Source organism: Haliotis rufescens, unplaced genomic scaffold, assembly GCF_023055435.1.
Source record: "Haliotis rufescens isolate VD_foot unplaced genomic scaffold, xgHalRufe1.0.p SCAF_10, whole genome shotgun sequence".
In the NCBI taxonomy this organism is placed as follows: domain Eukaryota; kingdom Metazoa; phylum Mollusca; class Gastropoda; order Lepetellida; family Haliotidae; genus Haliotis; species Haliotis rufescens.
Window position 1 is genome coordinate 28,759,614 of NW_025963780.1, and position 288,358 is coordinate 29,047,971.

Consider the following 288,358-nt stretch of genomic DNA (forward strand, 5'->3'; position numbering starts at 1 on the left):
CATTGTCACTGTGTTCATGATACAATTTGCATCACTGTGTTCATGATACAAGTTATCATCAATGTATTCATGATACAAGTTGTCATCAGTGTTCATGATACAAGCTATCATCACTGTGTTCATGATACAAGTTGTCATCACTGTGTTCATGATACAAGTTATCATCACTGTATTCATGATACTAGTTATCATCACTGTGTTCATGATAAAAGCTATCATCACTGTGTTCATGATAAAAGTTAACACTGTTCATGATACAAGCTATCATCACTGTGTTCATGATACAAGATATGATCACTGTTCATGATACAAGTTATCATCACTGTGTTCATGATAATGATAACACAAGTTACTATATTCAGTACCAGCACTGGTTATCACTGCGTTCATGATCATAACACTAGTTATCATTACATTCATGATCATAATGATAACAAGTTATGATCACTTTGTTCAGTATCATAACACTGGTTATCACTGTGTTCATGATCATAACACTGGTTATCACTTCATTCATGATCATGATAACACATTTATAACACTGGTTGAAAATGTAAGGTTGTCCCACCTTATCAAAGTTAAGGTCAGATCTTTTGTCCTTTGATTGGTTGCGAGCAGCATGAAAAATGAACTATTTCATTAGTGAGTGATTGGGTGAGTGATTGAGTGAGTATACAGTAACACAATGAAGGACAACCATAAACAAGCTTAAGGTAAAACACTACGGGTCAACCTGTGACTTCACTGGTTGGTGTTTGACAATGAAATAGTCAACGCTGCTTTGAATAGTATTCCAGTTATATCAGCTTAATGTGGGAGGAAAGTTCGAGGTGATGCAGGTCACAGACATTTGTGACTTCAGTGAAACCCATGAGTATGGGTATGGTGCTGACAAACCCAGAAATTTAACTGGGGTGAACCAGGATTTGAACCCTGGATCACTGGTTTCTGACGTGCCCAAGGGATGCAACTCTGCACAGAGAATTGCTTTGCCTAAGACAGCTGGGAGTATAGGGAGTATAAACTCCTGTAACTGTCTTGTTTTGACACATATGAGTTAGAACATTTCAAGGTGTGGGCTGTGTAGAACTAGTCAGGTCATCACATTGTGGGGGCTATGTAGAACTAGTCAGTTCCTCACATTGTGGGGACTATGTAGAACTAGTCAGGTCATCACATTGCGGGGGCTATATAGAACAGTCAGGTCATCACATTGTGTGAGCTATGTAGAACTAGTCAGGTCATCACATTGCGGGGGCTATGTAGAACAGTCAGGTCATCACATTGTGTGAGCTATGTAGAACAGTCAGGTCATCACACTGTGGGGGCTATGTAGAACTAGTCAGGTCATCACACTGTGTGAGCTATGTAGAACAGTCAGGTCCTCACATTGTGAGGGCTATGTAGAACAGTCAGGTCATCACATTGTGTGAGCTATGTAGAACAGTCAGGTCATCACACTGTGTGAGCTATGTAGAACAGTCAGGTCATCACATTGTGGGGGCTATGTAAGACAGTCAGGTCATCACACTGTGGGGGCTATGTAGAACAGTCAGGTCATCACACTGTGTGAGCTATGTAGAACAGTCAGGTCATCACATTGTGGGGGCTATGTAGAACAGTCAGGTCATCACATTGTGGGGGCTATGTAGAACAGTCAGGTCTTCACACTGTGGGGGATTTGTAGAACTAGTCAGGTCATCACATTGTGGGGGTTATGTAGAACTAGTCAGGTCATCACACTGTGGGGGCTTTGTAGAACTAGTCAGGTCATCACATTGCGGGGGCTATGTAGAACAGTCAGGTCATCACATTGTGTGAGCTATGTAGAACCAGTCAGGTCATCACACTGTGTGGGCCATGTAGAACAGTCAGGTCCTCACATTGTGGGGGCTGTGTAGAACTAGTCAGGTCATCACATTGTGTGAGCTATGTAGAACCAGTCAGGTCATCACATTGTGTGAGCTATGTAGAACCAGTCAGGTCATCACATTGTGTGGGCTATATAGAACTAGTCAGGTCCTCACATTGTGGGGGCTATGTAGAACTAGTCAGGACATCACATTGCGGGGGCTATGTAGAACAGTCAGGACATGACACTGTGGGGGCTGTGTAGAACCAGTCAGGACATCACATTGCGGGGGCTATGTAGAACAGTCAGGTCCTCAAATTGTGGGGGCTGTGTAGAACTAGTCAGGTCATCACATTGTGTGAGCTATGTAGAACCAGTCAGGTCATCACACTGTGTGGGCTATATAGAACTAGTCAGGTCCTCACATTGTGGGGGCTATATAGAACTAGTCAGGTCATCACACTGTGTGAGCTATGTAGAACTAGTCAGGTCATCACATTGCGGGGGCTATATAGAACAGTCAGGTCATCACATTGTGTGAGCTATGTAGAACTAGTCAGGTCATCACATTGCGGGGGCTATATAGAACAGTCAGGTCATCACATTGTGTGAGCTATGTAGAACTAGTCAGGTCATCACATTGCGGGGGCTATATATAGTCAGGTCATCACATTGCTGGGGCTATCCAGAACTAGTCAGGTCATCACACTGTGGGGGCTATGTAGAACAGTCAGGTCCTCACATTGTGGGGGCTATGTAGAACCAGTCAGGTCCTCACATTGTGGGGGCTATGTAGAACTAGTCAGGTCATCACATTGTGGGGGCTATGTAGAACTAGTCAGGTCATCACATTGTGGGGGCTATGTAGAACAGTCAGGTCATCACATTGTGGGGGCTATGTAGAACCAGTCAGGTCATCACATTGTGGGGGCTATGTAGAACAGTCAGGTCATCACATTGTGGGGGCTATGTAGAACTAGTCAGGTCATCACATTGTGGGGGCTATGTAGAACAGTCAGGTCATCACATTGCGAGGGCTATGTAGAACCAGTCAGGTCCTCACATTGTGGGGGCTATGTAGAACTAGTCAGGTCATCACATTGTGGGGGCTATGTAGAACTAGTCAGGTCATCACATTGTGGGGGCTGTGTAGAACCAGTCAGGTCCTCACATTGTGGGGGCTTTGTAGAACTAGTCAGGTCCTCACATTGTGGGGGCTATGTGGAACTAGTCAGGTCATCACATTGCGGGGGTTATGTTGAACTAGTCAGGTCCTCACATTGTGAGGGCTTTGTAGAACCAGTCAGATAGGTCATCACATTGTGGGGGCTGTGTAGAACCGGTCAGATAGGTCATCACACTGTGGGGGCTATGTAGAACTAGTCAGGTCATCCCACTGTGGGGGCTATGTAGAACTATTCAGGTAAGTCACAGTATCACAGTCTATAGATCGGGTATAACAATTAAACTGCCCTGCAGGTCCGTCTTGGTTGAAGCAGAAATATTCCTGAATCCAGCAGTTTTTGTCTTCTCTGCAGGATTGCTAGAGAATAGGCTCATAGCCATTCCAGTCCACTTCAGCATCCGCCCACCTGAAATACACAACACAAGAGAGTGTAGAAGGCTGTCATGGCACATACACATACGCCTGGTATTGCCTTGGGGGGTAAGAGATTGAGGGTGCTACTTGAATTGTAATGGCTCACATGTGGTATCGAGGCTGATCCTTACTCATCATGGGATATCACTTATTGTATCCTTACTGATTGTTAATGGTATATATCACTCTTGTGTCCTTACTCATCATGGGATATCATTTATTGTATCCTTACTGATTGTTAATGGTATATATCACTCGTGTATCCTTACTCATCATGGGATATCACTTATTGTATCTTTACTGATTGTTAATGGTATATATCACTCTTGTGTCCTTACTCATCATGGGATATCACTTATTGTATCCTTACCGATTGTTAATGGTATATATCAATCTTGTGTCCTTACTCATCATGGGATATCACTTATTGTATCCTTACTGATTGTTAATGGTATATATCACTCGTGTATCCTTACTCATCATGGGATATCACTTATTGTATCTTTACTGATTGTTTATGGTATATATCACTCTTGTGTCCTTCCTCATCATGGGATATCACTTATTGTATCCTTACTGATTGTTTATGGTATTTAATACCTACAGGGTTAGAAATAATCGAATTCATAAATATCATATGTGCAATAGTGCAAATATCACTCCTTGCACACCAGTGTATTGTTTCCGTTATTTGGTTTGTTTTGTTTGTTCAATGCTGCACACAGCAATATTCCAGCTATATGACAGGGGTCTGTTAGTAATTGAGTCCGGAGCAAACAATCCAGTGATTGACATCATGAGCATAGATCCACGCAATTGGGATTGATGACATGCATCAACCAAGTCAGCGAGCATGACCACCTGATCCCATTAGTCGCCTCTTACGACAAGCATAGTCGCCTTTTACGGCTAGTACGGGTTGCTGAAGACCTATTCTACCCCAGATTTGTTCGGACAGCATTGTTGACGTCATTTGACTCTCATTGTGACGTGAGGACGGAATGACGTCACACCAGAAATGACTTCATAGTTGAAGATTGTTATGTCTTTCGACAAATTGTGGTTTTCTAGGACAGTCTTGGTGATTTATATTAAAGGGGAGCTCAAAAGGATTAAGAATAATGGGTAACAGAGAAATTATTACACTCACATGTGTGTCATACTGATTTTACGAAAAGCGTGTAAAAATTTAATGTACTTCCCTTGCTATGCTCGGGAGAAACAAGAATTCTGACACACATTTCGTAAAATCAGTATGACGCACATGCTCGTATAACAATCTCTATATATCACTCTTTTCATTCATAGTTACATATTCCTCATTGTATCATTGGGGTGTTCCGGTAGGCTAGTGGTTAAAGCGTTGGCTCGTCACACCGAAGATCCGGGTTCGATTCCCCACATGGGTACAATGTGTGAAGCCTATTTCTGGTGTCCCCCGCCGTGATATTGCTGGAATACTGCTAAAAAGCGGCTTAATAGAACATACTCACTCATTATTGTATCCTTACCAATGGTAATATATCATTATCATATCCTTACTGATCATAATATATCACTATCGCATCAGCCATACAATATCATTACACAGTAAACTTATCGAGTCATTATAGCATGATGACACCAAACTGTTTCAACCTGTGTTCATCTGGACTGTTTCCTCATCACTACTTCCTCCCTACTGCATCCTGCAGCAGCACGATGTAGAGGGGGAGTCAGAGTGGGTACTCACTTTGTGCGTATACAGTGGTCCAGAGGCGGAACTAGCTCCTCATCAGATGGCGGCTTGAAGAATCTACTTGACGTGTCTACACAAACAAAAAACAATGTTCACTTCCTAGAAACCTACGATCATGTCACAGGTTACAGGGGAGCTGAGTCAGTGGCATGGTGAGGTGAGGTAAGGTGAAATTGGGTTTTACGTCGCGTCCAAGATTATTGCACTTATATAGCGACGTGCATGTATGTGTATGTGTTTGTGTGGCTGCTTGTACAAGTCCGGACTGATGCCGATTTATAGTGCTAGCTCACTGAGATACCATGCCGCAGTTTAACATGAATACCCCACTCAGACACAGTATACTGACTCCAAGCTGACCAGTCCTTGTTTTAGCCCCTTAATGCCAAGCGCCAAGTACCATCTTTTAACGTCTTTTGGTATGACGCGGCCAGGGATAAAAAAAACCCGGACCTTCTGCCCTCCGGGCGGACGCTCTACCTCTAGACCACGGGAGCTGAGTCAGTGACATGGGCTACAACTGGATAGCGTAACAAAGTAGACACAATTTATGGATAACAACTCCTTCATTTTACTGTGATGGTATGGCCTGACAACAGTTTTAGGACCTATACCGATTCGTCACCATTATAGTAAAATATAGAAGTTGTTGTCCAGAAATTGTGTCTACTTTGTCATCTGTCAACAAATAAGTAATGCCTATCAAACAATGGATATCATAATTCGAGAATAGCCACGCTACGAGGACGAGGCCCTGTTCCATAAAAACAACCTCTGTGGTCTAGTGGTAGGGTGTCTGACCGGAGAGTGGAAGGTCTGGGATTTGATCCCCGGCCGCATCATACTAAACATTAGAAGATTGTACTTGTTACCCTGTTTGGTGCTCGGCATTAAGGGGCTAAAACAAGGAGTGGTCGGCTCGGAGTCAGTATACTGTGTCTGAGTGTGGTATTTATGTTAAACTGCAGCCTCAGTATCTCAGTGTGCTAGCACTATAAATCGACATCAGTCAAGACTTGTACAAGCAGCCACACACCCACCCATGTGCATGCATATAAAAGTGCAATAATCTTGAACGTGACCATAAACCCCATTTCACCTCACTGGTTTCCACAGAGCGATCTTAGCACTAAGGTAATCATAACTCACATACTTTAATGAGTGAGCGAGTATGGTTTTACGCCGCTTTTAGCAATATTCCAGCAATATCACAGCGGGGGACACCAGAATGGGCTTCATACATTGTACCCATGTCGAGAATTGAACCCAGGTCTTCGGCGTGACGAGAGAACGCTTTAACCACTAGGCTACCCGACCTCCCCACACATACTTTAACACAGGCGTAAAATGAAATGAATGTAACGCTGATAATCACTTTGTGGAACACAGCCCAGAGTGAATGAATGTTGTTAATCCCCAGCCTTTGTCTGAGAGACAGATAATCCATGAATACAGTTTTGAGCAGGTTATTCAATATACTACTAATAGACACTTTAAGAGAGTTATGTAAGTGAAAAGATTAAAAATGTCAACCCTACAGAGGAATTTAACTGAAGGCACCCTATATAACCGGCATTTGCCTAATGCGACACACTGTCTACTCTGTCAATATATTTCTGTGTAATTCAGCTGTGTTTCCAGATTACTGAGATGTTTGTCAGTCCCAGTTAACCATTTACATAGGAAATGCCTCTCTGTAACCTAGCACTGAACAATCACTCATCCGTAAGTCGTAAACAAATACTCAAATAACTAGGTGTATGTGAATAAAGTATAGAAAGACATTGTGGGTTCGAATCCCGGTTCACCCCGATTATGTTTCTAGGTTTGTCAGCACCATACCCGTGCACGTAGGTTTCATCGAAGCGGTAAACATCTGAGACCTGCATCACTTCGGGCTTTCCTCCTACATTAAGCTGACACGCTGTGATATAACTGGAATACTGTTAAAAGCGGCGTTAAACCTACCTCACTCACTCACTCTTTCTGCTACCACCTGATGCCATCTTCCCAAGGCAAGGGTGTTTACTAACTGTAAAAGTCCAGTTTTCATCCTTGCTGAACTACGCTGAATTCCGGTATTACATTTCGGGTGAACTAAATTCACAGTCAAATCAAAATCGCGCAACAAACTAGACATCCGGCTCGTAAACAACATTGATTTTAACGTGCAGATTTCGGTCAACTGCAGGATTTGCAAAGCATGTTTACTGCCAACTCAGCGCTGACAGATATTTTCTAAATCTTTTCAAGTTTTTAAACAAGGTGCACATACAATTTGGTGCACTTCGCGAAGTAATATACGACTTATTGCAACAACGATCTTAATAACGACTTGATTTGCCGATCAGATCGTCTTGAATGGGCGCCACCACTATATGAGAGATGGAATCTGATCAGTCAATAGGAGGGACATAGAAGGGACATAACCCGTAATAGACACTGGAGGCACTACGATCACAGCCACAAAATTCCAGCATGGTTTGGCAAGGGTTGTAACTGGACTTTTGTCGTCAGATAACGCGCCTGCCTTGGGAAGATGACTGATGCTGGTTATTGACAGCATCCACTAATTCTCAGATAAATAATATTCATATTGAAATAGCATGTATGACATATGTATCCTAATACATGACAACTCACCGACGGTTAATTTAATCTGCTCTTGTTGTCTGGCAAGGCCATCATAGTAGTAGAGGTCAAACCTGCGCTCGGCCTTCCAGTCACTGATCAACTCTCGCCTGATACTGAACAACACACTGAAGTGACTCTCACTGCACACCACCCAGATTGGGAACTTGGGAGTCTTGTAGTACGTCCCCACCTACAACACAGACAAAGATTCTGTGAACAACACACTGAAGTGACTCTCACTGCACACCACCCAGATCGGGAACTTGGGGGTCTTGTAGTACGTCCCCACCTACAACATGGACAAAGAAGCTGTGAACAACACACTGAAGTGACTCTCACTGCACACCACTCAGATCGGGAACTTGGGAGTCTTGTAGTACGTCCCCACCTACAACATGGACAAAGAAGCTATGAACAACACACTGAAGTGACTCTCACTGCACACCGCCCAGATCGGGAACTTGGGAGTGTTGTAGTACATCCCCACCTACATGGACAAAGAAGCTATGAACAACACACTGAAGTGACTCTCACTGCACACCGCCCAGATCGGGAACTTGGGAGTCTTGTAGTATGTCCCCACCTACAACACGGACAAAGAAGCTATGAACAACACACTGAAGTGACTCTCACTGCACACCGCCCAGATCGGGAACTTGGGAGTGTTGTAGTACATCCCCACCTACATGGACAAAGAAGCTATGAACAACACACTGAAGTGACTCTCACTGCACACCGCCCAGATCGGGAACTTGGGAGTCTTGTAGTACGTCCCCACCTACAACACAGACAAAGAAGCTGTGAACAACACACTGAAGTGACTCTCACTGCACACCACCCAGATCGGGAACTTGGGAGTCTTGTAGTACGTCCCCACCTACAACATGGACAAAGAAGCTGTGAACAACACACTGAAGTGACTCTCACTGCACACCACCCAGATCGGGAACTTGGGGGTCTTGTAGTACGTCCCCACCTACAACATGGACAAAGAATCTGTGAACAACACACTGAAGTGACTCTCACTGCACACCACCCAGATCGGGAACTTGGGGGTCTTGTAGTACGTCCCCACCTACAACATGGACAAAGAAGCTGTGAACAACACACTGAAGTGACTCTCACTGCACACCACCCAGATCGGGAACTTGGGGGTCTTGTAGTACGTCCCCACCTACAACACGGATAAAGAAGCTGTGAACAACACACTGAAGTGACTCTCACGGCACACCACCCAGATCGGGAACTTGGGGGTCTTGTAGTACGTCCCCACCTACAACACGGATAAAGAAGCTGTGAACAACACACTGAAGTGACTCTCACGGCACACCACCCAGATCGGGAACTTGGGGGTCTTGTAGTACGTCCCCACCTACAACATGGACAAAGAAGCTATGAACAACACACTGAAGTGACACTCACTGCACACCACCCAAATCTTAAAATTGGGTGTCTTGCAGTATGTCTCCACCTTGCACTAAAAATAGACATGGGGAAATCCTGATGGAAACAGGCAAGCTGACTTAGTTCGAAAAATATACTTAAATGAAAATCACAAATGTTTTGTTCAACAACAAAAGTTTATGAGATACTTTTTTGCCGGTCCACAGGGTCTTGCAGTCACATGAATTATCTGTCCATGCCTAATTTCACTGGCATAAAACTAGTAATTACCGCTAAACAGGAAGACTGGAATGACTGTACCTGGCATGACTTGTAGTGTTCAAACAAGGACAGGAATCCAATATCGGAGCGTGCATGTACGCCCTTGAGTATGGTGACCTGGTCATTCCCGGAGTCCAGCTCCATGACATCGTTAAACACATTGGCCACAGCTCGGCCGGTCAGCAGCAAGTTTACCATTTCCTGCAAAACAAATGTCAGCAAATTGCATAAAAGACAGTTCTATTCTAAATATTTGCACCACTCCTCCAAACTGCTGACACAACGTAGCTGTTACTGGTAGTATCATATGCTGGGATGTGAGCAGGTTTTCCCCCAAAAGAGGAGAACTCTAAACATTTGATTGCATTTTAAGCAATTTCGTGCAGTTTGGACAACATTCACACCAAGAAATGTAATGTCAAAAGATGGTGGATGCAGTAAAAAAGTTTAATCAGAATTTTAAAAAAAAATCAGGCGTAGCTTCCACGCACCCAGCTATCCCGCCTACTAGCAATACTGCCATACAATTCACCCCCCATGCCCCAGACACAAGGACAACTGTCACAAGCGTGCAATGTCTGACCCTATATTTTTATGCGGAAGATGATTTTTTCCCCTGAGGACTACTGTTTTAAAAAACGAGATTTTCCGTGTTTCCGCGGAGATTTCACATCCCTGCATATGAATGCACTCCTTGCCGATATGTGCACCCTCCCTGCTAGAATGTCAAGCCTCCCACCTAGAATGTCCACCCTTCCACCGAGCATGTCAACCCTAGCAGCTAGAATGTCCACCCTCACACCTAGATTATCCACCCTCCTACCTAGAATGTCCACCCTCCTACTTAGAATGTCCACCCTCCTACCTAGAATGTCCACCCTTCCAGCAAGAATGTCCACTCTCCTATCTAGAATGTACACCATCCCCCACTCAGAATGTCCACCCTCCAACCTAGAATGTCCACCCTTCCAGCAAGAATGTCCACCCTCCCTACTAGAATGTCAAGCCTCCCACCTAGAATGTCCACCCTCCCAGCTAGAATGTCAAGCCTCCCAGCTAGAATATCCACCCTCACACCTAGATTATCCACCCTCCTACCTAGAATGTACACCCTCCTACCTAAAAAGTCCATCCTCCTACTTAGAATGTCCACCCTCCCAGCAAGAATGTCCACCCTCCCAGCAAGAATGTCCACCCTCCCAGCAAGAATGTCCACTCTCCTAACTAGAATGTCCACCCTCCCCCACTCAGAATGTCCACCCTCAGAGCTAGAATGTCCACCCTCCCACCTAGAATGTCCTCCCTCCTACCTAGAATGTCCACCCTCCCACCTAGAATGTCAACCCTCCCACCTAGAATGTCCATCCTCTCTGCTAACATGTCATGATCAGTCCGGTACCTGAGTGCAATAGCCATGGGCTGCCATCAGTTTCCCATCGGTCTCATCCAGGTCACCACGAACTCTGCAAGTAGAGCACACCACATAAAATAGACAAACACATTTATCATGGACATAAACAAAAACAATACAACCATCTGTACGGCACTTTCACCAACAGACTGACTGACGTTCACGTTTGGTTCCATTTTTGATCTACAGGTAATCTAGCGCTTCACTGAAAACGCAGTGTGTACTATTAAAGTAGATATGTTTCGCCATTCAGTTTACACAAGGTTCCTAACACATACGTAAGGCAGCAATGTTGTGTCACTTAGCCACAGCAATAGAAGAAGTGCCAATACAAGTCCTCCCCACATGGTCCCTAACACATACGTAAGGCAGCAATGTTGTGTCACTTAGCCACAGCAATAGAAGAAGTGCCAACACAAGTTCCTCCCCACAAGGTCCCTAACACATACGTAAGGCAGCAATGTTGTGTCACTTAGCCACAGCAATAGAAGAAGTGCCAACACAAGTTCCTCCCCACACTGGTGGTATCAGATGACCAGACTGACCTGCACAGGCTCCGCCTACTAAGTCCAGCTGGACATACCACTGAGCTTACAAGAATATATTTCGCTAGACATGTTAATTACAAGAATATGGTACTAATGATGTTGCCGTGTGCTCCGGTACTCCACTGACCTGTCCAGCCCCCTCGACAGCAGGGCTGAGTATAGCACCAGGATCACCCCATTGTTGCCATCGAGCTCAAACTGAAAAACACAACACCAGACACATAGTACCATGTCCACATTAACAGTCACATATAACCAGACACATATTACCAGACACACATCACCAGACACACATCACCAGACACACATTACCAGACACATATAAGCAGACACATATAACAGACACATATTACCAGACACATATAACCATACACACATTATCATGTGCATATAAACAAACACATATTACCATGCGCATATTAACAGCCATATCACAATAACAAATAAACAGACACATATTACCATATCTTATCACATATAACCAGTCATATTGCAGGCATTGATGAAGCAAGGTTTTGTTTGTTAAGTCGGGCTCCAGAGGACCTGTAGTATTTAGTTTTGCTATACAATACTATACAATTAAATGTCAAGTGATAAATTCTTAGTATATCAGCTGGTATAATATGTTTCAAGAGACCGTGACTTTTCACACCACTAATGAAAATAAGGGAGAGAATTGACGGCTGGGATAAAACTTTCTTAGTAAAGTACAGATTCTTGTTCTTTTTTTGGATGGGACTCGACCCACAAAAAGTAAGAGAATCTGTACTTTACTAAGAAAGGGTTATCCCAAATATAACATTTGTTACATTTGACCACTTTCTAAATGGCATTGTGTATACATAGCTTTCGGCCATGGGAGCCGTGCCAATTTAATGTGTCAGAGGGGTACTCAATGTACGCGATCTAAACTACCAGTTGTCAGCCTTTCTTTTTTGTGGAAGCCTCGGTGGCTGAGTAGGTTAGATCGCTGACTTTGTGTGCTGGCAATTAGGTGCCTCACTCTGGCAAGTGTGGGTTCGAATCCCGGGAGGGACTCAACCCGAAAAAAGTACGAGAATCTGTACTTTTCTAAGAAAGTGTTATCCCAAATATAACATTTGTTACGTTAAACTTCTTTATTATGAGGAACACAACGTTTGGGAGTATATGTTTACTCCTTCTTTAGCTGGATCCATAATATATATATATACTCCGAAATGTGTTCCTCTTAATAAAGTGAGTGAGTGAGTATTGTTTTACGCTGCTTTAAGCAATATTCCAGCAATATAATGGCGGGGGACACCAGAAATAGGCTTCACACATTGTACCCATGTCAGGAATCGAACCCAGGTCTTCGGTGTGACGAGCGAATGCTTTAACCACTAGGCTACCCAACCTACCCCTCATAATAAAGAAGTTGACATCCATAAGTTCTCTCCCTTATGTGTATCACTTCTAAATGCCATTCAAAGAGACTAATAACAATAAATAATGAATTTCATGTTGAATGATTAATGTGTCTGCATCACTTGGGACAGTCATTTATTTCTGTTTCAGATCACACATTTGGGAATACTGGATGCAAGTTTCAACATAGTGTAAACTCTGTGAAATATAAGGGCTATGGTTGGAAAAATAAAATAATTAGTCCTCTTCTTGTAAAATAGGACGTGGTAAGAAAAAACGAACTACACACGGTCAGAATATTCCGTTTTGTCTGAAACCCAAAACAAGTAGGACAGTGATGATTAGGGGTGAAATGATACAGCAAGGTAACGATACGATACATATCACGATATGATATGTATCGCAACACACATATTTACGTCAAATGGAAACTTCTTGACATTAAATACTTTGGAGCAGGTTCAAAAGGAAAAGCTAGCTATAGACACATGTTCGTAATGGCTATTTTTAGTAGTGAACTTGAAACGCTAATTACAACACATTTTCTGATATCTGACTGACAAAAACGCCAGGGGTCATTAAACGAGTAGTAAGAAATTTATTTCAGCATGTGTATGTCTTGTATCGATACAGAGAAAAACGTATCATGTATCGTATCGTCACCTGAAAACTCACATTGAACCGGTGCACCGATGTATTGTTTCAGCCCCTAGAGATGACGGAAGTTGACTTGTTAACTTGCTATCCTCTAACACAAAGGAAATTATCAACAACGTATCTCAAATGAAATACTTGCTCGCAAGACACCACTGGACTGAATAGGAATGAATACTTTGTTTGTGGCCATACTACACACAGGTTAAGCACCTTCACAGGAGGAAGGGACGTTTCTCACCTGAGATATGGATTGTTTCATAAAACTCAGCAATTCTTCATATTTCATGAAAGTGTAGAGTGTCAGCTGAAACAGACAGAAACAGGAATACACTAAAATATATACCGTATTCGACATAATAAGCACCCAGGGCTCTTTCAAAGTTAGAAATAGGGGGCTCTTATTAGAATATTATTTTGGTGAAAAAAACAACAGAGTTGAACGATCGTAAATTTCGTGGTTTATGCTGACAGCCTGAAATGTTTATATACAACAGATATATTTTTTCCAGAATTTAATTTCCCATAAAATAAGAATGCATATACAATACGTATTTTACATGAATAAATAAGTCCTGTGTACATTGATCAATCGGAAGGGGTGCTAATTGGGATTGTTCACTGGCCAATATATTAGAAAATATCGCTGTGGGCGCTTATTACGTCGAAATACAGTAATCATAATGATAATAGCCATGACTTCCAATTAATTAAAACATACGATGCATCTTCAAAAGATGTCTATAAGGCTAAAAAAGATAATAGTCCTGGTTCTTAGGTACCGCCCGCATCATCATTAAGTCTGTCGCATGTTTTGTTTTTATTTCCATTTAAAAAACCCAAAAAAACTAATCCTTAAAAACAATATAACATGCGCACTGCTTTACTGTGCATCTCGTGTTATGGTGGCAATAGGAGTTTGTATGCTTATTATTTAGCAATGTTTACGGAGGCCCTTTCCCAGGTTGTTGGTACTGTTTGAACCCCTCAAACAAACACACCGCCTGCCCGCATTATTTTTTCAAAAGTCATTTCCTGAGAACCAATTCTCTTAACTTTTTAAGCCTTAGCATTAATTCTTCTATTAACTGTAATGGTAGTTATCATTGTTATATATACTGAACCACAAAAGTTAGGGATCATGAATGTTTTTGAGGATATTTTATGAAATTGTGTCCTCAGTCATCACTACAACAACAACCCCCCAAAATATACATAATCCATAACGTTATTTGTTCAGTGTAGTAGAGCTCCAGATTAGCTGTGTATCTGCGTGAAATACGCATCAGAAATGCAGAAATATGCAGTAAAATATAATCCAAGTGTATCAAATACGCAACAAACATTACAGATACGCTACAAAAATAAAACTTGTGCATATCATCAAAATATTGTGAAGTAACCCTGTGTATTCGATTAGCAAATCAGCAACTTATTTTGAAATTATAAACGGGCATTCCGTCAACCTTGCCAAACTCCACGATGACAGTCACATCATGATCATTTGCCATCACACTTTCTTGTGGAAGTATCGTGGTATTTTTGAGTCCTATAAAGCTCTCGAACCCACACGACACCAGTTTGCAGCGACTAGATGAATAGTGTTTTTAAATATTTAACTTAAATACCCACATGTGTAAAAACTAGTGGGTAACAGAAATTTGAATACGCAGATAGAATTACTGATACCCAGTGATTTTAAAATGCATGGGTAAAATACCCACAACACCAAAAGCTTATCTGGAGCTCTGGTGTAGTACATTTAAGTAACACAAAAATTGTTGTTACTGAAATGATTGGTGTTTTTTTTTCCATTTCATTACACTTATCCTATTTATATGAACATTCCACTTACTGTTTCTGTGAGGTTGTCATGCTTGAATTTAGCACTGGCAAGAACATGTGGCCTCCCCGAGGGCCTGAAATATAACATCAAATAATTAAACTCAAAATCCAAACCTAAACCTAACAGTGACACCCATTTCATTGTTCTATACAGGGCTGTTCTTGGGGTGTGGGGTTGGGGTGTGGGGGGATAGGTTGAAAAATAACACCTCAGGTCTTACCTTCAGACCAGTCTCCTCAACCCCCCAGGTCTACTCCCACCACATCTTCCTGAGGCAAGAGAGTTAACTGACTATAAAAGTCCAGTTTCCACCCTTGCCCAACTAGGCTGGTATTATGGAGTTACATTTTGGCTGGACTAACGAGTCTATGCATAGTCAAATCAAAATCACGCACCAAAATCGAAATCCGGTTCGTAAACCGTCGTGCAGATTTCGGTCAATTGGAGGATTTGCAAAGCATGTGCACCGCCAACTTGTTGTCAGCAGATATTTTCCCAATCTTCTCATGTTTTTAATCAAGGTGCTCACGTGATTTGATGCATTTCGCAATGTAAGACCTATTTTATCACAATATATATCTTCATTATCGATCAGATCGTCCTGACCGGGCGCCACCAGTTTGTGTCAAGCAAACGCAATTGATACGAGAGGTAGGAATCTGATTGGTCCACAGGAGAGGCTTAGAAGGAACATAACTGGTAATAGCCACTGGTGGCGCTACGATCGAGCCCAGTAATTCCAACCTAATTCGGCAAGGGTGGAAACTGGACTTTTAAAGTCAGTTAACTCTCTTGCCTCGGGGAGATGCTCCCACCAGGGTGGGGAGGTAGACTAGTGGTTCAAGTGTTTGCTCATCAAGCTGAAGACCTGGGTACAATGTGTGAAGCCCATTTCTGGTGTTTCCTACCATGATATTGCTGGACTATTGCGAAAAGCAGCGTAAAACCATACTCACTCACACCAAGACCTCATTCTCGGGGGTGGTCCTATCCTGCCAGGTTTTCCAGCCTGTATGGACTAGTCTGTTCAAACTGTCTCATCATGTTCACACAACCAGAGTGCATCATTTCACACTTCACTTCACCACTATAGTCACTGGACTATCATACTATCACGGGTGGCACGGGTGGCCCAGTCGTCTAAGTCGCTGCGATTTGCTGTGCAGAGTTGCGTCCCTTGGACACACCAGAAACCTATGATTGTGGGTTCGAATCCCGGTTCGCCCCGATTATGTTTCTAGGTTTGTCGGCACCATACCCGTGCTCGTAGGTTTCACCGAAGTGGTAAACGTCAGAGACCTGCATCACTTCGGGCTTTCCTCCCACATTAAGATGACATGCCGTGATGTAACCAGAATACTGTTAAAAGCGGCGTTAAACCCAACTCACTCACTTAACACATTTGCATCAAGTGGAGGATGAACACACAAACACACAATGCCATGTAAAAAGTGGTCAAATGTAACAAATGTTATATTTAGGATAACACTTTCTCAGTAAAGTACAGATTCTAGTACAGGATGTCAAAATGGCCAACACGATCAACGCGACGGGTGGGATTTCTGAAGTTGTCAATGAACCTGTGGCGTTTAGGCGTTAGTCATCATTAGATCAAGTGGCCGATCATTCAGAGAGATTATAAAGATGTGAATGTAGAATGTTGATGACAGTCACTGTCAGTCTGGGCAAGGATAGAGTCAACAGTTTGGGTGTGCATTTCTTCATTATGTTCCTGGGATTGGTCGCAGCGAGGATACTTGTGAACCGACATGCAGTCAATTTGGAAGTAGTCCATCAGTGTTTTCGTCATTTCAAGAATAGTCTCATGACAAATGTATAAATGTGAAAAGTATGCCCATAAATGGCAGTTTTGCAGTCTTGTGTCGAGCCTCTTGACCAGTGGAAAAGACGTATACATGTAAACTTCACATTAAAAAAATTATGATGTATTGTATCGAGCTAGGTATTGTTATTATTATTAGTAGTAGTAGAAGGGGTGGTGGTGGTGGTGGAAGTAGTAGTAGTAGTAGTAGTAGTAGCAGCAGCAGCAGCAGCAGCAGCAGTAGTAGTGGTGGAGGTGGTGGTGGCGGGAGTAGTAGTGGTGGTAGTAGTAGTAGTAGGGTGGCGGGAGTAGTAGTGGTAGTAGTAGTAGTAGTAGTAGTAGTAGTAGTAGTAGTAGTAGTAGTAGCAGCACATGCAGCCATATAGCCCTGTACTCACATGGACACTACAGACTTCTTAAAATCCCCCGCCCGCCACAGTATATGACTGAGAGCTCGAGCCAGGAAGGTCGACCTTTCACTTCTCGAGGGGTCAAGACTGAAACAATGAAACAAGGTCATCATGATCAGAACATCAAGCTGGTCTAGTAGTTGACAAAGCATCCATAGTCAGCATTATTTCACAGACAACACATAACAAAATATTCTATTATTTACAAACTACAAATGACTACAAACACACAAACACAACGTCAACAATGCACCTCATTAATCTGCTCTTAAGATTGTTTGTTTATTTGTTTGTTCATCATGCATCAACCAAACAAGCGAGCCTGACCATCCGATCCTGTTAGTTGCCTCTTACGACAAGCACAGTCGCTTCTTACGGCAAGCATGGGTTGCTACGGGTCCCGCACTTACGACAAGCATGGGGTACTGGGAGCCTGCCCAGGAATTCCCCACAGTGGGAGTGAGTGAATGGTGTTTTATGCAACACACAGTGGTTGATAGCATGAACATCTGGTACATCAGGATATGAAAACACACAAACAACCAATTACACATTGTGATCATCAAATCCTCCAATCAACTGGACAAACATGAACTCGGCATTCAGCAGAGAGTATTGTACTTTACCATTTGTTGTGTGTCAACTTGTGTTCCCCAAACAACATCTCCTGCAGCATACAAGCCTGGATGGACGCCATCACGCCACACGGACCGCCCTGAAGCAGTGGATGGATGGCAACAGTGGTCATTCAGAAACAATCCTGACAGAACATGCCAAATCATATTACCATGATTACTGGGTAACATACCATGTACCATGATTATGAGGTAATACTGTAAATCTTGAAATTAATGCGAGTGTGAATTAAATGCAAAAAATGCGAGAGAGTTGTATTGATATTGAGTCGCATTATTGGCTAGGGGTCAGCAGTCGTAATAATTTGGAGACGCTTTAATTTCAAGACTTACAGGATACCATGTATACCATGATTACTGGTAAATATACCATGTATACCATGATAACAGGTAAATATACCATGTATACCTTGATTACTGGTAAATATACCATGTCTACCATGACTACTGGTAAATATACCATGTATACAATAACAGGTAAATATACCATGTATACCATGATAACAGGTAAATATACTATGTATACCATGATAACAGGTAAATATACCATGTATACCATGATAACAGGTAAATATACCATGTATACCGTGATTACTGGTAAATATACCATGTATACCATGATAACTGGTAAATATACCATGTATACCATGATAACAGGTAAATATACCATGTATACCATGATAACAGGTAAATATACCATGTATACCGTGATTACTGGTAAATATACCATGTATACCATGATTACTGGTAAATATACCATGTATACCATGATAACAGGTAAATATACCACGTATACCATGACAACAGGTAAATATACCACGTATACCATGACAACAGGTAAATATACCATGTATACCATGACTACTGGTAAATATACCATGTATACCATGACAACAGGTAAATATACCATGTATACCGTGATTACTGGTAAATATACCACGTATACCATGATTACTGGAAAATATACCATGTATAGCATGATAACTGGTAAATATACCATGTATACCATGACAACAGGTAAATATACCATGTATACCATGACTACTGGTAAATATACCATGTATACCATGACAACAGGTAAATATACTATGTATACCATGATAACAGGTAAATATACCATCTATACCGTGATTACTGGTAAATATACCATGTATACCATGAAAACAGGTAAATATACCATGTATACCATGATAACAGGTAAATATACCATGTATACCATGATTACTGGTAAAAAAGGACACAGAGTTACCTGGCCGAGGCCGCAGTTAACAAGTAAAGTGTCTGGAAAATAAGAGGGTCGCCTCCCCCTGTCCTCCATCGAGTAGACTACTCTGTAGTCCACTGGTGGAGCCTCCGCCCAGAGAGCGGAAGGTCTGTGGTTTGATCCCCATCTGTGTCATCCAAAAGACGCCAAAAGAGTACAGCTGAAGCACCGACCAGGTTGTGACCAGGCGTGCAACAATGTGCTTTTCTGCACAGTGACACAATTTTCTAAACAAATACACTTTCACACTTTCAGGTGGAAATTAGAAAATACCTTCTTCTGTACAATTCCATACTGGAGTTCGGGCAGATCACAGAAGCCCAGACTCTGGTAGAACCATTCATCATTGAAGCCAAGCGTTGCTGTTCCGTGAATCAACACCTTCAGGGCCTGTCATGGGACAATGTCGGTTTATGAGGTCATCAACATGACATTTACAGCTACCATATTCAACGTAATAAGCGCCACGCTCTAATAGGCGCCCACAGCGATATTTGCTAATATATTGGCTAGTGAACAATCCCAATTAGTACCCCTTCCAATTGATCAATGTACACAAGACTTATTTATTTGTGTATCATACACACTTGTGTGTTATATGCACCCTTAATTACGGGCAATCTAATTCTGGAAAAATATATCTGTGTCATGTATAATACACACAGACTTTTCTTTTGTATCATTTCAGGCTGTCCGCATAAACAATGAAATGAGTGTTTAATAGTTCAAAGGTATTCAGTTTCATTATCTGATCAGAACTTCCGATTCCTGTATCGACACGGTACATAATTTGAATCTGGACTGCACAAGATTTGTAATTCGAACTATCAAACATTCCTCTACATATAAACTACAGGAATGAAATGAGTGTTTAATAGTTCAAAGGTATCTAATTTCATTATTTCGATCAGAACTTCCGATTCCTGTATCGACACGGTACATAATTTGAATCTGGACTGCACAAGTCTGTTGATCAGAGGAACACACAATAATGCTGATAGTGATATTCTGATAATCGATTATTGCTGATGACTGATCAGTTATCTGATTGATTATATGTGACTACTGAGATGTCTTCAAACATACAGATAAGGGCTGGGACAGGTAACTCGGGTACCCGGGTCGGGTGGGTACTGAGTAGGACCCGGGTACCCACAGGACTACCCGGACCCGTGGTTGGTCTCGTGATATATTGTTTAATGACAAAAATATCTAGAACTCTATGGTTACACTACAAGTTACTAATTGTAACATTTTTTTCTGACTGTGCACCCATTCCTTCTGATTTTTTATATGGTGGAATAAAGATATAACCTGATTCAACTTCAGTGTATGAATGACCAGATTGTTTAATACATGTACCGTATATCGCTGTGTATAAGGCGACCCCACGTATAAGACGACCCCCCTGTACACGCCTTAAAAATCAACCCAAAATCCTATACTCCGTGTATAAGGCGACCTGGAATGAAACACATCACAAGTCTGACTGATATACCGGTAGAAGATTTAACGTGCTCTTGCCGACTGTAGCATATTTCGCACACGGACATCACAAATTAGTTAGTTAGTTACTTTGGAGATTTAATGTGCGCTTTCCGACTGATGCGTATTTCGCACACATCACAAGTGAGCACACAAACCTTATATATGCAATAAAAATATGTTTATCTTGCATTGTTTTTTTTCTACAATGATAGGTCGCGTGTGTAACTCCGGCACACGTTGCCATTTTGTGTTTACACGGTACGACACCAAATTGGTGCCCGTAAAATAAAATTCATTTATGAAGTAATAACATATACCGGTAAGAGACAATGTTGAGTAATTTAATCGCCAATTAACTATGTTGTAACTAATGTTTGCTTCACATTCAGCGTGTTTATTCCACAATCACTTGTACACACCGTCTCCAACACTTGTTAATACAACTGTAAAAACAGCGGGAATTGATTTCAGCTTCACCGGTTATCACATGTTAGGTCACATGTGCAATATGCAAATGATTACCGGTACTTCCGGCTCTCTACTCACGGATGTTGATTGTTTTACCGTGTCAGCTGGTTTGACAATCTGCATCGAGGAGAGGGTCATTTCAACTTTATTTGCAGAAATTATTAAACTTTATTCAAGGAAAAGAGATACAAATCATGTTTATGTATGGAAATAGTTATTGGAACAGTTATTTAGGACGAAATGCGAAGTTTTATTGTCAAATGCTGGGCTGGCTATCGGACGCCGGTTGACATCGCCAGTGGAAAAAAATGTGAGATCTTCAACTCCGTGTATAAGACGACCCCCCTTCTTAGCCCCCTCATTTTAGGTACGAAAAACTCGCCTTATACACAGCAATATACGGTATCTAAATACGTTTTGCCAGGCCTATGCTAAAAAATGTTCCCAAATCGGACATTTTGAGACATCTGCTGAGACCTACAGTGGGTACCCGGGTAGGGTCGCGTAATAGGGGCGTGGGTACCCGGGTTGTAAATTTGGACTCGTCCCAGCCCTAATACAGATAGTTCCTGATGACAAAACACAGAATCTTACCACAGCTGTCTTTGTGTCAATGGGTTGGGAATCCAGTTTGCTAGAGTTCATCTTCATCCGGTTATTATTTGGCTTTAAGATCGAGGATGTAGGACCAAGGTGAAGGTTACTAACTTCATTCTCAAGGTCGTCCATATCACCAAATTCCACATCTCCCACCAAGGTTTTAACTGGTTCGCTGAAGGAAATAAATATTAAAAGACACTCAAATGTATGTGTTTACCAGTCTCTTGATTACGTCCATGTCAACACTTGCCGTGTGCTTGATTCTCATGAAATTCCAGCATTCATTACAGACAATCTGATACGGATCATTATTATAGTCAACAATGATGCTCATCAAGCTGATTTTGATAAATTCATAAAAAGTAAGGGTTAAACAGTTCAAAATAAAGAATAAAACTCAAAGTTAATAAAAGTCAGTTTAGACAAATTTGAGTGTTTGCATACTGGCAAACACACACCCTTCTTGTGTTGATGGTGATGTTGGTCATGGTGGTGCTGATAATGGTGATGGTGTCGGTGTTGATTGTGATGTTGGTGGGGCTGATGGTGATGATGATGATGATAGTGGTGGTGATGATGATGGTGGTGTTGTGTTGATGGTGATGTTGGTCATGGTGGTGCTGATGATGGTGATGGTGATGGTGATGATGTTGGTGGTGCTGATGGTGATGGTGGTGATGGTGATGATGGAGGTGGTGGGGATGGTGGTGGTGATGGTGGTGGTGATGGTGGTGATGGTGGTGATGGTGATGGTGATGATGATGATAGTGGTGGTGATGATGATGGTGTTGTGTTTGATGGTGATGTTGGTCATGGTGGTGCTGATGATGGTGATGGTGATGATGTTGGTGGTGATGGTGGAGGTGGTGGTGATGGTGGTGATGGTGGTGATGGTGGTGATGGTGGTGATGGTGGTGGTGGTGGTAATGGTGGTGGTGATGGTGGTGATGGTGATGGTGATGGTGGTGATGGTGGTGATGGTGATGGTGATTGTGGTGATGGTGATGATGGTGATGATGGTGATGGTGATTGTGATGGTGGTGATGGTGATTGTGGTGGTGATGGTGATGGTGGTGATGGTGATGGTGATTGTGGTGATGGTGATGATGGTGATGATGGTGATGGTGATTGTGATGGTGGTGATGGTGATGGTGATGATGGTGATGATGGTGATGGTGATTGTGGTGATGGTGATGGTGATGATGGTGGTGATGGTGGTGGTGATTGTGGTGATGGTGATGATGGTAATGGTAATGGTGGCGGTGGTGATGATGGAGATGGTGATGGTGGTGATGATGATGGTAATGGTGGTGATGGTGGTGATGATGGTGGTGGTGATGATGGTGATGGTGATGGTGATGGTGGTGATGGTGGTGATGGTAATGGTAATGGTGGCGGTGGTGATGATGGAGATGGTGATGGTGATGGTGGTGGTGATGGTGATGGTGATGGTGATGGTGATGGTGATGGTAATGGTGGTGATGGTGGAGGTGGTGGTGATGATGGTGGTGATGATGGTGATGGTGATGGTGATGGTGGTGATGGTGGTGATGGTGATGGTGATTGTGGTGATGGTAATGGTAATGGTGGTGGTGGTGATGATGGAGATGGTGATGGTGATGGTGGTGGTGATGCTGATGGTGATGGTGGTGATGATGGTGATGGTAATGGTGATGATGGTGGTGATGGTGATGATGGTGGTGATGATGGTGATGATGGTGGTGATGATGGTGATGGTGGTGATGATGGTGATGATGGTGGTGATGATGGTGATGGTGATGGTGATGATGATGGTGATGGTGGTGATGGTGATGATGGTGGTGGTGATGATGGTGATGGTGAGAGTGATGGTGATGGTGGTGATGGTGAGAGTGATGGTGATGATGGTGGTGGTGATGATGGTGATGGTGAGAGTGATGGTGATGGTGGTGATGGTGATGGTGATGGTGATGATGGTGATGATGGTGATGGTGATGATGGTGATGGTGAGAGTGATGGTGATGGTGGTGATGGTGATGGTGATGATGGTGATGGTGATGGTGATGGTGATGGTGGTGATGATGGTGGTGGTAATGGTGGTGATGGTGGTGATGGTGATGATGGTGATGGTGGTGATGATGGTGATGGTAATGGTGGTGATGGTGGTGATGGTGGTGATGGTGATGGTGATGGTGATGATGGTAATGGTGGTGGTAATGGTGGTGATGGTGGTGATGATGGTGGTGGTAATGGTGGTGATGGTGATGATGGTGATGGTGATGGTGGTGATGATGGTGGTGGTGATGGTGGTGATGGTGATGATGGTGATGGTGGTGATGATGGTGATGGTAATGGTGGTGATGGTGGTGATGGTGGTGATGGTGATGGTGATGGTGATGGTAATGGTGGTGATGATGGTGATGATGGTGATGGTAATGGTGGTGGTGATGATGGTGATGGTGGTGATGATGGTGATGATGGTGATGGTAATGGTGATGGGGATGGTGGTGATGGTAGTGGTGATGATGGTGGTGATGATGGTGATGGTGGTGATGATGGTGATGGTAATGGTGGTGGTGATGGTGGTGATGTGATAGTGATGATGGTGATGATGGTGGTGATGATGGTGATGATGGTGGTGATGATGGTGATGGTGGTGATGATGGTGGTGATGGTGGTGATGATGGTGGTGATGGTGGTGATGGTGGTGATGATGGTGATGGTGATGGTGGTGGTGGTGATGTGATAGTGATGATGGTGATGATGGTGGTGATGGTGGTGATGATGGTGATGATGGTGGTGATGATGGTGATGGTGGTGATGATGGTGGTGATGGTGGTGATGGTGGGGATGGTGGTGGTGATGGTGATGGTAATGGTGGTGGTGATGGTGATGGTGGGGATGGTGATGATGGTGGTGATGATGGTGATGATGGTGATGGTAATGGTGGTGGTGATGATGGTGATGGTGGTGATGATGGTGATGGTGGTGGTGATGGTGATGGTGATGGTAATGGTGGTGGTGATGGTGGTGATGGTGGTGATGGTGGTGGTGATGGTGATGGTGATGGTAATGGTGGTGATGGTGATGGTGGTGGTGATGGTGGTGATGGTGGTGGTGGTGGTGATGGTGATGGTGGTGATGGTAATGGTGGTGGTGATGGTGGTGATGGTGGGGATGGTGGTGGTGATGGTGATTGTAATGGTGGTGGTGATGATGGAGATGGTGGGGATGGTGATGATGGTGGTGATGGTGGTGATGGTGGTGATGATGGTGATGGTAATGGTGGTGGTGATGGTGGTGATGGTGGGGATGGTGGTGGTGATGGTGATGGTGATTGTAATGGTGGTGGTGATGATGGAGATGGTGGGGATGGTGATGATGGTGGTGATGGTGGTGATGGTAATGGTGGTGGTGATGGTAATGGTGGTGGTGGGGATGGTGATGGTGGTGGTGGTGATGGTGGTGATGGTGGTGATGGTAATGATGGTGGTGATGGTGGTGATGGTGGTGATGGTGGTGATGGTGGTGATGATGGTGGTGATGGTGGTGATGGTGGGGATGGTGGTGGTGATGGTGATGGTGATGGTAATGGTGGTGGTGATGGTGATGGTGGGGATGGTGATGATGGTGGTGATGATGGTGATGATGTTGATGGTAATGGTGGTGGTGATGATGGTGATGGTGGTGATGATGGTGATGGTGGTGGTGATGGTGATGGTAATGGTGGTGGTGATGGTGGGGATGGTGGTGGTGATGGTGATGGTGATGGTAATGGTGGTGATGGTGATGGTGGTGGTGATGGTGGTGATGGTGGTGATGTGATAGTGATGATGGTGATGATGGTGGTGATGATGGTGATGATGGTGGTGATGATGGTGATGGTGGTGATGATGGTGGTGATGGTGGTGATGGTGGTGATGGTGGGGATGGTGGTGGTGATGGTGATGGTAATGGTGGTGGTGATGGTGATGGTGGGGATGGTGATGATGGTGGTGATGATGGTGATGATGGTGATGGTAATGGTGGTGGTGATGATGGTGATGGTGGTGATGATGGTGATGGTGGTGGTGATGGTGATGGTAATGGTGGTGGTGATGATGGTGATGGTGGTGATGATGGTGATGGTAATGGTGGTGGTGATGATGGTGATGGTGGTGATGATGGTGATGGTGGTGGTGATGGTGATGGTAATGGTGGTGGTGATGGTGGTGATGGTGGGGATGGTGGTGGTGGTGGTGATGGTGATGGTGGTGATGGTAATGGTGGTGGTGATGGAGATGGTGGGGATGGTGATGATGGTGGTGATGATGGTGATGGTGATGGTAATGGTGATGGTAATGGTGGTGATGGTGGTGGTGATGGTGGTGATGGTGGTGATGGTGGTGGTGATGATGGTGATGGTGGTGATGATGGTGATGGTGATGATGGTGGTGATGGTGGTGGTGATGGTGATGGTAATGGTGGTGGTGATGATGGTGATGGTGATGATGGTGGTGATGATGGTGATGATGGTGATGGTGGTGGGGATGGTGGTGATGGTGGGGATGGTGATGGTGGTGGTGATGGTGGTGATGGTGGTGGTGGTAATGGTGGTGGTGATGGAGATGGTGGGGATGGTGATGATGGTGGTGATGATGGAGATGGTGGGGATGGTGATGATGGTGGTGATGGTGGTGATGGTAATGGTGGTGGTGATGGTGGTGATGGTGGTGATGATGGTGATGGTGATGGTAATGGTGGTGGTGATGGTGGTGATGGTAATGGTGGTGGTGATGATGGTGATGGTGATGGTAATGGTGGTGGTGATGGTGGTGATGGTAATGGTGGTGGTGATGGTGATGATGGTGGTGGTGATGGTGGTGATGGTGGTGGTGGTAATGGTGGTGGTGATGGAGATGGTGGTAATGGTGGTGGTGATGGTGATGATGGTGGTGGTGATGGTGGTGATGGTGGTGGTGGTAATGGTGGTGGTGATGGTGATGATGGTGGTGGTGATGGTGGTGATGGTGGTGGTGGTAATGGTGATGGTGATGGTGGTGATGATGGTGGTAATGGTGATGGTGATGGTGATGGTGGTGATGATGGTGATGATGGTGATGATGGTGGTGATGGTGGTGATGGTAATGGTGGTGGTGATGGTGGTGATGGTGGTGATGATGGTGGTGATGGTGGTAATGGTGGTGGTGATGGTGGTGGTGGTAATGGTGGTGGTGATGGTGATGATGGTGGTGGTGATGGTGGTGATGGTGGTGGTGGTAATGGTGATGGTGATGGTGGTGATGATGGTGGGGATGGTGATGATGGTGGTGATGGTGGTGATGGTAATGGTGGTGGTGATGGTGGTGATGGTGGTGATGATGGTGATGATGGTGATGGTGGTGATGGTAATGGTGGTGGTGATGGAGATGGTGGGGATGGTGATGATGGTGGTGATGATGGTGATGGTGATGGTAATGGTGATGGTAATGGTGGTGATGGTGGTGGTGATGGTGGTGATGGTGGTGGTGGTAATGGTGGTGGTGATGGAGATGGTGGGGATGGTGATGATGGTGGTGATGATGGTGGTGATGGAGATGGTGGGGATGGTGATGATGGTGGTGATGGTGGTGATGGTAATGGTGGTGGTGGTGGTGGTGGTGATGGTGGTGATGGTGGTGATGATGGTGATGGTGATGGTAATGGTGGTGGTGATGGTGGTGATGGTAATGGTGGTGGTGATGGTGATGATGGTAATGGTGGTGGTGGTGATGGTGATGGTAATGGTGGTGGTGATGGTGGTGATGGTAATGGTGGTGGTGGTGGTGGTGGTAATGGTGATGGTGATGGTGATGATGGTGATGGTGATGGTAATGGTGGTGGTGATGGTGGTGATGGTAATGGTGGTGGTGATGGTGGTGATGGTGGTGATGATGGTGATGATGGTGGTGATGGTGGTGATGGTGGTGATGGTGATGATGGTGGTGATGGTGATGGTGGTGGTGATGGTGGTGATGGTGATGATGGTGATGGTAATGGTGGTGGTGATGGTGGTGATGGTAATGGTGGTGGTGATGGTGGTGATGATGGTGATGGTGGTGATGGTGATGATGGTGGTGATGGTGATGGTGGTGGTGATGGTGGTGATGGTGGTGGTGGTGGTGATGGTGATGGTGGTGATGATGGTGATGGTAATGGTGGTGGTGATGGAGATGGTGGGGATGGTGATGATGGTGGTGATGGTGGGGATGGTGGTGGTGGTGGTGATGGTGATGGTGGTGATGATGGTGATGGTAATGGTGGTGGTGATGGAGATGGTGGGGATGGTGATGATGGTGATGATGGTGGAGATGGTGGGGATGGTGGTGATGGTGGTGATGGTAATGGTGGTGGTGATGGTGGTGATGATGGTGGTGATGGTGGTGATGGTGGTGATGGTGGTGATGGTGATGATGATGGTGATGGTGGTGATGGTGGTGGTGGTGGTGATGGTGATGGTGGTGATGATGGTGATGATGGTGGTGATGGTGGTGATGGTGGTGATGGTGGTGATGGTGGTGATGGTGATGGTGGTGGTGATGGTGGTGATGGTGGTGGTGGTGGTGATGGTGATGGTGGTGATGATGGTGATGATGGTGGTGATGGTGGTGATGGTGATGGTGGTGGTGATGGTGGTGATGGTGGTGGTGGTGGTGGTGATGGTGATGGTGGTGATGGTAATGGTGGTGGTGATGGAGATGGTGGGGATGGTGATGATGGTGGTGATGATGGAGATGGTGGGGATGGTGATGATGGTGGTGATGGTGGTGATGGTAATGGTGGTGGTGATGGTGGTGATGGTGGTGATGATGGTGGTGATGGTGGTGATGGTGGTGATGGTAATGGTGGTGGTGATGGTGGTGATGGTGGGGATGGTGATGATGGTGGTGATGGTGGTGATGGTAATGGTGGTGGTGATGGTGGTGATGGTGGTGATGATGGTGGTGATGGTGGTGATGGTGGTGATGGTGATGGTGATGGTAATGGTGGTGATGGTGGTGATGGTAATGGTGATGATGGTGGTGATGGTAATGGTGATGATGGTGGTGATGGTAGTGGTGATGGTGATGGTGATGGTAATGGTGGTGATGGTGGTGATGGTAGTGGTGATGATGGTGGTGATGGTAATGGTGATGATGGTGGTGATGGTAGTGGTGATGGTGATGGTGATGGTAATGGTGGTGATGGTGGTGATGGTAGTGGTGATGATGGTGATGATGGTGGTGATGGTGGTGATGATGGTGGTGATGGTGGTGATGATGGTGGTGATGGTAATGGTGATGGTGATGGTGATGGTGGTGATGGTGGTGATGGTGGTGATGATGGTGGTGATGGTAATGGTGATGGTGATGGTAATGGTGGTGATGGTGGTGATGGTGGTGATGGTAATGGTGGTGATGGTGGTGATGGTGGTGATGGTGGGGATGGTGGTGGTGATGGTGATGGTGATGGTGATGGTAATGGTAATGGTGGTGGTGATGGTGGTGATGGTGGTGATGGTGGGGATGGTGGTGGTGGTGGTGGTGGTGATGGTGGGGTGGGTGGTGATGGTGGGGATGGTGATGATGGTGGGGATGGTGATGGTGATGGTAATGGTAATGGTGGTGGTGATGGAGATGGTGGGGATGGTGATGATGGTGGTGATGGTGGTGATGGTGGTGATGGTGGTGATGGTGGTGATGGTGGTGATGGTAATGGTAGTGACAGTGGTGTCTCAGTATGTTTCCAATTTATATTCACATAACAGATACTCAGAATCTCTAAACTAAAGATACTAGTATAAAACAAACTTCTCTCAACTAAAGTACCTGGACCTGGACGTTGTCCGACTTTTGGGGCGATCCCGTGACATGCTGGACATGTCAACACTGTAGCTCTTCTTCTGCACTACCTCGGACTGCGAATTACGACGACTAATCTGGTCCAGCCTCTCTGAGCTCTTCTCCAACACATCCTCAATAGAAACACGGTTCCGAGAGCCTTTCACTTCAGTGTCCTTGTCAACTCGACTGATTGGTTGTGGTTCATGGTGTGTACGTGACTTAGGTGTGTAGGAGTTGGTGCTAGGCTCTGGTAACACAGGGTCCGACCTGTCCTCTAGACTAGAGTTGGATGCAGTAGAGGGCAAGGTGGCAACTGGACGAGACTGGGAGCTGGCGGAAAATCGTGGCTTTGGGTTTCTTCTTCGATTGGCATCCTGCAGGTGATAGAAGCAAAGTTTACGGTTATTTAACATCACTTATATCCCAGTGAGTGAGTGAGTGAGTGAGTGAGTGAGTGAGTGAGTGAGTGAGTGAGTGTGAGTGAGTGTGTGAGTGAGTGAGTGAGTGAGTGAGTGAGTGAGTGAGTGAGTGAGTGAGTGAGTGAGTGAGTGAGTGCGTGCGTGCGTGCGTGCGTGCGTGCGTGCGTGCGTGCGTGCGTGAGTGAGTGAGTGAGTGAGTGAGTGAGTGAGTGAGTGAGTGAGATTGACAGTTACTTCTAAATTCAACTCTTTTCGGTTTGACTTTAATAGGATTTTCTTCTTCCCGTGATAGACATAACATATAATGACCAGACCAGAAATAATTTTTAAAAATTACAAATTCATGCTTGTTAAAAAAATCTTTGACTCTGTTACCATGGTAACTTGTGACATCTCTCATTCAAATTAGATTTCTATGGTTAGTAACATGCTGAAATGTTTCCTTTTCTTGTTGTTCACCTACATCAAGATTACTCAAAATAGCCCCTGGCATAGGTCTTCGTTTTGATGAGAGGGGTCTGGTTTGTAGGCGTGGTGCTGGGTCCGGGTCGGACATCTCACTGGAGAAGATACCCGACTTCCCCTCCCCCAGTAGGGTCTCACTCTCGATGTCATCTTCTATCACGATGTCAGTGTGGTCATTGCCTGCAAGTTTCCAAACATTATAAGTTGTAGCAGGATCAGGAGGGGAACGTTCCGTAATATGTTAAATATCACGAGCCGGAGATGAGTGGTAGAAAACCTAACAGTGAGTGAGTGAGTGAGTTGGGTTTAACGCCGCTTTTAACAGTATTCCAGTTATATCGCGGCGTGTCAGTTGAATGTGTGAGGAAAGCTCAAGGTGATGCAGGTCTCAGACGTTAACCACTTTGGTGAAACCTACGAGCACGGGTATGGTGCTGACAAACCTAGAAAAATAATCGGGGTGAACCGGGATTCGAACCCACAATCATAGGTTTCTGGCATGCCCAAGGGACGCAACTATGCACAGTGAATCCCGGCGAGAAAACCTAACAAGGAACGCATAAAACCCCATATACCTTGGGTGGTCCTGCTACAATGAATTTATCTTACCAACATGTTTTAATGTGACATTGTAAAACAATTCAAACAAATTGATAGAAAACAATTTAGCTGCAGTCGTGCTATGTCACGTGACTTCCACAGACACGGAAAAAGAGTGTGGCCTTTTGGTTTGAAGCATGGTATAAGAAATTATTTTGTCTCTCAGAAATGCACGTGCAGCCTGAATTGCTTGTGGCAGGTGAAATTGAGAATCTCACCCTCGTGTCTTTTGATCTCAAATATATCAACACGAGTTGATAAAAGTGGGAAAACTCCGAGGCTTGCCAAGGATTTTTTCCACTTTAATCAACGAGTTTTGATATATTTCATATCAAAAGACACGAAGGTGAATTTTTATTTATCATCAAATCATCATTCTTCCAACTTTTTCAGTTTGTAGAAAGTAATAAGCAGTGTCTTAAGTGTAAAAAGTACTGCTAACAGCTTCAGTAGCAGAGCCATTAGTGATGTCATTTGATTGTGACGTCATTGTAACCAATGACGTCACAATGGTCTGCAAAGCATTGTGATGCAATTTCATTGCAGCGATATCGACAGTGTAGATATCGCTTGATCTCACCCAAGCGATATCTCCTGTGGGAACCAGTTTGGGATGATAAAGAGATTTATTCTCCTCGAAGGCGGGATATATCGTATTTTATCAAGATCACATGGACCAATCAGATCTCGTCATTCCTAGAAACATAATCAGGGCAAACTGAGATTCGAACCGATGGTCATAGGTTTCTGATGTGCCCAAGGGACACAACTCTGCACAGAGAATTACAGCACATTAGACGACTGGGCCACATGTGCCCCCAAATCATGTAAATTGTCTGTGTTGTTGAAAAACATAAGCAAGATAAGTAAAAATATTGATTATTTCTTTTTCCAATTTTTAAGATCAATGATAAAAGTAGGCTCAGCAGACTCAAAATAAACAAAATACAAAACATATTTAACCAGCATTCAACAACATCATACTTCACAATGCCCAGACTAAGCAGGAACATTTGTGTCCAACTGGTGTTATTCCGGGACAAGCCGAATAGTGACTCGTGCCCCTCTTATGGACATTTTTGTGACCGGGTTCCGTCTTACCACAAACAGCCATACCTAAAAACGTTGTGTATTTATGGTTCACATATATTTCCCCATATAAAATATATATTTCAGATACAATTTAAAGCACATCGGGACATGTGGAATTATATAGTATGATTGAACACATTTAACTGTGTCTTGGGTATGTTTTTAGATGCAAGACATATGTTAAATCAAAAATTATTTCTGGGGGATTATTTGACGAAGAACTTGAAATCATACACCCATTCTGATTGGTTTGTTCTGATTTTCGCACATAACATTCAGCGATAGGGGGACAAGTCTTCTTGCAGGTTACGGAAAGGGGCAAGTGGTGATGAATGTGAGCTGTAAATAATCATCAAAAATAAGCAGCTTCATCAATTTGCCAAAGAAATAATTAGATACATGTCTATATTAAACATGATGAAAAGAAACATTACATTTCCGCCTCCTAATTTGTGATGATGATGGTCTGGTCTTTGATGTCATCATGACCTCACTGCCACTGGATGAATTAGATGACCTTGACCCTGAGCGAGGAGATGTGAGAGACTTGGCTGGCTGTGACGAAGGCGAAGGACAGTCTGCTGCGGGTAGACCAAGACTTGGAGAATCCCTGGCAGTGACGGTTTTCTCCATGAAGAATCTTGACATGACTTCAATCATAGTGCGCAGGGGTGGATCCATGTCCTGTGGTAAGGGATTAAATACTGACATAATCAGATAATTTCATTCCTGATGAACAATAATGAAAACATAGACAAGAAACTATGATGGATGGCAACTTCCAATCTCATTAAAATCAGATCTTAGTTTTCACTACCGCTAAGCAAAGATCTGAGGACATCCCATTACGGATCACGTCAGAACGACCTTTCTCGAACTTTGACCGACCAATGAAATGACTGACAAGAAAGTGACATTAGCCAATCAGAAGCCAGCTTTCTTGAGCTTTAAGACACTAGTTTCAAACTGGCGATTACGCTTCGAAACATATTTTGACGTATTCTCGATTAAAGAATTTAAAATTGATCAAAACAATATTCTGGAATGGCTTATAGATAGCCTAGATTGTATGGGTAGAACTGTAACTGTCGTTCGGAATACCCCGTGTTAAATATTTCGAGGTTGCATGACCAGAAAACACAGTCCGACTGTCACTTTCATGATCTGGTAAGCGACGCTCTGATTCGTTGGATTAAAGGTCGTTCAGACGTGTGCCGTAATGGGGTGTCCTCAGATCTTTGTTTAGCGGTAGCGAGACTGAAGAGATCTGATTTTAATGAGATTGGACAACTTCTTTATTGTTTGTGACATTTCAGGGGTACTTCTTGCCTCTTGCTGAACACCAGTAAGTGTATTAAGAGTGTTTGAGATTGAAAACAAATTATGTAAATTGTTTGTTTGTTTGTTTGTTGCTTGTTTCATGTTGTTTAACGCCGCACTCAGCAATAATCCAGCTATATGACGGCGGCCTGTAAATAATCGAGTCATCCAGTGATTGACATCATGAGCATTGATCCACACAATTGGGATACGATGATGTGCATCAAACCAAGTCAGTGAGCCTGACCACCTCATCCCGTTAGTCGCCTCTTACGACAAGCATAGTCGCCTTTTACGGCAATCATGAGTTGCTGAAGACCTATTCTAACCCGGATCTTCACGGGTATAAAATTGTTGGTGAAAATTATTTTAAGTGTTAATATTAATAATTCCTTTTTCCACTTTTGATGAAGGAATGAAGGAAGTAGGACAAATTTTCCAGAAATGTTAGACAAGATGTGTGACATCTATAAGGGCCCTTAATTCATGTTAATTACTTGCACTAGTCTGCTAGGAAATGGCATTATCGTATAATGGCTTGTGATAAACCAATCTATAAAAAAAAATCACTCTCCTACCCCGAGTTTCATGCGACCAGCATAGTACCTCTGCCATGTGACGATTCGTAACATCTTACACAGTCCATTCAAGACATTGCATATGTTTTTCATCTGTTTCATTTTTGACAAGTCTACTTATCTAGATAAACATATGTCCTAGAATGGTTAACTTTTATTGAGAAAATATCCTAAATCATGAAAAACTATTTTCCATTTGTGTAGTTATCCTACGTTTACATTGGTTGTGCAGCTCCACATGCTGTCATCGAAGACCTATTGAGACCTAGCGATGGATCACTTTGATGTGTAAATATGTATTGTGATGCAACTCACTGTTGTTATGGTTGTAGTATCATATTTATATATTATGCAAACCAATATGTACCAGGTAAAGCGCCCCAAAGTCCGTTCTATTCTGATTTCTGAAAAAGCGTGTTTGTTTACTCACAAGAGAAAAGTCTGGACACATGATACGCAAATTAGCCTGTGGCAGTGGTGTTATGCTAGGCCCCACTGCGCCAGAGTGTGAAACTTGGTATCACAATCTGATAAATATGCAAATGAGGCAGCCTCGAGGGAACTACATACATCGATGCAATGCCTTCTTTCTCAATAAACTGTTGACTCACATTCCCAATATACTTAGATAGGGGTTCCCCAATGTGTTAACATGTTTCTACAGACACATAGCTGCTAGTCCTTTGGCACTATATGAGAAATTGGGTGGTTCACTCAAACATTGTATCCATCCAAAGTTTCTGAAGCTACTTCAATGTGTGAAATTATTTTAACAATGACATTGTATGATATAGAGATTATTTCCTTTCTGTGTTTAGGAATAAATATAACGGTGAGTGAGACTTAGAATTAACTATCACATCAACAATATTTCAGCCACATCATATATATCCTTGCGTACTGTGTTTTCGAGCCCCTAAGACATATTTCTCATAACGAGTCTAATAACAGTTGCAATTCACTGAAATTAAGCCTTAACTTTGAGCATATATATTTCTGTTTACAGTTAGATAGTCGAATGACCACATCTTGTCAATTTAATCATGATAATGCCTCAATGAGTCAATTAAGCGCCATCTTGTTACAGTCACCTTATTTTGAGCCCCCCCCATGACAGTCACATGACATTACAGACAGCAAGTTCACAAACAGCAGCCAATACATCATCGGTGCATCCGATTGTTGATGCCAAATGCAAAATTATCATCAGATCAAGTTTGATTAAAATGTGCATTCATCATGTTCATGAAAAAGTAAGTTTTGAGGTATGTTTTCATTACTTATTGAATATCTTACCTCTTGTATCTTAATTCATAAAATAATTTCAGGGACAAGTGGTGAGCACTTTGAGGTCTTCAGTGAGCTTTGAAGTGTTTACTTTGATTACGTCATTAACATGATGAAGCACATGGTGACGTATTGTTTAGGGGCTCGAAAAGAGGTGAGGCTTGTGTCGATTGTGTTGCAACATTGTGTACATGGTGTAAATATGGTAAGTCAGGCAGCATTCAAACAAACAAAATGTACCTTGTTTTTCTTCATGAGTTTTTCTATCTTGACTTCCTTCATGAGTGCCTGCCTGTTGCTGATGCTGCTACCTGTCCTTGGCATCTCCTCATCCATCACTTGTAGAGTTGTTTTGAGACCCTGCAGGACATGATCATGATGATGTCAGCTGCGTTACTTACCGTATTCGACGTAATAAGCGCCCTGCTCTAACACCCACGGCGATATTTGCTAATATATTGGCTAGTGAACAATCCCAATTAGCACCCCTTTCCATTGATCAAGGTACAAGGACTTATTTATTTGTGTATAATACGTATGTTATATGCATTCTTAATTATGGGAAATTAAATTCTGGAAAAAATATATCTGTCGTATATAAACATTTCAGGCTGTCAGCATAAACCACGAAATTTACCATCTTTCAACCGAAATAATATGATCTTTTCACCAAAATAATATTCTAATAAGAGCCCCCTATTTCAAACTTTGAGAGCGCCCTGGGTGCTTATTATGTCGAATACAGTATATGCTTTGTGCATGATGTGGCAGCAGTATCACAGTGCTAGCAGTCATCCATGTTTGCCGGAAAAGGCGACTATACTTGTCGTAAGAGGCGACTAACGGGATCGGGTGGTCAGGCTCACTCACATGGTTGATGCATGTCATTGTATCTAAATTTGCGTGGATCGATGCTGATGATCTCAATCACAGGATTGTTTGGTCCAGACTCGATTATTTAAAGATCGCCATCATATAGCTGGCATATAGCTGAGTGCGGCTTTAAACAACAAACAAACAAACAGCATGGACAGTGACTGTGTTACACGTCACAACATGGAGGTATGAAGACAGTCAATCAATCAAGACACTGAGCCTGACCACCTAAACCACTTGGTCACCCCTTGACCAACATAGATGTCTGTGGACCAATTCTAACCTGGAATCCCCACAGAGCCATGTAGCAGCAATACAATGATTGCAGTTAAATACTGTTACACACCATATATCAGTACCACAGTGCAAGCAGCATAGCATGCAGTAACTAGTTATGTTCTGATATCGGTTTATATTATGCAAACGTGAAGTTGACGTTGATAATTACACCATCACCTAATCGAACCAAGTTCTGGAAGTAACAGATTAACACTTTTTTATTTTCACATTCAGTCTACCTTTGCACATATTCTAGAATGCCTTTCCCTGATTGCAAACAAATGCATATATCTATAATAAGAGATAGTAGCTAAACTGCCAAACCCGTTATTGTAAACCTAACTCTTGTCATTCAACAACAAATGTTTTCTCTTCACAATTGCTTACCTTCCGACTGAGATATTCCCTTACAAGTGATGCTGAAATATCCTCAATGAAACTATTTGACAAAGCCATTCTTGTGGTTAGATATTTGCCAAGGGTTTGTTTACAAACTCAGAAAATTACTGTGGATGCCTCGCATGTCATCCGTTTTCGGCCATTTTGAAACAAATTGAGTTCCTTAGATACTACAAAAATGGGATCGCTTACCGAAAGCGGATTAATATATTTTAGTACGTAATGACTTTACAGAAGATATGTAATTATTAAGAAATTATTATATCTTACACGTTAGCCAACAAACATTGTAAACACAGACAAAAACGCACATATTAATATTGTAACTAACTGAGTCTAACTCAGGCCAATTGACGATACTTTTACATATTCCTATTTCAAAAGTTACCTCCCCTTACCTACGCTCAAGCGAAATGTGCAGTATATTGTCCTAATAAAAAGTCATTGACTAATAATCAGCGGGTAATATTAGCAAGTTCCATCGGTCATTGGGAACGCGGATTACAGTTAGGCGTGCCATGGAGCGATTTTTATATATCAGTATAAAATTATACTCAATATATATAATTTGAAAATATTGCCTTTCAAAAGGGGGTTTAATTAAATGCCCCTTAATCATAACAATTATACAACGAAAACTCGATAATCCGGATACATATCAAACAATAATGATGTCCATGAATCATTCATATTACACATATCTATACTGATCTACGACTCAATTACTAAGTTATTAAAACAGTACTGTCAATTCTAGACCCGAATAGTATTTACGTTAGGCTCATCGATCTTCACTAGACAACCTATTTCTAGTGTTAACATTAGGCTATTCTTACGAATATTAAATACTCATTTTCTAATATATAATGAAAATACTGGTACACGTTTCTTCAAGATGTCTGAAATCAAAATTACCTGCGCACGGAATACAATTGTCAAGCTCGAATTAACCTCCTTCTCAGCTTGGATCTATGGGTAATCCCATACTCAACGGTTAGGTGTACTATTGCGTACAGTGACAAATGCCTACAGTGACTAATGCCTACAAAAGTTGTTGTTTTAGCGTACACACTGTTTCACGCACCCCTGCACTCAAGTGGTCTACTCTACTTAGTGTTCACTAATGCCTACACTGTAAACACAGACTAATTAATGCTTTATAAATGGTACTGGGATTGTGAAAATAATTGACCTTTGTATAAATTTATTTTCTTAGATGGTAGTGTACTTTGATAACCAAAGCAGGAAATATGGATTTTCTGTGAAATGAGAATAGAATAATAATGTTTTAAAGTAATTGATGATACATTTTAAGAAGGAAATTTTCCAGTATAAAATATAGTTATCGAAGATTGGCATGTAACTCACCAATTGTCCTTCTCAGCTTGCATATAATTACCGAATGAACCTTTTGTCCATAATACTGTTGTGGGGTAAGCGAAAGACACGGATAGGAATTGTTAGTAATTATTAAATTCAATTCCAATATCAAAAAACATTTATCTACGAATTTACTCCCGGTTTGTCTTCGAATTCCAACGTATACATGAGACACATTGTTGGATAGGCAAGAAGTTGACGGATGACAAAGTAGACACAATTTATGGACAACAAATTCTTTAATAGTGTTAAGGGGACGTTGTGTCTACTTTGTTATACATGAGATAGTTTGACAATATAGAGACAAATAGCAGACACTAGATTCAAACAGTTAGAGATGGGATAATATTATAATATGTATTTTCAATTAAAAACTGTGATTGCACGAAGTAACTAAATGCACATAGAAGTAAAGTTGGAGTCTGGATGAACACGGCCTAGATTTGCAGTGGAATGTGGATTTACAAAAGAAGAGCACTTACTTTGAATGTGTGAGAAGCTTATACAAGTCCCGAGGGAGAGGCATGGTCAAATTCATGGACTACGTCACAACATGGATTGAGGGAGCATGGGGATAACTGACTTGGAAGCACTTTGTTAATGAAGGCCACAGAACCAACAACATATTTAAGGTTGGAACAAACGTAATTCCCTGACCACATGCCACCTATAACTTTTTGCACCCCTGTTAACAGTAAAATGGGTTGACCAACATGCAAATTTCGTTTTACCGACCCGTGAAGATCCGGAGTAGAATAGGTCTTCAGCAACCAATGCTTGCCGCAAAAGGCGACTAACGGGATCGGGTGGTCATCACGTCATCGTATCCCAATTGCGTGGATCGATGCTCATGATATCAATCACTGGATTGTGTGGTCCAGACGCGATGTTTTACAGAACGCCGTATTATAGCTGGAATATTGCCGAGTGTGTCTTAAACAAAAAAACCAAAAAAAACTTCGTCTAACCAGCAAAGTCACTCATTCCTGATTACGCCTAGGTTGTCCAACTGCTACTGTTTACCTGTTATTAACCATTAGACGAAACCGGTTGATACTTTCCATTTCCTTAAAGATGAGTATTTGTAGTACAAATTAACACTAGGATAATTTGAACAAATGTTTAATAAGTCGACATGCTTCACAAGCCCATAACAAGGTAAAATACTTCTGGTATGAAGTCAAGAGTTTCTGAATAACGTAGATTCAAAGTCTAAGTGAAGCCAGTTCTTCTTCTGCTACGTGAAAGCTGGTCTCCGAGTCCCACTGATCTTCTCCTTCCTCCCCACCCATCTTCTTCAGCGGATTGCGCGTCCACCCAGAACTTCTGTAACGTGGAATTGAGGACTCCCATGGAACGATGTCTCCGACACTGACGTCCGTCTTGAGATGAATGATCCCTGGCGGCTTGACGTCAGGTCGTGATCCGGTTCCTGGGCCGAGTGGAAGCTGGTGTGCCAGTCCGACCCGGAGATGGATCGGACATGCGTATCTTCTTCCCTCCCATCTTCCTCTTCCTCTTGACTCACGTCATCATCGTCTTGCATGTCCTGCCAGTACTGCTGTTCGTGAAGTTCCTCCAACTCCACCATCTTCTCCTCCAGGAACTGCATGAAGACGTTCTTCACCCCCTCCACCGTCAGGGTCCTCATCCTCAGCTTGTACACCCACAGCAACATCTGCTTCCCATGGGCGTGGTCGTAACGAGCCTGGATCTCCGCCAGGTGGCGGTTGAGGAGCTTCACCTGCAGGACAGCCCGGGTGATCAGTCTCTGAGTCCAGATGATGTCAGCGCTGAGCGGGTCCATGATGGAGGTGGAACCGGAATTCAGAAGATGAACACTGTTTACTTGACAACGAGAAGACTTACTTTGGTTGTAAGTTGACGCAAGTGATTCAACGAACACTTCTAGCACTGTTGGTATAGCACTGCTTCCAGCAGACGTATATGTAGCCATGAAGGCATCTCCCGGAACGTCTCCTTCTCCACAACACGTGTTCATTGTGGTTAGAACAATGGACTTGGAAGTCAGTAGGCGTTGATAACTAACATCACACCTCTATAAGGCCGGACTGACATCGAAGTTTATAGAGCTGATAAAGACACATGGCCATGACAACCTAGCGAGCTCTAAGTGTCAGAGAGTTGTCTTTGCGTGACTTAATCCTCTACCTGTCAGAGTTGTTTTTATTGTACAGGTAACTGAACTGAACCAAATATATTTATGAATTGTTTGATGGGCATTATAATATAATAAATAAACTACATCCAGGACTTCCTAAACAATCGTAAAATAACCGTGGGTATAGACCAAACTCTATCGGACCAATGTCCCCTAGAAAATGTTACTCCACAGGGCAGTATCCTCAGCCCCACCCTCTTCAATATAATGATAAACGATCTATTCGAGGGCCTATCCCCTAAAGTAAACACATCAAAATTCGCGGATGATGGAGCCATCTGGATCCGCACTAAAAGCATGAACATGGTCCAAATTTTACTCCAAAAATCTCTTAATAAAATACAACAATGGGCAGACAAATGGGGCTTCTCCCTTAACTCAGAAAAAACAACAGGAATAGTATTCAAACATAAAAACATGAAACCCGCCTCCCCAATCCTCCAGCTAAACAATCAAACAATCAAACAATCAAATTTCAAAAACAAACCAAATTCTTAGGACTTATTTTCGATGAACATCTCACCTGGGATGCTCACATCCAAAACCTAACAACTAAATGCAGTAAAGACCTAAACACCCTAAGATGCCTAACTGGCTCTAACTGGGGAGCATCCAAAGATACCCTCCTCTCTCTCTACATATCACTAATTAGATCAAAACTAGACTACGGCTGCGCCATATACAATACCATAAACAACTCTCTATCTAAAAAACTTGACTCAATACAATATCAGGCTCTCAAACTAATTACACGCACCCAACATGGCACCTCCTACACCTCACTTCAGGCCTTAACAGGAGAAATGCCACTAAGTCTACGCAGGGAACAGCTAAGCTTAAATTTCTGGGCCGCGTCCCAAATCAAACCCTCTCATCCAAAACTTAATAAACCAAAACATCAGCCCCCAAAACCAAGCTCTAGCTCGTAAACACCCCTTACTTACCCCAATATCCCAAAGAATAACAAACTACCTAAATGAACACCAAATTAAAAATCTTAAACAAAACTGCAAACAATCAAATATCTTCACCCCTAAACTTAAAATACCCAAAATAGACACAACACTAGCTAGCCAAATAAATAAACAAACCGACCCAAACATAGCTAAAACTACCACACTAGCATACATACACGAAAATTGGCCAAATTGGTGTCACATTTACACGGACGGATCTTCAGATCCGACCTCCAAACACACAGGTTTCGGAGTCCATACCACACAACCAACTAAAACCACACAATCCTTCCGACTCCCAAACAACCAATCAATATTCACGGCAGAACTAATGGGCATGGCCTCAGCCCTCCATAATCAAGAATCAAAATAAAAAAATAAAAATCCTAATACTTACCGACTCCCTAAGTGGACTGCAAGCCCTCCAAAACAAAAATACCAAAAACCGACCTAAATTAATAAATCAAATACTTAAAAGCTCCAACGACCTTACTAAGGCAGGCAAACAAATAACCTTCTTGTGGATACCCGCCCACGTAGGAATATACGGTAATGAAAACGCCGATAAAGCAGCTAAACTATCCCTCAAAATCCCAGAAATAAGCTTAAACTTACCCATCTCAAAATCAGAAATTAAAAGTGTAAACAAGCAAAAAATCACAAAAAATTGCATAACCTATATCTAAACTCAAATAGCCAAATCAAAAAAGTGCTCAGCAAACCACTAACCAAACCAAAAATTCTCCATCCATCCAAAAAATTCGACCGAGTAATCACTAAACTCCAAACAGGACACACCAACCTAAATAACCACCTAAATTTTATAAAAAAACACACTACAGGTAACTGCCCACACTGCAAACATCCAGAAACCCCAGAACACGCACTCATCCACTGCACACACTACCTAACACATCGAACCGCATTACAAACCACCCTCAATCTAAACAAGGCTCTAACTCTAGAAGCAATACTAAACCCACAAAATAAACTAGAAAACTTCAAGGCCTTAGGCGTATTCTTAATAAAAACGGAACTAATAAAACGCATCTAAAAACACAATAACCTACCAAATCAAAATCACATAAACAAACAAACATCCACCATACCCAGCTCCCTTAGTTCTCCTCCCCAATCCCATCGGCATCTATTCCAAATCTCAAAATTCCCAAATTCTATATAAGCAACCCCTAAAACCCCCCTCTTGGGTTGCACAGACCACTTTCGCCCCCTTTCGGAAACACATTAAATGGCCTGGCCGGGCCCGTGTGCGAAATACGCATCAGTCGGAAAGCGCACGTTAAATCTCCAAAGTAAGTAAGTAAGTAAGTAAGTATGGGCATTACCTAGAAGTTGACGGATGACAAAGTGACACAGTTTTTGGATAACAACATCTTTATTTACTCTAAAGGCTTTATCAAAAATTTATTTAACTCAAGGCTAAAAATCAATATAAGTTGTCAAGCGATCTAGAGGGGCATATGGTGTGATGTAACCTGTGTGTGAGCCTATGTACCCCGAGCCGTCACGAGATACATAGGCTCACACACTGGGTACATCTCACCATATGCACCGAGGGATCGGTTGAGAACGAATTTATCTCACCAACATTCATTCATACAGACCCGGAATATATGTCCGAAGTTTCACCGAGTTAAACGCTTTCATTCAGCAATTTTGACAGCTAGCAGACGGCACAAACGAAGAGTAACTTACCTTTACCCAATGCATTCGGATAAACATCGGAATCATTCAACGATACCAATGCGACAGAAGCAAGTTACCTGAGGTTTGTTCCGATTGATTTCTCAGCAAGGTACATGAGCGGGCTACATGGAAAATAAATGTCCGCTCCTTGACCAAACAGAAGCTAGTATTTTAATGTAAGGTGAGATAAAACATGTTATCGAGTAGAAGATGTGGTCAAAGTTTTGCTGTAATCACGCTGTTAAAGTTGTGGAGGAGACGAGCAGAAGATGTCACCTTCTGTTGATTATTTATGTGATGCATAAAATATACATCTAAAATCACTTTTGCGTTTCTTTTCTTTTGGCAGAATACATTTTTGATATAGGCACTCAGTACTCATTTCTCCCTGGCTAACCAAGCTGAGGTTTTTAACTCATTAGAGTGTTGAGTTAATTAACAAGTGTAAATTGATCACAGCCGGCTTAATGAGCTGTCTACGCGTCTTGTCGATTGTCTTGTCAGAGTGTTCATTTAGTTATCTCTTGTAATATCTGTTATTTAGATGCTCAGCTTATCAGCTTGTGTATTTGTTCATGGTTTATTAATCAGTGATCATTGTCAGTGTAAATTGGGGTCTTGATCTTCTAGATTGCCCCTCTTTAGTTAAATTTTAGCTGATAATAATAAAACTTAAATTTTACCACGTTTTCTTTAATAACTATATTCTTATTTAATGATACCCTGGTCTCTGGAGCACATCTCCATGGCAACCGCACGCTGAAGAACGCATACGGTTGAATTTGATTGTTCTTATAAAATTAATTATGTACAAAAAGTATCTAGAAAGCAATTACTCAAAAGTGTTATGCGTTCAAATAGATATTTTGAAAAATGTGTGAATTCGAACAATGCCCTCAGCATAATCCGTTCCACAGAATAACAGGGTTGGAACCTTTCGGCGTACCCCCTTTCAACGTTAAGGATAATTAAGATAAAAGAATTAATTTCTGTACCGTTCATTGGATTAATTTAACTTTCTAAATGAAGAATACTTGTCAAAAATGTAATTTGACAGACTGAGTCATATTTTCAAAACAACACCATTGTTGAATTTATTGCATTAAACAACATAGTGAATTATCAGCATTTTCCAGACGAATGTGTACAGATTATGACGTGGTGGTACATTACGCACATATGTATCTAGCGTGCACATATTAGTTGGTATATTTTTATTCTAAAACATTGAACGTCTTTTCTGGTGTAATTCGTTCAGAATGTAGTTCAGATCTGACGTTCAGCGATTCCAAACGGTGTGCTATAACTTAAATACTGTCCAAAGCGGCGTTAAACCAAGCTCTCTACACGTGTTATCAGAGCCTTAAAGATCCGGGGTAGAATAGGGCTTCAGCAACTCATACTTGCCGTAAAAGGCGACTATGCCTATAGTAAAAGGCGACTAACGGGATCGGGTGGTCAGGCTCGCTGACTTGGTTGATGCATGTCACCGTACCCCAATTGCGTAGATCGCTGCTCATGATATCAATCACTGGATTGTCTGGACTCGATAATATTCAGACCGCCGTCATAAAGCTGTAATATTGCTGAGTGCGGCGTTAAACAACAAATGGATAAACCTAAATGGAAACCCTTGTAAATTTGATTAAATTCGTCAAAAAACCCGCTAAGTGGGATATTCATGTTAATCTGCGGCATGGTGTAAGCCATTGGGCTAGCAGTGTAAAATCGGCATCAGTTACAGATTAAAATAAAAAATGCAGTAAAGAGTGTTTGGGTGATGCTGGTTAGGCTCATCATCACCTCAGGGCCCTTACACCCCCCCTCCCGAAATTATTATTATTATTATCATTACACTGACACTCCGCGGGCTTTCCGAGACAATTTTATTTGTTCGTTGTTTAACGCCGCACTAAGCAGTATTCCAGCTGTAATAATTGAGTCTGGACCAGACAAGAAGGCGATTGATCGCCGGGGTACGATGACACGCAATCAACCAGGTCACAAGAACACTCGATCCATTAAGTCTGCCAACTGACCCGAGTCTCATATCCTTTTAGGCTCACACGCCATGATGTAAATAAAATACAGTTCACAGCGACACTAAACCCAGTTCGTACGGCGTCCTCACTTCTGCAGCCCGGCGGAAGCGCATATCGGATCAATAACTAAACTGCCTGGCAAAAGCAAGCTAACACTTGAAAATTCGCACTTCACTCTATGAAATTTCCTTACTGTGAAATTGCAACCCCCTTGAATCGCCTCCGAGGTAGAGCGCCCCGGCGCCCGGAGAGCGGAAGGTCCGGGGTTCGATCCCCGGCCGCGTCATACCAGGGCCCACTTGCACAAAGCAATCTTAGCGCTACGACTATTGTAAGCCTATGTTTAAGCATGGGAGTTACGATCATCTTAGCGCTAAGATCGCTTTGTGCAACTGGGCCCAGAAGACGTTAAAAGATGGTGCTTGTTGTTACCCTGACTGGCGCTCGGCATTAAGGGGCTAAAACAAGGACTGGTCGGCTCGGAGTCAGTATACTGTGTCTGAGTGGGGTATTCATGTTAAACTGCGGCATGGCATCTCAGTGGGCTAGCACTATAAATCGGCATCAGTCCGGACTAGTACAAGCAGCCACATACACACGTGCATGCACGTCGCTATATAAGTGAAATAATCTATGACGCGACGTTAAACCCGAATTTCACCCAACCCTATTCCTTGAGACGTCATGTGCACGTCACCTGTTGTGCGATACTCGTGATATGGTGTATGTAATATCGCCTTTGATGTCCGTATGAAATACATCACCACTGAATAACCAAGTCTTGTTTGTTTCTTAGTTAGCCACCATCAAACATGGGTATATACTTTCTTTAACCGACAGTTTAGCTGAGCAATAACGGTATTAGTTCCGTCGACAATATTTGTGAATATGTCCCGTGCAGGTGCGTTGAAGTCGACGGCGAAAACATCAGTATCCTCACCTATGCAGATGACATCATACTCATTACAAAAAATGAGGAGAATATGAATCTGTTGTTGGACGTTCTCCATAAGTGGTGCGTTGAAAATAAAATGAACATAAATGCAGGAAAGTCCAAGTTAATCCACTTCAGGAATCCATCGGTATGTCAAACTACACAGCGTTTCGCGTGTGGGACGAATGTTATTGAAATTGTCGACAGTTATAATTATCTGGGCTTACTCCTCTCTGAACACTTGGACTATAGGAGAATGGGACAAGCTATAGCAAGTTCGGCTAACAGAGCGTTAGGGCTGCTGATATCAAAATTCAAGGTTCTCGGAGGGATGCAGTACAATACATACACTAAACTCTACGACTCCATGGTGTGGGCGACAATGCAGTATGGATCAGCTATCTGGGGAACTTACAATTTCAGCTGTATCAATGCAGTCCAGAACAAGGCTATGCGATTTTTCATGGGATTGAGAAAGTTTGCTCCGAATAATGCTGTATCTGGAGACATGGGGTGGATTGCCCCAATAGTAAGACAATGGGAAACTATCTCAAAGTTCTACAAACGTTGCAGCTCCCTTCTACAAGATAGATTAACAAGAAAAGTGTGGGCCAATAAACACGCACTAAACAACAAGAGGAACTGGAACTTCAGAGAACACGCGAAGTATAAACAATTAGGTCCATCTGTTTTTACCTCCACAAATAACATGTATAACTATCGTCAAATTGGAGGTAAAGTGAGAGATACTGTATTTCAACGCTTCAAGGAGGAATGGAAAATTTCAGTGAGTCAAGTGAACAGTCGAAGCGGTAACGGAGGCAACAAGCTACGACTATATAATCAGCTGAAGAACGAATATAATGTTGCTTATTTTAATCAGATTCCTATGTCAAAGCCTATCAGACGCTCTCTAGCTGTATTCAGATGTGATGTAGCCCCAATACGAGTGGAGACTGGGCGATATACAAACCTACTTTTCAACGAGAGAGTGGGCTTTTATTGTGATACGTGTGTGGAAGACGAAGTCCATGTTCTATTGCACTGCCCGACTTATGATGACGTTCGACAGGTTTTATTAGATAAATGTAATGAAGTGTGGTGTGGTTTTAAAGATGAATGTGATATTGTGAAAGTTTGTTTTATCCTGGCCAGTCCCAGTGTTGTAACGCTTAGTGCCAACACCTGCAAGGCAATTTTACAGCTGCGTAGTAATATTTTACATAAAGTCTAATATATTTTCTAATTTGCATATATGTTGCACAGAATTTTATCTTCGATAATGTTTTTAAACTATGGTTATACTACTTCTAGTAGTTTGTCTCTCATAACTCCAATGGGAGTGGCTCATTTTATTTTATTTTATGTTATTTTTATAGCCTTTTATATTTAAATTGAGGCGAGACATAAATAAACTATCTGTCTGTCTGTCTGTGTAATACAGTATAAGTTATGTAACCTTTCATTAAAATAAGAGCTTCTGATTGGTTAATTTTTACCATGTAGCCCCCTGAGAAATCAATCGTAAGATATGTTAGGTAACTTGCTTATCTCGCATACGTATCGTTGAACTTGACATGAACCGATGTTTATCGGAATGCATCGGGTAAAGGGAAGTAACTCGGTTCGTTTGCGTCGTCAATCTCACATTCGGCTGTTTCTGCAACACCAAAACGTAAAGCCGAAAACACAGCTATGATACCCGTAGCAAACACATCAGCATCGAACCATGTATTCATATTCTCCCAACTTCTAAATGTCTAGCAAAGACTTCATTTGTTGTTTGTTTCATTTTAGCCACCATCAAACATGGGTGTATACTTTTTTTGTAAATATGTCAGCTGTTGTCTTCATCCACCTTCCCATTTGCAGTCAAAGTTGTCACAGCCTCGGAAAAAAGAGCAACAAAACGTCGTTTTATAATTATTTTAATAAACATCAAGTCCAAGTAAAAAGTAGTTTGTTATAATACTTACATATAACACATACACTTCACTACACCAATAACCACAACAAACAGCATAAATAATAAGGAAATCAGTGCAGCTGTGTAGCCCAAGTTTAAGAAGTAAGCACAAATGTTTATGTTACTTGATAGACCAAGACTTAGCCCTTATAAAGACACCGCCGCATTGAACAATGTTCCAGTTATATCATGGCATGTCAGCTTTATGCGGGAGAAAACCCACAAAGTGATGCAGGTCTTAGGCGTTTACCACTTAGGTGAAACAAAGAGCACGGATATGGTGCTGACAAACCTAGAAACATAATCAGGCCGAACCGGGATTCAAACCAACGATCCTAGGTTTCTGACGTGTCCAAGGGACGTTACTTAGTGAATTGCGGCGCCTTAGATGACAAGGCCACACGTGCAAGCCAGAAACCTATGATTGCGGGTTCGAATCCCGGTTCTAGGTTTCTAGGTTTGTCATCACCATACTCGTGCTCGTGGGTTTCCCCGAAGTGGTAAACGTCTGATACCTGCATCACTTCGGGCTTTCCTTCCACATTAAGCTGACATGCCATATAACTGGAATATTGTTAAAAGCGGCGTTAAACCAAACTCACTCGCTCAATGTGCGTTTGAACCTAACAGATTAATAGGGTAATTCTTTGTCATATAACTGATTAATAACTTAAGAGCACATCACGAGGAACCAAACAGGTGCATGGGATATGCATCGCACCCCTTATTCCATATTGGATTTCGGACTATAAACCGAAAATCTACCGAAAAAGCACAAGTCTAGAAAGTCAGAGTGAACCTTAAAGGGACATAACCCGTGGCATCTTAAGCATTTCGTACAACGTGATACGACGAGAAAGCACGAGACGCCATGTGTGAGAAATACGTTATTTCTATACTGTACATTAAATACATCAAAATGAAATTAAACATTTTCCTTGCGACTGCCTGCATATGTACAGATCCACTGGTTCCAGCATAAATATGAAAATATAACATATGACACGTATAACTGTTCTGGGCCTTGGGGCGATGTGTTCGTGGGGTTCATCCCCCCACCCCCAGGCTGGAAGTGAGGAACACTGGTGTATGAGTACATGGCGACACACCCGCCACCTTTCACGAGGTTTCATTCCACTTAATGTTTAGGGAAACATTTACAAACATAATTGACACAATAGTGAGTGAGTGTGGTTTATACGCCGTTTTCAGCAATATGCCACCAATATCACGGCGGGGGACACCAGAAATTGGCTTCACTCATTGTACCTGGATGGTATTCGTCAATTCGTCCTTCAGTTTGGACGTTATGACGTCATCATCTCCGCCTTGGACAAGGATCAGACAGAACTTGATTTACCATAAGATTTAGTGACACAATTGGAGTAGAGTGAGTGAGTATTGTTTTACGCAACAGAAATGGGCTTCACACATTGTAACCATGTCGGGAATCGAACCCGGGCATTCGCAAACGCTTTAACCACTAGGCTACCCAACCGCCCCTATTGACACAATAAGGCGACATGTTATTTTTCCTGTTTCCATTTAATGATCGGTTATCAACAAAACAAGAAATAATATAAAAAGGTTTTGTTTTAGCCCCTGTCCGGTTAATTCAGAATCCGGATAAGGTAGCCGTTAAGAAATACAACACTACAATAAAACGTAACTGTGTATTTGTTCACAAAATAGCAAATCAAATGCACGGGATACTGACAAGATTTACTCAAAATTGGCATTACATATTTTTTCTAATAGAGATATTCGAAACGGAAATTTATTTTCATCTTTATTTGAATGTACTCAAGCTAATTTGTTTGTAGACAACCCGCTAACTATAACAAACAGCAACGTCGCACTCAGGAGCAGGTCTAAAAGTGAGGACTTCTTATTTAAAACCCGATGTACCTTACATGTATCTCAAATCGAACATCTATATTTGTTTCTGTTTTATTTGACTGATATTATTAAATAAATATTGTTTTACGACGATATCAGAAATATTCTAGTAATATCATTACGGGCTACAATTCGCTTCAAACAGTGTTGGGAATCGAACCAGGGTCTTCGACGTGGCGAGGGAACACCTTAACCGCTAAAGGGACTCTAAATATAGTATGACTTGTTGGTGGAATGACCCCTTTATAATTTTTCGCTTGAATAAAGAGCATTCTATACGAACGATATTACGTTGGAAAAGTAAGCAGAGTTGCACCCCCTGCTGACGACCGGATTTTATTTCTCTGTGAAGCTTTTTTCAATGTCTGCTGATCAAGGGCCGGTTCCACAAAGCGATGTTAGCGTTAAGACTATTGTAATTCCTATACTTTAAGGTTTGACTCAAAGGTTTTTAGATTTCTGTACCGCATACACCAGTGTTGGGCACTATCAGCCTGCGACAATTCCACCGGAGAGGCCAAGGCGGACAGATGGACGAATAAGGCATGACAACATACGCAACACGCCACGAAGGACATCCTCGGCTCACAGGGGCATAATTAGTACTAATTGTGACGAAGCGGTTTACATCTTTTCCGAATATATATATCCATAAGAACAGATAAGCACTTCGTCATTTATTGTAACTATTTGTGTTTTGTCTATATTGGATGGCTGAAAAATTACAGCAAATGTATCAGATGAGCTGCGCTGGTTTTAATTACATTACCCTTGTGTGCAGAGGATGACAATATTAAACTGTACAAATGTCTATCTGATGTAAAAAATCAAATATCGAAAAACTGTACCTTACAAGACTACACCCAAATAGAGAATTATGATAAAAACATTAAATTTCATGTAAAGACAATTCATATAAAATTATCGCAAATGAACACGGAAGGAAGCATTTAAAGTGAAACCCCTTTATTCCGGACCCCTTTTAAAACTGGAACCTCATTATACCGGAAATCTCGCTATACCGGTCGATTACTGCTGGGAACGCTTACATGTACATCAAGTGACATTACTCCGTAACCATGACTCTTTAATACATACATTTGTTAATAGGGACGATTTCAGTTGGAACGAGTGTCCGAATTAACGGGGTTTCACTGTACATAGATTGGCATTTCAATATATATCTGTCAGTCTTCATAGGCGAAATATACACGGGTGTCTGGGGCTCGTAGCGCACAACCATTTTAGCAAAAAAATGTCTTCAAGACGAATACAAACACGTCAATGTCATGAACTCTTCAAATATATCATGTAGTTACTGATTCCAAGACCGCCTCCGTGGTCAAGTGGATAGAGCTCGAAAAGCGAAAGGTCCGGGGTTCGATCCCCGGCCGAGACAAAACAAGAGAGGTAAGAAAATGGTACTTGTTGTTACCCTGCCTGACATTCGGCATTAAAGGGATAAAACAAGGAACGGTCGGCTCGGAGACAGTATACTGTGTCTGATTGGGGTATTCATGTTAAACTGCGGCATGGCATCTCAGTTGGCTAGCACTATAAATCGGCATCAGTCCGGACTAGTACAAGCAGCCACATACACACGCGTATGCACGTCGCTATATAAGTGAAATAATCTTGGACATGACGTTAAACCCAAATTTCACGTTAAAAGATGGTACTTGTTGTTACCCTGACTGGTCGGCTCGGAGTCAGTATACTGTGTCTGATTGGGGTATTCATGTTAAACTGAGGGATGGCAACTCAGTGGGATAGCAATATACCACTAGCATTATACCGACCGAGCACAAGCAGCCACCCACACACGTGAATGCACGTCGCTGTACTAGTGCTATAATCTTGAACGCGGATCTAAACCCCATTTAGGGGGCACGGGTGGCCCAGTCGTCTAAGGCACCGCGATTCGCTGTGCAGAGTTGCGTCCCTTAGGCACGCCAGAAACCTATGATTGTGGGTTCGAATCCCGGTTCGCCCCGATTATGTTTCTAGGTTTGTCAGCACCATACCCGTGCTCGTGGGTTTCACCGAAGTGGTAAACGTCTGAGACCTGCATCACTTCGGGCTTTCCTCCCACATTAAGCTGAGACGCCGTGATATGACTGGAATACTGTTAAAAAGCGGCGTTAAACCCAACTCACTCACTCACTCTAAACCCCATTTAACCTCACCCATTTTTTCCAGGAGCATCACGTGCTGACTAACACATTAAGTTGATTTATGAACTAAATAAAGATGTTTGATGACTCAGAAAGAACATATGTACAGCAAAACCCCGTTTAACCGAACACTATCGTTCCCATTCAAATCGTTCAGATGATCACAATTCCGGATAAACGAATCGTTGGTACGGGGAAGTCCCTTACACAGTACATGTTCTCAGCTGTTATCGCCTGGCACGTGCGAAGTCTGGGTAAACGAGGTTCCTTATATATGATTCAAGAGTTAATTAGGTGTTCAGCTGGGTACTGTTCTCAACGTGAGAATCTCCTCTCCCTCGACCATAAACTGCGCAAGGAAAAACTTGCGTTGATATTCTTTTTCCCAAAATTAATTTGGGAAAGATGGATTCCGATAGTGGTACGTTCTTATGTGTTTTAAAGGCCTCTATAAGGCTGTACGTTGTTTTTCTTAGTTCACGGATCTGCCGAACTTAAAAATGGAATTTCTGAAAAAAAGTATAACCAGAAACCAGTTTTTTTTTGTAACACCGACTGTCAAGATCGATTTGCCAATAAATAAATGACAAAAAATGCCACTGTCATATTTTACATTTATAATTTAGGACCTAAACCAGGTCATTATTTAATTATTTTACCACCTACCGACCCAAATCGAACTTTAAATCGATTACAAGAAACCTGTACGCTTATTTGTTTTACCTATCGACCAAATATTTCACTAACAAAACTTTCAAATCCGTAAACAAAGAAAATATACCAGGTCCGGCCGAACCAGATTCTTTTGTCATTTGCTTTCTGGCTTTTCTGCACTGATGTTATGCTTTCATAGTTAGACAATGTTTTGGAGACAACAATAACTTGTTCGTTTGTTTGTTGTTTAACGCGGCACTCAGCAAGATTCCAGCTATATGACGGCGGTCTGTAAATAATCGAGTCTGGATCAGACAATCCTGTGATTGACATGAGCATTGAATTCGCAATTGGGATATGATGACATGCATCAATATCTTATACCACTCTTACATGCACATGTAGCAAGGGTATTACTCCAGTCTGGATGTCTATGAACCCCTGCTCAAAATTTAAATATACAATAACTGTATTACTTTTGCAATAGGGACATTCTAAGAGGCATAAAAGAGGATTTATCATCCAAAACTGGCTCCCACAGGAGATATCGCTTGGGTGAGATCAAGCGATATCTACACTGCAATGAAATTGCATCACAATGCTTTGAAGTGCATTGTGACGTCACTGGTTACCATGACGTCACAATCAAATGACATCACTAATGGCTCTGCTACTGAAGCTGTTAGCAGTATCTTTTACACTTAAGACACTGCTTATTACTGTCTAATAACTGTAAAAGTGGAAGAATGATGTTGGATGATACGTAAAATCTCACCCTCATGTTTTTTTATATGAAATACATCAAAACTCGTTGATAGAAGTGGAACAAAATCCTCGGCAAGCCTCAGAGTTTTCCCACTTTTATCAACTCGTGTTGATATATTTGATATCAAAAGACACTCGGGTGAGATTCTCTATTTGTGTCTTATTGGTAGACATCAAGCGCTGATTCCAAGCGCTGCTTAATCTTAAAGCGAAGCTTACCTTCATGTACAATATTAGCGTCACTAGGTTTCTCTACAATGAAGATAGAACTAGTCGTTTTGCAGAGAGGGATTCCATTGTGACTTAATTAGGACTTCTGCCTTTGGGTGTCGCTCGATATCTTTCGCTAAGTAGGGGTTTCATTAAAAACTAATATATACATCACATTCTCTACAGTTAACAAAATAAAAAGATCTTGACAATATCTGGTTGGTTGGTATGTTGTTTAACGCCGCACTAAGCAATATTCCAGCTATATGACGGCGGTCTGTAAATAATCGAGTCTCAGACAATCCAGTGATAAATATCATCAGCATCGATCCACACAATTGTGATCGATGGCATGCATCAACGAAGTCAGCAAGCCTGACCACCCGATCCCGTTAGTCTGCCATCTGTAAATGAAAATGCTGATGGCAACTACATCGTTGACGGCCAGATGGCGTTTAGGAACAGCTTCACACAACTTGGCAAATCATCCCCGTTGCATGATGTCTCACTTTTTACTGATCTATTAACTTGTGTGACGTCATTTAGTTGTTATATGACGTCATTTAGTTGTTATATGACGTCATTTAGTTGTTATATGACGTCATTTACTTATATCGTGTGTCGTCATTTACATGTTTGGTGATTGATTTGCTTGTTGCGTGATGCCATGTATTTGTTGCCTGGTGGATTTTCTGAAAAAACATGAATAATTAGCTCGTCTCGTGACTGCGTCATAATGGCGTCAAATGTCATTTTCTCAAAAAACCGAAAAAACCCCGGTAAAGAATCTACATAGAAACATCACTTACAAATAAAAAAGGTTGACATCTATTTCCATCCATCTTAGACTGCAACTTCTACAAATCCGCTCAAAGAAGCGTATACCGTGATTGCTACAAGACGGATGCCCAGTCTCTCTAAACACGGACTGGAAACAGACTCGCGCAAACCCATGCCGCGGACACTGGCGCATCATGTAAATCTATATTGATTTCTTGAACGTATGCTATCTCCATCACTGATGGGTTCACTGAAGCATTTGGTTTTAAAACCCGTGTCCTTGGCACGCTGAGGAAGAAAAACAAATCAAGAACGCTGGATTAGCGCAAACAGTCAGCCATGATGCAATTATCCCCACTGAAATAAAAGAGATCCAAACCACAATGCGAAGCTCGCAAGATGCTTCTTGGAGCTTGAGCTAGATCTCAAAACAGTAGCAGGCTTTGGGGGCAATTACGTTTCAACATTCGTATATATGTTTCTCGTGAAACCGGTATCAAGGTATTCAATGGGTATTTGGTAAGGATATATTTGCCTTGGACTCTGCACGTTGAAGAATGTATGCTGTGTGACGCGACCGATCAGTTTGTTTATCTTGTGGCATCACATCGACCAAAATGTTCTTCTAATAGGCAACATAGCAGAGTCGGTGTTATGAATGATTCAGTTAGGAAGATCAACTGAGATATAAAACGTGTAAATATAGTTTTTAGATACGTTAATCGTCATTTTCAATATGTGAATATTGGAGAAGATTTACTTTAATTCATCCCCGTTCCGTTGTTTCTTAACGTCACGTTTTAACTTTTTTTGTTGAAAACCGACATTATCACCAAACACCCGGCCGGACTTTATCAAAAACACCCGATCTCGTCCGAAAGATTAAATTCCGCTGAGCAGGCAGAAATCAGGCGGGAGAAAATTAGAGGCAGATAGGTGGAGAGCTGAAGGCGTGATCTCGTCAGGAAACAGCAAGACGAGAGAACACGAGACACAGGAGGCCTATGGAATAAAGATGGCGGCTGCTGGTTGAAGATGTGAACTTGTTGGTTGTCATGAGCATGGTGATTTTCTCGTCCGAAGTGAAGGGAGTTTTATCATGTTGAAGCATTACTCCACCTGGAAAAATAAAGTTACTTAAAATGGCAATGCCCCAAACAGGTGACGTTTAGAGTGTCTACCCATGTTTGAAAGTACGAAAAGTTTGACACACACGCACGCACGCACGCACGCACACGCACGCACGCAAGCACGCACGCAAGCACGCACGCACGCATACACACCCCACTCTTACCCCTCCAACCGGAAGGTTAGTGGTCCGATTCCCTGTCCGCGTCATACTTATAGACGTTGCTTGCTGTCACAATGCCTCGGTCTCGGCATTAGAGGGACAATACAAGGACTGGTCGGTATAACGTGTCTGAGTAGGGTATCATGTTAAACTGCGGCAAAGTATTTCAGTGGGCTAGCACTGTAAAAAACGGCATTAGTCCGGACACACATACCTCTCTGCCACCCTCCCACCTGAATGCACGTTGGTTGATAAGTGAAATAGTTTTGAACGAGACGTTAAACCCGGTTTCACACTGACACCATCAATGGTAATTTAACATACTGGCAACTTAACACACATCCCGCGTGCTACCAACATACAGAACATAAGAATTGCCATGTTTTACTTGAGCCCAAGTTTTGTTTGTGGTTTAACGCCGCACGCAGCAATATTCATGCTATTTGACGGCGGTCTGTAAATAATCGAGTCTGGACCAGACAATCCAGTGATTGATATCATGTGCATCGATCCACGCAATTGGGATACGATGACATGTATCAACCAAGTCAGCGAGCCTGACCACCCGATCCCGTTAGTCGCCTCTTATCACAAGTATAGTCGCCTTTAACGGCAAGCATGGGTTGCTGAAGACCTATTCTACCCCGGATGGTCACGGGTCATTGAGCCCAAGTGCATTTCCCTCACTACAATCTTTTTTTTTAACTATACCTTTAAAGAAAAATAGAACACAGGAATACATATTAGAAACAGAAAGAATAATATAAATGAATTTAAAACAAACAAATACAAAAACATAAATGAATGAACAAATTGCTCTCAAGTGATCTCAGTTGTTTACAAACTGCTCCACAAGAAGAACAACGGTAAGAACTTACTACTTCCGACCGAGCCACGCGCATAAAGCTGAAACCAGTCGTTTGAAAAATCCAGGTTGTTCCTCTTGTTGACCTTCAAGAGCCGTGTGACCCGGCAGTAAATATAACCGTCCTTGTACTGCCAGTGTTTCAAGGTCAAGGCGCTGGGCTTTGGCTCCGGGGCAGCGTGTGCGACAATGTTCGTGAGCGAGGCCACCTGGATGGTATTCGTTAATTCGTCCTTCAGTTTGCACGCTATGACGTCATCATCTCCGCCCTGAACAAGGATGATACAGAAATTGATTTATCATAAGATTTAGTGACACAATTAGAGTAGAGTGAGTATTGTTTTACGCCGCCTTAAGCAATATTCCAGCAATACCCACGGTGGTGACAACAGAAATGGGCTTCATACATTCTACCCATATGGGGAATCGAACCCAGGTCTTCGGCGTCACGAGAGAACACTTCAACCACTAGGCTACCCAACCTCCCCTTGACAATGCGAGGTTTTAAAACTCAGCTTATAAGGATAAACTTAAGACGCAAAATCAATTTCAGTAAATCCATCTGAATGGTATTTGTTACCACCCTCCCTGTAATCATAAATAGAACACGCGAACGACATTCATTCTGAAGTTTAATAATGTATATAAGGAAATTGACTGGACGAGTTCATTATCCCATTGGTGAACATTTTCTGCCTCCTTACTTTTGAGTCGGCGGGATGAAATAGTTATTATGGAAGTGAACCCCTTGAACTTTAAAACCTGTGAATTTGACTAAATTGAAATTGGGAAAAAAAAATGTACCGCACGCTTTCAAATGATGAATAAAACGCCTGGCCTATTTGATTTTTCTCTGATTTGAGTGAATGAGTAGGATTTTACTCCGCTTTTGGCAACATTTCAGCATATCACGTCTGGAACACCAGAAAAGGGCTTCACACATTGTACCCATATGGGGAATCGAACCAGGGTCTTCGGCGTGACGAGCGAACGCTTTAACCACTTGGCTAACCTACCGCCTCCTCTGATTTGGGGGTGGGCTTTCTGCAAGTAGGCCCTGGATCTTTACGGGGAGAGTCAACCCGGATTCTAACACGGATCTCCATTTTAAACCGGATCTTCACGCCTGGATACGTCAGCTGGTCGTTGATGGACATTTCAAGATGTACCTCACGTGTGTATCTTAAGTCCCTGTTTCTTAAAATAAGATGGGCCGCGGATGGCCGAGTGGCAATTCGATGTGCAGAGTTGCACGCCAGAAACCAATGATTCTGGGTTCGAATCCCGATTCTCCCCGATTGTGTTTCTAGCTTTGTCAGCACAATACCGCCTCGTAGGTTTCACCACAGCTGTAAACGTCTCAGACCTGCATCACTTCAGGCTTTCGACTGACAGGAAGCTGACACGCCGTGGTATAACTGGAATACTGTTAAAAGCGGCTTTTAACCCAATCTCATTAAAATCAGATCTTAGTTCTTGCTACAGCTAAACAAAGATCTGAGGACATCCCATTACGGGTCACGTTAGACCGACCTTGCGCGAACTTTTACCGACCAATGGAATGACCAATCTGAAGGCAGCTTTCTCGTGCTTTACGGCACTAATTTCAAATTGGCGACTACGCTTCGAAATATATTTTGACAAATTTTCGATTACAAATTTGAAACTTAAACAAAAGAACATCCTGGAATGGTTAATAGATGGTCTAGATTGTATGGATTCAGTCGTTAAACCCGTAACTAATCGAAAATTTTCGAGGTTGCATGATTAGAAATCACATTCCGACTGTCACTTTCATAATCTTTCATAAGCGATGCTCTGATTTGGTCGGATGAAAGGTCGTTCTGACGTGACCCCTAATGGGATGTCTTCAGATCTTTGTTTAGCGGTAGCGAGAACTGAGGTCTGATATTAATGAGATTGCTTTAAACCCAACTCACTCACTCAAATTAAAGTTTCTGTGTAGTGAGAGTGAGTGAGTGAGTGAGTGAGTGAGTGAGTGAGTGAAAACTGTCGGGCCCTGACCATGCAGTACTCTTGAAAATTCTTTTCTTGAACAATATTTAAAAACAAAACCCACTCAAAACCAGGCCTCGCTTGAATCTTTGAATCGAACCAGGAACATCGAACTACACAATATTGCAGTACTGTAGTATTGTCCATTATATGTTACCTCCGGGTGTCAGGATACTATGACCACGGGTTGGAAACCCAGATCGCTCTTAGTTTGTCAGCCCCGTACTTGTTTTACCTGAGTAGTAACATTAAATACCTGCATCACCTCCCGTGTAACCTCCCACAGTAAGCTGACACGCCTTGATATATCTGAAATACTGTTCAAAGCGGCGATAAACCCAACTCACCCACACGTCACATTCAACCCTTCTTACCATTTTTGCGTCCGATGAGAACCCGACGGCCACCCAGCCCTTGCTCTTCCCGCTCAATTCCAGGTCCACCCGATCCGAGTTCATCACGTGATATGACAGGAAGTAATCGCAGGTCATGTGATCACAACCAGAAGAACCATATCTGAATTGCAACATTGGTTTTTAATAAGAATCCGATCTTAAAGGAAATTGCAATTCGTGAACAAAACGTGTGGCTTGTGATAGGTGATGGGTTCTGAAATACTCCCGAAATTATATTTTTCAAAACTAAGGATAAAAAATTTAGATCTTCGAATTCGACAGCAGGGGTGGTGATAAAAAGGCATGGCTAGTATACATGTTGCTTCAAATATATCTTGTTAAGCACCACATGCAATATAGTACAGACCAAGCGTACCAGTGTTTGAAAGCATGAGATCCTCAAGCATGAGATACGAGGAGCTATGGGATGCTTAAAGCTGTTCTGTCCCGCAATCAACAGATGGAGACATACATGGGGTACTAGGGATCTATTCTGCCCCGGAATCAACACAGAGAAAAAATTCTAATTATGGGCTAATTTACGCCGATTCTGCCCCGGTGCCCCGGTGCATGGGGTGCTGGAGACAATCATGGGGTGCTGGAGACAATCATAGGATGCTGGAGACAATCATGGGGTGCTGGAGACAATCATAGGATGCTGGAGACAATCATGGGGTGCTGGAGACAATCATGGGGTGCTGGAGACAATCGCGGGGTGCTGGAGACTATCATGGGGTGCTGGAGACAATCATGGGGTGCTGGAGACTATCATTGGGTGCTGGAGACTATCACGGGGTGCTGGAGACAATCATGGGATGCTGGAGACAATCACGGGGTGCTGTAGACAATCATAGGATGCTGGAGACAATCATGGGTCGCTGGAGACAATCACGGGGTGCTGGAGACAATTATGGGGTGCTGGAGACATAATCATTCCCGGAAAGACTTACACAAATCAATATGGCCGACCAATGGCGTCCGTCAACAAATTATAATACTCTCGGTGTTTACAGTTTACCGTTTACAGCAAGTATCTGCAGTCGCTGACAACGTACCTGACACACGTCCGGTTCTTCCCACACTGGCTGAGCGGGAAAGGAGAAACGGAAGTATCTGAAAACAATATGTTTTGGAATGGAAACATCGATTTTCGTATTCGTTCTAAAATGGAAACGAATTTTCATCTACATGTATATGCAACAACTGACACTGTTGTCCGGGGGGCACGGATGGCCCAGTCATCAAGGACGAAGCAGTTCGCCCCGATTATGTTTCTAGGTCTGTCAGCACCATACCGGTGCTCGTGGGTTTCACCGAAGTGGTAAACGTCTGAGACCTGCATCACTTCGGGCTTTCCTCCCACATTAAGCTGACACGCCATGATACAACTGGAATACTGTTAAAAACGGCGTTAAACCCAACTCACTCACTCACTCACTCACTTTCATGAAGTGATGCAGGTCCCAGACGTTTACCACTTCGGTGAAACCCACGAGCACAGGTATGGTGCTGACAAACCTAGAAACATAATCGGGGCGAACCGGGATTCGAACCCACACTCATAGGTTTCTGGCTTGCTCAAGGGACGCAACTCTGCACAGCGCCTTAGACGACTTTGCCACCCGTGCCACCTCACATATGAGAAGGGTCGACTGTTTATGACTACAGGATCAAATAGGATAGGGATTCGCAACTTATCAAACCAAAGGGCTGGCAGCTTAGGGGTATCAAAAAGAAGGATCGTGTATCAAATGTGAGAAGGATCAACAGCTTATCAAATAGGATAGGGATTGGCAACTTATCAAATAGAAGGGGTGATAGTTTAGGGTATCAAACGGTTGGATTGGCAGCTAAGGGGTATCAAATAGATGGATTGGCAGCTAAGGAGTATCAAATAGATGGATTGGCAGTTTAGGAGTATCAAATAGATGGATTGGCAGCTAAGGGGTATCAAATAGATGGATGAGCAGCTAAGGAGTATCAAATAGATGGATTGGCAGTTTAGGAGTATCAAATAGATGGATTGGCAGCTAAGGGGTATCAAATAGATGGATGAGCAGCTAAGGGGTATCAAATAGATGGATTGGCATTTTAGGAGTATCAAACAGAGGGAATGGCAAGGTATGGATGGATGGAGTTTAAGAGTATCAAATAGCAGAATGAACGACAAGTGAGGAATATCGAATGGGTCATCTATACAGTCTACACATTTATTCATTTATTTATTATTTGTTCTACGTGTAGTCTACACTCATGAAGGCAGTCGGGGTACTGTTGACCTATATGTAAATCACCATACAATAAACTACGTTTATAACGAACTGACGGATATAATGAACTTTTTGGGTCCCGACCATTTGTTGTATATATGCTGTATGTATGCTTATAACGAACTACGGTTATTACGAACTAAGATTAGTGGTCCCCTCGAGTTCGTTTTAACCGTAGTCTACCGTATTAAGTTCCACGTATAACATTTAACATGTACCATCATCTCCTACTTATATACATATTGAACATCATAATTTGCCTACGAATACTTTTATTTACACCATCGTGCGATTGGTGAGAACAAGAATGCTAAATTTAAATCGATATTTTCTCTCAATTAATTTTGGAAATTATCAAAATATCACATGTGTCCAAATTTAAGTTACCCCCAAAGAAATTCGAAAGAAAAAAGACAATTAAACATTACGCGAGCTGATATCCTTTAGACATAACCTGGTACACATATAAAATATATTATATATTATATGCTAATAATGGTTGTATGGAAACAGACGTACCGTCAGACGCTGGTTCGGGTTTTGGTTGCGCATCTCGTCGTGCCCGGTGATGCCTGTGCTTGGTCTGTGGGGCTATTAAGTAAAGACAGAATTAGATTGACCAAGTCATCCTGTATCCAGTACTGTTCGACCCGTGTGATTATCACTGCATTATACAGACAAAACTGTGAAACCTGTGTCACGGAAACATGTTAGGGGTCACTATCACTAGGCTTGAGGGGTACGTAGGAAGATTAAAGTAGTGTGCGTGTGTGTGAGACAAGGGTAAGAATGACAAAGGTAAGAGAGAGAGAGAGAGAGAGAGAGAGAGAGAGAGAGAGAGAGAGAGAGAGAGAGAGAGAGAGAGAGAGAGAGGGAGAGAGATTAATAGGCCATGAGTAAGACTTGGTTTGCTTGATCACTGGGGGCTTGTTAATTCTTACTGCCTCATGAATAAAGATGCACCCTATGTTATAGTCAGTGGCCATGTGACATATCTCATATCAATGCAGTCAATTGGATGCAAGAGGAAGAATCTTAAGAACAGGATGGAACTCTTGTGAGAGGTCTTTCCTTAAATGTTACCCATTGGTAACGCAAATTTACTGTAAATAAGTAATAGTTTCAAACATAACATAATGAGATCGTTACCGTTCAAGATAATGTAAGATCCAATGTTTTTTTACCAAAGCCAATATTTCATATATAAGTCGTGTGCTTTAATGTGAACTGCTCGAGTTGTAAGCAGAGAGATTGTATATATACTCTTCAAAAAAAGAAACTTGACACTGACTTTCAAAATGTAATATAATGCGATTGTTTCAAAATAGGACACAGAAACCATAATTGAAACACTGTTTGAAGATCAATGTACACAATGTTCAAAACATCAATCGTGTCACCTAGACAGACACACGTACACGATACAGTTAATGTCACAGGGGTACAGAAAATGTCAGTATCGGTTGTGCCCACCACGTGCATCAATCACCGCTTGACACCGACGACCCATAGATGCAATCAAGTTATCAATAACACGCTGTTGGATGTGCTGCCATTCATGCTGAAGTGCATCAAGAAGCGCCGGAAGTATTCTGGGCGGTGGATTCCTTTTGCGAACGCGTCGATCCAACTCGTCCCACAGATGCTCAATCGGCGACATATCTGGTGACCGGGCTGGCCAAGGTAATGTCTGGATGTTGTTGTGCTGTAAGAAGTCCTAACAAACACGTGCAATATGCGGTCGAGCGTTGTCCTGCTGGAACTGTCCGCCATGAACGTTGACGTGAGGAAGAACGTAAGGCTGTAGGATCAAGTCTCTGTAACGCACACCTGTCAATGCACCTGCCACATGCACGAGGGGCGTCCTACCACCGTGATGAATTCCGGCCCATACCATGACACTCCCGCCGCCAAATGGGACAACCTGCTGCACACAGTTTGGGGCGTAAGGTTCACCCCGACGTCTGTAGACACGTGCGCGCCCATCAGCCCATCTAACCCTCTGTTGGCACCAAAGCAGACGGTCCGCCAGATGACGTGGGGTCAATACACGACGTCGAACAGGTCTTCGTGCAAAAAGTCCAGCCTCCCTCAGTCTGTTGCGTACCGTTTGATCTTATATACTGCGTACCCCAGGGATCTGTGTGGTTGTAGACGTGGCTGTGGTAGTGCGGTCTCGGAGGTGTCGCACCCGGATGTACCGATCTTGTGCTTGGGTTGTCACCCTTGGTCTTCCTGACCTTGGTCTGTCGTCAACTCTGCATGCCTAAATGCAGGGTCCTGTGCTGCACGTTTTTTACAGGCGGTTTCGTTTGGATGAAGCTGTAAAATTGATCCCCAAACGCTACGTTTATGTGCTTTGCATTTGTTTTCGCGAATTATAGACACATCATCTTTCTGTTTGACTTATTTGGTTCTCATTTAATGTAATAATTTTAGATATTTGGCAAAAAGTGGTTTTACATCTATGTCAAGTTTCTTTTTTTGAAGAGTATATAATATTTGGGTAATTGTAGTGTTTGTTATAATGTTTAACATTCCATGAATCGCCTCCATGACTTTCCATTTTGTTAAAATGAACGCATGCTGCTGATGAGAGAAAGGGAGGTAACTCCACCAGGTACTTCCTGTAATTACACGGACATGGACATAAACCTGACACAGCATGTTCTGTCTGACAGCATGCCAGACATCAGATCAGCCGGAAGTACTTCCACTAATTGACTGGCCCCGATGCAGAGTGTGCAGCACAGCCATACTACCACGCCGGCATTCAATCGACATGATTCCACAACCCCAACACCGCAAAGGTTAAATACGTTCTTTTTCAGCATTCAAAAAGGGTGGAAAGAGATTACAGAAACGAGTGGAAACTCGTATCTCCGTGATTGTACCAAGTCAGCAGGTTCTATACATTGGCAGTCTCATTAATTATACAAAGCATTCATATCCTTGTCATCTATACCGGCAAGAGCAAATGACGTGTCTGTCTGGTACCTACTAGACCTTGTGCCAAGTCACTCATGCATGTATAATTAATTATACAAATCATTCATATCCTTGTCATCTATATCTGCAAGGGCAAATGACGTGTCTGTCTGGTACCTTCTAGACCTTGTGCCAAGTCACTCATGCATGTATAATTAATTATACAAATGATTCATATCCTTGTCATCTATATCTGCAAGGGCAAATACTATGTCTGTCTGGTACCTACTAGACCTTGTGTCAAGTCACTCATGCATGTTTAATTAATCATACAAATCATTAATATCCTTGTCACCTATATCTGCAAGGGCAAATGACGTGTCTGTCTGGTACCTACTAGACCTTGTGCCAAGTCACTCATGCATGTATAATTAATTATACAAATCATTCATATCCTTGTCACCTATATCTGCAAGGGCAAATGACGTGTCTGTCTGGAGTCTTACTCACGCATGTAACTAATTAAACAAATGATTCATACATTGCTCATATGCGACAATTTCGTCATCAAAACTGTGTCTCACTGAACCAGCGAGGACCAATAACGTTTGTGTGAAGACCACGAGTTGTCTGTTGTCTACGGCCTGTGTGCTGAACAGATGATCAGGTGACATTTCAATATAAACCACGTACTATCTGTGGGCGACATCGCTCGCCTGAGATGCCTGGCTAAGCGTGGACGGGAAACTATTAATGGAGCGCCCGGGGTCTACCACACCAGACCGTCAACACTGTTCACACACAGCCATATCGAAATAAATCAACATGTTTCAAATTAGCAATGACTCTTCGTAACTGCAGGCAATTTAAACGGAGATTATGCCCACTACATGCAATTCGTTCTGAGTGATGATTTTCCTCAGATCCTCCTGTCAAAGTCAAAGTCAAAGTCAAAAGGATGTAATTGTGCGTTAGGTTTTGGCCATGAAACATTTGCTTCGGATTTCCTTTTAATTAACGAGAAGCGATAATAAACGTATGGTATATAGGATATTTGGCAAAGTTTATATTCAGCACCAAGACGAAATCCTGTCAAATCGTTGGGAAATTTCCTGTTAGTTATATTTGTGAGTGAGTGAGTGGTCTGAAAGCACTATACCCTAGCAGCGGTGACCGTATCACCTCATCATGTTATCATTTAATATAGATATTTCCATACGCCACCACTGTTAGACAGTCTCTCCGTTAGACATGTCTGCTAAAGTGCACTATAAAATCGAACAAGCAGCCACACACACACGCGCACGCACGCACGCACGCACGCACGTGTGTTTAACCCATTTCACCTCACCTCATACATATATGTAAGTGTGGTTGGCATTGTAGATGTCTGGCCAGTCAACAAAAGTGTGTACATAGTTTTTTTCCCCGGGGTACCAAGAAAATACCAGTATCACGTCTGTAAAATATTTGTAAGTCTATATACACCTCGTCATAAATATCGCACCACCCACTTTTTTTTCACTAAGTAAAACTGGATCTTCAACCTCATAAAAATGGTGCTTAGAAAAGCACATTAAACTGTTTATATGGCCTCATGTGAGCGTTCAGTCAGAAAATTGACAACACAAGACCGAATTTGAGCACTTATTGAGGGTTTAATTGTAGCAAACTGAAGTTCAATAAAATCACCGTGAAATAAGGTGAAATAAGTATGGCTGCCGGAGTCGTTACAACAGACACAGTTCATATTTCATTAATGTCGAACACACTAGTAAGGTCCACAATGACTGGCTAACTGAGTATCTGGTGTAACCGCCTCGCACTTGGATAACATGTTCTACACGCCGTCTCATGCTGGTCACCAGACGTCTGAATCTCTGTTGGTGGATCTGCTGCCACTCATCATGCAATGCATGGGACAATTCCTGAAGGTTCTGAACTGGAAGATCCCTTGCTCTCACCCTACGTCCCAAAATGTCCCACAAATGCTCAATAGGATAAATGTCTGGACTTCTTGCAGGCCAGGGTAGTGTCTCAATGGCGTTGTGTTGGAAATTCTGAACAACAGCTCGAGCACGATGTGGTCTGGCATTATCGTCCATGAAGACTGGACGTGTGGCGAGAGCATGGTTATCGAAATGAGGCACAACAGCACCGTCCAGGATCAAGTTCTGGTACCTCTGTCCATTCATTGTTCCGGGAACTGTGATGAGGTCCAGTTTACAATCATAGGAACAACACCCCCACACCATGACGGATCCACCCCCAAATGGAACATCAGCTTGAATGTTCCTCTCATCATATGCTGTGCCTCTCTGCCTCCAAACTCGTGCCCTCCCGTCTGTATGATGCAGCAAAAATCTGCTTTCATCGGACCAGTGGATCCTTCTCTATGTCCTCAGGTTCCAGCGAGCACGTGCTTGGCACCAGGCTAAATGGGCATGGCGGTGCTGATTTGTGAGGAGTGGACGTCTGATTGGTCGTCTTACTCTCAATCCTGCAGAGTTTAGGCGTCGCCTGATGGTGCTGATGGACACTCTGTTGTATGGATGCCATCCATGTCGCAGCTGTGTACAAGTTTCTTTGGGCTTCGTCTGGCTTGGCGTACGAGAGCACGATCTTCCCTGTCATTGGTTTTTCTGGGACGTCCAGACCTCGGTGCATCCATCACTTCACCGGAAGCAGTATGATTACGTATTAGCCTGCTGATGACAGTGTGATTAATGTTCAGTTGTGCTCCAATGGCACGACATGACATACCAGTCTGGTGCATACCAATAATTTGCCATCTTTGGTTCAGAGGCACTGGACGCTTGGGCATTTCACTGGTTGGTCAAAAAAAGCTTAATTTATACCTAAAACCAACATACCATACGCCAAAAGAGGCTATGTGCATACTGCATTTTTAGCATACCGACCCCCGGTACAAGCATGCTCAACGCAAGCATGCACGTGCAGCTCGGAACAGGGTGTGTTTGTGATATTATGTTCACAGATGATGTAGTATATGAAATATTTACTTGTAGTTTAAAAAAACGAAAATTATATTTTCTACTTTTACTTTAAAATGTGTGGTGCGATATTTATGACGGTGTATATTCAAGTCGAAGCGCTGTCAGTATATCTAGGGGCGAATGTGTAAGGTTGTGCGTCGCTTTTAGCAACATTCAAGCAATGTCAGGGCTGTGGACACAAGAAATGAATTTCACACATTGTACCCATGTAGGATAAAGAACCCGGGCCTTCCATGTGCTTTAACCACTAGGCTAACCTCCCCTGCTTCCTATAGACTTACCAAGATGGTACTTGTGGGTCGTATACAGCGTACTAGCTCCGTCTCGCTCCGCTATCAAAACACTGCAAATAAATAAACAAAAACAAATATACGGAAGCCTTTTAGGGTCATTTGTTTTTCTTCTTGAAATTTAAAGTTAATATATTTTAATTTCAACTGTTTATCTTGAAATTTCAACATAGCATCTTAAAATTTCAAGATCATTATCTGGAAATTTCAACGCAGTATCTTTTAATAAAGCATAGCATCTTAAAATTTCAACTTAGTATGTATGAAAAAACGAAAAAAGAAATGGCCCTAAATGGCTTCCGTACAAATAACCTGTAATCATGTTATTAATTCAACAGGTGAGCTGTAAATAAGAGCGACAAAATCCACTCCATCATAAGAAATCTCTGCTAAAAGCAGAGTCCATTGTATGATTCCGACTATATCATGAGCGTGTGTTCACGAATCACTATCAAATAGTGATGATACCAGGTGCTCGAGGAAAGGTTATATCAACTAGAATATGACAATATTTCTTTCTTAATCCAGACAAACCATTGACGTCACGTTATGGAACACCATTCTCGCAACCCAATACCAGCTGCAATTTGCCCATGGCTCTAATTTAATCAAACCGATAGGTATTCAAATGACAGAAAAGAACAATGGACTCCCAAACCTGTACATGGTCGACATAACACCAGCTCATGGCTGTGGTAACAGGCTGTGTCATCTGAAATGTCATGCAGGTTAAAATGCTTCAAAACAATTTCTTATTCTTCTCGACCGATTAAGAATATGATATTCTTTAATGATGACATTTAAAGCCGTTTTTTCATTTTGGAAAACAGTTTAACGATTGATACCGTGTGACATTAATATCAGGATCATGTCACTTGTGACGTCATCTACTATTTTAGGAAATTTCAGATATACCTAGTATACCTTATGACCCTAACTGCCGGGAACAACTACGTTTGATGATAAAAAGAATTTTTCGGCACAAATTTATAACATTTCAAACATGGTTGTGGTTGCAAACTCTTCTTACCTCAGTCTACATTGAACCAATTTATTTCACACACAAATACCCAGCCAAAGATGGCTTTTCACAAACTGTTGCAGGAATGAATGATGGTAAAATAAACAAAATCAAATTTTACAACAGTTCTTTCAGTTTTCAATTACATAAAAAACAAACCCTGTATACGTACTTTATCTATGAATGCTTACGAATGCTTATAATTGAGAAAAAGGCTCTCCAAAAACTTTAATCATCCGTGATGATGTGGACGTCAAATCAGCTGTCTCAAGTAGGGACAGTTAAAATAATTTGAAACTTCTTATTAACCAATTAGAATTGTGTATTTTCTACATTGATGGTAGTGTAAGGTGTAGGCAGCTTTTGACACTGCGAAAACATAACAGAAGAAAAGATTTCACAAATTATACCCATTTCGCGAAGCGAATGTAATTTTGGTGTCACGAGCGAATGCATTTACCACTAGGCTACAAAGTACAAATACATAAAATGCATAAAACAAAAATACAATTAAATTAAACAGATCACGAGATTATCAACTTACAGGCAGTGAGTCTACTCACGGTGCAGATGTGTTTACAGATAAAGTGCTTGAGAAGATCAAAACATGACTAAACATTGTTATGAATATGTACATTTAAATATTTTAAACATTCTTTGTTCTCGTTTTATTTGCCTGGTACCGGAAGCACCAAACCCCGAGTCAATGAACCGTGCCTGAACCCTTACTGGTCCCGGGAACGCCAAGAAGAGTTTTCCTCCTAAATATCAAATTTGGCGCTCCCGGGACGACACCGGCTAGCTTCGCCCTTTATGCATGTAGAATGAATAGCACTCAAATATATGCGTAAATAAACCCTAGACCAAACCATTTCCATAATCATAAGAAATCACTTCTTAAAGGAGATTACGTTGCATTATAAACATGTATTTTGAATCATTATCAATTAGTGAGATATAAGGTGTTCGCGAAAAGGTGTGAACGATGAACGATAACTTTCACTTGCAAATACCCTACAATTATTTTACTGGAAGATTATACAGATGATCAGTTCTAAAGGCCTGATCCAATATCAGCCTGTAGACAAGTTTCAAATAAATGTTATCTATTTTATCGATCATAAGACTTTCAATGTTAAGTGCAGTGCTCGCCTGGGCTTGTAACGCAATTATCCGTATAAAGCCATGTCCCTCTCCTCTCAAGACATCTTTCCCAGATTTAGTGAGGATTATATTTAGAGAATCAAGCCGCGTGAGATTCGTCTCCATTTATTTTCCATCTAATCTCCTCTTATATAACCGTACATAATTGATCCACCTATATTTAACCTCAGGCGCCAAACATGTGGCAACGAAATTCTACCCGCATATTGATTGGTTATTTACGAGCCAATGAAGCAAGCTCAGACGAATAAAGGACCGGAGCGAAGGTCAAACTGTGGAGTGATTGGCTATTAATAGGGGATTTGTCGAGTGGTTGAATCTTTCCGTTCAAAGCAGTGGATTGTTTGTTGGGATGGAAAACAGGAAATACCCCTGGGAAATTTGATAGGTAGACAGACGAGACAGCAGTGAGCTCTGTTGAAACACATTAATTGTGAAAAGATTTCGGGTTGGAGATTCTGTTCGCGTTAGGCTGATTTGTCGTGCCATAAGGCGTGTATAAATGTTTGGGTGTACATTCTCAATGAGCTTTCAAATAATTCAACTATCCGAAACGTGAATACTTTGTTTTAGGAATAGGACCTTGGCTGTTCTCAGCAGTGACCGAATACTCCCCCTGGAAAAACAACAACTTCCCAGCCTCCCTCCAGAGAATCTACAATGGTCGGACACAGTTACTCTGCCTAAATAAAGTTAGTTTACTGCTGTTGTGGAGTACATAGGCTCTATGAATTTAAAGGCATGCCTTTTAGAAACCGCCCATTCTTTTCATGTTTGGGATAAAAAGATGAAAGCAATATCGCTTTCATGTTCAAATACATGTGAAAATGCATATCATTATCTCATGGAATGTACATTGTTTAGCATGTCATCGGGCTCCGAAGGCGTGGTTCATTGTTTTTATTATCAATCACTGGTTTGTCTGTTCGAAACTTTATTATTTTCAGGCCGGCGTCATGTAGCTGGCGTTTACTGTGGGCGATGTTAAAAAGCAAACAAACAAACAAACAAACAAACAAACAAAATTTAAAAATTCTAAACAAGCTGATGGTCCATTCCATAACACATCAAATTTCAAGCACAGATAAATCTTATCATCTCAGTGAATCCCCAATGGATTGCATTCAATAAGTGGCATTCAACACGGCATCAATGCAATAATGACGCAAAATCCTCGATTTACCTGCACACTGTATAAAACGCCAAACAGATGGTAACTCAGTATTGTTAGATCGGAGTCTTTGGTGCTATGGTAAAAAATGACACGAAATCAACCAAAACTTTCTTTTTGCACAATTCTCCAGGAATCCGAGAAAGTAGCCACTTGGGTTCCAAGTATACAAATAAATATATTGCCGAGCTAAAACGCGACCTATTTTACTCCCGAGGGAAACCTCTTAATGGAAAAGCTAACTGAAATCAAGAACTATCGCGTTTGACGAAAGAAGAGCAGATGCCGCAGGCCGTGTCCAAATGGCTACTTCTAAAGGTAAAAGACGCTCCAATGTGCTTAATTTATTTTTTAAATCTCGTTTCATGTCCCAGAGTGTCCCTGAATACAACATGATGATTATGAAAAAAACAACACAATTTTGCTTTTATGTTTGAGTCTCACCTGTCCTGCAGGCAATACGATTTTGTATCAAAACGTTAATGTTGAGAATACTCTTAATTGTCGGAACAACGACCTTCACTTTCAGGTTGTTGCTGTCTGTGCCCTCATTTCTGCCGAATATTAATCATTAGGCTTGGCGATGTGAAGATATATTGAATTTCTGTCTCTAAAACTCACTTTGACATACGCATATTGCGTAGTTGCTATTATAACAGAGAGGAATTTTGAGTAATGAGTGTTCATCAATGGATCAATGTAGATTCATATTTGAATCCTCATTTCCCTGGGGAGTGTACATTTTCTTCACGGCCAAGGGATGCAGTTCTTGACGCATTAGACCTCTGGGTCTGCAGCCAAATGAACGTTGTAAAGCATCATGGTCGTGTATACTCATGTAAAATATGACAAATGCCACCTGAAGCTGACGAACTCCAGCCTTTTATAAAGCCTGAGATCATGGCATTACATTTTTCGACAACTGGTCTACAAGAATAATTATAATTAGCCAAATCCACGCCATATTGCATGCTCAAAGCGCTACATTATCACCACGGTCAGTGGATCAGGATGCACTTGATTTTCATTCTTAGCTCCTTGAGGAGTACACAGCCTAAGTTGCCTGTGAGGTACTAGAAGGTCACATTACTATCTCATTCTACCGGGTACCCATTTACTGCTGGCTGACTGGAGGTATATTTCAAACAAACATGTTCTATATGTGCTTCAGTGTGGGGCAGGAAGGAAGCCCTAGAAACTCTCAGGAGTCGAGCTGACAAACACGGTCATCCATCCAACGTTGCTTAACTTCAAGTGATTTGTGACCAGTGCGCTGTGTTACAAGAAGATGTCTGTCGCTCTCGAGCAGGATGAATACGTTTTCTATTTCTGATGCAATTATCATTGTGTGACTTCGAGGCTTTGAAACATGAAAAGTAATGTGGCCACTGACAAAGCAATTTCCTGTGTTACATTGTGGTTTCAACAGTTACGACAGTTCGCGCAACAACGTTGTCAGGTTGTCAAGAACCGCGTCTGCTGCATCTTCATGCAACTTTGATATCACTAGACGACCACAACGACAGTGAAGGATTTGATCAAACACCTTGTCCCTCTTAACGGAACGTGTCATCTTGTGCACTTACATGTAAGGGCACGTGACACTGAAGCCAATAGTCTTTTTTTGTGAGTGGGATACTGTGTCATGGACAAGTGAGTGAATACATTGTGTACAGTACATACACTGCTTGTAAAAATAGAAGTATGCTACAGAGGAGTACCTATACTTAATATATAAAACGTCGACGCCAAAAAAAAAACACACAAAAAACACTCTCGAGCATCCAAAGAAACAGATTCCATTGGACGTGAAAGGCAAAATAGCGGTGACAATTATGTGAATGGTGTCTACTTTTCACAACCCTTGCTCTTTCTACGAAGATTTTAAAGAGCATCATACGACTCTTGCTCCAAAATTGTTTAAAGGTTACAACAATTAAGGGTGAGTGAGTGAGTGAGTGAGTGAGTGAGCTGGTTTTAACGCCGCTTTTAACGGTATTCCAGTTATATCACGGCGTGTCAGCTTAATGTGGGAGGAAAGCCCGAAGTGTTGCAGGTCTCAGACGTTTACCACTTCGGTGAAACCCACGAGCACGGGCATGGTGCTGACAAACCTAGAAACATAATCGGGGCGAACCGGGATTCGAACCCACAATCCTAGGTTTCTGGCGTGCCCAAGGGACGCAACTCTGCACAGCGAATCGCGGCGCCTTAGACGACTGGGCCACCTGTGCCCCCACAACAATCAAGGCCTTAGCAAGCTTTCAAAACACTTTGTGGTACACACGTGGAGGACATTTTCAAGTTTGACGCGTCTGATATGTTCCTGTGTTTTCTCGGCTGAACAACGGACTTGTCTGTGACAGGTGCCACCAATGGAGCAGTATACGCTCGCCTCTTCGCGAACACCTGGCATCATCACAATTTGATAGTGATTCGTAAACATATGCTTACGACAGAGTCGGAATCGTACAAGGAACTCAGCTTTATTATTATTGTTGTTATGATTGTGCTTTGTCGTTTTTCCCGCATCAGCGATTTAGACCAGACACTGAGTAGGATTTACCAAATAAAAACTCCATTATTGTACGTGTTAATGCATGTTTTTGAAGGAAGGTTGAACCACTTGTACCATTTTTTGAAGCCAAGAATTGATGAGGCATATCTGAGTCACACTCTTTTAAAAGGATCTGAAAATAAAATGCGTCTTTTTTTCTTATTCTGAGCACAATGTTGACGATGCATTAATTCTCCACAGCGACAGCGACAACGGAACTACTTCAACGAAAACGGGGAAAAAGCGTACGTCACCACCGACACTTCTCACATTTAATAGCTGCAATGTGTTTTTGAGATGTTTTTGCCGTCTTGGTTTAAATGGCAGCTTTAGTGGTTTTGAATAATTACAGAAGAATACAAAATACAATTTCGATTTTTTTTTACTTGACATGAGTGGAACGCACAAAGCTGTCATAAAGATTCCTATCCTGTTCACTTATTGCCACAATACATCGATATTTCCACCATATAAAAATGAAAAAAACTGTAACATATTCATATCGATTTTTTAAATAATATTTGCAATTATATCCTGTTGTGAAATTCAAGGGATATGTTCACCGGTTTGTAAATAATATAACCTCAATGCCAGAGTAGAATCAGTATCGATTATCCGACGAAACAGATTCATTGGGCGTAAACGGAAAAATAGCAGACCAACGTATATGAATAGGTTACTGAAAATCAGTGCACTTCCGGTAGTATTAAGTCATTTACTGTCATATACTAACGTAGCTGACCCGTGAAGATCCGGGGTAGATTAGGTTTTCAGCAAACCATGCTTACGTTAAAGGCGACTATGCTTGTCGTAAGAGGCGACTAACGAGATCGGGTGGTCAGGCTCGCTGACTTGGTTGATGCATGTCATCGTATCCCAAATGCATGGATCGATGCTCATGATGTCAATCACTGGATTGTCTGGTCCAGACTCGATTATTTACAGACCGCTGTCATATTGGTGAGTGCCGCGTTAAACAACAACAACAACAACTAGCGTAGCTTCTTTTACGCGATATTTGAAGGGTGTTTTTATTGAGGCAGTTTCTGTCATGTGGCAAACGTCATATGAAAATGAAAGGCACTGTCAACCAAATCGAATAAACAGGTATAACTGCTGTCAGTGCAAGCATGCTCTCTATCAAACAGATGCACGACTCCAACCTCGCCACTCCCCATTGTAACAGCAGTCAACTGAATTGGAGAAGAACACTGTCCACGTTTGCACTACGCCGAGTTTGTCATGAATTGCCATAGAAACAATCTAGTTTCATGTACCTGTCAATGCTCATATCTGAATCACTATCCAGATCACCTATATACTTTAGAAGTTTTTATACACAACGTTCCTCCATCACCATATGGCCAGTTTGCAGTGAAGTCACAATTTGTAACCGACGAATCAGGACGGGCCTCGTTCCAGCGAGTGTTCTAACCAATGAGCACTCTGATTACATATCACAAACGGCATTATTTCTCGCGCAACGTGTGCCACGCCCCTGTGGCAATCTGCTCTACGCATTGCTTCAATATCAGGCAATTGTAGAGTTCGCACATATTGTATGCGGTCATGTGACCTCCGTGAGTTTTAAACGGCTTGATTTCATTAGCTGACTAAAAAAAAGACACATGTCAATAAACGTCATGCAGTCGAGCGTATTCACGGCTGGTTGTGGATTGAGTGTATACAAATCCGTTGATGATTGATCAGTAAAGCTCTTTTTATAGTTTGCACACATTTGCAATATAAGAAGGAAGTTATAATTAAGAACTGGAGGAAAGACCACCCTTTGTGATCGGCAAGTCTATGTTGTTTATATTGTCGATATAAATTTGGAATCAAATATATTTACGATTATCTAAATATAACATTTGTGAAATCACTTGTAAATACTATGAGGAAACGTCAAGCAATATTCTCACACTCACTCACTCACAAACAAACAAACAAACAAACAAACATACATACATACATACATACATACACACGCAGTCGCCCTAAAGTCTATTCACAGCCAATGCTTTTGTAGAAAGTGAGTTCATACAAATACATCTACACAGTCAATTATTAAATGTTTATATTTCAGTAAGAATCTACGACATTAAAATGAATGAGTTCGTGAATGAATGTAACTTCTTGGAGACTTTCGCATTGAACAATCAATCAAATAACCTTCCTCGTATAAAGTAGCCGCCACACGAGCGGACAAGGCAAATAATTTGACTTATTTGTGCTGTAAAAGCTCAAACAGATTAAATGCACTGTTTTATATTTTAACATTGCTGACAGGTGTGAATTTCAGCCTGTTCCTCAATGGGAGGGACGTTGGGGAGGCTTGGGTCCGCTTGCACAAAGCATCTTAGCGCTTCGACGACTGTAATTCCCATACTTTAACCGTCCGTGCATGCTGCGCTCGTCAAGTCAGCTGTTTCAAGTTGAGGTTGTTGTAATAATTTGAAACTTTTATTAAACAATTAGAATCGTGTTTTTTCTATGTTGATGGTTGTGTAAGGTTTTGCAGCTTTAAGCAATAATTCACAACCACGAATAACACAAAAAATCATTTAACAATTTTTTACCCGTTTGGTGATTCGAACATGATTTCGGTGTGACTAGCGAACGCTTTAACCACAAGGCTAACTACGGCCCCCTATGCACGTGGATAGATTGGAACTGACTGAAAGAAAGTGCGGAAATAAAAAGGAACAAAACCATTTCCATAATCATAAGAAATCTCTAAAAAGACAGTTCGTTGTACGACTCCAACTATATCTTTATCATGCGTTTATCACTCACCATCAAGTAGCGAGACACCAGGTATTCGCAAAAGAGGTGTGAACGATGCATGATCACTTTCTAACATTATTTTACCAGAAAACTTGATGATCGGTTCTAAGGGGTTGCCAGAAAAAACAACAACATATCCAATATCAGCCTGTAGACAAGTTTCAAATAAATGTTATCTATTTTATCGATCATAAGACTTTCAGTGTTAAGTGCAGTGCTCGCCTGGGCTTGAAACGCAATTATGCGTATAAAAGCCATGTCCACTCTCCTCTCAAGACATCTTTCCCAGATTTAGTGAGGATTATATTTAGAGAATCAAGCCGCGTGAGATTCGTCTCCATTTATTTTCCATCTAATCTCCTCTTATATAACCGTACATAATTGATCCACCTATATTTAACCTCAGGCGCCAAACATGTGGCAACGAAATTCTACCCGCATATTGATTGGTTATTTACGAGCCAATGAAGCAAGCTCAGACGAATAAAGGACCGGAGCGAAGGTCAAACTGTGGAGTGATTGGCTATTAATAGGGGATTTGTCGAGTGGTTGAATCTTTCCGTTCAAAGCAGTGGATTGTTTGTTGGGATGGAAAACAGGAAATACCCCTGGGAAATTCGATAGGTAGACAGACGAGACAACAGTGAGCCCTTGAATCTCTGTTGAAACACATTAATTGTGAAAAGATTTCGGGTTGAAGATTCTGTTCGCGTTAGGCTGATTTGTCGTGCCATAAGGCGTGTTAAAATGTTTGGGTGAACATACTCAGGGAGCTTTGAAATGGTTCAATGTGAATACTTGGTTGTGAGTTGAATAGGACCTTGGCTGTTCTCAGCAGTGACCGAATACATACTCCCTCTCGAAGAAACTTCCCAGCCTCCCTCCAGAGAATCTACAATGGTCGGACACAGTTACTCTGCCTAAATAAAGTGAGTTTACTGCTTTCGTGGAGTACATAGGCTCTATGAATTCAAAGACATGCCTTTTAGAAACCGCCCATTTTTGGTCCCATGAAGTCATCTCATGTTTGGGATAATACGATGAAAGCAATAGCGCGAACTCTCTTTCCCTTTGGTGCTGTTGTGTGGAGGCGCAGTCTAACTACTTCACAATTCTTATTTTTAATTCAATATCTTCTTTGGGATTCAACATCCCTTATGACAAATGAAGGCGTTACACTGTAATTAAGATAATTTATTCAAACAGTTGGATTAAACTGAAGTTCTCCAAATGGAACATATCGTTGTAATCTTGCATGATTGTCAGTGGCAGCAAGTAACCAAGGCGCTCATAAAATATCAAGCGCTGCAGTGGCCAGATTGTAACAGGAAGTGTGATTTACCATCCTTGGTTGTTGACACTCACATGACTGCCTTGTAATCTGAGGAGTTTCATGATGCGACAGTTTCTAGAAGTCTCGCCGTACATAAATAAGAGATCACTGAAGATCCGGGGTAGAATAAGTCTTCAGCAACCCATGCTTGCCATAAAAGGCGACTATGCTTGTCGAAAAAGGCGACTAACAGGATCGTCATATAGCTGGAATATTGCTGAGTGCGGCGTTAAACAACTAACAAACAAACACATATAGAAGAAACGAGCGGACGGGCTACCTGTCTGAAAACACCGACTTCCTGACTGCCACTCCTGATTCACAATCAACAGAGACAAAATTCTCGATATTTGTTACAGGAAGCTGTTAATGATTGCTGCTGCCACATATTTGACCCATTGTGCTGTCTTTTGTGATTGTAAAACTAAAACTGTAAAAAAACTAAATAGAATTCCTTAACTTTTCATGGATCTTTTGTGGACATTTACTGATCCTGTTTACCATTTTGTTCTTTTCGAACCAATTTCTTGGCTAACCTTCCGGTTTCAATTTGGAATCCACCTCGTAACTTCATCTCCATGACTATCACCATTATAATCATCATCACTGTCATTTACTTCATCATCAGCTCACCATCTTCATCACCTATCATCTTTTTCATCAACATCGTTGTCATCCAGCACCATCAGATTCGTACTTGTCATATGTCACCATCTACATCACCACCAAGACAGCATGGGTGGCCCAGTCGTCTAAGGCGCAGAAATTCGCTGTGCAGAATCGCCTCTCTTGGGCACGCCAGAAACCTTATGGGTTTGAAGCCCGGTTCGCCTCGATTATGTTTCTAGGTTTGTCATCGCCAAACCTGTGCTCGTGGGTTTCACCCAAGTGGTAAATGTCTGGGACCTGCATCCCACATCAACCTCATCCATCATCTCCATCACTACTATGATCATCTTCGCCTTCATCATTTTCTCGACACATCACCACCGTGCCACTTCCTGGGTTCGAAGCCCAGATTTACCTCAATTACGATGCAAGGTTTGAAAGCACCGCTCCCGCCGTCGTGGGTTATACAGACCTAACTTATTTACAAACGCTGTTTAATTTAAAATCACCTTAGCTGTAAATATGTTAAAAGTCTTCTTATAGAAGTATTATTGATATGAGTTCATTCCATACAGCACACCCGTGTGGACTTCGGGTTAGAAATTTCCTCAGTTACCCGCTTGTCGTCCGACTTAATGGATCGGGTGGTCAGGGTAGGCGCCTTGATCGCATGTCATCGGGCTCCGAACAAACAAACAAACAAACAAACGAAATTTAAAAATTCTAAACAAGCTGATGGTCCATTCCATAACACAGGCAAATTTCAAGCACGGATAAATCTTATCATCTCAGTGATTCCCCCATGGATTGCATTCAATAAGCGGCATTCAACACGGCATCAATACAATTATGACGCAAAATCCTCGATTTAACTGCACACGCCAAACCGATGGTAACATAGTATTGTTAGATTGGAGTCTTTGGTGCTGTGGTAAAAAATGATATGAAATCACCTCACACTTTCTTTTTGCACAATTCTCCAGGAATCCGAGAAAGTAGCCACCTGGGTTCCAAGTATGCAAATAAATATATTGTCGAGCTAAAACGCGACCTACTTTATTCCCGAGGGAAACCTCTTAATGGAAAAACCTAACTGTAATCAAGAACTATCGCGTTTGACGAAAGACGACCAGATGCCACAGGCCGTGTCCAAATGGCTACTTCTAAAGGTCAAAGACGCTCCAGTGTGCTTAACTTATTTTTTAAATCTCGTTTCATGTCCCAGAGTGTCCCTGAATACAACATGATGATTATGAAAAAAACAACAACACAATTTTGCTTTTATGTTTGAGTCTCACCTGTCCTGCAGGCAATACGATTTTGTATCAAAACGTTCATGTTGAGAATACTCTTAATTGTCGGAACAACGACCTTCACTTTCAGGTTGTTGCTGTCTGTGCCTTCATTTCTGCCGAATGTTAATCATTAGGCTTGGCGATGTGAAAATATATATTGTATTTCTGTCGTCTAAAACTCACTTTGACATACACATATTGCGTAGTGGCTATTTATAACAGATAGGAATTTTGAGTAATGAGTGTTCATCAATGGATCAATGTAGATTCATATTTGAATCCTCATTTCCCTGGGGAGTGTACATTTTCTTCACGGCCAAGGGATGCAGTTCTTGACATTGACGCATTAGACCTCTGGGTCTGCAGCCAAATGAACGTTGTAAAGCATCATGGTCGTGTATACTCATGTAATATATGACAAATGCCACCTGAAGCTGACGAACTCCAGCCTTTGATAAAGCCTGAGATCATGGCATCACATTTTTCGACCTCTGGTCTACAAGAATAATTATAATTAGCCAAATCCACGCCATAGTGCATGCTCAAAGCGCTGCATTGTTACCACGGTCAGTGGATCAGGATGCACTTGATTTTCATTCTCAGCTCCTTGAGGAGTACACAGCCCAAGTTGCCTGTGAGGTACTAGAAGGTTAGACAGTCACATTACTCTCTCATCCTACCGGGTACCCATTTACTGCTGGCTGACTGGAGGTATATTTCAAAGAAACATGTTCCATATGTGCTTCAGTGTTTGGCAGGAAGGAAGCCCTAGAAACTCTCAGGAGTCAAGCTGACGAACACGGTCATCCATCCAACGTTGCCTAACTTCAAGTGATTTGTGACCAGTGCGCTGTGTTACAAGAAGATCTCTGTCGCTCTCGAGCAGGATGAATACGTTTTCTATTTCTGATGCAATTATCATTGTGTGACTTCGAGGCTTTGAAACTTGAAAAGTAATGTGGCCACTGACAAAGCAATTTCCTGTGTTACATTGTGGTTTCAACAGTTACGACAGTTCGCGCAACAACGTTGTCAGGTTGTCAAGAACCGCGTCTGCTGCATCTTCATGCAACTTTGATATCACTAGAAATACGACGACGACAACGACAGTGAAGGATTTGATCAAACACCCTGTCCCTCTTAACGGAACGTGTCATATTGTGCACTTATTTGAATGAACGCGACAAATCCCTTTCCATATTCATAATACTGAAAGCGACAAAACACTTTCCATGTTCATAAGAAACAAAGTCGATTGTACGATTTCGACTATATCATGAGCATGTGTTTATGAAACGCATTTGTTGACTGAAGTCCCCGAGTTTCGTCATAAGCTCAGTAGCATTTATCTATCCTTAATCAACTTCAAAAGAAATGTTTGGGCCGGGACTTTAAAACTGCGCCCCACTGTAGCAAAACTAATATATATTTCTTGACGTTTTTCTTTCCTTACAAGAAGCAAAATCACTGCATTTGCACACAGCAGACGTAATTCAAAATAAGCATACCGTTTTTATTAGTTTTTACAAAATCAGTAATGGTGCACTCGTGTCACGTGATTTTCTTGTTCATCGATCACGTGATTGTCTGGTTTGTTTACAGGCTGACGTCGCATGGCAGGAGTACTGCTGTGCTGCGTCAGGCAATAAATACTTACTTTCTTATGCAAATTGTATGAATGGTGGGTGCTTCCGGTAGGGCAGGACATAGTTACCCTTTTCGAGAACGCCTGGGGTCATCACTGATTTTCAGTGGTCCATCCTTATACATTTTCCACAGCTATTTGCCATTTACGCCAAGTGGAATCTGTTTCAGCATCTAGGCTGGTTATTCTCTTGCATTGACAATTTATATTTAAGAAATCTCTGCCTCGGTTGTACGACTTCGTGACACTGAAGCCAACAGTTTGGGTTGTAACTTTTGGGATATTGTCATAGACAAGTGAGTGAATATATTATGTACAGTTCATACACTGCTTGTAAAAAAAAGACGTATGCTATAGAGGAGTACCTATAGCTACTGTACTCTTTTCCCAGATGTTCAGGTTAATTTGTCAAAAATGAAAGCAAATGTCATCTGAAGTTTAATGAGAACAATACGTGAAATGCTTGATTTCCCCATTGACAACAGCTATGAGAAATTCGGGGTAAGACGTTTAGGCATCCTCGTGGGCACCAAGTGTGCTCCTCTTCTTTCTGGTCTGTTTTTATGCATATGAACCGGAAATTCTGCTCGGATGGGTGAAATCCAAACAATGGAATTGGCCGAAACGAAAAATTCTAGCTTCAGGTATATCGATGATCTGATATCGCTCGTAGTCCTTTCCATCGTTTAGCCACCTGAACTAGAAATAAACCAGACGAGTGAGACCACCTCATCTGTTGCATATTTAGATCTATGCATAAAGATTCCAAATTTAATCTGTCAATGACAGGTGACCGCTAGAGTACCTTGTTTTGACTTGTACCGTATATTCCCGTGTTTTGTCAGGTGAACAATTGACTTGCCTTTTTATGTGTTTGTGACGGGTGATCACCGTTTCGCGAACACTTGGTTTCATCACTGTTGGATAGCGATTCATAAACAAATGCTGACGATAGAGTCGGAATCGTACAATATTGATAAATTCTTTGGAACAAATAGTGAAGACAAGGCATCACAGGATTCCAAGACCTCGGACCAAGACTTTGATTCGGATGACTACTTTGACACCCGGACCAGTGAAGACATGCCGGCTCTCGCAGACAACATCAACTGGGAGGGGGAGATTCACGAACCTGATCTCAAAAAGAGAAAACTGTGATAGGATGAATATTGGCACAGTGTCCATCCTAGGTTTAGTGGAGTAGGTGTCATGTGCCAGATTTGTGTTTATCTTTAGTCACAATGTTGGAGATGAAGCCATCTTTAAACACTGTAGGATGAGTAGGAGTGTATGGATAACTGAGGTCAAAAGGCACGCCTAGCCATATTGTTAGAGATGAAGGCATCTTTGAACATTGTCAGATGAGTAGGAATGTATGGATAACTGAGGTAATAATACATCCCTCGCCATATTGTTGGAGATGAAGACATCTTTAAATGCTGTCAGATGAGTAGGAATGTATGGATAACTAAGGTAATAATACATCCCTAGCCATATTGGTGATGAAGGCATTTTCAAATGGTGTCAGAAGAGCAGGAATGTATGGATAACTGAGGTCAAAAAGGCTCTCCTAGCCATATTGTTTTGAGATGAAGACATCTTTAAACGGACTCAGCTTCCAGCAGATATTTTTATTATGATTATGGCAATGTGCTTTGTCACTTTGTCTGTGCATCATCAATCCAGTCAGTACATTGAAAAAGTTTCACAAGGTAAAATCTACACTACTGTTCGCGTTAAAGCATGTGTTTGGAAGCAAGTTGAATCACTCGTACTATTTTTTTTATTCCTATTATTCACTCGTACCATTATTTGAAGCCAAGAATTAATGAGGCATATCTGATTTAAAAGGATCTGAAAAAAAAGAAGCATCTTTTTTCTTATTCTGAACAAAATGTTGATGATTCTCCACTTTATTAATTCTTCACAGCGACAGCGACAACAAAACTACTTAAATGAAAACGAAAAAAACCCCGCACGTCACCACGACACTTTTTATATTTAATGGCTGCAATGTGTTTATGCTGTCTTGGTTTAAATGGCACCTGTCATAGTTGTGATTAATTACATAAGAATACAAAATACCAATTCAATTTTTTACCTTGACTTGTACGCAGAAAGCTGTCATAAAGATTCCTATCTTGTTCACTTATTGCCACGAGAAATCGATATTTCCTACCATGTAAAAATGAAAACGCTATAACAAATTCATATCGACTTTTTTTCAAACGATATTTGCACTTATATCCTTTTGAGAAATATGAGGGATGTGTTCACCGGTTTGTAAATATATAACTCCAAGGCCAGAGAATAATCAGTCTCGATTATCCGACCAAACAGATTTCATTGGCCGTAAAAGGAAATTTAGCGGTGAAAATTATATGAACTATATGATGTCAGCAGGTGTTCGCGAAAAAGGAAAGCAGTCCATTGGGTGTAAAAGGAAAAATAGCAGTGAAAATTATGTGAATTGAAAATCAGTGATGACATCAGGTGTTTGCCCAAGAGTGAGCATGGCCTGCACCACCGCTTGCACTCAAGCAGTTCTTGTTATGTGGCAAACGTCATATGTTTAAGGGGCGGTCGGTTAGCTTAGTGGTTTAAGCGTTCGCTCGTCACGCCGAAGACCCGGGTTCGATTCCCGTCATGGGTACAATGTGTGAAGCCCATTTCTGGTGTACCCCGCCGTGATATTGCTGGAATATTGCTAAAAGCGGCGCAAAACCATACTCACTCACTCACTCATCACTCGTATATTTAAGCGTTACCCATTATCTATCACTCGCGTAGCCACCTTTCCCAGATGTTATAAGGTATTTTTTATTGAGGCAGTTTCTGTCAAGTGGCAAACGTCACATGATAATGAAAGTCGCTGTCAACCAAATCCAATAAACAGGTATAACTGCTGTCAGTGCAAGCATGCTTTCTATCAAACAGATGCACGACTCCAACCTTGCCACTCCCCATTGTAACAGCAGTCAACTGAATTGGAACAGAACACTGTCAACGTTTGCACTACGCCGAGTTTGTCATGCGTTGCCATAGAAACAATCTAGTTTAATGCACGTGTCTATACTCAAATCTGAATCACTATCCAGATCACCTGTATCGTCAATACTTCACAGGTAATAGTAAACTTCGTTCCTCCATCACCCATATATACATTGGGCCGATTTGCAGTACAGTCGCTATTTGCACCCAACGAATCAGGACAGGCGTAACGGTTGTTCCAGCGAGATGGAAACAAGCCAGTGTTCTGACCAATGAGCGCTTTAATAACATCGCGCAAACGGCATTGTTGCTCGTGCAACGTGTACTCCACACATTGCTTCTGTATGAGGCAATGGTAGGGTTCGAACAAGGTTTATGCACTGAGAAGTGCTCATTTGACTGCCATAAGTTTTAAACGGCCTCATTTGATTAGCTGACTAAAAACAGGCACTCGTCACCACTACACCGCCAAGCAGTCGTATGCATTCACGGGTGTTTGAGATCGTAGTTTCTACAACACTTGAAGTATTGTTGTTGGATAAAAAAAGCTCTTTTTCTATAGGCTGCAGACAATTGGAAATTAGAAGCAAGGAAACATTACCCTTTTTTAAGTATCTTCAAGCCTATGTGGTTTCGATTATTGCTTTCGTGGGGCTGAATATTTACAGATTTTGTAACTCTGAAATTAAGTATATACTATGCAAAAATCGCTAGGGGTTAGTGAGAATCATCAAGACATATTTTCTGATCTATATGATATTGGCAAATGGAAATGATATGATCATGCCTGCTGGGGAGTTGGTTGGTTGGCTGGTTGGTTTGTTGTTTAACGCCGCACTCAGTAATATTCCAGCTTTATGACGGCAGCCGAATCTGGACCAGACAATCCAGTGATTAATATCATGACCATAGATCCACACAATTGGGATCGATGACATGCATCAACCAAGTCAGCGAGCCTGACCACCCGATCCCGTCAGTCTGCTGGGGAGTAGGCGGTCAGACCTGAAGGGTTCTTATGGTTAGTGTGATGTGAGGTCGAGGGTCAAATTAGAATTTTTGCAGCCAATGCTTCTTATATCCGGTAAAACCACCTCTGTTGACCAGCTATGCACGAATTATTCGAGGCATGCTTCTGATGAGTCGACCAGTATTGTTCCACTCATTAGTGAGTTCATTCACAGTGGTGGGTGGATTTTGACGTTGATGTACACGTCTGCCAATGACGTCCAAGCCTTGTTCAATGGGAGAAAGATCAGGACTGAGTGCTGTCCATGGCTTGACATGGATGTTTTGCTGTTTGAAGAATTGGGTCACAATCCTGGCACGATACGCACGTGCATTATTATCTTGAAAGATGAAACGTTGCCCAACACGTAGTGCAAATGACACCAAGAGTGATGCAAGGATGTTGTCCCGATAGTATTGACCTGTGACTGCCATGGACAATATGGAGCGCTGTTCGGCCAGTCAATGTGATACCACCACGTACATTTATGGACCCACCCATAAACGATCAAGTTGTACGACGTTCACGTCCATACAGCGCCCAGTAAGACGTCTCCTACTCGATTCCTTTGGTCATGGGAGTCGAGAGTGAACCTCGATACGTCATGACATTTGCCCAATGTCAATTATCCCAGTGCTGACGTTCCCTGCACTGTCGCCTCTGATTCAAATGCTATCTGTCAGGCAATTTCGCACCGTCTGGGCATATACTCTTACACCTGTTGCACGCGGTCACTTATCTAAGTGGCTGTTTGCAACCGATTTCCTAATACCATCGTTCTGACTAATCTGTCCTGGGCTGGAGTAGTTGCCTTTGGGCGTCCAGAGCGGCGTCGATCATCGGCGTTATGTGTTTGTTGGTATCGGGCCCACAATCTGCTGATGACAGACTGAGACACATGAAGCGTTTGGGCAACACTGTTCTGACGTGTGCTACCTGCAACATGCCTATGGCACGTAAACGTTCAGCACATTGCAAACGTCGCATGATCAATGCTTTTGCTTCCTTAATGATTAAATATGTTTAATAAAGTTATTTTGAGCGTTTGGTTCAAAGAAAACAAAATGAGTCTGCTGACAACCAAGTCTGAATGTTAATGGTAAATCAGGCAAACCAACCCTTGCACGTGCTGTCTCAGGCCACGTGCTTCATGATTGTGATAATGTTGTGTTTGGGAGCTTGATTTCTTCGGAAATGTTCTTGCTCACATAACTCACCTACTTTCATTGCCAGAAGTTGGTGTATTTTCATGTGGTGTCACCTCAAACCAACATATCCCCTACTTCATTTGCCACAGTATATTTATGATTATATCAATATGTAATATATTAAATACCTTGATGCGGCGTCAAACAATGAATGAATGAATGAATGAATGAATGAATGTTTTGGGGAGTCAAAGCGTAAATAGTATTTTGTCTCTTTGACATTGGCATTATCAATTTAACATTTTATTCTGGAGAACAAAAGGTCAATTGTCGGGTCGTCGGAAACTCCAGCATGTTCTCGTTCCCTTTTATAAGGTAACAGATTTCAAGAACACAGCTACACACGCAGTCATCCTTAAGTATATTCAGAACCAATGCTTTTGTAGAAAGTGGGTTCGTACGAATATATCTACACAGACAATTATTAAATGTGCATATTTCAGTAGCAATCTACGACATCCAAATGAGTCAGTTCGTGAATAAATGTAACTTCTTGGAGACTTACTCATTAAACAATCAATCAAATAACCTTCCTCGTATAACGTAGCCGCCACCCTAGCGGACAAGGCAAAAAATTTGAATCATTTGTGCTGTAAAAGCTCAAACAGATGAATTTCATTGTTTTATATTTTAATATTGCAGACAAGTCTGAATTACAGCCTGTTCCTCTATGGGATGGACGTTGGGGAGGCCTGGGCTCACATGCACAAAGCGGTTTTAGCGCTACGACGCTCGTAATTCTCATATTCAAGCATGACATTTGTCTTAAGTTAGCGAAATCATGTAAAAAAACTTCATTGGCGCTTAGTCAGCACTCGAAGAATACTTCTACTGTACGATCCTTCACTTCAACATAGTTTCACAATAGTCCTAGCGCTAAGATCGCTTCGTACAGGTGGGCCTCGGGTCGTATATGACGTGTTCGCCAGACACACCTATGACGCGGGTTCGATTCCCCCACATCACGACATTGGTGCAATGTTTGAAGCCATTGATGTTCAGTACCGTGATAACGCTGGTTTGAAAACCACACTATAAAAGAGCACCATAATTACTCTATTACTGACTAAAGGAAGAAATAATTCTTTATTTTCGCCCTCCCTTACACCAAAAGAGGTGAGGTGATGTGAATTTGGGTTTAACGCCGCGTCTAATATTATTGCACTTATATAGCGACGTGCATGCACGTGTGTGTGTGTGGCTGCTCGTACTAGTCCGGACTGATGCCGATTTATAGTGCTAGCCCACTGAAATACCATGCCGCAGTTTAACATGAATACCCCACTCAGACACAGTGTAGCCGGACAGGGTAACAACAAGTACCATCTTTTAACGTCTTTTGGCATGACGCGGCCGGGCTAAAACGAATAACATGAAAATGATAATAAAATCACCACCTCCATAAACTTTGGAAAAATACCATTCCAAAAATTCAGAAGAACAAATATACTTGATTCGGTCCATTGCAGCCATAATGCGACGGGTCAAACTCATAATATCTGTTTTACCCGTGAAGAAACTAACTCAGTGTAACCAGACACGCCCCACAGAGATAGCGGACGTGATCGAATGTATATATCCTTGCTTATTGTAAACCATGCCAGTGACAACAATAGAGGATTCACAATATAAAACCCTAATCAAATAAACTTTATATTTAAGCTAGCTATAACATAAGCAAAGAAAGAGCGAGTGTGGTTGGATACTGTTTTAGGAACAACAATACTGCTTGAGTGAGTGGGTGAGTGAGTTGGGTTTAACGCCGCTTTTAACAATATTCCAGTTATATCACGGCGTGTCAGCTTAATGTGGGAGGAAAGCCCGAAGTGATGCAGGTCTCAGACGTTTACCACTTCGGTGAAACCCACGAGCACGGGTATGGTGCTGACAAACCTAGAAACATAATCGGGGCGAACCGGAATTCGAACCCACAATCATAGGTTTCTGGCGTGTCCAAGGGACGCAACTCTGCACAGCGAATCGCGGCGCCTTAGACGACTGGGCCACCCGTGCCCCCACTGCTTGAGTGAGTGGGCTGTGTTTAAAGCCCTTTTGAACAGTATTTCAGTTACATCATTGAGTGCCAGCTTATTTTTTGATAAGCTCCACAAACAATGATGCGCTACAGCATCAGTCTATGTTTATTTATCATGCAATGTTATGTAGACACAATATAATATATTGGTATATATCTGTTATGTCATAATGGCGTAATGTACTACAAGCATGTGGCCTCTTAAAAGCCGAATAAAGAAAGAGATTATTCCATCAAATCGACACGCTGTGGTATATAATACTGTTAAAAGTGACGTTAATCTTACTTACTCACTCATTCCAGACAAAACCCAGCTCTTGACCATTTATTTGCTCGTAATCCCTTAACCAGTACTGGCATGTGCTTCGTTGCCACTCTCACATTGCAGTCTCTGACATCGATCATTTAGAATTCGAGCAAGGTTATACCTGCTGAACAGACTTCATTCGATGTAAGAGTTGATTAACGACAATTCGAGTAAAAACGGAGCTTAAAGTTTTTATAGGAAACAAAATGCGTCACACGTCCAATAACACAGAAGGTGAAAGAAGAGCTTTCACAATTGAGTTAAACAATAGAAATAGATTGAAAGATATCCATGGACAATCGTTTATTGCATCGAGTTTCAACGGTTTAAATGATCACGATGTCTGCACTGGCACTTGGTATTATCCAAGAGGCGCCGTAGACTTCATGAAGCATGGCACATGAACGGCGGGATCTGCTTCGATCAAATTAAACAAATCGATCAATAAGAAAAAAACATCTGCTTCAAGTGACAGTTAAAAAGTAGTGGACGCTTCTTTTTCAATGTTATTTTTTCATTTTCCCCGCAACATAAAAACGAATTGATTAAGTACTTAAGTCGTGGACGTTTTTCTGCTCTCTCATGGCATCGGCGTCAAACGGTATTGCGATGTCCCTGTAAACGAATACTCTGACCCTACCTTGCATGCGGAATTTTTTGTTCTTTGTTTGTTCTTTGTTTGTTGTTTTATGCACTTAGGAACAATCTCGTTTAAATCTTTTATTCTGATACGATACCTCTCTGCGTGAAGATCTGAGGACCATATAAGGTCACATCTGAAGGGAATACGCTTTGACGTATCCGCTGTGTAGCCGTGTACCCTAGGCAGACATATGGAGATTGGGATGCGAAGTGATTGTTTGTCGCCAGAGAGCCAGATTACAAATGTGTTTATGTTGAGGCTCTGTGCATCACGTTGGCTGGTTGGTTGGTTTGTTGTTTAAAGCCGCACTCAGATATATTCCAGTTATATGACGGCGGTCTGTAAATAATCGAGTGTAGACCAGACAATCCAGTGATAGATATCATGAGCATCGACCCACGCAATTGGAATCGATGACATGCATGAACCAAGTCAGCGTGCCTGACCACCTGATCCCGTTAGTCGCCTCCTACGAGATAGTCGCCTTTTACGGCAAGCATGGGTTGCTGAAGACCTATTCTACCCCTGATCTTCACGGGTCCTGTGCATCACATACATGTCATTATTTATTACGTGAAGAGTGGGGGCGGGGCAGTCGTCTAAGAAGCCGCAATTCGCCGTGCAGAGTTGCGTCCCTTGGGCACGCCAGAAACCTATGATTGTGGGTTCGAATCCCGGTTCACCCCGATTATGTTTCTCGGTTTGACAACACCATACCTGTGCTCGTGGTTTCACCGAAGTGGTAAACGTCTGAGAACTGTATCACTTCGGGCTTTCCTCCCACATTATGCTGACACGCCGTGATATAACTGGAATACTGTTAAAAGCTGCGTTAAACCCAACTCACTAACTATTACGTGAATTGAGCTTCAAATGCAACAATTAAAAAGATAGCACAGAGACTGGCAAAACGTCTGTTGCCAAGCTGTAGCCTGTTACATGGAAATGTTTATACCAGAACGCTCTCTGTCAAATTATCCTGAACCTGCTTTTATTTCTCTTCTTTCTTCAAAAGATGATTTTGTCATATTAAAACTGGCTATATATGGTTAAAATGCAATTTCTCTCAGAAAGAAATTGTTAAACATGAGTATATATCCAAATATGTAAAACTACTTATTTGTAAATCTCTTGTATATGGGCCGGATGCCTTACATACAATAAATATCTTTGACTTTGACTTGACGCACGATCATAATAAAGTCAGAATCGTGCAATCGACGCAGTTTTGGGCAGACATTTCTTATGAATATGGGAAAGGTTTTGTCGCTTTTATTAGGTCCTACTCCTGACGTATTGGTTTCAAAATACTATGGGTTACTTTCATAGATCATGATATCTTGGTCGGGAACCTTACAACAGGAGGGTTCTAGCTATGATGCCAACATACAAATATTTCTTTGAGGGGTTTTCAGAAGGTTTAGCCGGATATACACAAGATGGTCCTGTGATGGTTTTCAGAAGGTTTAGCCGGATATACACAAGATGGTCCTATGATGTTTTTCAGAAGGTCCAGCCGGATATACACAAGATGGTCCTATGATGGTTTTCAGAAAGTTTAGCCGGATATACACAAGATGGTCCTATGATGGTTTTCAGAAGGTTCAGCCGGATGTAAACAAGATGGTCCTATGATGAGTTTCAGAAGGTTTAGCCGGATGTACACAAGATGGTCCTATGATGGTTTTCAGCAGAATAACCAGAATGGCTTCCAGCAGGTTTTCAAGCAGTATTTCAACCAACGTTTCGGAAGGGTTTCCGTCATTTTTCCATCATTGTTTCCATCAGTTTCTTAGAGGGTTCCAAAAGTATTTCTACAAAAGGTAGCAGAAGGGTTTCCGTCATCGTTCCAGCATTATTTCCAGAAATGTCTAAAGGTTTCTGGGGCACCGTGATTCGCTGTGCAGAGTTGCGCCCCTTGGGCACGCCAGAAACCTATGATTGTGGGTTCGAATCCCGGTTTGCCCCGATTATGTTTCTAGGTTTGTCAGCACTATACCCGTGCTCGTGGTTTCACCGAAGTGGTAAACGTATGAGATCTGCATCACTTCGGGCTTTCCTCCCACATTAAGCTGACACGCCGCGATATAACAGTAATAAATAACAACTCACTCACGCACTCCAGAAACCAAGTGCTTAAACAGTTTAAAAAAACTATCATCGAAATTACAATTTTAACAAAGAATACTGTTTTCGAACACAAGTGGGTCGTCCACAGTGTGTTAGTATTAATCCAACAGAGGGTGTCAATCTGCTCCGTAAACACCAGCCCCACCGCGGATTGTGATGCGTGGGTCTCACGCAATCCCGCCATGACACTTTCTTAAATCACTGCTCTCTTACTTCAGAAGGAACCTCGCACATGCTATTTATGTGGTTTAATGGAGGTTTACATCCATCATAGTGTTTATTGGTTATTTTTCGATTGACGTATTTTTTCTTCAGCCTTTTCGCTGCAATTATTCCGGTGTGACGTGATCCAGATATAATCAATCTCCTGGTTAAACTTCCCCGTTCTACCATATTTTTCATAAGGAAAATTAACTTGCTATTTCCAGCGTTTAAGAAGAAAATAAATCGACATGAAATGAGTGAACACTTTCAAGAATAATCAAATACATAAATCTGTTTTGAGGTAGTTTTTGTCGGACTGTAGGCTGACTGATCAGAAAACAAGCAAATTATCCATTTTAATTAAATATAACTCATATTGTAATATCCAGTCGTGCCTTAACATGTCCATCACCGGTATCTTACATCCGTGGGGATTCTGGGTTAGAGTGAGTGAGTGAGTATGTTTTTTACGCCGCTTTTAGCAATAGTTCAGCAATAATACGTCGGGGGACACCGGAAAATGGGCTTGACACATTGTACCCATGTGGGGAACCGAACCCGGGTCGTCAGCGTGACGAGCTAAAGTTTTAACCTCTTGGCTCCCCACCGCCCCTTTCTGGGTTAGAGTGAGTGAGTGAGTGAGTGAGTATGGTTTAAGGCCGCTTTTAGCAATATTCCAGCAATATCACGTCGGGGGACATCAGAAACGGGCTTCACACATGGTACCCATGTGGCGAATCGAACCCGGGTCGTCGGCGTGACGAGCCAAAGCTTTAACTACTTGGCTCCCCACCGCCCCGTTTTGGGTTAGAATTCGTCACGACTAGCCTATGCTCGATGACTTGGTAGATTGTGTGTCATCGTACTCCGACGGCGTGGGAAGTTGGTCATGATGTCAAAAGCTGGATTGTCTGGTCCAGACTCGATTATTGACAGGCCTGCGTCACATAGATGAAATATTGCTGACTGCGGCAATCAAACAAGCGTGGGTATCTAAAGGACGTTTACCACTTATTTCGACAATCATCTATGTTATTTATAAATCATGTAACTTCGATTTATATTTTTACCTCGAAGTCATCTTCAAACAAAAAAACTCTCTATTGACATAAACATATTAAATATGTTTTATTGAAATCTATGTATGTTCGACATTTTAATTATTTGTTTTCATATCTGAAACATAAATATTTCAAACTTCTTTCATGTTTATTTTTACAATCCACTGATTAATGCCTAAAAAGGTCTTGCAAGTGAATCATATTTTAACATCGCATTTAGACAGTTTCATAGAAGTGTCTCACACTAGTTAAAATAACATTCACAGAATGAAAGGGGGCGGTCGGTTAGCCTAGTGGTTAAAGCGTTCGCTCGTCTCCAAGGCCAGAGAATAATCAGTCTCGATTATCCGACCAAACAGATTTCAATGGCCGTAAAAGGAAATTTAGCGGTGAAATTTATATGAACTATATGATCACAGCAGTAATCGCGAAAAAGGAAAGCAGTCCAGTGGGTGTAAAAGGAAAAATTGCAGTGAAAATTATGTGAATTGAAAATCAGTGATGACATCAGGTGTTTGCCCAAGAGTGAGCATGGCCTGCACCACCGGTTGCACTCAAGCAGTTCTTGTTATGTGGCAAACGTCATATGTTTAAGGGGCGGTCGGTTAGCTTAGTGGTTAAAGCGTTCGCTCGTCACGCTGAAGACCCGGGTTCGATTCCCGACATGGGTACAATGTGTGAAGCCCATTTCTGGTGTCCTCCGCCCAGATGGTGCTTTAATATTGCTAAATGCGGCGTAAAACCATACTCACTCACTCACAGAATAAAAGGGTAATGTTATTTCCTGCCCCGTCAGCAATTTTTCAGCCTTATTTCGTTCCAGGGGACCACCAGAGGTGGTACATGAGCAATACAATTACTTAAAAATTATATGTATAACTTATGACACAGCAAGATGGCAAGTCCATAAACACAATGGATCTATCTTCAATTAAAATCAGGAATACGATAAACTTTGATAATGTTTCATTGATAACAGATATACATGTACGTTTGGTGTTCATTAGTTTTGAAAACTTAAAGATGGTTGGCCAGTCGTACTTGTTTTACCAGCGATTTACACCGTAATGAAACAGCCAGGTCACACACTGGGGTGATCTCCATTATGAAGGTGTTCGTGACCTACTCGGACCCAGAAGCCCACTTGGTCATATTCAAATACAAAGACAAACATTTGCAAACACTTACGACCCGTGGAGATCCGGGACAGAATAGGTCTTCAGCAACTAGTGATTGCCGTAAAAGGCGACTATACTTGTCGTAAAAGGCGACTAACGGGATCGGGTGGTCAGGCTCGCTTACTTGGTTGATGCATGTCATCGTATCCCAATTGCGTGGATCGATGCTCATGACGTCAATCACTGGATTGTCTCGTCCATTTACAGACCGCCGTCATATAGCTGGACTATGGCGTTAAACAACAAAGAAACAAAGAAACAAATATACAAATCAAACACTTACACAATGTTTACCCCGCTGGAAGTTAATGTGTGGATATCCAGTTTTTCCTTGGAACGCCCTGTACCAGGTACAACCACTGTGTCATTGGGATACATGCATGACGTAATCTTCACATCTGATGACGTAGGCAGAAAGTGTGCACCATCTTCTGTCATTATCCACATGCGTTCAACTCTCGGACAGCGTCGAATCACAACTGCAATGGAGACACAAAGAAGGTGAGTGAGTGCGTTTATATCTCGTTTCAACAACAGTCATGCAATTACACGAAAGGGGACTCCAAGAATTGGTGTAACACATTGTACCTATGTTAGGGTCTTTGGCATTGCGACCGAACATCGAGAGCAACTGGACATGTACTGTCGCGAATTACGGAATATCTAGAAATATAAATGAGTGAGTTAGTGAGTATGGTTTAACGCCGCTTTTAACAGTATTCCATTGTCAGCTTAACGTGGGAGGAAAGCCTTAAGTGATGCAGGTCTCAGACGTTTACCACTTCGTTGAAACCCACGAGCACGGGTATGGTACTGACAAACCTAGAAACATAATCGGGGCGAACCGGGATGCGGACCCACAATCATAGGTTTCTGGCGTGCCCAAGGGTCGCAACTCTGCACAGCTAATCGCGGCTCCTTAGACGACTGGGCCACCCGTGCCCCAAGAAATATAAATGAAGCTTTCGGAGTTATATTTATTATATACTTCAGTGGGAAAGACTGTCTTTTCCGAAGTTGAGAACAGTGATATTGTCATTGCAGTGAACATAACACTTCGACGGAACTTTTGTTACCTCCCCTCAAATTGTCTCCCTTTTATCGTAAGTGCCCGGCCCGTCCCCGAACTGTTGACTTCCTTTTTACGTTAGTTCCACATTGACAAGACAAAATTATGACACATGGTCATTTATGGAGTTAATTTAGCTTCATGACTTTTGTTATTCTCTTGAAAATGTTTCGTTATAAACAGTAAATTTCTAATTCAAATCGTCAATCGAGACTGTTCGTTTCGCAAAGCGCCATTTTTGTTCCCTGAGCAGCGTGTTTTCTTTCGCGTCAAACAGCGGTCTCGTAGTTTTCAAGAATACTTTTTGTTGTGGTAGATTTTGTATATAAGCATATGTATATGTATCATAAAGTTTCGTGAATCTCAACAGTTTTTGTTTATACCTTTAAGATTTTGCAAACATGAAACTACTACTTTTGTCGCAGATACAAGGGGTGGTGACCCGTCCCTGTGTGTTAGTTAGGGAGAATTTACATTTCCTGGTGTTACATTTGTAATGAAATAATTTAATTTTCCTATAGACTACACAAAAAGTATATAATAAAAAGGACATTCCATGTGTCTCGTGAAATATCATATTTCTCTCATCTCGTGACGGGGGAAAAGGAGATATTTCACTCGACACGTGAAATATCCTCTATATATTATTCGTTGTCATGAAAAAGCGCATGAAATATCAACCTGCCAACCTATTGTTCATCTGACGTAATGTTATCAATAATGACATCATGAAGAATGGATGACGTCATATATATTATGTTGTTCTGAAGAATGAATCAACGTGATGTAATATCGCCTCACCCGACAAATCATCATTGACAATCGCTAACATAATTAATATGCAATTATTGATTTTAACACGAGCTCCTTTCTACCCTTATGGATAATATTATATAATGACTGCTGATGCGATCTTAAAGGGGGCTGAGGTCTTTTACAAACGGAACAGGGCCCATATGCACAAAGTAAACTTAGAGCTATGACTGCCATAAATCAGTGTTAGGAATTAATCGTGTTAACGCTTAAGTTGGCCCAGGATTACACTTGACAGGCTGTCCAATGCAACGCGCTCTATCGTATTCAAACTCGATAATTTAATATATGCTATGTTTACTTATAACCATATGTTTTACAGGAGACCAATCACACAGTTCTTTAAATGCGTAAGTCCCCAGAGAATATTATATAAGCCAGCTTTAAACTGTGTCCAATCACTCACATCCTCGCTGATTACATTTTCATGTAAGATTTAAATTTAAAAAACCCTAACACATGCCAATTGACAAGACAGGTAAAAAGATGGGAGCACAATAACACCAGTAAAACAGAGAAAAAACCCAAACCTTTCAACGTCACAAACGATACCAATACGTAACAGTATTGTCTCAAGACACTTAAGTCTCTGTCTTTAGTTCGTAGACGCACGTCGACGATTTAACAAGATAGACTTAATCGTATTGAGGTCCAGTGCATCCAGGAAATCGTACAGTGTAGATATATCACCGTGATGACACAGCGCAGAGTGGCGAAAATACCAGTTTTACGACTTCTGGTGCTGTGATAAATGGTTTTGTATTCCCTGACGTGTGTCTAGCACAACTAGGTGACGTAAATCTTGCTGACATCAGACTGACCTCAGCCAAGGCGGAAATTAGTTGATGATGCCAGTCATAGTGTAGCCATATGTTGGATGTTGATTAAATCGTGTAAGCGGAGTGCATTATGGCTACATCATCTAACTTCCGTTCATTTTATCATGACCGACTCCGTGGTCTAGTGGTAGAGCGTCCGCCCGGAGAGCGGAAGGTCCGGGGTTCGATCTCCGACCGCGTCATACCAAAAGACGTTAAAAGATGATACTTGTTGTTATCCTGTCTGGCGCTCGGCATTAAGGGGCTAAAACAAGGACTTGTCGGCTCGGAGTCAGTATACTGTGTCTGAGTGGGGTATTCAGGTTAAACTGCGGCATGGTATCTCAGTGAGCTAGCACTATAAATCGGCATCAGTCCGGACTAGTACAAGCAACCACACAAACACACACACGTACATGCACGACGCTATATAAGTGCAATAATCTTGGACGCGACGTTAAACCTCATTTCACCTCACCTAATTTTATCATTGTTTTGTATATTTATTAAGCTGACGCACGCTGTCACATACCAGGTGTTCAGTTAACTGAACTTCATCAGCTGCCATGGTAACCAAGAGGGAAAACATTGAGTTACACTACAAAACATGATATACCTGGTTTCTGGTTCCATTCACATCATGAACGTTCATGTGGCAAAACTGTACCCGTAAAGATCCGGGGTAGAATAGGTCTTCAGCAACCCATGCTTGCCGTAAAAGGCGACTATGCTTGTCGTAAGAGCTGACCAAAGGGATCGGGTGGTTAGGCTCGCTGACTTGGTTGATGCATGTCATCGTATCCTGATTGCGTGGATCGATGCTCATGATATCAATCACTAGATTGTCTTGTCCAGACTCGATTATTTACAGAACGCCGTCATGTAGCTGAAATATTGCTGAGTGCGGCGTTAAACAACAAAGAAAGAAACAAACAAAATGTTTTTGAGCTGAATGTCCGACCACAAACGATGATTAATAAGAACTTGACCAGATTATTATGTCCATCCAACAGGTTTATGAGTAATAGCTGAACCAATAGCCAATTGGAGATTCGGTTTATTCGCTAACCAGATCGTGTTTACTAACGGGAACAAAGCGCTGATTTGAAGGACCTAAATTCTCTGCGTAGAGGCGCCTCAGCTTGTATAAATCCCAAACGTGTTTAGAACCTCGAAACGTGTTTAAATTATGGGAAAAGAGACGTGTGTAGATTACGGGGCAAGATACGTGTTCAGGTTTGGGTTTTCAACACACATAAACACATATTCTGACAGTAAACCAGTTTCAGAACATGAGAAGATATTAATCTTAAACATTTAAGTGCAATTCTGTATTTAGAATCAATAATGTTCATAAAATAGTTTTTCAAATTGGAATACGGACTCAAACTCCTTTTGCAGATTTAAGTTAGCTTCTGGTGCCAAAGAGTAATGCAAAGATCTTGGAAGACTCTGCCTCAGGCAATGCAGAAAGAGATGCATTAACTTCTCAAGGATCCCTTCACAGCAAAACATCCTCATCTTTGCTTAGAACGTACGAAACTAATCCTGCCATCATGCAGCCAACGGTACATGTGGGCAACAGGCGCCATGGAAACAGTCGCAAAACCAGCGAGAACATATCACTTGTCGTACATTCAGCTTTTCATTTTATCATAGGTAATTATATCGAAAGGAATTCTGAGTGAGTGAGTATGGTTTTACGCCGCTTTTAGGAATATTCCAGCAATATCACGGCGGGGGACACCAGAAACGGGCTTCACACATTGTACCCATGTCGGGAATCGAACCCGGATCTTCGGCGTGACGAGCGAACACTTTAACCACAAGACTACCCGACCGCCCCCTGAAACGAATTCTGAAATCAAATTGTATTACCACTTGTACAAAAAGATGTAACGGCACAAAACTAGTCATTTTATTTCAGAATGTATCACCTTACCCGTGGTAAGGTACTCAACACAGTGTCAAATAACTTCTTGTTATTGGATTCATGTGTGTGTGTGTGTAAATTACAATTAGCACATGGATCGCCCAGTTAATTACCCAGCACGATGCCAACCCATCCCTTCCTCAATAACCAGTGGTGCTTTGGAAAACAATGACGCTGTACCGTGAAAATTGGTCAGCTTTAACACAAAACCCAATAAAATGGCCTGGAAATGGCTAAAACAAGCGTGTTGCCATACCAGAATAAGTGGGATTCAATTTGCCTACGGGGGTTTAAAGAGCCACTGTGACCATTTTCCCAACGTCGCTACCACGAGGAAGAACCTGTCATCGACACACCAGGAACTGGGCATTGCAATAATGGCATGCTGGGCGGAGGACAGTCGCTGCATCGTCTGTGACGTCAGAGCAGCACCAGGGGACGTGATACCGTCCACGTTTACAATGTGGTTAATTTCCTTACTACCGGGCGTAGTGAGGGTAATTACTTGAATGAGGGGTAGGCTTGAGTGCCTACATGCTGTGACATTTGCATGAGCACATACCGATTGTTAGGGGCTTCTGTGTATGCATTCTGATCAGGATATGCACGTTTAGCTTAGGCACGAACTATTTAATATTTCAGTGTCTGGGTGTATGCATGTCTGGATTTAGTTTGAGACAGGATGTGTTTTCAGGCGGCGCTGCAAGATAAACATTTGTTTCTCTGAACTTTGGCGATAAACATTTTTTTTCTATGAAATGGTCGTCCCCTTAAGAGAACCAAGGTATTGTAAACAGAAATGAGTGTTTGTTCAGTAAAGTCAGATTATTGTTTGTTTGTTTGTTGTTTAACGCCACACAAAATAGTAGCGACAAAAACAATTCCATATTCATAAGAAATCTCTACCAAAAACTGAGTCGATTGTACGATTCTGACAATATCATGAGCATGTGTTTAGGAATCACTATCAAACAGTGATGATACCAGGTGTTCGCGAAAAGGTGGCACCCGTCACAAACACCTGCAAAGGCGAGTCAGATGTTCACCTAAACAAATTTGGGAACATATGGTACAAGTCGAAATAGGGAATTGCACCAGATGTCATTTTTGTCACTGGAGCGTCAAATTTGGAAATGTCCTCCACATGTCTACCATAAAACCTTTTAAAAGCTTGGCTGAGGCCTTGAATGTTTTAACCTTGATCAAACAACTTCTGAAAAAGATTTGTACGACACTCTTTGAAATCTTGGCACAAAGAGCATGCTCGATTGTACCTCAAAAGTTGTGAAATGTAGACACCAAGGGCTGGAGCTGCAGGAATATTGCTCGACTGCGAGCATCATCCTTCGTAACTGGGATACGATGACATGTATCAACCAAGTCAGCGAACCTGACCAGACGCCCCTGACAAGACGCCCCTTTGGACAAGCATGGGCACGGATCTTCAAAGGTCACTAACGCGGGAGAGTAGGAATGGGTTACCGCCGCTTTGTGCAATATTCCACTCCTATCATTTGGACAATCTTCGGTTTGACGAGCGTGGCTTTAAAAACGTGGCTTCCCTACTCCTGGTCGGCGTTTCCAGGGAGGTCCCCCAAACCTGGGGAATCCTATGAACATTGAATATGTATGTTAGGTGCGTGCCAATTCCCGCACAATGGAAACACATATAGTCCCTGTAGAGTCCACATAACATGTAATTAGCACGCCATCAGTGAGCTGTGCATTGAAAATTAGGCAAGAATGCAGTATACGGGACACCTTCCGCCATTTTGGTAAGTGATGTGCACGAGCTGATTCCTTATTAACGGTTTCTAAGTTTTCAGACGCAATTTTTGTCGCCTCGCTAAAACAACAGGGGGTTTTGGGGCTTGCCCCCCACTTAACGGCTTGAAGTCAATGCTTTCGTAAGTAAATGAAATGTTTAATTACCAAAGTAGATATAAAATGCAATGTGCTCGCTAAAATGTGGCTCCAACGGATGTCACTGATGAGGTTGTCGCACGCCTTGATGGAACTTGTAATTTCGAGTACTTTTTCGATGTTGATGTCCCATTTTCGATGTTTATGCATCGCAATTTCAAGGTGTAATTATATTTAACCATACAAATGCAAGCGTGGTTTAAATGCAACTGTTTAAGAATATATTACTTTGAATGTTTTCCTCATTAACTCACGGCTTTGTTATTGTGCTGTAATCTTAGTGGTACAGTTTCTGTAACCCTGTTGAGAGCTAAAGAGTCGAAAAATGGAGACCTTAAAAAGACGGGGGAAAAATTGTAGGCAGAATTACTTCCCTTCGCCAATATACAGCGGAAACTTTTATGACATTAGAAATTCGTTCACCACAGTGACATGATACATATATCGGCGTGTGAATTGGTGCACATAAAATATTTATATATTTTTTAGCAGGGAAGTAAAGTAGGACCAGCGGGGTTTGAAAACTAGCCAAAAAGAAAATGTCCTAATGGTTGTTGTGCTCAATAGGGTTGTAGGGAATATTGATATTCCTAAGTACAACCTGGTGGGAATATTGATGTGTTCATTCAGTTCTGTCAAGGGTAAAGCTTAATTAAGACTGATTAATGGACACACGCTGCACTGGGGAAACAGTGTGATGAGGCTATTCATGAAATGTGCTCTTACTAGCTCGGCAGTATGAAGGTTTGCATAGACATTACCATCTGGACCCTAACGACTTTTTAAGCTTGATCGTTTGAGAAATGTTGAAATTAGAGGTGTGTCACGTTGGCTTTTTCTTGGTGTCTATTTAGTGCAAATCAGGTGCGTGTACCCGCCATTGTGTAGTTACCAGGTACTGACAGCTCCACGAATTGGTACATGATGCTGTGAATGAGTGACCTTAGTTGATAAGTTGTTTTGGTTGTTGTTGTTGTTGGTTTGTTTCTTAACGCCGCACCCAGCAATATTCCAGCTATATGACGGCGGTCTGTAAATAATCGGTTCTGGACCAGACAATCCAGTGATCGATCAACCAAGTCAGCGAGCCTGACCACCCGATCCCGTTAGTCGCCTCTAACAACAAGCATAGTCGCCTTTTACGGCAAGCATGGGTTGCTGAAGACCTATTCTACGCCGGATCTTTGCGGGTCTAGTTGATAAGTTCATGAGTGTCACAGCCACAGTGCAAATGTCGACTTTATGAGGTCATGAGATGAGATGAGATGAGATGCACATGTTATTGTGACCTGAACAAGTTGATACATTTATAAATAGAAATCTCCACTCTATCAATTCACAAGATGAGATAACCATGTTATTGTGACCTGACAAAGTTGATACTTTCGTGAGTAGACGACCCTATCAGGTCACGAAAAGAAATTTATATGCAACTTGTTATATGACAATGTATTTTATTGTTAAACAATGATTGTAACTGAATTATATTGTTTTCTGTTGAGATTCGTTTGAAGCTCATTGCATTCATTTGTATCTGGACAGTGATTAGTTATCAGGAAAGAAGTATTATTTACTGTAAGCAGTGGTGAGGAAGTTACTATATTTAGATGCTAGTTTGATGTGTAAACTTCCGAAACAGCTGGATGTCAAATGTTAGATAAACATGTGGAATATTCTGTCATGTGATGGCACTGCGTGGAAAGTCCTGAAAGCTAGTCAGACTATTGATGTCGAGCCGGCGCATGACTGTCTCATCTCACATTTCATTACATCAAGACCAGCTTTCGTGTGAAGATCACTCATCACCTCGGATTCCCAGCCTAGGCCCATCTCGGAAGCTTCACCACTATCGCTGCTGGGTGAATATATTATTACTACTGACTTTTGCTATCACCACTGTATTTTGTATTTGATACTGACCACTGCAATCATGTTATATGCTGCCATTGAATATTATAGTTCCATACTATTGTTAACTGCCATTGTAATTGCTGTGCAGTATTTTGTATTGATTTGTAAACCTAGTAAATTTTGCAGTACATTTGTTAATTGTATACCATTTGTTGGTGGTTTGTTTCACACTAAGCTATGTTACGTACAGATATCTGGGTTAACATATTGTTTCAATTTGGGGTGGCCCAGTCGCCCACTCGCCTAAGGTGCCGCGATTCGCTGTGCAGAGTTGCGTCCCTTGGGCACGCCAGAAACCTATTATTGTGGGTTCGAATCCCGGTTCGCCCCGATTAGGTTTCTAGATTTGTCAGCACCATACCCGTGCTCGTGGGTTTCACCGAAGTGGTAAACGTCTGAGACCTGCATCACTTGGGGCTTTCCCCCTACATTAAGCTGATACGCCGCGATATAACTGGAATACTGTTAAAAGCTGCGTTAAACAAAACTCACTCACTCATTTCAATTTAGGAATCGACACGTAACACACTGCATTACAAGTGCCGGACTATTTAAAGACCGACAGACTTGAGACTGCGATGTGACATAGCACCGACTGGCTCCCTTGCATTCCTGTACACAACACACAGGAGAATGACTCCAAATATACGAGATATCAAGAAAGCGATAGATATATCAGAATGTTTAAAACAATAATGGGTTCATAAAGGAATTACATATCGCTGTAAAAGTCGGGATATATTCTACAAAAACGAAACTTGGCTTGTTGATTTCTTGTTGGTTTTATTATTTCTAATCATGAAAGCACCTGGATATTGACGTGTAGTCATTCGTATTACACGCTTACCAACCTTTGATATTTTCAGAATGACGAGAAGGCCTATATTATGACAAGGATGTATCAGCTGGAATACAGTGGCGTCGACAATTTTGCTGCGCTTCGTGGTTATTACAGATACTGATCGACGTAGTCTCAGCTCTTTTGGGGGCACAGGTGGCCCACTCGTCTAAGGCACCGTCATTCGCTGTGCAGAGTTGCGTCCCTTGGGCACGCCAGAAACCTATGATTGTGGGTTCGAATCCCGGTTCGCCCCGATTATGTCTCTAGGTTTGTCAGCACCATACCCGTGCTCGTGGGTTTCACCGAAGTGGTAAACGTCTGAGACCTGCATCACTTCGGGCTTTCCTCCCACATTTTGCTTACACGCCGCGATATAACTGGAATACTTTTAAAGGCAGCGTTTAACCAAACTCACTCACTCACTCAAGATATACTATTAACGATACAGCACCTCACTAAATCACTCAGAACTCCTTTATATTTTGGAGAGGCTATCAAGCCTCAAGACCTTTTTGTGATATTATTTCTGGTGTCCCCGCCGTGATATTGCTGGAATATTGCTAAAAGCGGCGTAAAGCCATACTCACTCACTATACACATACGTATGCGTACTAGTCATTACTCACTATTGCTGAGGTCAGCATTTGGACCGACCCATATACATTAAGTGTCCCAAAGAGGTGGCCCAGTCATCTCAGGAACGAAAGGTTGCTGTGCAGAGTTGTGTCCCTTATTCGCGCCAGGATCCGTTGATCATGGGTTGAACTATCAGATTGGTCCTGATTAAGAACCTTGTTTCGTCAGCACTGTACGATCTGTGTATTTGGCTTTTCTCCTACATTAAACTGAACCCCTGATTGACCTCGAATTGACACCTCGAAAGTAGGAAAAGGAACCAAATTTATATTGTCTGTCCTATCCTGGTTCACAAAGAATCAAAACGGGGTATAAACGATGATATAAACGCGGGACATTCACGTCCCACAAATCTGGATGTAAAATCCTGAATATTTAGGTGAGTTAGTGGGAGAAGAAGGACCGACCTTTTTTGAAATTGGGATTGGGTTTAAAATACAAACTTGTCAATACCGAACAAGCATAATTTTGCTTATTTATTTTTTTCAGAATATATAATTTTTCCTGATACCCATTGTGTTGTTGGTGAAAAAGTTTGGCCTCTTCTGAAGAGAGAATATATTGTAGTGGCTGTGAAAAACAATATTCTATCTCTATCATAACAAGAATCATCATCCCCTCCCCCGGAAATATGGATAAGAGGCGACTAACGGGATCGGATGGTCAGGCTCGCTGATTTGGTTGAAGCATGTCATCGATCCCAAATGGGTGGATCGATACTCATTATATCAATCACTGGATTGTCTGATCCAGATTCGATAATTTACAGACCGCCATCATATAGCTGGAATGTTTCTGAGTGCGCGGTAAAACAACAAACCAACCAACCAAACGAAATAAGGACTGGTCCCTTGGGGTACTTTAATAGTTGGTAGGTGAATACGGGTTACTGAATCATACAGAGAGTTGGTCCAATCCCAGGACCCGTAACTACTTGTTTGTAATCACAAAAATCGATCCACAGACCGAAGCTAGTGCGAGGCGTATCTGACCGATCTTACTTCAGTCCTGGAACCCTTAACCGAACAGTTGTATCAACAATACCTGTAATAAAATGGCGCCAACGAACGTTGGTTATAAAGACGCCACCATAACCATCAAACGAACACAGAGTGAAAGAAAATCTGAAAACAAATCCGTTTTTTTTTCAATTTTCTCTTTCACGCCAACCCAGACTACAGTCTCAGCGGATAACGACCAAACCATGATGGCGGGCAGCCAGGACGGGCACGTAAGTTGATGGAGCTGTATCGAACCTGTTGTTAACGTCATAGTGGCAACCATCTGCATTCGTTACAAAACCTTTTACTCAAAAAATGATACTTTCTAGACAACGAGGCACCAGCATGGATTTAACAACGCTGAACTACTCTGATTTACCCAGGAATCATTGAAAAGCACAATGTTCCATTTTTTTTACAATTAATGTTTTTCGCGTTTTCGTGACAGCGAAGGCCATATGTTAAACTAATCTTTGAAGGTTATTTCCATGTGAGAGGCAAAACCACTTCCCAGACTTCATCATCCCATGTTCCCTTGACAGCAATTCAGGAGGTCGATGTCGGATAAAAGTTGGGTGGGAATGGGGAGGGGGGTTATTAGATTTGCAAGTTTTCGATTCGACAAGATCAATTACTCAGAGTTTTTTACAATTAAAGTAAATAAATAACAGCTCAAATTGACATGTCTTTAACCTGAAAAAACGAGTGTGTGTGTGTGTGTGTGTGTGTGTGTGTGTGTGTGTGTGTGTGTGTGTGTGTGTATGTATGTGTGTGTGTGTGTGTGTGTGTGTGTGTGTGTGTGTGTGTGTGTGTGTGTGTGTCTTTCCAGTGTTCGAAATACCTGCCTGCCCGACCGTCCGAGACAGGTTGATTTCAACTCGGGCTGCCAGATTTTCAAATCCCCCTGCCCGACGGTCGGGTTATATTTCATATGTGAAAATATTCTAAATATTTCCCGATGATAAGCATTAATTTACATGTGAAGATGAATGATAAAATGTAACCAAAAAGAAACCCCGTTAGCTTATCCTGAGAAACATATGATTATAGTGGGCAGGCAGGTTTTGGTCAGGGCTGGCAAGTATTTCAGCTAGCCAGTCCTGTGTTCTGGCTGAAATTTTTGGGAGTTTCATACCCTGGTCTTTCTCTCTGTGTGTCTCTCTCTATGTCTGTCTCTCTCCGTGTCTCTCTCTCCCTTGGGGACCGACAACTTCATTGTCTATGGAGGGTCCTGGGATGTTGTGTGGAGAGGAGATATTGTTTCAGCTACAGCAGCACACCAGATGTTTGTAATTAACACTGTGACCCTAAATATGTTTTGACAATTTTATTTGTGGCAGACAATTTATTTTTTTGAATTGTCTGAAAAATATTTTTTGGCAAGCAATTTCTGGGACAATATGTTTTTTACGAAAAGTTTGAGATGCTGTTTAAGCACACTCCCGACACTTTTTTATTCTTCATAGATTACAAGTTTACTGCTCAAACTGTATTTTTTACAAAAGAACCACGTTCGTCTCTAAATTCTGACTTAACTTTTCGTGTTAACTGTGTTATCAATAATGTGACATGATCAGGGTTACAGCTGCACATGACGGAAACCCTGTTATTTCGCAACTGCTTTATTCGAAGGATCACTGAGGCATTTATCCGGATATCTGCTAATCTGGACGATTTCATTTAAGACAGTACAGTCCTGATTAACGGGGTAAGCTGTATTGAATTTCAGTTGATATTGGTATCCGGTGAAAACGTGCCAGCAGATAGAGCGTGCTTCGTGAAACATTGACTGCTGACTGAGTTGGGTTCAACGCCGCTTTTAACAGTATTCCAGTTATATCACGGCGTGTCAGCTTAATGTGGGAGAAAAGCCCGAAATGATGCAGGTCTTAGACGTTTACCACTTCGGTGTAACCCACGAGCACGGGTATGGTGCTGACAAACCTAGAAACATAATCGGGGCAAACCGGGATTCGAACCCACAATCATAGGTTTCTGGCCCAAGGGACGCAACTCTGCACAACGAATTGCAGCGCCCCCTCGTGAAACATTGAAAGATCAAGCATGGAACCATGCCGGGGATAAGTTACTGAATATTAAATTGTAGGAAAGTCTTTTTGTGAAGGATGACGAAGATGTTTTCCATCAAATTGTGACAAGATCGCGTGAAATAATTCCCTTACCATAAGCTGCGTGATAGGCGGTAGTATCACCATGCTGTTTAGTAAACCAAATCAGTCCATGATATACGAGGGCAGAGATGGAAGGCTGACAGTTTACTCTCAACTTCAATGTATACCCAAAGCGATGCGTAACTCTTTAGAATGAGTGAATGAGTATGATTTTACGCCGCTTTTAGCAATATTCCGGCAATATACTGGCGGGGGAAACCAAAAAATGGGCTTCACACACTGTATCTCTATCGGGAATCGAACCCGGGTTTTCGGCGTGACGAGCTAACGCTTTAACCACTAAGCTACCCGAACGCCCCTCTTCAGAATTAGCGAGTGGACACATATATACACATATAATAAATATAACTCCGAAAGCTTCATTTATAGTTCTGGGGGCACGGGTCGCCCAGTCGTCTAAGACGCCGCGATTCGCTGTGCAGAGTTGCGTCCCTTGGAGACACCAGAAACCTATGATTGTGGGTTCGAATCCCGGTTCTCCCCGATTATGTTTCTAGGTTTGTCACAAAAGTCAAAGCCTCCCAATTATGGGTGTTCTTTGAGTTGTTTATAGTAACGAGGGACAGGCTAAAGTACTCAGGGAAATGAAAAAAACCTGTTTTTTAGATCTCAGTTCTTAAATAAATGCAGTTAATATACAAAATATATAAATATTCAAACAACTCAAATAGTACTACATTGGGCCTTGGCACAAATACAGCGTATCAAAGGTTTTTATGTCTTTTTACAGGTAAAAGTGTGTAAAAATATGAACAAAACAGACTATTGTGAAACTGAGCATAACCAGGTGTTAGTAGATCAAGGTGAATGTCCATGACCTATGACACCTTGACGACAGGTGAAAACAGGTGCTTGAAACCCACGTGCATGTGATTTGTCAGTGGTTAGTGATTTGTGAGTGGCATTGTGGGATAGTGAATCATCGTCAAAATATCAGAACGTAAAAGTAACATATTCCCTTCTCAAACAACAACTTTGCCTGTTTCTGCCATGTCAATTTGGACTTAGTTTTATTTTTGAATGTTGAAAGTGCCTACAAATTACCTCCTGTAAAGTACATTTTGTATTGAGCACTGAGATAAAACTAGCAAATCCAGACTAGTACTTTTCCAGTTGTTTTGTTATTTCGTATTTACATCTACGTAATGCTTTGTGTCGATTATTAAATCCAGCAAAACAGGTTTAAAGCGTGGTTGGAGCGTAATAGTCTTTCTTGTATCACACATTCGTCTCCCTTTAGGACCGCCTCCGTGGTCTAGTGGTAGAGCGTCCGCCCGGAGAGTGGTAGGTCCGGGGTTCGATCCCCGGCCGCGTCATACCAAAAGACGTTAAAAGATGGTACTTGTTGTTTCCCTGTCTGGCGCTCGGCATTAAGGGGCTAAAACAAGGACTGGTCGCCTCGGAGTCAGTATACTGTGTCTGGGTGGGGTATTCATGTTAAACTGCGGCATGGTATCTCAGTGAGCGAGCACTATAAATCGGCATCAGTCCGGACTAGTACAAACAGCCACACACACACATGTACATGCACGTCGCTATATAAGTGCAATAATCTTGGACGCGACGTTAAACCCCACTTCACCTCACCCACCTTGTCTCTCTTTACGAACGATCATGACGTTTTTTTCAGAGTACATGCATGCACGTCGCTATATAAATGCAATGATCTTGAACACGACATTAAATCCCATTCACCTGACCCCACCTCACCTATGAGAACTCAGCTTTAACACACTGCCCAATGAAATTGTTTCCCTAAAAATGGCTAAAACAAGCTTGTTACCAAACCATATTAAGTGGGATTCCATTTGCCTACGGGGGTTTAAGGAGCCACTGTGACCATTTCACCAACGTCGCTACCACGAGGAAGAACCTGTCATCGCCACACCAGGAACTGGGCATTGCAATAATGGCATGCTGGGCGGGGGACTCTCGCTGCACCGTCAGTGACGTCAGAGCAGCACCAGGGGACGTGATGCCGTCCACGTTTACAACGTGGTTAATTTCCTTACTACGGGGCGTACTTGGGGTAATTACTCTGAAATGAGGGAAGCATACTATGCAAACATGCTGTGACACATGCGACATGCGTATGCTGTTGGCCATGCATCTTGGATGAAGGGTTGCTGGATGGTGCCTTGGTGATGATGGGCACAATATACAAGGTTTGTTCGACAGGGTTTGTTTACCAGCGCTGAATCAATATTGAAAGTGGAACATTCCTGTGCGTCGAATTACATTTTGGCTCGGAACTAAGAGAACATATGCAATTTGAATCATTAGGATATAGTCCTCGCCACTTGAAAAAGGGGGCGGTCGGGTAGCCTAGTGGTTAAAGCGTTGGCTCGTCACGCCGAAGACCCGGGTTCGATTCCCGACATGGGTACAATGTGTGAAGCCCATTTGTGGTGTCCCCCGCCGTGATATTGCTGGAATATTGCTAAAAGCGGCGTAAAACCATACTCACTCACTCACTCACTCACTCACTTGAAAAAGATAGCTGCATGTGTGGAAATGCATAAAAAGTGAAAAAAGCCGTTCCGCCGATGTTATGGAACATTGTTTGATGGGCATTTCTCAAAAGTTGACGGATGACAAAATAGACACAATTTATGGATAAAATAAAGGCGTTCTTATCCATAAATTGTGTCTACTAGTAAAGCAATATTACTTACTGTAATGACAATTATTGCAAAGTGCGCTTATCAGGAAATGTTTTCTTGTCAAATGAATGACAGCCGATAGACGACAAATCCATTCATACATTTACCCATATGAAGACTCGAACCGGGTATGACCGGGTCACAGTTATCCCCGCAATACCCCCCGCCAAGAATAAGACCGGGTCTCTTGTTACAAGAAGAGATAAATACTGCTTCATTGTCATGCCGGATGCCAAAAAATATTCCCAACAAATTATTGGCGTCTCCTTCCAGAGAGAAATGTATGGTATGTCTTGAGGCAATGCCATATTCTATCTCAAACTGAAGTCCAGGGCACCACCAACCCTGAATATTAAATAGTCAGTCTCTAATCAAACAGGCCGGCCGCAATTTTGAATATCTGTTCCTGGAGAGAGAGGAGGCTAACTGGCGTCCCCGGCAGACAGCGCGGACGCACGTTCATTCGATATGTGTTAACGCACAATTGGTTTTAACATTACTGTGTCACTGGAGGCTGATGCTGATTCTATTAGTATTTCATATCTGTATCCGAGATATTCTCATCGGGATGCCGCGATGTGTATTATCAATGCTTCGTTTTCTTTGTTTATGTGTTTGTTGTTTAACGCCGCATATTCCAGCTATATGACGGCGGTCTGTAAATAATCGAGGCTGGACCAGAAAATCCAGTGACTGACATCATGAGCATCGATCCACGCAATTGGGAAAAGATGACATGTATCAACCAAGTCAGTGAGCCTTGACACTCGATCCTGTTAGTCGCGTCTTACGATAAGCATAGTCGCCCTTTACGGGAAGCACGGGTTGTTGAAGACCTATTCTAACCCGGATTTTGTGAGGGCAACACACAGTTACAAGGGGATTTAGTAGTTGCAGGATCATCGGGATTTATAGGACCAGATGTCAGATCGGGTCTACCTTGCTGTCTCTCCCGTCCCTACTTTATATCTTGGCCGTCATCTTGAACTCTTGGGAGTGACGGATGCTTTTAAAACGGGCCATGATATAATTGACATAAAAGTTGGCTGAAAGTTTTGGACATATTTGAGCGGTAATTGAAACGTGCTTAAACAGTAGCATGTTAAAATGAACATCATAAACTTATTTACTTAATCTACAGGCGAGAGGTTTATTGTGTCAAACCAGAATAACCAGTGATTGATATTATGAGCACGCGGTCGGGATACGATGGCTAGCAATCTACCAAGCAACCAAGCCTGACCACAAGATCCATTTACTAGCCTCTTACGACAACAAGCATATGTTGTTGGGGACCTTGTCTAACCCGGAATCCCACGCGGGTCGTAAATATATACATTCTGCGGAAGATTCGCAACCCAAACACCCAGTGTGTGTGATTATTCATGATGTCATTGATTGATCGTCTAGCCAAACGGGTAATTTATATGTACGGGAGCTCTTTGTTGTGTTGGAATTGATGCCATCGTTTCACCCAGTGTGTTCTACCATTATCCTTAGTGCCAAAGCTAGGGCTGCCATTTATGCAAGAAAGATATTTGTCATGAATCTTTTCTCCACATGATGAAACAAACCCCAAAAGAAGGAGTCACCCATACCCTCGACATCCTTATGCTGATAAATCTTAATAAATGATGTGAGGTGTCTTTGAAAACGTCAAGTTCCAGTCCAAAGTAGTAAAATACATTTACAACGTTTCCGGCTTGAGATATGCAATGGCTAGGACACAGTCAGTGAGTGGGTGGGTGGGTTTTTGGGTGGGTGAGTGAGTGAGTGGGTGGGTGGGTGAGTGAGTGAGTGAGTGAGTGAGTGAGTGAGTGAGTGAGTGAGTGAGTGAGTGGGTGGGTGGGTGGGTGAGTGAGTGAGTGAGTGAATGAGTGAGTGAGTGAGTGGGTGGGTGGGTGGGTGAGTGAGTGAGTGAGTGAGTGAGTGGTTTTTACTCTAGATGTCGAACCCGTGCCTTTTGCGTGGCGAACCATCACCTTAACCACAAGGCTACCCCGCCGCCCAATTCCCATCACATACACACTGAAGGAAGTATAGGAGGTATATAGGAGGTACGTTACAACGGGATCGGAGTGTGGAGTATGTTACCAGTCCCGCAATCGTATTCAAATCAGTATCATTTATCCCGATACAACGCAGAGAGGTAAAGTATTGGGCTAAAAGATTTGATTTAATTTCTGTTTTACCTGACACTGTGACTAAAACCAACGTGTCCTTAAGTATTAATTCTCGATGGTGATTTCCAAAATTGATAACATATTCATCACTTAATGATTTATTCATGTCCAAAAGATCAAACAAGGGATATAATTGATTCACAATGATGATTTTCTAAATTAATCTACATAATGTATTCCTGATGGTGTATGCAAAACTTGGCAGTACTACTGTACGGCGTCAGGCAACAAACGCATTTTATTTTTATGCATATATGTAAGTGGCGGGTTCACCGGTAGAGCAGGACATGCTTATCCTTTTCGCGACCACCTGGTGTCATCACTGATTTCCAGTGATCCATTCATATAATATTCACCGCTACTGTGCCTTTTACACCACATGGAATCTGTTCCGTCAGATGGTAGGGGCTGGTTGTTGTCTGACGTTGACGTCCCACATAATCTCTATTTTGTATTGGAGTTCTGACTTAGCGGTTTTTAAACAAGTCCCAGGCTATGATTTAGAAGATTGGTTGACAGGTTGTCAGAGTATTAAGGGAGGAAACCGTTATTATTGTCAAACAGTCTTCTGCGTCTTCACGACGAAGGGACGTAACTCTGCGCAACTCTCGGGTGGCCTTTTGGATAATGCGTACGCGCATCATACAAACGCTTCATGTTCGATTCCCACATGGGTCGACTTGTTTGCATATTCTTGAGAAATATTCAAAACAGTGCTCCATCTTATTAGTTCATCTTTTCACCCACTGTTTTTTTTATCACACTCCTCTCAAAACATTGTTCGTCATGACAAAACTGTATCTCATCGTTTGCTGATCAAAAATCACCGATTATGGGATAAGGAACGTGAGTGTTTATACTGACATTCTAGAGATGAAACTCCAGTTCCCTGAATATCATGTGATTTGAAGTCGTGACATGTCGCTGAGAACAGAATCACCGGATTGAACGTCACACTTTCCCGGGGAGCAGATCACAACTGGGATGGGACTAATACCTTACGGTAGTTATACTCGTGTCCATATCAAAGGAAAATTTCGAGGGGCCGTCTCATCAATCTCATTAGAATTGAATTGGATCGTAAAACACTAAGCTGATAACAGGTCTAACGTTACAAAATGCCCTTGTATTACAAAATGTACAACTTACATAAACGCTTAACAATAATGAATTAAAACACAAGTTGATATCGGTTAATACTTACTGACTGGAGGTTTAATGACTTTGCAACTAAACGGCATTATTTTATGTTTTAACATGGTTTTGAAACTGTCGGATGCTTTGTGAAAACGACGGTGCTTCGTTCGAAAAGATGACTTCAAGTGTAATAAAATTGAATCTGCAGGACGTTTTGAGACAATCCCTATGTTCCACACAGCGCTACTCTTGTCAGGAGGATTCGCTATCGATTGGAAGCTCGCTGCATGCTCGGCGTTGTATTTAATTCATAAAGCAAGCTCAGTGTTAAAGTGGAATTTGTTATATTTTACACTCTCGTAGATACAATTTCACCTCAAAGATTATTTCACGTCCTGGAGACTACTTGAAAATGGTCCTAATTCTCTGGACTGAGTTGGATGTTGTTTATTACCCGCCGTCGGCAGCTCGAACCTCACTTGATACAGCTAAATAAAAACTAAAGACTTAAACAACACCTCGCGGATCGTAATAGATCACGAGACACCTCAAATAGAACTCGGGGGTTACAGATGGGGTTGAACCGCTCTCGGATTTGAGGCTTTTAGGATAGAAAATGATGTGAAACTATCATTCCAATACTCAGTTGAGTTTCGTGAGCGTTTTACGTGAGCGTGTTGAGTGCGCTTTAAAACGAGGACTTCACAAACGTGAAGTGACATGGCTTTCGTTTTTGTGAAGTAATCAGGAACGTTTCCGAAGTACGTTCAGTCCCATCGTGTGCGAAATACGGAGCAGGGTCGGGGTTAATAGGAGTATGTTATTTTTCGCGTTTCTCATCAATATGAAGAACTGACTCTGTTTAAAATGTCAAAACGAAATATCGATTAAATTGCCAATTAATAAACATTATATCTAAACTAATAATCGAGGTAAAAAACTAAAAGTAACGTTTTGACATATATTTGCTGCCAATAATCGATTTATATGTGTAACCCTATGGGCCGATAGCGTTTCAAAGCCTGAAAACACAGATCGATATTTTAAGAAGTGAGCTCTTAAAGAAAAATATTTCATTTAAAACAATCTGGAATTAACCCGTAGCCTAATGTTCTTTCTTAAAGCATGCTTCAAAAAGATTTATTCAACAAGTGTCATTATAGAGTCGGTTTGGTCAGATCCATTTTAACTAGAAGTGGTTTTGTGAAATGTTCTCGAATTAGGGGACAAATTTGTATTATTGACTTCAATTCTTTCGTGTGTGCCGTATGCATTGTATAATATATATCGTTAAATTCCTTCTAATTTATATGCGGTGTGATCATCGATATACCGCATCTAATTATATATGAACACTAGTCTGATACTTGATATTAATGAGGCAAGTTTAGGTACGTTTCGCGAAGGGCAACAATGCCCGAACGGTCAATCGATTCCAGATGGAGACGCCTCATTTTGTCGATAAAAACGGTGTTTGATTTAACACGTTTGGACTAAAATTAGTTCGTCAGTGTTGAGGGAGAGCCAAAGTGGCGTGAAATGGCTCGGGGAACATTTTGGCCTCACACCGGGAAGGTTTGCTGGAGTTTAGGTCACTTGGTAGTTACTGATGAGCTATTTCCAGAACAGGTTAATGTGACATTTGCTTATGTTAAGAACGAAAATAGAAATGATTTCCGGATGTTCACTGTCTTGAAGGTTAATTTAATTTCCATAGAATGATTGGTACCTTGTAGGTCGTTGTAAGATGTGTAATTAACTGAAGATTGGGCTATTGTCGTAGTGTCTTGTTCTCAAAGAAGCCATCGAGCGAAACCCATTGGCTGGAAGACCAACATGTCGGGTGCCATCGGTGGTGCAGGATACGCCCATCTTTTCGAGAACACCTAGTATCATCACTTTTTGATAGAAATTCATGAATAGGTCTTCAGCAACCCATGCTTGCCGTAAAAGGCGACTATGCTTGTCGTAAAAGGCGACTAACGGGATCGGGTGGTCAGGCTCGCTGACTTGGTTGATGCATGTCATCGATCCCAATTGCGTGGATCGATGCTCATGATATTAATCACTGGATTGTCTGGTCCAGACTCGATTATTTACAGACCGCCGTCATATAGCTGGAATATTGCTGAGTGCGGCGTTGAACGACAAACCAACCAACTAATCACAGACATATGCTTATGATAAAGTAGGAATCTGCTTTTGGCAGAGACTTCTTATGAATATGGAAAGGGTTTTGTCGCTTCTATTTAAATATGTCTCAATGGAATACCATTTCCAGTTATTACCCAGCTGGGCTATAATTTTGGTTTATTGTTTAAGGCCGCATCGCAATATTCCAGCTTTGATGGTGGCCTGTAAAATCTGAGCCTGAACCAGACAGTCTTGTTATGCTAAGAACAACATGTTAATGTAAGCTTCGTTTGGGGGTGATTCTCTCGATTGTTAAAACCAATGCTACACAGTTTAAATGGTTAATCAGAGAAATAAAACCAAACCGTAAACGTTAAACGTGATGTATGTCAACCTTTTCACGGATAACCATTTCTATTCAACCTATTCACGGATAACCATTTCTATTCAACGTATGCTAACGAGTTCCGTAAAGGCGTTCAGTCAAGCACATGATGCGTGAGACCCGTGAAGATCCGGGGTAGAATAGGTCTTCAGCAACCCATGCATGCCGTAAAAGGCGACTTTACTTATCGTAGGAGGCGACTCACAGGATCGGGTGGTCAAGCTCGCTGACTTGGTTGATGCATGTCATCGTATCCCAATTGCATGTATCGATGCTCATGATGTCAGTCACTGGATTACGTCCAGACTCGATTATTTACAGACCGCCGTCATATAGCTGGCATATTACTGATTTCGGCGTTAAACAACAAACAAACATACAAATTTGATGACTTCAACTTTCCAATAGACAAATGTCCTTTGATGTTTATATATATTCCAGTCTACATTTAAACTTTTGAGGTGCTCTTTCCTCTAAGATTTTAAAGAGCGTGATACGACTCTAGCTTAAAAGTTGTTTGATCAAGGTTAGAGCATTCAAGGCCTCAGTAAATCTATGTTTTCAAAACGTTGTATGGCCGTCATGAGGAGGACATATTTATTTGAAACACAAGTGACCAAAATAATGTCCGATGCATTTGCCTTGTCTTTGCATGTGTTTGTGACGGGTGCCACCGGTGGGGCGGGATACGCTCACCTTAAAACTCACCTGGTATCATCACTGTTTGATAGTGATTCATAAACACATGCTTATGATATAATGGGAATCGTGCAATGCAGAATCATTATCCTTATGGAAAAAATGTGTTCGTTGCTTTTATGTACATCCCATTTTGTTGTTTACGTGCTGGAATATTGCTAAAGGCGCCACTCACTCACTCAACCGTATACGTGATTACCTGCTGTCAGACATTGAAGATAAAAGAAAACGTAATTCCTTTTCTTCAGGAGATCTACATCTCCATCAACTGTATCATGAGTAATCAAGGGTACTGCCAGAAATAGACCAAGTTTGAAATAAGTAAGGCCGAATGATCCAACAGGCAATTTGTAACCTGACACTTTTTAAAGTTGTTTTCAACCATGGACATAACACAATACTCCCCTAAGAACACATTTGTGCAACACTGCCATATTCTTAGATTTTCTGATCAATCGTTGAAACTCTCACCCATGCTCGGAAGCAAAGAAAGAGTTAATTGAATCTTCTCAACGTAGAGCCGAGGGCCTTTGGGTGATTATCTTGGATCAAGACCTTTGCGAAGTATAAAGACGGATTTGGAAATTAGATTTATATAGGAGTGACATTATGACGCTGCGGGAGTACACTGTTATAGAATTAACAAATACATGACATACATGAATCACGTTCTATAGTTTATATTTCAGTACAGAAAGCCACCGATCCGTGGTACATTATATCTTTGGGAATGATGGATTCCATTGTACAAAGAGCGACTTTCTGAGAAGGGCTTGAGGTCACTTTGAGCATTGTTCAAGGCATATCTCGACGTTGAAGTTGGGAAGGGGTCGGGGTGGGTCAAACAGAATTTGCTTGACACGTCGTTGTGTGCCACAATATCGGAAAATCGGAAAACTGGCTTCTGTCTCCATCATAATTGTGGTTACACTCATCCAGCAATGTCCGGGCAGAGACGCCACAATCAGCTTCTACCTATATCTGCAGTTTCATGTCGTGAAGGGTGAGGGTTTGTGGGGGACTCAAAAATTTAGCTTCACATTATCCGGCCATATCACAATAAGGGACACCGAATGAGTTTCGACGTTTCCCTTTCATAGTCCAGTCTTATCAGGTTAGGGTCACCAAATGAGTTTCGACTTTTCCTTTTGATAGTCCAGTCTTATCAGGTTAGGGTCACCAAATGAGTTTCGACTTTTCCCTTTGATAGTCCAGTCTAATCAGGTTAGGGTCACCAAATGAGTTTCGATTTTTCCCTTTGATGGTCCAGCCTTATCACGATAGGGTAAAAAATGAGAGTTTCGACTTTCCCCATTGATAGTCCAGCCTTATTACGATAAGGTCACCAAATGAGTTTCGACTTTTCCTATTGATAGTCCAGCCTTATCACAAGAGGGTCACCAAATGAGTTTCTACTTTTCCTATTGATAGTCCAGCGCTAGCCTTATCACAAGAGGGTCACCAAATGAGTCTCTACTTTTCCTACTAATAGTTCAGTCTTATCAGGAAAGGTCATCGAATGAGTTTCGACTTTTCCTATTGATAATCCAGCCTTATCACGGGAGGGTCGCCAAATGAGTTCGACTTTTCCTATTGAGAGTCTTGTTCCATGATAGCAAGGTTGTGGAGGGGTAAGAGGGCTTACTACTGCTACAGTGTGAAATCATTCCACGATTTCATTTATCTGTATTATCCAGACCTATGGCATGTGTCCCTTTTGTATTCCTGTCAACAAAGGCGAAACAATAATTGTATCAATCCTTCTTTTTAGTCTCGAGGCAGTGTAACATTATTTTGCAGGGATTTTCATTTTCACAGTTGTGATTTCCAAAACAGTCCGACCGCCTCCGTGGTCTTATGGTAGAAGGTCCGCCCGGAGAGCGGAAGGTCCGGGGTTCGATCCCCAGCCGCGTTATACCAAAAGACGTTAAAAGATGGTACTTGTTGTTACCCTGTCTGGCGCTTGGCATTAAGGGGTCAGTATACTGTGCCTGAGTGGGGTATTCATGTTAAACTGCGGCATGGTATCTTAGTGAGCTAGCACTATAAATCGGCATCAGTCCGGACTAGTACAAGCAGCCACTCACACACACACACACACACATACACGTGCACGCACGTCGCTATATAAGTGCAATAATCTTGGACGCGACGTTAAACCCCATTTCACCTCACCTCACAAAAACAGTCCGGCAACATCACGACGGGGGATATTAATCGGAGTAGGGGAATCAAAACCGGTTCTTCGGAATGACGAGTGATCGCATTAACCACCAGGCTACACCGTCTCTCACATCCCTTCAGACACGGGGAACGATTGTCGACACACATTGTCACAGACGCTGAAAAAAGTATGCCTTCGAAACATTTCACGTCTTTATGTTTTTGTAAGTCCACGTTTATAAAATAAATAGTACACGGGAGATTAAGTAAATGCCATGGCAAAACACGATGTTTGAGTCATGATCGGGATGAAGTGATATTGCCCGTAATTTGAGTCTGACTTGGAGACTTAACGATAGCTTTTCTTTAGCTACGCGTCTTTGAGATTCATTTAGTGGATATTTCAAGTAGGAAAAAGGGTGAGTGAGTGAGGTTGGTTTATAACAGCTTTTACCAATATCCCTGCAATATCGGAGTTGGGGGACACAAGAGATGGGCTTCACACGCTGTATGATTGACGTAAGGAGCGGACGCTTTTGCCTCTGTTTAACCTCAAGGCCCACTGGGAGTAACCAACAGAGTTCGAGTGAGTGAGTGAGTGAGTGAGCGAGCTTTCTTATACGCGGCTTTGAACAGAATCCCATTTATTTTAGCTAAATTATAATAGGAAGGCCCTAAGTGATGCAGGACTTCGACAATTACCGTTGTGGTTTATGGTTCCCTCAAACAAAGAATTATAACCAGAGAGAGTCTTGGAGCATCTAGGATCGAAGGCTGCTAGCGCGTGTGAGGGACGTCACTCTGCAGCCACCAACAAAGGAGATTGGGTGAGTGGTTGAGTGAGTGAGTGAGTGAGTGAGTAAGTGAGTGAGTGAGTGAGTGAGTGAGCTCCATACTGGGATTCGTGGGTTTCACCAAAGTGATAAACGTCGAAAATAGGCTTTCCTCTTTGGGCTTTCCTCCTACATAAAGCTGACACGCCGTGATATATCTCCACGTCACACCCCTGCCAATTCACAGAAAATACATCACACCCTAGCCAATTGACAGAAAGAGCCCAGATTGGTTTAAAAGTTTTTCTTTCACATCTTCTTCTGTGACATCGATATTTTCATTACACGTTGTCGATACATAAAGGTTTTTAAGGAAAATATCCTCCAACTGTTAAAGATAACAAAGATTAAGTTCGACGATTGAAATGAAAAAAATAAATATAACGATCTCAGAGTTGCTGTCGTTACACCAATATTTCCTCCTACATTAAGCTGTAATTTTACTGAAACACCCTTCAGAGTGGCGTTAAACTTGGCTCAGTTAGTGTTTTTCAGTGTTATCGCGTGTGTAAGGGAAAATCGAAATCGTGCTATTTGCGGTAAAACTAATCGTATTTCATATATAAATGTCACGCAGCGGCGATGGTTATCGACAGCCGTAACACAGAGACAATACCAAATGTTACGTAATCCTAGATGAAATATGTACAGCGGAAGATTTCGAGAAATGCTGGTTGAACCACTTCATGAATCCAACTAGGAAAATCTTCACATCTTGCACGATGCTGAAATAACAATTAATCAAATCGATGCACGACGGATGAAAGGAATTTGTTGCTGTTGTTAACGTTTGACGTCTTTGATTCAGGATTTCGTTTATTTTCGTCAGTTTCAATTTGGCGGACATGGTCTTAGTTTGACGGCATTCACATTTCCTAAAGTTGTCAGCATTCCCTGCATCAGGCACTGTTGACAGAACTAATGGATTGTGCTGGGTTGACAGTGGTGGTCTAATTTTGGATCAAGCTGTAACGTGAGTGTCCGAGTGAATGTTGTTTTGTTGTTACAGTAAACTACGTTTATGACGAACACGCTTATAACGAACTGACGGAAATAACGAACTTACTTTTTTTGTCCCGACTATTTGCTGTAGTTAAGCTGTATATATGCATATAACGAACTACGGCTACAACGAACTAAAATTAGTGGTCCCTTTGAATTCGTTATAACCGTAGTTTACTGTATATTTCATCTCTCACCAACTCAATTTCCACCAAACAGTTGAAGGCTCCCTGGGGACGAGGGGATTTAATGGATGGTTGTCTTTATTGTGCGCCGACGGTGGGGATCGTTGCTCATAATATCAATCACTGGTTTGTCTTGGTCAGACTCGATTTATTTCAGGGCGCCGCAATATAGCTGGAATATTGCTTAAATAGCGACAGGCCCTAATGGTAGAGCAGGACAACCTGGTTCCGCAAACACCTGCACTGTAAAAAATTACCGTAGATTTCACGGTAGAAATCATGTGAAATAGATACAGAGGTGCACCGTTACTGGTTTAACGGTTCGTAGAATGTTACCTGGTCATTCTAACGGTACAATACCGTCAAGTGCTGCATGATGGGAATGTATCCGGGTCTTCAACGTCGAAGCCGCCATTGTTTAGTTGTCTTCTAGGAAGTTCTTGGAGCATTCATTGTGGCTTTGTAAGTGTATCAAGGTATAATCTGTGTACAAATGATGTCAAACGGTCACAAAACATGCGCTGTATCTTTCTAGCGCTTGTCTGCATCGTTGTCTTTCATATACACCCCTCGCTCTCTTATTGTTACGTTAGGCCCGCTTATTTCCCACCCACGGGGTATCGTAATGTGAACCAGCATGGGGCGTGCAAACACTTTCAAATAAAAATGTATGAGTGTAATCATTGTTCGTTTAGTGCGTCGAAATTAGCAAAGTACGTTTCACATTATAAATTTCACAGAAATTTGCCAAATATTGTATATCCATGTTGCATTGAAACATGCAGCGAAAAATTCGCAACCTACTCTGCTTTCAAATCACATGCACAAAGGAAACATGTGGCTAGGACAGTTACTAACTTAACTGAAGATCGTAGCACATTCAGTGGCGGTCAAATTAATGATAAATCTAATGGAGAGGCACAGACTAGATGCAGTCAAAATGGTCAGGGTAGTGTATCATTACAGTGTGGCAAAAAAGATTGCTCTAAGTTCTTCGAGAGGACCCCCTTGCTTATTGCTCATCTAAAACTGCACATCGAGCGTCATGAGGAAATAGAATGTCCAGTTCAAAGTTGCAAATCTAGATTTGTCAAGAAAACCTCTTTCTCTTCTCATTTGTCACGTAAACATGCAAGTTTGAAAGAGAACTGGTCAGGTTTAAAATGCTGTCCTGATGAATTGCATACAAACGCGAGTCAATCGGAGGGAATAGATCTAGGAACAGATTCTGAAAGCTTAAATGATTTGCATTCACCTGTCCCTATGAATACTGAATTGTCTCAGGAAACTGTCGGCCAAGATGATTTTGATGTTTCAGAAGAAACAAACTCAGAATTTCTGAAGTGCCTGGCCACATTCTACTTAAAACTTCAAAGCAAATATTTATTGCCAGTTTCTCTAATACAAAATATTATAACTGAATTTGAATCTATGCATGAAATCAGTATTAACATCATGACAAAGTGTTTGGGCAGAAAGATGAGGGAAAAGAACATAGACATAGATGTGATAAACAGTGTTATGCATGAAATGTCTGAGACTGATCCATTTTCTTCCTGCAACAATGGGCCTTTAAGGACTGCACATCGTAGAAATTCCTTCTACAGAAACAATTTTGCCCTCAATGAAGCAAAAGAAGTATTCCTTACTGTTGATGACAACGGTAAAACACTGTCATACCAGTTTGTACCTGTTAGTGAATCCATTGCTACACTTTTTCATCATTACAAGCCCCACTTTACATTTCATAGAAATACAGATAGTAATGGTTCTAACAGAAATATCCTGTATGATGTACAAGATGGAAATGTGTTCAGAAGAAATCAACTCTTTGCTAGCTGTGACAAAGTGTTTGAAATAATATTATTTCAAGATGCCTTTGAGGTGGTGAATCCCCTTGGTTCTGCCAAGAAAAAGCATAAGTTGTTAGGGGTTTATTTCAACCTTGCTAATTTTGATGCCAGTCTGAGATCAAATGTTGACCATATGCAATTGGTTCTTCTTTGCAAAGAACGTGACTTGAAACATGTTGGGAAAGATAAAATCTTTGAGGAACTTGTAAATGATCTAAAGAATATTGAATCACATGGCATTACTGTGGGTGAGGAAAACATAAAGGGAGCCCTTGTGGCTATAGTAGGTGATAACCTTGGTTCACATATGATAGGTGGCTTCCTTGAAAGTTTCACAGCTACACACTTCTGCAGGTACTGTGATATTGATCAGGGTCAGTTCAGAGCTTCAGATATCCTTGAAAGAGGTACTTTTCGTACTGTCCAAAGTTACAATGATTCTCTTGCTGCGTTGAATCAGGATGGGGGAAGAGATTCAGTTTGTGGTATCAAGTCCAATAGTATTTTCAATTCTTTAGCCTTCTTTCATGTTGCAAGCCCAGGCTTGCCACCTTGCCTCGGTCATGACTTGTTTGAAGGAGTTGTGTGTTATGATCTTCCTCTGATGTTGCACTACTTCGTTTCCTTGAGCTGGTTTACTTACTTAAAGCTAGGGAGATTAATGGAAAGATTTCTTTTTATTGGATCAGATGCTTCAGACAAGCCACCACCAATTTTCACTAAAAGTGATAAAATAGGTGGTCATGCGGTTCAGAACTGGGTTTTTCTCAGGTTATTGCCACTGATCATTGGTAAATATGTTGATGTACATGATAAAGTGTGGCAACTTTATCTTTGTCTGAAAGAAATAGTTGAGTATGCTTGTTCACCACAAATCAGTTTCGCCCAAGTGGCGTATTTGAATGTGAAGATTGAGGAATATCTGTATGGTAGAAAAACATGTTTTCCAGATGTTCCACTTCGACCAAAACACCATTATCTTGCCCACTATTCAGAGTTAATACTAGAGTTTGGACCGCTAATTCACCTTTGGACTTTGCGGTTTGAAAGTAAACATACTTATTTCAAACAGTGTGCAAAGAAGTTGCACAATTACAAGCATATTTGTAAGACTCTTGCATGTAGACACCAGCTGTTGCAAGCTTTATACTCCTGTGGGTCCTTGTTCCCACCAGAAATTACGTTCAGCGACACTGTTCCATTTGAAGTTAATCTTTTTAGCCCTGACATTCAGTCATGTGTTAAGGGATTAAATTTCAGCAGGATAGACACTCAAATGACTATGAAAGTAAAGTTTAGAGGTCACTGGTATAAACCAGGCACTGTATTCATTCTTGATAAGAACTCAGATGGTTTAGTACTTGGTGAAGTAATGTTTATGCTGTCTAAAGAAAAAACATTGTATTTTGTGCTCAACAGATTTCAGACACTTTGGTTGAGTGATTATGGCCTGTATGCTTTCAAAATCCACTCTGAACATCCTAACTCCCAGGTTTACTGCTATACACCTAGAGAAATATTGGACATCAACCCACTGCCTGTATACATAGTGGACGGTGTGAAATACATCTCTCTTCAGAGAGCAGTCTGCTGTATCTGAGTACATGGATTATGGAACCCAGCAACAAAGGTAACAGTGCTGTAACCTACATTCATTTCACCTTCTCTTGACCATTCAGGGATTGAACATCCTTCACTTCACTGGATTGTCAAAGATAATGACAATGTGGACAGTAATGTTTAACTCAATGAAATGAACATTGCCATGCCTTTGTTTGTAACGACAATATACCAAAGAAGCAATAATTTCACCATACTAAAAATTAAAAATGTTAAAGCACTGCAACACTCATTTCATCACATTAAATGTTACAACTATTTTAAAAAAACACTTTAATTTCATATATTTAACTTGCAGGTTGTTTGGGAAGAATGGACTGAAAAACTAAACAGCATGGAGCTTGCTGGAGCTTTTGTGTTTTTTTCATATGTAGAATTTGACAAATTTGTTAGACATATTCTGTCAAGGATACAAGTACTACCAACAAATGTTCTAGCGAAAGTTATTTCTGGTCGCTATCTTTTGATAATTTTTCCAGCAAAACATTTATTCACAGCTGCCTATCATCTGTTGTGTAACAGCTTTCCTGATATCAAGTGCATTGTGTATCATTCACCGTTGCCGGGTTTTATACTTGATGCTGCCTTCAGATTCCAAAACAGGTGCATAAACTGATAATGATTGGTACTAAACCACCACAATACTTACATATTTTGGTCAGAAAACAACTAAAGGAGATTTCCAAAATTTTCATGACAAACACTCAATTATGATCGCCTGTTTAACTTTAAATAACTTTTTCTTAACAAGGGTGTTGCCTGTTAATACTAAGACTAGTATGTTTGATATTTTCTCAGTCAAACATATATCATCATACAGGCTAGATGTTCTTAAAAATATATACGTTCCTATTATTCCTATTACATTCCTATTATTGATTATGGACAGTCATACTCGATCATTGCATCGGATTAGGGAAACGGATCAGTTTTTGATTATAATCGATCATCAGCACATCACTACTTTGTATTGTAATGCATATGTAAATACAGTAAAAACCCTAATTCATTACACCGTACATTTTGATAACTAAATGTGTCAACTCTTAACTTAAACTTTAGTGACACATGTTATATGACAGCAAGTGACTATTTATTAGTCGTCGGTATGTCCGTCTATCCGTCTGTAATAATTATGTCCGGAGCATATATCCTAAACCATAGCTTCACAAAACTTGGTACACTCATTAATCAGGTTGAGTACTCATGGTTCTAGTGCCTTTTGCTTTTCAGATATTTTTAAAGTTTGTACTTTAGTTGTTTCCATGGAAACATGATGAACTCAGGAAATTTGAGAATAGTGTCCTTGTCCGGATCAAACCTCCATGGTAACTTAATTCAGTTTGGAAATTTTAGGGGTACCAAAGTATGCTCAGTTTACTGACATGCCACGTCAGGGGGATATGTCATCATCAGATGACTCTTGTTGTCATTGTCAATGTCATTGTTATTTCAAACCAAAACTAAACTGTCCTTATATGTTTGGCAGTATCTGGTATGGAGGAAATCAAAAGAAAATTGAGGACAACGCTGCCCTCTCTGGATGACCTAGCTGTGAGGGTTTTGTTAGAGAAGCTTGACAGCCTTGGGGTGGAGAATTTGGCGGATCTTGGCCTTCTTCAGTATGAAGACTTGAGTGGTGTGTTAAAACCAGTACAGATCAGGAAGCTGTTGAGGCAGGAATGCTGTGCAGGTACATGTACTTTACTTTGACCACTTTTCAAATATGATAATTGTCTATAGTTTTAACAATCCAAGGCCAGCCGATTGAACTGGGCATACGTGTGTGTTCAGGGGAGTTGTTTCTAACATGATATAGTAATTAGTGCTGGAGCAATCAATCGATCAATCTGTGCATGCAAAACGATTATCAACTGCTGTACAGACTAATCGATTATCAAATTAAATATTACCTGATGTACTTTTCATCTAAAAAACATGAAAAAAGCAACTAGAAGATTTTTTTCTCCATTTAGTATTTACAACACGGTACTCGATAGGAAGTGGTTAATGGATTTGTTTGTTTACTGAATCACATGTTATCATGTGCAGTTTTGATGTGTATAAGCATAATAATTAAGTGATTATTAATCGATCTGAGACCACTGATTATCAATCTATAAATTCTGAGCGATAACCAGCACTAATAGTAATTGAAGAAATGTTATTGCATTATATTGTGTGATATTTTTAGGTGAGGTGAGGTGAAATTGGGTTTAACGTCGCGTCCAAGATTATTGCACTTATATAGCGACGTGCATGCACGTGTATGTGTGTGTGTGGCTGCTTGTACTAGTCCGGACTGATGCCGATTTATAGTGCTAGCTCACTGAGATACCATGCCGCAGTTTAACATGAATACCCCACTCAGACACAGTATACTGACTCCGAGCCGACCAGTCCTTGTTTTAGCCCCTCAATGCCGAGCGCCAGACAGGGTAACAACAAGTACAATCTTTTAACGTCTTTTTGTATGACGCGGCCCGGGATCGAACCCTGGACCTTCCGCTCTCCGGGCGGACGCTCTACCACAAGACCACGGATATTTTTAGGGGACTGCACAGAATATATCTTTGCCCTTAACTATTCGATTAGCAGTGCTTTGGGGATAAAATAGTTTCACGAAGCTACAAAAGTTCAAGAACAAGATTGGTTTTCTTTCTTGACAATTATTAGTAACAAACCTTTTTTATTGTACATACAGATGCTTCACCAGCTTCAACAAGTGGCCAAGCATCATCACAGAGTTCTTGTCCTACAAGCCCAGAATCTGTGGGATCAGTCATTACTCCACGTCCTATCCATATTTTCCGTGACTCATGTAATCAGAATCCAAACTGGGCAATGACTCTGCAGTTGCCATGGGAGGAACTGCCTGACATAGTGACACTACTTGAGCAAGGGAAGCGGCTCCCACAACCCCTTAGATACACTCTAGTGAGATCTGTGACTGATAGAGTGCGGACCAAGACACACAAAGCTACAAAGCGCCAGTTTGGTATAATAGCCCAACGTATGGTGTCAAAGTACCCATCTTCTCTTCAAGATAAAATTGACAACCTTATAATTGGCACTGGGTATGATTCCATTCAGGCACAACTAGTTTCCAGAAATGAAAACCTGAACAGGCCAAAGGACTCAGCTCTTACCTTGAGGAGAAGATCTGCCTCCAGTGAAGGAGAAGATGACAAGGTTTCTAAAGTGCCACCTAAGAGAAAAATGGCAACCGATTCTTATGGATGTGTGAATTGGGAACCTGTTGTGAATGACGATCAACTTCCTGATCTTGAGGATAAAAAGAAGAAACTCCAAGACCTACACAAATGTGACCCCAAGGATTATGATTGGAGCAGGATAGAAACATTAATGAAGGAAACGTTTCCTTTACAGAGACATTGTATTAACTACTCTGTTTTGGATGAAACTCTAACAAAGGATTGGCCATTTTTGGGAGATCAAAGGGGACTCCTATGTCATTTTGAAAGCTTGATTGGTTTTCATGCGAGAACCATGTTGGAACAGGCATATGACCGCAAAGTGCGCACACTAAACAGATACTTTCAGAGCGATGGTTGCGCAATCAGAGAAGCTGCAAATGAACTCTTTGCCAAGGCAAAGGAACAGTCAGAGCAGGATAATGTCAAGGCTTACTTACCTGTGGTGATTCTGTGCCTAATGAAGTTCTTCAGTGAGAAAGAAGAGAGTCTCTTTCTTGTTGTTGATGTAAGTTAACGATTTAGGGGAACCTCCATTTAGGAAAAAGTAGGAATATTTATCTGGCTAGTGTATGAATAGTGGCCTGCTTCAATCATTTCACTGAAACAATTGTAATTTATCTGTTCTTGGGACAGGACATTGTTGTGTGCAGGTCTTGATATTGATACATTTACTAGCCTTTTAAATCATTAAAGCAAACAGATCTATCTATGCCTTTTCAGGCCCCAAGTCTGCAGCAAATGTCGTTAAAAGTCCCCAGTTTGCAGCTTAAAAATCTCCATATAGGTTTGAAGAAAACAGTAGATCTACCTCAAAAGTTTTAAAATGGTGAATTCTTAAAATCCCAATTTTGATATAACATAACCCAGTTGTTTCCTACTTAATCTGCCATGGGCACTTAGTCAAAATTCCTGGCAAATATACTTCACAAAGTAATAAACATTTTAACAAATTTATTTAATCCACAGGCTACGAAGACTGCGACTGAGGTTGAAGAGGAGAACAGCATCAACTGGCCACGGATGGTGTTTCTTGGTAAAGTTGTGAAATCATTGCTTTTTTAACTGCCAGTGCTGTAAAACCTCCAAATTATCAGCTAATGCATTACCAGTGACTTAAATCTTAAAAAGCAAAATCATACTCCTCTCCTGTCCACTGAAACTCAGCACACACCAATGTTTTTTTAAGGGATTTTGATCGATTTTAAATATTATTGCCATGGTGGCCAGATTGATAAGCCACTTGGGGCCATTTGTCAGATCTTTTTGCAATGATTGGGCTGAAAATTGGTCTGTGAGTAGCTGGTAACTGTACCTAGTAACAAGACATTAGACTGGTTTTGTGAAATTTTGAAATTTGACCTTGATTTGACCTCGTAACTCAAACCACGCCAGTAATGTTATGTTAATATCATCTTCTCCAAAGACAGCCAAACTGAATATGACACATTTAAGATAGTTTAGTTTCTTGCAATTTATAAATTTACAATGTCGAAACTGTTAACATATTTTCAGTTTTATAATCATTTGCCTTAGCCATTGCCCAAATTTAACCAGATGTAACTTAGGTGAGCTGTTTTTCCAAGTTTTTCCTTGCAGTGATTGGTGGACAGTAAAGTACTTTTTTAGTCTAAATTAACTTGTCAACTCTTGTTCACAGGTGATTCATACCTAAATGCTGAGCAGTTTATGGTTCTAGTTGACGGAAGAGTTCTGGTGAAAAGAATGACCAGCTTCATCTCCAGCCTTGCTGTTTTGTTTGGGTCTTATTATGTTTTCAACATTCAGTATCCAGCAAGTGCTGTTGCAACGCTTGAGTTCATGCAGAGGTAAGCTAAATGTCAAGTCAGTAGATTATTTATCTCACCTCATATTCATCTTATGCTCAAATATTAATTGAGAGTAACTTTTTTCTTAAATTCCTTGTTTTAGTCTTTACCAGGATATGAACAATATTTAGAATGACACTGGGAAAGGATTGACACTTGGAGCAGGCTCAGCTGCCACAGAAAACTATTAAACACTGTAATGGTTCGCTCTCATCATGACTATACAATCACTGTGGACTGCAACCAATTTTTTTTGTATTTGTTCATGGTGTCCAGATTCAGTTTTCACATGGTTGCCAAGTTGGTCATATTAATGTCATTGGGGCCATATGAGATACAAGTTTATTGATTTTCAGAATATCCTTATAGCAGTATGTGTGTAGCCTTTATCATCATTTTAATTTGACACTGCCCAAACTGAATCAGATTATATGTAATTCAGATCAGCTGCAGTGCTCTTGGTACTATTTTTGTTATAGGAACATATTTCCTCTGTCCATGTTTCCTTCTTTCAATCCATCAAATTCTCAGTGGTGACAAGTTTTCTCAAAAACTAATGTAGTTATTCTACGCGCTCCTATATTTAGTTAATAATAAATTCACTGTTATTAACTAGTTTATAAATATAAAAAATCCAAAGTGTTTGATAATAACTGCAGAGAGTTTAACTCAAAATACAAAAGTGCAGTGTTACTTCTAAATGTGGACAGCTGAACACAAAATGCAAAACTGCAATATTTGTTTCAGGTGCTTCTTTGAAATAAACCCCGACAAGGGATCCAAGGCAAACAAAAAGAAGAAGACTTCAGCAGTCAACCCCAGGGTGCTGAAACTAATCCACCAACTATCCAGTTTCGAATGGACTAATGGACTAATTCCTAGCTGTTAACTTGCTACTGACAGTTGTGAATTACTTTCAAACGAAAGCAGATGTTAGTTTGCTGTTCTTTGGTTGTTTTTGTCTGTGAATAGTTTCACCACCATTCTGTCTTTTGTATTTGAAGCTTTCTGACAGAGTACACTTCCCTTGTAAAGAGAGTTGTTAAAGACAGTTGTGAATTACTTTCAAACGAAAGCAGATGTTAGTTTGCTGTTCTTTGGGTTTTTTTGTCTGTGAATAGTTTCACCACCATTCTGTCTTTTGTATTTGAAGCTTTCTGACAGAGTACACTTCCCTTGTAAAGAGAGTTGTTAAAGACAGTTGTGAATTACTTTCAAACGAAAGCAGATGTTAGTTTGCTGTTCTTTGGGTTTTTTTGTCTGTGAATAGTTTCACCACCATTCTGTCTTTTGTATTTGAAGCTTTCTGACAGAGTACACTTCCCTTGTAAAGAGAGTTGTTAAAGACAGTTGTGAATTACTTTCAAACGAAAGCAGATGTTAGTTTGCTGTTCTTTGGTTTTTTTTGTCTGTGAATAGTTTCACCACCATTCTGTCTTTTGTATTTGAAGCTTTCTGACAGAGTACACTTCCCTTGTAAAGAGAGTTGTTAAAGACAGTTGTGAATTACTTTCAAACGAAAGCAGATGTTAGTTTGCTGTTCTTTGGGTTTTTTTGTCTGTGAATAGTTTCACCACCATTCTGTCTTTTGTATTTGAAGCTTTCTGACAGAGTACACTTCCCTTGTAAAGAGAGTTGTTAAAGACAGTTGTGAATTACTTTCAAACGAAAGCAGATGTTAGTTTGCTGTTCTTTGGGTTTTTTTGTCTGTGAATAGTTTCACCACCATTCTGTCTTTTGTATTTGAAGCTTTCTGACAGAGTACACTTCCCTTGTAAAGAGAGTTGTTAAAGACAGTTGTGAATTACTTTCAAACGAAAGCAGATGTTAGTTTGCTGTTCTTTGGGTTTTTTTGTCTGTGAATAGTTTCACCACCATTCTGTCTTTTGTATTTGAAGCTTTCTGACAGAGTACACTTCCCTTGTAAAGAGAGTTGTTAAAGACAGTTGTGAATTACTTTCAAACGAAAGCAGATGTTAGTTTGCTGTTCTTTGGGTTTTTTTGTCTGTGAATAGTTTCACCACCATTCTGTCTTTTGTATTTGAAGCTTTCTGACAGAGTACACTTCCCTTGTAAAGAGAGTTGTTAAAGACAGTTGTGAATTACTTTCAAACGAAAGCAGATGTTAGTTTGCTGTTCTTTGGTTTTTTTTGTCTGTGAATAGTTTCACCACCATTCTGTCTTTTGTATTTGAAGCTTTCTGACAGAGTACACTTCCCTTGTAAAGAGAGTTGTTAAAGACAGTTGTGAATTACTTTCAAACGAAAGCAGATGTTAGTTTGCTGTTCTTTGGGTTTTTTTGTCTGTGAATAGTTTCACCACCATTCTGTCTTTTGTATTTGAAGCTTTCTGACAGAGTACACTTCCCTTGTAAAGAGAGTTGTTAAAGACAGTTGTGAATTACTTTCAAACGAAAGCAGATGTTAGTTTGCTGTTCTTTGGGTTTTTTTTGTCTGTGAATAGTTTCACCACCATTCTGTCTTTTGTATTTGAAGCTTTCTGACAGAGTACACTTCCCTTGTAAAGAGAGTTGTTAAAGACAGTTGTGAATTACTTTCAAACGAAAGCAGATGTTAGTTTGCTGTTCTTTGGGTTTTTTTGTCTGTGAATAGTTTCACCACCATTCTGTCTTTTGTATTTGAAGCTTTCTGACAGAGTACACTTCCCTTGTAAAGAGAGTTGTTAAAGACAGTTGTGAATTACTTTCAAACGAAAGCAGATGTTAGTTTGCTGTACTTTTTTTTTCATCTGTGAAGAGTTTCACCACCATTCTAGAATTAGCCAAATGTTACTTTTCTGTTGTATTTGAAGGTGTCTAACAGCGTACACTCCTCTTGTAAAGAGTTGCTTGTTCATGACAGTTGTAAATTACATTTGAATGAAAGCAGATGTCAGTTTGCTGTACTTTTTTCATCTGTGAACAGTTTCACCACCATTCTAGAATTAGCCAAATGTTGCTTGTCTTTTGTATTTGAAGGTGTCTAACAGCGTACACTCCTATGACAGTTGTGAATTACATTTTAATGAAAGCAGATGTCAGTTTGCTGTACTTTTTTCATCTGTGAACAGTTTCACCACCATTCTAGAATTAGCCAAATGTTACTTTTCTTTTGTATTTGAAGGTGTCTAACAGCGTACACTCCTCTTGTAAAGAGTTGCTTGTTCATGACAGTTGTAAATTACATTTTAATGAAAGCAGATGTTAGTTTGCTGTACTTTTTTTCATCTGTGAACAGTTTCACCACCATTCATCTTTTGTATTTGAAGCTGACTTACAGTGTATACAGTCAATTATTACCGAGTTGTTTATTAATTTCTGCTGAAAGAATTGGTTTGCTAGGATATTTTTTATGTGGATGGTTTCAGCTTTATTCTAAAATAAGAAAGATGAATAAGTGTGTATCCCAAACTGAAAAGTGTATAAGATAAGTCTGTTATCAGCAGTAAATTGTGTGTTCAGATTGTGTTTCACCCGCCATAAAATATTGGTTTGGGGATCAGACAAATACAACTAACACTGTAATAGAGCTGCAAAAATGTAAGTTGCATAATTTTCAATATGCACAATGTTTTGTAGTTAAGAAGAATGACTAGCCTTTAATTTCTGTACCTTGTACAACATATGTATTATCATATGAGACATTAAAGATTATCATTTTGTTCAGTTAGTTTCTTGTTTTTGTTTTAGGACATTGCTTGCTGAATCAGACTATGAATTCGTAAAGCTTCTGCTTATTATTTCTGTAAGCATGCAATTGTTGCATGATCATGGTTAAATGGTTATTGCTTAATTTTTGCTATTTACTTTATGATTATGATAACATTGAAGATACATTGTAAACTGTATATAAACCCTCCTGTGGGGTTCAAACTTAGGTTGGTGCAAGAACCAAGCTTTCACAGCTTTGCTACTGTATTGCAGTGACCTTATTTAAACTGTCAAATGAAATTTTGATGGTCAAAAAGGGTATAAAACCCAACAGTTATTATACCGTTAACAATTACGGATACCACCGTCAAAAGAACGGTAATGTACTGTTTGTATACTACGGTATACCGTTGGACTAACGGTAAATGTTTGGCAACCCAGCTGCCAGTCATTCTACCGTAAAAATAACGGGAATATTTTTACAGTGTGGTATCATTCATACAAACTGACAACCAAAAGAAGCAATCTAGTTTAAAAACCACAAAAGATAGATGATAAACGAAAATGTATTAAAAAGATCAAAATCTCAACGAAATCAATATGTGAAATGACAGTCATACAGTATCCAATATTTGCATGACAGATGCCCGAAATGAGGTGGTGTAGCAAAATAAACCTTTCAGCGTAACGGACAAAAAGCACACACATCTGAGATCGCTCAAGTACAATGACACGTCACATTAATAGCGCGGATGACAAACTCCCTGTCACAAGACACGCAAAAAATCTTCGGCGCACAGGAAAAAGGCCAGTCGTCTGATGACGTCACGCTTGGATCAGTTCTTGTCAGTTGGCTGGAGGAGTGAGTGAGTGAGTTTGGTTTTACGCCGCTTTTAGCAATATTCCAGCAATATCACGGCGGGGGACACCAGAAATGGGCTTCACACATTGTACCCATGTCGGGAATCGAACCCGGGTCTTCGGCGTGACGAGCGAACGCTTTAACCACTAGGCTACCCGACCGCCCCAGTTGGCTGGAGGATGTGGTCGTTGTTGACCACGACGATCCGCGACACAGTAGATAGTTCTGTGGCTGTTTTCGAGGGAACCACAACAGAACGTATGTTTGTTCTGTGTATGGCGTCGAATGTCTGAGTAAGGATGAGATATATGGATGAACAACTTCTTTATTACAATTAGGAGCGACGTTTCGGTGTAGGTTCTGACACATTAGCTTGATAAATATGATATAGCTTTATAACGGTGGTAGAACCTACACCAAAACGTCGCTCCTAATTGTAATAAAGAAGTTGTCCATCCATATATCTTATCCTTAATTAGTAATCCAACTTCTTAATGCCCCTGAAAGAAGTCGAATGTCTGGTTGAACGAGATTAAGAACATTGCTGCCAGGGTTTAGTGTTTCGTTCGTTATAACCGATTTTCTATATATCCGGAGAAACTGAATATTGGTCGGGCTAAAAAGAATATACAGCGAAACCTCGAAAATCCGACGGTGCCGATCAAAAGAGTAACACTTTTGCTCCGGATTAGTGAGTGAGTGAGTTGGGTTTAACGCCGCTTTTAACATTATTCCAGTAATACCAAGGCGTGTCAGCTTAATGTGGGGGGAAAGCCCGAAGTGATGCAGGTCTCAGACGTTTACCACTTCGGTGAAACCCACGAACGCGGGTATGGTGCTGACAAACCTAGAAACATAATCCGGGCGAACCGGGATTCGAACCCACAATCCTAGGTTTCTTGCATGTCCAAGGGACGCAACTCTGCACAGCGAATCCCGGCGCCTTAGACGACTGGGCCACCCGGGCCCCCTCCTCCGGATTAACGAATCATTATTAAATGGTGATGTGTTGTGTTGTGGAATGTGCAAGTGACATCCAGGTGTCCATGTACTAGTACACTAACGCTTCAAGCTATATCTCAGTAAGTGGTTTTACGCCTCTTTTAGCTATATTCCAGCAATATCACGGCTAGGGACACCAGAATTTATCTTGAGACATTGTTCCCATATGAGAAATCGATCCAGGGCCTTTGGCGTGCCGAGCAAACGCTTTAACCACTAGGCTACCCCACCGCCGCGCTATATTTCATTACACATGCACCACATATGATGGCAAAGGTGAGATCATATTTTTGATTCACATGTAATCATGAAACCTCCCATTACTTGGAAACCTTAGAACTTCTGTAAAAGAATTGTCATTCGAGAAACTGGAATGGCCTTTTATCGTGAGACCACATACTTATTTATCGGAGCGACGGTAATTATATTTGTTGCATGTTTTATTTGATTTCGATTCCGAATCATATTCCACAATGTAAGTGCACTTTTTGATGGAACTTGTCCTGACGACCAGCAGTGCCATTTATGATTTATATTCGACAACATTAGCATGTTCTTTGCATGTACTACTTTATTTCCTGGTGTTTCATCTACTCTAACGGCATGTTGCAAGCAAACAATATCAGGCAGACAACCAGACATGTTTTATTCATAGGGACTTTGTCACTCCGTCCCTCATAAGGGGGAAATAAGGGGGTCTAAAAAATAATCAAGCCCCTGTGTTACAATTTTTTTACACATGCCTTGCATTGCATGAATATTTGACCTGACCTATAAGCTGACCATTGACCTGACGTGTGACCTGACCTGTGACCTGACCATCCTGCTCAGTAGGCCATATACATTTGTCAAAAGAATACAGGTAATTTGTATTGATGGAAAAAACTCGTGCTTATGTTGGAAAAATAATTGAGCCCCTAAACGTTACGTTAACGCCACATCATCCACGTTACGTCTCAGAGTTGGACATGAGAATAAAAGCGATAAAACCATTTCCATCATCATAAAAAATCTCCGATGATAATAATAATAATAATAATAATGATAATAATAATAATAATCTCCGGGTTCATTTTACGATTCCGACTATATCATGACCATGTGTCTATGAATCACTATCAAATTGTGATGATGCCAAGTGCTACGAAGAGTTTAAGCGTATCCTGCCGCCCCACTGGTGGCATTCGTCACAAACACATGCAAATCCACGGGAATATATGGTACAGGTCAAAATAGTGAATTGCATCGGACATAATGTTTGATGTCAAATGTTCTACACATGTCTACGATAAAACGTTTGAAAGCTTTACAGGGACCTTGAATGTTGTAACCTTGATCAAACAATGTTTGATCAAGAGTTGTATCACGCTGTTTGCAATCTCCATAGAAAGAGCATGTACTTCAAATGTTGTCAGATGTAGACACGAAAGACTGGAGCTGCTGGAATATTTCTCGACATTACTTTCATCCCTGATGGTCACAGATCATGATCAATTGTGAAGCCTTGTCTTACAAGTATCTTACAAAGAATTCTTGGCACCACATTTGCATGTGAATGCTAATTACACGAACATATACCACGGTCATAAGGAATTAAGTTACTGCATATGATACGGTACTATAAACCAAAATGCCAAGACAGATCAAACCAACTTGAAGTTTTATTGAATAAAACAGCCGTGTATTACCGAGGGGACGTCTCAGCGGTGTTTATGAGATTTACCGCTCCCATAAGGGACAGTGTACCTCATTATCTGCGCAAGCAGTTCTTTCTGGTAGCCCCAGTAATCAAATAAGAAAAGACCGTTGTAGTTTTGTCTCGATTGGTTTAAAAATTACCTTCGGGTTGCCTGCATTCAAGGATTGGACCGCTACGTGGCACCGTGAGCAGTGAATTACTTTTCTCATTTGATTTATATGATAATAAATAAAACCATAAATAACAATTTATCCAGATTAAATTTAGCGTTCTATAAAGCGCCATAAACCTGCCAGGCAAACGTGGATGTACATGTTTGAAAATGAAACAAAGAAAAAATGGTTATTCGATGGTGATGTATTTGATACGGGTATCACAGTTGTGTTTTGAACCTTGGCACTTTTTCGGCGACTGTTTTCATCCTGGAAACATTTTGATATTAAATTTTCAAGTGTATGGTTCATTTGCCCGGCAGTGTATTGTTTTTTTATGGTGTACATATTAGTGTGCATTCAAAATAAATATCAGCTCCCTGAGAAGTATACATGTACCTAAATATTACCAATAGGGACACGGATATCAGGGAGCATGATATTGGGGAGGGGTGATTTGTTTTGAACAATCTATTTTACTCACAAACTATTTTTCCAGCGAAACTATTTATTTTCAGAGCACCACCAAACAATCTATTCATTATCACTATTAACACACAATATGTGACGTTATGTTTTTTCCGCATAAAAAACTATTTATTATATTCACTACTCCCAACAAACTATTCGTTTTGGGCATATTTCTAAACAAAATATTCATTTAAAACCCCCCTCCCCCGACAGAGAAATAAAATAAATGCCCCTAAGTGAAATTATTTATATAAATATCCATAGTTAATAAATTTTGAAAGTTACAGATAATCTATAATTTCTCGTAGCTCGTAATTCTCTAAATATATTCTTGATTTATATGTATATTTATTACTATTATTTATAACGATAAGTTTTAAAGTTTTTTTTGTGATAAATACGGCAATACATACGTATCCTTTAAAATGGAACTACAAAATTAATGTTCTGTCGAGTGAACGGACGAAGTGATATTGGATTCAGAAGAATATGACAGCAACAAAGAGCGATGGTGAAAAACGACAAGCTTAGATCTTTGCGCCTGAACTTGGAGTAATGGCGATTCACATAAAGATGCCATCCTTTGACGTCATTTTTTCTGTGCTTGGCTGTGTAAACTCCTTATTAGTGGAACGTGCACAGGAATATCTTCAAACGTCTAACACAGGACCCTGTCATGTAAACCAAATGTATTTATGATCTGTGTAAACTGTAAAAATAACAAAGGATCATCTTTGAAGATTTTTGATAATTTCCTCCTCAAAGAACTCACAAGTTGCGTCTACCTGCAAGAAAACATTGGACAGGGGAATCGGGGATTTATGGCTGTTCCAAATCCGTCTCGTTTCTCGGAAAAAAACCGTGTAGATTGCACGCAATATCCGAACAGGAATTCTGTTGGACACTGATCAATACGGGAGGTTATTATTTACGATTGGGTTAGTTACGTTCGTCTCACGGTTGGATCAAACTGATTTCTTTGACGGTGGGTAAATACTAGTGGGAGAGGATCGAAGGGAGCAAATTCCATGGACACCGGAGGTGATAGTTGCGCGTACTTCAAAGACAAGGAAATCGAAATTACTGCTGTGCTTGTTAACGTTACATGGATACAATCCTCTTTGAAAAAATATAATATCATGTTTTCTAATTTTCTTGGGCTTTATCGTAATGATGGCTGCATTTACAAGTCTTCCTCGGGAACAAATTGGCAACGCAATCTGGCGTTTTCAGAATACAAAAACGTTTTCTTAATACGTATAGCTAATGCCTAACTTTGTTATTTACGCTGCTTGGGGCATATAAACATATCATAACCTCGAGACAATCAGTTGTAGTGGTTGATTGTTTTTTCCAAACCCATCTGAACATGCCCTGTGGTAGAGTGAGTGAGTGAGTGAGGGGGGACTGCAGGACTTCGACAATTACCACTGTGGTTAATGGTTCCTTCAAACAAAGGATTATAACCAGAGAGAATCTTGGAGCATCTAAGATCGAAGGCTTCTAGCGCGTGCTAGGGACGTCACTCTGCACCCACCAGCAAAGGTATGGTGCTGACAAACCTAGAAATATAATCAGGGCGAACCGGGATTCGAAACCACGATCAAAGGTTCGTCTAGGGGACGCAACTCTACACAGCGAATTGCGGCGTCTTAGACGACACTGCCACTGTTGTAGAAACTCGATATTTGATTTCTCTGATTGTCAGAGAAGGTAAATGATATTGTGGTGGGTATGACTGAAGCTGCTTGTGAAGGGCACAGCGCTCCCATGAAAGCTCTGGTATCATGGGCCATTGAAGAAACAGCAGTGGTGTGTCACCTTTTTACTGTATGAACCACGACAATTGATATGCAAAATGAATATGTTCCTATCTCAGAAACAAGTTGTGTAATATTTCATATCTGAACAATTTGTCGACGCCAGCCATATTAGAACTTATATGGACATATTCATTTTGCAGATCGATTATACTACAAGGAGAGGTTGGGCAAAAGGATTGACTGATGACTGATGTTTTACAGTTCACGAAAGTGGAATTTTGAACCGACCGGGCAGCCTGTTAAACACTTTCAAAACGCAATATTATGTTTTTCTTCATTTTACAATGCCAACCTTAAACGCGAACTCGCTAGAGTTTGCGACTATAATGGATAAGTGTGTATGGCTTTACGCCGGTTTTAGCAATATTCCAGCATTATTACGGCGGGGGACACCAGAAATGGGCTTCACACATTGTACCCATGTCGGGAATCGAACCCGGGTCTTCGGCGTGACGAGCGAACGCTTTAGCCACTAGGCTACCCGACCGCCCCTTGATCTTAACAAGTTCATGGTTTCTTGTTTATAAACTGAAAAATATATTTTCCATCGAAATATTTATTGTTCCTTCAGGTTTATTGTTACACATAAGCCCAGGTACATTAACGTCGTTTTTGAAGACCAATGAAAGACTACTCAGCCACTGGACTTTGAGTGAGTGAGTGTGTGAGCGAGTGAGTTATGATCGTCGTGAAACACGCGAGCCCGTGTGTGGTACTGAAAACACCGAAATATAATCAGGGCGATTAGAACATCATAGGATTGAGGCACGCCTAAGGGACACAACTCTGCACACCGAGATGTGGCGCCTAAGAAAAGCAGCTCTGATGTGTTCCCTCAGATGAAATACGCCCACGTGCTTTTTTATTTCAGTTAGATTAAGACATTAGGATTCTGATAACACCAATCTTTAAAAAACCAACATACAGTAACTTTAATACAGACTACAGGCATCTTTCAATGAGCGACGGATGTATCTTGTACACGGAAAGGTAGAACGCTTCGTTACAAAAACAAGGCTTCCTTGAACTCTGATCGCAAGACTTCACCAGCAAGTCAGAGAAAGACAGACTTAATCTAGTCGACGTTGAAAACAACTGAGATTGTCAGTTGACTGCCATAAGTTTCTGTTTTTTCCCTCTATTTCAAAGAAGGTTTGTTAACACGTTAACCTCCCTTTAATTACTACTTAAAAAGCCCTTTCATCTTTTCTTTGAAGCCAAGTCCGGGATTCTGCTCGTCTAAGATGAATGATAAACAACGTCCCTCCCGACCCACTCATCACGCTTCACGTCCGCTCGTCAGGGACATGGCGCTGATGACTAGAGTGCCAATATTGTCTCACATGTCACCCCGGGAACCCTTAGCACATCATTACAGCTGCTGGGCCTCGTTATACAAGGCGATCACAGCGATACAGTTTGCGTAAGTCTATGGATGGGTGTTACGACAGTCGTAGAGCTACAACTTGCGTAAGTCTAGGGATGGGTTTTACGACAGTCGTAGAGCTACAACTTGCGTAAGTCTAGGGATGGGTGTTACGACAGTCGTAGAGCTACAGCTTGCGTAAGTCTAGGGATGGGTGTTACGACAGTCGTAGAGCTACAACTTGCGTAAGTCTAGGGATGGGTGTTACGACAGTCGTAGAGCTACATCTTGCGTAAGTCTAGGGATGGGTGTTACGACAGTTGTAGAGCTACAGTTTGCGTAAGTCTAGGGATGGGTGTTACGACAGTCGTAGAGCTAAAGCTTGCGTAAGTCTAGGGATGGGTGTTACGATATTCGTTGAGCTACAACTTGCGTAAATCTATTTTAAAGGATGGGTGTAACGGCAATCGTAGATCTGCAGTTTGCTTAAGTAGTATGTAACATGATTGGGGTTACAAAAATCGTAGCGATGGGAGTTACGTAGTCATAGCGCTACCGCATGCGTAGTTCTAGGATGGGCGTTAACCTAATTATCACCTTGTTGACGAGACCCTTGGCTACAACTGGGGTAAATCAATATTGAAGTATTTATATGGGAGTATTGTGCCTGCAAACAAGGGCTTCGATCCACAAAGTGATCCACGGGTTACGACAGTCGTAAAACTATGTTTCAATGAGACAGGCAAAGCACTACGATCACTTGGAGGACTTGTTTATGATCAAGTATAAGCCGACATTTACCTAAGTCTCCCTGTGGGGTGTTTGTGCAGACAAGGTTCCGAGAACCTCAGGCGTGTATTCCTGGGAGAATCTGAAGCAGGAAAGATTCACAGTACCTCACGCGCGTCTTACCCCGGAGATTGTGATGTAGTATATGTTCCCATTCCCTCACGCGTGTCTTGCCGTGTTGATTCTGGTATGGCTTAGAATAGGTCCAAGAACTCTATGCTTGTCTGGGTCAGAAAAGGTGACCTGTACCCTATGCGTGCCCCAACGTTGGGATTCCGGGGCAGAATTCGTACCTTATGCATGTCTCTCTGTTAGATGTCTGGGGCAAAATAGGTTCCCTGTACCCCATACATGTCCTTAAGAGGCAAATGAGCATCGGGCGTTCACAAAGTCTGATCTTGTTAAATGTCGACATCGTACCCCAACGGCGTGGAGTAACAAAGTCTTTGGCTGATCTAGACTCGATAATTGTTTACAGACCGCAGTAACACAGCCATCTTCCCGAGGCAAGGGCGTTAACTGACTACATGTAAGTCCGGTTTTCACCCTTGCCGAACTAGGATGGAATTCCCAAGGCTCGATCGTAGCGCCACCAGTGGGTATTACGAATTATGTCCCTTCTGTGTCCCTACTACTGACCAATCAGCTTCCATCTCTCATATCATTTGCATTTGCTTCAAACAAAATTACGGCGCCCTGTAAAGAAGATCTGATTGATAATCAAGATCGATATTGTGATTAAACGCGTTTTTACCTCGCATTTTGATTAAAAACATGAATAGATTTGCAAAATATCTGTCGACGATTTGCAAATCCTGCAGTTGAATGAAATCTGCGAGTTGAAATCCATGCTGTTGCACGGGGGATATTGTTCCAATGTGTTGTAATGTGTGCACTCATTGGTCAGAATACTCGCCGGTTTCCCTAAAGCTGTAACAAGGCCGTGGCTCATATTCGTTAATAACGAATAGAGACTACACCGTATGGATGTACAGACTCACGTGTGATAGATGAACAAAGTGTATACAAACCCATGAAGTATTGACGATGCTGTGACCTATGACTGTCGTAAAAGATTGGGATAGTCAAACTCGATGACTAAAACCAAATGTAGTATGTTGTAGGCAGTAAAATTATCTGAGAGATGATTATGATATTTGGGGTCCCTCCCTTTCAAAAATGCTGAATCCGCCCTTGCCTGGATAGTCAAACTCGGTGACCAAAACCAAGTGCAGTAAGTTGAAGGCAGTAAAATTATCTGAGAGATGATTTTAATATTTTGGACCCCTCCCTTCCCAAAACGCTGAATCCGCCCTTGCCTGGATAGTCAAACTCGGTGACCAAAACCAAATGTAGTAAGTTGTAGGCAGTAAAATTACCTGAGAGATGATTTTAATATTTTGGACCCCTCCCTTTCAAAAATACCCGAGAAGATTCCGGGATAGAATAGGTCTTCAGCAACCCATGCTTGCCGTAAAAGGTGACTATGCTTGTCGTAAAGGCGATAAACGGGATCGGGTGGTCAGGCTCGCTGACTTGGTTGATGCATGTCATCGATCCCAATTGCGTGGATCGATGCTCATGATATTAATCACTGGATTGTCTGGTCCAGACTCGATTATTTATAGACCGCCGTCATATAGCTGGAATATTGCTGAGTGCGGCGTAAAACAACAAAAACAAAAAACAACCTTTCAAAAATGCTGAATCCGCTCTTGCTTGGTTGATTATATGTCAGCTTACTCCGACGGCGTTGCTTTTGATATACAAACCTGGAATTACCTGGTCCAGATTGAATCTTTCCCATGCCGTCGTGACATAGCGGGAAGATTGATGATTATTGATGATGGTAAACATAAAAACTCAAACATCACACCGACCGTCTTGAATATCGCAATCATCGACAACATATAGCCACAGCTTATACGACGTATCAGTCTGTCTTGCTAATATGTGGCTAATACTCAGATCCATTTCTGACAAGTATATCAGCTGATGATGTTTCGAGATATTAATTTCACACAATATACAATATGTTAAATCCAGAATGCTTGTGGTGTTATTAATACAGGGAGGCAATACAGACTGTTGCGTAGACTGCAGGGTTAGATGCGCCTTACTGACGTTGGAGTGAGTGAGTGAGTTGGGTTTAACGCCACATTTAACATTATTCCAGTTATATCACGGCGTGTCAGCTTAATGTGGGAGGAAAGCCCGAAGTGATGCAGGTCTCAGACGTTTACCACTTCGGTGAAACCCACGAGCACGGGTATGGTGCTGACAAACCTAGAAACATAATCGGGGCGAACCGGGATTCGAACCCACAATCAAAGGTTTCTGGCGTGCCCAAGGGACGCAACTCTGCACAGCGAATCGCGGCGCCTTAGACGACTGGGCCACACTACTGACGTTGGAATCCTACACTCAGTGCACAGATTAAGGATAGCTTCGAGGATATTTTGTCAGTCACTTCTTCAAAATATACAATAAACACGTCCCATTTTAATTCTGGAAACCCAAAAGTCCAGACTCTACGCTCTTTGCCCAGTCTCGGTTAAAGGTATTTACAAAATTAAACATGCCGTTTTCATGGGAACATGCCAAGGAAGAAAAAATGAAAAAAAAATTGTTTAAAAACTCAATATTTAGACTATGTCGCCAATGGGCAGGCCCATGGGCGAAGTCTGGCCCATGGGTAGCCCCATGGGCAGGCCCATGGGCGAGAATATGTTCCTTTACTTAAAACTCATGTTTTTGTTTCGCAAATACATTTAATGTATTCATTCAAGTATCATGACACAATATTTAACTCATTTTAACTTAATTCAACGATTTTACAGCGATATTGAAATATTTCGCCCATGGGCGAGAAAAAGGTTTGGCCCATGGGCGAGAATATGTTCCTGTACTTAAAACTCATGATTTTGTTTCGCAAATACATTAAATGTATTTATTGAAGTATCATGACACAAAATTTAACTCATTTTAACTTAATTCAACGATTTTATAGCGATATTGAAATATTTCGCCCATGGGCGAGAAAAAGGTTTGGCCCATGGGTGGGCCCATGGGTAGGCCCATGGGCAGGCCCATGGGCGAGAATATGTTCCTTTACTTAAAACTCATGTTTTTGTTTCGCAAATACATGCAGGTGTTCTTACTATTTTCATGGCACATAATGTAACTCAATTTTACTCAATTCAGCTATTTTACAGATTTATTGAAATATTTCGCCCATGGGCGAGAAAAGGTTTTGCCTTCGAAATCCTTGATCATTATATCATGCCAGAGTTCTGAAATTCAGTGACAATGCTGTTGAACAGTAGAATCTGATTGACGTATTGTGCAGAACCTGTTTGACACTATGGGTTCCAGGACCACTAACACTCTGAGCTGAAAAAGTTTGGTCCTAACCGCACCCAACATCTTTAATGAACCCGGCCTTATCTCTCAAAACGTTTTGGCAGTTTATCATACGAATTCATGTGCGTGTACAACATTAAATTTTCGTTAGTTTCTATTTCATTTCCCATTTTATGACCCGTTGATACATCCCACTGTGCAATTACGTGACACCATGCAATATACAGGTACGCGTGCGCGTATTTTAATGAAAAAAACTATTCGTCTTTTATTGCATAACGTTTGGCTGAATATCTTACATTCTAACGAAATCTCGAAATAATTATTTAATTACAAGCAGTGTCGAACTGACCAGTAGGAATTATGTTTCAATGCGATTGAGGAAAACGTGAGTGAATATTGTGACACTAAAGCAACTTTTAACTGCATTGTCACTTTTGGTATGAAAATGGTAATAGTTAAGAAAAACGTAACAGCCTTCTTATGATAATTCTCATATTCTCATTAGTACGTTGTGTCTAATTACAGTGTCGGCCTTATTTACAGGTGATTCTACAATACTTGTTGTCGGTCAATTACAATCTGCCACACCACGCGTGAATAAACAGTTATGCAGGTGTTGCTGTGGGCAAATAACTAGCCTGTACATGTATATTTATATCTTTCCTCTTCAAAGAGGAGACCGCGGTCTTGTGGTAGAGCGTCTGCCCGGAGAGCGACGGGTCGGGGGTTCGATTCTCGGCTTCGTCATACCAAAAGAGGTGTGAGCTGAAATGGGATTTAACGTCGCGTCCAAGATTATTCCACTTATATAGCGACGTGTATGTACTTGTGTGTGTTTGTGTGGCTGCTTGTACCAGTCCGCCCGATTTATAGTGCTAGCTCACTGAGATACCATGCCGCAGTTGAACATGAATACTCCACTCAGACACAGTATACTGACTCCGAGCCGACCAGTCCTTGTTTTAGCCCCTTAATGCCAAGCGCCAGACAGGGTAACAACAAGTACCATCTTTTAACGTCTTTTGGTATGACGCGGTCGGTGATCGAACCCCGGACCTTCCGCTCTCCGTACAGACGCTCTACCACTAGACCACGGAGGCGGTCTCATACGTTAGGACGTTGAAATATGGTACTTCATGTTTCCTTGTCTGGCGCTCGGCATCAAGTGGCTAAAACAAGGACTGGTCGGCTGTGAGTCAGTACACTGTGTCTGAGTGGGGGTATTCATGTTAAACTACTGCATGGTATCTCAGAGGGCTAGCGCTATAAAATCGGCATTAGTCCGGACTAGTACAAGCACACACGTGCACATACATGTCGCTATATAAGTATAGAGTGAAACGCGACGTTAAACCCCATTTCACCTCACCTCAACTTGCATGAGGAACCAATAATGTATTTCGACCCACACTTTTTATCCAAACGTCCAGGGTGTCCAATGAACGATCTATTTACGTTGGGTAAGACCTGAGGACAATTTGTGTTCTATGTCGTGCACATAAGGGAAACGGAATATCCAGCCCTCTGCCTACACCACGTCGCCCTAGGCTTAAGACATTGTGGTAGACTGAGGAAAAAGGGAAGAAAAACAACCTTAACCCAATTCATCTTTCTGAGAGAACTGCACATATTTCGGAGGAACAGTGACTGGACGTCGCTCTTCGATCAAGGGACATAACTCTTGCTTGTCTTTCCAAGGGGCGGATCTAGGCTGCCTACCCTTGCCAAAGTTAGATTTCCTTTGTCGCCATTTCTTCCGAAGTCTGCTCAAATTAGTTGCTTCAGATAGAGAAAAATATATTTTATCAACTTATTTGTCATTGGCAAACATCTTGCATGACTTTGGTTCGTGATTGAGTCGGGAATGAACATAAAATTGAGTTTGTGAGTGACGTGATAGCAAATCAGAATTCTTTTGTGGAATAAAGGCTTTAAATATAGTCAACGCCACCATAAATTCGCATTAAGAAAACAGTAATAAGATAGCTGAACCGCATAAGACCTTGAACTCAAATTCCGTTCCGTGTCATTGTATTCCGTTTTCAAATCAAGAATACTCCAGCGAATCAAAAGAAGAGTTCGCAAGAAGGAAACCTCTAATTCCATCAAGAACTCTAACCCAATTGAAGCGCGATATCGACAAAACTGGTAATTAGAGAATCATTGCAGAATTGAGCTCAATGCCGAAGTGATGGAGGCATGCTGTGCCGTGACAGTTTCAATTAGGATTCTATCAATAAAGCAAACATTACTTTCAGACAGGGAGTTAACTCTGACTTCTCGAAGGTATCCGGAAGCAAAACTTCCAAGACTCCCTGACCCCGCTTCCACATCGGCCGTCGATCCGTCTGGATTTGAGCAACGTATTGATGAGGTTGAATTTCACAGCTAGTTCTTTTTATTTCATACTTTAGTGCGAAAGTCTGAGTTTTCTGAAGTTGAGAAAAGTGTTATTTTCACTGCACTGAACATAACACGGAACTATTGTTATGCAAGAGTTACCTCCCCGCAAATTGTCGCCCTTTATCGTAAGTGTCTGGTCCGTACACTAACTGTTGACTTCCTTTCGACGTTAGTCCCACACTGACAAGGGAAAATAATGGAGCTAATATCGCTTTCTGTTGTTTTTTTTCAAAAAAAGATTATTTCGTTATAAACTGTAAATTTCTAATTTAACACGTCAATCGAGACTGTTCGTCTCGAAAAGCGCCATTTTTGTGACTTGACAAGCTTATATTCCTTCGCTTCCAGAAACGGTCTCTTTGATTTCAAGAACATTTTTTTAAAGTCGATTTTGTTATAATCATATCCAAATGTATGATAAAGAATTTCATTGACCTCAAATATTTGTTGTTACTTTTGTTTATATTTTATACGATTTTGCAAAGTCGGAACTACTTTTTAAGTCGCAATTAAATGTCTCTGCGTGTTAGGTAGGGAGAATTTACGTTTAAAGGTTTGAAGGTCTCGTGTCACTCGATTAGAGAAACATGATATTTCACTCGACACATGACATATCCTCTATACCTTACCCAACCCGGAACTGAACTACACATGTACCAAGGCCGAGTGAGTGAGTATGGTTTTACGCCGCTTTTAGCAATATTCAAGCAATATCACGGCGGGGGATACCAGCAATGGGCTTCACACATTGTACCCATGTCGGAAATCGAACGCGGGTCTTCAGCGTGACGAGCAAGCGCTTTAACGAGTGAGTGTGTGAATTACCAAGGGCATGTGAATGTTGATTAACGCCACAGTAAGTACGATTCCACTTATATCCAGACATCCTAACAACAAACGAGATTGTACCAGGCAAACCAGTGATAAACGCTTGTGTGTCGATCCATGCAAACGGGGTATGATGACACGAAGTCAGCGAAGTATACTACTCAGCATTAGCTAAGGACCACACTTTCAACTTAAGATGACTATGTTGGTCCTTATCAAACGTTCAGTAGTATATTAGAATCTGACGGTCCAATCTCTGTTAGATGCACAGTTGTGTTTGTTGTTTTCCGTCAGTCAGTGATATTCCACCTGTATCTGTTAATTACCGTATTTAATTGAGGCCAAACCAGGCAAACCCGTGACTGATATCATGAGCAACGATCCACGCCAGTTACCACCCGGGGGGGGGGGGGGGGGGGGGGGGGGGGGCACGGGTGGCCCAGTCGTCTAAGGCGTCTAAGTTCGGTTTAACGCCACATTTAACAGTATTCCAGTTATATTGCGGCGTGTCAGCTCAATGTAGGAGGAAAGCCCGAAGTGATGCAGGTATCAGACGTTTACCACTTGGGTGAAACCCACGAGCACGGGTATGGTGCTGGCACACCTAGAAACATAATCGGGGCGAACCGGGATTCAACCCACAAACCCTAGGTTTCCGGCGTGTCCAAGGGACGCAACTCTGCAAAGCGAATCGCGGCGCCTCAGACGACTTGGACACCTGTGCTCCAAAGCGATATAACAGGTGACATGGTCCATATCATCACAAATATCCGTGAAGTTGGGGTTGAATACAACCGACAAATTCTAAACACTTAGAAGACATTGATAGATTATAATTTGTGGACACAAAAAAAATGTGCTGTGAGAAAATGCACGTGCAGCTTAACAAATTGCACGTGCATCCAAAAGGAGCATTACGCGCTTATCCATTCGCAAGCTCAGGGGCCTTATGCTCATCGATTGATTTAGAAACCACTTCTATCTTTAATGATCTTCTGTTCGCTTTCCAATAGTTTATATGGTATATTTATCTTTATTTAAGGCATTTGAGTCACATTGAAGAACCTTCGTTCTGAGACTTCTTCGTCTTGGGGTGCTCCACGAAGCCCATTTTTTGCAAATGTCGTTGCAGGATTTGTGTCAACAACCAATCCAAAATCCCCGACCGCTTCTAGGATTCTGAGCCATCTTTCCATACATCAAAGTATCTTAAAAAGTATAATGAAATATTTGTTCGTGTGATCTAAAATCATTTTAGCATGCCAATAAAAATCTTGAAGTGAATTTCGCGAAACATTTCCCCATCTCGTGATAATACGACTCCTTGAACTGGAAGGGGCTTCTAGCACCACTTCGGCATGAGAAACATGCCTTCACGGTCAATACGGTCTGAAATGACGGAATAACGTAATTGATCCAATTTTAAGATCACTGGCATTTCGTGCAACACCAGAGAGCGTTGGTAGGGTATTCTTACAACGCTCACTGCTCTCTCTCTAACCGATATTCTTTGAGTGCTTGGCGTGTTAGTGTCAGAGGAGATAAAGGGTTGCGAAGCCACTTCTCCTCTGCATCCTGTCCCTCTTAACAAATGGTCGCCTAGCAACGTTACATCGTGACCAAAAAGGCCGGATCTGTGACTGACCAAAACACTATGGCCTCTGGTACACATGGGTCTTGTGTTTATTACAAAAGACGTCATCTGTCACAAGTTGACATCTTGTGGTGGAACGCAGGTCTGGAGAAGAACAAGCTGTAGCGGAGGGTTGAGAATATCTGTAGGTCATGTTAATCCACATATATATAAAGGCTCTTGTTTCTCAAGACGATATTCTAAAATGTTGGTAGGTCGTATATGAAACATAAATCGATTTCACGACCACTACACCCTGAATCAACAACATAGTAAATGAAATTATTACGTCAGCGCCAGAGAACAACCTCTCGAATTGGTCTCGAACATCCGACAAAACTGGTTCTATTGGGCGAAAAATGGAAAATAGTGCCATTTTTAAAATGAAAAGCAGTGATGAACCTGGTCTTCGCGAAATGGGTAAGCGTGTCCTGTTCTACCGGTAGCGCCGCTATTCACACAATTTGCAAAAAAATGTATCTTTGTATAATTTTTGTTGCCTCTTGTTGAATTTCTTTACTCACAGATTATAATCTTTAACTAAGCTCTTGGCATCCACTACACTGTGAATACACTTCTCTGTTCCATTTAATGATTTTAATCTTTTTAGTCATTTATGCACAGATTATATCTTTAACTGAGACTTTGATCACTGTGTCACGCCATGTTTTTGTTATGATCCACTGTCACCATGGAACCATCATGAAACTGAAGCACCACGTACAAACAATCATAGCGAAGGCTTTCACGGTCGCCTGAACCGTTCGCTGCTGCATCGGCATCCTAGTGAGTGAGTGAGTGAGTGAGTGAGTGAGTGAGTGAGTAAGGTTTAACGCCGCTTTTAGCAATATTCCAGCAATATCACGGCGGGGGACACCAGAAATGGGCTTCACACATTGTACCCATGTCGGGAATCGAACCCGGGTCTTCGGCGTGACGAGCGAACGCTTTAACCACTAGGCTACCCGACCGCCCCCATCGGCATCCTGACAATTAGCACACTGTGGAAGTAATCATAAGGATCGAAGGTGCTGAACGTGCAAAACTTCTACAATGGAGGCCTACCTTTCAGAGGGAGGGTGTACCGGGAAATCGAAAATAGACCAGTAAAACTTAAAACCCAACTGCAAGGAGGCTAGAAATCAACAATGCAGTACCTTGATGCTGTGGGACATTTGCTGAAGTTGAGTTAAGTGAGTGAGTGAGTATGGTTTTACGCCGCTTTTAGCAATATTCCAGCAATATCACGGCGGGGGACACCAGAAATGGGCTTCACACAGTGTACCCATGTCGGGATTCGAACCCGTGTCTTCGGCGTGACGAGTGAACGCTTTAACCACTAGGCTACTCGACCGCCCCTGAAGTTGGGTTAAGAAACTTATGAAATGACAATGTTTTAAAACGTAAACTTATTAAATGCAGAATGTATTAATGACCTATTTTATGAACATTTCCTTAATATTGATGATATTAAATGTGCAAATCACATCATAGAATGTGGATTAAAACGTGAAGGCATCAATGCACCAAACCATTTTAATATGGGTAACAGTTAGGGGATTATCTGTGCAAATTGCCATATAGTTCGTTGTTTTAGCTGTCTGACTGATGGGACATCGGACTAATATGGGGACACTCACAGCGGTGCACCCACCATGCGACGACGTTTTGAAACAATGAAGTATTGGACCCGAAATCCAATCACACTATAGCGCATTTACTGAATTTGTTGAAACTAAAAACGATATGCTAATATTGAATAACGTCCGCTACAAAGAAGGGTATTTCTACGTAGACTTTATTTGTGTTAATCAATCAACCTTAGTGAAAATTAAGTCTTAAATGCGCATCCGAAACCGGATATAGCAGTCAGGAAAGTTTTGGGGGTCTGTGACGACAAAACAAGAAACGTTCTGTATATCCCCTAATGGTTCTAGTTTGAATGTCGTGCATTGTTCTACGACCAAAATTTGGATCCCCCACTAGTCTATGTTTGGGTGCGGAAAGTTCCCAGATGACGACTGTAGGGACTACATATTATCTGTCAGGATGTTCCCATTGGTGCTCCTGTTGGTGTTCATATTGGTGTTCCCGTTGCTGTTCCTCTTGGTGTTCACGTTGGTGTTCCTCTTGGTGTTCACGTTGGTGTTTCTTTTGGTGTTTATGTTGGTGTTCCTCTTGGTGTTCACGTTCGTGTTCCTCTTGGTGGTCACGTTCGTGTTCCTCTTGGTGTTCATGTTGGCGTCCCTCTTGGTGTTCACGTTGTGTTTCTTTTGGTGTTTATGTTGGTGTTCCTCTTGGTGTTCACGTTGTTGTTCCTCTTGGTGGTCACGTTCGTGTTCCTCTTGGTGTTCATGTTGGTGTTCCTCTTGGTGTTCATGTTGGTGTTCCTCTTGGTTTTCATGTTGGTGTTCCTCTTGGTGTTTCTTTTGGTGTTTATGTTGGTGTTCCTCTTGGTGTTCACGTTGGTGTTCCTCTTGGTGCTCCTGTTGGCGTCCTTCTTGGTGTTCACGTTGGTGTTCCTCTTGGTTTTCATGTTAGTGTTCCTCTTGGTTTTCATGTTGGTGTTCCTCTTGGTGTTCACGTTGGCGAGGGGGGGGGGGGGGGACCTCCAACTGACACTTCTCGTAGACATTGTCTTCTTTGGTGAACGTCATGAACACATGTTTGGTGCAACACTGAATGTTCAACCATGCAACAACCGTTAATGCCAAATATTCATTTTTTGCCAATTAGCGTCGGTGAATTTATCTTATATATTTATATACAGATCATCCTTGGAAACTTTCACGATGTAAAGTTCATTTGTTGTCACTGTGAGTTAGAAACATAGAATAGATAATACCCTAATTCATAATTGTAATAACGAACAAGCGTTCACGTGCACTAGTCACAATTACTGGTCACACCAAGCACAGATTGATCACAATGGCGTGTAACGCCGCCCACCGCAAGGAATACAATGTCTGTAATAACTCATTTTTGGAGTACAGAGGAACATAATTGGGCATATTAGTGGCTACAACACCAATTTTGGCACAGATTACATTCCGAGGGCTATATCGACTCGGGTAACGTTGAGGCTCGTGAAATGGACACACTAATGGTGTCGAGTAATAACTCGTACTTAGCGGGATATGCCTGCGGATGAGAGATAACCTAATTTAGACAACCGATATTCTCCGATAATTTCATATAATCCCTTTCAGCATCCTTGAGGCGAGTTCACCGCAGAGAGCTGCCGTGTATAAATAAGTCAGACAATATATTCGTGTACAATAACATAGTATTGCGAACACCTGGTACCATCACTATTTGATAGGTATTCACAAACACATGCTCACGATATAATCATACAATCGAAATGCTTTCAGCAGAGATTTCTGCTGACTACGGATAGGGTTTGGGCGCTTTTATTTACAACTGATAATTGTGGTACTTCTCTTATACTGATAACGATTAAGTATATACACAAGTTCTTGGATGGCATGTGTGGAATATTTTATACTGTTTCAATTTGATTTTTTAATGCCGTTTGGATTGATTCATCATTGAAATCGATTTTTTAAGCAACTTAATTTGTGTGAATAGGATAGCCAAAAAACAGCTCTCCTGGATCTTAGATTAAGCTGTAATCTCAAGTTTATCTAGACGCTCTGTCCCGTATCGGGTTTGAAGCCCCCATTTCAGACTTCTCCGAAAGAAATTCGCCCTAAGAAATGCCTGCTTCACCGTGAGTGTTCAGGAGGTTGACACGAGGAATAAGAAATCAATAGGTTCTATCTAATCCACTTCTCAAAAGCATCCGAGTTCTACCTATAACATGTTCAAGCCAAAATTGTATCTTTAAGCACTTAGTATACATGGTGCTTGAGGGTGGTATGTTTAATTTGCTATTAATAACCTTTTACGTAGAAATAGATCAGAATGAAAACGGTACCATTCTGATTTGGTGATTTGCCATTTATTTTGAGATAAAGAACAAAAGGGATGACGTCGTAACACGTAAAAATATTTTAAATACTTAGAATCTTTTGCCGAAAAAAATGTTTTCAGGTGGCTTTCAAAACTTATCTTCGGTTGGCAGAAAGTAAATAAGTAGAGGTTATCACGCGAGTGTGTTTGGGAATGGTAAATATCCTGTATTAGGAATAAACATGGTATTTAGCGAGCCTTGGCGAGCATTGATATTTATTACGTTACAGGGTAGGTGATGTGTCAGTCGGACGGTGACAGTAGCTTATATAGTTCCAACTGAAATCTGTTTCTTATACAGTTGTGAAGCAACATATACGCAAAACAACAACTGTTTTTAATTGCCTTTCGCGGCAATCCATCGGTATGTCCGCTAGAGTAACTACACTTTGTCAAAGGGAAGCTACTCTAACCCTAGTCTATGAGACGTCACGGCCACGTTAAGACGTTGTTGACAGTCGGTCTGTCCTGTCATAACGTTAAGAAGTATAGTCAGATGTACACACAGCGACAAAACGAAACAAGGTAACAATTCAAACCTTTTTCGGCCAGATCCAACTATTTTAATTCGTGGTGAAGGTTTCAAGCCGCAGAGGTCTACAAGCACAGATATGGCTACTGATCCCGCATGGCTAGGCCTAGTGCCCTTGCAAAATTGTTTCGAAATGTATATCTCAAAAGCTGCCAAAACTTATAAAATCCCTTAGCTACGTCCCAGTTAGACACTGATTTTCAGTATATTAGACTGTTCTCTTGACAATGATAGCAATAATCCCTGTAGTTTATCCAGATTCCCGATGGTTAATTCTGACTCGATCGCCGAATGACGAAGGCGACGCCATGTTTGTTTGTAAACAGTGAAATTAGTCCCTACTTGACCTTTGATATTTACATCTCTATCCGCATATGACCCCAACGGATATCGTTTTTTATCCTTTGGCTTTATACTGCCGAGAAACCTACCCATTATAATATATATTTTTTTATGATAAAACAATAAATATAACTGTGTCATAATTTGGACCCTAATTAATATGAAATAAAACCCGCCGTAAAGGAAATCTCTCGCATAATCATATTGTTGGTTCAGTTTGTTAAATCATCTAAACACCTGCACTTATTAATGTAGATACAGGGGCGTTGGTAGCTCAGTGTTCGAGGGTGTTGCTGCTACTACTTGTAGTGGGTTCGAATCCTATAAAGTTAGCCCTGTTATGATCCTTGGAATGTCAGCACCATGCCTGTGCCCGTGGGTTCACCAAACTGGTCATCATCACTGCACCACTTAACATTGGCTGAAGCGCATTGACGTAAATGAAACACTCACTCACTCACTCACTGGCAGTTAAGGATGTGACTTTGAAATCAACTCACTCACTCACTCACTCACCATGCCGTTAGCCTTTACCCAAACATAATCGAAACAAGAAGCTCTTCTTACAATGCACAATAGGTCGAAATCACCGCACGACAGGATCTTTCATTAGTTCGAAATGTTTTCCATGGAAAGAAAATTAAAATTTAAGAAACAGCTTGTCTTCTATTAGCTGGCAAACAAATGGCCAGTCTAAAGCCATCATTCCTGCACACAGCTCTTAGAAGATGAGACACTTGCGCCGATTCCCAAAGCGCCCTTAGAGTACAATTAGCATTTAAAACGAATAACTGCGTCCGGTCGACGCTTCAAATGTTTTGAGGGAATGGGCTGTAAAGTGTAAACCTTTGCCTAGAATTTAATAATACAGGCTTGCATACAACGTGTGCGAAACATCTACAGTTGGGTCACTGGGAAGCGATTGACACTATCCTAGATTCACGACCAATTGTACACGAGATGTTAGCTATAAGGTTTGTACACATAAGTCGAACCTCGATGTGTCGAACTCCCGGTTGTCTCGAAATCACCTTCCGGTCAGTGCGAATTCCTTCTATGGTCATAATTTATAGTCGAATCAGAACTGGATGTGTCGAGTACCCGGTTGTCTCGAACTCATTGGGGAGAATTCCAAGTATCCAAATTAAGCATACATTTCCCCTGATGACTCGACAATGATTTTTTGCTTCTTTGTTCAATGCCGCACTCATCAATATTATAGCTCATCAGCTATATAACTGCAGTCTGTAATTTATCTAGTCTTTACCAGACAATCCAGTGATTATCTACAGTAATATGAAAGAATCGGGTGTTCTTTAACTTCATTTGAAAAATATAATATATACTCATCAAGAAATGAACTTTTACTCACAACGATACCAGAATCATGAATATGATATAATTTGATGGTCAAAAGATATCGCCATTGTTACATTTGCCCAAACGCAGTTCATTTCTTCTTACAACACAGGTCACAAACATGCACATTCGTCAAAACGCATCTACAGGAAAATAACATGATCACTGCTTGTGGAACTTAATCACAAGGCCACTAAAAGTGCAGGGTGTTCGTTTGTTGTCGTCAAAATCTGGGCGATTGCACAACAGCAAACACGCGCCGCGACTGAATGAGTGAGTGAGTGAGTGAGTGAGTGAGTTGGGTTTAACGCCGCTTTTAACAGTATTCCAGTTATATCGCGGCGTGTCAGCTAAATGTGGGAGGAAAGCCCGAAGTGATGCAGGTCTCAGACGTTTACCACTTCGGTGAAACCCACGAGCACGGGTATGGTGCTGACAAACCTAGAAACATAATCGGGGCGAACCGGGATTCGAACCCACAATCATAGGTTTCTGGCGTGCCCAAGGGACGCAACTCTGCACAGCGAATCGCGGCGCCTTAGACGACTGGGCCACCCGTGCCCCCGCGACTGAATGAAACAGAAGGAAACCACGCCATCGTGATGAGCCGCTTTAGAGTTAACTGGCTTTATAAGTCCAGTTTTCACCCTTGCCGAACAAGGTTGAGATTCTGAGGCTCGATCGTAACGCCACCAGTGGCGATTACGAGTTATGCCCCTTCTATGTCCCTCCTATTGACCAATCAGATTCCATCCCCCATATCACTTGCATTTGCTTCAAACAGATTGACGGCTCACAGTTTGAACTATCTGGAGACTGAAATCCACGACAACGGATCCTGACTCCACAAAGGGTCACAACTCTGCCACAACGAATGACGTTGCCCGTCTAAGGCGAGTGTGTAACTGATGTGGTTGTTGATCTGCCACACTCTACTTTCAATACAAGCTCTAAAAACATACACTTCACTATCTGGGGTAACTACGGTAATATTGCTGTCTGCAGGAATTCAGCACTGAAAAAACATGAACCTATCAGTCATGTCTATTTGATTCCTCTGACAATTGTAATCAATTAGTGTTTTCTGATCAAATTAAGAACACATTGATCAAATCGTAAGCATTTTGATAATTAAAACTAGTTCATAGGAAATGCGTTCTTTGAATTTAATGGCTTCATATTTTACCCATGTTCAAAAGCCCCGTGAGGAAGCTGAAGAGATGGAGCGTGAGAGGTGGCGCCAATACGGACATCACTGATGACTAAACCATCAAGGAATATTTGATTTAATATTCGATTAGAGATCCAAGTCTCTCATATTTCACATTTGGGAACTAAAGTTCTGGACAGGCGACCGCATGCTGCGTAAGTTCCTATCATTGAAGTTATCTATTACAGTAATACGTACAGAATGATGTTATAAGATTCCCTCTCCGAGATATTTAACTTAAGCAACAGAGCTATAAAAAAAGCATCCCCAGATTTCTTTGAATGAGCGATGAAAAAAGGGCTCGGGTGTAACTGAGGATGGTTGAATGACATGCTGCACGTGCATGCCATTTGACCTCACCGTCAAACGTGACGGTTCGCCCCGATTATGTGTGCTTTTGAATCAATATTAACTAGTGATGATTTAATTTTTTTTTCAAATCAACAGACTGCAAAAAACAACAAGATCCTGAACGAACCAGTATAGATTTCAAACTGTTTGAAAGGGCATCCAAATAAGGCGAAAGATCTATTTCTTCTTTTAATTCGACTCAAGGACTTCTTTCTTTCAAGAAACAAATACAATTCAGTAAAATAAAAAAGTTTGGTCTGATCACATTCATAGATAAACAATGGGAAGCGAACGCCAGACGGCAAATCTATCCTTCTAATTTGTACAGCTTCTTAAAGGGCACAAAGACAAACACGGACGGCCTTCCATTAGCCCAAACAACTGCGAGCTTGCCTTTTCCAGAATCAAGAAGCCGGCACGTATGAAGCCGCCTGACATTCTCCCTCTTTTGCAATTGATGACATTGGGAAATTAAACTTCCCTTGGTTTAATCCAGATCAAGCATCTCTTTAATAACCTCTTTCATGTCTCCCACAAGAGCGTTCGCGCACGCATTGGTCACGTGACTTCCGGAATACTTCCACAGCTCCTCCAAATGATTGGATTGTGGGTAAACATTGTCAAATGGCTGCCTAGGTAATTCGTTTGTGAGGAGCATCAACGTAGCTCTAAGACCTCCAGCGCAACTTGGCGGACAAAGTGCATATCAGATTTGTTCGTAACTGAATAATAGGCTTTTACCCAGTCTTCTCTGAGGTGCCACCGATCTTCCATGGCTTGCACGTTATCCTCCGGGGATCCAAAAGGTCAAAACCGCTGGAGTTCTTTTCCTCTAGATGTCGAGGTTATGTTGTTGATGTCAAATGAGAGGTGGGTTATATCCTATGTATTTCCCTAAATGAATTTGTATGTTAAGAGTGCTAACGCCTTGGATCCAGCGAGCGTCATGACAACAAAGACAATTTGACGTTGGAGAAGAAAGATAAGCTTTCAAACGCCGTACTCTCATATGAATGAATAATTTGATTTGGTATTTGAAAATCATAATAATAGGATTAATATTCAAACCAATTTATTACGATGCCGTTGTCATATAGCTGGAATATTGCTGAGTGCGGCGTTAAACAACAAACAAACCAAATTATTTGTCTTCTGTGACAGAGATATCACGTTATTTCCTCTCACGCATTTCCTATCCGTGAGTTTTCGGAAGGTTCTCATTTGTACTGCACTGTAATAGTCACCATAGTTCCAATAACTGTTTGACTGGAATTCTAGAGTGAGTGAGTTAGTTGGGTGTAACGCCGTTTTCACTTCAGTGAAACCCACGAGCACGGGTATGATGCAGACAAACCTAGAAACATAATCGGGGCGAACCGGAATTCAAACCCACAATCATAGATTTCTGGCCCAAGGGACGCAACTCTGCAGAGCGAATCGCGGCGCCTTAGACAACTGGGCCACCCGTGCCCCCGGCATTCTAGAAGTTGGTGAGTAAATACGAAAACATATAATTTTATGGATATTAAATTCTGGTTTGTTGCATTGAGCGAGGTTTCAATGTAGATACCGTTATCTGGCTCGAATGACTACAACCAAGAGGCTATATACATGACATGTTGTGATAAGCAGCAGATTTACATTGATAAAGGGCAGTAGATAACACAACGTATGTTGATACCTCTCATCGCATGGTTGTTGTCACTCCTACGGAAGCGTATAAGTGCCACAGTCTAAAAAAGGTATCATCAACGTAGATGAAAGTATCATCTACGTAGAGGATACTCACTTCTATGTAGATAATACACAAACTATAATCTACGTAGATTATGCTTTCAGACAATATCAATGTCTGAGAAACGATACGTACGATTATAATATCACATACGGTGATAAAAGTATCATCTACGTAGATCAAAGTATCATCTACGTAGATCAAAGTATCATCTACGTAGATCACAATATCATCTACGTAGATCAAAGTATCATCTACGTAGATCAAAGTATCATCTACGTAGATCACAGTATCATCTACGTAGATCAAAGTATCATCTACGTAGATCAAAGTATCATCTACGTAGATCACAGTATCATCTACGTAGATCAAAGTATCATCTACGTAGATCAAAGTATCATCTACGTAGATCGAAGTATCATCTACGTAGATCAAAGTATCATCTACGTAGATCACAGTATCATCTACGTAGATCAAAGTATCATCTACGTAGAGCAAAGTATCATCTACGTAGATCAAAGTATCATCTACGTAGATCAAAGTATCATCTACGTAGATCAAAATATCATCTACGTAGATCAAAGTATCATCTACGTAGATCACAGTATCATCTACGTAGATCACAGTATCATCTAGATCACAGTATCATCTACGTAGATCAAAGTGTCATCTACGTAGATCAAAGTATCTAAAACCCAACTATGATACCTGCATCAAATACATCACCATCGAACAACCATTTCTCGTTTGTTTCAGTTTTAGCCACCACCAAACATGGGTCTATGCTATCATTTGCCAGGCTGTTTATTAGGGAAAGGGGCGGTCGGGTAGCCTAGTGGTTAAAGCGTTCGCTCGTCACGCCGAAGACACGGGTTCGATTCCCGACATGGTACAATGTGTGAAGCCCATTTCTGGTGTCCCCCGCCGTGATATTGCTGGAATATTGCTAAAAGCGGCGTAAAACCATACTCACTCACTCACTATTAGGAAAGAAACAAAATTGTAACGGAGTTAGCAGAGACGCTCATGTTAACTAAATGTTCGTATCATTAAGCAAATCGAATGGATTCAGTGGACTCATTTTAACTGTGGACGCTAGCGATTCATAATGAGAAGGCAACCAGACCCAGACATTCTGAGACTATGTAGGCGTTCACCCGCATGGTATCTCTACTACTCCCTGCCATGATACAGGTTAGCGAAGGAGTCACCGTTCTTGTGACAGGTTGGGTTTAACGCCGCTTTTAACAGCATTCCAGTTATATCAGCTAAAGGTAAGCCCTTAGGTTCAAGATGTTCCACTTGAAAACCAGAACTATGGGTATGGTGCTGACAAACCTAGAAACATCATCAGGGCGAACCGGGATTCGAACCCACAATCAATCAAAGGTTTCTGGCGTGCCTTGGAGACGCAGATCTACACAGCGAATTGCGGCGCTTTAGACGATAGGGTCACCCGACCGTCCACACCATAACCCCCCCCACCCCACCCCACCCCCCCACCCCACCCCCATTGAGCTGTTGACACTTCCACAACCAGAGTGAGAGGAAACCATCCGTCAAGTATTGCAAATCAAACATCGGGGTTTCCTTTACATTGCCATGTCTCACCACAGAAACTGCCATGTTGCCGCGATGGCATTACGCTGCACAGATTTGGTTGTTTTACAGAAAGTTAATGATTTTCCTGAATGTATTGGGCATATAAATACACTCCTATGCTTCATCATGTCAATATTTTAGAAGATACTCAATAATAAACCTGGTCATAATTCACGGATTCATAGATCCGCGTGCTAAAAATAAAATGCAAACTTGCATACAGGATCTATGATATAATGAGACTGTGTGTAACCGGATTTCTTACAAATTAAATTATCTGGAGCTCTGGTTTCCACTTCTGGGAAAAGTCTTCTTGTGGTTAAATCATGATTGACAGGTCAGGTCGAAGATCTGGATCTGATGCCGTCAAAATACATCCAACTGGAGCTTCTGTGAGAAGTCTTCTAGTGGGTAAACCATGATTGTCTGGTCAAGCCAAAGATCTTGGTTCGAGTTTATACATGGTTTCAAATAACGTTGGTACGCGCCTGTGCCGTTGATCATGGTTATTAATTTGCATATGAAGGGGATGGGTGTATGGCCAACGGTTGGAATTGACAACATCTACCAGTAGTTCCAATATCCATGGGCATTCTGTCTAAACATACTGCCTCCAACTGCAAACTGGTGCCAGACCCCGTCCATGCAAATCCGCCCGGCGAGCGGAAGGTCCGGGGTTCTATCCGCGTCATACCAAAAGACGTTAAAATATGATACTTGTTATTACCTTGTCTGGCGCTCGGCATTAAGGGGCTAAAACAAGGACATGTCGGCTCGGAGTCAGTATACTGTGTCTGAGTGGGGTATTCATGTTAAACTGCGGCGTGGTATCTCAGTGAGCTAGCATTATAAAAATCGGCATCAGTCCGGACTAGTACAAGCAGCCACACACACACGTGCATGCACGCCGCTATATAAGTGCAAAAATCTTGGACGCGACGTTAAACCCAATTTCGCCTCACCTCACCTCTCCATGCACACGCTACGTCAAGCTGGAATTAGCTCTAACTTGTACAAGAGACAGTATATGCTGACTGGAAATGAATGCATTACTGCACATGTACTGATCGGCTATTGGTTTGCCGTACACTATTTAATCCCGGATACTATTTCAGGGGGAGGAAAAATATTAGAACATATTTGTTCTTGGGGATTATCACACTTCGTAGATTTTCCCTATCAAATCAAAAGGTGTTGAGTCAGTTGGAAGATTCCGCCAGCAAAGTGAGTGAGTGAGTATGGTTTTACGCCGCTTTTAGCAATATTCCAGCAATATCACGGCGGGGGACACCAGCAAAGGGTGAGACCTTCTTTTTCGTCTCGATTTGTTTGTTGTTTAACGCCGCACTCAGAAATATTCCAGCTATGACGCTGGTATGTAATTAATCGAGTATAGACCAGACAGTCCAGTGATTGACATCATGAGCATCGATCCACGCAATCGGGGTCCGATGACATGCATCAACCAAGTAAGCGAGTCTGACAACCCGATCTCGTTAGGCGCCTCTTGCGAGAAGCATAGTCGCCTTTTAAGACAAACATGGGTTGCTGGAGACGAATGCGACTTATATAAAGACAAATGTACCCGGGCTATAAGACGAGTATTGATTTCTAAATAAAAACAATATTTATGCTCCAGAATGACACAGCGGATAACATATTTAGTGAGGCTGACTGTCAGGGAAAATACTATGAACACGAGGATAATGAATTAGCACGATCATGTGCAGTAGCATCTTGTAATGATGAAAATCAGCTGGGTGATTCCAGATACATACTTCATGGCTACATGGCAAATATGAATCAAATGTTAATCCAGACAAAGGTTGTCATGAATAGATCGCTATCACAATATTTCAAGCCAGGTATAGTAAACCCCGCCGGGAGATGCTGATTCTAAAATATACTGTCTCATTCCTCATCCAGAACTTCACTTAACGCAGCGATGCTGACGTGAATTTCCATCTAAACTACTCTAATTATATCTTCGGGGAGTCGAATTTGACGCAACCTTCAGTTCCAGATTAAACAAAGCACCTAAGGGACTGTAAATTGTTTGACAGAATTTGTTTATATTGATTGTTTGTATCGTAGACAAAACAATACATACCATCGAAAAGCCCTTTCTATTTTGTTCTTTAAACATGTTTTGGTATATGCTACCAAATAGTGATATGACTCGGTTAAAAATTACCACCAGTAGACAAAACGACTTGGTTCATGTAAATAAAAGCGACAAAACCCTTCTCATTTTGTTCGTTCAACATTTTTGAAAACATGTGATACCAATTTAGTGATATGTCGCGTAATATGTTAATAAAATAAAAATAAAATTTAAATGCAAGATAATAACCAGCCTTAAGGTTCTGCCGAAACAGATTCCACTTGGAATAAAGGGCAAACAGAAATTATAGGAATGGACCACTGAAAATCAGTGATGACACCAGGTGTTCAAGAAAAGGGTAAGCATGTCCTGTCCTACGGGTAGCAGCTGCCACTCATACAGCAGTCTTTGTTAATAGTTCATGTTTGTCTTGGTTACCAGCAACTAAACTTTGGAAATATAATAAAATGAATGTCCTACCGGCATCACCCGCCCATTCATAAAATTTGCATATAAAAGTAAGTATTTACTCCTGCCATGCGACGTCAGCTTGTAAACAAACCAGACAATCAAGTGATCGATGAACCAGAAAGTCCAGTGACACGAGAGTACCATTACTGAGTTTGTTGAAACTAATAAAAACGGTATGTTAATTTTGAAACTCATGCACGACTCATAGATTTTGTTCTTTAATCTTAAAAACTAAACATTGTCTTGATGACACCCAGATTAGCAGGCTTGGCGAAACCGTGCACTTTACGGATGCTTTACGGTAAGGTGTGAAAACCAGGATGTCTGGCAATGCTGTCAGCTTGGTGCCAGAGAGATGCTAGCGACATCAGAGTAGCAATATCAGTTCCACATACATGTACATGTTTCACGTCGGATCTATATTCCAGGAATACACACATCTCCTAGATATCAGTACAGTGGCAATATTTATTATTAAACCACGGCCCCTTCGGCATTGACCGAGTTCTAACTGAATTGCTAGTTAAACAAATTCTTTCTTTTCAATCATTGACATTGGTGATAGAACAATTTGAGGAATATAGTGTCATCGGCAGGATTCGAACCAGCGCAGTCCACACCGAGGGCTATTGTAGTTATATGAAGAGCGCATGTTTCCAGTTAGTGATAACTGCACAAAAACGCCAAGTAGTGAGTGAGTGAGTTTAACGCCGCTTTGAACATTATTCCAGTCATGCCACGGCGTGTCAGCTTGATGTGGGAAGAAAGCCCGAAGTGATGCAGGTCTCAGACGTTTACCACTTCTGGAAAACCCACAAGCACGGGTATGGTGCTGACAAACCAAGAAACTGGCGAGCCGGGAATAGGAACTGTTCTAACACGTAGTTCAGTGGTATGCCTGTCTGGAGAAATGAGTTTTCAGCAGTACTGGTCCAGCTTTGGCAAAGATTCGATCTCTAAAGGTGCTGGTGCGTGACGTTTGGAAAGATGTTTAGAAAAGGAATTATGATGATTCTTTGAAATTTTGGAACAGGTACTAGTGAAAGGAGTTGCTTGATAACGCTACTGGCAAACGTACCGAAACATCGCCTATAAACAATATAAGATGTTTTTTTATGTTCAGCCTGCTTTCATGGTTACTTGATTAGACACATGTTTATTACGGGTACGGGGCTGCGGGTTAGTGGTTAAGACGTTCGCTTGTCTCACCGAAGGCCCGGGCTCGATTCCCAAATTCGGTAGAATGTGAAGCCCACATATGGTTATCCCCGTTCTTGATGTTGTAACCCCCCCTCTCTTTTATTTCATTTTCTTTCAAAGTTTGGAAATATAAAACGTCAACGCGTTTCCCTTGGACGTAACATGACAATCAGTACTGACACCAGGTGTTCGCGAAATTCAGAATGATATATTTTAACACAAACAGATCATCACATTCTTAATGCCTAGCATCACGCAATCTCCAAGATTTAATAAGTTATGTTCATATGTCGGAGGGGGCACGGGTGGCCCAGTCGTCTAAGGCGCCGCGATTCGCTGTGCAGAGTTGCGTCCCTTGGACACGCCAGAAACCTATGATTGTGGGTTCGAACCCCGGTTCGCCCCGATTATGTTTCTAGGTTTGTTAGCACCATACCCGTGCTCGTGGGTTTCACCGAAGTGGTAAACGTCTGAGACTCGCATCACTTCGGACTTTCCTCCCACATTAAGTTGACACGCCGTGATATTACTGTAAAACTGTTAAAAGCGGCGTTAAACCCACTCACTCACTCACTCATGTGTCGGAAGCCTAAATACCAATCATGTAAGTTAAGGCATCTTCGCCTACGTATCTGATCCCATATGTAATAACGATGTGACGAGATTTCCAAACGCACCGCACAATCACCTCATTATACAATGTATTTAAAAGCCCACACTGCAGTTATATTTAAGCATATTAGCATACATATCTTGGCCAAGGGACTGCGATATGTGTTGGCATCTGATCAGAAATGACCATTGACATAAACCACCTGCCCTATAGAATCATATTTCCTATCAAGAGTACAACGAGACACACTATTCATTGAATATCTGATAAGCTCAAATAAACTTCAAAGATGTCATATCCTATATCCCATCTAGTTTCCGACGGCCACACCATCGCTGCATTTAAGACCAAGTGTTCTCAGATCAATAGGACTTTCATCCAGCAAATGTTACAGACTGGCATTTCTGATGCATTATCTCGACTTCATGGGCGGGTGTGATTGTCAAGATAGTTTGCGCTGACATTGACATGACATCCTGGTCATATGTTGACATAGGAACCATATCCCAATTCAACAGTTCATCGATAGTGCTGTCAAAAAGCAAGGCCGTTTCATATCGTATTCCCTTTTATCGAATACCGTGGATGTAATAATACAAGATTAAGTGTATACGGAATTTGATAAAGCATATGACAGATGATATGTTGCGCGATCAATGTATGTATAATTTAATATGAATATCTAAAGATAGTCTTCGATCGAAATTTCCAAGCGCTGCTCAATCCCAAAACTAGGCTTACATCACCGTGATATTTTAGCTTCGATAGGATTTTCTGAAAACTAATTGATAGTAACACCAGTGTCGTTTGCAGAAAGGGAATTTGACTGTGACGTTTGAGGTCACCTGTTACTTAAGGTCCTCCAGCCATTGGGTATCGCTCGTTTGCTTCCTTACAAAATCAGAAATATCTCGGCGCACAGAAGTCCGAGGATCATCTTCAAATATTCAAATATTACAAGTGTGGTGCAGTTCTTGAGCTGCACTGTAAATGCTCGCTGTATATATCATACTATCCGATAATCAGTACAACAGAGAGGGACGTCACCGTTGGCCAATATATCACACTATCAAATGGTCAGTACAACGGTGAGTGAGAGGTACGTGTTGGCCAATATATCACACTATCCGATAATCAGTACAGCAGAGAGGGAAGTCAATGTTGACAAATATATCACACTATCAAATGGTCAGTACAACGGTGAGTGGGAGGTACATGTTGGCCAATATATCACACTATCCGATAATCAGTACAACAGAGAGGGACGTCATCGTTGGCCAATATATCACACTATCAAATGGTCAGTACAACGGTGAGTGGGAGGTACATGTTGGTTGATATATCACACCATCAGACAATCAGTACAACAGAGAGGGAGGTTAATGATGGCCAATATTTCACACTATCAGAAAAGCTGTACACCAGCGAGTGAGAGGTAAATGTTGGCCAATATATCACACTATCCGATAATCAGTACAACAGAGAGTGTGAAGAAGCTGTTGGCCAATATATCATACTATCAAGCTATCTCTCAATTCCTATCCCCAACAGTCCCACCGACAGTGTCGGATGATTTCTGGAGGATTTGAGAAAATGCAAATCTTTCTTTTTATGTTGTGCTGTAAAATGGACACCAATAAAAGCGCCTGGTCTGGGGACCACTATTCGGCGGACGATGTGCGGACGACGGACTGAATGAATCCAGTTGGTCTGATTCACTGGTATTACTTGCCATAAAACACCTGAATGTGCTTCACAATAAGACTTTATTGACGTCAATTCCTTTCACGTTACTTTATGATCAATGTCCCTTCACTAGAAATTATTCAGCTTTATTCAGCTTTCATTTGGTAGTTAACTCATTTCTGAAATCAATGGCTTTGGTCTTGTTGGGTTGTGGGGTAGCCTAGCGGTTAAAGCATTCGCTCGTAACTCGGAAGGCCCGGGTTCACTCCCTACACGTGTTGAGCCTCTATTTTTTGTGTCCCCCGCCTTGGTATTGCTGAAATAGTGCTAAAAGCAGCGTAAAACAATACTCACTCACACAACTTGTACTTGTACTCCACCATGCGAAGATTTGACTGCCAAGGCAATAAAACATCGAGGGGCCATCTTTAAGCCAATGCTACCAGTTTATCAAGACCAGAATAGTGGACATTGGGGATCAACTAATGTCACCAACAACTATAGGGGTATAACTCTTCTTAGTGTTTTCAGTACGATTTTTACCTGTATTATACACAAGCGTTTAGTATTTTGGACCGATTCCTTTCATAGGATATATGGGGGCGGTCGGGGAGCCTAGTGGTTAAAGCGTTCGCTCGTCACGCCGAAGACACGGGTTCGATTCCCGACATGGGTACAATGTGTGAAGCCCATTTCTGGTGTTCTCCGCCGTGATATTGCTGGAATATTGCTAAAAGCGGCGTAAAACCATACTCACTCACTCACTCATAAGTATATGAAGCACAATCCGGTTTCAGGAATGGATACTCTACAATTGATAAAGTATTTATATTGCAGACACTTGTACAGAGATATTTAGCACGAAAAGGAGAAAAAATGTATTGCGATATTTGTTGATTTTGCTAAAACGTTTGACTCTATTAACATAAACATGCTGTGGTCCCTTTGTAAATCTCAAGGTATCAGTACTAAAATTGGTAAACTATTACGTTGCATATATCAAAATGTGAAGGTTTGTGTTCGAAACAATATCACCTTATCTGATTCATTCTATTAGAATATTGGGGTTAGACAAGGATGTATTCTAAGTCCATTTCTGTTTTCGTTTTTCATAAATGAACTTTCGATACAAATATCTGAAAATTGTAACGAGAGCATCCAACTCCATCCAGAAACTGTTAAACTTTGTCTACTTCTTTTTGCTGATGATATAGTTATGTTCTCGAGCACAGTACCTGGACTTCAAAAGTTAATAATTGAACTTGAGTATTATTGTAACACATGAAAACTGAAGGTCAATATCGATAAGGCAAAGGTAATAGTTTTTTAAAAAATGGAGGGAAATTATAAGAACGAGAAAAATGGCTATATAAAGGTACAACACTTGAAGTTACAAATATTTGGGGGTACATTTTACAAATCGACTAACTTGGTCACTGCACTGCAAGCCAAACTTTTAATTGGCATTTTACAAAACCTAAAACCCCTTTGAAATGTTAGCTATGGAACTTTTTCTCAAGTTTTTCGACACTAAGATCAGTCTGTTCTACTCTATGGTGCTGAAGTATGGGGTCTAGAAAAACTAGGATACAATAGAGACGGTACATCTATTTGCGTGTAAAGATTTTTAGGAGTAAATTCAAACACTCCAAATGTTACAGTTTTGGGGGAATGTGGGAGATACCCTATGTATATATTTAGTTACATAAAAGTAATATAATACTGGATAAAATTGCTTAAAATGTCAAGAACCAGATTCCCAAAGAAATGTTAAAACATGATGATTCTTTACGATAGCAGAGGTAAAAATAACTGGGCCTCGGGTGTCAAAAAGATACTCCAGTCTTGTGGGTTTGATTACAGTTGGAGAGAGCAACATGTCACAGCATCAGATCGTTTCGTATATAATTTAAGACACAGGCTAAAAGATATGTTTTTTCAAAAGTGGTACTCTTCACTATGTTTACACATTAAGTTAAATCATTATACCTGTTTTAAATCATTCATTCTAACTGAAAAATATCTTTTGGATATAAATGTTATGAAATTCCGAACAGAACTATCCCGTTTCAGATGTAGTTCTCATGACGTTCTAATAGAAAAAGGAAGACGTTTAGCGATATCAAGGGAAAACAGATTGTGTAAATATTGTGCTTGCCATGAGATAGAAGATGAATACCATTTTTTGCTAGTCTGTCCTTTGTATGCACATATCAGAAATGAATACATACATACATATTTTTATCTGAATCCTAGAATAGACAAATTTTATATCATCATGTCATCTCAAAATGAAACAGTCACAAAATACCTTGCAATGTATATATACCATGCAATGAACATCAGATCCTCTGCATTAAAGATGTGATATTTAGTTACGATATATATATGTTATTCTTATTGCACCCATTGCCACTGTATGTTAATATGTACTAGAGGCCTATGGCCTTTTCAGTACTTGAAATAAAGATTGATTGACTAGCGGTAATTATAGGACCAATACTAACACTAGAAATCAACATAAAGAAAGCAAATATCACAAGAAATAAACTCTCAAGACAACAACACAATAGCGAGAGATTATTATTAAACCGCCTCCTTGAAGATCCGGGTAATAAATTGATCATCTGCAACTCATGCTTGTCGTGAATCGTGGCCATTGTGAATATTGTTGAACGCGGCGGTAAACAACAAACAAACGACTATTTTGTATGTGCAGACTTTTCAGCAAAATATTATGAGACATACATTTCATGTAATTCAAGGATGTTTCATGTACAAACAAACAGCTAGTATTTTAAAGATAATTAACCATCCTTATTCGTTAGTATTCAAGCACACTATCCCATTTACCGCTACGTCGAATTAACAAGATCCTAATTTAAAGGCCATGGCCTATATTTGGCAACTGGCAATCTAAAATGCATCTCTCAAGGGCGGTAATAAGCTTCGCCAGTTGCTTTCCGGCGATTAATCCGTCGAACAATCAATCCAGCGAGACAACAGGGCTGCAGCCGTATAAAACCACGCTAGACTCGACTCTGGGCAGATTTAACGCTTAACATTCTAAATCACCCGCTTTCTGGTGTGTAAAGAAGTCTGTCACAGACAGATTGCCAAGAGAGCAATCCTATAAACAGGCAATGTTGCACTTGTGGTCAATGTGAGTATATGCTGTGCCACTGTAGCCTGAAAGTCGATGGCGATACTTGATGGTTTTATTCGATGACGATGGTCATACGTGATGGTTATACTTGATGTCGATAGTCGATGGTGATACTTGATGTCGATAGTCGAAGGCGATGGTGATACGTGATGGTGATAATTGATGGTTATACTTGATGTCGATAGTCGATGGAGATGGTGACACGGTATGGTTGTACGTGATGACTATACTTGACGTCGATAGTGATACTTGATGTCGATAGTGAAATTTGATGTCGATAGTCGATGGCGATGGTGACACGTGATGGTGATACGTGATGGCTGTACATGATGGTGATAGTCGATGGTGATGGTGAACGTATCGGCATGAATTCTCAGACCATCTACTAATGAACCATTTATCATTTTATTCAAACACTCAGTAAAGCTTTCGAAAAGTTTTATGAAACATATGGTGAACATTTCAAAATTTGACGTAGCGACAAAAATGATGTCTGATGCAATTTCCTATTTTGACTTGTACCACATGTTCCCGATTTTTTCAGGTGAACAATTGACTTGCCTTTGCATGTGTTTGTGACGGGTGCGATCGGTGAGGCAGGATGTGCGCACGTTTTCATGAACACAAGGTATCATCACTATTTGACCATAACAATTGCGGGACACCAGAAATGATTTGTACAAACTGCCACCATGCAGGGAATTGAACCGGAGTCTCGGCGTTACGAACCAACGCTTTATCCACAGGGCCACTATGTACAGTCAGGTCCTGTTAATCCGACATGGTTGGTTGCATATGACTATGTCGGATTAACGAGTATATATTGATATACGTTGATATACAGAACTGCTTAACAATTACATGTTTGTTTAAGTTTGACATGGAGTTACATCAAACGATATATATACTACTCAAAAGAAGTTAAAGAACACCCTAGTCTTTCATATTGCTATAGTTAGTCTGTCATCGGGTGTTCTAAATCGTCTTTTGAGTAGTATATAACACCGTTCTCTCAGTTCCAGTTCCATTAATGGTTGCATGAAAACGTATATGTATTTGCTATTTTTTACACATTTATGTTGGTTTTGATTTCATTAACATCAACATAAAATTCACATATTTAAATTTAAATTAACTTTTGAAGAAGAAATCCAAACTGTTGGTAGCTTGAAATTGAAATTTCGGACAAGAATAGTTTTTTCGGTCGTGGTTTCATTAACAACGACATGAATTCGAATTCCGATGAAATCCAAGCATCAACTGCCTTAACGTTTGAATACGTAATTCATACAGTTCGAGTATTTAACAAAATTGACATTTCGGACCAGATGTTGTTTTTCAAACAAAATATCAAGGATATGTCACTATTGTATTCCGAGACAGTTTTCAAAATTGACATTTTTAATCTGAGCTTATCAGATATTCAGTACAGATTTGGAAGCATTTATAGTCATATATGTATAAACTGGGGGCCAAAAAGAAAGTATACTGAGTTTATTTTTTATGTTATTGAAAACTGAAAAAAGCTACTGTGGCTGGGAAATTGTGTGCAAAAATATATTGGTTCAATGAAGATTGGGGTAAGAAATGAAATTGCAACCACGTGAACCCTGCCATATTTGAAATGTTGTAATTTGTGCCAAAAAAAGCATACTTATTGACTTTCAAAGATAAGTTGTCTAAGATTCCCATGAGCAGTTGTGTATTATGCGATGTTTTTTTAATTTAAAAAAAAGTTTCAAATCAAATTATACTTGATAAACCAAACATATAGAAGTTTTCTTTGAGTACTGACTAAGCGCCAATCGAGCCATTTTTTTATGTTATATCGCTAACTTTCAATTGACAATTAAACAAATTATAAAATCAACTGAGAGCTATACTTTCTTTGGCGCCTCAGTTTATATTGGTCACGAAGAACTGCTGACTCGTCACAATTTGTGTGCTTGGTCATGTGTACAGACGAGACAGAAGGTCATGCGGTCAGATTAACCAATTTGTTGGTCTCACGTACGGTTATTGAGCAATGTCTCCGTGTCACCGGTTGCCACATCCCTTGTGGTCTCACGCAGTGATCTAATCACGTACAATAGCACCTACATGTCTTATGACATTAAGATGATCCATAGAGTTCATTGTATTTATAAACTAAGTTATTATTTTATTTCAAAGATATCAATCTTGAAATGAAATGAAATATCATAGTCCGAAAGGTCTGGAACAGAAGAGATATTCGTTAGCTTCTTGATAAAGTTTTGTTTGTTTGTTGTTTAACGTTACTACTACTTCTACTACTTTGGTTGGTTTGTTGTTTAACGCCGCACTCAGCAATCTTCCAGCTATATGACGGCGGTCTGTAAATAATCGAGTCTGGACCAGATAATCGAGTGATAAACATCATGAGCATCGATCCACACAATTGGGATCGATGACATGCATCAAGCAAGTCAGTGAGTCTGACCACCCGATCCCGTTAGTCGCCTTTTACGACAAGCATGGGTTACTGAAGACCTATTCTACCCAGGATCTTCACGGGTCACTACTACTACTACTACTACTACTACTACTACTACTACTACTACTACTACTACTACTACTACTACTACTATTGTTATTTAATATTCCGCAATATTCGACCTCAGTGAATGTAAATAATCGAATCTACACTAGTCCAACCAGTGATTGATATTATGAGCAGCAAGGTACACATTAAGGGTACAATGTCACGTAACCAACCAATTCACTAAAACTGACCATCAAATACACCAGTCATCTCTCGCAACCAGCACTGGTTTCTGGATTGCTGGGTTCTTGTCTAATCGGTATCCCCACAGCGGAGATGATGTAAATTCTGGACCAAAAGAAACATGAACCATGTTCCATGGTTGCTTCGAATGAAACAAACGAGAAATGGTTATCCGATAGCGATGCATTTGATACGTGCATCATAGTTGTATTTTGAACTTTAAGTTTGCAGTATTTCGGCGACTGTTTTCAGCCTAGCACGTTTTGATATGTAGTTGGTAATTGTTTTGGTCAAATCCAATTTTCAAGTGAATACTTTCTTTTGCCTGGCACTGTATATATTGTCAGTTGGTATATATTCAGTAACAAAGTGGAAAGATAAATGTGAAGAATACCCACATAAAAAAACGAGCTATAAATAAAGTCTCAAGGTTACTGTTGGCCATTTCTCATATGGTTGAGATACAATATGATGAACATGACACCGGCATTTGAAAAGCGATAAATAATATACTTTCACATTTCATGATCAATTCACATTCAACGTGTCTTTCATCCCTAAAAGCATATTTTGAAGTCCCTTTTAACATTCACAAACAGTCCCAAAAATACCATTAATGTTTTCGTGTTAACGTAATGGATACGTCCAGATTGCAAAGGCTGTATGGAGATCTGATATGACCACATCAAACCAGCTTTTCTACGACATTCTGAGTTAGGTTCCGTCGAAATGATAGCGAACATTTCTTTAAAAGGATACGTTTAAATTTGACGGCAAACAAGATCTAGCTAATGAGCTCATATGATGCCAGTCTTTGATTTTAATTTGAAAGGGTGCCAACAGACTGGGGCATTAATGTACAACCATCAATCGTGATTATTTGATCTGGCATTTTCCGTACGATTCACACGCGTGACAGATCTTGAAAGGTTGCTAATAAATTGCAGCATTTAGGTGAGGATCATAAATCTGTATCATATGACCTCATATACATTTCCCCGTTCATATCTGTGTCAAACCCTTGAAAGGTTGTTAGAAGAACGACACATTTGGCCGATCTTTATTAAAACGGGATCACCATGGATGGACACAGGACATCTTGTGACGGCCAAGGAAAAGTATCAAAACCATTGAACATCCATTATGGAAAGTTTAAGAATCTCCGGAAAATGTGAAAACGCGCTGAATGGCTACTTAATGCCGATGGTGGCGCAGACTGTACTAATACACAGAAACGACACGAACATTAGGCCTAACGGGTCTTTAGAGTGTAATTTCCCTTGGGAAAGCACAGATTATTACTACCGAAAATCGCGAAAGGGTATAATGGATTTCATGGTCGATTCTGGAATTTGGGGAGACGGTACAAATTAGTTTTATTCTTCTCTGCGAAGAGAGGCCATACTTGGAATTTTACGATTTTATTTTGTGTACTCAATCGTCCGCTGAGGGTTCGCGAGCTCTTCACACCAGCCTTAGGGTTCGGATAGAGGAAAGCAATGTTTAGAGTGGAAATACAAGTATGGTGAGGAGGTATTTGAAATTCAAATTTGAGGCCTCGTTAGCGGGTTTGGGTGTCAGTGACTTTACCACTTGTTGGAATGTTTGGGCTGATGTCAATTCAGGAAGATAGTTAGTGTATTGAAGTCACATGGCCTGCTTAGTACACATACAGAGTGAGTGCGTGAGTGAGTGCGTGCGTGCGTGCGTGCGTGCGCGAGTGAGTGAGTGAGTGAGTTTACCGAAGCTGCAACGTCAGATCAGTTAGCGGCCTTCAAGACGGTTTTTTCTTTCAGGCTGTCTTCAAGATTTTTGTCTGAGATGAGGAGACAAAGAATCAACAATACAAGACATCCAGAATGTTCAATGAACAATGTTACGTTTGTAATGTTCTTGAAAAGATTAAACAAATCCGAGCAATGAACTCAAAACAAACAGTGGAGGAAAGCCCGCAGTGAGTGAAGTCGTCAGTTTAATGTGGGAGGAAAGCCTACAGTGATTGAAGTTTTTTGGATAACAATCTGATGACGTCTTGAACAAATCCTGATAATGAGGTTGTCAGTTGGTGAGGCAGGAACTTCTGGTTCATGTTGATGATGCGCTCCAGGAAATACAACATTCTTTGGTCTATATGGTATTCAATGGGTAGAACACCAAGAAGACTCAAGCAGACAACAGTACGAGTCAGGCGCGGCAAATCTTGGATAGATTTTATGACATATCTGAACGACCTTTCCAGCATCAGCATCTCTACCTTTGATAGATTTGACCTCAGTTCTGATCCATACAGAGTCTTTGGGAGGTACATATTATATACCACAATCAAGCTGGTTATAGGATTCAGGAACCTAGGATGAAAACCTCGTGAAATCAGCGTCCTTAGTCCTGACCTCAGGTTGACTGAAGCTTGAGTAACATGTTCGAGGGATGACATGTTGCCAGAGAGTACCAAACCAACATGTCTGATGGTGTTCGTCCATGGAATGGGTTCACTGTACAGCTTCAGTTCAGATCTGTGTTGAGTCCCCTTGCGGCAAGGGAATGATACAATCTCACTTTTAGGTAGATGACAATATGTATCGCCAGTCACAGCTGTAGTCCTCAGCTGTTTTCAACATTAATTTCAATGCTGACACTCTTGATGAAACAAGGGCTACATCATCGGCTTGCGTCGGTGAACAGGTATTCAAATCCATAACCACAGCACCAAGTCTAAACTTCGATAGTTTCTGGAGGAGGGCGTCAATGTACAAGAGGTACAACTTCCCCGACAACATACCACCTTGTCTTATTCCCTGGTTCATGGATACGGGTCTAGAGCACATTGAGTCCACACACACACGGCTAACCATCTGTGTGTACATGTTGTCAAGCACTAGCCATAGAGACCCCTTGATTCCGAACTCGAATATCTTGTACTTTAATACTGGAGGAAAGCCTGCAGTGAGTGAAGTCGTCAGTTTAATGTTGGAGAAAAGCCTGCAGTGAGTGAAGTCGTCAGTTTAATGTTGGAGAAAAGCCTGCAGTGAGTGAAGTCGTCAGTTTAATGTAGGAGGACAGCCCGAAGTGAGTAAAGTCGTCAGTTTAATGTAGGAGGAAAGCCCGCAATGAATGAAGTCGTCAGTTTAATGTTGGCGGAAAGCCTGCAGTGAGTAAAGTCGTCAGTTTAATGTTTGAGAAAAGCCTGCAGTGAGTGAAGTCGTCAGTTTAATGCTGAAGGAAAGCCTGCAGTGAGTGAAGTCGTCAGTTTAATGTTGGAGAAAAGCCTGCAGTGAGTGAAGTCGTCAGTTTAATGTTGGAGAAAAGCCTGCAGTGAGTGAAGTCGTCAGTTTAATGTAGGAGAAAAGCCTGCAGTGAGTGAAGTCGTCAGTTTAATGTTGGAGAAAAGCCTGCAGTGAGTGAAGTCGTCAGTTTAATGTTGGAGGAAAGCCTGCAGTGAGTGAAGTCGTCAGTTTAATGTTGGAGAAAAGCCTGCAGTGAGTGAAGTCGTCAGTTTAATGTTGGCGGAAAGCCTGCAGTGAGTAAAGTCGTCAGTTTAATGTTTGAGAAAAGCCTGCAGTGAGTGAAGTCGTCAGTTTAATGCTGGAGGAAAGCCTGCAGTGAGTGAAGTCGTCAGTTTAATGTTGGAGGAAAGCCTGCAGTGAGTGAAGTCGTCAGTTTAATGTTGGAGAAAAGCCTGCAGTGAGTGAAGTCGTCAGTTTAATGTTGGAGAAAAGCCTGCAGTGAGTGAAGTCGTCAGTTTAATGTTGGAGAAAAGCCTGCAGTGAGTGAAGTCGTCAGTTTAATGTTGGAGAAAAGCCTGCAGTGAGTGAAGTCGTCAGTTTAATGTAGGAGGAAAGCCCGAAGTGAGTGAAGTCGTCAGTTTAATGTAGGAGGAAAGCCCGCAATGAATGAAGTCGTCAGTTTAATGTTGGCGGAAAGCCTGCAGTGAGTAAAGTCGTCAGTTTAATGTTTGAGAAAAGCCTGCAGTGAGTGAAGTCGTCAGTTTAATGTTGGAGAAAAGCCTGCAGTGAGAGAAGTCGTCAGTTTAATGTTGGAGGAAAGCCTGCAGTGAGTGAAGTCGTCAGTTTAATGTTGGAGGAAAGCGCTCAGTATGTCAGGTCGTCAGTATAATGTGGGAGGAAAGCCCGCAGTGAGAAGTAAGAGGAAAGCTCGCAGTGAGTGAAGTCGTCAGTTTAATTTGAGAGGAAAGCCCGCAGTGAGTGAAGTCGTCAGTTTAATGTATGAGGAAAGCCCGCAGTGAGTGATGTAGTCAACATTAACATTTCAGTGAAACCAATGAGCACGGGTATAAATGATGATGAGAAACCCAGGACTGAACCAACTGCAAGCAGATCCTGGTGAAGCAAAGGGAGACAAACAAGCATAGCATATGAAAACGCCTTCTACCACTTGTACCTGCAGTCCTGATATATATTTGGCATCAGTTACCGGACTAATCGTGCGTCTGGAAGTAGCGTTATACTTCGTCATAACCATGTCCTTACACTGTGAACAGTTAGCCTTTAGCTTAACATGAGAGCTGTCAACTGAAATGTCAAAAAACATCGCAAATGACAAACATTGAAGTCGGAGGAAGGTGTCGGGTGACGAGGTCACAGCTACAATCGCCACAAATGCCAAATACGAAACATACAATGCAGGAAAGCTATTTGACTCAGTTTACTGAAGGGTTCTGTTCACCTCGAGGTGAGATTTGAGGCTTCATTCTTATGTGGATGTGTGTCAGCTATTTTTGTATCTGCAGATCGGTTGCCTTGGGGTAAATAGGTCATTCAGAATCAAACAAAAAACCCGTTTTAATAACCTGTTCACGTTCCGCAAATCTAAATGTGACAGGTCAACAGAAATGTTGTTTCTTATAAATAACAGTCATACAACCACTGGTGTGAATTTAAGCCTTCTTACTGAACATATATCAAAACTAGCCTTTCGTAACCCTACTGGGTACATAAAAAATAATCTCAAGTATAGCCTTTTGACGCAGACAGTACTCTTCAATATTCTGCATATCGAAAGATGAATCAAAGTAAGTGAGTGAGTTGTGTTTAACGCCGCTTTTAACAGTATTCCAGTTATATCACGGCGTGTCAGCTTAATGTGGGAGGAAAGCCCGCAGTGATGCGAGTCTCAGACGTTTACCACTTCGGTGAAACCCACGAGCACGGGTATGGTGCTGACAAACCTAGAAACATAATCGAACCTGGATTCGAAACCACAATCATAGGTTTCTGGCGTGCCCAAGGAACGCAACTCTGCACAGCGAATCGCGGCGCCTTAGACGACTGGGCCACCCGTGCGCCCTCAAAGTCAGATTACAGCGTTATGTAATATCTTACTTGAACATTATTAAAACATATTACTAGAGACGTGCAATGCACAATTTTACCAGAGCGATATATAAATACCGGTTGTTAGCATCGTAAACATCAGGAACACAATATCATGACTAAATAACTATGAATGTGGTTGTGTACAGGAAGTTGACAGATTTCGAGGCGGAAGTGTCATGGAGTGGGGTGCTTTCTGTGGCAATGCACGTTCCAGGCTTCTTGACATCCGTGGCAACCTCAACGCTGCTGCTTATAATTACCGCGACCAGGTACTGGCACAAGAACTTCTGCCTTTTATGGCAGCACATGGACCCGGTTTGATCTTCCAATACGACAATGCCAGACCCCACACAACAATTTTGACAAGGAATTTCCTTCAGAATGCGGGAGTCAACGTCATGGACTGGCCGTCAAGGTCTCCCGACCTCAATCCCATCGAACACGTCTGGGATGCTCTTGGCATTCGTCTGCGCACTCTCCAGAACCAACCACAGAATTTGCAAGATCTTGGCACCATTTTGCAGCAACAATGGCGTCGTCTTCCCAACCATGTGCTCACAAGCATCACAAGGTCCATGCGGAGGCGTTGTGTGACAGTTGTCAACGCACATGGTAGCCCCAAGGTTGTTAGCATCGTGAACATCAGGAACACAATATCGTGACTAAATATGAATGTGGTTTATGATTCCCATAATGTCTTGAGAGGACGTTTCTAACTTATGTACCACATTGATTACCGTTCTGTGGAACAGGATAACGAATGTTCTCATTAGGTCACCGAATTGATACCCTGGGGAAACGACACTGGCACTCTTCATTTGTCAAGCGAGTTAGCACGACACTGGCACTCTTCATTTGTCAAGCGAGTTATTAAGGGAGCGTGAAGCAGCCATCCACTTTTCAGTTCAAGGGCTGAATTATTCCACCAATAAATAACAAAAACAACATTCGCCATTTAAAATCATTAACATTGAGGCTCTGGGTAGCCAATCTTCTTGAGTTTCGCGCTGACGTTTTCCGGAGAGTAATGCTGGGGATCTCCGCCCCTGGTTAACGCGGGCAATTTGGCTAACAATCACTCATCCAATGTGTCACCCCCAAAACTAACAAGGGAATACAAACGTATTTTTCACACAATTCCTTTTTAAGATGTTGGATCTTTCAAACAACACAATAAAAACCATTCCGTAATCTTTAAGTCAATTTGTCCGAGTTGCACCGGTAATAGTGAACCTTGTTTATCACTTTGACAAATCCCTTCACTTTCACAGAAACACATTCCGAATTGTACACGCTGTATTATCATGATAAATAATCGAAACAGGTCCACAAAACCACAAATAGCACGATGAACGACGCATGCCTCCCGATCCTCATTGTAGACGGCACATAAAGGAATGAGTTACTGGGCGCTAAAAATACTCCGTGTCCTGCAGGGAACCTACCAGTGTTGCCAATACTCCTCCTGCTGCTACTTCTAGTTCGTCTAGTTCTACTACTGCTACTACTGCTTCTACTACTACTGCTACTACTGCTTCTACTACTACTGCTACTGCTGCTACTACTACTACTACTAGTTCTACTACTACTGTTACTACTGCTGCTGCTGCTACTACCACTGCTACCTCTGCTACTACTACTACTACCACTACCACTACCACTACAACTACAACTACTACTGCTGCTGCTACTGCTACTGCTACTGCTAATAGTTCTACTACTACTGCTACTACTACTACTGCTGCTTCTGCTGCTTCTGCTGCTACTGCTGCTACTTCTACTACTTCTAGTTCTACTACTACTGCTACTACTGCTGCTGCTGCTACTACCACTGCTACCTCTGCTACTACTACTACTACCACTACCACTACAACTGCTGCTGCTACTACTTCTACTACTACTGCTACTACAACTTCTACTACTTCTACTAGTTCTTCTACTGCTGCTGCTACTACTACTACTACTACTGCTACTGCTACTACTACTACTACTAGTTCTACTACTACTGTTACTACTAGTTCTACTACTTCTTCTACTACTACTACTTCTGCTACTAGTCCTACTACTACTAGTTCTACTACTACTTCTACTACTACTACTGCTACTTGTTCTACTACTACTACTACTACTACTACTGTTACTACTAGTTCTACTATTACTTCTACTACTACTACTACTGCCACTAGTTCTACAATTACTAGTTCTACTACTACTACTTCTACTACTACTGCTACTTCTACTACTACTACTGCTACTACTACTAGTTCTACTACTACTGCTACTAGTTCTACTTCTACTACTATTGCTACTAGTTCTAGTTCTACTACTACTAGTTCTACTACTATTGCTACTAGTTCTACTTCTACTACTACTGCTACTAGTTCTACTTTTACTACTACTACAACTACTTCTAGTTCTACTACTGCTACTACTACTGCTGCTACTACTACTACTGCTGCTACTGCTACTACTGCTGCTACTACTACTACTGCTGCTACTACTACTACTGCTGCTGCTACTACTGCTGCTACTGCTACTACTGCTGCTGCTACTACTACTGCTGCTACTACTACTACTGCTACTACTACTACTGCTGCTACTGCTACTACTGCTGCTGCTACTACTACTGCTGCTACTACTATTACTGCTACTGCTGCTACTACTACTACAGGTGCTGCTACTACTGCTGCTGTTGCTACTACTACTACTAGTGCTACAACTGCTACCACTGCTACTACTACAACTACTACTACTACTGCAGCTGCTGATGCTACTACTATCATTGCTCGGCATTAAGGGGCTAAAACAAGGACTGGTCGGCTCGACGCATTCGTGTTAAACAACAAGCGGGTACGCATAACATGTCCAGCTTGCACAGTCGCGTCAGTTCTCACTGTAAAACAAGTATCCTGCCTAATATCTATTGCGATGGTTTCTCCGTGGACGTATCCAGTATTTAAATCTCATCACACCCTTTACCATGAATGCATGTTTATTCCCCAAAAGTCACGTTTGAATGACGCGTCTACCACCACTCCTTGCAGCGCGGTGCCGCCGGGAAGCTAGGCCCCTGACTCGTCTGGGATGTGGTCCGGCCCTACCGCACGTTCCAACAAGCTAATGAAATTACTTTGTATCTATGATTCATCAGCGTCTCTGGGTCACCGTGTTCAGGGTATCACTGATTCTGCACATACACATTTAGCCACTGCGGTATGTAAAGTTGTTACGTGGACATCGCCTTCACGTTGAGGTGCTGTATCGTTAATAGTATATCTTGAGTGAGTGAGTGAGTGAGTTGGGTTTAACGCCGCTTTTAACAGTATTCCAGTTATACCACGGCGTGTCAGCTTAATGTGGGAGGAAAGCCCGAAGTGATGCAGGTCTCAGACGTTTACCACTTCGGTGAAACCCACGAGCACGGGTATGGTGCCGACAAACCTAGAAACATAATCGGGGCGAACCGGGATTCGAACCCAAAATCATAGGTTTCTGGCGTGCCCAAGGGACGCAATTTTGCACAGCGAATTGCGGCGCCTTAGACGACTGGGCAACCCGTGCCTCCTAGTATATCTTGAGCTATAATGGCTTGTCTTCATTGGCGTTATTCACGTCCTATTATTTTTATCTATGAAAGGGGCACGGGTGGTAAGTCGTCTATTCCGACGGCAATTCGCTGTGCAGAGTTGAGTCCCTAAGGCAGGCCAGAAACCTATGATTGTGGGTTCGAATCACGGTCCGCCCCGATTATGTTTCTAGGTTTGTAAACACCATACTGGTGCCCCTGGGTTTCACCGAAGTGGTAAACGTCTATGACCTGCATCACTTGGTGCTTTTCTCCGACATTAAGCTGACACGTCGTGAAATAACTGGAATACTGTTATAAAGTGGCTTCAAACCCAACTCACTCACTCACTCAACCTGTGCAGGGGAATGTTAACTACAATATTATTATGATTTGCTTGTTTGTTGATAAACGTCGAATTCAACAATATGTCAGTTGGGTTTGAAAAACTAGTGATCGATGTTATGAGCACCGACCGACGTCTCTTCCCTTAAGCATATGTTACAGGGACTCATTCTAACCAGGATTATAACCCTTGTATGTGTAATATATATTTAAGGAAAGTAATGTGTGTGTGTGTGTGTGTGTGTGTGTGTGTGTGTGTGTGTGTGTGTGTGTGTGTGTGTGCGTGCGCCTAGTCCGGACTCATGTCGGTTTTAAAGTGATATCCAACGGTAAAACCATGCTGCAGTTTAACATGGATACCCAACTCAGCGCCTACAACTCCTTGTTTTATCTCTTAGTGAGCTAGGCAGGGTAACAACAAATACAATACAATATTTTAACGTCTTTTTGTATGACGCGGCCGGGGATAGACGCTCTATCCACTAAACAACGGAGGTTATCCAGTCACTTATGACGAAATATAAAATAGGAGGGTGGCTGCAAAGTTAACTACGAAAGATATATAGTCGCCCTTAACACTTTGTATTAAGTACAATTCTTTCCATGCTAACAAGCTGCATTTAAACCAAATACACAACCAGGCAGCATATTTCAGCGGGCATCAAAGAGACTAGATACTCTCTGATGATAAAAATGGACAAAAATTGGCTACCGCGCTGTCATCAAGTATCTCCAACTGAAAGGGTTAACTCCAACAACCATGGTGTGAACGTCAGTGGACGATGCGCCTTCCTTTGCCGCTGTTAAGAGACGAACAGTAGAGTTGAGGAGGGAAGAAAGATCCTCGACGATCACCCCAAATAAGGAAGACCTTCAACTACCACTACCAATGATAGTGTTGAGAACATACATGCCATGATGGTATGATTATTGATGATGGACGACTCGCCAGAAAACCAATGTAGTAGGCATTTCTCATGAGCAAGTTGAGAACATTATTAGGAACGATCTGGAAAGAGGTTTCAGAATTTATTTAATCAAGGATGTGTATTGCGTTCACCACTATCAGCCAGAGACTTAACAACAGTCAAAGAAGTTGAAACATTAGACATCTCCTCCTCAGAAGAAGGCAAAGTCTGTTCCATCAGCTGCCAAGGTGATGGTTTCGGCTTTCTGGTATTCCAAAGGTACCATGCTAGGGGACTACATCTCGAAAAGTCACCCCCTTAATGGACAATATTACGCTAATTTGATTAGACAATATCGAGGATAAACGTATAGAAAAATCACAAAGGGGTGTTATTCCACCAGGACAATGTACCTGTTGACAAATCTGCTGTTGCCATGACTGCAATCAATGAATGTGACTTTTACCTCATTGAACATCCTCCGTATTCACCAGATTTGGCACCGTCAGATTTCCACCTCTTCCTAAACGTTGAGGATTTTACACCATCAGGAGAAAGTCTTCTACACCAGTGGGATACAAGCACCCCAGTATCGTTGATGGACCTCGGATGTGATGTTATTGAAGTTTTTGAGCAAACAACTCCATCAACACGACCATCATAGCTGAGCTCATAACGTTTCCGACACCGTTCGTAACACGCCGAAATCACTCCTTGGTGAGAGATAATACCAGGATATGGTAAGTAAGGATAAGATTTATGGATGAACAACTTCTTAGTTACAATATAAGCATCTGACAGCATACGCTAGTTAACCAGCGTTTGTTGTGGAGAAGTTTGGTTATACTCCTCGTAATTTTATTACGAAGACAGGCCGCGTAAATCAGAACTGCTTCTCTCAATAATAAATTGATCTCGTGATGACTAAAAGACCGTCTTTGTGCATGAGGAATGTAGACATCTTGACTGGTCCTAACTACATAAGGGATCTCAGACGTGATACAGACATTCCCAAACTGTCAAAACTCCAGAGAAAGGACTGTTTTGCTTCACGAACCTAAGCAACTAGATCTGATGTGTGAGTGGAGTTTACTTGTTGATGATAACAACCCTATCGAGCAGGAATAAAGCAACGACGACAGTAACTACAGGAGCGTCTAGAACGGAACGGCATGTGAAAACGAAGGCAATTTAAGCGGCATAGTTTATACATACCAGCGTCTTACGTACGGAGTGAATTGACAAGTTACGCGGGTGATTGGAGAGAGTGAATGAAAGTGTAAGTGAATGAGTGAATGAGTGAATGATTGGCAGTGAGTGAGTGAACACCAACTTGTTTGTTGTTCAACGCCGCATTCACCACATTTATAGTCGCCTCTTACGACATGCAAGCATGCATGCGTTGCCTCGGACCTATTCTCTACCCAATTCTTCACGGGTCGGACTTATTCTACTGTATATATAATTACAAGTATCTATGTATCTATGTCTATATATGTGTGTGTGTGTGTGTGTGTGTGTGTGCGTTGTGTGTGTGTGTGAAGGATGGACGCCATCGCGAAAATATTCACATATATCATGTAGGGCTACAGTCTGTGAATTAGCATACATGAAGACTAAGTGCTGGACAATTGAGACACGTATGTAGGCACGGCGATGGGAGCAAGGGATCAATAGATAAACACCTCCTCATTAGTGAGGAGGAAGTGCATAGCGAAGGAGTCACGTGTTGTGGTCAATTGGTCAGCATAGGTCGTATTGAACATGAGGATGGCCAACAGAGGTCGTACGGTGAATCATCAGAGATTAAAGAACGGGTTAATCCTTGTGAGGAACACCATGTGCCTGTCCGTTCGTGAATACATGACTGAGTGAGTAGGTCATTTAACATCGCTTTCAGCAATATTCAAGCAACACGTCCAGAAAGACAGGTGACTATTCCAGGCTTGGTATTTTCCTGCCCTTCTCCCGGCCATTCCCCGCTCCCTTTGCAAACCAGTGTATCCCACTCTATAAATGGTATTTGCACATTATTTGACGGGGAAAGGAGCTACCCAAAACGTCCAAATCACACATGGTCATGGTGGGTAGGATAAACGCACGCTTTAACTTGTATACCCCTCCTCCCACAAAAGACACAATTGGGCAATCCTCCCGTATTAAGCTGGAAATCGTTGATATGACTGAAAATATTGTTGTAATCTGCGACCAACTCAACCCTCCCTGTGTGTATGGAGAACAGTTTCTAAATCTCCTCAGACCGATGCATACCAAAAAACAAGACTAACTCTTCCTCTCTTCAAATACGTTTATCATAACAGACATTAGCTTAACCGTTACGCCATGTCTTCAAGATGCCTCTTTGCCCGTTTGAGATATCCGCCTGACAAACATCATGTGGTTAAATTCACTTTTGAAGGACCTATAATTTCCTTGAATAAATATCCGATTTACACAAATGATCAGGTGCCATTCTTCATATGTACTTATGGGGAAAAGAGTGTGTGTGATAGAAAAGCCTTACAGTTAGATGAATAAATAATCAATATAAAGCAGGTGCTCCTCAGTTTAAAATCGCCTTCAGTGGCTAGCGTGTATGGAAGTGATTAAGCTCGGGAAGAGGCTGAGGGCGTTAGGACTGTAACGACTTGCGGGATTGATATTTGTCAATTGTTGGTCCAGCGTTAGGTGATCACAAACAAATGATGGTTTCAGAGCAGCACAATTTCTGTGATTCATAATACAAGTAGGATCATAATGTTTCCATGAATCAATGACGTCGCCTTCACGGAAGGATGAGACAGTACACGCGGTGAAAGCATATGGTAGAAGTTACCATCGCCATGTCCATACACCCATCTTGCCATCCATTACAATCAGCTGGTTTCAGTCCCAAATGCCAACACAACCCCGAAGACACACAGCCTCATTGAACAGGAACCAATTAGTGGCGAACATTGTGTCACTTTATCATTAGGTAGCCTCCCTGCATCTGCCTGACTTTCCAGCCAGAGGCATTATTTTCTACTTGGCTCTAAATATGAGTCCTAAGGGTAGGCTTTAGACCCCCATCATATACCGATGTATAACCAGCTGTACACGGGACACCATATATAATTATATAACCACCTCTACACAGGACAACATATATAAATATATAAACCAGCTGTACACGGGACACCATTTGTAATTACATAACCAGGTTAGGTGGGTGAGGTGAAATTGGGTTTAACGTCGCGTCCAAGATTATTGCACTTATATAGCGACGTGCATGCACGTGTGTGTGTGTGTGTGTGGCTGCTTGTACTAGTCCGGACTGATGCCGATTTATAGTGCTAGCTCACTGAGATACCATGCCGCAGTTTAACATGAATACCCCACTCAGACACAGTATACTGACTCCGAGCCGACCAGTCCTTGTTATAGCCCCTTAATGTCGAGCGCCAGACAGGGTAACAACAAGTACCATCTTTTAACATCTTTTGGTATGACGCGGCCGGGGATCGAACCCCGGACCTTCCGCTCTCCGGGCGGACGCTCTACCACAAGACCACGGAGGCGGCAATTATATAACCACCTCTACACGGGACACCATATATAATTATATAATCACCTCTACACGGGACACCATATATAATTATATAATCACCTCTACACGGGACACAATATATAATTATATAACCAGCTGTACACGGGACAATATATATAAATATATAACCAGCTGTACACGGGACACCATATATAATTATATAACCAGCTGTACACGGGACACCATATATAATTATATAACCATCTGAACACGGGACAACATATGTAATTATAACCACCTCTACAGGGGACAATATATATAATTATATAACCATCTGTACACGGTAAGATCCCAGTTAGAACTGGTCTTCTGCGATTCATGTAAGGGGCAACTAACGGGATCGGGATATTGCTAAGTGCGGCGTTACACAAAAAACCAAACAAACAAATCTAACGGCCACCATTGGACACTGAGGGCCTGTTCCTTGCCGGAGTTCCAACGGGGATCGCAGCAATGAGCAGAATTGTAACTGATGTGTATTCATAACTCTTACATCCTTTGGCAGAACTTACCATTGACAGACGGGGCACCACGTTTAAAAGTCAGTGTTGTCAATAGGCCATTACAATGTTGAAGGTGAGGTGAGGTGAAATGGGGTTTAACGTCGCGTCCAAGATTATTGCACTTATATAGCGACGTGCATGTACGTGTGTGTGTTTGTGTGGCTGCTTGTACTAGTCCGGACTGATTCCGATTTATAGTGCTAGCTCACTGAGATACCATGCCGCAGTTTAACATGAATACCCCACTCAGACACAGAGTACTGACTCCGAGCCGACCAGTCCTTGTTTTAGCCCCTTAATGTCGAGCGCCAGACAGGGTAACAACAAGTACCATCTTTTAACGTCTTTTGGTATGACGCGGTCGGAGATCGAACCCCGGACCTTCCGCTCTCCGCTCTCCAGATAATCCAGTGATTGACATCATGAGCATCGATCCATACAATTGGGATACGATGACACGGATCAATCAAGTTAGCGAGCCTGACCACCCGATCCCGTTAGTCGCCTTCTTACGAGAAGCATAGTCGCCACGGCAAGCATGGGTTGCTGAAGACCTATTCTACCCCGGATCTTCACGGGTCAGGATGGGTATAAAAGTAAGTATAAAACAACTAACAGTAACGAACAGGATTTTCATGTATGGTGCTGAAGGAAATGTTAGCTCAGATAAACGATTTAAATAAGCAACACCTGAACTCATTTTCGTCATAAAATCTAAAATAAACTCGAGCAGAATAGTAACGGAAGTCTTGTAAAACAAGTTCCAGGAACTGTAAGCTGGAGACGGAAACAAGTGTCTGGCAATTCCTGGAAGTTTCCCGCCAAAATCGATTGCGTACCTTTAAATAGACGAGATTGCAAGCCGTCACGTTGTAAACAAACTTGTTTACTATTCACGACCGACAACACACAGATAGGTCCGTACCCAGGTACTCAGCGTGATGCTATGGACTCATTTTCTGGACCAAATGTCAAATAGCAGCAGATAAACGATGCATAATGCAACAGCTTCATAAAGTCCAAAGGCCCTTCGTGTACGTGTTTTCACGGCGTCAGTTCTAAACATGTGCTGCAACGTACTACAAATTCTGTTTCAGGATCCTCAAATTCTAATCAATCCAGGCACGCACATGCTTGTTAATAAAATGAGAAGAGTACAATTTGTTGAATTTATTTTTAATTTGGTAAACGGGATATTGAAGGTGGCAGAATCACTTGGTAGAAGTAGGCGTGATGTAGCCATTTCATAACATTCATGTAGTCGTCAATAGTTTAGTTAGTCAAACGGATTTGTTTTCCTGAATTATAGGAATTTTTCCGGAACTTTTCACGAAGCATTATAAATCGATACATTTATGTACGGATAACACTGATGGCAATTCAAATAAAGGTACGTCATAGAAGATCCTACCTCTAAGGATGGCATTCCTCTTGGATGTCCAATGAGACCAGACGACAATACCAGCAGCCGACTCTCGGCAGACGACATTACTTTGGCGCGAAACAATCTCCGTGTATTTCCCAGGACCTGTTGCCACGGCAGAAAGTTCATTACATATCTCGGGAAGATTTTTCCCAGCTCTAGAATAATGCACGCTAAGCAACAAAATCACGTGCAACAGCATCAAAACACACCACCTTCCTTGTGTCGAACGCATTTCTAGATTGTGTTGACTGGAGGACCAGCGAGTGCTTCTGGTGTACACAAAAGCTTAATCCAGTGTCAGCCCGATATTCTTATGACATCACGTCGTTGACTAAATAACTTTGACCTCTTGCATGAGCATCTCTTGGGGTGAATATTGCGAGATTCCTAGAAGCAAGATCTCTTGTAAATGACAGAAGTAATTCCACTGAGGCGTCGGTTGTGAATAGTGATAGCACCGACTGATTTTATGCGTAGATGGATTCGGAACTGGGCCCAATCAAAGTGCTTCGTCTGCCACCCTCTCAGCTTATGACGTGCTTGATCTGGGGACTTTTAACGCTACGCTGAAACCATTGTCTTGTGTGGCCTGGTCTGAAAGTGTGAAAAGCGGCAAAGCGGTAGGGTTTCGGTGCGGATGGTGTTCTCCCATGGAATCCTTCTTATCGATCCGTTATGCTAGCCCACTACCCCTAGGCTTTCACGTTCGTGTCACTCTTACGCTGTCGATGTGTCCATCTAATCGCCACGCTGCTAGCAGAGGATGCAACACCACGGACTAGGCCGGCGTGAGACTAAAACAGTTGTCGGAATGTTGGGAGTATCGAACATTGACAGCTTCCATAGGATTTTGACTTTGTTTGGAGGAAGAGGACTGGGATGGGAAATGACCATTAAACGACCATCGCCTTGTGTAGACGTGCAGTGAGATTTGATAAATGTTCATGTACGCACAACGGGGAAAGTCAGATTTTCGTTACAGAAATGTTTGATGTATTTGGGTATTGAACACCACCATGCAAGCAAGGCAGTGGATCTATGATAGTGAATATCTAATATGGGACTTCAATGAACTCAAAATGATTGTTTTCGTGTATTTTCTGGAACAATTTAAAATAAATAATCTTAAAATTGCAAATTATTATACAATGTACCTAGTAAGCGTTAGACACCCGTGTTTTAAAAATGAGCTTAGCAATGCTGATTACGATACAGATAATTTAGATATAGACGATTTAGAATCGGGATATTTGCTGTCATCGAGGAGCCAAGTCTCTGGATTGGCCATGTTATATCCGTGCTCGAGGTTTTATTAAAGTGGTAAACGTCTAAGGCCTGCATCACTTTCATCTCCCATTTAATAATACACACGCCGCGATGTAACTGGACTGTTTCCCACTGCAGCGTTTAACCTAACTCACACACTCATCGTTGTGCTATAAACATTATGCATGGCCTTGATCTTTTTCAAATGCCATCGATGCATCATAACTACATGTATTTCAGATATAGACCAAGGCAATATGATATATGAATATAAAACATCAACGCCAAAGAATAACCAGTCTCAATTATCTGCCGAAGCAGATTCCATTGGGCGTGGTAAAACATAATAAAATTATATATATATGAATGTATCGCTGAAAGCCAGTGATGACACCAGGTGTTCGCTCATGATCGAAATTTATTCGAGACGCAGAGATATCGAGGTTTAGATTCATACCCTGACGCTGTAGCTGAAACTCGACCAACACACTCCATGCACGCATTTTACCTGCATCCACGTTTTACAGTATTTCACAGTTTATGTTTGATCTTTGTTAGCGTATATATTAGCACTTGCCCGTGAAGAGATCACCTGTTTCATAAACATACAGCTGTGTTACACATTGTGTAATACCAAAGCGCGTGCTTATGTACTGCGGGGATTAGTTACACTAACAAATATTGAAAGCTCTCAGTATCCCTTAAATTATTCAACGACTTTGCCTGAGGAGATGATAGATCACTGAGAGGAGCTTATGCACACTCAATGACACCAGCAACCCCGTTGCTAGGCTGACGTCACATGACATTGTTTCGCCGGTGGATCTTGCAAAAAAATTCCACAAATCACGTCATAGAGTATTGTGACGTGATTGTTAACTTTGTGGTGCAGGTCCCGTTGCACAAGGCGATCGTATTGAAGCGCAACGACAGTCGAAAGTTAAAGTATGTGAGTTACGATAACCTCAGCGCTACGATAACTTCGTGGAACGGACGTTTAAATTCTAAAGGTGGGCCGTTGTATGGTATTTAATTAATATGTGTCAACGTTTGACATGTTTTGAAGCTTTATTCTGCTAAACTAATTCGGATTACGTTGTGGATCGTGTTGGTGTCTGCCTATATTCGTAAAATTCTAAAATAAAGTTATAAATGGCAAGTAATAAATACAATACTAAACTCGCTCATGTGTAATACCAATTTTTTGAAACTCGTGAATAGTTCTGGTATCTGACTAGCTTTCGATCGTGAAATACCAGAATTAGTCCCTCCTTTCATAAACTTGGTATTACACAGGAGCTCGTTGAATTCTATATGTACCACATAGTCAACAATAGCAATATCAACACAAATTCATTCCAGTGAAGAAATAATACATATATTTAAACATCACTGCCTTTGTTGTCATACTTGGGCATACTTTGTCATTGGGTCTGCAGGGTAGCCTAGTGGTGAAAGTGTTCTGTCGTCAAGCTGAAGACCCGGGTTCGAATCCCCACATAGGTACAATGTGTGAAGCCCATTTGTGGTTTTCCCCGTCGTGATATTGTTGGAATTTCGCTAAAACCCAAACTCACTCATTCATTTCTATCATAACTCGACGAAAGGACCCATGAAGATCCGGGTTAGAATAGTATTTTTCAGCAACCCATGCTTACCATTAAAGGCGACTATGCTTGTCGTAAGAGGCCACTAACGGGATCAGGTCGTCAGGCTCACTGACTTGGTTGATGCATGTCATCGTATCCCAATTGCGTGGATGGATGCTCATGATGTCGATTATTTTTCAGACCGCCGTCATAAAGCTGGAATATTGCCGAGTGCGGCGTTAAACTACAAACAAACAAACACAACTTGACAGTGTATTATAGTAGATATAGAACTGTTCATTGCAATGATCTTAGCGAATTTATACAGGACGAAAACTGTATACTTGTGATCTGGATTTTAAAGCGGGTCAGTTGAATGATTTGTGCAATATATTTTACACACACACACACACACACACACACACACACACACACACACACACACACACACACACAACCTACTATATCAATCTTCTTTCATTAATTTTCAGATGTAATTACATATACATGTTGGAGATATGGTCTATTTAAACTACTTTAAAACCTAAACGCAACTAAGATTTATTAAATGCTGAAAACTATCCTGGATAAAGTCTAGCTACATCAATTGCATCATCTTGATGGAAGCCCAGGCAATACTGCGCAAGTGGTCATATTCTTCATAAACACTCCAAGAATATCACTGGTAAATTATTCAATTCGTCAGCTATATTCATAGCTGGAGCAGGACCAGAGATCAATTTGGCACACCACATAAGGCAAAGTATACCAACTCACCTGCAGAGAATAGATGGTGCCATAGAAAATTGTTAAATTGCGTTTCATCTGTAAATTATCACCACAGCCCCTGCATAGAAGCCCAGCTGAAGAGGGTTGAGATAGAAATAGCCTTACTCGAGAGATGATACAAAACTGTTGACTTTGATCTCATGACCAGATCCATAGGGAAATCAGCTATTAGAACTGCAGTACATTTCAAATATGATCATAACTATTATCGATTGCCCCGACCACGAGGTGGACCAAGAAAAACCCTTTCATATATTCCGTTTGTTTCCTTTAATGGTCATTCCTGATGAAACACTCTCGTGTTTATTGTTCTCTTTTCACAGGAGATTCCGTCATTAAACACAAAGGCTCGTAGTTGTCTGGGGGACAATGTTCCTCCAAGCAGGTTACCTGATAGGAGACATACGTCATGATGGATAGACCAAAGACGGTCACCAGGAGATTGCCTAATAACATTAACCGTCTCCCAAAATACAGTCTGGCCACTGTTTTAACGCATAGCGAGATCTATTCTCGGCGCCTGGCACCCTCTTGACCTTCTCTGCACGATCTGATGGCACAGGGACCAGTTCTTACTGTCTGTTTCAAGACGCAAATGAGAATATGTACATTGAAACCGGGTTCGCCTCGATTCAGTTTGTTTGGAAACCTCACTTTCTGGACGATCATGGTGGAAATGTCTACATATACCACTCAAAATAAGTAAAAGAACACCGACAATACTCACCAGCCATGGCCAATTAACCATTGTCATATGAAAAAAGGGTGTTTTTTAGTAGTACTGTATATATAATAAAAATATGCTGTAACAAAGATGCGTTCATATGGAAATGTGTTGATCATGACGACTGCTATGGGAACCGTACCATCAGACTAACCAAGTTTCGATGTATGTCACTTATGAAATTCAATTCTTTCGGTCCATTAGCTGGTTAATGATGAGTAGATGTCTGTATTAAAATAATCTTATACTTTAAATCATATTTGATTTTTCGATTCAAAATTGTAATCAATCACCATGAAACACACACAATTATCTGACAGAAGATAATTGAGATTAAGTACAGATTCTTTTCATGTGAGAATTTTAATTAGTCACACTCCCGTACTGTGTAACTCAGACTCAACAACTCGATGGCAGATTATGTGCTGATGTGTATGATAATGTGATGATATATCATCCGTAAATATGATATTGGTTTCAAAGAAGATATGTGTGTTAATGAGGAATTAAGAGTACACGTTTTGTTATTTGCGTAGTAATTGAGAAAATGATGGCTGGAAAAAAATGTTTGGAACCGGGAGGTTTCAAGTAATAAAATTTGGTTCATCGAATACTCAAAGACAAATCTCAAAACATCATATCTAGCAATTGTTTCGAAATATAAAACCTACCTACCATTTCCTACATGTACGCAAATAGTTGTGAGGACATAACGTCACTCAAGAATTGAACGTCAGTTTGTATGGGTTCATTAAAGTGTGAACGATTTAAAAGCGCTGGTTAAACTTTCGTGTGAACCTCCGAGCTTGCAGTTTCGTTCACACTTCAATTAACCCATCCAAACTGACGTTCAATTCTTATAATTTCATACTTTGTAGTTTACTGGTCTCGCCGAATAATATCGTAACAATGTTTGCTTAAATTTGAAGTCCTCTGGTTTCGCCGAAGAACATTGCAACAATGTTATTTTGTCGGTATTTGCCGGCTCTCGGTCACATACGTTTCCCCATTCAACGACAGGGTATGTTATATTTGGAGTTTGGGATTTGTCGCGTGTGCTGTAATACTTTGCTCAGCTGGTGTTTCTTGTCACCTGAGATGGACCTACTGTACATAACCACCTTCATTTCTGTGCCCCGTCACTCCCCCGTCGGCCAACTCAGAAACCGGAATAGTAGATTTCTGATTCCGTCTACGGATATTTTCTCGTCTCCGATGACCAATCGGTAAAACAGGTAGGCAAGTTTGTTTGTTTTTGTTTTAAAAAAATTATGTTTATGTTTTATGGTTTCTCAAAATACTAGATTTTTTGCCCGATACGATAGTGAATCGGGTTTTAGTTTGGGATGGATCAGGAGCAGTCGCGTTTGCTCTGTGTCGGTGTCACATCTGAGCAGGGTACTACATTGTTTTCATTGGTGCTAGATTCCTGTCATTTCCGAAAACAAGGCATCAAAGTCAATATCGCTCAATAAATCAATTTCGTTCACCTCAGTAATTTTACAGAATTAATTTTCTTTACTTGCGTTATTAGTATTGAAAGATAGCCATTCCATATCCAAATCACCGTAAGGACAATCCATTTGTTTCATGTAGCAGCTAGACGACATCAAACACTAGAACCAAAGCATTTATTTACTTATCAATCAGATGAAATGTTACAAGACCAGGCAAAAATACTAAATTAATTATATTGCTGATAAATGCAGGGATTAAAAAGAAAATAGAAAAACGAGTTGATCGTAAACACTGATCGAGAATTCGGGGAAAACCCGGAAAGTAGTTCCAGCAAAAGTTCACACGATCAATTTAAAAAAAAAATGTTCACATCGTTTGAACTTTTTTGTCCGTTCACAGGTGTGTGAACTGCAAATATCAGATCACGTGACTACCCATTCAGCCAATCAGCATGAAAGAAACAGTGTAAACTTCAAAGTATGAAATTATTCTGAAATAACATGACGACACATGCATCCATTACAAATGAACTGGCAGAATGCAGAGAACAATCAAGTAAACTGATGTTCAAATATTACTCCATCTCATGAAATAATGATTGCTATATTTAATGTCGCTAAAGGCCACCCTTTCCATTAATTATTAAACGTCAACAACAGAAAATAATAACTCGTCTCCATTTTCCCCGGAAAAAGATTCCATTGGGCGTAAAAGGCAAAATAGGTGTTAATAGGTGAGTGGTGAGTAGGTGAGTGGATCACTGAAAATGACTGATGACACCTGGTGTTCTCGAAAAGGATAACCATGTCCTTTCCTACTGTCATTAAGCATAACCATGATGGTTTTGTGAGAAGCTACGTTTTGGCTATTGATAATGGATGTTGGTGAAACTGGTCTGAGATATACATGTATTGATGAGGTCTTCGTTGGAACCATGTTGGGAATGGCAGGGTCACAAGTGTCCGTTAGCTGGCGAAATATGTGTCATCGTACCCCGACGGCGTGTATCGTCCTCATGCTTCAACCTACTTGCCATCTGGCCATGACGCTGATTGTTGAAACATTGCCGATGGTGCCATAAAATAACATTCATAGCCTTTCACTACATATATTGGTGACACGGATTGCCCAGTGGTCTTAGACGCCTGAATTCTCTGGGCGGAGTTGGACATCATAGAAGCCGATAATCTTGGGTTCGAATCCAAAACTCGCCTTAATGTATTTTGGTCTGTCAGCATCATACCATTGCTCATGGGTTTTACAACAAACTGAAAACGTCTAAGACCTTAGACCTTAGAGATTTTCCTGAGCCACCAAGTTAAAACTGAAACAGTGCTCAAAGCAGCGTTTGACCATACTCCGTCATTTCCATATAACAACACGGTAGTTCAATAGTACACCGATATCATTGCCTCTATATCTATGGTCGGGCGTCAAATCAGCAGCATTATTTTGCTCCACGCCACAACTACTCAACAGATAAGCCGTTGTTCTTAACCCAAGAGTCCGCAATCAACAGTATCAGTGATTGATGTGACTCCGAGATTTATGGTCAGGATACAGTTCCCTCTATATCAAAATATGGGCTCATGACTTCAAGCGGCTTACCGGAATAAATAGTTTTCTCTAATAATTTTGTCCCTCGACGACAAGCAGTTATCTGCTTAGCATGCAGTGCACATGTTATTAGTTTGTAGAACGAGTATAGAATATTGTTTTTGCTTCGCTCATTGAATCAGTAACTTGGATGAGTTATAAAGATACATAGCATAACATGGTTACCCCAAAGGATTCCACTGATATGGTTCCTGAATGGTCGCCTTTTACATATCTTAGTCTTTTTTGGTAGTAGTCCGGTTTTGTCTTTGTTTAATGTTTAACAATCCACTCAATGTCAAGGTGATTAATTAACGATTACGCTGCCGACGCTAGAGTAACTCCCTACCCACAGAGGAGCCGACTCGTTATTGTCAAAAGTTTACAAAATACACACACGTGATTCAAAGATTAAATAAATATACCGATTGCAATAGGACACTTTGACAACGATAAACCAACAGATAGTTTACGGATTTATTAACACTAAGGCATAACCAATGATCGAAAGCATTACGGATTCATCAGGTGAATGATGAAGCAGTAAGTAAAATATTATACTCCGCAACGTCGTGTTCCTCGTCATAAAGAAGTTGACATCCATAAAATCTCTTCCCTATTAATCATTTGAGCTGATAACTGCTATTACCTGTGAAAGTTCTCAACCGAGTACCTAATAACCACGGACACAAACCTTGTTCACATTTTACAAGCAAACTCGTTCATGTAGATAGTACAACTGCGCTCCGTGAGTTCTGGAACTTTAAGGCCTGTACATGTTTAAGGTTTGAAGAAAAGAAATCGCACTGAATATTGGCAGTTGCAGATCCACGGAATGAAGAAAAACACATGATAATTGACATGTTAGGTCACTGTGTCTGAGTAAAAGCGACAATTAAAAAATAAATAATGGAGTTTTAGGGGTGTTGCACCCCTGGGCCTGGGTCCAATCCCCACATCCAAACCCACATCAGCTACAGCTACAAAACCAGATATATATATTTTTTTATTTTAAAAGAAAACCGTCTTGCAACAATGTCATTTTTAGGTCGGGCATTTTTTAAACGTCATTATTTTTTTCAAGAATTTTCGTTGACGATGTACTGTTTTTAAAAAAAATCCCAGGGACCACCACCCCCATCAGAAAATCAAATGGTCGGTCCCCAAACGCTTTTACTTTCCTCGCCCATTAAGCTACTAAGCTGGCATCGATAATCTTCAAAGTGGCGTTAAGCCCCAACTAACTCACTTAGTCACGGTGTTTGGTTGTTTCAGTACTTCAGACTTCACATATGTTGAAAATTTACACGAACAAAAACAATAACACATAAGTTTGTTTACACCTTGATCAAACACCTAGAAGTTAACTGAAATTACGTCTGCATGCTTGTGTATCAGATAGTCACGATTTCAGTCTATTAAGTGTAAGCCATGAACACATGGAGATTAGGTGTCGGTGGGTAATTGTATGAAAGGTTGCACTGCTATAGTGTGAGGTAGTGAAGCCAACAAACGACCACAGTCCGCGAATATCGATCACTACAGCACTATTCCTGTAGTCCTTGTGGGAGTTCATCTCAGTAAGTACCATAAACACTGCAAACTGGAAGGTTCCTTATAATGGAACTCACAGAGAAGAAACAGATCGCACTTAATCCTGTGTAGTAATAGATGCTTGCTATTTCTCTGGACATTACTGTCATAAGAATATCGACTATAAGGTTATAAGAAATTCGTGAACAGTAACATACATATGCATGTTGAAAATAACTATTTAATGGCCGTAGGTACCCTAGACATAGGCTGATAAGTGTTTTATATATCCTATTTGAACTTCAGAGAAAGCAAGGTTTTTTAGAGGTAGGACTAGGTCGTGTGTCGGGTTAGCACTGGTTCTTGGAACATTTTGTGTATGTTTGTTTGTTTGTTGTTTAACGCCGCACTCACCGATATTCCAGTTATATAACGGCGGTCTGTGAATTATCGAATGTGGACCAGATAATCCAGTGATTGACATCATGAGCATTGATCCACGCAATTGATATACGATGACATGCATCAACCAAGTCAGCGAGCCTGACCACCCGATCCCGTTAGTCGCCTCTTAATACAAGCAGAGTCGCCTTTTAGGGCACGCATGGGTTGCTGAAGACCTATTCTATCCCGGATCTTCACGGGTCCATGAAGACCCACTTTATGTGCTATGTTATAAGTATGTTAACTATGCAGTCAGTTAGCTTATTTCTACGGCTGGTAAAGCATTCGGCTATGCTGGTTGCTGAAGACCTGTTCTACCCCGGATCTACGCGGGTGCTGCGTACATGTAGCGTACTTTGTCAATGTACTGAACTCAACATATCTGTAAGATGGTGGTCCTCTCTTTGTTAATACAAACTTTAATGTTTGCCTATTTCAATGGACCAAATTGTCTATGCTCATGAAATAACACATCTTATGTTTTGCTGTGAAATAATTATGTTATGTCACTGGGTGAGCTGATGTGTTCCACCCTTTGTTGTCATTAGACTCTTGCTTAAAAGGTTTACAGCATTCAAGGCATTAGTTAGGCTTCCGAACACTTCTGAAGATAAGTCTCGGCATCCCCAAGATACCTTGAAACCGAGCCGCGTGATCCTCAAGGTTTTCTTAAACCAAGCCCCGTGATCATCAAGATACTATGAAACCCAAATGAAAAACAGTTACCATGAAATTACTTACAAATGTCATGTTATTTGAATCTAAACCATCTCATATTTATGTTACTGTCAAGCTAAACCGTGTGGCGCCTCTGTCAAACTAAACCTTATGTACTCGCAGTATTCGCGAACCTGTATTTGTCAACCTAGCCTGCCATCTGTAAGTTCCATCAGATTTTAAACGTTTTTACGAAGATTATGTCATGCAAATCTGTATGCGTTACCTTCTTACACCAAAGACCTCAAGGAAAAACTTCCGCATTGGGTCTACACACTCATTTCAACACTCATTGAAAAAACACCTATTTCCCTGAAGACCACTGTATCGCCTGAAGACACAAATACGTAACGGGGTGTTGAAAGCTTGCAACTGATTGGCTGACAAGGATAGTCGTCGGGAACTTTAAAGCCTGTACATATTTTAGGTTTGAAGAAAAGACATCGCACTATATATTGGCAGTGGCAGATCCACGGAATGAAGAAAAACACAACGCATCGATAATCTTCAAAGTGGCGTTAAGCCCCAACTAACTCACTTAGTCACGGTGTTTGGGTGTTTCAGTACTTCAGACTTCACATATGTTGAAAAATTTACACGAACAAATACAAAAACACATCAGTTTGTTTACACCTTGATCAAACACCTAGAAGTTAACTGAAATTACGTCTGCATGCTTATGTATCAGATAGTCACGATTTCAGCCCATTAAGTGTAAGCTATGAACACATGGAGATTAGGTGTCGGTGGGTAATTGTTTGAAAGTTTGCACTGCCATAGTGTGAGGTAGTGAAGCCAACAAACGACCAAAGTCCCTACAGCACTATTCCTGTAGTCCTTGTGGGAGTTCATCTCAGTAAGTACCATAAACACTGCAAACTGGAAGGTTCCCTATAATGGAAATCACGGAGAAGAAACAGATCGCACTTAATCCTGTGTAGAAATAGATGCTTGCTATTCCTCTGGACATTTCTGTCGTAAGAATATCGACTATAAGGTTATAAGAAATTCGTGAACAGTAACATACATATGCACGTTGATTATAACTATTTAATGGCTGTAGGTTGCCTAGACATAGACTGATAAGTGTTATGTATATCCTATTTGAACTTCAGAGAAAGCAAGGTTTTTAGAGGTAGAACCGCCCGATCCCGTTAGTCGCCTCTTAATACAAGCATAGTCACCTTTTAGTTGCTGAAGACCTATTCTAAACTGGATCTTCGCGGGTGCTGCGTACATGTAGTGTGCTTTTTCAATGTTCTGCACCCATCATATCTGTAAGATGGTGATCATCTCTTTGTTAATACAAACTTTAATGTTTGCGTATGTCAATGGATAAGTTATCAATGCTCATAAAATTACACATTTTATGGTTTGTTGAGAATAGATGGTGCCACAGAAAATTGTTAAATTGCGTTTCATCTGTAACTTATCACCACAGCCCCTGCAGAGAAGCCCAGCTGAAGAGGGTGGAGATAAAAATAGCCTTACTCTAGAGATGATACAAAACTGTTGACTTTGATCTCACGACCAGATCCATAGGGAAATCAGCTATTAGAACTGCAGTACATTTCAAATATGATCATAACCATTTTGGATTGCCACGACCACAAGGTAGACCAAGAAAAACCCTTTCATATATTCCGTTTGTTTCCTTTAATGGTCATTCTTGATGAAACTCTCTCGTGTTTATTGACAATGTTCTCGTTTCACAGGAGATTCCGTCATTAAACACAAAGGCTCGTCGTTGTCTGGGGGACAATGTTCCTCCAAGCAGGTTACCTGATAGGAGACATACGTCATGATGGATAGACCTAAGACGGTCACCAGGAGATTGCCTAATAACATTAACCGTCTCCCAAAATACAGTCTGGCTACTGTTTTAACGCACAGAGAGATCTATTCTCGGCGCCTGGCACCCTCTTGACCTTCCCTGCACGATCTGATGGCACATGGGGCCAGTTCTTATTGTCTGTTTCACATGGTGGCCGAGAGGGGACATCGCTTTCTTGCTTTCTCCCTTTATCGCTTTCTCGCGGAAAACCAATATCCCTTTTTGACCTTTATAAGGGCTGCATGTGCTGTCTGCTTCAATTTAAAGGGAATGTTGAACGTTTCTCACTATTATTTAAAACATAATTTAACTGTACAGAAATGTAATTCATTGATGGCCCTTTTAGTTTTATGTGACCGTCACGCCGAAAGCGCTACACTCTAAACAAATCATGCTAAAATCTAAATATATACTTTTCAAAAGAAGTTAAGGAGACTATGGTTAATTAGTCATCGCTGATTGTATTACAAAATACAATCTTATAATTGTGGGTGTTTTGTAATTTGTTTTTGATAGTATATGATATTACAGTGTCTCATATTGTTGTCTGTAAATATTCTTTTTGACATTTGATGTATGATCAACTTGAATTGTGTCACTTGTCTTATGCAAATCTACAAGTAAATGTACTTGCATTAAGTTATTTGATAAACACCGCTGTGAGTGAGTGAGAATGGTTTTACGTCGCTACGATAATCCAGCAATATCACTGCGGGGAACACCAGAAATGGGCTTCACACATTGTACCCATGTGGGGTATAAAACTGGGTATTCATTAATGAATTGTTAAACCTAACCTCAGTGGGTGGAGTCTGAGGTGGGTTTTAATCATAAAAGAGAGCTGAGATTTTTAAGTCACATTTCAAATTATACATATGGATGGAATGTTGAAATTTCTCACTATCTACTTAAACATAATTAAACAGTACAGACGAAGGTGCTTTTATAACTCGCGGATTTCTGCGTAAAAAAAGAATTTGATTGATTTATAGCCCTATTTAGGAGTTTTATTGGACCCCCCGCCCCCAGGCCTAGTTATCAAAACAAACAGCAAATAACACCGCTCATTAGCGCTGAGTAGTACGTACTTCCTAAAAAACAATAGTTTTTCCTAAAAACAACACTCAGGTTATATCAATGTTTATTCTGTTTGCAGAGTAGATGTCATCAAAGTGGAAGTCCTCACCCAAGCAATGGTAATACTACCGGATGTTCATTATGTAATTTCGAGTTTTTGGATGACATATTGTTCTCAGTAACCGTAATGTGGAAATAGATAGTTGATTGTTTATATCTTCAAGTTGGTATTTCAGCTATTCAAAGTGTGTAGTGAGGTCAGGCCGTCTTATTAACAGTCATTTCTGAGACATAACTGCAAAGTTTAATTAATTAAGTCTACTCTCATTTTTTTTGCATTTATAATTAACTCTAACGTTACTTTCAAGATTTACAGTTCTATTCAAAAGAAGTTAAAGAACACCCGATTCTTTCATATGACTATGGTTAGTCATTAAAGAAAGCGATAGAGCGATAAAGCGATAGAGCAAAGGTCAACTACATACACTACTCAACACCCACAATACTCACCAGCCATGACAGATGAACCATATTCATATGAAAAAATGGTTTCTTTTGAGTAGTTCTGTATATATAATAACAATATACTGTAACAAAGATGCGTTGATATGGAAATGTGTTAATCATGACGACTGCTATGGGAACCGTACCATCAGACTAACCAAGTTTCGATGTATGTCACTTATGAAATTCAATTCTTTCGGTCCATTAGCTGATTAATGATGGTTAGATGTCTGTATTAAAAATCATTTTATGCTTCAAATCATATTTGATTTTTAAATTCAAATTTGTAATCAATCGCCATTAAACAAACACAATCAGCTGACAGAAGATAATTGAATTCGCGTGCATATTTTCACGTGAGAATTTTAATTAGTCACACTTCCGTACTCCGTCCATATTACAGTATGAAAACCTTCGCTCTTCATTTACACAGTGATCAAACGTCCATCTATTATGCCGAGACTCAACAACTCGATGGCAGATTATGTGCTGATGTGTATGATAATGTGATGATATATCATCCGTAAATATGATATTGGTTTCAAAGAAGATATGTGTGTTAATGAGGAATTAAGAGTACACGTTTTGTTATTTGGGTAGTAATTGAGAAAAAGATGGCAGGAAAAACATGTTTGGAACCGGGAGGTTTCAAGTAATAAAATTTGGTTCATCTAATACTCAAAGACAAATCTCAAAACATCATATCGAGCAACTCTTTTGAAATATAAAACCTATCTACCATTTCCTACATGTACGCAAATAGTTGTGAGGACATAACGTCACTTAAGAATTGAACGTCAGTTTGGATGGGTTCATTAAAGTGTGAACGATTTAAAAGCGCTGGTTAAACTTTCGTGTGAACCTCCTCGCAAACTCGAAGGTTCACACAGTTTCGTTCACACTTCAATGAACCCATCCAAACTGACGTTCAGTTCTTATAATTTCATACTTTGTAGTTTACTGGTCTCGTCGAATAATATCGTAACAATGTTTGCTTAAATTTGAAGTCCTCTGGTTTCGACGAAGAACATTGCAACAATGTTATTTTGTCGGTATTTGCCGGCTCTCGGTCACATACGTTTCCCCACTCATACTCAGTTACGCAAGGAAAATAGTTCTTTGAATATATACAACATAATCTAGAAATACGTCAACATAATTTCATTCTCTGAAAAATTTACAAACAATATTTGGGATAAATCACATCTTAAAAATAGATTACAGGAAAGTGAACAAAAATATAAACATGACCTCGATGCAGGTCAACCTTTAAGCGCGGATTTATATATGACGTCACATAAATTTGTAAAGAGGTCCATTTCGATTCGAACGGGAGCATGAGGATGAAATTTATACTTACTGCTGTTGTAAATGACGTTTATGGAGCAGTTATGGAAAAAAAACCTGACGCGTGAACCCTCTCGTGGCACTAGCAAATTGGGAATATCACCGATTTATGAATGTGTTGCTTGTGTTTGGATAATCGCAAACCAATTCGGACGATGCGGAATGGAGTGGTGGGGATTGAACCGAGTGCTCTGAAATTTGCGTGTTTTGTGTTAATTTTCAACGTCAGGGTATGTTATATTTGGAGTTTGGGATTTGTCGCGTGTGCTGTAATACTTTGCTCAGCTGGTGTTCTTTGTCACCTGAGATGGACCTACTGTATGACCAGCTTCATTTCTATGCCCCGTCACTCCTCATGTGCCGCCGCTTCTCGACCTAGAATGCACGGAGAAGGTCGGCCAACTCAAAAACCGGAATAGTAGATTTCTGATTCCGTCTACGGATATTTTCTCGTCTCCGATGACCAATCGGTAAAACAGGTAGGCAAGTTTGTTTGTTTTTGTTTTTAAAAAATTTATGTTTATGTTTTATGGTTTCTCAAAATACTAGATTTTTTGCCCGATACGATAGTGAATCAGGTTTTAGTTTGGGATGGATCAGGAGCAGTCGCGTTTGCTCTGTGTCAGCGGTCACATCTGAGCAGGGTACTACATTGTTTTCATTGTTGCTAGATTCCTGTCATTTCCGAAAACAAGGCATCAAAGTCAATATCGCTCAATAAATCAATTTCGTTCACCTCAGTAATTTTACAGAATTAATTTTCTTTACTTGCGTTATTAGTATTGAAAGATAGCCATTCCATATCCAAATCACCGTAAGGACAATCCATTTGGTTTCATGTAGCAGCTAGACGACATCAAACACTAGAACCAAAGCATTTATTTACTTATCAGTCAGATGAAATGTTACAAGACCAGGCAAAAATACTAAATTAATTATATTGCTGATAAATGCAGGGATTAAAAAGAAAATTGAAAAACGAGTTGATCGTAAACACTGATCGAGAATTCGGGGAAAACCCGAAAAGTAGTTCCAGCAAAAGTTCACACGTTCAATTTCACAAAAAAAATGTTCACATCGTGTGAACTTTTTTGTTTTACTGTTCACAGGTGTGTGAACTGCAAATATCAGATCACGTCACTACCCATTCAGCCAATCAGCATGAAAGACACAGTGTAAACTTCAAAGTATGAAATTATTCTGAAGTAACATGACATATGCATCCATTACAAATAAACTGGCAGAATGCAGAGAACAATCAAGTAAACCGATGTTTAAATATTACTTCATCTCATGAAATAGTGGGGGCGGTCAGGTAGCCTAGTGGTTAATGTGTTCGCTCGTCACGCCGAAGACCCGGGTTCGATTCCCGACATGGGTACAATGTGTGAAGCCCATTTCTGGTGTCCCCCGCCGTGATATTGCTGGAATATTGCTAAAAGCGGCGTAAAACCATACTCACTCACTCACTAATGAAATAATGATTGCTATATTTAATGTTGCTAAAGGCCACCCTTTCCATTAATCATTAAACGACAACAACAGTAAATAATAACTCGTCTCCATTATCCGCCGAAAAAGATTCAATTAGGCGTAAAAGGCAAAATAGGTGTTAAATTTATATGAGTAGATCACTGAAAATCACTGATGACACCTGGTGTTCGCGAAAAGGATAACCATATCCTGCCAAGCTGCCATTAAGCATAACCATAATGGTTTTGTGAGAAGCTACGTTTTGGCTATTGATAATGGATGTTGGTGAAACTGGTCTGAGATATACATGTTTTGATGAGGTCTTCGTTGGAACCATGTTGGGAATGGCAGGGTCACAAGTGTCCGTTAGCTGGCGAAATGTGTGTCATCGTACCCCGACGGCGTGTATCGTCATCATGCTTCAACCTACTTGTACATCTGGCCATGACACTGATTGTTGAACCATTGCCGATGGTGCTATAAAATAACATTCATAGCCTTTCACTACATGTATTGGTGACACGGATTGCCCAGTCGTCTTAGACGCCTGAATTCTCTGTGCGGAGTTGGACATCATAGAAGCCGATAATCGTGGGTTCGAATCCAAAACTCGCCTTAATGTATTTTGGTCTGTCAGCATCATACCATTGCTCATGGGTTTTACAACAAACTGAAAACGTCTAAGACCTTAGACCTTAGAGATTTTCCTGAGCCACCAAGTTAAAACTGAAACACTGCTCAAAGCAGCGTTTGACCATACTCCGTCATTTCCATATAACAACACGGTAGTTCAATAGTACACTGATATCATTGCCTCTATATCTATGGTCGGGCGTCAAATCAGTAGCATTATTTTGCTCCACGCCACAACTACTCAACAGATAAGACGTTGTTCTTAACCCAAGAGTCCGCAATCAACAGTATCAGTGATTGATGTGACTCCGAGATTTATGGTCAGGATACAGTTCCCTCTATATCACAATATGGGCTCATGACTTCAAGGGGCTTACAGTTTTCTCTAATAATTTTGTCCCTCAACGACAAGCAGTTATCCGCTTAGCATGCAGTGCACATGTAATTAGTTTGTAGAACGAGTATAGAATATTGTTTTTGCTTCGCTCATTGAATCAGTAACTTGGATGAGTTATAAAGATACATAGCATAACATGGTTACCCCAAAGGATTCCACTGATATGGTTCCTGAATTGTCAGACGGGTCACCTTTTACATTGCTTAGTCTTTTTTGCTAGTAGTCCGGTTTTGTCTTTGTTTATTGTTTAACAATCCACTCAGTGTCAAGGTGCTTAATTAACGATTACGCTGCCGACGCTAGAGTAACTCCCTACCCACAGACGAGCCGACTCGTAATTGTCAAAAGTTTACAAAATACACACACGTGATTCAAAGATTAATTAAATATACCGATTGCAATAGGACACTTTGACAACGATAAACCAACAGATAGTTTACGGATTTATTAACGCTAAGTCATAACCAATGATCTAAAGCATTACGGATTCATCAGGTGAATGATGAAGCAGTAAGTAAAATATTAAACTCCGCAACGTCGTGTTCCTCGTCAAAAAGAAGTTGACATCCATAAAATCTCTTCCCTATTAATCATTTGAGCTGATAACTGCTATTACCTGTGAAAGTTCTCAACCGAGTACCTAATAACCACGGACACAAACCTTGTTCACATTTTACAAGCAAACTCGTCCATGTAGATAGTACAACTGCGCTCCGTGAGTTCTGGAACTTTAAGGCCTGTACATGTTTAAGGTTTGAAGAAAAGAAATCGCACTGAATATTGGCAGTTGCAGATCCACGGAATGAAGAAAAACACATGATAATTGACATGTTAGGTCACTGTGTCTGAGTAAAAGCGACAATTAAAAAATAAATAATGGAGTTTTAGGGGTGTTGCACCCCTGGGCCTGGGTCCAATCCCCACATCCAAACCCACATCAGCTACAGCTACAAAACCAGATATATATATTTTTTTATTTTAAAAGAAAACCGTCTTGCAACAATGTCATTTTTAGGTCGGGCATTTTTTAAACGTCATTATTTTTTTCAAGAATTTTCGTTGACGATGTACTGTTTTTAAAAAAAATCCCAGGGACCACCACCCCCATCAGAAAATCAAATGGTCGGTCCCCAAACGCTTTTACTTTCCTCGCCCATTAAGCTATTAAGCTGGCATCGATAATCTTCAAAGTGGCGTTAAGCCCCAACTAACTCACTTAGTCACGGTGTTTGGTTGTTTCAGTACTTCAGACTTCACATATGTTGAAAATTTACACGAACAAAAACAATAACACATAAGTTTGTTTACACCTTGATCAAACACCTAGAAGTTAACTGAAATTACGTCTGCATGCTTGTGTATCAGATAGTCACGATTTCAGTCTATTAAGTGTAAGCCATGAACACATGGAGATTAGGTGTCGGTGGGTAATTGTATGAAAGGTTGCACTGCCATAGTGTGAGGTAGTGAAGCCAACAAACGACCACAGTCCGCGAATATCGATCACTACAGCACTATTCCTGTAGTCCTTGTGGGAGTTCATCTCAGTAAGTACCATAAACACTGCAAACTGGAAGGTTCCTTATAATGGAACTCACAGAGAAGAAACAGATCGCACTTAATCCTGTGTAGTAATAGATGCTTGCTATTTCTCTGGACATTACTGTCATAAGAATATCGACTATAAGGTTATAAGAAATTCGTGAACAGTAACATACATATGCATGTTGAAAATAACTATTTAATGGCCGTAGGTACCCTAGACATAGGCTGATAAGTGTTTTATATATCCTATTTGAACTTCAGAGAAAGCAAGGTTTTTTAGAGGTAGGACTAGGTCGGGTGTCGGGTTAGCACTGGTTCTTGGAACATTTTGTGTATGTTTGTTTGTTTGTTGTTTAACGCCGCACTCACCGATATTCCAGTTATATAACGGCGGTCTGTGAATTATCGAATGTGGACCAGATAATCCAGTGATTGACATCATGAGCATTGATCCACGCAATTGATATACGATGACATGCATCAACCAAGTCAGCGAGCCTGACCACCCGATCCCGTTAGTCGCCTCTTAATACAAGCAGAGTCGCCTTTTAGGGCACGCATGGGTTGCTGAAGACCTATTCTATCCCGGATCTTCACGGGTCCATGAAGACCCACTTTATGTGCTATGTTATAAGTATGTTAACTATGCAGTCAGTTAGCTTATTTCTACGGCTGGTAAAGCATTCGGCTATGCTGGTTGCTGAAGACCTGTTCTACCCCGGATCTACGCGGGTGCTGCGTACATGTAGCGTACTTTGTCAATGTACTGAACTCAACATATCTGTAAGATGGTGGTCCTCTCTTTGTTAATACAAACTTTAATGTTTGCCTATTTCAATGGACCAAATTGTCTATGCTCATGAAATAACACATCTTATGTTTTGCTGTGAAATAATTATGTTATGTCACTGGGTGAGCTGAGGTGTTCCATCCTTTGTTGTCATTAGACTCTTGCTTAAAAGGTTTACAGCATTCAAGGCATTAGTTAGGCTTCCGAACACTTCTGAAGATAAGTCTCGGCATCCCCAAGATACCTTGAAACCGAGCCGCGTGATCCTCAAGGTTTTCTTAAACCAAGCCCCGTGATCATCAAGATACTATGAAACCCAAATGAAAAACAGTTACCATGAAATTACTTACAAATGTCATGTTATTTGAATCTAAACCATCTCATATTTATGTTACTGTCAAGCTAAACCGTGTGGCGCCTCTGTCAAACTAAACCTTATGTACTCGCAGTATTCGCGAACCTGTATTTGTCAACCTAGCCTGCCATCTGTAAGTTCCATCAGATTTTAAACGTTTTTACGAAGATTATGTCATGCAAATCTGTATGCGTTACCTTCTTACACCAAAGACCTCAAGGAAAAACTTCCGCATTGGGTCTACACACTCATTTCAACACTCATTGAAAAAACACCTATTTCCCTGAAGACCACTGTATCGCCTGAAGACACAAATACGTAACGGGGTGTTGAAAGCTTGCAACTGATTGGCTGACAAGGATAGTCGTCGGGAACTTTAAAGCCTGTACATATTTTAGGTTTGAAGAAAAGACATCGCACTATATATTGGCAGTGGCAGATCCACGGAATGAAGAAAAACACAACGCATCGATAATCTTCAAAGTGGCGTTAAGCCCCAACTAACTCACTTAGTCACGGTGTTTGGGTGTTTCAGTACTTCAGACTTCACATATGTTGAAAAATTTACACGAACAAATACAAAAACACATCAGTTTGTTAACACCTTGATCAAACACCTAGAAGTTAACTGAAATTACGTCTGCATGCTTATGTATCAGATAGTCACGATTTCAGCCCATTAAGTGTAAGCTATGAACACATGGAGATTAGGTGTCGGTGGGTAATTGTTTGAAAGGTTGCAGTGCCATAGTGTGAGGTGGTGAAGCCAACAAACGACCAAAGTCCCTACAGCACTATTCCTGGTGTCCTTGTGTCAGTTCATCTCAGTAAGTACCATAAACACTGCAAACTGGAAGGTTCCCTATAATGGAACCCACAGAGAAGAAACAGATCGCACTTTATCCTGTGTAGAAATAGATGCTTGTTATTCCTCTGGACATTACTGTCGTAAGATTATCGACTATAAGGTTATAAGAAATTCGTGAACAGTAACATACATATGCATGTTGATAATAACTATTTAATTGCTGTAGGTTGCCTAGACATAGACTGATAAGTGTTATGTATATCCTATTTGAACTTCAGAGAAAGCAAGGTTTTTAGAGGTAGCACCGCCCGATCCCGTTAGTCGCCTCTTAATACAAGCATAGTCACCTTTTAGTTGCTGAAGACCTATTCTAACCTGGATCTTCGCGGGTGCTGCGTACATGTAGTGTGCTTTTTCAACGTTCTGCACCCAACATATCTGTAAGATGGTGATCATCTCTTTGTTAATACAAACTTGAATGTTTGCGTATGTCAATGGATAAGTTATCAATGCTCATAAATTTACACATTTTATGTTTTGTTGAGAATAGATGGTGCCACAGAAAATTGTTAAATTGCGTTTCATCTGTAACTGATCACCACAGCCCCTGCAGAGAAGCCCAGCTGAAGAGGGTGGAGATAAAAATAGCCTTACTCTAGAGATGATACAAAACTGTTGACTTTGATCTCACGACCAGATCCATAGGGAAATCAGCTATTAGAACTGCAGTACATTTCAAATATGATCATAACCATTATGGATTGCCACGACCACAAGGTAGACCAAGAAAAACCCTTTCATATATTCCGTTTGTTTCCTTTAATGGTCATTCTTGATGAAACTCTCTCGTGTTTATTGACAATGTTCTCGTTTCACAGGAGATTCCGTCATTAAACACAAAGGCTCGTCGTTGTCTGGGGGACAATGTTCCTCCAAGCAGGTTACCTGATAGGAGACATACGTCATGATGGATAGACCTAAGACGGTCACCAGGAGATTGCCTAATAACATTAACCATCTCCCAAAATACAGTCTGGCTACTGTTTTAACGCACAGAGAGATCTATTCTCGGCGCCTGGCACCCTCTTGACCTTCCCTGCACGATCTGATGGCACATGGGGCCAGTTCTTATTGTCTGTTTCACATGGTGGCCGAGAGGGGACATCGCTTTCTTGCTTTCTCCCTTTATCGCTTTCTCGCGGAAAACCAATATCCCTTCTTGACCTTTATATGGGCTGCATGTGCTGTCTGCTTCAATTTAGAGGGAATGTTGAACGTTTCTCACTATTTACTTAAAACATAATTTAACTGTACAGAAATGTAATTCATTGATGGCCCTTTTAGTTTTATGTGACCGTCACGCCAAAAGCGCTACACTCTAAACAAATCATGCTAAAATCTAAATATATACTTTTCAAAAGAAGTTAAGGAGACTATGGTTAATTAGTCATCGCTGATTGTATTACAAAATACAATCTTATAATTGTGGGTGTTTTGTAATTTGTTTTTGATAGTATATGATGTTACAGTGTCTCATACTGTTGTCTGTAAATATTCTTTTTGACATTTGATGTATGATCAACTTGAATTGTGTCACTTGTCTTATGCAAATCTACAAGTAAATGTACTTGCATAAAGTTATTTGATAAACACCGCTGTGAGTGAGTGAGAATGGTTTTACGTCGCTACGATAATCCAGCAATATCACTGCGGGGAACACCAGAAATGGGCTTCACACATTGTACCCATGTGGGGTATAAAACTGGGTATTCATTAATGAATTGTTAAACCTAACCTCAGTGGGTGGAGTCTGAGGTGGGTTTTAATCATAAAAGAGAGCTGAGATTTTTAAGTCACATTTCAAATTATACATATGGATGGAATGTTGAAATTTCTCACTATCTACTTAAACATAATTAAACAGTACAGACGAAGGTTCTTTTATAACTCGCGGATTTCTGCGTAAAAAAAGAATTTGATTGATTTATAGCCCTATTTAGGAGTTTTGGTGGACCCCCTGCCCCCAGGCCTAGTTATCAAAACAAACAGCAAATAACACTTCCTAAAAAACAATAGTTTTTCCTAAAAACAACACTCAGGTTATAACAATGTTTATTCTGTTTGCAGAGTAGAAGTCATCAAAGTGGAAGTCCTCAACCAAGCAATGGTAATACTACCGGATGTTCTTTATGTAATTTCGAGTTTTTGGATGACATATTGTTCTCAGTAACCGTAATGTGGAAATAGAATGTTGATTGTTTATATCTTCAAGTTGGTATTTCAGCTATTCAAAGTGTGTAGTGAGGCTAGGCCGTCTTATTAACAGTCATTTCTGAGACATAACTGCAAAGTTTAATTAATTAGTCTACTCTCATTTTTTTGCATTTATAATTAACTCTAACGTTACTTTCAAGATTTACAGTTCTATTCAAAAGAAGTTAAAGAACACCCGATTCTTTCATATGACTATGGTTAGTCATTAAAGAAAGCGATAGAGCGATAAAGCGATAGAGCAAAGGTCAACTACATACACTACTCAACACCCACAATACTCACCAGCCATGACAGATGAATCATATTCATATGAAAAAATGGTTTCTTTTGAGTAGTACTGTATATATAATAACAATATACTGTAACAAAGATGCGTTGATATGGAAATGAGTTAATCATGACGACTGCTATGGGAACCGTACCATCAGACTAACGAAGTTTCGATGTATGTCACTTATGAAATTCAATTCTTTCGGTCCATTAGCTGATTAATGATGGTTAGATGTCTGTATTAAAAATCATTTTATGCTTCAAATCATATTTGATTTTTCGATTCAAATTTGTAATCAATCACCATTAAACAAACACAATCAGCTGACAGAAGATAATTGAATTCGCGTGCATATTTTCACGTGAGAATTTTAATTAGTCACACTTCCGTACTCCGTCCATATTACAGAATGAAAACCTTCGCTCTTCTTTTACACACAGTGATCAAACGTCCATCTATTATGCCCAGACTCAACAACTCGATGGCAGATTATGTGTTGGTGTGTATGATAATGTGATGATATATCATCCGTAAATATGATATTGGTTTCAAAGAAGATATGTGTGTTAATGAGGAATTAAGAGTACACGTTTTGTTATTTGCGTAGTAATTGAGAAGATGATGGCTGGAAAAGATGTTTGGAACCGGGAGGTTTCAAGTAATAAAATTTGGTTCATCGAATACTCAAAGACAAATCTCAAAACATCATATCCAGCAACTCTTTCGAAATATAAAACCTACCTACCATTTCTTACGTATACGCAAAAAGTTGTGAGGACATAACGTCACTCTGAAGTAACATGACGTCAAATGCTTCCATTACAAATGAACTGGCAGAATGTAGACATCAATCAATTAAAACTATGTTTACATATTACTCCATCTTATGAAATAATGATTGCGATATTAAATGTCGTTAAAGGCAATCCTTTCTATCAATTATTAAACATCAAGACCAGAAAATAATAACTTGTCTCCATTATCTGCCGAAAAAGATTCCATTGGGCGTAAAGGGCAAGATAAAGAAAGACAAGTTCATCGCTTGCTTGATAAAGGTGTTAGGATCTACACCGAAACGTCGCACTAATTGTAATAAAGAAGTTGTTCATCCATAGAACTTGTCTTTCTTCATCACACTAACTTCTCAATGTCGTAAAAGGCAACTAACGCGATCGAAAGGTCAGTCTCGCTGACTTGGTTGATACAGTCATCGATCCCAATTGCGTGGATCGATGCTCATGATGTCAATCACTGGATTGTCTGGTCCAGACTCGATTATTTTACAGACTGCCGTCATATAGCTGGAATATTGCTGAGTGCAGGGTTAGACAACAAACAAACAACAACAAACAATATAAATGCCACTGAAAGAAGGGCAAGATAGGTGTTAAATTTATATGAGTGGATCACTGAAAATGACTGATGACACCTGGTGTTCGCGAAAAGGATTACCATGTCCTCTCACTTTTTTGACAAATGATGTTGGTGAGACTGGTCTAACACGTATTGATGAGGTCTTCGTTGGAACCATGTTGGGAATGGCAGGGTCACAAATGTCCGTTAGCTGGCGAAATATGTGTCATTGTACCCCGACGGCGTGTATCGTCCTCATGCTTCAACCTACTTGTACATCCGGCCATGACGCTGATGGTTGAAACATTGCCGATGGCGCCATAAAATTACATTCATAGCCTTTCACTACATATATTGGTGACACGGATTGCCAACTCGTCTTAGACGCCTGAATTCTCTGGGCGGAGTTGGACCCCATAGAAGCCGATAATTGTGGGTTCGAATCCAAAACTCGCCTTTATGTATCTTGGTCTGTCAGCATCATACCATTGCTCGTGGGGTTTACCTAACCGAAAACGTCTTATGCCTACATCATTAGGAATTTTCCTGAGCCATCGAGTTAAAACTGAAACAGTGCTCAAAGCAGCGTTTGACCATACTCAGTCCTTTCCACATAACAGCACGGTAGTTCAATAGTACACCGATATTATTGCCTCTATATGTATGGTTGGGCGTCAAGGGGTATTCGCAGGACGACGATCCCTCGAATTTTACCATTCGCAGGACGACGACCCGCCGGTACGCCTTTGATGTGTGGTGTTGTTTTAGGAGGGGATTAACTCTTTGGTTAGTGTCAAAAACTGAAATATGTACACGAAAACTGAAATATTCCACCCTTATTGTCTTTCTTTCGGTCGTTTCAAATCCAGTTCCACTTTTTTACTTGCTCGAGTTGTTAAAATAACACTAGTTTTAGTTGCTAGTTTGTTTTCATACGACACAGGGGGTCGTCGTCCTGCGAATGAACCGGGCGTCAAATCAGTAGCATTATTTTGCTCCACGCCACAACTACTCAGCAGATAAGCCGTTGTTCTTAACCAAAGAGTCCGCAATCAAGAGTATCAGTGATTGATGTGAATCAGGGATACAGTTCCCTCTATATCACAATATGGCTTCACGACTTCAAGGGGCTTACCGGAATAAAAAGTTTTCTCTAATAATTTTGTCCCTCAACGAGAAGTAGTTATCTGCTTAGCATGCAGTGCACATGTTATTAGTTTGTGGAACGAGTATTGAATATTGTTTTTGCTTCGCTCATTGAATCAGTAACTTGGATAAGTTTTACATATGTTAGTCTTTTTTGCTAGTAGTCCGGTTTTGTCTTTGTTTAATGTTTAACAATCCACTCAAAGTGAAGGTGATTAATTAACGATTACACTGCCGACGCTAGAGTAACTCCTCACTCACTGAGGAGCCGACTCGTAATTGTCAAAAGTTTACAAAATACATTAAAAGATTAAATAAACAAAGTGATTGAAATAGGGTGCTTTGACAAAGTTAAACCAAGATATAGTTTAAGGATTTATTAACACTAAACAGTAAACACTAAGCTATAGCATTACGGCTTCATCAGGTGAATGATGAAGTAGTTAGTATATACTCCGAAATGTCATGTTCCTCGTAACTAAGAAATTGACATCCATATATTCTCTTCCCTATTAATCATTTGAGCTGGTAACTGCTATCAGCTGTGAAAGTTCTCAACCGAGTACCTAATAACCACGGACACCAACCTTGTTCACATTTTACAAGCAAACTCGTCCATGCAGATAGCACAAATGTACTCCACAAGTTGTGAGTTCTGGAACTTAAAGGCCTGTACATTTTTTAGGTTTGAAGAAAAGAAATCGCACTGAATATTGGCAGTGGCAGATAGATCCACGGAATGAAGCAAAACACAAGATAATTGGCATGTTAGATCACTGTGTCTCAATAAAAGAGACAATTTAAAAATAAATAATGGAGTTTTAGGGATGTGCACCCCCGGGCCCCATCACCACATCCAAACCCACATGAGCTACGGCTACAAAACCAGATATATTTTTTTAAAACTATGAGCCTAAAAACTGCCTTGCAACAATTTCATTTTTGGGCGAGGCATTTTTTGAAACAATCTGAAACATCATTATTTTTTTGAAGAATTTTTGTTGACAATGTACTGTTTTTTTTACAAAATCCCAGGGACCACAACCCCCATCAGAAAATCAAAAGTCGGTCCCCAAACGCTTTTACTTTCCTCTCCCATTAAGCTATTAAGCTGGCATCGATAATCTTCAAAGTGGCGTTAAGCCCCAACTAACTCACTTAGTCACGGTGTTTGGGTGTTTTAGTACTTCAGACTTCACATATGTTGAAAATTTACACGAACAAATACAATAACACATCAGTTTGTTTACACCTTGATCAAACACTTAGAAGTTAACTGAAATTACGTCTGCATGCTTATGTATGAGATAGTCACGATTTCAGTCCATTAAGTGTAAGCCATGAACACATGGAGATTAGGTGTCGGTGGGTAATTGTTTGAAAGGTTGCAATGCCATAGTGTGAGATAGTGAAGCCAACAAACGACCACAGTCCGCGACTATCGATCCCTACAGCACTATTCCTGTAGTCCTTGTGGGAGTTCATCTCAATAAGTACCATAAACACTGCACACTGGAAGGCTCCCTATAATGGAACCCACAGAGAAGAAACAGATCGCACTTACTCCTGTGTAGTAATAGATGCTTGCTATTTCTCTGGACGTAACTGTTGTAAGAATAGCGACTATAAGGTTATAAGAAATTCGTGAAAAGTAACATACATATGCCTGTAGAAAATAACTATTTAATGGCCGTAGGTAGCCTAAACATAGACTGATAAGTATTATATATATATCCTATTTGAACTTCAGAGAAAGCTAGGTTTTTAGAGGTAGGACTAGGTCGGGAGTCGGGTTAGCACTGGTTCCTGGGAACATTTAGTGTATGTTTGTTTGTTTGTTGTTTAACGCCGCACTCACCGATATTCCAGTCATATAACGGAGGTGAGAGTGAGAGAGCTTTATTTCAGTAAAGGGGCCACCGGCTCATTATACAATACATGATATCAGAATTAGACAATTTCAGCGCCAATGAGAAAGTTATTACGCTTTTTTAAAAGCAAGAAATATAAATTTAGCTAAAGCAATAATTATGCATGGGGTTTTAGATGTACAGGGTGTTACAAATTTATCAAAAGTTACATTTGTGTAAAAATAAGACGGTAGAACCTTACGTCTCAAACTGTCATAGTATGGACATTGTAAACAAAAATGATATTTAGATTCCACTTCAGGTCTTACACAAAATGGGCATAGTCTCTTAGCTCTAGGTATATTGTACTTCCTTCCATTTTCAATTAGCAAAGTATGACCAGAACATCTAAATTTACTCAAAGCAATACGATAAGCACTTATTGGAATACAATCTAGATAATTTTCAAATACGTTATATTGCTTAATACAAGAATAAAAAGAAAGTTTTGAGTAAGTTGCTAGACCATTGTTGGTTATCTATATCAATACATCTTGTTTTAAAGTTGTCAATAAAACCAATATGATTTACTCCTTGGCCAAAACCATATGAATAAAGAAGAAGTTGTTTTACTTTTAGTGCCCATGAAATAAAGCTCTCTCTCTCTCTCTCTCTCTCTCTCTCTCTCTCTCTCTCTCTCTCTCTCTCTCTCTCTCTCTCTCTCTCTCTCTCTCTCTCTCTCTCTCTCTCTCTCTCTCTCTCTCTCTCTCTCTCTCTCATATAACGGCCTCTTAATACAAGCATCGTCGCCTTTTAGGGCACATAGGGGTTGCTGAAGACCTATTCTACCCCGGATCTTCACGGGTCCATGAAACCCACTTCATGTTAGAAGTATGTTAACTATGCAATCAATTAGCTTATTTCTACGGTTGGTAAAGCACTCGGCTATGCAGGTTGCTGAGGACCAGGGCGATCTTAGCGCTAAGTCGATCGTAACTCCCATTCTTTATCACTGACTTACGACAATCATATCGCTAAGATCGCTTTGTGGAACGGGGCCTTGTTTTACCCCGGATCTACGCGGGCGCTGCGTACATGTAGCGTACTTTGTCAATGTTTTGAACCCAACATATCTGTAAGATGGTGGTCCTCTCTTTGTTAATACAAACTTTAATGTTTGATATTTTGAAGGGCCATATTGTCTATGCTCATGAAATAACACATCTTATGTTTTGCTGTGAAATAATTATGTTATGTCACTGGGTGAGCTGAGGTGATCCACCCTTTGTTGTCATTAGACTCTTGCTAAAAACGTTTACAGCATTCAAGGCATTAGTTAGGCTTCCGAACACTTCTCAAACTGAGTCTCGGCATCCCCAAGATACCTTGAAACCGAGCCACGTGATCCTCAAGGTTTTCTTAAAGCAAGCCACGTGATCATCAAGATGCTATGAAACCCAACCGAAAACCAGTTACCCTGAAATTACTTACAAATGTCATGCTATTTCCTATCAAGCTAAACCGTGTGGCGCCCTGTCAAACCCAACCTTAGATACTCGCAGTATTCGCGAACCTTTACTTGTCAACCTAGCCTGCCATCTGCAAGTTCCATCAGATTGCAAACGTTTATACGAAGATTATGTCATGCAACTCTGTATGCGTTACCTTCTGACACCAACGACCTCAAGGGAAAACTTTCGCATTTGGTCTACACACTCATTTGAACAGCCCTGGAGCCAGAAGTCATTGAAAAAAACACCTAGTTCCCTGAAGACCACTGTATCGCCTGATGACGCAAATAAGTAACGGGGTGTTGAAAGCTTGCAACTGATTGGCTGACATGGATAGTCGACGGGGACATCAACACTGTCTGTCGTGGCGGCATTGGCAGACCCTCCAATACAAAGGCTGAAAATAGCGTTTAAATTGAGTTGTTAATGGCAAACACTCTAGCTTTGGCTTTTAAATGTCCCCTTGAGAACTAACTACAAGAAAACCAGGACCTTGAGATAAAACGTCAGTTGCTTTAAATAAATATTAATTAAATTCTATTATAACATTGTGAAATGTGTTATTGTATACAATGATCGATTTTCAGAAATACTGTTATTTCAGAAAAAAAATAGTTCAAAGTCATACACCAGCTGTATTTATAAAATCTGATTTTTTAATGGGGAAATGTAGCGTTTGCGAAATTGGAAGGAGGCAATCTTAAGAATTTTAACACACTGACAAAATAAGGTAAGGACTAAATGTTGAAGGTAGCCGAAGAAACACCTTTCTGTTTGGGATCCTGACCGCTATCATTAATTAGAAATATACAATGTAGATTCATTTATTGAATTAACAATCTGTAATAGTGAGTTATTGAGTGAGTGAGTGAGTGAGTGAGTGAGTGAATGAGTGGGTGGTTGGGGGAGTGAGTGAGGTTGACGTCACACTGGTATTCTTTCAACCATATGGTGACGAACAAGTTATGGAATTAAAATACCATTTGAATATGACATCGCCTTAGCTGCCTGTGCTTGTGGACAATAAATGATCAGTGTTTGAGTTAAACACTCGTAGAATGTACCCACCATTAATACTGGGCGTGAGTGCCTGGGAATTTGTTGGATATCTTGTTGCCTTCGCTTCAACAATATGACTGGGGGTTAAAAACTGAGGATAAATTATTTTTACCCGGAGGAAAATCCCAGTAGTACCATATGTTCAGAAGGAAGTATGCTTACTACTTTTTCCAGAAGGCAGTATATTCAATACTTTCCCAGTAAGAATCATGATCAATACTTTAACAGAATGAAGTACGCTCAAGACATTCCTAGTGTAACGCATGCTCAATACTATCCCAGCAGGAAGTACGCTCAATACTTTCTAAGTGAAAAGCATGCTCAATACTATCCCAGCAGGAAGTACGCTCAATACTTTCTAAGTGAGAAGCATGCTCAATACTATCCCAGCAGGAAGTACGCTCAATACTTTCTAATTGAGAAGCATGCTCAATACTATCCCAGCAGGAAGTACGCTCAATACTTTCCAAGTGAGAAGCATGCTCAATACTATCCAAGCAGGAAGTACGCTCGGTACTTTCTAGGTGAGAAGCATGCTCAATACTATCCCAGCAGGTAGTACGCTCAATACTTTCTAAGTGAGAAGCATGCTCAATACTATCCCAGCAGGAAGTACGCTCAATACTTTCTAAGTGAGAAGCATGCTCAATACTATCCCAGCAGGAAGTACGCTCAATACTTTCTAATTGAGAAGCATGCTTAATACTGTCCCAGCAGGAAGTACGCTCAATACTTTCTAGGTGGAAAGCATGCTCAATACTATCCCAGCAGGAAGTACGCTCAATACGTTCTAGGTGAGAAGCATGATCAATACTATCCCAGCAGGAAGTAGCCGAGTGGTTAAAGTGGTAACACCTAATACCCGGGTTCGATTTCCCACACGGGAAAAATGTGTAAAGCCATTTATTCTTTTACCTCTGTGATATTGCTGGAAAACTGCTAAGGGCTACGAAAAAACATATTCCCTCAATCACTCTCGAAACAGCGCAAGGCGTGAACGGATGACTGAATCAGGAGCTCGGACTTCAAGCAATGCAATTCCGGTTGAATAATCACATTTCGATAATTTCATTTTGAAAATGGCACCCATAACAACAATATAAATATCGAGCAATTATTCTGCCATCTGCGGATGTTGAATAACGTTGTTGGTTCCCTTGGTAACACATTGAATAATTGTGTTCATATTTTATTTACGGTTGAATTAATTCTTGCCGATTGAATAATCCCCACACTGTTTCCAAAACGGATTATTTCAGTGTTATGTATCTTTCGTCTCCGTCGTTGTCTGAGCGCTGTACCAACTATTTCATAATAACTTAATAAAGATCCGAGCGTTTTCGAAACTGTTTGTTTGTTGTTTTACTCTGCATTCAGCAATATTCCAGCTATATGACAGCGGTCTGTGAATAGTCGAGTCTGGACCAGACAATCCAGTGATTGACATCATAAGCATCGAGCTATGCATTTAGGATACGAAGACATGCATCCACCAAGTCGGCGAGTCTGACCATCCGATCCTTACAGAGGTCTCTAACTGCAAACATGGGTTGCTGAAGGCCAAATCTAATCCCAATCTTCAACTAATGTGTAGTCCCTACGCTCCTCTCAAGTCTAGATTGTCAGTTTAATGTTTCGAAATGCCGACAGTGACACAAATCACGTTTCGCAGTCTTTTTCATTTGGGGGCTGGGATCTTTTTTAAGAGACAAGAAATATTTTTCGGTCACTGATTCTAAACACAGATTTTATTCTGTGAAAAGAAGAGCTGAACAATTTAATTTTGTTTCACACCACATATTAATCATATATTTTGTCATTGATAAATACTTCTTTTCTCTATTATTTCCGGAACAAATCGTTTTAAAGGGCATCTATGTCGAGGCACGTATGTACGGAAGCATAGTTGGGCCACGGTGAATTGTTTTGTCTAAGTATCTTCTACGTAGGACTTAGTATCTCCTACGTAGTAGATAGTGATTCTAGTCCATACTAGGAGATAGTAAGTCATACGTAGGAGATACTTAGTCCTACGTAGGAGATAGAAATTCTAGGCCATACTAAGTCCTACGTAGTAGATATTAATTCTAGGCCATACTAAGTCCTACGTAGTAGATATTAATTCTAGGCCATACTAAGTCCTACGTAGGAGATAGAAAGTCCTACGTAGGAGATAGAAAGTCCTACGTAGTAGATAGAAAGTCCTACGTAGGCCATACTTAGTCCTACGTAGGAGATAGAAAGTCCTACGTAGGAGATAGTTAGTCCTACGTAGGAGATAGTAATTCTAGGCCATACTATGTCCTACGTAGGAGATACTAAGTCCTATGTAGTAGATAGTGATTCTAGGCCATACTAAGTCCTAAGAGATAATAAGTCCTACGTAGAAGATAGTAAGTCCTATCTGGTCACCGTGTCACCGTGGCCCCACTACGCTTCCGTACGTATGCACGTGTTTTCAGTCGTTGGTTTACCTGGTTCGCATTCAAACATACAGACAAACCAACAAACAAACAACAGCCCCATGGTATTCGTAGAGCATTATTTGAAACTTTTGCAATGTCACTTCAAACTCACAAAGACATTTATTGTTTAATTCATGAACATTTATCAAACATTCACATGTCGTGTGTAAGGATACTTTAAAACGACTTATGGCATGGGCGCCATATAAAGATTTAATGTTTGTGAGAATATGTATGGCTTGAGCTGCGCGGATAGGCATTTTGAAGTAGAAATCTACTTCAGTCGAGTCTTGTCTTTGTAATTAAGGCATATTATACAGTATCAGATATTCGGAGATTTGGAAAGAGCAATAAAACCACACATTTCCATGTACGTACTTGAAGGGCGCCGCCATGGACGCGGAGAACTGTCTTCGTCGTTCTCTGCTGGGGTGATTTCGTGCCACATAAGTTTCTCTTTTCTCATAAGCAGCAGAATTTCTGCACTTGTAGCAGACGTAATGCAAAAAACATGTCGTTTTTATTTTTAAAAAATCAGTAAATGCGCTACTGTGTGCCCGTCGCTTGATGGTCCATCGTCATATGTCAGGAGTACTGCTGCGCGGCTGGAGGCCAAGTTCACACAGTGCCGATTATGGCTCCCGTTTGAGATCAGACAGCGCTACGACACTAAAAGTGAAAAAATCGGGTTACTATCCTAATTGATCTGGAATGTCCTATTATTGTCTGAACGCAGTCGTGTACGTTCGTAACAGAGTCCTACGGATCGGGAAAGGTCCAGAGAGTCCCTGCCTGGCGTTCGGCGTTAAGGGGATTAAGGCAGGACTGGTGGGATATCCAAGTTAAACCGTGGTATCTCAGTAGGGTAGCACTATAAAACCAGCATTAGTCCGAACACACACACACACACGCACGCACGCACGCACACACACGCACACACGCATGCACACACACACACACACACACACACACACACGCACGCACGGGCACGCACGCACGCACGCACGCACGCACACGTAGCTATATAAGAGCAATAATCTTGAACGCGACGTTAACTCCCATTTCACGTCACCTCACATAGTCAATAATTACGTACCTTCCAGTGGTGAAAACACATGGGATTAACAAAGGCATAGAGATTGTTTAGTATTTTCAATCATGTAATCAAAACAATATTTGTCAGCAATGAACCGACGTCTGGCTTTTTGTTTTTCGGAAAGTTAATCAATCTCATCCACATACTTCAGCTTCTGAAAGCATCTGTCATCCCTGAATGTAATCCTCTCACCCAGTGAAGCCTTTGTACTTGCAGTGACAGCGTTGGGCGTCAGAATAGTGGTGTCGTCATACCCCGCACCGACGCACATACTACACGGAGTACACGGTGATTATGACCCCAAGAAGTCCTAGTTTGTTGTTTGTTTGTTTGTTGTTTAACGCCGCACTCAGCAATATTCCAGCTATATGACGGCGGTCTGTAAATAATCGAGTCTGGACCAGACAATCCAGTGATTGACATCATGAGCATCGATCCACGCAATTGAGATCGATGACATACATCAACCAAGTCAGCGAGCCTGACCACCTGATCCCGTTAGTCGCCTCATACGACAAGCATAGTCGCCTTTTACGGCAAGCATTGGTTGCTGAAGATCTATTCTACCCCGGATCTTCACGGGTTGAGAGGTCCTAAAAGCTTCAAGACAGAGCCTTAGGCCTTGGTGGTGTATTGTGTCTATTTTTTCTAAATTGCCTTTGCAGACTCCGCCATAGACAATGGAACAATGACAATAGACAATGCATTGTCTAGTTTGGAGCGTATTAATGATCTGTTCAAGTGAAGGAGGGTTGCGCCTTTGATCTCTCCGTGAGTCATGATAGAATGGCTGACATATGAAATGTGTACGGCAAGGCTGGTCCTAAGAAGACACTATTCAATGTTACCCTTTGTCAGAAAATAATGTCGACCTGAACACGCCTCAATATGTTGACAAGCACTGGACATACGAGTCTCCTTTCCTTTCATGTAAGATTGTATATATGTATCTAATGGCCAGGTAGTAAGTCCACAACGCGTATCATGCAGAAACATATCCTTGTCTTAAGGGGCGATGGGGTAGCCTTTTGGTTAAAAGCGTTCGCTCGTCACGCCGAAGACCCGGGTTCTATTCCCCATATGGATACAGCATGTGAAGCCCATATCTGGTTCCCCCCGCACAGACATTGCTGGAATATATAAAAGCGGCGTAAAACTTCACTCACTCACCCACTCTCTCACTCACCCAAACACCCACCTATCCACCCAATCTCCCGCCCACCCACTCACTCACTCACTCCTTGTCTTAAGGGGCGACTAGCTCGGGCGGTAAGGCTGGGTGCAACGTGTTGAAAAAGGGAAACTGCTTGGGCCAAGACAGTAAAACTGCAACCACCACCACCACCCACCACCCCCTACACAAACACATACACATTATGCAACATATGGTTTAGACTGCAGTCCTTCGGGCTGTCATGAACTGTACCTGTGTTCAACATGACGGCTTCTTCTATTTCAAAACAAAGATTCATTAGCTAACAGCATGACAAAATGTTCACTCAAGATGGAGGACATTTTTCTTTCGAGCCCAATCGAGCTGCCAATCAGCCATACGCCTTGTCACACGAAAGTCCTCCAATGCAGCTGACAAGCTGTCCATTTCATGTTGTACGCGCTGGATAAGGAGGCATCCCGAACTTCAACCAGCCCTTGAGTCGTAGAACTCGTATTACCGACAGGCTAGAGACAACAGTCCGTCGAACCATGTGTTTCAAATAATCTAGGAGTGAGTGAGTGAGTTGGGTCACGCCGCTTTTAACATTATTCCAGTTATATCACGGCGTGTCAGCTTAATGTTTGGAGGAAAGCCCGAAGTGATGCAGGTCTCAGACGTTTACCACTTCGGTGAAACCCACGAGCTCGGGTTTGGTGCTGACAAACCTACATAATAATCGGGGTGAACAGGGATTCGAACCCACAATCATAGGTTTCTGGCGTGCCCAAGGGACGCAACTCTGCACAGGGAATCGCGACGCCTTAGACGACTGGGCCACCCGTGCCTCCAAATAACCTAGGACGATGTATAATAAAAAGCATATCACCACACCGACAAGAAATTGTTTATCTGTGTTTGTTTGTTGTTTAACGCCGCACTCAGCAATAATCCATCTATAAGACAGTGGTCTGTAAATAGTCGAGTTTAGACCAGACAATCCAGCGACTGACATCATTAGCAGCGATCCACACAATTGGGATACGATGACATGCATCAACCAAGTCAGCGAGCCTGACCACCCGTTCCCGTTAGTCGCCTCTTACAAGTATAGTCGCCTTGAAGACCTATTCTAACCCGGATCTTCACGGGTCAAATTGCTTACCTAATTCTTGTACTCTCCAAAGTAGTGTGGACATTGAAAATGTGTACACAGATTATTATACTCCATTCTGTTATGTTAAATGCCCTGGACCCGTCGCCTCTATATCTTATTGCCAGTCTGGTTGGAATGACACGATCCCCCAAAAGATACGATTAGCGGTGATACTCTCGAATACAGCTGGGATGTGGTCTGGCACAGTCAAAGACTTTCATCCACTGTATCAGTACTCGATAAAACATATTTTATAGCTTAGAGTTCATTTCTGATTTATTAAAGGTTTGCCCGGACGAGGCCGCCATATTGAATGCGATTCTATGCCGAACCTGTGTTCAGAAGAGGTATTTTGATTGGTTTTTAACTGCAAGGCGATGAGGTCAGTGATAAGAGATGGAGATAGTCACGTCACGGCTGCGTCGAAGCTATGGTTGCGAATGAGTCCACGGTATGTATTATAACAGAATGGAGCTTTAATACACTGGATAATCGAGGATGTGGTACAATATGAAAGCAAGTAGCATCTCTGGCATGAAAACCGAACATTCCTCGACGCTGACTCACTGACAAGGTCGGTTGCCAGGCAACATGGGATGCTCTGAAAAAAATCTCGTGACACCATGAACACCTTTCCAAGGAGAGTCAGCCGTCTATCGCATCGTATGTTTCATGAAACTATCAATGCAATCAGTAGTTATATGATTACACGGTCTCAGTATGAGATTGACGTTGCAATCACTATGTTAAACTCTGTTTCATACATGTGTTTACTGCGTGATGTTGTGTGCGATATTCGAATGTTTTCGTTCCAAGAGAACCAGGGGCTCGATGCACGTCCATGATCAATATCATGTTTTGTTTATTTGTTTGTTTATTTGTTGTTTAACGCCGCACTCAGCAATATTCCAGCTATATGACGGCGGTCTGTAAATAATCGAGTCTGGACCAGACAATCCAGTGATTGACATCATGAACATCGATTCACGCAATTGGGATCGATGACATGCATCAACCAAGTCAGCGAGCCTGACCACCCGATCCCGTTAGTCGCTTTTTACGACAAGCATTGTCGCCTTTTACGGCAAGCATGTGTTGCTGCCGGCCTAATCTACCGCGGATCTTCACGGGTCGTTCAATATCATGAATAGGTCTATAAAAATGCGTGCGTTGTGGTTGTGGCTTGGTTATGGCTGGTGGGTCTCGACTGTCAAAACGTTATGGGGAACTGTTCAACTGAGACCTTATGCTACAGCTTTTTTGAAACAGAACGGAACAACGTCGCCAGGCTATTGGAAGCAAGATACCAACTACAGTATATTGTGGCTAGTGCATTCAGTGTCTCCCACCGGCGACACTCGACACAAACACGCAAAGGCAAGCCAACCGCTCACCCGCTAACAAATGTTTGACGTAAGATGTGACAAAATAATCGGTTTCGGTGACATGGTTTGTTTGTTTGTTGTTTAACGCCGCACTCAGCAATATTACAGCTATATGCCGGCGGTCTTCAAATAATCGAGTCTGGACAAGACAATCCAGTGATTGACATCATGAGCATCGATCCACGCAAGATCGATGACATGTATCAACCAAGTCAGCGAGCCTGACCACCCGATCCCGTTAGTCGCCTTTTACGACAAGCATAATCGCCTTTTACGGCAAGAATGGGTTGCTGAAGACCTATTCTATCCCGGAATATTCACGGGTTCGGTGACATGGTAGGTTGCACAGTTCATGACTTCAGTTTTCACAGGCCGCCGTGACAAGACTGCAATATAGCTGACTGCCGCTTTATGCCTCGTGTTTGTTTGTTTGTTGGTTTAGCTTGTGACTTAATATCACACTGAGCAATATACCACCTATGACAACGTCCTGTAAATGCTCGAGTCTGTACCATACGAACAAGCATTGGAATTAATTCCAACTCAGAAATATTACTGGTTAAAATTCAAACAAACAAGAATAATTGTGTAAATTGTTGTTTCTTGTTTCCCTGATCCTATGTTCATAAGCCTTTCATAAAAGTACGGCCATTTGTTTAAAGTATGTTTCATAATTGTGCACATATATATGAATTAAGATGACCCTTGACTGTTAATCTGACCTCAGTGATATACCATAGACATACTGGGACACCAACACCGCACATCTCCAGTGGGCAACGATTTTAACATCGCGTTTAAGATTATTGCATTTGTATAGATACGTGTGTGTGTGTGTGTGTGTGTGTGTGTGTGTGTGTGTGTGTGTGTGTGTGTGTGTGTGTGCGTGCGTGTGCGTATGTGTGTGGTTGCCAGTTTGTAATATAATATTCACCGCTATTTTGCCTTAAGAGCCTCGTTATGGACAGCGATCTTTCACTTAAGCAGCGATCTATCATTGAAACGTTCTTCATCTCGAACTTGGCGTCTCTGCAACCTACTCTGAAAAAGTATACAATCTACAATATAAATATACTCGTAATGATAAAAAAACAGTGTCCGACGTAGACACTTAGTAATCTCTATCGGTGGGAAACGTTGGCAATGCGACAGGTGATATTAGTAATGTCAAAACCCACATGCCAGATCAAAGGTTACACGAAAAATCCTCGACATCCAATATACAACAATCTACTGAAGTCAGGAAGGCGGAGAGAGATAGCGAATAACGGTGTCTGTGATGGACATTCAGTCATAGACGACACATACTCAGACTGAGCGGTCACTCGCAATACTGCGTCGTGATTACTTTAGTGTCTTGATTTCGCACCTGACACACACCAGATCCTCCAATATTAAACACAGGTTGTCTTCTGTGTCTGATTCATTTAACAGTGTCTGAATCAACCAACAGAAAGTAAATCTCATGAACAGCTATGTACGGATCCGGTAAACTGATTTCAGATTTCCCCTTGGCAATTGCCCAATATATATTTTGTGGCTGGGCAGAGGCCTTTATTCGATTGTCTTATTATCTGAGCTGGACGGACCGTGATGCACACAGTGTGTGACTGCTATCTGACATTTGACGGGAGTAACACAATCTGCTACTGGGAGCTGAGGTTGACGCATGAAGCACCATTGTGTACTTTGTCTGATCAGGAAGATCGAGTATCGTGATCAGGAGAAGCCATGGCGTGAAGGCTCTCCTTGACCGCACGATCTCTCGCTCGCTTGCTATATGTAAAACTCAGCTCACGAAGGTCTCAGATTAGATCCGGATTTTTAGATCTGCGCCATATTTCCTGTTAAAGGCAGGGCTTACTAGTGGACGCCCTTGGTGATTCGGGTTAGGTTAGGTCCCTTACAAGCTATGTTTGTCGTACGATGTGACTACAAGAATCAGATGGTCAGGCTTGGTGACTTTTTTATTGCATGTTATCGTACCCCTCATAGCAACAATCACCAGTTTGTCTGGTCCAGATTCGATTTGTTACAAACTTAGAAATGGCATGATTACAGACGTAATTAGAAAGTAATGAAGACGTTTAAGTTCTGTCATTACCATTCATGACGCTACGAACCCTGGCCCAAAGGGAAAAAAATGGACCCTAACTAATCTAGAACCCCCCCCCAAAAAAACCCAAAACAAACCCCAACAACAACAACAAACAAACAAAAAACAAAACAAACAACAACAACAACCAAACAAGGCTGCATCCTTGATGGAGTCTGCATGACGTTTATCTATATAACTGCAGTGCGTGATTAACACCCTTAGACGTGTGAGGATCCTGTGATATTGCTTTTGAATCCCAGACTATGATTACGACCAGGCCGGTGCTTCTGATTCTTGATTTGCCAGGATGATCATGTTTGGTCCCTTAACACATACCGCGTTCCTTGGTTATAAAAAAAAAATACGTTTAAACGCGCTTACTCATTTTTTTCTGCAATGGACATTGGAATATTTAATATTAACAGCGCCCCTAGTATCCAGAATATGAAGTAGTGGTTGACTCAGAAAAATAAAAGCAACATAATTCTTTCCATAATCATAAGAAATGTTTTTCTCTGCTAAAAGCAAAACGATTTACAATTCCGACTATATCACGTGCATGTGTTTACGAATCACTATTAAATAGTCATAATACAAGGCGTTCGCCTAAGGTGAGCGTATCCTGTCCCACCGCTGACACATGTAACAAACACATGCAAAGGCAAGTTAATTGTTCATTACAAAACAAAGGAACATATGGCTCAAGTCTAAATAGGGAATTCCATCGAACATGGTTTTTGTCACTGATTTGGAAATGTTCTCCACGTGTCTACCATAACACTTTTCTCTTTGAAAGCTTTGTCGAAGCCTTGAAACCACTTTTGAGCAAGGCGAGGTGAGGTGAAATGGGGTTTAACGTCGCGTCCAAGATTATTGCACTCATATAGCGACGTGGATGTACGTGCATGTGTTTGTGTGGCTGCTTGTACTAGTCTGGAGTGATGCCGATTTATAGTGCTAGCTCACTGAGATACCATGCCGCAGTTTAACATGAATACCCCACTCAGACACAGTGTACTGACTCCGAGCCGACCAGTCCTTACTTTAGCCCCTTAATGCCGAGCGCCAGACAGGGTAACAACAAGTACCTTCTTTTAACGTCTTTTGGTATGACGCGGCTGGGGATCGATCCCCGGACCTTCCGCTCTCCGGGCGGACGCTCTACCACTAGACAACAGAGGCGGTCCTTTTGAGCAAGAGTCGTATAGAAGTTTCAGCTACCAACAACCAGCACATTAGCTGACTCTGCCTCGTCTTGACTTCCATATTTCTACTTCTAATCCAGATCAGATGGAGATCGCAAACCCTGAATTATAAGAGATGATGAGCGGCAGGTTTATAAGTCGGGCCTCTTAGATTGCGGCAGGTTTATAAGTCAGGCTCTTAGTTAGCGGCAGGTATGAGTGTCAGCTGGATTATCACCGTGGCTCAAGAGCAGCAGGTATTTTTATTTTTACCATTCCCTAATCCGCGGAATCCGTGAATAGATTTCTCGAGTACGTTGTTCGACTATAAAAGATTAGGGTTTTGACACTTTGGTAAATACTGATAACATGTCACGTATTACTGAGGTATGAGTGTTACTTAAGTCGTACTTCAAGAACGCGTGTAATATCCGCAATATGGAGTTGTGTAAGTAATAAAGACAAAAAATGCACACTGTAATCCAGACATGATCAGGGACTCTAGTCACAGAAATCCCTTGAGATGACGACTTAAAGAACTTGCAGTAACCTTTACCAACATGGTGTTGGTCAGTGTGCATGTGGCGTTTAAAAGCTCCAGATAAATGTCAGAGAGATGTGTCCATCGAGTCCTAGGCATTTTGGTAACGGAGTACCAGAGTGAGTGAGTGAGCGAGTGAGTGAGTAAGTGAGTTGAATTTTCCTTTGGATAATATGTCCGTCATGTCATTGTGTGTCTTCTTAATATCGTAATGGGAGGAACGTCCTAAGTTATGAGACCTTATATTAGACGTTTATCACTACGAATATGGTACTAATAACATGATCGGAGATTCAAACCCACAATTTTATGGTTCTGATACGTCTATGGGAAGCAACTCTGAACAGCGAAATGCGGCGCCTAAGACGACATGGCCACTCGTGCCCTCAATTGAAGAATATCACAACGATGTTATTTTGATCACGCTAAGCCTGTATTTGAAACCAAACTCAAAATGAAAACATCACAAGTACGATTTTAAAAAAAATCAACAGACAATCATTGTAATAGCATTTTGACAGTAATTTGTTTTGTATAGTCTTGGTTCCACACTTCAAATTGTGTTACAACCTGTTGACGTGGAACACGAAACGTAAAAATAACACTGGTGCAATATATCATCAAATCTCCATGGGTTAAACAGCCTCGGCGCCAGATAACTTGAAAACACTACGTCCCCAAGGGCCATTGTTTTCTATGGATGACGCAAATAGGTAACGTTGATTTGAAAGCTGGCAGATGATTGTGTGATATGGACAGTCGAGGGGGCCATCAATGCTACCTTTCATAGCGGCACTTTTTAATAAAAAATGCTAAAAATAAATTGAATTGTGAATTACTCAAGCTCTAGCTTCGGCGTTTAAATCCCTGTAGAGAAAATAATTCTCAGAACTCTAACTACTGCAAATGCTAACAGACATTCACATGCAAACGCATAAACAACCGAGTAAAACACTGATCACAACCAACGTCTCTTCGAATAGGTTTGGACCCTTGAAGATCCGGGGAAGAATAGGCCTTCAGTAACAGATGAATGCTTGCCGTAAAAGGCAACTATGCTTGTCGTAAGAGGCGACTAACGGGATCGGTGGTGAGGCTCGCTGACTTGGTTGATGCATGTCATCGATCCCAATTGCGTGGATCGATGCTCATGATGTCAATCACTGGGTTGGTACAGACCGCCGTCATATAGCTGGAATATCGCTGAGTGCGGCGTTAAACAACAAACAAACAAACAAACTTTGTCGTTTTTATTCACTGACTGGCACAGCCGGTACACTGATTCATGTCATGTCAACGCCATAAAATACCAAGTCTCGATTACTAGTATCTAGCCGAAACAGATTCCATTGAGGAAACAGGCAAAATAGCAGTGAAAACAATATGAATGGATCACTGAAAATCAGTGATGACATGAGTTGTCCTGTGCATCATAACTCATTGCACAAAATGGTTTGTTCCTCGACAATGATAAATCCTACACCATGTCACGCATTTGTTTTGTAGTTATCTTCAAAGTGCATGAGCTTCACACTTAAATATATATGCAAGTTAAATGAGTCCCGTGACAATGAAACATCGTGTACTATCAGTTCTACCAGAACAAACGTTAATGATCCTTCCCACATGACCAGTTTCTTTTTAATCTTAAAGTCGAATCGTACACCATGTCACGCTTTTATTTGTAGTTATCATCAAAGTGCACGAGCCTCACGCTTAAATAGCTATGCAAGTTAACTGAGTCCCGTGACAATGAAACACCGTGTACAATTAGTTCTACCAGAACACGCGTTAATGATCCTTACCAAATGACCGGTTTCTTTTTAATCTTACTGTCAAATTTCAGATGACACGCATGTGAGAAAATGAATATTTACGTGCCACTCACATGAAGGAAACAACAATGCCACGGATTGTTGGTGCGAGACATTTTCGTGTTCATCTTAACCACAGTACCAACAAGCTGCAGCTGGTACTCTCAGAGACCGTCAAAGTTCAGGACGAAACCACGTTATGTTAGTGCATCTGACGAAAGCGCCGTTAAACTCAACTCAACTCAATAATTAGTAGTCATTAGTATTGAGCAACACACATACATGTATGTTGTTGTTGGTTTGTTGTTTAACGCCGCACTCAGCAATATTCCAGCTAAATGACGGCGGTCTGTAAATAATCGAGTCTGGACCAGACAATCCAGTGATTAATATCATGAGCATCGATCCACGCAATTGGGATCGATGACATGCATCAAGTCAGCGTGCCTGACCACTCGATCCCGTGAGTCGCCTTTTACGACAAGCATAGTCACCTTTTACGCCAAGCATGGGTTGCTGAAGACCTATTCTACCCCGGAATCTTCACGGGTCTACATGTATGTGGCGAACCTGGACCAAACAAGTCAGAACCATGAAAAACAGTGATGGGATTGGGATTTTTTTTAAAGAACACATAATATCCATTTTGAGTGAATGAAATAAAAACGGTCTTATTTATTTTATGATGTTTTATGAAAGCGGCTCCGCGCAAACATTTATATGTTGATCAAACAATGTAAGGGATGATAGTACAAGCTCCTCTCACTGTCTTATGACTCGATTTAATAAAACGATATTTCGTAAAATTTGCTTTTGCTTTGATCTTATAATTGAGTTCGATTATATCGACCGACGAGAAGCTACTTCAATACTATTTCAAAGCTGATTGAACGTTTTAACGTGTTTAAAACCCCATGATGAGTTATAACGCCATTCCGCATCAATGGCCGGAGATATAATCCTGCGAGTTATTTGTCAATAATTCATGTGGCTTCTAGACATAATATTTGATGGTTTTAAGAAGCTGATTGACTGCTGACTTCTCCACATGATACTGTTCCTCACTGCAAGTCTGTAATTCTCAACGCACCATCGTTGTACCTCCTGGTTGGGGGAACTCTGATAATAAGCAGACCCCCCCAAGGCAGCGTCAGTGAGGGATCGCGACGTCCCCTAGCTAGACGACTTCAACGACCTTCCTAGACAAATATGCCCATCCAAGGATATGTTAATCTCAATTACAGACCAGCGGCGCTTAGAGAGGTGGAATAATGCTTCCTAAAAGGGACTAATAATTCGGGAATTATGGAAATTTCCTTGGGACACACAATGTTCAGGCCTAATTTGGCAATGTATGGCCTATGTGTTTGGGGTAATATCCTATCACACTCTAAACGCGGAGCAAGCACTTGTAGATATAGTCAGAACAGATCAAGCTGGTATGCATGATCGTTAGCGACATATGTAGGGGATTTATAGGTATATGGCTTCCTGGGACTAGGACACATCTGGGATATCTCATTGTCTGGAACGGTATTACTATCATCTGGAATTTGAGGATGGTTTCGTATGCTCCTGTTAGTGGTATGGGTATAGTGCACGTCTTGTACGATGGATGTTGGGGGCAGTATTGTTACTGTTATTATTATTTACAGATTAAAATAGAAAATGCAGCAAAGATGATTTGGGTGATCCTGGCACAGTCAAGCTGGTTAGGCCCATCATCAACTCAGGACCCTTGTCCCCTCTACACGCAGCCCAGACAGCGAATGGGACTTCTCCCAGGAAGCGCTGCCTGGTCAAACCCACCCAGAACTTTTCGGAGAATATAAAGACTCCCCAACACTGCAGCCTTCTGCATTACCCAGATTGTCAGAAGGGCTTTATTCATGGCAGCAAACCCGGGGACTCTCCAAATGTCAGTCAACAGATTGGAAGGTACCAAACCTAAGGCACCGAGAACTTGGGATGCAAGCGTGACATTTCGAAAGCGAGGTCCGCATATTTGCCACGTTTTTCTTGAACCTTGTCAATCACATTAGAGCCAAAGGGGACAGAAAATATTCTTCTTCTTTTTCTTCTTATTTTTATTATTATCATCACTACTACTACTACTTCGGGAAACAACTGAAATTGGCTTCACACATTGTACCCACATGGGGAATGGAGCGAACGAACACAAGGCTACGCCTCTGCCCTGTTTGGCGCTAAACAACATACACATACGACGATAACGTATTGATTGTCACAGCTGTAACACTGCAAGGATCGTAGGATGAAAACATTTATCAAAGTAGGTTTACTTGCAATAATTTGGACTGATGTGAAACTCTAGCACGTCCGCCATTGCCTAACTAGGTTCCGTAGATTGATGGGGCATCATAGACTGGCCGCCTCTGTGGTCTAGTGGATAGAGCGTCTGCCCGGAGAGCGGAAGGTCTGTGCGTCGATTCATAGCTGCGCCATACCAAAAGACGTTAAACTATGGTATTTGTTGTTACCCTGCCTGACGCTGCTCATTAAGGGAAAAAAACAATTACTGGTCGGCTCGGAGTCAGTATACTGTCAGAGTGAGGTATTCATGTCAATCAGCGGTATGGTATCTCCGTGGGCTAGAATCATAAGGACTAGGACACACACACACACACACACACACACACACACACACACCACTCAGCAATATTCCAGCTATATGACGGCGGTCTGTAAAAAATCTAGTCTTGACCAGACACTACAGTGATTGAGATCATGAGAATCTATCCACGTAATTGGGATACCATGACATGTACCAATCAAGTCAGCGAGCCTGACCACCCGATCCCGTTAGTCGCCTTTTACGACAAGCATAGTCGCCTTTTATGGCAAGCATGGGTTGCTGAAGACCTATTCTACTCCGTATCTTCACGAGTCTCATGAGGCATGTATATTAAAGAAAATAATACTCTCCCGATGTACAGCCATTTAAAAAAAAATAGATAAAAACTCAAAAGTAGGAATATCCCACAATTTACAAGGTGTGGCATTGTTTCACGGATGACGTCATAAATGATGCCACACAACCGGGAAGCCGGGAGGTGTTTATGTCCCTCCTCATCTACCCTTGCTTTGTAGTTGCCTAGTAAACGTGACAGTTTTCCACGGGAAATTTTCTGTTGTGTAATATGATTTTCATTTAATTTAAGTTACACAAAGTCACAATGAACAGTCTCTGAATATTTGTTGAATCGTAAATATCGCGATTTTTAACACCTTACGCAATCTCGAATCTCGGCATTTTTTATGAATGTTTTGAAATGAAAACAGCACAATTATCTAGAGAATTCATTTTATGAAAAGTTACCACTTTTGTGACCATGCGTGTGTGCTCTATCATTATGTCAATAAAAATTCTGGAACATCGCCAACAACGCTTTCCGGCATGAGCTTTCCGGCATGTTTTGTTGTCTTTATGTAAATAAAAGCGATGCTTCACGTGATTATTCACGAATGCCCGTGACGACGTACTGTCTGGACCAGACAATCCAGGGATCAGTCCGTTGTTTCAACCGAATCAATGATTCTCAAAATCTCTTGACATGTTGCTATCTGAGAAGTCAACTCTGCCAAATCATTTGTGTGTTTAAGGTTACAAAATACCTCTTTGGCCTTAACCAATAATTGACCTATCGTAAATCTTGAAAACAATTGTGTATTTGATATATACGGCGTTTCTCTGATGACACGTGCTTAAGTTAACATGATACCGGGTGCTCGCGATGAGGTGAGAGTTTCAAATAGTGAATTGGGTCATTAATTGGCATGTCTATAGCTTCTAAGAATCGGCATAAACGATCGACTATGGCCAATAATCGTGAACCTCCATTTGATCCTGACTGTGGACAAAGAAGGCCGTCATTCATTTGTCAGATAAATGTGAGACATGTATATTTTCTATCGGACCCGGATTGTCGATACTGTCTATCATCATGTTTCTGCGGATAAAGAAACTACTTGTGTATCCTTCTTTGACCACAAGCAATAAGCGACCTTTGGAATACAACGCTTGGTTAAAGGTCGCGTCGCTTAAAACAGGTGATGGATAATATATCATTCAAGCGAAATGATGCACCACAGTTCGAATTCCGTTGTTAACACAGATCCATACAAACAGGCACACCTTGACTAATATATAGAAACGGGAAAAGGTTCTGTGTTACGTGTAATAAAGAAACAATGAACTGGTTCTCTGGAGTGTCTGTATTACATTGGGGATGCTAGAGCTAGGAAGGGGATGCTAGAGCTGGGAAGGGGATGACAATGGGATGCTGGAGTTGAGGACGGGTTGAGAACGGGATGCTGGAGGTGGGGAGAGAATAAGAGAATGGGATACTAGAGCTGAAGGGGATGATAATTATAGAATAACCCACGAGGTACGAGTGATTACGGAAAATATGTCACGAGTGAAATTAATGTTTTAAGTTCCGAGCTTTAGCGAGGAACTTAAAACATTAATTTCACGAGTGACATATTTTCCGTAATCACTCGTACCGAGTGGGTTATTCTATTTATTACCCATATTCATATTAAAGACATGTTTCAAGAAAAAACAAAAACAACTGTCGCCGATCAAGAATCAGCTGTTTTGTATCAATCCGCGTATGAAAAAACACTGTCCACTCATTCCAACCGCATTACTCAATTAAAGTGTTGTTACGCGTGAAAAATATAGTTCTGTTAAAAAATTGTAAAGATCACATTATTGCAGTTATATTTCTGTCCGATTTACACAGCGTACACTATCTAGCATTGATAAAGAAGACAGGTTTCCAAAAAGGTTCATCAGGTTTTTTAATCAAAGCTTGTTTTGACAAGATCTCGTCACTGACGTTACAGCCCCCGTCGTGCATCGGCAGAAACATGCATTTCACATTGAGAAGAGGAAACAAGGAAAACCTGTCAATTTTTTAATGTGTCATTTGACAAAAATGCCAAAACCTATAACAACAACATAGACGGAATGTACAGAAGTCCTGTTTGTTAGAGAAAAGTTGCGAAAAGAAGGTAAACTTTGAAAAGTACGATTGCTGTCACAGTGTCGGAATGAATGACCCGACTTGACCCAGATGAGACAGCCGAAACCAGGAATGACAAGAGAACCGGCGTTACAGTTTAATCCGGACAACAAGTTTACTGAACATCGTGTGTGATTTGAGTCAAGTGTCTCTGATCGGAAACATGTGCATGTGGGATTTCAGGAGGATTTGTCAAACGTGGAGTGGACACAGTCAGATGACGGGAGTTTGTTGATATTTTGATGTGATTCATAATGGTCGAATACCTGTTGATAGACAAACACGGTATCTGGAGACTTGGTGCTAAGCTGTCCGCATTCACGGAGTTCATTTAGTTCAATATCGGACACAGGATCAGCTCGCTGGGGTAAGTTTTCTTTTCCTTGTGTTTTTAATTATTTTTGCTTTGATTTCAAAACCTGTCTGAGTTCAGCAAAGTGCATCGATTTCGCAACCAGATGCTGGTAATCACGTCGCTAAGGTAACACTCTATGCTACCCTTGATCTCCTTCAAAGTAGACAGTTCGAATTCTGAACTGTCTGATGTGCATGCCGAAATGATAAATTTGCAAATAATAATGTTTAGTTGAACCTTTCCTGTGTCATTAACCCTCATAGTCATATGGTCCCCGGACGTCAGTCAGCCTGCATACCGCTCAGCGCCGTACTGTGCAGACGTCGCGGTGACAAAAAACGTATACATTGTATAAAAAAGTGTCACGTCCTTATTTCTTCACACAACGTTACAAAATTGTACGAAATAGTGTATCTTTATGATGTCTTTCGGAAAGTCTAAATGTTGTTGCAAAATGAATTTGTTTTTATGCTCATACCATCGTTGAAAGTGTGAGTAGTGTTTTTCTTACCTGTATACATTTGTGAACAAAGTTCATGTCAACTTGTCAAGTTTAGTCTTTTTCATTGTGTTTTCATTGGCAGTTATCGATGTCATCATCGTTCACAAAGGCAAACCTGTCTATACAAAGTCCGGTTGAATTATACGAATAACTTTTCATGTCAGTCAGATCTCCGTCCGCTTAACGAGGTCATTTACTTTGACAGGTCTCAAATGGCCAGCCATGTTTGTTTACAAACGGGGACGTAGTTTTGGTTTTTACTGTAAAATGAAAATCATGTGAAATAAATGAAAAAAATGATAATGTGAAATCATGTTGTTAATATGAAACTATGTGTCTTGTCTTAAAAATCTCGAGTCAGTGAGATTGTCGTACGTAAAACATCTGAAGGGAAAGGCGTGGATTTGTGAATGAATGGGATGAGAAAAAAATAGTTCCGTTGTCCAATGAAAATTGATCTTTGTTTTACTGACCAATCAGCTTCGAGAATCACTAATTGCACACTGCAAATATCAAAAAGTTATTACACTGAATATTTGAGCCCATATGGGTAATAATTGGATGCTAGAGCTGAGAAGCGGATGAGAATGGCATGCTAGAGCTGGGAAGGGGATGAGAATGGGATGCTAGAGCTGGGAAGGGGATGAGAATGGCATGCTAGAGCTGGGAGGGGGATGAGAATGGGATGCTAGAGCTGGGAGGGGGATGAGAATGGGATGCTAGAGCTGGGAAGGGGGTGAGAATGGCATACTAGAGCTGGGAAGGGGATGAGAACGGCATGGTGGAGTTGAGAAGTTAATAAGAATGGGATGCTAGAGCTGGGAAGGAAATGAAAATGGGATGCTAGAGCTGGGAAGGAGATAAGAAGGGGAAGCTAGGCTGGGAAGGGGATGAGAATGGGATGCTAGAGCTGGGAAGGGGATGAGAATGGGATGCTAGAGCTAGGGAGGGGAAGAGAATGGGATGCTAGAGCTGGGAAGGGGAAGAGAATGGGATGCTAGAGCTGGGAAGGGGAAGAGAATGGGGTGCTAGAGCTGGGAAGGGGAAGAGAATGGGATGCTAGAGCTGGGAAGGGGATGAGAATGGGATGCTAGAGCTAGGGAGGGGAAGAGAATGGGATGCTAGAGCTGGGAAGGGGAAGAGAATGGGGTGCTAGAGCTGGGAAGTGGATGCGAATGGGATGCTAGAGCTGAGAAGTGGATGCGAATGGGATGCTAAAGCTGAGAAGAGGATGAGAATGGGATGCTAGAGCTGGGAAGGGGATGAGAATGGGATGCTAGAGCTGGGAAGAGGGTGAGAATGGGATGCTACAGGTGAGAAGTGGATGAGAATGGCATGCTAGAACTGAGAAGTGGATGCGAATGGGATGCTAGAGCTGAGAAAGGGATGAGAATGGGATGCTAGAGCTGGATAGGGGATGCGAATGGGATGCTAAAGCTGAGAAGAGGATGAGAATGGGATGCTAGAGCTGGGAAGGGGATGAGAATGGGATGCTAGAGCTGGGAAGAGGGTGAGAATGGGATGCTACAGGTGAGAAGTGGATGAGAATGGCATGCTAGAACTGAGAAGTGGATGCGAATGGGATGCTAGAGCTGAGAAAGGGATGAGAATGGGATGCTAGAGCTGGATAGGGGATGCGAATGGGATGCTAGAGCTGAGAAGTGGATGCGAATGGCATGCTAGAGCTGAGAAGTGGATGAGAATGGGATGCTAGAGGTGAGAAAGGGATACGAATGGGATGCTAGAGCTGAGAAGTGGATGCGAATGGGATGCTAAAGCTGAGAAGAGGATGAGAATGGGATGCTAGAGCTGGGAAGGGGATGAGAATGGGATGCTAGAGGTGGGAAGGGGATGAGAATGGGATGCTAGAGCTGAGAAGGGGATGAGAATGGGATGCTAGAGGTGGGAAGGGGGTGAGAATGGGATGCTAGAGCTGAGAAGTGGATGAGAATGGCATGCTAGAGCTGAGAAGTTGATCCGAATGGGATGCTAGAGCTGAGAAAGGGATGAGAATGGGATGCTAGAGCTGAGAAGAGGATGAGAATGTGGTGCTAGATCGGGAAAAAAGATGAGAATGGGATGCTAGAGCTGAGAAGAGGATGAGAATGGGATGCTAGAGCTGAGAAGAGGATGAGAATGGGATGCTGGAGATGACAAGGTGATGAGAATGGGATGCTAGAGCTGAGAAGAGGATGAGAATGGGATGCTAGAGCTGAGAAGGGGATGAGAATGGCATGTTAGAGCTGAGAAGTTGATGAGAATGTGGTGCTAGATCTGGAAAAAAGATGAGAATGGGATGTTAGAGCTGGGAATGGGATTTGTGTTTTCTGTGAGCAATAAAACAGGGGCCTGTAATTAATAGAGGCTTGGCCAGATGGACCTGTGATTCATAGTATGAGCAACGACGTCAGCCACACAACCACGTCACCGAGCGCTCTTGTGATACCCCGACAGCGTGGGATGATGATCTTAATATCAGTGGTTTGACTCGATTATTTACAGGCCGCCATCATATATCTGTAACATTGCTGCTTGGCTGTTAAGCAACAAACAAGCAATCAAACAAACAACAAGTACCACCACCCAAGGGTACAACCGTCTAGAATTTTACATCACCCAGCAGACCCGTGAAGATCAGGGGTAGAATAGGACAGTAACCCATTCGTGCCGTTAAAGACGACTATGTTTGTCGTAAGAGGCGACTAACGGGATCGGGTGGTCAGGCTCGCTGACTTGGCTGATGCATGTCATCGTGTCCCAATTGCGTGGATCGATGCGCATGATGTCAATCACTGGATTGTCTGGTCCATACTCAATTCTTTACAGACCATCGTCATATAGCGGGAATATTGCTGAGTGCGACTTTAAACAACAAACAAACAACATCACCAATCAGGGTTTATATGGAAGCATTTAGTAGTAACCGTTCACGTTTAATGATACCTCAGATGTTATGCCATTTCTATCAAGCAAGATCTGACATATGTTGAAGGTTTTTAAACGAGTACACCCTCAAGTGCCTAAATAATTGTGAAATGTAACGCCACATGATGGAGCATGATAAAGAATGATTGACATGAAGAGAAAATTTACGCTGAGGAAGCTGAAGGCGTCCGAGCTTTTGTCCATTATCTTTCTACTGAGACGTCAGCTATCTTGCAGTTTGTGGAACTTAACCCTCACGGTCCCGTGGCAGTAATTGGGTGAAAAAAGTGAGGGGCCATATATGGTCCCGTGGCACCAAGAGGGTTAAGGTTCAAGGTTAATAATAGCCAGGTATTTGCTTTTTTATAATTTCCAACTGTGATGGATATACATAGCTTTTTGTTGAGAAATGTGTCACTGTTTGCTACGTGTTTGTCAAAATCAAGGTTTAAACTGAATTTCTGTTTTTCGAAATTCCTGAACATTTTGGAACGTGTTTTTCTTCGCTAAATTTTTCTTGTCTTATCTAATTCCGGAACAGACATATTATTAGTGTTTTTCTACTGAAAATAACGTATGTTTACTTTTTAAATTTCGGAAGGTATGGGTATATTTCTTGCCAAACTAAATACTAGTTTAGGGGTTGTTTATAAATGTTTTATATATATATTCCAGAACACATAATGGACATGTGTTTTATTATTATCCAAAGAAACTGGGTTGTCTGTGTTAATGTAGCAGAAACTGAAATTACTTATTTTTTAGTGGCATCTTGATGGTCATTATGAGCATCGATCTACGCAATACTATGACATGCATCAATCCTTTAAGTCGCTTTTTACGAGAAAAAATGCGTTGCTGACTAACCCGGATGTTACGGGGTAATTCAATTATGAATGTTTATGATCTCAATGCATATCACGCGCAATAATTGAGACGGGTAATGGTCAAGGGACCATAATGGAATTTGGAATAGAGTCTGAAACTATTCTTAAAGCTCCTTGCAAAATAGTTCAGTAATATATGGGTAAAAAACCATCTGTTTCCTGCTCATGTAAGTGAGTATGGTTTGACGCCGCTTTTTAGCAATATCATGGAAATGGAAATACAGGAAATGGGCTTCACACATTGTACCCATGTCGAGAATCGAACCCGGGCCTTCGGTGTGACGAGCGAACGTCTTAACCACTTGGCTACTCAACCGCCCCTGCTCATGTAATTGGTTGGTTTGTTGTTTAACGCCGCAGTCAGCAATATTCCAGCTATATGACGGCGGTCTGTAAAATAATCGAGTCTGGACCAGACAATCCAGTGGTTGACATCATGAGCATCGATCCACGCAATTGGGATCGATGATATGCATCAACCAAGTCAGCGAGCCTGACCACTCGATCCCGTTAGTCGCCTTTTAGGACAAGCATAGTCGCTTTTTTCGGCAAGCATAGTCGCCTTTTACGGCAAGCATGGGTTGCTGAAGACCTATTCTACCCCGGATCTTCACGGGTCGTGGACTCAGAGGGCGCAAGATGACTGTCATTGCTTTTCGCTTCCTGATGTTTTATTGTTTGCGAACTTTTGTTTTGTTTTTGTGTCGTGTTTAATATAGTGTACCACTGCGGGGAACCGAACCCGAGTCTGAGCATACGGCAATCATGGGTTGCTGAAGACCTTTTCTGACCCTGATCTTCACGGGTCTCATGAACAACTATCAAATAGTGATGATACTATGTGTTCGCGGAAAGGTGAGCGTATCCTGCCTCACAGGCGTAACCCGTCACCAAAACATCCAAAGGCAAGTCAATTGTTCACATGGACAAAAACAGGAACATTTGATACAAGTCAAAATAGGGACTTGGAAATGGCCGCCACATGTCTACTATAAACGTTTGAAAGCTTCACTGTGGCCTTGAAAGGTGTTTCCTTGATCAAAAAAAAAATGAGAAAAAGTAGTAACGCTTTTTAAAATATTCATAGAAAGAGCATGCCGTTTTTCCACAAAAGCAATATTTGAGATACAATTAACTGGATATAGTCGGGGTACCACAGGTGTAGAAGCTCACCTGAATTAGATAATATATTATCCACGTTTACAGCATCTGTTTCTTTGACAAAAAACTAACCATTTTGTCTGCAAACTGTGACAGTTTTTTTTAATGTTTTTGAGAGTTGTGATAACTTGTGCCGAAATTTATTAATTTTTTTTTTGTAAACACATTGTATCAAGAAATGTGAACATTTCTTCAAAACATCATCTGGAATACCTTCAAAGTCCTGTCATAGTAAATTGGTCACAAATGGCCTGATAGGGCATTGTAGTATAAGGTGGATGGGCTGGAAATATCTCTCAACCAGTGCTTGTAAATAGGTCACGAACTATGAATAAAACAGCTCTGGATTGCTCGACTGCCTTCCATTGGTTGGTTGGTTGGTTGATTTCTTGTTTTACGCCGCACTCAGAGTCATGGTTGGTTGGTTGGTTTGTTGTTTAACAGTGATCCAGTGATTAACATCATTAGCATCGATCCACGCACTTGGGATCGATGACATGCATCAACCAAGTCAGCGAGCCTGACCACCCGATCCCGTTAGTCGCCTTTTACGACAAGCATAGTCGCCTTTTACGGCAAGCATGGGTTGCTGAAGACCTATTCTATACCCCGGATCTTCACGGGTCGCCTTCCATTGGGGTACAGTTTAAACTTTATATAAAAGAAAACACCGAGATGTTGCTGTATCCTTCAATGGCGCCTGGTTATGAAAGAAGGAAATATATCTTAACAATAAGCAGGCTGACAACCAGATTTCTAAACTACCTCAGCTAAGGTAAAAAACACTCCCTTGCCATCGATGACAGGCATTACACAAAAGTGCTCAATCACCAGTCCGCATGATCAATGACTCTCTGTGGACTATGACAAGATACTGTTCCCTCAAAACGGATATTACAATTACAGCTTCTTGGTCTCAGTCGAGTTTCTGTAACAAATGGTTTGTCTAATAATGAGCTGCTTTCATGTTCTCAACCACCGCAGTTCATCTTGTCCTGCTTAACACGCACTGCACTTGTCCTGGATTTGCAGAATTAGGATGGAATATTCTGTGAGCTTCTCACTTGATCCTAAGAAACGTGAATAAGAAAAATGTAAAGGATAATAAGAAGTGTTTCGTGGATGTGGCTCGTGTGTGGTCAGAGACATCGAGTAACCATTTTAACCCGGAATACACGGGTCCTATTTGTAAGACCATTAGTCAGTTAATTTGTTTGTTTGTTTTACGCCGCACTCAGCAAAATTCCAGCTATATGTCGGTGGTCTGTAAATAATCGAGTCCAGTGATTGACATAATGAGCATCGATCCACGCAATTGGGATCGATGACATGCATCAACCAGGTCAGCGAGCCTGACCACCCGATCCCGTTAGTCGCCTCTAACGACAAGCATAGTCGCCTTTTATGGCAAGCATGGGTTGCTGAAGACCTATTCTACCCCGGATCTTCACGGGTCGTAAGACCGTAAGACCATAAGAGGCGGTGGGGTAGGATAGTGGTTTAGGCGTTCTCTTGTCAGGCCGAAAACCGGGTTTGATTCCCGACCTGGGTACAATGCGTGAAGCCTATTTCTGGTGTCCCACGCCGTGAAACTCACTCACTCACTCGCCCACCTTCCATAAATAGAAAGTGTGCCACAGGTCTAAGTGTGTGGTGCGAACATGACACCTTCGTAATCCTAAGTTTCACTTATACCGGAAACCGCCGCTGTGGTCTAGTGGTAGAGCGTCCGCCCGGAGAGCGGAAAGGCGGAGGTTCGATCCCCGGTCGCGTCATACCAAAAGACGTTAAAAGATGGCACTTATTGTTACCCTGTTTGGCGCTCGGGATTGAGGGTCTAAAACAAGGACTGGTCGGCTCGAAGTCAGTATACTGTATCTGAGTGGGGTATTCTTGTTAAACTGCGGCATTGTATCTCAGTGGGCTAGCACTATAAAATCGGCATTAGTCCTGACTTGTACAAGCAGCCACACACGTCTATGCATGCACGTCGCTATATAAGTGCAATAATCTTGGACGCGACGTTTAAACCCCATTTCACCTCACATACATGTGTACCGGACGAACGAGATATTGTACGGAAATATGCATCAGATCTCGGAACGAGGTATGAATCTTTGACTTTGTGATCTGAGTTTTACATATACCGAACGAGGGATGGTAAGGGAGGAGGGCCTCACGCCAAATCGTCTTGTCAGGAAACTTCATCTTCCGGTCTCAAAACACTACATTGTAGTCTGGTACAGGTCAGCCTCAATTCCACAGTAACCGCTGCATGGCTCTTGTCAAATGTCAAAGCGCTGTCAGATGCATCGGACAGCAGAGTCCATCCTGGGAAGAATATGCTTTATTTGTCGTTCTTTAACGTACTGATAACGACACCTGTATGATTAAACCGTTATGTGTCAGATTAGTGTGAAGCTGCTCCGTGACACAGTGTCATCTCCACATCTGGTAATATTAGGGAGCAACCGAGGGAGTGGGGTTAGGCAAGAAAACATCTCTCTCTCTCTCTCTCTCTCTCTCATTTGTGTGTTTCCGTGTACCTCTAAATGGAGATAAGGTGATAGCTGGATGGATGTCAAGTCATAAAGTCAATAAGTGGCCATCGTCTACGCTTATCGATCTCCTGACGGGCAGGAAGAGCACTTGGAAGAACGTTCTCGCGGGAATTCAAGCTGTGGAAGTAACTCGTACTGTAAACACAATATACATCAGAGAGGTGTTTACACGATGGGCCTGTCTGAAGCTGGCCAGTGGGCACATAATGTGGAATGAAAAAGCTTTTTGGAAATGGACGTTTTGGATGTGCTATTTCTCCAGTTTTACATTTACACTACATGCTTGTATTTCCCCCACACACTCACGCTCCTAAATTGGTATATGTTTATATAAGCCACATGACTTTATTGTTTTGAAACGCTGCAGGGAAATGATGTTAATTACCTAGTTGAAAGAATAGAAACTGAGTGACTGGTTTATTATTTGATTATGATTGGTTGGTTGGTAGGTTGTTTAACGCCGCACTCAGCAATATTCCAGCTATATGACGGCGGTGTGTAAATAATCGAGTCTGGACCAGACAATCCAGTGATTAACATCATGATCATCGATCTACGTAATTGGGATCGATGACATGCATCAACCAAGTTAGCGAGCCTGACCACCCGATCCCGTTAGTCGCCTCTTACGACAAGCATAGTCACCTTTTACGGCAAGCATGGTTTGCTGAAGACCTATTCTACCATGGAAACTTCACGGGTCTAATTTGATTATGAAAGAATTTAAAGGTGAAACATTTTAAGCATTATCATGAAAATCACCATATGTAACACACAAAACTTCATATTACAAATGACCCGTGAAGATCCGGGGGAGAATCGGTCTTCAGCAACCCATGCTTGCTGTGAAAGGCGACTAACAAGTCAAGCCAGGCATCATTGAGTACTCTAGCAGTCCTGACAGTATTCGATAAATGTGATAGTAGATAATCCAAACATTCGACTTATTTTATTTATTTATAGAAGAAAGCGACTAACGGGATCGGGTGGTCAGGCTCGCTGACTTGGTTGATGCATGTCATCGATCCCAATTACTGGGAGTGATTTTCATGACAAACAAACCAAACCAATCATATTACAAATATATCTTGTAGAAATATATAAATAATACTTTGTTTTGTTTATTTTGTAGTTTAACGCTGCACTCAGCAATATTCCAGCTATATGACGGTGGTCTGTAAATAATCAAATCTGGACCAGACAATCCAGTGATTGACATCATGAGCATCTATCTACGCAATTGGGATTCCATGACATGCATCAACCAAGTCAGCGAGCCTGACCACCCGATCCCGTTAGTCGCTTTCTTCTATAAATAAATAAAATAAGTCGAATGTTTGGATTATCTACTATCACATTTATTGAATACTGTCAGGACTGCTGGAGTCCTCAATGATGCCTGGCTTGACTTTTTTTTGGTTTGGTTTGTTGTTTTACGCCGCACTCAGCAATATTCCAGCTATATGACGGCAGTCTGTAAAATAATCGAGTCTGGACAAGACAATCCAGTGATTGACATCATGAGCATCGAGCCACGTATTTGGGATCGATGATATGCATCAACCAAGTCAGCGAGCCTGACCACCCGATCCCGTTAGTCGTCTTTTACGACAAGCATAGTCACCTTTTACGGCAAGCATGGGTTGCTGAAGACCTATTCTACCCCGGAATCTTCACGGGTCGCCTGGCTTGACACGAGTGGGTAGAACTCTTAACCCAAGCAGTGATAACTCACCGCATGCCCATTGTGTAATTCCTATTCTTTGAATGACATTGTAATATACATTCCATTTTTCATTTTTTTATCATACAACGTGTTTGTATCGTTATCTATCACAAACGATGATACTACTTAATTACGACATACTCGTTAATCATATATAATCATGCAACCAACCCTGGTTGGTTGGTTTGTTGTTTAACGCCGCACTCAGCAATATTCCAGCTATATGACGGCGGTCTGTAAATAATCGAGTCTGGACCAGACAATCAAGTGATTGACATCATGAGCATGGATCCACGCAATTGGGATATGATGACATGCATCAACCAAGTCAGCGAGCCTGACCACCCGGTCCCGTTAGTCGCCTTTTACGACAAGCATAGTCACCTTTAACGCAACCAACCCTGACGGAATAACGGCACTTGACTGTACTTGTTACAAGCCTGCTCAGTAAACCGTTATGTGGAATAATTAATTGTTTGGGTTTATATTCAAGTTGGTACTTCCGCTATCCAAAGACCGTCGTATTGTTGATACTTTTAGTCATTTTGGTGACATTCATGCGAAGTTTAGTTCAGCAAAGACCACTCGCATTTTTCGCATTTAATTCACGCTCTCGATAATTTCAAGATTAACAGTTTTTGACGTAATTTTTTTTGTTTGCGGTTTAATGCTGCACTCAGTAACATTCGATCTAAATTAGGGCCTGTAAATGATCGAATCTGGACCAGACAATAAAATGATTGATATGGTGAGCAACGCAATCCACCAAGATTAAGAAAAACACTTGCAAACTTGAATACAAGAATGTCACTTTCAAAAAATTATATCTCTCCCTTTAGATCGATATACATAAAAAGCGACAAAAACAAAACAAAACCGGCAAACATAGGCTTCAGAGAGTGAGACCCGGTTTTGTCTTTGGCTATCATCAGCTCACGCCATAAAAACATCAATGCTTGTTACACTTTTCAAACGATACAAATCAAGGGCATTCTGGTACCAAGGGTATTCACTTCCCTTAAGTTTAATCAGTCACTGTGACAGAAGGCAGAAAACATGTCCCAATGGACCGTTGTTTTAGATAGATGACGTAAATAAGTGACGTGGTTTTAAGTGCTTGCAGCTGATTGGCTGACAGCGACGCCGAGGGACCATCAACTCTGCCTGTCATGACGCCACTGACAGACTCGTCAACATCAAGGCTAAAAATAGAGTTTAAATAGTATTGTAAATGGTAATCACGCTAGCTTAAGAACTGAAAAGCCGTCTTGAGAAACAACCTGGATACATGGTACTGGTTTGACTTGGAAATATATAATTCAAAGAAAACGTCATTTACAATTCGAAAATTTTGTATTAATTTACTTAATTAAGAAATGTTTCATTATACTGATGAAGTGTACTTTTCGTTATTCGTTGACTAAAGATTTTACCTTTATTCAATTGAATGTACTCAGTTCGTTTTCTATTCCCCCAATAATATATTAAATAATATTAATCTGCGCTGCATTGTGTTTCGTTGGGAGGCTTTTTTATGTTGAGTGATAAACAGATTATGAATCATAAACGCGTTATTAATTTGTTCCGTCTACAGTACCGCCCATTTGGCGTGAGGTCTACCCAGTTGTACCTACATATACGTATTGATTAACATATTTTGTTCTATGAACAAATAAGACGTCAACGCGAGAGAATAACCAGTATTGATTATCCGCCGATACAGATTCTATTGGGCATAAAAGACAAAATAGCGGTAAAAATTATATGAACGGATCGCTGAAAATCAGTGATGACACCAGGTGTTCAAGAAAAGGGTAAGCATGTCCTGCCCTCTTGGTTACCAGCAACTAAACTTAGGAAATATAATAAAATGAAGGTACATGTACATGTTGGTTGGGTTGGGTTTTTTTGTTTTACGCCGCACTCAGCAATATTCCAGCTATATGACGGCGGTCTGTAAATAATCGAGTCTGGACCAGACAATCCAGTGATTAATATCATGAGCATCGATCCACGTAATTGGGATCGATGACATGCATCAACCAAGTCAGCGAGCCTGAACACCCGATCCCGTTAGTCGCCTATAACGACAAGCATAGTCGCCTTTTACGGCAAGCATGGGTTGCTGAAGACCTATTCTACCCCGGATCTTCACGGGTCACATGTACATGTACATGTTAAAATCGTACCTTCAAATGTCCATGTTTGTTTGTTGGTTAACGCTTCACTCAGAAATATTCCAGTCCAATGGACTATGGATCATGAGCATCGATATAAACATTTGGCTTTGTTTGTTTGTTGTGTCATGGTGTTTAACGACGCCCTCAGCAATAGTCCAGCTATATGACGGCGGTCTGTAAAACAATCGAGTCTGGACCTAGACAATCCAGTGATTGACATCATAAGCATCGATCCACGCATTTGGGATCGATGACATGCATCAACAAAGTCAGCGAGCCTGACAACCCGATCCCGTTAGTCGCCTCTTACGAAAAGCATAGTCGCCTTTTACGGCAAGCATGGTTGGCTTAAGTCCTATTGTCCCCGGATCTTACTTCCCCGAAAATTGCTCAGTGCGGCGTTAAACAACAAACAAACAAACACAATTGATAGCTGTCGACATCAACTATATAATTTCACCCCATATAGCACCTGACCATTTGAGAAGAGTTGGAAACAAAACAATCCGTCTCATGGCTAAAAGTGAAATACATGTGTGGTGTAACGTCCCACTCTATATCTCCCCTGCGTGAGTCACAGCTACATGCATGAAATATGTACAACGCTCACATACCAGACAAGACGAGGCGATATATAGCGTGAAAAGACGCGTGTGAGGCATACACTTAACACCCATGATGCAGTGGAACATGTAGGTGTTGCGAGTAAAGGAAATACGAAAAGGGAAATAACACTTACAAAGCACGGTAATAGGTTCAGGGAACGTTTGAGTTGGATATGAAGGTTTTCAGCCCAATGTTAATTTTCTAAGGCATTGTTGTTTGAACAGTTTGATATGTGTACATTATTATTATAATTATTATGTACAGATTAAAATAAAAAATACAGCAAAGAGGGTTCGGGTGATCCTGGCACAGTAGATATAGTCAGAACAGATCAAGCTGGTATGCATGATCGTTAGCGACATATGTAGGGGATTTATAGGTATAGAAACGTAATGGCTTCCTGGGACTAGGACACATCTGGGATATCTCATTGTCTGGAACGGTATTACTATCATCTGGAATTTGAGGATGGTTTCGTATGCTCCTGTTAGTGGTATGGGTATAGTGCACGTCTTGTATGATGGATGTTGGGGGCAGTATTGTTACTGTTATTATTATTTACAGATTAAAATAGAAAATACAGCAAAGAGGGTTCGGGTGATCCTGGCACAGTCAGGCTGGTTAGGCTCATCATCAGCTCAGGGCCCTTGCCCTCTCTACACGCAGCCCAGACAGCGAATGGGACTTCTCCCAGGAAGCGCTGCCTAGTCAAACCTTCCCAGAACTTTTCGGAGAATGTGAAAACTCCCCAACACTTCAGCCTTCTGCATTACCCAGATTGTCAGAAGGGCTGTATTCCTGGCAACAAACCCGGGTACTCTCCAAATGTCAGTCAACAGATTGGGAGGAACCAAACCTAAGACACCGAGAACAATGGGGAGTTTGACAACTTGGTACTTAGGATGCAAGCGTGACATTTCGAAAGCGAGGTTTGCCATGTTTTTCCTGAATCTTATCAATCACATGAGTGTAAAAAGGGACGGAAAATTCTATGACAAAATGATTTCATTGGCTTTATCAAAAAGGACAAGATAAGGTTTTTTAGCCTGTATAGGTCTGAGGCTGTATACGGGCCTATTCAGATTACAGCTATATAAAGGCGGTCTGTAAATTATCGAGTCTGGACCTAGACAATCCAGTGATTGACATCATGAGCATGGATCCAAGCAATTGGGATACGATGACCCGGATGCATCAACCAAGTCATCGAGCCTGACCACCCGATCCCGTTAGTTGCCTCTAACGACAAGCATAGTCGCTATAAAGAATATTGATAATAACTATGAAACCAACATCAATCGAATGTGTTTAACAGTTTTCAATCATGAAATAAGGTAATAACAATTTCTATAAAGGTCACCATGGACGATTCATTAGCTTTCACAAACCCGATCCCGTCACCTTACAGATATGTCATATGCCATCATTGTGACCTTTTAACATGCGAACGGCCTTGCCTTTATCATGAAAACATTCAATTCAATTCAGAGTGGTTTATTTCTTGTCTCACTATTTGTATATAGAGAAGATAAAAATCAGCGTAGCCTGATACAATAAAACACATGTACAAATGCCAGCCAAACGGGCTATGAGAGACAGTAAAATCAAGATATTTCTTGTTAAAAAAATTAAAACAAACATAATCGTGTTGTTAGGTTCACTCTGAGAAGCAGGTATACGTACACACATGCACATGTATATAACTTGATTGCACTAACAAGTAAACATATATATTTTTGTCACTATCCGTGGAGATCCGGGTCTTCAGCAACCCATGCTGGCCGTAAAAGGCGAATATGCTAGTCGTAAGAGGCGACTAACGGTGGTCATGACGTTGGCAGACTTGGTTGATGCCTATTGCTGAGTGAGGCGTTAAACAACATTTTGTTTTGTTTGTTTGTTGTTTAACGCCGATCTCAGCAATATTACAACTATATGACGGCGGTCTGTAACATAATCGAGTCTGGACCAGACAATCCAGTGATCCCGTTAGTCGCCTTTTAGCGTAAGAGGAACCACTGAATAAGGTCAGAAGTTAGGAAATGATTTTCGTCTTCAACACCATCTGAACAAAACTGACAGAAACGTTGGTTTGCCTGGACTGGTGGCTAACTGTATCGGCCCGTTTCAATCTCCAACTTGAGGGAGCCACATCTCAAGGAGGCAAGGACGGATCCCTCATGGTGTGGTAGCTGAGTGTAGGTTAGGTGTATAATTCTGCCATTTAAAAGTTCAGAGTTTAGACATTAACTAAATACCAAGCAACCAGTTTGGCGTCCTGTTAGATGCATTGGTAAGCCTCATCAGCAGATGGACTACAGATGCTGATAAATTGCCATAATTTGAAAACACGCGCGTGCCCATCCACATTCTGATAGATTAATGTTTCGGAGGATAATTATCTGGATGATGTAAATTTGCCACAGACAACAACATGTCGATAAGGCTCATTGGGCTGACTGGCGCAAAATGGATAATTTTCTTTCATCTCCTGATATGACATGCAATTTCGTCCAACTTAACATGTAATCCACATGCGATGGATTTGTAGAAGGAGAAATAAAGACACCATTAACTTTGTTGCACTATACAATCTGTGGTTTGGATGAGAACAATGTAAAGCGAGATTTTTTCATAAACGGACCTGCACGTAAAAGTCACTTTATGACTTTTCTTTAATCAGATTGAAGTGTAGGTCCGATCCAAGCATGTTTGTATTATGGGCGATGACGTAAGATGTCACTTTTTAATATTAACTTCCATTGATTCACCGATATTTGAAATAAGTGAGGCAAAGTTGTGTTCAGAAGGCACTGTGCAGTGTTCCCCCATGTCAGTGGATATCGTCTTCCTGCTCACACAACTATCACATATGATAATCTGAATTCCCTTGCAGCAGACTGCATGACCTTTGAGAAATGTTAGAGAGCGGTCACACACGTGGCCTTACCAGAAAAGCCAACTGAATAAAGTGTTTTCCCTGCAGCAGAACCTCGATTGAGTATATTTGACAAGAGGAAATCTTTATTCAGTTTCCTTTACTGGCCGGGAACTGGTTGCGTGATTTCTCTTCACTAAAAGACTACAAGTAGTGAGACGTTATTTGAACAATAACCAAAAGAAGAGACAGTACGTAACTCTGTTATCGTGACGTTAAGCAGTGCTTGAAGCTGATTCTAAAAGTTCTTTACAACTGGCGACTTCTGACTCTACATGTACCTTCAAAAAAGGAGTGGGTGAGTGAGTATGGTTTTTTACGCCGCTTTTAGCAACATTCCAGCAATATCACGGCCGGGGACACCAGAGTGAGTGAGTGAGTGAGTTTGATTTTACGCCGCTTTAAGCATTATTCCAGCAATATCACGGCGGGGGACACCAGAAATGGGCTTCACACATTGTACCCATGTCGGGAATCGAACCCGGGTCTTTGGCGTGAAGAGCGAACGCTTTAACCACTAGGGTACCCGACCGCCCCTCAAAAAAGGAGAAGAGACCATTTGAAATAGTACAGTAAATATACTAGATGTTGGCGTATCCTGCGTATCCTGCGCCACAAATACATGCGAAGGCAAGTTAATTGATCACCTGATCAAACACAAGAACATATTGTACAAGCCAAAAAATGAAACTATATCGGGCATCGATTGCTGAAGACCAATTGGTTCGATGACATGCATCTATGACTATGGAAAGTGTTTTGTCGCCTTTTTTTATTATTATGATCAAGGAAGGGGCTTCGCAGCTTTTAGCTTTATCGTTGGTAATAAATAGGATGCACAACTCATTTCCTATCATGTTTATCAAATTTGTGAAAAGAAGTATTCCACTCGCGACATAAACGTGTTATGAAGTTGGAACGAGTTTGATATCCTATAAATATGTAGGACAAAAACGAACTTTGAAATGTATCGAATTAGTTAAGTAGTGTGTAATCTCATTCTGTTGCTTCAAACCAGTTTACTTCGATCCAAAATATCTGTTTGTTATACTCTTGATCAAATGATGCATTAAGCCAAGAGAAACCATATAATAGGCTTGCGCTTTCCTTTTGTAACAAGTACTTTGGCGCTAGGAGGCATAAAACCTATTTCCCCTAAGGGCCAGTATTTTATGTGGATGACGTAAATAGGTAAAGTGGTTTGAAAGCTTGCAGCTGATTGGCTGACATGGATAGCCAAGGGAGGCCATCAACGCTATTGTCATGGCGACTCTGGCAGACTCTTCAATATAGAGGCTATATATAGAGCTTAAATTGAATTGTTAACAGCAAACACTCGGCGTTAAAATGCCCTCTTGAGAAATAACTTGAAGAACACCAGAAGGCATGGCGTGGCTTTCATCCAGGTGCATGTATTTTTGAAGTAATACTTAGGAATGTTAAATGATAAAAGCGTTTGTGGTATGGTGCAATGTAGCCTAAGTTACGTTGTGAGAAATTAACGAAATTGCGCATGCTTTTCCGATATAATAATAATAATAATAATAATAATTTATTTGTAAAGCGCCTAATATCCATCGACAGTTGCTCACTGGCGCTGTGACAAAGTTAAAATGTAATGTCTATGTACATATGCCAACAATCAGGAGATCTATTGAAAAGCTGAAGTGAAGAAGTGGGTTTTGAGGAGAGACTTAAACGTTTCCTTAGAAGCAGAGTTTCTCAGATTCAAAGGCAAAGAGTTCCATAACTGTGGACTGCAAAAGGAGAAGGCACGGTCAGACATAGCAGAAGTAGGCTGATACAGTAGAGTTCCACCAGAGGATCGGAGAGCAGGCTCTGGAGAACCAATTACGATACGAATAATGTCCAATGATAATGTGCGTCTCATATGTTGCAACGTAAGATCAATGACAGCTCTAGATATAATAATTTAAATGGGAACTTGTAATCTTGTTATTTATATCGACGGGAATACTGGTGCACGTTTTCAAAGCAATAACATTTTAGAGAAAAAACACATCCCTTATCAACACATTGGCGACATTTGTGAGCAGCAAATTGTCAGAAAGACGCGTAAGATACTAAAGGACAGAAGCAATATACTTTATAAGAATATAAGTTTCTACCCGCCGAGACCCGCGACGATACCGGGTAAATAGGTCTTCAGCAACCCATGCTTGCCGTAAAAGGCGACTATGCTTGACGTAAAAGGCGACTAACGGGATCGGGCGGTCAGGCTCGCTGACTTGGTTGATGCCTTCATCGATCCCAATTGCGTGGATCCATGCTCATGATATTAATCACTGGTTTGTCTGATCCAGACTCGATTATTTACACACCGCTGTCATACAGCTGTAATATTGCTTAGCGTAAAACAACAAACCAACCAACTTCTCATTCCAACGCTGAAAACACACAGCGCCAGGATATCATTCAAACAGCCAGTATTAGTCTCTTAAATGATTATCTGTTAAATTCTTTTTCTATATCCCCGATAATGAAGAAGTACGATCAAGCATGTTCTGCATGTCTGTGTTGATTATACCATCACACGAGGATAGATATATCAGTGTAAAAACAGTCAAGAGCCTTTTCAGTCATGTTAATTCTCAAATAAATATTGTGCTTTTTGTGAAAGAGAACCTAACAAAAAAATGTTGTACAAAGTTAGATATTTTATAAATTGGAAGTATATGATTATTAACTGAGACTGACAGTTGCTTATGCCCTCGATGGGGGTTGAAGTAGTGTAAAATTATTGTCCCCCTGAGAGGGTATCGTGAGACTCGGTCATTTAGTGAGTATCGATCCCCGTTTATAATGATCCTAGAATATGTGTTTATTTTGATTTTCGGCTTAACCTGACAACAATCGCCAGCAGCTGGAGGGATGGTGTAAATCCTGTTTGAGCACAAGTGGATTGTCTGGTCCAGACTCGATTATTTACAGACCGCCGTCATATAGCTGGAATATTGCTTAGTGCGACGTTAAACAACAAACAAAGCAACAAATATGATTACGGAAATGTGTTTGTCGCTGTTATTATTATTCTGTATCTGCGTGAATGAAAATAAACTATTTGTAGGTCTTCCATGTTTTTTTATGGGCTTAAAAATCTGATTTACACGAGTATGCATATGTTTAGTGACTTCCAATGACCATTCCGCGCCTGACTTGACCCGTGAAGATCCGGGGTAGAATAGTTCTTCAGCAACCCAGGCTTGCCGTAAAAGGCGACAAACGGGATCGGGTGGTCAGGCTCGCTGACCTGGTTGATACATGTCATCGATTTAACCCGTGAAGATCCCGGGGTAGAATAGGTCTTCAGCAATCAATGCTTGCCGTAAAAGGTGACTCTGCTTGTAAAAGCCGACTAACGGGATCGGGTGTTCAGGCTCGCTGACTTGGTTGATGCATGTCATCGATCCCAATTGCGTGGATCGATGCTCATGATATTAATCACTGGATTTTCTGGTCCAGATTCGATTATTTACACAGACCGCCGTCATATAGCTGGAATTTTGCTGAGTGCGGCGTAAAACATCAAACAAACCAACCAACGATTCCAATTGCGTGGATCGATGCTCATGATATCAATCACTGGATTGTCTTGTCCAGACTCGATTATTTACGACCGCCGTCATATGGCTGGATTATTGCTGAGTGCGGCGTTAAAAAACCAACCAACCAACAAACCGCGCCTGACTTATATACACTTGATGTGCGTATCAAGCTGCAGACAAACAAACAGATTGAACTATAATATGAAGTTTTTTCAATTAAAATGAAGAAACAATGTGGTGAATGTTACACAGATTGTATACACATGTTTGAGGTTCATTATTATAAACCTTATAAGATAAATATTTCAGAGAAGTAACACGATAATGAAAAGGTGGAACGCACTGATAAAACACCTTATTAAACATCAGATAATTGCAATTATTTCCTCTGAATAGGTCTTCAGCAACCCATACTTGCCGTGAAAGGCGACTGTGCTTGTTGAAGAGGCGACTAACGGGATCGGGTGGTCATGCTCGCTGACTTGGTTGATGCATGTCATCGTATCCCATTTGCGTGGATCCATGCTCATGATATTAATGACTGGATTGTCTGATCCAGACTCGATTATTTACACACTGCCTTCATATAGCTGCAATATTGCTGAGTGCGGCGTAAAACAACAAACCAACCAACTTCTCATTCCAACGCTGAAAACACACAGCGCCAGGATATCATTCAAAACAGCCAGTATTAGTCTCTTAAATGATTATCTGATAAATTATTTTTCTATATCCCCGATAATGAAAGAAATACGATCAAACATGTTCTGCATGTCTGTGTTGATTATACCATCACACGAGGATAGATATATCAGTGTAAAAACAGTCAAGAGCCTTTTCAGTCATGTTAATTCTCAAATAAATATTGTGCAAATAAATAAGAGAACTTAACAAAAAATTGTTGTACATAAGTTATATATTTTATATATTTGAAGTATATGATTATTAACTGAGACTGACAGTTGCTTATGCCCTCGATGGGTGTTGAAGTAGTGTAAAATTATTATCCCCCTGAGAGGGTATCGTGAGACTCGGTCATTTAGTGAGTATCGATCCCCGTTTATAATGATCCTAGAATATGTGTTTATTTTGATTTTCGGCTTAACCTGCCAACAATCGCCAGCAGCTGGAGGGATGGTGTAAATCCTGTTTGAGCACAAGTGGATTGTCTGGTCCAGACTCGATTATTTACAGACCGCCGTCATATAGCTGGAATATTGCTTAGTGCGACGTTAAACAACAAACAAAGCAACAAATATGATTACGGAAATGTGTTTGTCGCTGTTATTATTATTCTGAATCTGCGTGAATGAAAATAAACTATTTGTAGGTCTTCCATGTTTTTTTATGGGCTTAAAAATCTGATTTACACGAGTATGCATATGTTTAGTGACTTCCAATGACCATTCCGCGCCTGACTTGACCCGTGAAGATCCGGGGTAGAATAGTTCTTCAGCAACCCAGGCTTGCCGTAAAAGGCGACAAACGGGATCGGGTGGTCAGGCTCGCTGACTTGGTTGATACATGTCATCGATTCCAATTGCATGGATCGATGCTCATGATATCAACCACTGGATTGTCTGGTCCATACTAGATTATTTACACACCGCCTTCATATAGCTGGAATATTGCTGAGTGCGGCGTTAAACAACCAACAAACCAACCGCGCCTCACATATATACATTTGATGTGCGTATCAAGCTGCAGACAACAAACAGATTGAACTATAATATGAAGTTTTTGTCAATTAAAATGAAGAAACAATGCGGTGAATGTTACACAGATTGTATACACATGTTTCAGGTTCGTTATTATAAACCTAATAACATAAATATTTCAGAGAAGTAACAAGATAATGAAAAGGTGGAACGCACTGATAAAACACCTTATTAAACATCAGATAATTGCAGTTATTTCCTCTGAATAGGCCTTCAGCAACCCATACTTGCCATGAAAGGCAACTGTGGTTGTCGTAAGAGTGAGTGTGTGTGAGAGAAATAACGGGATCGGGTGGTCAGGCTCGCTGACTTGGTTGATGCATGTCATCGTATCCCGTTTGCGTGGATCCATGCTCATGATATTAATGACTGGATTGTCTGGTCCAGGCTCGATTATTTACACACCGCCGTCATATAGCTGGAATATTGCTGAGTGCGGCGTTAAACAACAAACCAACCAACCAACCAAATCTTCACATAAATCTTCAGTCTGGTTGTTAATTTAAATGAATAATTTAGTTATAAAGGAAATAGAACAGAACGTTAACTGATGTTATACTGCATGAGCGAGTCGAAACCGACGTGGAATTTGATCTACGCTATGCCGGATATGTTTGTTATTGCACACTTCAATGTTCGTTAAACAAAGTCAAGAGAAAACCGATATCATAGGCTTTCGAGTCCCTTTTATTTTACAAGTACCACGTTGCAAGGAGGCATAAAACCTATTTCCCTAAGAACCAGTGTTTTTGTGTTGATGACAAAAATAAGTAAAGTGGTTTTGAAACTTTGCAGCTGATTGGTTGACAAGGATAGTCAAAGGAACCATCAACGCTAATTTGCCATGGCGACACTGGCAGACTCTCCAATATAGAGGCTAAACAGCAAACACTCGGCTTTAAAAGCCCTGAAAACACCATGCCGTGCAAATTTACACACATCAGAGAGGTACACAAATGACGTGATCTAGATTACCAGTTGTCGAACTTCCATTTCTGTAGACGCCTCGATCGCTGTGTGCGCTATTGTCAGGTACCTTACTCTGAGAAGTGTGAGTACGAATCCCGGATGGGATTCAACCCTAAAAAACCCACCAGAATCTGCACTTTGTCAAGAAAGTGCAATCCCAAAATAATATATGTTACTTCAAATTGCCCTCTTGAGACATGGCATGGCTTTGATTCGGGAACTTGTATTCCTCAGCTTTGGTAATATGTTGAAAGATAGCAGCGATGTGTTGCGATGTAGAATCAATGGCAGCTCTATACTTGATGTCATGATTGTAAAGAGAACTTATCTTACTATTTATGAAGATGGGACTATATGTTTTTAAATCAGATTTACTTTTTGGGGCACATGCCCAATCTGGAAGTAGGGTTTGTTTATTTATATGTTTTATGTCCTTTTGATCACACATGCTGGGAATGTCTTATGATCTTAAAACATAATAATAAGCTAAGAATTATGTCATTTCTTCGACATTGATGAAGCAAGTGTTTCTGTGTCGCAAATCAATGTATGTCTCGTAAGAAAATCTTGTATATCAATTCCTAACTTGAAAGTCATATACAGATCCTCATTTTAATGTGAGAAGTTGAGTACATGTAGGAGGTGTAGATATTTTAGATCGAGACATAATAGGACAATCAGACATAAAAATGATAAAATTTTGACATGGCTTTGATCCTGAATTTTTCGACCCACTCATTGTTCATCAAAGCTAACTGAGCTTTTTAACAATTGTATAATGCAATAACTGATCTAACACCCTTTCTCATCTGTGGACAGAGACGCCTCCCTCAACAATATTCCAGCTATATGACGGCGGTCTGTAAAATAATCTAGTCTGGACCAGACAATCCCGTGATTGACATCATGAGCATCGATCTAAATTACGTGATCTAGATTACCAGTTGTCGAACTTCCTTTTCTGTAGACGCCTCGATCGCTGTGTGCGCTATTATCAGGTACCTTACTCTGAGAAGTGTGGGTTCGAATCCCGGATGGGATTCAACCCTAAAAAACCCACCAGAATCTGTACTTTGTCAAGAAAGTGCAATCCCAAAATAATATATGTTACTTCAAATAGCCCTCTTGAGACATGGCATGGCTTTGATTCGGGAACTTGTATTCCTCAGCTTTGGTAATATGTTGAAAGATAGCAGCGATTATGTTATGAATAATGTTTACTGACAATGCGTGTTGCGATGTAGAATCAATGGCAGCTCAATACTTGATGTCATGATTGTAAAGAGAACTTATCTTACTATTAATGAAGATGGGACTATATGTTTTTAAATCAGATTTACTTTTTGGGGCACATGCCCAATCTGGAAGTAGGGTTTGTTTATTTATATGTCTTATGTCCTTTTGATCACACATGCTGGGAATGTCTTATGATCTTAAAACATAATAATAAGCAAAGAATTACGTCATTGCTTCGAGACCCGTGAAGATTCCGGGGTAGAATAGGTCTTCAGCAATCCATGCTTACCGTAAAAGGTGACTATGCTTGTCGTAAATGGCGACTAACGGGATCGGGTGGTCAGGCTCGCTGACTTGGTTGATGCATGTCATCGATCCCAATTGCGTGGATCGATGCTCATGATGTCAGTCACTGGATTGTCTGGTCCACACTCGATTATTTACAGACCGCCGTCATATAGCTGAAATATTGCTGAGTGCGGCGTTAAACAACAAACCAACCAACCAACCAACCAAATCATTGCTTCGACATTGATGAAGCCAGTGTTTATGAGTCGCAAATCAATGTATGTCTCGTTAGAAAATCTTGTATATCAATTCCTAACTTGAAGGTCATATACAGATCCTCATTTTAATGTGAGAAGTTGAGTACATGTAGGAGGTGTAGATATTTTAGATCGAGACATAATAGGACAATCAGACATAAAAATGATAAAATTTTGACATGGCTTTGATCCTGAATTTTTCGACCCACTCATTGTTCATCAAAGCTAATTGAGCTTTTTAACAATTGTATAATGCAATAACTGATCTAACACCCTTTCTCATCTGTGGACAGAGACGCCTCCCTCAGCAATATTCCAGCTTTATGACGGCGGTCTGTAAAATAATCTAGTCTGGACCAGACAATCCCGTGATTGACATCATGAGCATCGATCACATTCATCAACCAAGGGAACCTGACCACCCGACCCTGTTAGTCGCCTCTTACGACAACCTTAGTCGCCTTTTACGGCAAGCATGGGTTGCTGAAGACCTGTTCTACCTATGTTTCTCGTGCAACAAAGCTGGTTATTTAATTCTTATCGCTGAAATGACAGAGGTTCCCTTAAATATTTTTTCTTCGTATATATGACCATCGAAGGATATTTCATCCGAATAACAGATGAGTGAAGTATATTTGTGTTGAACAGCTTCGAAATATGGACTAATATTTCAATTAAGGGACTAAGAAAATACCAGAAGGATATCCATAAATTGCAATATTCCAGTATATAGCCAATGTATTTGACTAAATATATCAATTTCCATGTATGTATAGCCGACTTAGTGAATATTGGAGAAGCTAACTGTCTGTTGGCAACTTAATATATATGTACATGTAGTAGTAAAAAACCAGTAATTATCAATTTAATCAAACGTTTATTGATGTTTATATGATATTACAGATTGGAGTATACTTTGACATTTAAAATTATCTTTATATCAGGGTTTCCCAGCCAAGCAAAGAAATACTTCATCTTTTATGTGGATAGTAAAAGTTAATGGTAGTCTATAACTCCTGGGGGCGGTCGGGTAGCCTAGTGGTTAAAGCGTTCGCTCGTCACGCCGAAGACCCGGGTTCGATTCCCGACATGGGCACAATGTGTGAAGCCCATTTCTGGTGTCCCCCGCCGTGATATTGCTGGAATATTGCTAAAAGCGGCGTAAAACCATACTCACTCACTCACTCACTCTATAACTCCTGAGTAACTTGATTTACATAATAGGGGGTCATTTCTCACTGACGATAAGTATAACAAAACAGGGGCGGTCGGGTAGCCTAGTGGTTAAAGCGTTCGCTCGTCACGCCATAGACCCGGGTTCGATTCCCGACATGGGTACAATGTGTGAAGCCCATTTCTGGTGTCCCCCGCCGTGATATTGCTGGAATATTGCTAAAAGCGGCGTAAAACCATACTCACTCACTCACTATAACAAAACATGAGAGTTGTACGGTGGCCCATAAGGGACATGGAGTCTGCTTTTCAATATTTTGACATTTCACTTTCTGTTTTCGTAACGTTTGGCAAATAAACACGATTTGTCATACAAATATGCGATAAATCATGTATAAAGGAGATATTTTAATCGCTGAAAAGTGAAGCGAAAATGTCAAAACCTAAAATGAAAATACAGAAAACTATTTCCACCACGGTGATAATATTCCGACCGCGGTAGAAATAGTTTTCTCTATTATCATTTCGGTTTTTGACATTTTCGCTTTTGTTTTTGACATTTTCGTTTTTGTTTTTGACATTTTCATTTTAGTTTTTGAAATTTTCGCTTCACATTTCAGCGATACAATAGCTACTTGAAAGTACATTTTCCATGTTTTCGGTTGTTTTTACACATGATTTATCACATTTTTGTATGACAAATTGTGTTAATTTGCAAAAGGTTATGATAAAAGTAATTGAAATATCAAAATATTTAAAAAAGACTCCATGTCCCTTATGGGCCACCGTAGAGTTGCATTACAACCAGCAACAATCGAGCGTTAAGTAAAGATGTTATTAACATCTCTTAATATGTGGTTACTACCATGATATGTTTATCTGTACCGAGAAATATAAATATATAATATACGTCTTTCTGCTGTCAAATAAATCTACATGTACTTGTACTGGTGCATGACATTAACTAAATTAAAGATAGATAAGACATAGTTTCCTATGGATTTACAACGGTTTTAGAAAGAAAATGTTTTCCAATAATAAAGGACCCGTGAAGATTCCGGGGTAGAATAGGTATTCAGCAACCCATGCTTGCCGTAAAAGGTGACTATGCTTGTCGTAAAAGGCGACTAACGGGATCGGGTGGTCAGGCTCGCTGACTTGGTTGAGACATATCATCGATCTCAATTGCGTGGATGGATGCTCATGATGTCATTAACTGGATTGTCTGGTCCAGACTCGGTTATTTACAGACCGCTGTCATATAGCTGGAATATTGCTGAGTGCGGCGTTAAACAACCAACCAACCAATAATAAAAAAACAGTTTGAAAGCAACCTTGTTGACATGCTCAGCTGGAATAGGCCCTTGCATATTCATACTGATGGGGATGTAGATGGATTAAGAAACGGATGTCAGCGTGGACGCTGCGACCACAGAAGTCATTTGATCCTTTATTGCCGTCGCATGTCTCATAAAGACACACTGTCTTTTAATTGTAACTTACACTGGACAGATCTAGATAAGCTGGAGGAATTTGGATATATTGATATGTGTATGTGAAAAAACACTTAGCCACGTCAACGTTATATCCCATTTAGGGATGGGAAAAAGTTATGTTTCCTTCTTAATTACTCTGTGAATCAATTTTACTTAAGTTATTCCTCCCTGTAAATGTAGTTCCTTAGACAGGGAAAAGCTAAGGTGTCTGGCTCGGTTCGATCATGGTCATTAATTCCATTTAAGCCAATTTATTTACTCCAAGACAAATCAGAGGATTGGTGGAAATTGCTTACATCTGAGCAAACAAACAAAAGGCATGAGACCTAACTATGAGGCTGTTATGAAACAAAAGAGCGAATTTGTCGATACTTCTGGCGTCTGTAATATTGTATAACATATCGGAGATTGGCTCAGTCACTAGCGAAATTCTCCCATTGGTTGTAGACCCGGGAAGATCCGGGGTAGAATAGGTCTTCAGCAACCATTGCTTGCCGTAAAAGGCGACTAACGGGATCGGGTGGTCAGGCTCGCTGACTTGGTTGATGCATATCATCGATCCCAATTGCGTGGATCGATGCTCATGATATTAATCACTGGGTTGTCTGGTCCAGACTCGATTATTAACAGACCGCCGTCATATAGCTGGAATATTGCTGAGTGCGGCGTAAAACAACAAACCAACCAACCAACCAATGGTTGTACTGTGTGGATGTAAGGACAGATATATAGTATGCTCAGTGTTCTTTGTCGATTATCAACCAGACTGTGAACTGCATTTTAACATGCGCGTGAGAGAGTAGATAAAGGAAGATCTGAGACTCCTGTCCTTGCAGCCTACACAAAGCAGAACATGTTACTGTGAACGAAAGGAAACATGGCCTATTGGTTTTGAGTACAGTTTAGACTAGATGTCTGTTGATGAAGACATTATTTGCCATAGTGATGCTTGAATAAGTTTGTGTTGATGTTCTTTTATGATTCAGTAGACCTGACAGCCTTGATCTGATTTGTGATGCTGTTCCATTTAGCTGTGTCGCATTAGGAAAAGCCTCCAAGAGATCAGACAAATCAGACATTGTCTTAAGGCATTTGTAACATTTGCTGGCTCAGACTAAGGTTCTTAAAGCCTATTCTCGTGGATATTGGTAACTAGTGAAGCTTCATGGGGACAGGTAATATGAGTAATATAATGATCCGATTTTTAGCTTGTAGCGACTATTCTCGCAACTCTATTTAGGACTTGTTTGTTTGTTTGTTGTTTAACGCCGCACTCAGCAATATTTCAGCTATATGACGGCGGTCTGTAAACAATCTAGCCTGGACCAGACCATCCAGTGATTAACATCATGAGCATCGATCCACGCAATTGGGATCGATGACATGCATCAACCAAGTCAGCGAGCCTGACCACCCGATACCGTTAGTCGCCTTTTACGGCAAGCATAGTCGCCTTTTACGGCAAGCATGGGTTGTTCAGGAGACCTATTCACAGGATAAGTTGCACATGCTGAAGCTGACAAGCCAGCTGTTACAGTTGTCGATTCTGGACATAAATTACAGATGACGTCCATTAAATGTTGCTGCAGCAGCGTTGTGAGTCAGATATAACCGGAGTTTCCCAATGTTTCTCAAATGGCAGTAAGTATTCCTGAAATGAAATAAACATCTGGTTTTGAAGCTGTAGCTGATAATATCTAATCTGATCTTGAACCCCTGGGGGATGGAACAACAAGATCCCTCTATCCTGGCAGAGGTTCTATTGCTACACCACGGGGACGGTCGTTCTATAATGACAGGAATGTATTGCTCTTTTTCTATAATGACAGGTATAAATTGATCAGAAGGAAAGAGAAGATAAAACAGTATGCATATTATGGACATCGAAGAAACCGTATTTGTCTCTCTAATATATTAAATATACCACTACTACTACTTTGTTCTTTAAGGTCGTAAAGGTTTTGTCGTAAAAGGCGACTAACGGGATCGGGTGGTCAGGCTGGCTGACTTGGTTGATGCATGTAATCAATCCCAATTGCGTGGATCAATGCTCATGATGTGAATCACTGGATTGTCTAGTCCAGACTCGATTGTTTTACAGACCGCCGTCATATAGCTGTAATATTGCTGAGTGCAACAACAAACAAACAAACAAACTACTTCCACCACCACCACTACTAGTTATTTGCTTTTTTAATGAAAAGTATCCATTTCTTGTAAAAATGTACAAACATATTTGTGATCGACCTCTTTCGGTAAGCAAACATTAAAATGAATATTCCAGAGAAAAGTCTAGGTAATAACACAGAAATAATCAAAACACTGACAGACACGCTCTCAACAGAAACAGGCTTATTTCTCTACTATAAAACCTACATCGGCAGTGTGGGATCCTCAACAGTAGTCAATGATCTGATAAAAGAGCTGGTCGGTCGCGTTTTCAATAATGAAATCTAGTTTGCAAAATATCCTGTTATGTGAAAACGAACAACAGCATGAAAGCTTCTCACATCGTCCTTTACCAACAATGCCATGCCATCGCCATAACCTTATAACATGCTGAGATCATTATGTTTATGGTTAAAACGTTCAGCACAATCTGATGAATCTGATGAACAGATACTGAGCTATTGTAAACCCACACGTGCTCATCCACAATATGGGAGTTTAATGTCTCTCTGAGGAATATAGTCCAGATAACGTAAATTTGCACCAAAGTGGTTATCGCAATAGTCTGCTCCATTGGGATGATTTTGAGGCATGTTCTGAAACAAGATGCCACTTTGTCCAGATATTATGTATATAAAAGCGACAGAACCATGACCATAAAACATTATTACAAACAGCAGAGTCCATTGTGCGATTCCGACTATAAAACGATCATGTGTTTCTGAATCACTTCAAAATAGTAATGATACCAGGTGAAAAAGGGTGAGCGTATCCTGTTGTTCCACTGGTAGCACCCGTCACAAACACACGGACAGGCAAATCAATTGTTCACCTGAAAAAAAACACGGTTTAAGTCAAATTAGGAAATTGCAGCAGAAACAATTTTGTCACTGATACGTCAGATATGGAAATATAATCGGTATGGGGTGATCAGGCTCGCTGAGTTGTTTGAGAATGTCATCGCTCCCAGACTTAATTATTTACAGACCACCGTCATATAGCTGGAGTGCGACGTTAAACAACAAACAAACAAACTATAGGCCACCAGTAACCAAAGCTAGGACACCTCGCGGGGGATCATGGGGACTTAAAGTACCTCGACTTCCTGCATGATACCCCAGCAGGATTTACGTCATCACTACTACTGGTGGTTGTGCACAATGCTAGCCAATATTAAAAAATACTCAGCAATGAGTTGGCTTAAAAAACACTGGTTGATGAAAGGTACATCGATTATGACGTGTCACAAAGGGGGACAATAATTGTACCGTACATCAATCCCCTGGATAGAGCCTTCAGTAATGTCAGTTGGTAATAGCATCACACCAAATTAAAAAAACAAGCATTTAATTATTCAGAAACATATTTAAAATTTATTATACAGACCAATTTCTTTCAAATAACTGAAGATGCAATGCCCGCTGATACGGGAAAAGAGATCTTTGAAATTAATGCTTTGATAATGTGAATCCCTTGCAATTGCAAAGTCCACACAGTCAAGCAATATATGCTTGACGGTGAACCTTTCATCACAAGGGACACACTTGGGAGGTTCGTCCTCATCTGTCTTAAGCAGATAAACCGACTTGGTCAATACGACATCGTCGTAAAACGACCTCGTCATGTCTTGACTGACAACCAAAGTAGGTATGACCGATTGTTGGTTTTCATTCGTGAAGTTTATTGCTTCCTACCTGGATGCCCCACCTATTATGCATGAGATCCCGAGTATAACTCTTGATGGTTGGTTTGAAATCACTATACGGGATCATTAGTGGAGATAACGGTTTGTCAAGAGCTGCTTTAGATGCAGCATCGGCTTATGAGTTACCTGTTATGCCTACACGACTTGGTAACCAGCAAAGACAATGTCACATTGGCCAGTAGAAAGATCATTGACAAGTTCTAAAATGTCTAGGATTATGACACGATTTGAGGAGACAGTTTTAAGTGCCTGAAGGCAAGACAATGAATTAGAGAAGATGATGAAATGTTTAGATTGTTTTTGATGTTTTAAATAAAGGTCAAAGCTGTAAATATAGCTTTGGTCTCAGCAGTAAAGATTGAGCTATTATCTCGGATTCTTGAGGAGACAATTCTGGATCCAATGATAGTGGCACCGTCTGTAAAAATGGATCTGTGACAATTACATTTTGTTCGCATTTGATTGTATGCTTGTTGATAAACCAAAGGATTTGTTTCGGATTATTTTAGTTGGGTTGGAGTGAGGTCTACTTCTGACTGCACCATCTGCCGGGGATGAGAAGACGGTAAGGTGATATGATATTTAGATCTATTTTAGCTGCAGTAATGTGTGGTTCTGATTCCAAGTGGTGGAACCAGGTTTGACAGATTTCGAAACAGGTTTTCATTTTAAGGATGGAAACAAATTTGTATGCTGGATTGGGTTTATTTGAGTGCAATTTAGTAATGTATTGCAGTGAAAATTTAATACGGCGCTGTTTGAGTGGAGGTTCATCAGTCTCCACATACAAACTGTCCACGGGAGAGGTCTAAAAGCTCCAAGACAGAGCCTTAGGCCTTGGTGGTGTATTGTGTCTATTTTTTCTAAATTGCTTTTGCAGGCTCCGCCATGGAACAATGACAATAGACAATGCATTGTCTAGTTTGGAGCGTATTAATGATCTGTTCAAGTGAAGGAGTGGTGCGCCTTTGATCTCTCCGTGAGTCATGATAGAATGGCTGACATATGAAATGTGTACGGCTAGGCTGGTCCTAAGAAGACACTATTCAGTGTTACCCTTTGTCAGAAAATAATGTCGACATGCCCCGTGCAGCAGATTGTTTAATGTTTGTCAAATGTCAGAGAGTCGTCGTAAGAGCCGACGGAGAAAAGCCAATGATGAATGATGAGTTTTTTCCCTTCAGCAAAACCTATTTTTGGTATATTTACCAAGAGGAAATCTTGAATCAGTTTCGCACAGTGACCTGGAGCTGTTCACAAGTTCCCCACTGCTGAATGATTACAGCAAGTGGTGACATCGGCAGTATTTCAGCCATATCGTGACTATGAAAAGTTAAACATTAATGATAAATATACTCACACGCAAAAGAAACGCAAGTGGTTTTAAGCAAATAGGTAACAAACACGGAACCATAAATTGATACGAGTTTTAGCATGTAGTGAAGCCTGATGGTGTTATCAATATTTTTGGTTGCATTTTGGAAGCCCCGGGTAAAAACGCAACATAAAAAACGAATCGCCAAAACGCACCATTTCAATGAATATTTTGGCATCAGGCACTCATTTCTCGCGAAATCGAAAATGCACGAACTGTCACGAACTGTAGTGGGTATAAAACTGTGGCCGATTCTTGGACCTACCACTCCTTGGTCAACAATGCAACGCCTAACTCAAATTCAGAGAAACTAGGCTATCGGACGTTTGGAAGCTGGAGAGCCTGTCCAAGATGTTGCCCGTCATTTCAACGTTAACATAACCACAATGCACCGTCTCCTGCATCGATACAATGCTACACAGACCACAGATGACCTTCCTCGGAGCGGTCGTCCTAGGGTCACCACACCTCGACAAGATCGGCAGATTACCCATCAACACCAGCGACATCTGTTCCTTACTGCAAGTGAAAGTGCTCGACAGACCATAGGAACACATAATCGACACATTAGCCGGGACACTGTGATCCGACGTCTCCGTTCCAACAACCTCAGATGTCGCCGACCAGCACGTCGTCCTGTTCTCCAACCACGGCATCGACAAGCACGACTTCAGTGGGCACAGGGTCATCGCAATTGGCGTCATCGTGAGTGGAGGCGTGTCATCTTCTCTGATGAAACTCGCTTTTGTCTCCCATGCAGACGGATTCAAGAGTCAGAATTTGGCGGCGTCGAGGTGATCGTTTTGCTGACAGAAACGTTGTGGAAAGGGATCCATGGGGTGGACCTAGCGTCATGATATGGGCAGGGATTGGACTTAATGCGAGACTTGGACCCATGTGCTTTCTGAATGTTGGTCAAGGTCTGGGACACGGCGTCACTGCTCAGCGGTATATCGACCAAGTGATCAGACCCCACGTTGTTCCGATTTTTGCACAACATCAACAACACATTTTCCAGCAGGACAACGCTCGTCCCCATGTTGCCAGAGCTACCAGGGCCGTTCTGCAACAACACAACATCCGTGTTCTACCGTGGCCAGCCCTCAGCCCTGATCTGAACCCCATCGAACACTTGTGGGATGAGGTTCAAAGGCGTCTGCACAATGTGCGCCCAGTCCCTACAACTGCCGATGAACTACGCACAGCTCCTCTGAATGTGTGCAGGAGAATCCCTAGGGCCTTCACAAATCGTCTGATCCACTCAATGTACAGGAGATGTGTGGCAGTGATCAATGCTAATATTGACCCGAAACTGTGTAAGCCCTTAACATTTGAAAAAAACAATTATGTCATCTGCCTTTTAAAGAAATCCATTAAACTCTTCAGTCAATTTTTTGTCAATCTTGCCCTATTGGTATTTCTTGTCTTTACTGTTGAAAACAAATAACATGTATACTGCATACTCGACTTGCGTTTCTTTTGCGTGTGAGTATACATCTGGACTAAATCAAAACTGTCAATACAGGACAGCAAAACAACCAGACTATCACAGACTTATTTTTAAAACTTACAATATAACATGGTTAGCGAGCCTGACCACCCGATCCCGTTAGTCGCCTCTTACGACAAGCATGGGTTGCTGAAGGCCTGTTCTACCCCGGATCTTCACGGGTCGCGGGGGACACCAGAAGTGGGCTTCAAACACTGTACCCGTGTAGGGAATCGAACCCGGGCCTTTGGAGTGACGAGCGAACGCTTGAACCACTAGGCTATCCCACCGCCCTTAAGCATTTGGATCTAAGAGGAGTCTGGATTCAGTGCTATTTTCATTATGATACATCATACACATACTGATGGGATTGAGAACACGATCACCATGCCTGGGGACCACTGTTGTGTACTAATATATATATGTACAACGCCATGTGAGGACGAAAGCCAACATTGAAATGTCGAATCTGTATCGTGTTGTGTTACTTCGAACTCATTTGTCTCGACCCGGAGGTAACCATAGTTACTGTTCCGGTGAGTCATCTCTATGAGCGTGAATAACGATAAATTATTGTTTAACTTTTGGTCTGCGATGCGCTTAATAACGTCAGGGCAACTTCAGTCTGATGACCGTTAGTCACGGGATTACGTTAATGTGCCTAACATGTTAAGAATATAAAACGCCAGAGAATAACCGATCTCCAATATCCACCGAAATATATTCCAGTGGGCGTAAAAGTAAGTAAGCGCTGAAAAGTATGTTGTTCGTTGTTTAACGCCGCACTCAGCAATATTTCAGACGACGGTCTGAAAATACTGGTTGGTTGGTGACTGGTTGGTTAGCGCCGCACTCAGCAATATTCCAGCTATATGACGACGGTCTGTAAATAATCGAGTCTGGACCAGAAAATCCAGTGATTGATATGAGCATTTAACCACGCAATTGGGAAGTCACCGAGTCTGACCACCTGATCCTGTTAGTCGCCTCCAATGACAAGCATAGTCGCCTATTAAGGCAAAAAAGGGTTGCTGAAGACCTATTCTAGCCGGGATCTTCACGGGTCGAAAATTATGTGAATTAATCACTAATAATCTGTGATGACGCCAGGTGTTCGCGAAAATGTTTAGACAAATGTAAACAGATGTGTAGATTATGTGTCCATTTGTTTTAGATTTGTATTATAATAGATGTATTACCACTAACGTGATGTAGACAAATTTGATACTTGACAGAATTGATACTGGTTTGATTCTCCCTTTTCTTGATAATTACACATTAAATATTCGAGAGAGACACACGTCAATTAAATAGATTTGTTGCATTTTCAAACATTGACAGAAACAGAAGCTTGTGATGCAGGTTAATAATTACCAATACACTAACGTGTGGTATGCCATCTTTTAAATGAATAAGGCCATGTTTGGAGATAATTGATTTGATACATTTTATGGTGTTATCGAAAGAACGCTCATCAATTTCCTTTCAATATGGCCGCCCAAGCAGCCATATATTTATGATCGATGACACCACTGATTTATGGCCGCCAAAGCAGAATTTGTATGATCGATGACACCACTGAGTCTTGTGACACTGAATGTTAGAAACAGCTGTTAAATATCCTTGGAAAGACACCTTCCTCTTTGAGAAACACACTATTATAATGTATCATTTCTTCCCACGTTATAATGGTAGTAGCAGTTCTTAGACAGCGATTCTGTTCTTTCGAGCGTTATGAGAAGCAGGGTCCATACACATTACAAAGTCTCGGGAAAACGTATGACATTGATCTGCCATGTCTCTGTACGGGTTCTGGTGAAGAAATTGTCCCCAGTAGCCAATGATTTTTCAGACCCGTGAAGATTCCGGGGTAGAATAGGTCTTCAGCAACCTATGCTTGTCGTAAAAGGTGACCATGCTTGTCGTAAAAGGCGACAAACGGGATCGGCTGGTCAGGCTCGCTGACTTGGTTGATGCATGTCATCGATCCCAATTGCGTGGATCGATGCTCATGATATAAATCACTTGATTGTCTGGTCCAGACTCGATTATTTACAAACCGCCGTAATATAGCTGGAATATTGCTGAGTGCGGCGTTAAACAACCAACCAAACCAAACCAAAACCATGATTTTTCTAAGATTGATCCATGAACGTTAGCTCAATGGTTCCTTCGATGTGAATGCAGTCTATCATGTGAGCGTACACATACAAAAATTATTTTTGCATTACCATAATCCTCGTAAAACATTTGTAGATAAAAGAGAGAACGAAAGCTGTCAGTTAATGATAGCTGGATGTCCTTTTTCACGACACATGAAATTTTGTGAATATATAAAACTATTTTCTTCATAATGTCAAGATCGCAGTGATTCTTGAAGACGGCCAACATGGCCTATCATTCCCCTCATAATGAACCCGAATAAATCCATTTATTTTTCAAGTTTTGTTATTCTTCAATCACGTCAAGCCTAATTCCTGTTCATTTGAATACATAGTATTATAAAGGAAATCGATCAAAGCGTTAAATGCAGTTATATTACATGCAAATGAACGGAATCTATGATGCAGAAGATTTGTTTGTTATTGCACAGGTCAGCGTGTGTTATGCTCTTGATATAATGACGCATTAGAAGTCAAGTGAAAACCGATCTAAGGCTTTCGTGTCCATTTTGTTTCAAGTAGGAGCTAAGCGACCTAACCATTTCCCCCCTCAGAACCACTGTTTTGAGTTGATGACATAAATAAGTAATGCGGTTTTGACAATATGCAGCTGATTTGTTGATATTATCATGGCGACACTGGCAGACCTTTCAAAAATAGAGGCTAAATATAGAATGTAAAAGGAATTGTTAATTCGGGGTTAAAAAGACCTTGAAAAATAGATCTAAGTCGGCATGACTTGTCTTTCACTCAGGAACATATTGTCAAAAAATGCATGATGCTGTTAAAGGGTGAGTGAGTTAAAATTTAACGTCGCATCGGCATTATTTCAGCCATATAGCGACGAGACCAAGTTTAATATGTTAACAATTGAGTCATTTAAGCAAAGGAATATTTAAAATCAATTCCTGCATACCATATTTAAAAACAATTCACGAAACATACTTGAGCACAACAATATCATACAGTTTAAAACACGGGCCATAGGTCACCAGCAACCAAAGCTAGGCCACCTCGCCGGGGATCATGGGGACTTACAGTACCTCGGCTTCCTGCATGATACCCCAGCAGGATTTACGTCATCACTTTAGCCACTAGTGGTTGTGAACAATACTAGCCAATGTAAAAAATTTGTCAGCAATGAGTTGGCTTAAAAACATAGGTTGATGATAGTAACATCGATTAAGATAGGATTGCGTGTCACACAGGGTGACAATATTTTTAAGCTACGTTAAGTTCCTGGATAGAGCCTTCAATAATGTCAGTTGATAATAGCATCACACCAAATTTAAGAACAAGCATTTAATTATTCACATACATTTAAAAAAAATTATGATCCAAACCGATTTCCTGCAAATAGCTCATAATGAGATGCCCGCTGACACGGGTAAAGAGATCTTTCAGATTTACGCTTTGATAATGCGAATCCCTTGCGACTGCAAAGTCCACACAAGCAAGCAATATATGCTTGACGGTGACCCTTTCATCACAAGATATACACTTAGGAGGTTCGTCCTCATCTGTCTTAAGCAGATATTCATGTGTAAACCGACTGTGGCCAATACGACATCGTCGTAAAACGACCTCGTCATGTCTTGACTGACAACCCAAGTAGGTATGACCGATTGTTGGTTTCAATTCGTGTAGTTTATTGCTTCCTACTTGGGTGTCCCACCTATTTTGCATGAGATCCCGAGTATAACTCTTGATGGTTGGTTTGAAATCACTGTACGGGATCATTAGTTGAGATAATGGTTTGTCAAGAGCTGCTTTAGCTGCAGCATCGGCTTTTGAGTTACCTGTTATGCCTACATGACTTGGTAACCAGCTAAAGACGATGTCACATTGGCCAGTAGAAAGATCATTATAGAGTTAAAAAATGTCAAGGATAATAGGGTGATATGGCAAGATAACGAATCAGAAAATGATGAATTTTTTAGATTGACCTATATTCAACAACAAAACCAAAGCTTTTGGCCTCAGCAGTAAAGATTGAACTAAAATGGACCTGTGAGAATTATATTTGGAGCGTAATTGGTTATATGATTGTTCATATACCAAAGGATTGGTATCCGACCTGTTTAGATTGGTTAGAGTGAGGTCAACTTCTGGCTTCACCATCTGCCAGAGAGGAGAAGACCGAAGACGGTGAGGTGATATAATACTTAAATCTATTTTAGCTGCAGTGATGTGTGGTTGAATTCTGATTCCAAGTGGCGGAACCAGGTTTGAAAGATTTTGAAACAGGTTTTCATATTGAGGGTGGAAAACACAATTGTATGCAGGATTAGATTTATTTGAGTACAATTTAGTGATATATTGCAGTGAAAGTTTAATGCGGCGCAGTTCGAGTGAAGGTTTATCTGCCTCGTTAAATGTAAAGCTTGTCTTAGAATGGTCAATTATTTTCTTAAGCACGTTGAAAGAAACCCATTTTTGTGATATGTTGAATTGTTATGTTTGTTAGTTGTTTTTCGCCGCAATAATGTAGCTATATATGACGGCGGTCTGTAAATAATCGAGTCTGGACCAGACAATCCAGTGATAGATATCATGACCCGGGTTAGATTTTTGTGTTTGTTGTTTAACGCCGCACTCAGCAATTTTCCAGCTATATGACGGCGGTCTGTAACATAATCGAGTCTGGACCAGACAATCCAGTGATTGACATCATGAGCAACGATCCGCGCAATTGGGATCGATGACATGCATCAACCAAGACAGCGAGCCTGACCACCCGATCCCGTTAGTCGCCTTTTACGACAAGCATAGTCGCCTTTTACGGCAAGTATGGGTTGCCGAAGACCTATTCTACCCCGGAATCTCACAAGGTTAGAATAGTTCTTCAGCAACCCATGCCTGCCGTAAAAGTCGTTATGCTTGTCGTAAGAGGCGACTAATGGGATCGGGTTGTCAGGATCGCTGACTTGGTTGATGCATGTCATCGATCCCAAATGGGTGGGACCCCGTGAAGATTTTGGGGTGGAATAGGTCTTCAGCAACCCATGCTTGGCGTAAAAGGTGACTATGCTTGTCGTAAAAGGCGACTAACGGGATCGGGTGGCCAGGCTCGCTGACTTGATGCATGTCATCGATCCCAATTGCGTGGATCGATGCTCATGATATTAATCACTGGATTGTCTGGTCCAGAGTCGATTATTTACAGACCGCCGTCATATAGCTGGAATATTGCTGTGTGCGGCGTTAAACAACAACCCAACCAACCAGCCAACCAATCATCGTGGGTTCGAATCCCAACGACACCCCGATCATATTTATGTTCCTTGTTCTGGCAGCACTCGTTCCTTGAGTTGTCATCCTCAAGAAAGCACCACCCGTGGGGATACCAGGTATTTGTTTGATGTTTAACGCCGCATTAAACATATTTCAGCTGTATGACAGCGGTTTGTAAATGATCGAGACTGGACCAGACAATCCAGCGATTGACATCATGAGCATCGATCTACGAAATTGGGATACGTTGACATGCATCAACGGGGTCAGCGAACCTGACCACCCGACCGCTAGTCGCCTCACACGACAAGCATAGGTTGCTGAAGACCGGGATCTTCACAGCAACCAATGACCAGCATTAGAGGCCACGTACGTGCTACGCGTGAAGATTCCGGGGTAGAATAGGTCTTAAGGCAAGTTAAGCAACCCATGCTTGCCGTAAAAGGTGACTATGCTTGTCGTAAAAGGCGACTAACGGGATCGGGAGGACAAGGCTCGCTGACTTGGTTTGATGCATGTCATCGATCCCAATTGCGTGGGTCGATGCTCATGATGTTAATCACTGGATTATCTGGTCCAAAATCGATTATTTACAGACCGCCGTCATATTGCTGAGTGCGGCGTTAAACAACCAACCAACCAACCAACCAAATGGATCGGGTGATCAGATTCGGTGGCTTGGTTCATTGCACGTGATCGTATCCAGATTGCGTGGAGCGATGCTCATGGTGGCAAACTCTGGATCACATACACCAAAAGAACAACTTATCAGCAAATGAGTACTACTTGCTTCTTTTGTGTAATTACATAATAATAAATGTACCTTATCTTTAACTACGATTGGTAGAACAGCTGCGAATTTAATGCAATGTACTTCGTGCTTGGTATTTTTTTTCGGTATATCTGCACTTTGTGGTCATTTCACTTCTAACCAAGGTACCATACGGGAGAAAAAGAGGTGAAGATATATTCCAGTTCTAGATTAAATAAGACGAGGAATAATAAAATTCTCATATGGCTTTGATCCTGATATTTAACGACCCGCACATATTTCATCAAGGCTGATTGAATTTTTTAAGAAATGTTAAATCCAATACGTGAAGTAACACCCTTTCGCATCTGTGAACAGAGAAGTTATTAAGCATGATATTTGTCAATATTTTATACCACTTCTATGCATAAAGCCTAATAGCTTTCTAAAGTCTGGAGCTGTTGCTTTCCCAAGAGACAAGCCTCAATATAAGACTGACAAGTGCTTTGTTTATTCACACGGACAAGTGTGACAAGTGGAATTAATACCATTTGGATTTGCTACAATTTTTGCAATCTCAGAAAACAACCAATATTTAGCTCACCGCGTCCAAAGGACCAAAAGGCGACTATGCTTGTCGTAAAAGGCGACTAACGGGATCGGGTGGTCAGGCTCGCTGACTTGGTTGATGCATGTCATCGATCCCAATTGCGTGGATCGATGCTCATGATGTCAATCACTGGATTGTCTGGTCCAGACTCGATTATTTTTACACACCGCCGTCATATAGCTAGAATATTGCTGAGTGCGGCGTTAAACAACAAACAAAAACAAACACAAATTATTCCATACCGTGGCGTCCGTCTTCCGTCCGCACGTCAACATTTTTTTCAAACGACATCTTCTGAACCACTAACTGGAAATTAACGAAAGTTGACTGGAAGCATCCCTAGGTGATGGGCATTCAAAATTGTACAAATTGTGGGGCTGACCCCCCTATAATAAACAGATACATTGAAGACATTTGTTTTTATGAAGATACATTTATACCAATAGGATTCGCCCTGCCTCTGGAAACTTAGATCCTGGATAATATGGAAACGGTTCAGATCTTTATGCTACATTTGTATCTAGAGAAGTACGCGTTCATGCTGTCAGATTTGCCATCCATCCCTTTTACATGCTGACAGTCAAAATTACGAAATATTTGCAGTAGTATATACAAGTACAATGCAAATGTATATTTTGTCGTGATTGCGTAAATATCCAAGTGGGCGATACAGGCCCTATGGTCCTCTTGTTTTTTCTGTCAAAAGATTTTATTTTTACGGCGAACTTCATTCCTTCATCTTTGGGATATTTGTTACTAAACATGGTGACCATAGATATACATGTGGATACATCTAAATCTTCAGAGGTTCAATCGAGTCTGCTCTTTCTTTGATGATTTTAAAGAGCGTCACAAGACTCTTGCTTAAAAGCTGCTTGATCAGGGTTACAACAGTCAAGGCCTCAAAGGAGCTTTCAAAAGGTTTCATAGTAGACATGTGGAGTTCATTTCCTGACACTTAACGCAAATATGACGTCCCTTACAATTCCCTTCTTTGACTTGTATCATATGTTTTCCTCGCTGACTTGTTAGAAGCATGCCATCGATCCCAACTGCGTGGATCGATGCTCATGATATCAATTACTTGATTGTCTGGTCCAGAGTCGATTACTTATAGCCCGCTGTCATAGAGCTGGAATATTGCTGAGTGCGGCGTAAAACAACCAACCAACCAACCCGTGATTTTTCAGATGAACATTTGACTTGCCTTTGACGCCTATGATGGGGCAGGATATAATGGCCACCTTTGCGCGAAAGTCGGAATCGTATAATCACAGATGTGATGTGATTATGGAAAGAATTGTGTCGCTATTACTTATTGTTCAAACCCTATTTTGTGAACTCAGGCTATTAAGCAGGTTAGTGAAGAAGTATGACGTCCCCTTCCTGGACAACTAATACGACCTTCCTAAACAAACCATCGATATCGATATCGACCATCGATATATACTGAACAGCATTGAAAACGCACCAGCAATAAATCTTGAAATATTACAAATACAAATTGAGCAATGACCGATTTTGATTAGAACAGACAGACGGATTATTAAGAAAGACGACAAAGGAAACAGGAATACCACACTAATTACAATTACGTCATCAGTGTAAGGAAGACACATAGGGTTAAAATGAAAAGTCAATATCTGGTATGTCCGCCATTGACAGCAACACAGGCCATGCAGCGTCTTCTCATTGATCGAATAAGTCTGCGAATAGTGTTTGGGAGCATTTCACTCTTGACGTAGTGTATCTTCAAGTTCTCTCAGGTTCTGTACTTGCGGACGACGTGAGAGGCGTTGACCCAGGTAATCCAAAAGAAATTGGCGATAGATCGGGTGACAGGGCTGGCCATGGAACTAGAGGCACATTATTGTTCGCTAGGTACTGTGTTGAAACACGTGTTGTGTGCGCTCTTGCGTTACCTTGCTGGAAGGTGTGCATATCCTGGTGCTGGCGAAAGAATGGGATGACGTGATTTGCCAATATGTTATTCCTGTAGTAAATGGCATTAACTCTTCCACGACAAACATGGAGCTCTGTTCGATGGTTATGACTGATGCCGCCGACGCTCCCTCCCCGCCATCGATATGTCTGTACAACGCAGTCATTGTGGTAACGTTCTTCACGTCGACGCCACACTCGCAGTCGACCGTCAGCATTCTGTAAATGAAAACGGGACTCATCAGAGAACAGCACACCATGCCACTGCCGCAATCTCCAATGACGATTCCTTTTGGCCCAACGCAGACGTTCATTTCGATGTCGATCAGTGAGTATGGATCCAACATATGGACGTCGAGTACGTAGCCCTGCTGAGCGGAGACGTCGACGTACGGTGTCAGCACTGATCAATTCCGTCGGCCTTGTACGGTTGCTGCAGTCATGGTAGCCGAATTGTACGATCACGAAGATGCCGACGAACAATATGGCGATCCTGACGTGGTGTAGTTACACGACGTTGACCCGGACGTGGTCGATCTCTGATGGTTCTTGTCTGCTGGTATCTGCTCAGTAGCCTGAGGACTGTTGAATGATGGCATTGAAACCGTTGTGCAACGACTCTACTTGACGTACCAACTTGAAGCATGCCCAAGGCACGTTCACGTTCCTCTGCTGTTAATCTTGGCATTTCTTGTGTCAGTACCCTTTACGTCTGCAGCAACAAGTGATGTGGCTTTTAAAAGTCTTTTATAGCCCTATTATGCATGCTTCCCGTGAAACAAAACACGTATTCCATGATGTGCACGCAATTTGTTGCGTTTTGGCGATTTCGCTCACAAAAAATTTAGGAATGTGTTTTGACGAGCTGTTCTTCTTTATGCTTCGTCCAGAACGTCGTATATTACTCATTCACGTATATATTTTCATTTGACTTAAGCCCGGATAAAAATACATCCATTTTCATGGTGGTGCGTTTTCAATGCTGTTCAGTATATATACTGAACCGCAAAAGAAACGTCACAATGGATATATGAGCAGCCTTTTTTGTCCAAACGCTGTAAACATACTTTGAGACATATTAAAAAGGTTGAAATTAAAGTGTCAAATGTTCTTAAAGTGAAACACAACACAAGTCTCTGGGAAAATGGCATCACAAGTCGGTATCTCGTGTGTCCGCCATGTGCATTGATGACTGCCGTGTAACGTCGATACATGGAATGGATGAGGCGGTTGATGAAGGCCATAGGCACTTGAGCCCACACTCTGAGGAACGCCTGATGCAGTTCAGCTGCAGTTGTCGGCCTTGGTCGGACGTCATTCAGACGTCTTTGAATCTCGTCCCACAGGTGCTCAATGGGATTTCAATCGGGACTGAGGGCAGGCCACTGCATGGCTCTTATGTCATTCTGCTGGAGGAAGTATCTTGTTTCTCTCGCAGTGTGGGCACGGGCGTTATCATGCTGAAACTCGTGGTTGCGGCGACGTCTGTCGAGCAGTTTCCGCAGCAGTAACAAAGCGATCTTGAAGATGCTGACGCACAATCTGGTCTTCCACTACGTGGTCGGTCATCTGTAGTGTTGGTAGTCTGGTACCGTTGCTGGAGCCTGTATATGGTCCTTACGTGGACTTAAAACGCACTGGCTACTCGCCGAGCGGTTTGTCCAGCTTGCTATCATCAAAGGGCTTGGTGTGTAGCAATTCAATAACGAATGAATGTTATCCGATCTGGGTAGATTTTTATAGGGCAAGAAATGGGGGAACGCATGTGTATTTCAATTTGCACGGAATTCACGTGCATCGGGTTACCATGGCCGTTGCCGTGGTGCGTTTGGACGATCGGTTTTATTGTCATCTACTTTGTTTTTCTATCATCAAATTTAATTTTTCCGGACAAGGTAATGTTAAATTTTAGAAACTTCTACAATAATTATCCATATATTTAAATGAAAACTCTTCATGCATTGTCACTTGGGGTGACGTTTCAGTATATATATCAGCTACCGACCAGTGAGGTTAAGAGGTGTGGAACAAGGCTCCCAAATAAAGCTAATGTAGAGATTATGGAATTTTTTCGAGGATATTCATCTATGTTCATAGTAATATTACAGTAAATAGTCCATGTTTGTTTGTGTGTTGTTTAAGACCACACCCGGCAATAGTCCAGCTATATGACGGCGGTCTGTAAATTATCGATATCGATTATCGAATATGAATGATATCATGAGCATATATCCACGAAATTGGGATACGATGACATCCTTCAACCAAATCAGCGAGCCTGACCACCCGATCACGTTAGTCGCCTTTTACGGCAAGCATGGGTTGCTGAAGACCTATTCTACCCTTCTTCTATTCTAAATGTATTTTGGAGTGTCATCAGCAAAAGCATGTTCGTTCGGCTGTTGATTGTCAATGCTATTATGGTTCCCATGATACGTTGACATTTATAAATATCCTTTCAGCGTTTTCCAGCCAAGCAAACAAACACTATTCTATTATAAAGATAATATTGTGGGGTGAATGATCACACATGCATGATCCTTAGCTCATCTAAATCTGAGACAGTAAGCATGGGTAACATGTTCTATACCAGAAGGTATATCGCTGCCGATAAGTAATAACGCAAGGTAACGACAGATAAAATCTCCCTATGATATTCATCTGTGTCTGGAAATATAACGTACTTTCCTCTTGTGCAGTCTAAAGAATCTACATATACTTTTATCGTTGCGTAATGCATATCTGATCCAATTCGACATCCTAAGTAGATCCATGCGGTATTACAACTGTTGTAAAGAGAAAACCATAAAGAAAAAGATTGTTGAAGGTCACATCTTGACCAGACAAGGCAGAAGTGATCCGCTGGAGTGCAGGGCATACATTGGATATTTTTCCTATTACGCACAATGGAATCTGTTTTGGTCGATAATCTAGACTGGTGGATCTCTGGCGTTGATGTTTGAAATGCATAATGTCACGTTATCGTAAATTCATTGATATATGTAACATATACTTGCTTGCTTGGTTGATTGCTGACCACCCGATCCCGTCAGTCGCCTCTCACGGTATCGGGTGGTCAGGCTCGCAGACTTTGTTGATGCATGTCACCGATCCTAATTGTGTGGAACGATGCTCATACGCCATGGTTGGTGTTAACTCAAAACTTTGCGTGAGTGAGTGAGTGAGTTGAGATTTAAAGTGACATCGGCAATATTTCAGCCATATAGTGACTAAATCAAGTTATACAGTAATAATACATTCATATAGATATTAAAATCTGTCGACAAAGGACAGTAAAAGCACTAGACTATGACAGATATAGATTTAAAAATATTCAATATTGTCAGCAGATACCTTCCTGCTCACATAAATAGATCCGAAAAAAGTCTTTCCATAGTCATAAGAAATATCTGCTGAAAGCTGATTGTCACTATATGGCTGAAATATTGCCGATGTGACTTTAAATCTCAACTCACTCACTCACTCACTCATCACTTTAGCCACTGGTGGTTGTGCACAATGCTAGCCAATATTAAAAAATACTCGGAAATGAGTTGGCTTAAAAACACTGGTTGATGATAGTTTCATCGTTTATGATAGGATTACGTGTCACACGGGAATAATAATTTTACGATACTTTAACCCCCTGGACAGAGCCTTCAATAACGTCAGTTGATAATAGCATCACACCAAAATTAAAAACAAGCATTTAATTTTTCACACATACATATCTAAAATTATTATTATACAGACCAAATTTTTTCAAGTAATTTAAGATGATGCCTGCTGACACGGGAAAGAGATCTTTCGGATTTGCTATATATGCTTGACGGTGAACCTTTCATCACAAGGGATACACTAAAGTGGCCCATACACTATCAATATGATTTACAATATTATTGGTACAATACTATTGATACAATATTCGTTTGTCCACCAATTGCACAATATTATTGTTCAGTATTGTGCTCATTTGTGAAGCATCTGTCAGTGCAACTAGATGGATCTTCTCCAGCCCCAGACTTTTGTGATTCTTTCACTTTTCTCAGTTCTTTTCTAAAATTTGTGCGTAGAGCATTGAATTTCCTTTTAAGTTCATCCTTTGTTGCGTTTGGAACATATTCACGATATTTCAATAAAAGCTTTTCATATGGCAATTCCTTTTTTGTTTTGTTACTGTAGTCATCACTCTTGACCTTCTAAAGGGCTGGCAATTCTCTATAGACATCTATGCACTCAAGTAAGAATCTTCTTTCTTCTTCTTTATTTTGAGAGGACATGTTTTCTCTTTGAAGTTTGAACCCTCAATGAAATATTGATCAATAATATTGAAACTGACCACTAATGACAATAATATTGAGGAACCTTCAATAAAAATCTACAGAGTTTTGATTTCTTCAATATATTGTGCAACATCATTTTTTGCTTCAATACATCCCACTAACTGTCAATATTATTGTCAATAATCTATATTGACAATAATTTTGTCAATTAAATTGATCGTGTATGGGCCACTTTAGGAGGGTGCGTCTTCATCTGTTTAAGCTGCAGCATCGGCTTTAGAGTTACCTGCTATTCCTACATGACTTTGTAACCAGTAAAAGACGATGTCGCATTGGCCAGTAGAAAGATCATTATAGAGTTCTAAAATGTCTGAAATAATAGGGTGATATGATGAGACACTTCTAAGTGCCTGAAGGCAAGACAACGAAACAGAGAAGATGATGAAATTTTAAGATTGGTTTTGATGTTGAATATAGGTCAAAGCTGTTAGGAAAGCTTTTGGCCTCAGCAGTAACGATTGAACTAGAATCTGGGATTCTTGAGGAGACAGTTCTGGATCCAATGATGGTGGCACTGGCAACTTTGCCACCATCCTTGGATCCGTCTGTAAAAATGGACCGGTGAGATTATATTTAGTTCGCAATTTGTTGTAAGCTCTGGCTTCACCTGGGAGGGGAAGACAGAAGTCGGGAAGGTGATATTATATTCAGATCTATTTTAGCTGCAGTGATTTGTGATAGAATTCTGATTCTGAAGTGAAGTGGTGGACAAGGTTTGACAGATTTCGAAACAGGTTTACATACTGAGGGTGGAAAACGCAATTGTTAGTTGGTTTTGATTTATTTGAATGCAATTTAGTGATGTATTGCAGTGAAAGTTTAATGCGGCGCTGTTCTAGTGAAGGTTCATCTGCCTCCACATACAGGCATCAACCAAGTCTGCGAGCCTGACCACCCAATCCCGTTAATTAGTCTCCTCCAACGACAAGCAAAGTCGCCTTTTACGTCCAGCCATATGACGGCGGTCTGTATATAATCGAGTCTGGACCAGACAATCCACTGGTTGATATCATGAGCATCGATCCACGCAAATGGGATCGATGACATGTATCAACCAAGTCAGCGAGCCTTACCACCCGATCCCGTTAGTCGCCTTTTACGACAAGCATAGTCACCTTTGACGGCAAACATGGGTTACTGAAGAACTATTCTACCCCGGATCTTCACGGGTATCTTTTTTTCTCGATTCAGGTTTTCACATTGGTCAGTTGACGATATGGTATCTATATACTAAGTGACTACCACAAGCAGTGATAAATTATTATGCGACTTCCACCAATGTGATGATGTGTTTTGTATTTTGAAGCCGAAGATTTGAAACAAGAAAACAGCGTTATCACAATTCCCCGCCATTGGGGGAACATTATAATTTTGTTTGTTCATATAGTAATGAATAATTATCATTTGGTTGATCTGTTGTTTAACGCAGCACTCACCAATATTTCAGCTATATGACGAAGGTATATAATCGAGTCTCGACAAGACAATCCAGTGATTAATATCATGAGCATCTGGATTTTGAAAAGCATGGAGTAAAACAACATGTAGGAAGGGACGAGACTAAGAAAAATAAAATATTTATGGCACTTTGCACAAAGTAAAACAAGAAGAAAAGAAAGAAACACAATTATATTTTTAGAAATACCAAAACATCAAAAGGTACCAGTTCAGAATGCAAAGTTCCATATTAATAAAATATTAAACGGTTTCCGAATTATGCTCCGCAAACAAAACGTGAAGGGCGGACAGCCCCCATTCCTATATCCCCCTTCCACTTCGTGGCGGAGGGTAATAATCAATTAGATAGGAAGTATGTGACAATAGTGTTGATGATGAATATTTTAAAACTACAAATGATTACTTCTGACGTTTATTTATTTTCCAAAGACAATAAGTGAACATTTTACGAGCGCTTTTAGCATTGCTAATTTCTCCATCGTGATAGTAAACAGTATTGACTGTTTAACGTACCACGTTAATAGTGTCATGTGTGGTAAGTGGGTTTCGATGTAAGGCATTTTTTAACATACCAGGTGTCAGCCTCTCAGTAGTGTTGTTTTTTGTTTTTGTTTTTTTTACACAAGTCACCATTATTTACAGACCGCCGTCATTTTGCTGGAATATTGCTGAGCGCGGCGTTAAACAACAACTAAACAAACAAATATATGACGCTGGTCTGTAAAGAATCGGCTTTGGACTAAAACATCCAGTGATTGATACCATGAGCATCGATCCACGCAATTTCGATACGACCCAAGTTGGTTGTTGGTCGTATCGGCCAAGTCAGCGAGCCTGACCACCCCATCCATTTAGTCCCCACCTATGACAAGCATGGGTTGCTGAAGACCTATTCTAATCCGGATCTTGATATCATCAGGGATCTTGCTTTCAACTCCGGGGACCCCTGAAGATCCGGGGTAGAATAGGTATTCAGCACCTCATGCTTGCCGTAACAGGCGAGCCCGGAGAGCGGAAGGTCCGATGTTCGATCTCCGACCGCGTCATACCAAAAGACGTTAAAAGATGGTACTTGTTGTTACCCTGTCTGGCGCTTGGCATTAAGGGGCTAAAACAAGGACTTATCGGCTCGGAGTCAGTATGCTGTGTCTGAGTGGGGTATTCAGGTTAAACTGCGGCATCGTATCTCAGTGTGCTAGCACTATAAATCGGCATCAGTCCGGACTAGTACAAGTAGCCACACACACACACACACACACACACACGTGCATGCACGTCGCTATATAAGTGCAATAATCTTGGACGCGACGTTAAACCCCATTACACCTCACCGTAACAGGCGACTAACGGGGTCGGGTGGTCGGGCTCGCTGACTTGGTTGAAGCATGTCCCCGATCTCAATTGCGTAGATCGATGATTATGTTATACGACCCGCACATATTTCATCAAGGCTGATTGAATTTTTTAAGAAATGTTAAATCCAATACGTGAAGTAACACCCTTTCGCATCTGTGAACAGAGAAGTTATTAAGCATGATATTTGTCAATATGTTATACCACTTCTATGCATAAATCCTAATAGCTTTCTAAAGTCTGGAGCTGTTGCTTTCCCAAGAGACAAGCCTCAATATAAGACTGACAAGTGCTTTTGTTTATTCACACGGACAAGTGTGACAAGTGGAATTAATACCATTTGGATTTGCTACAATTTTTGCAATCTCAGAAAACAACCAATATTTAGCTCACCGAGTCCAAAGGACCAAAAGGCGACTATGCTTGTCGTAAAAGGCGACTAACGGGATCGGGTGGTCAGGCTCGCTGACTTGGTTGATGCATGTCATCGATCCCAATTGCGTGGATCGATGCTCATGATGTCAATCACTGGATTGTCTGGTCCAGACTCGATTATTTACAGACCGCCGTCATATGGCTGGAATATTGCTGAGTGCGGCGTTTAACAACAAACCAACAACTAACAATCAACTCCAGTTGAGTCCTCCTGTACATAGCTGGAATATTGCTGAGTGCGGCGTTTAACAACAAACCAACAACTAACAATCAACTCCAGTTGAGTCCTCCTGTACATAGCTGGAATATTGCTGAGTGCGGCGTTTAACAACAAACCAACAACTAACAATCAACTCCAGTTGAGTCCTCCTGTACATAGCTGGAATATTGCTGAGTGCGGCGTTTAACAACAAACCAACAACTAACAATCAACTCCAGTTGAGTCCTCCTGTACATAGCTGGAATATTGCTGAGTGCGGCGTTTAACAACAAACCAACAACTAACAATCAACTCCAGTTGAGTCCTCCTGTACATAGCTGGAATATTGCTGAGTGCGGCGTTTAACAACAAACCAACAACTAACAATCAACTCCAGTTGAGTCCTCCTGTACATAGCTGGAATATTGCTGAGTGCGGCGTTTAACAACAAACCAACAACTAACAATCAACTCCAGTTGAGTCCTCCTGTACATAGCTGGAATATTGCTGAGTGCGGCGTTTAACAACAAACCAACAACTAACAATCAACTCCAGTTGAGTCCTCCTGTACATAGCTGGAATATTGCTGAGTGCGGCGTTTAACAACAAACCAACAACTAACAATCAACTCCAGTTGAGTCCCCCTGTACATAGCTGGAATATTGCTGAGTGCGGCGTTTAACAACAAACCAACAACTAACAATCAACTCCAGTTGAGTCCCCCTGTACATAGCTGGAATATTGCTAAGTGCGGCGTTTAACAACAAACCAACAACTAACAATCAACTCCAGTTGAGTCCTCCTGTACATAGCTGGAATATTGCTGAGTGCGGCGTTTAACAACAAACCAACAACTAACAATCAACTCCAGTTGAGTCCTCCTGTACATAGCTGGAATATTGCTGAGTGCGGCGTTTAACAACAAACCAACAACTAACAATCAACTCCAGTTGAGTCCTCCTGTACATAGCTGGAATATTGCTGAGTGCGGCGTTTAACAACAAACCAACAACTAACAATCAACTCCAGTTGAGTCCTCCTGTACATAGCTGGAATAGTGCCGACTATGGCACAAAACAACATTCACTCACACGTTTATAAACGTGACAAGCCGGTATGTGTAAACGCCGTATGTCATGCGAAATTCACATTATTCATTACTGGAACCCATATTTGTACGGACGCTGGGTGCAAACAGTAGCTAAGCGAGTGAGTGACGATTTAAAGTCACATCCGCAATATTTCAGCCATATAGTAACTAAATCAAGTTGTACATTAATACATATAGACATTAAAATTTGTCGACAAACGACAGTAAAAGCACTAGACTATCACAGACGTAGATTTAAAACTAGCATATCATCATAAAATTTGAACTATTCACAACAGTACACAATACAAATGGGCTATAGATCACCAATAACCAAAGGTAGGTCACCATACTAGGTACCATGGGGACTTACGGTACTTCTGCTACCTACATGGTACCCCAGCAGGATTTACACCATCCCTCTGGCCACTGGTGATAGTTTGTAAGTTTTAGCCAAATCATTAAAAAGCAACAAGAATTCTACGATTAAAAACATGGAAATGAAACATACTTTGAATGAAGTGGGACTTGGACTTACGTACCCTCTCAGGGGGACAATTATTTTACGTTACTTCAACCCACTTTGAAGGCACAGCCACTAACAATCACAGTTATATCATCATTTTACCAAATTAAAATCACATACCTTTTACAATACATCTTGTCAAAATGTATCTATTAACTCAATGGCTTTTAAAAAAACAATAACTAAACGAGTACTTACCTGATTAAAAAGATCCTTCATGGATGAAATCTGGAAAAAAATATCCCTTGTGATGGAAAAATCAAGTCAAGCTGGACATGCTTGACTGTGATTCTTTCATCACAAGGGACACAGAATGGAGGATCTTCACCTTTTAATAAATATTCATGTGTAAAACGCGTATGACCTCATCAAATCTGGACTGACAACCCAAGTAGGTGTAACCAAATGTTGGTTTTATTACATGTAATTTGGTAATACCTACTTGGGTGTCACACTTCTTTTGCATTAGGTCTTTAATAGAGCATCTAATAACAGGTTTATAGTCACTGTATGGTAGATGAAGTGGTGTCACAGATTTGTTGAGAGCTGCCTTTGCTGCAGCATCAGCCATAGTGTTACCCGTGATTCCAACATGACTGGGCAACCAGAAAAAGACGTT

The 288,358-nt window shown here is 41.3% G+C and overlaps 3 protein-coding genes across 6 annotated transcripts; 1 reads left to right on the forward strand and 2 right to left on the reverse strand.

Moving 5' to 3' along the window:
* Positions 1-1,477: 1,477 nt before the first annotated feature.
* On the reverse strand, positions 1,478-37,297 carry LOC124135054 (probable ubiquitin carboxyl-terminal hydrolase MINDY-4). Of its 4 annotated transcripts, XM_048389240.1 has the most exons (17): positions 37,148-37,297; positions 35,846-35,965; positions 32,855-33,104; positions 30,727-30,908; positions 29,830-30,218; positions 22,019-22,196; positions 19,742-19,858; positions 18,196-18,284; positions 17,558-17,656; positions 15,347-15,410; positions 13,733-13,798; positions 11,576-11,646; positions 10,889-10,952; positions 9,529-9,690; positions 7,834-8,014; positions 5,185-5,260; positions 1,478-3,444 (listed from the first exon to the last, which is right to left on the reverse strand). In XM_048389240.1, the coding sequence occupies exons 1-17, from the start codon at positions 37,214-37,216 to the stop codon at positions 3,396-3,398; spliced, it is 2,226 nt and encodes a 741-aa protein (XP_048245197.1). In that variant the 5' UTR covers positions 37,217-37,297; the 3' UTR covers positions 1,478-3,395. The 4 variants fall into 4 exon arrangements, with proteins under 4 accessions (XP_048245197.1, XP_048245207.1, XP_048245204.1 ...); XM_048389250.1 differs by lacking the exons at positions 1,478-3,444; positions 5,185-5,260; positions 7,834-8,014 and adding an exon at positions 8,025-8,701; XM_048389247.1 differs by lacking the exons at positions 1,478-3,444; positions 5,185-5,260; positions 7,834-8,014 and adding an exon at positions 8,569-8,998.
* Positions 37,298-53,749: 16,452 nt separating this feature from the next.
* LOC124135055 lies at positions 53,750-188,867 on the reverse strand. The gene is made up of 8 exons (XM_046500233.2): positions 188,055-188,867; positions 94,512-94,707; positions 67,872-67,933; positions 62,165-62,236; positions 60,431-60,488; positions 59,355-59,496; positions 56,978-57,233; positions 53,750-55,927 (listed from the first exon to the last, which is right to left on the reverse strand). Exons 1-8 carry the CDS (start codon positions 188,299-188,301, stop codon positions 55,770-55,772), a joined length of 1,191 nt encoding a protein of 396 aa, XP_046356189.2. The 5' UTR covers positions 188,302-188,867; the 3' UTR covers positions 53,750-55,769.
* LOC124118583 lies at positions 124,355-130,210 on the forward strand. Its single transcript, XM_048389259.1, has 6 exons — positions 124,355-124,824; positions 125,711-125,914; positions 126,926-127,944; positions 128,406-128,472; positions 129,097-129,265; positions 130,013-130,210. The coding sequence occupies exons 1-6, from the start codon at positions 124,800-124,802 to the stop codon at positions 130,152-130,154; spliced, it is 1,626 nt and encodes a 541-aa protein (XP_048245216.1). The 5' UTR covers positions 124,355-124,799; the 3' UTR covers positions 130,155-130,210.
* Positions 188,868-288,358: the final 99,491 nt, after the last annotated feature.

What these genes read in the sequence shown, in the direction of transcription:
- LOC124135055 (XM_046500233.2), bottom strand. Translation starts at nt 188,301, where the DNA reads ATGCGTTCGACACAAGGAAGGTGGTGTGTTTTGATGCTGTTGCACGTG. An exon ending in GACCCACAAGTACCATCTTG is followed by an intron (nt 62,237 to 67,871) that starts GTAAGTCTATAG and finishes TTTACTTAATAG; the next exon opens with CCCCACAGACCAAGCACAGG. An exon ending in TCTCATCGGACGCAAAAATG is followed by an intron (nt 57,234 to 59,354) that starts GTAAGAAGGGTT and finishes ATCCTTGTTCAG; the next exon opens with GGCGGAGATGATGACGTCAT.
- LOC124118583 (XM_048389259.1), top strand. Translation starts at nt 124,800, where the DNA reads ATGCTGCCTTCAGATTCCAAAACAG. An exon ending in GTCTCTTTCTTGTTGTTGAT is followed by an intron (nt 127,945 to 128,405) that starts GTAAGTTAACGA and finishes TTTAATCCACAG; the next exon opens with GCTACGAAGACTGCGACTGA. An exon ending in GCCACGGATGGTGTTTCTTG is followed by an intron (nt 128,473 to 129,096) that starts GTAAAGTTGTGA and finishes TCTTGTTCACAG; the next exon opens with GTGATTCATACCTAAATGCT.
- LOC124135054 (XM_048389240.1), bottom strand. Translation starts at nt 37,216, where the DNA reads ATGGCTTTGTCAAATAGTTTCATTGAGGATATTTCAGCATCACTTGTA. An exon ending in TTGACACAAAGACAGCTGTG is followed by an intron (nt 19,859 to 22,018) that starts GTAAGATTCTGT and finishes GTCCCATGACAG; the next exon opens with GCCCTGAAGGTGTTGATTCA. An exon ending in ATGGAATTGTACAGAAGAAG is followed by an intron (nt 18,285 to 19,741) that starts GTATTTTCTAAT and finishes CCACTGCTTCAG; the next exon opens with GGCGGTCCGTGTGGCGTGAT.